The sequence below is a fragment of the Lycorma delicatula genome, chromosome 2 (assembly GCF_047948215.1).
Source record: "Lycorma delicatula isolate Av1 chromosome 2, ASM4794821v1, whole genome shotgun sequence".
Lineage (NCBI taxonomy): Eukaryota > Metazoa > Arthropoda > Insecta > Hemiptera > Fulgoridae > Lycorma > Lycorma delicatula.
The window spans coordinates 175995404-176237556 of NC_134456.1; the positions used below are offsets into that span (position 1 = coordinate 175995404).

Consider the following 242153-nt stretch of genomic DNA (forward strand, 5'->3'; position numbering starts at 1 on the left):
TTAGGAAAACTCACTACCCATCGGAATGGAAAGTTTTGCAGATAACAATGGTCTTGAAACCTGGCTAACCTTTGCAGGAAATACCAGATTCATTTGTTTTCTTTGTCCTCTTGCTTAATGTAAACATCTCCTGTCATCTTCTTCTTTCTTCTTATTTGTTAATGAACCAACTGGTCTTAATTATTGTTAGAATTATTAGTGGTTTGAATTTTACTTTCCTTTACAATGTGAACGAATTAATATGAACATGTGTACCTGTGCTAGCCAGAATGTTTATTATTCTATAAAATGTGTAATTAACCTAAATGTCATAATTTAATATAATGTTTAACTAATTTAATGTAAATTAAAAAGTAAATAAAGGAAATCATTGTTATTAGTTGGTTATCTGGCATTACTTAATGTATACAGTTTACACAATCAACAAATTACTCCATGGCTGAAATTGCTATACATATCTTTTAATCATCCAGCTTGGAGGACCAAAAATAATGGATAAGACTGGATAATTAAATAATATTTTTGTTCATTCATAAGAAGTCAATTATTATTTTTGAAGCTCATCAATGAAGATTGAATTTGCCAAGCTGCATTGTATGTATATATATATATATATATATTAGAACTTCACATGTAGCTGATATTTCACGTAATTATTTAATTATCTGGTCTTATTCCCATTATTTTTGGTCCTCTGAGCTTGATGTTAAAAAATATGGGTAAGACTGGATAATTAAATAATTATGTGACATATCAACTACATGTGAAGTTCTAATATTGTGACACATAAATACAATGCAGCTTGACAAATTCAATCTTCATTGGTGGTCTTCAATAATAATAATAACTGACTGATGAATGAACGAAAATATTATTTTACAGTTTTCTTCACTACATTGAAACTGGGTTCATAATTTACGTTAACACCATTGTCTATATAATATTATTTGTGTAATTTAGTTTTACTTTGTTTTTTGGCCATATTAACGTGTAATTATTATGTAAGGAAAAATTATCAATTAAAGGCTGTTGAAATTTTCAAGAGTTCCTAGAATTTCTTGCAACCAGATAACAGGTTCTGGAAAATCTTAGTTTAATTACTACAAACTCACAATTCAGTATTGGGACTGTTAAGGGACAATATTACAACAATGCATTTAAATTTTATCACAAATATCTTACTTCAAATACTAACAAGATTCATAAACAACATAATGTTAGTTATTATTTTAGATCTAATTTTAAACATTGTTTATTTTGTAATCTCAATCATCAATTACAAAAGTACAAAGAATTTTCAAACTTATCCAATGATGAACGAAGAGACTTTTTACAACATAATAATTGTTGTCTCATATGTTTTCACAAGGGTCATAGTAACAATCATTGTTACTCAAATAACGTTTGTGATTTATGTCAAGGACACAATACACTTGTTCATATCGATAAAACTAATGATTCTAAATTAAGTAATGATAACTTTAGAATAACGACTATTGTTCACGATTAAACAAAAATGTAATTTTGTCTACTGGTGTATGTAACATAGATGATGTTTTTGATCATTCTCATTTGTGTAGAATGAATCTTGTTAGACTCGGGCAGTCAAATAAACTTTTGCACATATAAGTTTGCTTGCAAATTGAGGCTTCAACTCAATAAAGAAGATTTGCCTATTTCAGGCATAAATAATGCGTTAGCCAAATCTGATTATAGTCTGATTATACGAACCTGGGGGTGTCTTTGAGCTTGGGAGTCAAGAGTCCCCGTGCCTCATTACCATCACACATCTACACAAGCGTAGATGAACTACGGCTCCAAAGGTCTATCACCCCTTCGCTCTCCAGTCAGTTCTTCACCTGTATTCAGGGCTTCATTCTCTTTAACTCTCTTTTACCTTCTTTCTCTTCTCTATTTTCTCCCCTACTCAACTATTTTCTCTGCAACACTGTTTACAAATGAAAAAAAAGTAACCTTCCATTACATACATTTGGAACTTCTCATCTTAATCTACCTCAAAATCTATTCTTTGCAGATCCTAAATTTGATATATCAAATAATACTGATATTTTAATTGGAGCCCAATTTTATTTAGCCAATAAATTATTTTAGCTAATTTTATTTTATTTACCTCATAAATTTATTTGAGATTCAAGATATCCTATTATGCAAAAGACTAAGCTAGAATATATTCTTAGCAGTTGTCTTCCTACTAAATTTACACATAAGAATACTGTTACATCCCTTTTTACTAGCAACAATAACTTAGATCCTTCAACTATATCTGAAAATTTTTGGAATATTCATGAAACTGATTTTGATATTTCAGTTAATGAAACTTCTTCATGTGAAACACACTTCCAACTTAATACCACTAGGAACAATCAAGGCCGATTTGTCATCACATTACCATGTAAATCTGATAAAATCCGACCAGGTGATTCTTTCATTAACGTTAAAAATAGGTTCTCATATCTGGAACAAAAGATTATGCAACAATTCTAATCATAAAAGAGATTATTCTCCTTTATGGAAGAATATTTAAGATTAGGTCATACGTCATTACTTAATTCTGACAATTTTTTTAACTAATGAATCAGACATATATTTACCTCACCACCCAATATTTAAGCACACAAGTCTAACTACTTAAATGCGAGTTGTCTTCGATAGCTCAGATAAAACCTCTAATGGTTTATCTCTTAATGATACACTATTGGACCTGTTGTCCAACAGTATTTATTCTCAATAATACTTAGATTTAGAATTCATAACTATGTCATTATATCAGACTTAGCGAAAATTTATCGCCAAATACTAATTAAATCTTATGACATTAATTTACAATACATTTTGTGATGTGAATCTCCAGATCATAGCAACAGAAGCAGATCACTGCTTCTGCTTCATACTTAGCCACTAGATGCCTAATTCAAATATAAAATGAAAAGCAAAGAGATTTTCCATTAGCATGCAATGCTATTAGAAATGATTTTTATGTTGATGATTTTATTTCAGGTTCTGAACATCTAGATGAAGCTATCCAACTAAAGGTTGATGTTTCTAATTTAATCCAACATTATAGTTTTCCATTTCATCAGTGGCTCTCTAATAAATATAATATTGCTGCTCCTGTGCATAATTATTCTATTCCTTTAGCCCAGAAACATGAGTTACATAACTTAGGCATTCTATGGAACAATTCTACAGACACATTATCATTTAAAATTTCTCAGTCTATTGGTACTAAAACTTTTACTAAAATAATTATTCTTTCTATTAATGAATAACCCTTGAAATATGTCTGATTACAGAATCATACAGCAGCAAGGGACATTGTCTAGGCTCTGCGATGTGTGGGGAGAAATGTTGAAACTCCTGCCACTCTTTCATTCTGTTTCATTCTATTATTGCAGGAATATTTGAGCCATTAGATCTCATTGGTCCTATTATTTTTTACCATAAATATTTTTGCAATCTTTATGGCAACTTAAAATTAATTGGGATGAGAGATTACATACAACGATGTTATCTCAATGGTATAAATTATACAGTCATTTGCACTTATTGAATTAATTAATATAAGTCACCCAATTAAATCCAACAATGGTGCCCAAAATACACAGATTTTCAGATGCCTCCATAAAGGTGTATGGCTGTTGTATCTATGTTCAAACTTTATTTTCTAATTAATTTCATGTAATTTACCTTGTTCCAAATCAAGACTTGCTTCTTTAAAGCAAATAACACAGCCAAGGCTTGAATTATCTTATTGTTTACTACTCTCATGCTTTATAATGAAGGTAATAAATGCTCTGAATATAGATATTGATGAAATACATTTGTATTCAGATTCAACAATAGCACTGTCCTGGATTCATGGTCATCCATCTGCTTGTAAGGTAAGTAATAGAATTACTGAAATTCAAAGAGATACCTCAAATGCTAAATGGTATTATGTTAAGTCTTTGGAAAATCCAGCTGATGTATTGTGTAAGGGCTGTAATCCAAGTAAATTAATTGCAATAAATATGTTGCTTTGGTGGCACGGTCCTCCTTGGCTCTTACAATTTTCATCTCACTGGCCAAATACTCATGTAAACTTTAATAATTATAGTAAGGATCTGTAATGTCTTATAGAAAAACATAAAAATGTATTATTTTTAGTATATACTGTTTTAGTTGACTATACACAACAATTTTCATCTTTATATAAGCTAATTCGTACATTTAGCTTTTGCTTCTGATTTATGCACAATCTTAAATTAAATCAGATTGAATGAATCACTGGTCATTTAACTACAAGAGAATTAAATCAAACCCTTATCATTTTCATAAAACAGTTTCAGCATGTACATTTTAGTGTTGAAATAAATACTCTTAAGAACATCAAATTATTTCTAATCAAAGTAAAATCATTTCAGTTGATCCATTTCTGGATGACTTAGGGCTATTATGAGTGGGATGTAGATTACAACACTCTTTATTATATTACCAAGCTAAACATCCTGCTATCATACATTAAAAGGCAAATACAACTAAATTAATTATTACTTCTGAGCACTTACATCTTTTACATTCTGGTATACAATTGATGCATCATTCATTTCGCCAAAAATACTGGATCTTAAATGCTAAAACAAGCATTTTATCAATCGCTAATAATGTTTGAATTGTTTTCGTTTTAACGCAAAAATTCAAATGCAACAACTAGGTCAGTTACCAACTTTCAGAGTAGTACCTTCTTGTCCATTCTGTCTGTGCAAGAGACTATGGAGGTCCACTTACAATTCGTCATGTCAAGCAGCGGTCCAAAGCCTTAAGTAAATCATATATTGCACTTTTTCTATACCTCAGTACCAAGGCAATTCATTTAGAATTAGTCTCTGATTTGACTACACAGTCATTCATAGCAATACTTAAGAGATTTATTTCACGAAGAGGTATTCCTACGCAAATATTTTCAGATAATGGTTCCAATTTTTGTTCTGCAAAAATATTTTGTATGACTTATTTAAATTCTTATATTCAGAAAATTTAAAATCAAACATTCAACTCTTTTCATTCAACAGAACATATCATGGTCATTTATTCCACCTCCTTCGCCCCATTTTGGTGGCTTATGGAAGCGCAATTAAAAGTGTTAGATATCACCTACATTGCATAGTAGGACAAACAATCATGAACTTTGAAGAACTGTGTACGGTTTTAACTCGGGTTGAAACCTGTCTTAATTCTCGTTCCATTTTTACTGTTTCTACAGATCATAGGGACCCAGAACCATTATCATCTGGACATTTTCTTATCAGTTGTTCACTTATGTCTTTACCTGAACCCGATTACAAAGAAATTGAAATTATTTGCCTAGGTCATTGGCTTTTACTCCAGAAATTTGTCAAATCCATCTGGAAATGATGGTCTAAGAACTATTTTCATTATCTCTAGCAGAGAAATAACAAGAACTATTCACCAATGCAATGGAAATGCGGAATTATCACTACAGTTTATCCAGATCCCGACCAATTAGTTCAAGTTATCGATTTAAAGACTGCTAATGGTCAGCTCCGAAGACCTGTGCATAAGTTGTGTTTACTGTCAGTAGCTGACAATTAATAAAATATTGTTTATTAAAAAAAAAACCTTTCACATGTTACTAATGAGAATATTTCTAAAATAATAATTTTATTGATTGGTATACTTTATTACTGTAACTCACTTATTGTATTCTATTAATTTGCTTTCAATTGTGATTTATATTATGGTTATTAATGCTATATATTGTTATTATAACGTACTATTCTGTATTTATATTAATGTATTTATATCTTACTCATATGTTCTTAAACTCCTGACACTCTACTCTGTAGACTAATTGATCTACATTTACAACTACACATATACCACATGTGCAGGCACGTATACACACAATGCATACTACATAAAAATAAAAAAACCACACACACACACACACACACACACACACAGAGAGAGAGAGAGAGAGAGAGAGAGTATATATTAGATGTGATAAATCACATTAAATGTGCAACTTTTCGGCCACTGGACACATCTTCTCGCAATAGGTGCATCATAAACAACATATTTAAAGAAATCCTAGTTGCTAGAAGACAATAGATACAAGATAGATCTAATAAGTCATTAAATGTGCAGTAAGTCATCAATATTACACTTTATAGCCAAAGGTACCACGGTAATTCAGGCCATTTGACATATCTTCTTGCAATATATGCATCATGAACAATTTATTTAAAGAAATCCTAGTCGCTAAAAGATTATAGGTACAAGTTTGCATATATATATATATAATACAGTTTGCATAATATATATTATTACAAAGTTAGTAATATTATGAACATTATTCTTATTGTACTACTATTTTTATACATTGTCATTGATTTGTGATCACTATTATATCATATATTGCTAAAAAAATGTAAAATAAATATACTTGGTTTATTTTGTAGTACTGAATCATATTAATGATATAATTTATATTTATACAAGTATAACATTTATGTACTTTATATTATAACTTAATTGTATTTATATTCTCATGCATTTAAAAGCAAAAAGAACTTCTTTTTTGATGGGCAATATGTTTTCTTTGTCCTATTGTTTAATGTAAACATCTCCTGTCATCTTCTTTCTTCTTATTTGTTAATGAACCAGCTGGTCTTAATTATTGTTAGAATTATTAATGGTGTGAATTTTACTTTTCTTTACAATGTGAACGAATTAACATGAAAATGTATATCTGTGCTAGCCAGAATGTTTATTATTCTATAAAATGTGTAATTAACCTAAATGTCATAATTTAATATAATGTTTTACTAATTTAATGTAAATTAAAAAGTAAATAAAGGAAAAGATCATTAATAATTGGTTATCTGGCATTACTTAATGTATACAGTTTACACAACCAACGAATTACTCTGCAGCTGGAAGAAAAGGTTTGGCGGCCTTTTTGGACGTGCCTCAAGCATCTGACAAAGTTTTGTTGCAAGGCTTTCTTTTCAAATCCTGTTTGCCACAATCTTATTACTTAACCATACACAGCTATCTGGATGGTTGCTTCTCATGAGTTAGGTATAGTCAAGAAATGTCAAAGTTTTTCAACAATAATTCAGGAGTTTCATAGGGCTCAGCTATGGGAGAGTCCTACTCCTGAACTACACTGCTGACCTATTTAATCCAGACTGTGTTACAGTTGCATCATATGCAGACGATACGGCAATCTTACGTTTGATGGTAGCCTGAATATAGCATCAGAGAAATTATAATCCAGACTGGATGCCATGAGCGTTTGGCTACGTAAATTGAGAATAAACGCAACTCCAGCAAAGTCCAGCCATGTAATGTTCACGATGAGAAAAGAAGCCTGTCCTGAAGTTCATTTAAATGGTGTCAGAATACCTCATGGCAGTAAAGTTAGGTGTCTGGGCTTAAACCTTGATTGCTGTTTAACTTGGAGAGATGTAAGAGAGAAAAGAGGTTACTTGCGCATGTAAGAGAAAAAAGGATGCACTGGATAATGGGTAAGAGATCTCAACATTGTTTATCTAACAAGGTTCTGCTATATAGGGCTTTCTTGAACCCTTGTATAGCAGAACCTGCTATATGTATGGTACTATGAAATTGAACTCTGGGACACACTCAGTAACAGTAATGTGAAGATCATTTAATGGTTCCAGAATAAAATACTACGGAACGTATCACTAGTGCCGTGGTTCATGAGCATACTGAGATACACAATTACATAAGAATTCCATATGTTCGAGAAGAAGTTGGATGCCTAGTTGTGAGTATGTGTCCAGGCTGGAGAATCATGTTAATCATCTAGATTTGAATTTACTTGACAACAATGAGGATGTTAGGAGGCTGAAAACGCTCCATGTACTTGATGGACCGATATGATGATAAGGTTTGTTGGAAATACCACTTCTTATAATTGCTTTTGTTTTATTTTTGGTTTTCAAATTTATGTTTGCTTACATTTATTATTTATCCATGGTGATCATAAAGTTAATATTTCATTTACTGTGTTCTTGTTATGTACCCGACTTTATTAATGGTGTGACATGTATACAGTATTAATTCTGCAACTATAACTATATTCTCAGACATTATAAAATATTAAGTTATTTCATAGTAACTAGTTTTCTTGTATCTATTTACATTAATTATATTTGCACTCATTGAGGATTATCATTGGATGATCCTGTTTCAAGTAATAGTCTATTATATTACTTACTTTTACCTTCAATACGGAAGCTAATTGTAAATAAATGAATTCAGCAGAAAAAAAATCTTTCTAAAGAGGGGCTCTGCTTACAAAGACATCTTGCAACTGAAAAGGCAAAGTGCTTAATGTATTTTAAATTTATTAAAATCTATAGATTTCAGGATCTTAAAAATGAAAGCGCCCATTAGCTATTATTATTATATTTTAATTTTAATTATATCGTTCTGTATTACAGACCCTCTGGAAAGCACGTATTATGGAATAGTGTATGTCTTGAAATGTATGTTTGAAAATTCATCTGATTTTGATGTTATTTTAATAAATTTATCACTGAAGAAATATTCATTATTTCAAATTTCTAACACTTGCTGAAAAAAAAACCGAAAAAATGATTTTTTGTATCATTTGACATTGATAACTATTAGTTTAGAAATAGAGTTATTGGTTCATTAAACAATAATTATTCTAAGTATTGATCAAAATTAGAGTTAGACGAGTAGGCCATACATATACAGTCTAGCCAACCTTCTTCAGGCAACTAAAGCTTAGTGAATGATAAAATTATCACCCCACAATTAATTCTTTTTAATTATTACATTTTTATATGCGAGTACAATTCCAGTTTTATTATTTTCAAGATTATGAGGATCTTCTCATGATCATGCTTAAAAAATTCATTTCTTATTTCTAAGGATACTTAAAAAATTTGTAAAACAGGAACTTGTTATTATACAATAAAAACCAAAAACTATTTTTATACAGTAACAAGCAGAAAATTCAGTTTTAGTTTTAAGTATGCTGATCTCTATGGCGGAGTGGTAGCGTCTCAGCCTATCATCCGAAGGTCCCGGATTCGAATCCCACCGTCAGTCATAGCACTTTTTATACGCTACAGAATATAATTTTCATAGTTTTGTGGCGAATTTATTAAGCAAAAAAGAAAACGTATGTATAATCCTATTTAAATTATGAAATTCAGTTCATTAATTTTTATTTTAAATGGAATTCTGGAAAACTTCCATAATAAAATGTTTAATTTAAAAAAATTCTCAATTAGCTTGTCCTGAGTTCGATTTCTAGTTACAGGCTATTTCATAATATTATAATCATTTAATAAAATATTTCTTGTGATTGCACGCTTGTTTATTGAAACTAGTAAATGAAAATATTAAGAAATACAAAATTAATAATTAATTTAGTAATTACAAGGATTAAACGAAATTAGACCATCACTTGCTTTGATTTTTCATTTTGGACTACTTTTAGGCTGTTATAGTATTAATAACGGAAAATCAATTTTTTATATTTTTATTTACATTATTTCAATTATTATTTACAATATTAATAACAATGATTGTATTACTACTTTAAGAGTAACAATAAAGTGGATTCCTTATTACTCGTACGTACAAAGATTACATTATCTGGAATTGGAAATAAAAAAATACTTTACAATACGTTTTTACTAAATGTAGGCTTTTGTAAAAGTTAAGAAAAAATTAATTGGTTTGCATCTTTCAGATTTCTTACAGATTACTGCGTCTAATAGGACTGTTTTAATACTACTTATGCAGTTACTATACTGAACGATAACAAAAGCTGTTCATAATTGTTTTTGTCCCATCTTAAGAAACGTTAAAAAAATTAAGTAATTCATCTATATTGTTAGCTACAATTTTTTTATCTTGAAAATTAGATGCAGTCTCCGCAAAACAAGTGGAAACATTATTTTGAAAATTGATCAACACTCACGGACACTTTTAGTGATTCGTGGTCAGAGAACTTTGTGATCTGTAGAAAGATAACTTACTACTCTTTGTTTCAGCCGGAAGGTTCTGGTTTGGAGTTCCAATCAGGCCTGATTTTTTTATATTCTTAATATTTTATATCATCATAAAAGAAGACTAGAGTGGCTGCTATCGGGCTTAAGTTTATTGTTGGAAGTATTGATAAATTTTATCTACAAAATATTATTAGAAAAAAGAGCAATTTTATTGAAGTATTTCAGAATGTTATACAAGTCGCCCTTCGCAAGTAAACAATTAATTATGTTTGAAGTGCGATTAATAATTTTCATAATTTCCAAGGTTATAAGAAAGATGGACCTAACTGGTTAAATTTCCTTTCGATATGTCGAAGAAATCATTAAAAAATTCACTAATGTAATTTATCTCTTTATACTTTTCTTAATCCGTAATAATATGACTTGAAGCAGAAGGGGCTCAGTTTTCAGTAAATTATTTTTGTTATTTCGTGAAATTTCTTTCTTTCATTTTATCTATTATACTTCAGTCGCTTTTTATTAAAAGAAAAATAAAAGTATTTATTCCTTTCGTATGATTCCTTTCGGCGCGCCGGAAGGCAGAGGTAGATTTCACCGGGGCAAAATAAGGGTAGGCGAACTCGAGTTGTACGAGCTGGTATCAAACATTACTTTCATTTTCTCATTAGGCTACAAGCTATTGCTAAATTTATCAAGACTTCCTTATGATTTTTCCTGAACTGCTTGACAATATACCTATTTGAGAATTAGTGGAAGATTCTAGGTTTGTCTCTTTGTATTAATAAAAAAGACAATGTTTTCAAAAAGTTGTATTTAAAAACTTGTATAAATGTAACAACATTGATGTTGAGAATATGATTTCAAAGTACAATAGGCCTACATTACCTACACAAAATATTGCCACTTGCAAAAATTAAAATATACACAGTACAAGTCATGGCAGTTTAAATGCGTTCACTTCAAATTCGCTAAATACGACAATGGTTTCATATGCAAACAAGTTTCACATGTTTAGCATATGGGAGGGAAATCTCTTCTTACAATTCCAACAATATTTTGGTCATCCCTTGCAGTAAGGGTTGGTCTATAAAAAAAAATTGTTAGGTAATATTTAGAGGACTAACGATCACTTTAAACCGATCCGATACTGTGCCTATTAAGGGAGGTATGATTTTTTTTGTCTTCGAAACCCCATTATTTCCCTGGACCAATGGTTGGTGATATCCAAAAAAATTACTTAAATATGTTTTAGGCCTTTATCCAAAGAATATTAGGAGCTTTAAACAAATTCGATATTTTACTTAATAAGAAAGTTATAGCGATATTTTGTTTTTTCGACAAAGCCCTCCCCATTTCCACTGCCATGGTCCGATTTTGCCCATTAACGAACTCGACCGAGATTTTGGCTCGTTATATTTTATGTATCAATTTGAAAGTGATTGGCACAAAATTACGGCAGTTATCGTGTCCACAAGAAAGTGAAATATTTATATATATATATATATATACTTATAAATGTACGAGTATGCATAAAATTTTGGACTGACGGTGGTTTTGGGGTCAGAGGATTTGAAACGCGAAGATATGTCGAAATTTTCCGGAAGTCGAATCATGGTACCCGTTACAACAGGTAGCTTTCTTATGAAATCTACCTAAAATCTTAATTAGTTAATAATTTTTAATTAGGCTAGAATTCTTTTTCAGGTTGCTCTGCTATAACTACGCATGATGTGCATTGGTGAATAGACTTCCATTTTTTACTGCCATTACCATAGTGATGTAATAATTTATAATTGTACTGTAATATCATTAACGGAAATAAAATACATGAATTTAAGCTGTTAAACAAATAAACGTTAAAAAAATATTTTATTAAACCTGTTAAAGCTATAATGATAGGGGCATTTTGTATTTCCGTATTATATCTTATTAATAGCATAGGTATAATTGGGCTAATACCTGTGTCCAAACTAATTACTTTTAAACCTCCTTATGCCGATGCTGCTGAGTTATTATTTGGTGGTAAACGGTCAAGCGTAATTGCCGTTGTAGCAACGATAATTTGTATTGATACGCTCAATTTATTATTGTACTTAATTATAAAACCATTTAAGCAACAAACCTTTCATTTATTATTTATATTCGTAATGTATACGTTTCAATCTGTTCAACTACTGAACAATAAGCACCCCCCTCCACGGCCAAATGAGATGAGGATGATATGTATGACATATGAGGTGTAGTCTTGTACAGATTCAGGCCGACCATTCCTGAAACCTGTGGTTATTGAACCCGAACTACCAAAGTACAGCGCTATCTATTGTCTAGTATTCAAATACGTATAAAAGCAACTAACCTTTACTGGATTTGAATCTCAGAACCTTCGACTTCGAAATTCAACTTCTGATTTATGAGTACGAGTTATCCACTACACTACCCCGGTAGGCTATATTTCGCTTATGATGCAGGAAAACATGATTTTTATGCCTTTTTTGTATGTAACTTCTCTATTTTAAAATTTTAAACAATGTCTGTACAACAACTGGGAAAAAAAGGTAATTTTTTTGAAGGAACAACACCTTCGTTGAAGTGATTATCGAAATGTCCTAAAGTTTTTCCAAGAATAAGTCTATTATAAGAAGTATATTAACTAAATATTTTACAATATTCCTTTGTTATACAGCTCCGAAATTTGTATAAAAAAGGCATAAAATAATATTTTACCGTGTCTTCGTGAAAAACAAATGAAATATTTCACGCTATTTAAACTGAGTTCTAATTAAATAAACAACAGGACATTTTAATTTTCTATAAATTACGTTGTTTTCTAACTATTAGTTATAAAATTATGGCATCTCAAAGTCAGTTTTTTCTTTCCCTAGTAGATCTACAATAGTAACATATACTGGAGCTCAGTTAAACTGAAATTAATGTAAATGAAGGAGGTTATTAGTGTGATCCAACCAGTAAAATAGCTAATTTTATGTCCTGAAATAAAAATAACTTCTTATTACTATGGTAGTATAATTTTATAACCTCTTAAATCATTGGTTTAATCAAATAAATTTATTATTTGATTACTGACTATTATAATGAAGTGATTAAACATAGAATATGGAATGTTGAAAATCCACCTACATCATATTTAAACTAAGATTACTTTTATTCTCTTTCAATTTAAGTAATCTTTAAAATAAGACCCATCTTATCGTAATAAATAAATAAAAAATGCGATAAGAAAGTAACAAAAGTGGAAATATATCACCATATGAAATATCTTCAATAATTAATGGATTCGTTCAGAAAATGTTTTTCCTTTTTGGCAACCAACGAAAGATATCCGATACCCTACTGAAGAAGATCACTTTCAACATCAAAATTTTAGTTGCAGTATTTGAATATCGTAGTTACAACTAGGGGGACGAGCTTCACCTTCTTCGCGAGGCAGTACATTCTCAAAATCCATTCGGTAATCAAAAGGGTTTTAAATATTAAACTATTATTCTTCATTATTTCTTATTTTCATAGAAGTTTTAATATTTTCATGTGGAAAAATTTGTTTTACTGATATTAACATTTTGCGTTACAAAAGAAAATAACATTGAGTTAAATAAATACATATTTCTTATTTTTTTGCGGAAAGAAAAATAATATGTTCTTTCCGATTCAGTTTTGTCCTTTTGGAAATTTCTTTTGTACCGTTAATTTCAATAATTTTTAGTTTTTATTCGATCGTTTCAATTGTGATCTTTGAGTTTATCTTTATTATATACTAGTAGACCCGGCAATGCTTCACTATTGCTAGATTTGTATGTATATATATATATATATATATATATATATATAGATTAAATGAACATAATTGAAAGTTTGACAAAAGATTAAAAAAATTAACTTTACGGAACTTGACAAAATTTAACCTTTCGCTTTATCTGTTTTTCCTTTTTTCCCCGTGCGTAAATCGGTCCAGTAGTTTTTTAGTCTATAACGGACACACAAACGAACATTGTCTTTTATGTATAAAGAAGAAGAAAGTCTGTTTTGCAAATATCTCGACACCGGCGCCATCTAGCGGGTTAAAAATGATTCAGAAACCTTCTCGGGCGTGCCCACAAAAACTCACCAAAATTTCGTCGCAATCGGATGAATGGCATAGGAACGCATACGGGACAAACAAATAAAATATTAATTTATATATATATATAAGATAAGATCAAAAAACAATTCCAACATTTTGTAACATTCGTATCTTATCTTTACAAAACCTTTTTCTTTATGAATTTTTTTGCTTCTATTTTTTTCACCTTTAAGTGGTTTTTATTTTCATTTTGTGAGTAATTTGTTTTCATAGGTTTAATTTTTAGTAATAAATTTCTTGCTAAACTTTATCTGGTTCTTCGTGGTGGCTTATTTGATATCCATATTCAAGAAATAATTTTAATTTTTTTTTAGTTTTTATAACTGGTTTTAATGAAGCTGGTTTAATTTAAATTAGACATACTTCTTTCTTTAGCCTTGATGATATGTCGGCAAAATGTTTCTATTTTAAATTTCACTTGAAACAATATCAATACTATCGGTATATTAATAAAAAATAGGTCATTCTACATTAGATAAAATTATCATTTAAAAAAAAAAAAACAAGTTTTTTATTTTAATAATATATTCTGTATTACCAAAAGCAGAATGTTTTCCTTTCACTGACCTAAGGATAATACTCAACAAGCTGTTAGAACAAGTTGTACCTTGGTACCACAGTTGGCGGTGACGCATTGATGTTATAAACAATTATTACTACATAAATTATATTATTAATTTATTTACAATTTTTTCAATTTAAAAAAAATTATTCGTGTATGTAAGTTTTAACTTTTAACAGTATGTGAACGTCAATTTATCATTACTGTAGACAGTGAAAACCCGTATTTTTTTTTTTTCTGCCAAATGGAAAAATTATGATTGCTACTGACAAAGTTAGTGTAACTTTCTTCATTAGAATTTTTATCTCCACTTAAAGTTTTAATTGTATTACAATAATGTTGAATTATGCTCGTTCATACAACTAAAAAATTTAGTTGTAATTAATGTTAGTTGCATTAATAAAGAAATTTATACATTTTTTCAAAGTAAAAAAATATTACTTCTCGAATATAGGAAGTAAAGAGGTATAATAACGTAAAGTTTTATACGTAACTGTTCGTACAATGCAGTATTTAAAATAATATTACAAACATTTTTTAAAACTTGTTTTATACTTTTTTAGTCACATTTTAATCAAATTATTTTCATACATACATTATTATCATACAAAAACATAAACGTGAGTTTAATTAGTAGGTCAATTTGGATTACAAAATAGTTTTTTACACCCGCACTCTTAATTTACCTGCGTACGGGGGATGTTTGATAAATTAATAGTGGATATTGTCATCCAACCTTAGTAACTGTGAAAAATTCATCAATAGGCATTGTCAGGAAGTATGTTAAATTATTACACCTGCACCCTTAATTTACCCCCGTAAGTAAGAATATTTGCAAACGTAATGGTTGAATATTATATTGTCACCCGACTTTAGTAACTGTGCAAAATTTCATCAATCGACAATATCAGGAAGAATGTTAAATTAAGGATGCAAGGTTTGAGAACAAACATGAAAAAAATTGAAAAAAACATTGTGAGTTAATATAAAGCAAGTAAAAAAAGTATATTTGTTGATATGACTAAAGATAATAAACTTATTAATATTCTGTTAGTAACTATTTTATTTATTGTATTGTATTTTTTTTTTGCGTTAAAATAATAGTTGTTTGACTTACATCATAAAAATTAATTATTTTCGATTAATTAAAAACCAAACAGGATATGGCTATTATTAAATACTCGTATACCTATTTCTTTTATAATTTGAATTCAAATGTATTCTTATGTTAGAATAATTTATTACATTATAATTTATAACTATTATTATTTATTTTCATTGATTTATTTACTTTTCACTCGATCAATAGAAAGCAGCCAATCAAGCAATCGAAAAGTTTACTTGATGATGTTCATTAAATTACAATGTTCGGAAAAACTAAAAAAATAACTATTTCAATAGAAAAAGTAAAAAAGAGTTGATGGAAACTTAGTACCTTATTAATCTACACGTTTAGCGTAACATAATACAAAAAAGCTATTCGAATGAATATACAATTTATAAACTAAAAAAAAAAAACCAAAAAACAATGGTTCAAGATAGATGGAATAAACTTAAAATTTTATGGAGTGTTTAATCTTAATTTCAAAGAAATGTTATTACTATAATAATAAATTTGTTTTTAAGAAACCAAACATAAATATTTAAATAAAACATATGTAATTATCTTATTAAACTAAATCTCAAAATAAGAGTTAAACTATGAGTTTTTTTTTTTTTTTAATAATTATATATTTTTAAATATACTTATTCTAATATAATTATCTTCCTTAGGTTTTTTAAACTTTAAAATTTATTTCAATGCATTAAATTATTTTAAATAAGATCCTATTTAATTTAATTAAAAGTCAATTTAAATTAAATCCTTATAAATTAAGTATTTAATAAAATTAAAATCAATTTTAATTAAATATCTAATTGATGCATTTAATTAAATAATTTATTTTAGATGATTATCTTTACAAAAACTATTTTACATTAAAGTAAAAATCTATATTAAATTAAAATCTTTATTTAAATATAAAGAGGTATAAGTTATATAATACATTTTTTAATTTATATAACACTTATAAAATAAAATATTATATTTAATAAGATTAAATATTAAAGGGAGAAATAGTTATATTTAAATAAATATATTACTATATATAATATATATATTATAATATAACTAACTATCTTTTTTTATTTTTTTGTAACATAATAATTAATCAATTGAATGATATAATATAATATATACAATAATAAATATCTTATTATAACAAAAAAATTTTTGTTGAAAAATTAAACTCAAAAATAAAAAATTGCAAAAAATCGCAAAAAAATTGCAAAAAAATTGCAAAAAATTAAATAAATAAAATAAAGTACCGTAAAAAAAATTATAAAAAAAAAGGAAAAAAATAATGAATTTTTATACTTAAGCAAGATGCCTGATTAAAGGATTACTTTGATGAAGTAAATTAAGTGAAACCTCACTCATGCTAAATGCTACGGAATTTCAAGTAGAAATATTAGACACATCTCACTAATTTTTCTAAGGGGATTTATGTATTGTTTAGTGTAAAACTTTTAGTTTAAAAGAGGAAATCCATTCTGGTTAGCGTAGTTAAACTATATCTACCATGAGTTTTTTTAATTCTTCTAGAATATTTCCTACTTTAACAGGATTAACCTTAAGAATTTTTTTTATTTATTAAAAGCTATTCGGAAGCCTACATTTGATGGAGCCTTTAGCCCTAAGATTTTTTCCATTCTCTTTTTATAAGCTTTTATTTAACTTGCTTTAGTTATAATCAAATCTTGCAACTGCTATATCTTTTGATCTATCGTATGAAAATCAATGAAATTTGGTACACGTACGTAACTTCGATGACAATACAGCACTACGGTGTCGAAATTTGATATGACTTTTTAGAGGGTTTTTCTAATTTGTTTCCTTTCTTATTAATATTAGTTAAATAAAAGCTTTTTTAAAAAATAATTTTTTATATGTAATCAAATATATTTTTGTATTTTTTTTTTGTTTTTTATTATTATTTTTTTATTTCGTAATTAATCAATGTTAAGCTTTTAGGTATTAATCGATTCTAGGTTTATCTATTTATCTGTACAGAAGATAACGGAAATACCGTTACCTTCTTTTGAAATCAGAAATACCATTATCGCAAAGAAAATTAATTATCTCAAAATTCACTAAAAATTTAGGCTGCATATTATGTAGTTGATTGAGCAGTCCCAGCAATGTAGAGAAAAAATCAACTTATTATTTATATTAAAGAAAAAAGAATAAAAGCGCATAGAAACAAAACACTTACTATTAAGAAAAAAAATAATAAAAATTTATAACATTTGTCACAATTTCGAACAAATAAATTAATGAAAACTATAAAAATATTAACTAACTCTGATGAAGTATAAAAGAACTTCTAGGTAAAGCAGTCTCAACCTTCATGTTCTGTTTAAATGATTCACAGAATTTTTCCAGAGGATATGGTAAATAAATCAAGGACAATCGTGTAACACGGCGGTAGTTCAAAGATAACTAAGCATTTTTATTAAATAGGAGAATGAAGTTTAAGATATCAAATAAATTTCGAAAGAATCACTGTGTAGGACAGTATCAAATTCTGAAAAAATAATGAAACGGAGGAGGAAAAAGGAATAAAAAGGTGAAAAGACAACTAGCAAAAAATTAATAAAAAATGAAATATATGTATAAAAATTGTGAACTTTATTAACTGTTGAATGACTCGGTGAAGTTGCGTGATATAAAGATATGAATCAACTTCCTGAAAATCGTATATGTAATAACAGTGGTGGTAGTAGTAGTAGTAGTAGTAAGAGCAGCAGCAACATCGGCAATAGCAGTGTAGTAGATAATAATAAAAACATAACCTCAATGTGCGGCAATAAATTTTTATGGAAATAAGGTGCTGCTTCAAGACGAGATTTTAAAATTTGAGGCAAATATTGACTTCTTTAAATGTACGTGTTACATAATAGAGAAATTATTTAAATAATTTTATTAAAATTATTGGAGATTGACCGAACCGGTATGATACTTTTAGTAAACTCTACTCTATTCGGCACACTTTCACGGCTTGGCTGTGGACTGGACTGAAACTTCACGCATTTTGTAATCTTCCTACAGCTCTCGCCGCTTATTGATATCCATTTTCCATCAAATTCTTCTTTAGTAATCCTCTACTACCGCATTTCTTGCCACTACCAACACGGTTATGAGTCTTCCAAAAGTTGTCAGTCTCCGACCTGGTCTTTATCTTCTAATTTTTCAGCTTTAAGCACTTTTTCGAGTAAACACAACTTCTCGAGGTTTATGAAATGGTTTGATCATCATTTCTCTTATTTTATTACTGTTTATTATATCATATCTTGTCTTCGGCATATACGGTGAAAAAGAAGACTGCCGAAGAACCAATACCGTGAAGTAAATGAAAAAGAACAAGATTTTCCACAGATTAGATGTAGTAAATTTGCTCTAATTCAGTTGTGTATAAGATTCAAATTCTGCGAGCCGCTGAATAAAGTAGAATTTACATCTTATTCTAACGTTTTTTTTACTTGCTTTATTTTAACTCAAAATGTTTATTTTTTCTTCATGTTTGTCCTCAAATCTTGCATCCTTAATTTAAAATACTTCCTGACATTGCATGACAAATCCGATAGCCGTTTGACATAAGAAAAATTACAAAAACTTGGTACGGGAGTTTTTGTGTTTCGAATTTGACCGCATTTCGCCATCACTCATATATATATATATATATATATATATATATATATATATATACACATACACACAAACACACACACACACACACACATGATTTTTGGCGTGCAGTATGTTGAGACAGCTCCTGACGATTCACTCGGCTCCGTAACGCTTATAGCTCCTGGCGGTTTCATGTTTGTCTACAGGTGAAAATCATCTCTATTTCGTTTCTTTGCGTAGTAAATGCTTGTTTGAAAATTTGTTTGATATTTTATAATATTAGAAATTTCAATCCTATTAATTAAACTCATGCAATGTATGATAATAATTTGATTAAAGTATGACTAAAAAGTATAAAGCACGTTTTTAAAAATTTAAAAACATTTTCGTAATATTATTACATACTCGGTATTCTGACGTACTCGGTACACTCTGTCCCATAATATTAACCAAAATTCTAAAGAAATGCATTTTTGAAAATCTGACCTTTCCATGATTCTGAAGATAGAAATACCCTTGCCTTTCATTCAGAAGATTTTTTTTTTTAAGTATGTAATGAAATGGTTGTGTATTTTAAGTTTTGTTTATTATCTATTTGCATTTTTTGTAATTTAGTACAATATAAATGAAAGACGTTCAATCTCTTTATCAGTTTTGCCAATCTAACGCTTGAGTAAAAATATTTATGAAAATAAATATAATTTTTTCTATAAAGAGATAAAAAACTCGTATATTTTCAAATTTGTTTATAACAGAATTTTTTCAGCTTGATCTACATTTGTTGATAACTAGTATTAGAAAAAAATCTTTACATTTAAAATTAAGCAGTATTTTAATTGATTCGATAAAAAAGTACAAAAACAAAAATGTAGTCAGTGTTGTAATAAAATAAAGTAGGAGACTTAAATATTTTAATTTCTTAATTTGATGAATTTTGAAACTGGACTAGCGATCTGCTATAGATTGCTTTCTGTACAGGAATGTAATACGGTTGTAAACATAAATAATTTAGCAGACCTAAAAATGCTACTTACGCTTACGTTGTCGGATAATGTAGGTTATCTATTATTGATAGTTGGAAGGTAGGTGTCTATTTAGTTTCTCAATCGATAGGGTCTCTACAGGTAAACGATTTTACACCCGTTCAAAGACCTTTGAGAATGAATTGAATAGAAGTGGCAGAAAATTTATTAATAAAAACCTGATGAAGAAACCACATGACTTCCTTGTACATCTATTAAATTACATATATTTTTATTACATGTTTTTTATTATTGAATTATTACTTATTGCAAAAGTTTTTCAACAATCGGAGATTAATAATTAATTATTAATAAGTCTATATCTTTAAATTAAAAAGAAAGTTAAAAAAAAGGAAATGAAGTCGGATTCAAACCGATGTGCCTTCCCATTGTATGATCCAATGTTTCATTAATTAAACTTTTATTGGACTATAACTCTGGAAACAAAGAAAATAAGTACCACTTATGATATTTCGTTGAAACGGCCTCAATGAAGGCTTATTACTGCAGTTACGAAAAAGTCCAAAATCCAAATGTTTTGGATTTTGGACTTTTTTGGACACTCTTGGTGCAGTCGATTGAAATCAAAAGAGGAGGTGCACAACTAGATGTTACAACAGTCCTAAATCCAAAATTTCAATATTCTACGGCTAATCCTTTTTGAGATATGCGAGATATATACGTACGTATAGACGTCACGCCGAAACTAGTCAAAATGGATTCAGGGATGGTCAAAATGGATATTTCCGTTGAAATCTGAAAACCGAAATTTTCCGCTATTACAATGACTTCTTTACTTCGTATAAGGAAGTAAACATTACGAAAAAATTAATAATATTTTTAATTAGAGTAGGAATATGTATTTATTAAGGTAGTAAAATTTTCTCAAATATTCTATTTAAGCAGAATATGTATAAATATTAATACCTCATCCCATACATTAAAAGTGGGGCATTTATTTCGGTTACATTACAGAACTTGTATCGATTAATTAGTATAAAGTACAAGTATAGCAACTATTAAAAATTTAGTGTTACCCAATTTTTTTTAGTTAATAATAGTTGGCTAATTAATTTTTCAAAAGAAAGGCAGTAAATTGTAATTCTGAAAATAAATAATTCATTTATAAAACGTAATTGTTCCTTCAATACTAGGTTTTTCCTATTTTAAGTTGTAGCAAAAAACATTTTGTATGAAATGGAGTTAAACGGTATAGATATATATATCTGCATACTTAAATAAATGATGTAATTAAATGGTGTCTTTAAATAAGGGAAAGCTCATTTCAGCTGCATTTTTTTCATTCATGAATGTTCTAGCTTACTCTTTTTCGTATCGACCGATTTGAATGATTCATTTTTATCTTTCAGATAAGTTCCGTTGACGGTCTTATTTAAAAGTTTTCCGTATAACGTTAACTGAAGATTTTTTTGACGACAAATTACATCGTATCCGTAAAAACGTTGAAGATATGTTTCATTTTTTGTTTTATAGTCATCATTACGAAGTAAAGGAAGTATTGTGATCGCGAAAAAAAAAAATATCAGAAGTTATTAACAAAATAAAATTTTATGTACTTTTCATTTTTAAAAAATGTATGTATGTAATTTAATAGGCGTACAAGAAAGTCATATGGTGTCCACATCAGAATTTTTTGTATTAAATTAATTTAAAATATTGATATTAGAGAGCCATTCCATTGATCCGTTATCAGAGTAGTAAGGGATTCATATTTGCTCAAAGTAGAATTTTTATGCATTTTCTGGATTACTTTTTTAGTCAGTATTCTCGCGTTTGCAATTACTTTTAACTATACGAACAAATTTTTATAGATCTATCCTTAATTTTATATAAAAATAAAACTGTAAAGTAAAAAGTAAAAAAAAGTAAATAAATAATAAACCTAATACTTTTTCAATTATTTTTTTTTTTTAGATTTTAACTTTTATAAATCGGCACAAATTAAAACCAAATACAAAAAAACTTATTAACAGATAACGTAAAACCTTAAGAAATCAAGATATAATTAATTTTTAGTTTTTTATGAAATTTTTTGAAACTTAATAAAACGAAGTTTATCATTTAAAAAAAATTAATAGTAGTTATAATAAAAAAAAATTATGGAATCAACATACATAAGATATTACTACACACACAGCAATGTTATTAGTATCAAAATCTGCATTTCGGTGGGCTTAACATTTTGATATTTGCTACATGATCTGTTCATGTTGTTTCACTTAGGCTCTAATACTTCTGAAATTTCTGAAGTTTTTTTAATAAACTTGGATGATAGTATTATTGTAGTTTTACTTTAAATACCAGACTATTGTGTGGCTCTACCTTGCTCTTTGTAAAAAACATTCTTTAATTTACATTTGTAGTTTTTGATGAGTCTTAGAAAAGAATTTCCGAAAACCAAAATTAAAGTCAATATAAAATTGCAACTTTTTTCTGATAATAATTTTACACGGTAACCTACCTTCTTTCTTAGTGTTTAATAGTTATTTTCGTAATATTTAATAATCCACCCAGAATTTAACATTATTTAATTTAAGACATTTTTCATTTAATGTTATATTCTAAAAACGACTTAAGTAACTACCTGATTTTCTTCATTAGAAAACGTGCTCTTACATTTTCTAATATTCAGTTACTGTATTTATTGATTTTTTCTAGTAACATTTTACTTCCATTTCTGCCGAGCGTCTTACTTTTCCTTTCAGAGCATTTTGGGTCGCTTTACCTACGAATTATACTCAGTACATATTTTATTTAACTTTTATATACAAATTCTATTCCTATATTTTTGTAGTTTACATTTTTGCGATAACTATTACTCGTATTTTTTGCTTATAGTGACTGAATATTTCTGTTTCAGCAAAAATGAGTAATTAGTTAAATGTAGTCTAAGATACGAGAGATACCTCTTTGTAGAATCTTCTATAGGTTAAAAAAAATCCTTTTTTTTAATTGGTTTTGCTGTTGTAACTGGACAAAAATATACAAAAACATATATCATTATTGAGTTATCTAATAATTTTCCAACTGTATTGTAATTTGTAATAATTAAGAAAGAACAATGGTGTTGCCAATCGGTACAGAGAAGTGTGAGCTTGCTGCCTTCTAATTTAAGTCGTACATAGCTCCCAATAAGGTTCTGTAGTTTTTTCTTTATATTTTTTTAATTAAGATTACATTATTCTTAAAAGGGATTCATTAGCGTGATTGTAATTACTGAATTGTTCTGGTTTTAATTAGAGAGAAAAAAAGCTCTGTTATACTTATTTGTATGTATAAGCAGGATATAAAAACATTTTTGTTTACTTTGTTTTCATTATGGTTTATTATGTTGGCATAAATTTTATATTTTTGAAATTTTTTAATTTGATTGCGTAATATTAAAGTAAAAGTAATGTGTCTTCTGATATTTCAAAACTGGTTTATTTGTTTTCTTTCCTTTTTCGAATCATCTTTCTTGTTTAATACGGGAATGGGTTAAAGATAAAACCTATAATTTATTCATAAGTAACATAGTAAATGAGTTAACAAAAGTTTTTCTGTTAAATTCATCATACTATTAAGGTATAAATGTGAAAACCACATGAAATGTAGATCAAAATAAAATACGATGTTTTAGTTTATTATTATTTAATAATTTTAACTTAAAATTTACACAAAAAAATGTTAAAGCAGTATTTTTTATTAATTATTGTAATTTTTAAAAATAAAATAAAATATACAGTTATTTAAAATCACTTTAAAGATTAAAAACACTTTTCTGTAACTTGGGAAATCTAAGAAGGCGACTAAGATTTAATGCACCATCATTCATTAAAAATCATATAACAATTGATCCACTGTATCTTTACGGATAATTTTGAAATTTAATGACCGCTTTGCGTAATGGTAAAACATTGAGGTTAGGCAGTCTTCAGAGGATGAGATGAATGATTTGTAGCGTGTGTGAAAATGCCATGCCTGACCGAGATTCGAACCCGGGACCTCCGGATAAAAGGCTGAGACGCTACCACTCGCGCCATGGAGGCCGGCTAAAAAATTGAGGTTGGTTTTATTTTACTCCACAGTTATTTTTATGTTAATCTATGCTGAAAGTTTTACTTCATTACTGAGATTTTATATTATTTATAAAAATTACAGAAAGTGTTCTTAAAAAAAAAAGTGAAAAAAAATGAATGAAAAAATGAAAAAAAAGAGAAAAAATGAAATAGAAAAGCAATGAAAAATACCATTTTTTCAAACGAATTGAAACGTGCGTCAGTTTATCTCCGTTTGATAACAACGTACATTCGAGTTAGATCAAAATTTAGTAAAAAAATAATAATTTTCTTTAGTTGTACAAATATATGAATGGAAAAGTGATTGGAAATAAAATAAAACTACTCTCGACTTTTAGCAATATTGTAGAGCCAATTATTTATGTTAAATTCATCGGTAAAGGCTAACGTGCCACTTAAAATTTTTACATTCCATTTTAATGGTGTGAATGTAATATTATGAAGATCCTTTCATACTTATTGGTGTGTATTAATAGTACAAAAGCCTTTAGGAATACTAATGTAGTAATACTGTCACAATTTTAAACGAGTGCTGATTAAATTCTAAATAGTCTCCTTTTATATAAATGTAAGTTAAACTTTGTTCCAGGAAGACATTCGGCACCGACTTAATGAAGTCGTATAAAAAAATCCTGTAAGAAATTTATTGGTTAAATCTTGTAATTTATAATTAGTATTACAATAGTTATTTGCAATGTTTTCTTTTATTTATTGATTGTGTAGCTTGAAAGTTAAATTGCACTTTTAGTTATTACTATTTTAGTATTACTGTTATTGTTAATTGCGTTGTATTTCCTTTGTTGTATTTTACCTTTATAGAATGAAACAATTTTATTACGATAAAATCAGTTTTATTAGTAATCGAATTATTTTTTAAATTACCAGTTTTTCTAGAAGGTCTGTATGAATGTTATCCGTCAGGAAATATAGGTTATTAACTTGGAAAGTATTTAATTATTTTCAGTATTGTTTGGCCTACTCTATTTTGTAATTGTGATTATAAAATTATTTCATAACACTTATCTCTATCGGTAAAATGCTAAGCTTATATGATTTTAATAATACATTATTTAAACTTCAAGTTTCTTCATGATTTTCTGTACGTTGAAATATTATCGTTTAACATAATTTTTATTTATCAGTTTTTTTTGAATATATCAGGAAACTGACAACACGAATAAGTTTTTGATTTTCGCTCTAGCTTGAAAATGTACATTAAATTTTATAGTATTAATGTATATTAGATCAGAAGCAAACGATTATGAATGATTTGACATAAAATCATTCCCAAAACTGACAAACTCGTACTCGAGAATAAAAAGCCTTATGTCAGATTATAAAAAAAAGTAAGGAGCTCAGGCTAAAGTAGTCTTTTTCTTTTTCAGTGAGCCAAATATAATATTACATTTTAGTATGCCAAGTTATTGAAATAAAAAAGATATTAAGCTCTGTACATCCACGCTGTTTTACACAGGGACTGGCAACGTCTTGAACATTTTTTCTTTCAGAAAAAACAACTCTAACACCTCCGTTTTCCTTAGGTAATGTACATGCATTAAATAATACAAATATGATCTAGTTAAACACGGTTTAATTCACATTCTAAGCATGATTTACATACTTAAAAAAGTGATTGGCATGTAAATAACTTGTGGTAACAATCACAAGAATTGGAAGATGTAATATTAAGCAACAAATTAATTTATATCTTTGTATGTCAAACCATTTGTATTATTTTGAGATGAATCCTTTTAGAATCCACAGTAGTTTTATTTATCTGTAACTTACTGGTTCATCTGTATTTATTTACAACCACAGTACCGTGTAACGTATCATTATGAAGAATGAGATGAGAAGAATTACATAAGTGATGTAATTTTTTTTTGTATTTGTGGTAATTTTCAATTTGGCCTGTGGTTTTTTGATAACGGTATGGTTAGAAGTATTAGCTGTTTGTTTAGTCATCTGATTTTATATTGAAGGAAAACTTTAGAAAATCTATTTCATTTCTTGTTCACTAATTGAATTAGTGAACTCGCAGTTTTTTTAATTCATTATGTCACCTAAATCAATATCTTTTTTTACTAATAATCCTATTTGAAATTATTTGTACACGATTATTATTAAACTACAAGTATGATATTTATATTATATTTTTTGTTAAATTATATTCTATTTCAATTCAAATTAAAAATTCTAGATATTGAAAGCATATTATCATGAGTTATTTTAATAAACCGATGTTTATTAAACATAACTCATAGATAGATGTTAAAATTAACAAAGTAGTGAAAAAAAATTTACACTACGAATTTTTATTAAATTCTGACAAATCATTTATATTAAAAGTAAATGAACGTAGCAGAAGAGTAGATATAGATTTCTAACGACAGGATATCTAGATTGAAAATGCCTATATTCCCTTGATGAATACAATATAATATTATTATAAATTTGCATTTAAAGCATATTTATTAACGTACATTTACTGTAGATCTACATTTACATTATGCTCGTATATAAATATATATATAACTACAGATTTTGAATTTATTTCTAAGTCTTTACATCGATTGATTAATAAAACAGTCTTCAAACTTATTTTAATTGCTTGTAAAATATTTATGTGTATTTAAATAGATATATTTTAAACTTTTTAAATGTTTTGCTGTTATAATTCTATTTTTTGAAAACGCTATACGCTATTTTATGAAAAATCAGTAAATCCGTTTTGGAGATGCAGTTCAAAATATACATCAATTTTTCCAAGATTGCTTAACAAAATCCATTGTTCTCTTCTTGCACTCTAATAATACATAAAGCATTTTTCCGTTTTTTTTGACCCGTGTTGTTTTGTTGACTAATGGCGTAATTTTGTGGTTTTATTGTGTTATTAAATAACGTCTTTGACTATTCTAATCTGTGTAGATTATATCCTAACTAAAAAACTAGTTATAATGATGTTAATGTTAAAAGTATAAATTATAGTCCGAGATTCATTTCAATTATCAGTTCAAGTTTTTTTATAACTAGGTGAAAATTTAAATTACATCTTGCAAATGAAATCCTTAAAATAATATGTCTAATATATGGCAATGTCGAAACTTTGATTTTTAAAAAGAAAAGAAGTTTTTTTGTTTATTAATAATATGTTTTTGTCTCTACAAATATTTACAATCTGTTACACTGTTACCAAACCGTGCATAAATAATAGGTAAAACAGGTAAATAAATAATTGGCAAATAATAAGTAATAGGTAAATTACCATAAGTAAATTTATATGATTCAATTATGTAAGGAGTGTTGATAATCGGTGTATTCCCGAAGTAGTATAGAATTTTGCATACACGTAAAGAATATAATTCCTTTTTTCAAGTTTATTTTTTCAAGTCTATATGTTACTACTTTCTGTAAATAGATTTTACTCTTTGGGTTGACCTTGATTTGAAACCTTGTAACAAGTAACGACTAAGAATTTTTTTTTTTATAAATTCACTAGTTAAATTTATAAGAGAAGTAAATACTCATAGTAGTACTTTTGACAGAAAAAACGAAAAACATTTCGATGTAAACCATATCGTTTCTTTCGTTTTAATTTTAACTGTTGTAGCTTTTTATTTATTCAGTAAAATTTAATTTTCTCAAGGAGTAGTTGACTAATCGTATTCTGAAATCCTTGGATAAATGAGCTTCTGCTTTTATAAAACCTAGCTCTAACTTGCCTTAATTCAACCGATTGTTACCAGAGGCGGATTAGAAAATCTCTCTTGGTTTATTTTCTTCGTTTATCTGATTCTAAATCGCCACAGGGAATAGAATTTATGTTTATTGCTCTTAAGGGAGAGTGATTACTCTCCCTTGGATTTGGTGTTTTAATTAGAGCGCCCTTTTAAAACGCCTAAGTTTCAGGTTTACATTACGCTTCAGAAAAATAGAAAAATATAATAATACAAAATATTTTGTACAACTAATCATCTAATTCTTAAATTGTTGGTTATCATGCGTCCTTATATTTTTCGCTTAATCCGAAATGTTTTTCTCTTGCGAAAAACATAATCAGAAATACAAACATAGATTATCATCACCTGTTAACAAATATCATAAAGATTAATTAAATAGCGGTAGCATAAAAGGGTAAGAATGTAAAAAAAAGTTTTTTATCCCTTAAAATATTAAAATTCAAAAAGCCATAAATGGTTTTTAGATATTTATCTGAAGAGCATTTGCTATCTAGCAAATATATTTAGTATAATCGAAAATGGGGAAAATTTTCTTTCATCGTTCAAAATCTTTTTATCTTTCTTTACCCCTTTCAAGGTCGAATTTCAAAAATCTAGAGATTGATTCTTAGATACTCACATGAAGATTTTACACACCCAAAAAATCAAGATAATATCTTCTTTTGTTACCGAGAAATTAAAAAAGAAATAGCTGGATTTAAAAAAAACATTCAAAACTTCATTTTAACCTTTTAAACTCTGAATTTAAAAAATATAGAAATTAGTTTTTTGGAAATTTACATGAAAATTAAACATAAAAAAATTAAATTGATATCTTAATTTGTTACCGAGAAATTAAAAAAAAATAAAATAAATTTCATTGTTACTCCATTTTAACCCTTTAAACTCAGAATTAAAAAAATATCCTCTCTTAGTGTGCATTTATTCGAAAAATCTAGAAATTGGTTTTCACATATTTACATGAAAATTAGATTCATAAAAAATCAAGTTATATCTTCATTTGTTATCGAGAAATTAAAAAAAAAATAGCCGCGTAAAAATAATTCAAAATCTATTTTTACCCTTTAAACTCCAGATTTAAAAAATCTAGAAATAAGTTTTTAGATATTCCCATGAAGGTACACACACAAAAAATCAAGTTATCCTCATTTTTTACCAGAAAATGAAAAAAGTAAACTTCATGTTACACTATTTTAACCCTTTAAACTCTGAATTAAAAAAAAATCCTTTCATGTATATAAACTTTCATCAATTTAACTTCAGTAGTTTTTACTAGTCGTTGATGAATCAGTCAGTCAGTAAGGACCAGTTGCTTTATAGGTACAGATTTATATTGGTCTCTATTCAATACGGATTAGTAAAAGCGTAAATAAATTCTAAAATTAATTTTCGATAAAAGTCTTTTTTTCTCTCTTTTTTTTACCTTTTCTCTTAGGCCGGATCCTACAGTTAAGTATAACACAGCCCAGGGGAGTGTCCTATACTCTAACGGGCCTCCCCGTTTCGGCCCGCCGGTCGGATCTTACTTTGCGCCCGCTATAGCGTCCGCCGTCCCTGGGTCCCCACTTCGGAAGCTGGGACTCAATCTTTAGGCCAACGCTAATAAAAGTTCTATTTGAATAATTAAAAATTACTTTAAAGACGAATATGTGGTGTGACTGCAATTTAATTTAAATCGATGCAACACTTCTCCTTCCTTTCTATCACTGGTCCTTTCACTACTCTGGAACCGGTTTAAGAATGTAGGAAAAAAATTACTACAGGTTATTCTAATTTGTTTTGATAATGAAGTGTGTGTAATTTTCTTACTGAAGAGTGGATTTAAAGTGGGGTAAGAAACAGTAACCTCGGTTAATCGATGTCTTATTTGATGAAGTGTCATTAATTAAGGTTTTATTGTATATTTTATAGAATATTATATTAAAATATTATAGACGGTTTTCTTAAAAATAATGTACACGAAATAAGTTTTAAAATCATAAATACAAAAAAAAAATTATTTTATTAATATACAAAAATTAATTTCGGAATTTTGTAACTAAATGAATATTGAATGTTGTGCTACACGTTCTCTCTCTCTCTTTTCCTATTTAGCCTCCGAAACCACCGTAAGGTATTACTTCAGAGAATGAGAGGATGATATGTATGAAGTAAATTAAGTGTAGTCTTGTACAGTCTCAGGTCAACCATTCCTGAGATGTGTGGTAAGTTGAAACCTAACCACCAAAGGACACCGTATTCACGATCTAGTATTCAAATCTGTATACAAGTAGTAAAGGCAGTTGCCTTTACTAGGATTTGAACATTAGAACTCTCGACTTCGAAATCAGTTGTTTTGCGATGACGAGTTTAACCACTAGACTAACCCAGTGGGTTTTGTGCTATACGTTCGCCTCCATTAATTCTAACAGGTTTATAATCTTTTAAAGTATTGCATTACAATGTGGTCAGAGATTTTAAGATAGCTTATATTCAGTTAAAAATTCATAGGACGAATTTTCAAACTTTCTCTTTTATTTGTGCTTAAGTAACTCAGCACTCAGTTAGCGCTGAAAAAAAGTGTGTTTGTTAGCTGGAGCAGCTGCTTAAGATATAAATTTAACATACAATTTAAGATACAAATTCATACATCCAATATGTTTGTAAGCGCATTACGAACTAAGTCTGAAAAAAAATTACTAGCAGTGATGTTGCTGATCATTCCATATATCATATAATTGAAAAAATAGCTCTTTTTAAGAAAAATCAACAAATTTCTGGTCAGAAGAGTGAAAACAAAATCTATGCGAAAGAATAAAGAACTATTGGAAGACTAGGAAAGAAAACGTCCCTAAAAAAAAAAAACAAATACAAAATGCTGTTTCATGTGGTTCTCAGACGGTCATATTCGAAGGAAAAAAGTTGAAAATTATTGTTATTCCTTACTACTTCACGTACCTTATTAAAATAAAAGGAAATGTTAATAAAATAATTTTTCTGAAGAGTCAAAACGGATGTGGAATTAACTGGCTGGTTGTTCATTTGTACTTAATATCATTTAAATCTAGAACCACAAGGCGGTTATCGTTAATACATATGCAATATTGCAGAAATTATTAAAATCACAATGTAATAAAAATAACAGTAAATTGTTTTTACAAATTGTTCTAGTCAGATTAATGCAACTTAAGTATGGAAAACAAAAATAATATTTTTTATTTTATTTAATAAATTTAATCTATATCCCCCGATAAAAAAAATAACAGTGAAATAAAATAGTTTAGACTTCAAGCTACTACAGTCACAACATATTTTTTTTTTTTGGAGGGTGATTTTAAACTACAAATGGGTACTTAAAAAATTAATAAACAATAATAAAATTATTAAATAAATAGAATAATAATTAATTGATCAAATAATAATTAAAGAGTTTACAAAAAAATTAATTACAGACCTAAAACGTAATAAAACCTAAATAATTACAGACCTAAAACATAAAGATTAAATAAAATTTATATATAAAAAATATTATAAAATAATTTCTAGAATGGTTTTTAAATCTGTAAAAAAAGTGTAATATTCAGTATGAATTCAGTTCTGTGTTCTAAGACTAATTATTCTTTAACATATAAAAAAAAACAAAGGATCAAAATAAATACCATAACTAAAATCAGTCACCCACAAAAAAATATACTACTTCTCCCCTACAACTTCATAAAACATATCTCAAACGACAGTACTCTTCTTCTTTTTATGGAAAATTAATTTAAAAAAATGAAATCCTCTGCTTGTTTGATTAATTTTGAAAACTCTCTACCCAGCTAACTTAATGACTTCTTAATTTAGAAAATATTTTTTGAAGATCTTAATTTAGAATTGTAAAACGTTAAAAAAAATTATAGAACTTCAACTTTTAGGCGGATTTATTATCCTATAAATCTTTGATAAGGTTTGAAAACAAATAATTATAGGTATATAGACAAACTATTTAGGTATTTCGTAGATGGTGAACTGTGACTTCATTCAATAAAGACCTAAATCTTAATGAAAATTAATGAATATAATTAGATGTTAATAAATTATTCCAAAAAATAAATTATACCAACGAAAAAGAAATAAGACGTCAGGAGCTCTACATTTGCCCATTACTTACTTCAATTTTTGTAATTATGCTATAATGTCGAAGTAAAAAATTTATTGAACTTAGTTAAACAAAATAATAACTATTTTATATGAAATATAATAGTTTTCACACACACTCCCTTCACTCACACACCAACACATTTACATAATCATTTTAATTCTCTTTTTTGTTGCATTTTAATTACTAATAATAATAATAACAGTAATATCCTGTTACTCCAGTTTCCGATTAGCGATCCAGTTTTGTCATATTACTGGTGAAATGATCTATAAAATCTCGCTATGATTATTCTGATTAATAATTGGCTTTTATTTTTCTATAGATTCGTTATTCGCATATTAACAATATTTACACTAAGTAATGAACAACTACTTAGAATTTCTGACGTCTTATTTCTTTCTGATTGGCATAATTTATTTTTTGGAATAATTTATTAACATCGATTGATTTTTTTAAACTTAAAATATTAGCATGTTATCAGTTTTACCTTCATACATATTTTTACTTCCTTGTACTAATCTCGAAAAATTTTGGTATTCAGATTTCAACGGAAATATCCATTTTGACCATCCCTGAATCCATTTTGACTTGTTTTGGCGTGACATCTGTACGTACGTATGTACGATGTACGATATCGAAATTTAGGACTGTTGTAACATTAGCTACGCACTTCCCCTTTTGATTGCAATCAACTGGTCCAAAAGTGTCCAAAAAAGCCCAAAATTAAAAAAAATTTGATTTTGAACTTTTCTTAACTGGATTAATAAAACCCCATTGACAGCTTTTCAACGATATATCTATCAAAAGTGGTACTTATTTTCATTGGTTCTAGAGTTATAGCTCAATAAAAGTTTAATTAGTGAAATATTTGGATCTTACAAGGGAATGGCACATCGGTTCGAATGCGACTTAATTTCCTTATTTTTTTTAACTTTTAAAAAAAATTTTGTTTTTTTGTTTTTTGTGAGCGAAAAACGCCTGGGCGTTATCATCGCCCGGAATTTTATTAACAAAAGGTTAAAACAACTCCAAAATAATAAACTATATAAGGTGTAAACGTAATATTAATCATATAATATAAATTTATTATTTGTATTAACAAAGCCAAGAAGGCAAAATAAAACTCAAAACTAATACAACAGACGAAGTTGATAAAATATAAAAGTTAAAATAATCGAATAAATAAACTATATAAAACTTACCTAATTCCGATGGGTTGTGCAAAAATCCCCCCCCGGATAGTAAAATTAAATACATAGAATCAAAAAGATCAAAATTGAAAGTAAAGGTTAAAATTATTAAAAAAAACTCTTCTTACAGAAAAACATATATGATAATATCAAATTCTTTGCAGTAACCTGGTACTATACAAAAAAAGAAACATCCGGTCCAAAATCCCGTTATTATTGAACAAGATATCACGGATGTTTCTGGGTATATTAAACTGACGACGGAACGCCGCATAACATATGCAGTCCACGAGAATGTGGTGCACAGTCATGCGGCAGTTGCATCGTGTGCATAAGGGTGGGGCTTCTCCTGACATTAGGTATTCGTGTGTGATCCTCGTATGTCCTAACCGTAACCGGCATCTTACGACGAGATTTTCTGCAAGAGGAGCCCATGGCAACACTGAATCTTTAATCCGTCGGAGTTTATTATCGACGGTAGTCGCCCAGTCACTTTGCCACCTTGTTCTCAGTGATTGTTTTATACGACTGATAAAACTAAAAGTAGTAACTCGGGTGGTGAAAGGAGGTTGAATACACGTTTCTTTGGCAGCAGAATCTGCTCTTTCGTTACCTAGAATCCCAACGTGGCTAGGGATCCAGCAAAAATCCTACCTCTCTGTTGCGTTTATCTAACTCAGCGATTTTATCATAAATGTCAATGACGACAGGATGTTTGGAATAAAAGTTTTCCAACGCCTGGACAGCACTGTACGAGTCACTGCAAATAAGAATGCTCCTATATTTAGGGCTAACGATACTTAGAGCCCTATCCACAGCGAGTAGTTCTGCGGTGAACACACGCGTAACACCGGGTAGGGCAAACATATAAGTCTTTTCATTGATAACAAAAGCATAACCAACGTTACCATCATGTTTCGACCCATCAGTGTATATCACCGCATCTGGGTTCGACTTGTTGAGAATAAAATGAAACATCTGCCGGAAAACAGTAGGTGGTGTTGATCGTTTATCGTATGTTGTAAGGTCAAATGTAAAATTTACACGGTTTATTCTCCACGGAGGATTCGAGTACGGACATGATGGAAAGAACGAGGGAGTCTCAACATTTATACGCTGCAGCAGACGTTGTGTACGGACACCCACAGGCGAAGTACAACGTGGACGGTCCTCATTCTTCCTTAAATTAGGATTCTTAAGAACTGGGTCAAAAGCTGGGTGGTTAGGCTGTCCTTTGAGACGGGCAAAATAAGATAACAAAAGCCGGTCTCGTCTATCCAAAGTGATGGCTCGCCACTGTCTACAAGTAAGCTTGCGATAGGGCTCGAACTAAACGCACCTGTGGCAAGCCGAAGAAAAGCATGATGTACACCGTCCAGCATGTTAAGTACGGTTTGACGAGCTGAAGAATAGGCTTTTTTTTAAATTTAAATATATTGATTTATTAATAATTATTAACCTCTGATTCTAAAAAGTGTTTTACAATAAATAATAATTCAGTAATAACAAAAAAAAAACAAAAAAACAAAAAATGAAAAAAGTGAAATAAAAAATATATGTAATTTAATAGGCGTAAAAGGAAGTAATATGGTATCCACATCAGATTTTTTTTTATGAATGCTCAATGTTATTATTCACCAAAATGACCGCTTCTTTTTCTAATTTTTTTTTCAAAAAAACTTTTCTCACAATCTGTTTTTTAAAAATGCTTTATTAAGCTAGCAGAAATTTTTGAAGGTCATTCATATTTTAAATTAAAAACTCAAAATTATTATTTAAAAAACCTCTCTAAGAAAATAACTTTTAAAATTAATTTTGAATTTCTATTGAAAAGGGGGTATTTTTGGGGTCAATTTTATCGAACTTTTGAACATAAACCAACTTTATATTAACCTCAGTATATGCGTGCATTTTTAAAAAAATACAAATTTTGATTCATAATTCCCCTTCTCCAAAAATCGAAAAAGCTATAGTTTTTTATTGTATATTTTTTAACCGAAATTGTATTAATGTCTTCCTAAGCATAGTTGTGGTGCAAGCGAAACCGGAAACCGTACTGGTTGGGTGACAGGCCACCTGCCTGATCGCCGCAATCAATCTTTTCTTTAACAGCTTTTCCAATACCTTTCCAGTTGTGTCAAGCATGCACAATGGGCGGTAGGAGGACGGCAACTCTGGGTATTCTTTGCCCTTGGGAATTAGCGCAAGTCACCCGGTCTTCCACAGGCGGTAAATGACCCAGCCTTCAGACATGCATTATACATGTTTAGAAGAAGACGGGGTCTGCAGCGCCCCACAAGTTTGAGCACCTCGTCCGAATACCGTCGGAACCAGGGGCTTTTTACGGTCGCCTTTCAGCGACCGTAGAACTCCCTCCAGCTTCTCCATCGAGAAAAGCGGGAAGTCGCTCACGTCGCTAAAGTTCCGCTCGGCACGGACCGAGTGAGCCGTGAACAACATCTTAACGACGTGCTCCACTTTGGCCTTGTTTAGTGGAGCTAGTGATTACGAAACTCTACATGGTCTGCATCCACGGTCTCCGTCAGTTCTCTCCAGCAGCCTGCTTTGCTCACGTTGATGGCTCGACGGAGCCGCTTCTTTGCCGTCTTATACTTGGCTGACCTGGCGTTTGCGTCTGTGCGGTTCCTTGCACGTTGCGCCACTCGTCTTAGTCGAAGACACTCTCGGCGCAATCCCGCAATTTCCGGTGTCCACCAGTACACGGACCGCTTCCGGTGCCTCGGCTCCCTGTGGGGCGTGGAAGCGTCGCATGCAGAAGGATAAGCCGGATGGTTGAAGCAACTACGGCTTCAGCGCCAGCGTCCCTCCGTTGGTGATGTTTTCAGAGGCTACCACCCCTGAGGAGATCTTTCTTTTGAATTTCTTCTCGTCGATTTTATTGATGTTGTATCTTTTCACCACCCGTGGGGGCCCCGAGCGCACTCGTTAGTGGTGGGATGAACGATTCTTTTTCAGGAATCGATTCTTTCGATTCGATTCTCAGAAAAGATTCGTAAAAAAGAATCGTTCGTCCGATTCAATGATTCTTTTCCTTCCCACCACTACCAGAGCTGTAAACTCTAATGCGCATGCTCTCTTTCTCTTCTTTAGCCAAGTTTAGCAGTTCATCTCTTCGTACTGCTGTTCGATTCAACTGATGCATACATACTAAATGTCTTCGATTCTTCTCTTTTCATCTTTATTCGGCTCTTAAGTAAGCAAACATCTGATTATTTTTCGGTTGAATACGATTTTTGGTAGCCTATCAATTCTAATACGCATGCTCTATTCCCTTCCATCTACCCAACAATTCTCCTTATTTCATCTGTTATTCGATTCCTTTACGAAAACAAGCTTATATCAACAAACCTCATCGCTAAACTGAGAAGGGAAAATTTAAACTGTTATGCACACATTCTATATGACATCATTATTCTTTTTTCTTTTAATTTCATTCGGGCGGGATACTATGTTGCACAATATTAATTACTGTCGTTCTTTTGCGCACACTGTCATGCTCAAGATATATTTTACAATTATTCTTAGTAGACGGATAAAAGACGACAGTCAATTCTGTTTTCATGGTGAATAATCTTTGCGTGTTCTATTTAGAGTTGTGTTTTTAGTTTGTGTTTATATTTTTTTTATTTGGGCCTACTCAATTTCGTAAGATTTTTTTACTTTACATAATCAGAAGACGATTTTGTTTCTAAATGTTTATCGGTATTATTTTTTAAATCATTAGTTTTTACGTAAGTAGATATTTTATAAGCACTTTTAAAAAAGAATATTCTGTTTTTAAATTTATAAACATGAGCTTCAGAAAAAGAAATCACATCTGGACTTGCTTTTCCGAAGCAAGCCCTGGAAAAGCTTTGTGTAATTTTTGACGTAGTTCAGTATCCTATGCCGCTGGGACGACTAGTAATCTATCTCGTCATATTAAAATTAAACACCCAGGAGTTGATATTTCAAGACAAAAAAATCCTTGTCCTGATTATGTTTCAGAAATGCATTATAACTTAAATCCTACTACGTCTACTGCGACTGAACCAAATGAATCGCAGCAATTAGCCCTTAAATTAACATACCTTGTTGAATCGCCTAATCCTTCTTCTGTGCTTCCAATAACATCTTTGTCCTGAAAAAGAAACACAAAAGTTGTTCTTTACTTTTGTTACAAAACCTGTCCCTCAAAGTAAAATCTGAGCGTTAGATATTCAATTAATTAGGTTAATAACTAAAGAATATCAATCTATTTCGCTCGTTGAGGATGAAGAATTCAAGAAATTTCAGGGTTCATATGTTAAACCCTGGGTATTCGCTTCCTTGTCGGAAAACAATTACAACTAGTTTAATTTCCCAATTATATGATAGAATTTCTTGTGAGATTCGTAAGTCATTATATAATATAGAAGCATGCGCAATCACCACTGACATTTGGGCATCAGTTTCAAATAATAATTATATGACCATAACTATCCATTTCATTGACCATGATTGCAATTTAAAAACCCAGTTGCTTACTTGTATGGAAATCTGCAGTCAACATACGGCTGAAAACATTGCCATTGAATTACAAGGTAAATTCAATGAATGTGCTATTACTGACAAAATAGGAGCGGTTGTTAGACAATGCAGCAAATTTAAAAGCTGCTATTCGCAATTGTCAGCTACGCCATATTCCTTGCTTAGCGCATACAATTAATTTAATTGTCCAAGCAGCAGCGTCTAAAGTAAAAACAATTGTGGTAAAATCGAAGGCAATTGTCGAATTTTTTAAACGAAATTCTCATGCTGCCTCCAAACTACAAAACATGCAGCGACAAATGAATTTTAAAGAATTAAAATTAAAACAGGAAGTGCCTACCCGATGGAACTCACTCCTGCACATGTTTAATAGATTATTAGAAACAAAAGAACCACTAATTTCGACTATCGCTTTGATGAATCCTATTCTAGATAATATTTCATTTGATGAGTAGACAGACAGTTATAGCTGAAATGTGCAAATTATTGAAAATGTTTGAAGAGATAACTATTGAAATAAGTTCTCAAAAATCTATTTATTGGCGCGAGCGATGACAAGACATGTACTTAAGATTAAATTTTCTACTCAGAATTCTGAAATCGTTAAAGTATGTAACAAAATGTTAGACCAACTGCAACATAGATTTAAGGATGTTGAAAATAATAATATTTTGCTTGAAAGCATGCTATTAGATCCTCCTTTAAAAAACAAGGCTTTAAAGATGAAGCATCTTACCAAAATCCTTACACAAAACTTTCACATAAAGTTTGAAGTATTCAGATTGAACGAGGCGATAGGTTTAAAACCGAACAAGAAATTATTGAACCCTCCATTTCAACTGCATGAGAAGATTTAGATAAAAAAGTAACACCAATTTTAACTAATTCAAACCCAACAGTAGCAAGAATTTTAGAGCTAGATAAATATATAAATGAACCGCTCATCTCAAGAACACAAAATCCTCTCTCTTGGTGGAAAGAAAGGCGGTTAATTTATCCAAGATTATTTAAAATAATGCAAACTAGACTTTGCATTCCTGCAACCTCTGTTCCCTGTGAACGAATTTTTTCAAAAGCAGGACAGTTAATAACAGAAAGGCGAAACAGACTTATATCAAAGAATTTCGAAAAAATTATATTTCTACATGTAAATATGTAAAATACCATAAGTTTATTTGAAAGGTATTAACTAATTATTTATTTTGCTTAATTTTTATTTTTTTTCATTATTTTTTTGTGATAATAGAACCAACAATTTTTAAAAACAAAATTTTTGTGTGTGTCTGTGTAAGTAACTGTGCGCGTATTAGTAAAAACATAAAGTAAATATAAAATAACATCGATGCGATAAAAAAAAACAAAGACGGAACAATGGATGCTCAAAAATAAGGTATGGTACAAGCATTTTGTCATTTATAGCTTTAGAAAAATTAGTTAAAGATAAATTTTCTAGTTATAAATACTTTTACTTGGTCTAGTAGTGAACGCGTTTACGCAAATCAGCTGATTTCGAAGTCGAGAGTTCTAAGGTTCAAGTCCCTAGTAAATGCTTTTATACGGATTTGAATACTAGATCGTGGATACCGGTGATCTTTGGTGATTAGGTTTCAATTAACCACACATTTCAGAACTAGTCGACCTTTTCTTTCTTTCTTTCTTTTTCCTGTTTAGTCTCCGGTAACTACCGTTTAGATAATACTTCAGAGGATGAATGAAGATGATATGTATGAGTGTGAATGAAGTGTAGTCTTGTACATTCTCAGTTCGACCATACCTGAGATGTGTGGTTAATTGAAACCCAACCACCAAAGAACACCGGTATCCACGATCTAGTATTCAAATCCGTATAAAAGCATTTACTAGGGACTTGAACCTTAGAACTCTCGACTTCGAAATCAGCTGATTTGCGTAAACGCGTTAACCACTAGACCAACCCGGTGGGTTAGAACTAGTCGACCTGAGACTAAATAACTAAACTTCATTTACAATCATACATATCAACCTTATTCACCTTCTGAAGTAATTCCTGACGGTTCTTCCGAAGGTTAACAAGAAAAAAAAAGATCTAAATACTTTTAACGAGTTGAAAAAAAAAAAAAACATTTGGCTCTCATTCGCTGAGTTGAAGATAAAAAAGTTTTATGGGGTTTAAGATAAAATTTAATTGTTTAAGATTAACTCATTTAAATAGCACAGTAAATGAAAATATTTTATAATCAGAAGTAATAAATTTGCCGATTGTCAATAAACATTAGTGATGGTGATGTAATAAGTTATGCGTCACGTGTGGAAAACAATAAATAAATAAAATAAACGCAGGCTAGAATTTGGTATGGTAGGAGGATCCCCCCCCACTACAAGCTATGCATAAGAATGAATGCTATGAATCGAATCGAATCGTAATTGAGCAAGATTTGGTTTCCCGTCGCTTATCCATTTCATTGTTAAGAATCGTAAAAAGAATCGGTTCACCTGCAAACCGATTCTCGATTCGACTCGTTCACGATTCTTCCCATTACTAGCACTCGTGCACAATCTAGGACTCTAAATTAGATATATTGTTGTCCCTACCGGTATAATCCTCGTGGACGAGCGTGACCAGCTCTTCGGAGGCTAGGGAAATGTCGTGAATGGTTTCCAAATAACCTGAGCGGCGGAACGTCGTCGCGTTCCCTGTATTGAAGATCACGATTCCAGTACGTGCCGCCATGTCCAGATTGTATTTCCATCTGGAGTTGGTATGCGCCATATTCCACTCTACCACCCTGGAGTTGAAGTCCCCAGCTACCACCAACCCACCAGCGGCAGTGAGGATAACATCCTCCACGCGTCAAGTTTCCGGCGAAAGTACGCTATCGAGTCATTTGGAGTGAGGTAACAGCTAAAAATCGTCACTTCACCACAGCAGATTCAACGAACCCCTCGTCTGCACCGTGCCTCCGAACTTGGGCTCTGCTGCGACACGGAATCCACATCGCGGCAGCAGGCTTCTCTCCAATCTCTATTATTGCTGCTTTCTGCCCCCTGGCATTAGCACTGGTAACACTAACTCGGCAGTCTCCTATATCTCCGAGATCTCTTTCCAGTGCTGCTTCCACATTCTCCTTCCCTGTGACGCAGTCTAGATCTCAGATCTCCAGCGTCTCACGCGGTTCCAGATTGTGGACTACGGCTGCTTCTTCGAGTACAGCCTTCAGGACAGCACTGAAGGTATTTTTGTCTCTGGAAGCGAGTTAATAATAATAATAATTTTACAATAAAACTTTGTCATAATAAGAAGTCACTTTAATAGACTTAAGAAGTCACTTTAAGTAACTTTTTTCACCTATAATTATTTTTCACTTTAATAAATAGATAATGCCACTAATGTATTAACTTTGTTGTCAGATTTTTTTGGTTAACTATGAAGGGAGTAGTAAGTCTTCAAACATATCGTATAAGTTAATTAAATTACCCGCTAAGAAAATTAATTCATTTTAATGCAATAATATTCCTATGATGTAACTATAATACAAGTGTTTTATATATTTGTAATAGTATACGCGTATATTATAGTCATTTATACTGATACAGTAGTAACAAAGTTATTATTTTTCAAGATAATTGACTTTTAGCTTTAATGTTTACGTCGTTTTATAAAAATTAAATTATCTTCCATATAAAATATACTGTAATAGCAGGTTAACCATAATAATAGTATTGTTATCATTAAATATTTTTTATCGTAAATTATCCTACATCGTAATAGTCTTACATGATATTATCATTATAACAAGAATTAATATCATTATTTCTGTTTACGGAATTTATATCGGTCTATCAAAATTCATAGCATTCCAGGAGGTGCAATCAATGTAACAGGATTTTTTTAACCTCCGGAACCACCGGAGGTTACAGTTTTATCACCTGTATGCATTGACATCAAATAATTGTTATAACTGAGTAATTAAGCTATTAATTACTACAACATTCGTCTCCATACGGATCCTACGCTGTACTGGGCACGTCATCATACTGTAACAGTCTGATAAGCCTAGTAGCTGTAGCTAGCGTTCCTAAACAGACTTATAAATTATGTTGAGATTATTTATGTATAAAGAACTTTTTTTCTAATTAGTTATGCTATAGATATATTTTTTCTTACACATATATGCTGCATATTATATTATTTTCATAATATTATTTTACTTTTACTTTCCTGTCATCGTAGCATAGAGCTATGCTGCAAGTAGGGAAAGTATGGTAAGTCAAAAAATTTCATGTGGACACAAAGAATTTCATGACTTCCTTGTACGCCTATTAAATTATATATACACATTTTTTTTTTTTTTAATGAAAAGTACGTAAAATTTTATTTCATTAATAACTTCTGATATTTTTTCATATTTTTTTTTTATTGTTATTATTGAATTATTATTTATCGTAATTTTTTTTATAATCAGAGGTTAATAAAAAAAAAAAAAAAAATAATTGATATTAATAATATCAATAAATTAAAATTTAAAAAAAAATTAAAAAAAGGAGGTGAAGTCTGGTTCGAACCGATGTGCCTTCCCAAATATATAAATATTTCATTAATTAAAATTTTATTTGGCTATAACTCTGGAAAACCGAAATTTTTAGCGATTACAATACTTCCTTTACTTCGTACAAGGAAGTAAAAATTAGATGTGGTTTATGTGCATTTCTCGACGTTTCATGAGACAGAGACTCAAAAATAAAAAAAAAGTGGTAGTAATGTTTGTACGTGTGTTGGCGTGCTTTAAACTTAATAACGCTTGACTGGATTAACCGGTTTTGATTTTTTACAGACTTGTTTATATGGGGCCATTTGTTGGTAAAGTTATGGGGTTAATATTTCCAGAAGGGTTAGATAGTTTTTTTGGGGTCAGTTTCCTCAAAATTTTGCTAACTTTATATTACGCTCAGTACATGCGTGCATACTTATCTTACCATCTAAAATAAAGATCTGTTCAAAAATGTTCCCCTTCCTCAAAAATCTAAAAAAGCTCTCTTTATTTATTGCATATTTTTTAACCGGATTTATTTTTATGTATTCCTATGCATATAGTAGTGCAAGTGACAAAAGAAATATTTCGGGTAATATTGGGGGTACGGGTGCCGATCAAAGGTTTAAAATAGTTTAAAATTGAAAAAGTTCAAAGTTTAAAATCGATTTTTTGAATTTTTTAAAACTTAAAGTTTAATTAATAAACTTTTAATTTTAATATTACAATAAAATTTCATCATATTTTATCCCTATTTTCAAAAAAGAAATCATAAGTAACTTTTATTGGTTGTACATTTTTCAGTGGATTTTTTTAGTTCCTTATACATAATATAGTAAACGTAAAAAAGACAAAAAAAATTTCTTTTATGGTAATTTTGGAGGATGTGGAAGAAGCAGAAAAAAATAAAAAAATATCTATATTTTTAAATTAATTTTTTAATTTTATTTTATGGAAACATATATTGATAATTTTACAGTAAAACTTTATCATAAATTACACCCACCCCCAAAAAATAAATCTTAGTTAAATTTTTTCATGTATTTTTCAAGAATAAAAACTAATGGCAGGAAAGTATGATAACTTTGTTGTCAGATTTTTTAAATAGGATCTTGTTTTAGTTTTTACTCAATTCTAGGTAAAGTAAAGCACCTTCTATGCCCAAACCTTCAGCATGTGGGATTGTCACTGTTATCAACATGTGCGGAATGGTTATAATTGCATACGGGATGGATTTCACACATAAAAATGTGAGCGTGCACAGATTTAGTAGAGGTTTGATCTTATTCAGTGATTTAAATATTATGCGAAGATAGTATTATAACAAATATATTATTCTGTAAATATAATTTAAATTAAAAAATACTCTATGAATAGAAACTAAATAATCAACCGTGTAAATAATCCTAACTTCTAAGGAACTCTGATTGGACCTAGTAGATAAATAAATTGTGTAAAGTTGTTTTGACTATCGTTCGCAATGGTTAAACAATCCGTAAACGTGTGATGTTCAGATCATGGTGTATAAAGTAAATATTTTTCTCATAGAAAAATTTTATGAAACCGTAAGAATCCTAGATTTAACATAAAATAACATCTGGACAAGAACTTATTACAAGTTAAATTTAGCATTTTAGAGATCTAGAATTAATAACGTAGTTATTAATCGTACGTGGGAAAAGTCTTAATCCCATTATCCACCTAAAAAAAATTTAGTGCCGTTTAAAATTAAAAAATGAAGGTAAAAAGTTTGCGAATAGAAATTTTTAAAAACATTTTGGTGCGTGAAATCCTAAATGAAACATTGAAAATTAATGTCCGATCACGAGTAAGGCGAAGTTCCCACTCTGCCCTTATTTAAAAATGTCAAAATCTGTTAGGTAAAAATCTGTATAAGTTAATTTTTAAATACACAAAAATTGTCTAATTTTTATATATTTAAATTATTATCATCATAAATTAATCTCAAATGATAAAAACATAGCTTTTTTAAACTAGAGAAAAGTGGAATTTCTGGAAAAAAATTTTAGATTGTAGTCTACAGTGTTTAGATCATTTGTTGTTGATTTAAGTTAATAAATGTAGTAACTTTCTCTTAAATCTACGTCGCCATTTTGGCGTGATATAGTAATAGATATGTAAGATATACGATAACAGAGCGTGATAAACACGAATCCCGGAAACTAATTTAATTACCATTATTACTCATGAAACTGATAATAAACGTAAACATTTATTAAAAATTCTTAACATTTTATTGATTTTCTAAAAAAAATACTTTTAAGTAGAAAAGCCTTCTATAATCATTTAATATAAAATTGCAATTAAAATTCTCCGAACTGCAGTGTATATACCGGTTTATGTTTTGATGGAAGGCTGGATCCAAACAGGAAGTAATAAAATATACAATGATTTTTTGCGATTAAATTTCTAAAATCACAGTGATTAATAACTAAACAATGAATAATTAATGCAACATATAATTATTGCAACAGTAAATTATCTTCATGATCTTTATGTATTTCTATTTACTACAAATACTACAATTTTGTTTGTTTTGCCGCTCTAGCGGCAAAAAAAGGAAATGAAACGTAGTTTACAAAAGTAAAGTGTAAGCGCGTACATTTATACATGCACTGCTATTATGATATCTAGTATTCTTTTTAAAAAATGAGATGAAATATAAAAAAAGTTCCATGACCATTAACATATTACTATGGTAGTTAATAATACTAATTAATACCCGATTTAGAGAATAAAAATATATATTTGTTTCTGTTAATAAATAGATATAATCATATTATTATTGTATTACATAATCGCAAACCATACGTGCAATATAAAGATATAATTTATACATGTAAAATGACATATTTGCGATTAAAGCAGTTAATATTACAATTAAAAAATAAATAAGCGTGTTTTGTGTGTGTGTGTGTGTGTGTGTGTGCGCGCGCGTGTGTGTGTATTTGGGCGGGCGCAATTGTATGAGAGAGATCATTACTGTGTTAAGTGAATTATCATGCTTGAAAATCAAAGTAAATTTATAATCTGGAATGATAGTTTGGCATTAAATTATTAAAAAACGTTTATTGATTTTTTTTTAAAGAAAATTTTCTTCATAACTCAATCGATGATAAAGTTTTATCCTACGTAATGTCCAATATATTTAGACAAAAGGTACTTTAGAATTATACAGATGAACACGGATTTTTATGAAATTTGTTTGCATTATTTTTTAATTATAAATAATAGGGTAGTTTACAAAGAAGAAGTTTAATAAAATAGGTTTATTAATATCATCTTGTCTGTAATGAGACAGGGTTGTGGTGGAGAGCGAAGAAAAAAAAATGTTTTAATAATGTACGTTGAACGTTGAAATCTGGAGAATAAACCATCTGAAGAATAAAATAAAGGTTCTGTAAACGTAAGCATATTATTTTAGTTATTGATCACAGTTTCTAGGTCACTTAAATATACTGATCCGGTAAATTTACTAGGCCACAAAGTGTTTTCAACGAAAAAATGTTTTTTATTTAAATATAAAGGTAACATTAGAATAAGTTTACTTTTCTTCTTTTTTTTTGTTTTAACCTCCGGATCCACCGTTAGGCATTCTTCAGAGAGGATGAAGCTGAATGATTTGTAGCGTGTGTGAAAATGCCATGCCTAACCGGGATTCGAACCCGGGACCTCCGGATGAAAGGCTGAGACGCTACCACTCGCGCCACGGAGGCCGGCAGAATAAGTTTACCTACATTAAAAGAAGAAAACACACTACTGAAAGGTATTATTAAAGAACCAATAGATCTGTGTTTTTTTCTTTAAGTAGCGGAGTAATTCTTTTTTCCAAAACAATTACTAATGATTTCAGTAAAATAAAATACAACACAAAAACAGACCTGAACACTTAAAAATATTTATGTGTTAAAAACATCGTAACTCTAATAAAAAATAATTTAATCGACCTACTCACATGTTAGGCAATGTAAAAGGTTAAGTGTAAAAAGCTAAATAGTTAAATTCACAGTCGCAAAGAATCTTTATCGTAAAATTGAAATAAAGTTGCATTGTATGCGAAACGTTGAGAACACTTTCCTCGTGTTTATCCAGATGCTAAAAGTCTCAAATAAATCCATCACTTACCATTTAAAATCTCTTTTCTAGGGGACAGGATGTTTGCCGATCGTATACATTTGGAAGTTCAAATGTTTTGACTGATGAAAGACTATTGGAGATCTGGAGTTTTCCTCAAGATTCTTGTAGATACTTTGAAGACTTTACAGTCAGCGTGGAGTATACTACAATAGTGTTTGAAAGCGAGAAAACTATTTAAACTCTAAGCATACCGAACGTTTTTGATGCATACAATGACAAGGAAAAACGACTGGAGTATTGCCGATATTTTATCCGTTTCATTAGAAATGGTATGATGACTATTTTATATAAAATTTATTTAGTCCATGAAGCAAAATTTCACTTCAGTTATGTAAATTATGAAAACAGTAGAATTTTGAGTTCTGAGAACCCGTAATTTGGTTTGGGTTGTATCTCGTCAAAAAATTAATAGTCCTACTTTTTTTTAGCGTAAAATGTGAGTATTTAGTAATACTACGAAATTCTAGACCTCTTTGTAATACTCACATTTTACGCTAAAAAAAAGTAGGACTATTAATTTTTCGATGAGATACAACCCAAACCAAATTACCGGTTCTCAGAACTCAAAATTCTCCCGAAGGCTTAAGTAATACTACGAAATTCTAGATCTCTTTATAAGCCTTACGGAGATCCGCCCCCTCCTATACTAATAATGTTAAATTCGCAAAGTTTAGGCACATATTTCTGAAAAACCGTTTTAGATAACTCAATCATGTTTTTTGTTTATTTTAATTTTATCACTTTTACTTCTTTCTATATTTTAACAAGACCGTTTTCTGTTTTAGTGAAAAATAACTTTTTTAGAATTTTTTCCCCGACCAATCAACATCAATTTTTTAAATTGATGTTAATGAAAATTAACATCAATTTAAAAAAAAAATCTTTTTTAAAAATGTATTTTTGAATATTTTGCAATAAACTCCAATTAAAATGTAGAGCTTTGATCAATGAAAAAAAAATTGGTTGCCAAGAAACATGCACCTAAATGAATATAACCATTTTTTTTCGGAAAAATAAAATTTTAAGTCGCAATACCTTCTCAATACATACCAGCAGCGTAGGAAGGGTTGAACTTAATCTTCAGCAGCTTCATACTCCTCTTCAAATCTTTTCCTTGCATCACTTATATCTTTCTTGGTTTTTTGAATTTCCTGAATTTTCTTTTCAGAAATTTTAATCCTTTTTTCATCAATCTTTTTCAATCGGGTTATTGAATTTTGTCCTGGTTTTAATCCAACTTTACCCAAAATCTTGCATTTACTTATGTTACCCAAATTGTAACAACAGCTGACAGTTTTATATACTCCTAGCACCAGAGTATTATTTACCCACCAGGCTGGTCTAGCGATTAATCGTCATCGTAAATCAGCTGATTTTGAAGTCGAGAATTCTAACATTCAAATGCTAGTAAAGACAGTTACTTTTATACGGATTTGAATACTAGATCGTGGATAATGTTGTTCTTTAGTGGTCGGGTTTCAATTAACCAAACATCTCAGGAACGGTCAACCTGAGACTGTACAAGGCTACACTTCATTTACATTCGTACATATCATTCTCATTCATCCTCTTAAGTAATACTTTACGGTGATTCCCGAGGTTGCCCTTATCAACAGAAAAAGAGAGCATCCTGACCCCGTAGGGGAAGACACCCACCATGTGACAGTTGCAGTTGCCACGCCACCCCTTACGTACCTACCCCTTTTGGGCTTCACCAGAGGTCATCTTCAAAATGTCGCTAAAGCATCTCTCAGCCTTGTACTTGCCTCAGTCAAAAAGCCGCCGATGCGAATGCCACATTTGAAATTCTCAACGGTGTATTACTATTCAAAAAAGAAAAAACTAAAAAAAAAACACATTTCACGTTAGTCTCAAACAAGACTGAGTAAAAAAATATGGAAAGGAACCATTACCTACCCGAAAGTAAAAGAGTGAGTTCAACACGCAATTACATAAAAAAAAAACCAAAAACAAAAACTTAACACTTACCAATTACAAAACAAACAAAACACGGGAAGGCTCAGGCGGCACTCTAAATGCCCTCGGCAATCCTTTCTTTTGCCAAATAGTGTATAAAATTCTCAACTATTATCCATTTGGCCTGGTTTCGCCAATTGACACAGAGATATTATCGGGTTTGCCGACCCGATAATATCGAGCCGGAAGTGATGCATTCCTGTGTCACCTAAGAAAAGAAAGCACCAGAGTATTTAGATAAACAAAAATATTTTTTGGCATGCGTGACCAAACAACACTATTGAGTGATTTGCAGGCATTTTGAGTTCCGCCGTGTACACATTTTTCAAGTAAGTCGGAATTTAACAAATCCCTATATATAGGTTTAACGCAAATATTACATTCTGAGACAAATGCGTATGCTGTTTGTGTTCGTATTCCATACATTTTAGTTGTGCTTTTCTGTATTTTCATCAATTTAACTTTTAGGATAAAATTCATGTGAAGGTTGATCATTACTTGAAGCGAGATGAAAACAGATAGCCCATATAGCTGTATGCATGTTATCAGTTCTTTCTAAATAAAACAAATTATTTCACTTAGGAAAGATTTACTATGTCAAACTGAAAGTCATCATTAAACCTGTTGGTATTATAACCATATGACTATAACTGAGCGCTAAGTTCTTCCTTAGATCCACTACTTATTTTTTTCTTTTTTTAATACACTGGGCCAATTCTAGGCATTTTTGTAACAAAAATAAGAAGTAACACTAATATTTTATCACACTCAAATAAATAAATGAAAATCAAAAACGGTACCAAAATGACAACACTGTTTTTAAAAAATACTGTAAAACTTTATCACATGAAAACAAACTTACTTCGATACACTACTCAAATGTACATAAAACCTAATCTCTTCACAGGGAACATAATAAAACAAAATCACAAACTGTGGGGGAAAAATATAAACACAAAACATAAAATAAGAATTATGAGGAGTCAAAGTAAATTACAAGAGTACAGGAAAATATAGCTTTTTCATAGAAAAAAGGCATAAAGTTCAGTTTATATATCAGTCTAAAGGGAAATATCGCGAGAATTCAAATATGCAGAAAACAAAAAATCGATATTTTGTCAATTTTTCTCGGGGCGAATTCCCTTATGAACGATGATACTATTGGATGTTAGGCGTTGAAGCGATAATCCATACAGGAACTCGATACATGTTTTGAGGTTTCTGATTTTTTTTCTTAACTTCTGGACCTTTCTCCTCCTGAAATTTATTTCTGAGAGTTTTAAAAGAAAACATTTGTTTAAATAATCCCTAAGTGAAAGTAAGTTTCAAACTGAATTTTTATCACATTAGAAGCAACGATAAACGGCACTGAAAAACACGTTCAAATCATGCACTGAAGGGGAGGTGGGCTCTTTATCACGTCTTTATCTTTATCAAGATTATTTAATTTAATACGTTTATATTATGATTTCATGTTATAATTTGTAATATCATGTTATGATTTAATCTGTTAATTTATTATCAACTAGATACATATCAATATAACCATTGCACTATACTGCTCTTACTTTATACCATTTACAAACGACTATTAACTACATACATAAACAGACATACATTACAGATATACATACAACATAAATATACGTACAAAATATAACGCAAACATATATACTATTGGCTATTTAGGCTACCAGGTAAAGGCTAATTTAGTTGCATTAAGGCAGCAAGATGATATAACCATTATTTGTTTGGGGTTGGACTCCCAAAGCTCGATACATCTTGACGCATGAGGCTGCACGAACAACAATTTTAGAGAAATCCTAGAACTTACAATCTAGGTAAAAATTCTCATTGGTATGTGATGCTGTGGTCAATGGGTACATCTGGACGCTGAAGCTTCACGAACATTACCAAAGAAATCCTAGATCTTATGATGCTAGGTACAATAATCTAGAGGTTTAACCTATCCTAGATAATTTACACATAAATTCTACTGTCATGTGATTGTTCTGACCTATGGATACTTCATAAAGCATCACGAACATTATTATAAGAAATCCACCCAGTGAACATTAAGCGTGTAACAATATGGTGTACATTAAACAAGTATAAATATATTAAGCACATATAAATATTTAATCAAATATGAATACAGTAAATAGATTTAGGTACATTATCAGGCTACCCAATTTTTTAAAAACAATATTAAAATAGTGCATGCATTTGCTTGTTATAAATCAATTACTTCTGATAAGCAATTTATTTATGTAAGCTCTGTAATTGTTATTATTATTCATTACTAAGTATAATTATATTTTTATATAACACAGGTGATAATAATCCTTGGGATTTTTGACGCACAGTTATGTTCAATTTCATATCCTTCTTTCTTTTTTTTTATGATAAACTATTTATGTAACTCCTTTCTTTTTTCTTATGTAAACTTACAAATATGCTACTCCAAGCTGGCCTCCGTAGCGCGAGTGGTTGCGTCTCGGTTTTTCATCCAAGGTTCGGGTTTGAATCCCGGTCAGGCATGACATTTTTCACACACGCTACAAATCATTCATCTCATCCTCTGAAGCAATACCTAACGGTGGTATCGGAGGTTAAACAAGAGGAAAAAATCCAAGTTGAGTTCAACAGCTGTTATAATTTATTAGTTTGCTTATAAAATGTTATTGTTAAGTACTTTCTTGTTTTTTATTAAATGTGTTACTGATCAGTTAAAAGATATAATTCATTACCTAAAAAAGATGTTAAACTAATATATATTAAAACGTTATTTCAATTTCTAACAAATGGAACTTAAAACAGCGAAACTAATATAATAATATGTACATAATAATTAATATGGAAAGGTAACAAATAATATAAATATATCGATGTATCTAAATCAATTGTGAATTATGCTTAATAAAATATGATTTAACACAGTAACAAAATATTTATTGAATCCAGCGGCAAATGCGTAGGGCACGTTTTCGCACATTTCTTTCCCAGTACTCCTACCACTAGAGATCATTGTGTTTGTTCTAAATCCAAATTCTGTATTACCTAAACCTGAAGGTTCAGAACCTTTTTTAGGCTATTTACATAGCTTGAACGCATTGTGTCGTTTTTTTATTGAGTGAGTAATTATGTTAGCTTTTAACATTTATGTAGGTAACTAACTGAATTCGCCATAATTTTGTACGACCTTATAACGAATAGCTATGTTATAATCTATGACTCAATTTTAGTAAAACAAAAACGAAAAAACTTGTGTAATCTTTTTGTACACAGGTACAAACATGTTTGTTGGTAATCAGATAAATGGGGGTACTACTGAAAACTATGCTTTATTTCAAATAATTCTCTTTCGAGTATGATCGAAAAATAATGCCATTTTTTATTTATAATTTTATTAAACCAGGGTCACTTAGAACATGTCAGAAAAATTATATCCTATTTTATCGCTAATTTTTAAATTTGTTTTGCCTGATTACAGGTATAAAGGGCTAATATATTTGTGTAATTGATGATTATTGAAGGCTTAATGTTATTTTACTGAAAGAATGACTGTTACAATTGTCAGTGTAATTGCACATTTTTGGTGGATAATAATATATCATTTAGATATAATATAGAATGTTTGTTTAGTTTTTCTATATTCAGAATGTTAACTTTAACCGCAATCAAGTAGTCTCAATAACAAATAAGCTAATCCAATTTACCTTCATTATTAATGATATCATTAGACGCACTATGTTTCGGTTTGAAAATTAGCTTACTATTATTTTATATTTCGTTATTTGTAAACGAACTCTTTATATTTTCCATTACCACATTTACTACGAGTAAATATATACTTCTGAAATCTTAAAACAGTATAGATCTAAACGGTTGCACAGAAGAACGGACCCGACAAATCGCAGAAGGATATTTCATCTAATGTAATTTGATACCCATAAATTTCTTGTCATATGCTGCGAAAATAATAGTACAATAAGACGGGTATCACCGGATACATGAACAAACAAGATAAGATGACTGTTTATCAACTGAGATATCGGTAAAAGAAATAAAAAATTTAGAATTCTTCTCATAAAGGGTCCCCCTTCTCTAAAAGTTCTTTCCTAAGGAAAAGACGAACCTCAATATTCGTTTCTTCATGCAACTTGACGTCCACTCCTCTTTTATCGGATTACATTTCAGCCTGTCTGCAGTCAAGGAGTTTCCTGCAATGCTTTACATCTCTTTCTAGGTGTCTCCCTTATTCTACGAATTTGGAGCCCCGGCTCCCACAATTTAAAATTCCCTTGATTTGCTCAAAAAGTCTCATTGATAGCCTTTCGTAGCAGTCTACATATTCCCAACAGCAGTTTGTCTAATTCCTTAATTTTTTTGGTAGAAATAGGTCACTAACATCTTTTTATTTATACCTGTAAGGAAGAAGGAAACGTTTACTGTAGGAGATATCTCCAGTCGTAAACTCAACTATCCTTGCAATCTAGCTTACTGGCCATAACGGTATCAGTTTACTTTCTTGGAACGTTCTCTTGCAATATAATGCTATGTAGGTAGATTAAAGGTAGATCCGTAGGCTCGTACATCCATCTAGATTATCGGATGGCATCTGAAACAATAAAATAAAAACACAATTTCTTGATAATTACATTACATTGTAATGTAATTTAATACTTTTCTTGTCCGTAAACATAAAATATGAGATTCTAGAACGAAATAAGTTCCGTTATTTACATCTAATCACAATGCCCGCCGCTTCAAAACTTGATTTATCAGTTCAATTTAGGTTTTTTATTTATTATTGAACCTTACCTCTCGTCAAAACCAAAGGGCATAGCAAGTGATTTATACTGTCTAGTATCAGACCTAGCAGTCATGAGACAATGAAACTAAAAAACTCCATAGTACAGTGTATAGCGGTAAAAACAGGGTCTTATCTCCCAATTTTTTCCATAAACATGGATTTTTATGAAAATCTGGAATTAAGCTAATTAGACCCTCTACTTTAAAAGTTGTACATTGCCGATTCCTGCTTTTTATTTTTAAGGGTGAAAACTATCCCTTATTAAAAAAAATTAAAAACCAGTAGAATGAAAGGTTTTACACATTAATATCATTCTCCAGTTGTAGTACAAGTATTTTTTTACGTTTTTGATTTTAATTTGTTATGTTATTCAACGTTGCAACCTTAAAAAGCATCCCTTATAGCATCAACGACCATCGTTACCACGAATGTCAATGTAAAATGAATTTTAAGATCACATTAAAAATTTATCACATATGTGATAAGAATACTCTTTTAGAAGGATTATAAAGTTTAAGGTTTTTAATTAATAACCCAAAATAATCTACAATAACTCGTCCAAAACCGGTTTTATTTAGTTTAAATGAAATCTGTTATTACTCTTGTTATTAAAAAAAAAAAAAAAATAGCGGTCCATTACAGTAAAAAAAAACTAACGGCTTGCGTTGTTCATTGTTCAACAGTTTTAGTAGTGCGGTAATGTTTACCGATTAGATAATTACAAAGCCGCGGTTATGTTATTTTGAAGGAGCTACGCTCAAATTAAAAATTCCCTTTTAACTGGATTTAAATATTTATATTACCTCTATTCTTTAGGTTACTGAGTTCAATTGTACCTCAAGTTAGCTTGGTCTGAAATAAAAGAAAGATAACTAAAGAACTGGTGTTGGTTTAAAAGATTTGTGAGCAAAGTGACAGTAAAAATTAAAAAAAGGTTTACGATTCTTAACATCATTGATTACCAAGGTATATAATGATAAAAAACATTACGTATTGAAGGCCTATGGTTATAAATCTGATGTAATCCAAGTATGGAATCTCAGTTTGAAATACAAAGTATTGTAATGAAACAAAACATTGAATAATATATTTATACTCTGAATAAGAGAGCGCGTGTAAAAGAGTAATAAAAAAAGACCTGATTCATCAGTGTTGGATGTATACTAAATAAGGAGTGAGAAAATAAAGATTTGCAGTGTAAAGGAATATAAATATAAAAAACAAAAAACAAAAAAGAAACAAAAAAATAGAGATGGTTGATATATCTTACTATTTGTTTATTTAATATATTACTACAGTATCGGGTTTCTCTTTCACGTAAAAATATAATTCTTTAATATAAATTTTGGCTGTAATTATACTTAAAATATATGTAAAATAACTAGTATGCATAATTTATTTTGTATATCTTGGTAAAAATTATGTGTTACAAGTTACGGAAGCACACTTCATTTTCATATAACGTTTGGTGGGTTAATTTTATATTAGCAAAATTCCTTAAACTACTTTAGTATCTATTTTTTAACAATCAAATAAAAAAGTGAATTAAATTTTGGGCATACGTCAAACGTTTAATTTAAGTCGCAGACTAGTGTGCGTAATCGTACCGTTCGCCTCTGTTTATTTGTACTGTTAACCATATTGTTTAGAGTAAAGTTTTTTGTTCAGAATTAAAAATGTATTAAAAATAATAATGTATTAATAATAATTAAAATTTATTATTTTAAAATAATTAATTCATATTTTGAATTCAATAGGTGAATTTCTATTAGAAATTCTATAGGCGAAATAATTAAATAATTTATTTTTTGATGAATTATAGATGTAGTGTAACTAATCAAATACATAAATGAAGCGTTTATCCGCTTAAAAAAATTCTTAGTCTTATAAACATTTTTTAATCTTTATGAAAATTCTTTTAACCTGCGTAACTTTACGAAGTTTCGTCACATCTGTAACTGTTTGTACTGACGGTTTTTTTTGACAGAGAAGTTATCGACTGATCTTAATTACGTATATCAAACTTTTCTACTTCAATTCAAGTCCGATTTGCAGAGTTAAACCCCTCGATGTAACCTACTTGTTGATACACTATTTATTAGTTTTTCCCCGTATCTGAAGAGTCGCCGAACAGTTAATGCATGTTTGTAATAGTTTTCTAATGGAGTACTTAAGTTTTTTCCCTTATTTATTCCATTTTAAAAATATTCCCTGTTAGGTTAGTGATGTATTTATCTCTTCAGTTTTAGTTTTTGAATGAAGATCTATTTTATAAGGAGAGTATTTAGGGATTAAAAATAAAAAAAATATGTTAACTGTAATGAACACAAACAGAATAAAAATGAAGTACTGAAAACATTGAAGTAATTAAATTGTTAGAATCTTTCAAAATACATATGTGAATCGTACAGCTCATATTAGCTAGCTATCGATCGAACAGTACGCATCAATGCTCACCATTTGTCCGCTTACAACAAGGCTAGTTTACCAGAATGTGAAATAAAACTAGGCCGGTTATGAAAGAAATTCCAGTCCTTTCCCTCACATCATACTCGTATTATAAACTAGAACGTTGATCAACTAGTCGACTAACTTACAGAGCTTTAATAAATAAAACATTAAAGCGAATTCTGACATAAATACAATATTCTTATTTGTTTTAATGCATAATTACATTTCCGTTCTTAAAATCGAATACTGTACAACTCGAAAAATTATGTTTTTTCGTTGTTAATACGTTACTAACTAATTAAAAATATTTATTTGTCACGCAAAAAGTAATGTGAGTTTGCAAGGTTGGCAGATGTATTTCTGTATATAATTTAACTTATTTAAAAATAGACGGTTCTCAGTCTTTCATTATGAATTTTTTAAATGTAAATTCAAACAATATTCACGATCAAAGAGATCAATTTTGATTGTATTTTTTGGATTTTTATCAGTTCTTCAGGTGGTCTTGTAGTAAGTTTATTCCAGATAAAATCAGCTCTTTTAAAAGAGTAAAGACTTAAAAATGTAACAAAATTTTAAAAATGCAAATTTTTTAATAAACATATTAGCATGATAATCAGTAATTAATATATTCCATAAAGAAATATATGCATGATCTGATCTTATAGCTTAAGCAGTAATAAACAGAATAATATCTATAATAAGTTATAATATAATAATAATAATAATAATTAATAAGTAATAGAAAAGAGTAAAGTTAATTTTTTTATCTCATTAATTTACGAGATAATGAATTTTTTTACAGGTGTTACTGTGCTAGTTTTTTAGAGATGAATAGCACGTGAGGAATTTTTATAATCTCATTGGTAAAGTATATCAAAGGAAAAAAGTAACTGCCTAAGCATAGAAACTTTATAATAAACATGATCTGTACTGTAAAAATTATTAGGAATTTTATTAGAAATAGAATTTTTTATACATATTTATGATAGCGAAAAGTCCACTAATTATCACATTTTTTCTCGGATTTAATTTCTAGCAGTTTCTGAAATTTTTTCACCGATTATTTTGCCCATTTCTTCTTCCTGATTAAAAAATAATTTTTGTCGATCTGTAGATGTTTATCATAACAATAAAAAAAAAATTCCTCGATTATCTAAAGAACTAAATTTTGGGTAAGTCTTCATAAGGAGATCTTCAGGAAATCTACGAAAAATTGCTTATTAACAACCTCTATTTTTCTTATAGTAATCAATTCTGGCAGCAGTCTTCCTCCCCCAGGTAGTTTTATCTTATGATAATCTCTTTGTTTCCATTTACGTTTTACACCGAACAATCTGTATGGTTTATTCTACCCTAGTCTTGGCTTGCCTCTTGTCCGCCTCTTGAGATTAAATTAAAAGAGTTGAAACGAGAACACTAATATCAAAGAAGCTATGCTTTTGAAACCTAGTTGAGAAGTTCCTTTTGAACAGTAGCTTTTGTTAAAAATGTATTATTTTTTTGCTCATTCCTAGATGAAGGTAGTTAAAGAGAAACATAAAAATAGCAAATCTTTTCTTAGTTGCAACATAGAAGTTTGTTAAGATTATTGACTTCAAGTGTAATTCTGAATAATAGTTACTCCGAGTTTAAGAATTTCATTAAAAGTCAGTAGTTATACGTGTAAAGAACGAGTGTACTTCATTCAAATGGTGGTATTTAATAAAGTTACTCCGAAACAGAAACACAGACAAACAATTCAAGCTAACATGGTGTCAATCAATCAAATTTAGTTTAAAGAACAGAAATTGTATGCAATTGTTTGGTGAAGCAGTTTCTGTTGTCCTATAAAAAGCGGAATTTTATATGTATATAACTCACAACACAGTTTTTAGGACTTCCCGGAACGCGGCTCTAGTCGCATGAAGGGAAATAACTGGGGGTGGTTCCTGATGCACGCCTTACACGCACGACTTAATTTAAAGTGTTTATTATTTTATGTAAATATAATACTTTTTCGTTTAATTCAGTAATTCTAACTAAAGCGCACGCGCATGCCGTATTTAATTCGCGCGGGTATAGCGGTACTAGTGGCGATAGTCGGCACTAACTAAACTAATGAAATTTCACAACTTACATAGAACAAATTTTGCTTGTACCATCGTCAGACCGCGAGACTTAATGCTCCAGGTACCGAGTCAACCGGGTAATCGAGTTCGGGACCCAGCCAGACCGAATTAATTTTTTACACTTTAAACATTAATTTATGTAATTCTACCGCTCATCTGTGATATCACAACGTAGCAGACGACTAAAACAGCATTTTTAGGGTGGAGGTGCGATTTTTCAAAAATCTTTTTTGCAAATATTGTTATTTTGTAATTGTTAATAAATGTGCCTAAGAAAAATATGACGTTAATTTGGCGAAATCTTGAGATACAGCCTCACCCGCTTGACTTTTTAAGGTGAAAATTTAATGGCACCAGTGCCCCATATATAGAAGTAATCTAAGTTTGGTCAAAATCGGCCCAGTAGGTTAGGAGATATAACGTGATTTAGAGGTCAACACCGAACATACAAATATTAACAACCGGAAAATTTCCATTCGGTTTTTGGGGTTCCTTAGGTGTCAAAACGTCAAGATCTGGTGAAAACCGCATATGCCCGAATTGGAGCGATTACAATATTTTCCCTTCTAGAGCAATCGTTTTGCTACAGCGCTATCTAGACGGGAAAGTAATATAATATTTTAATTATATGATCACAATTTTAATCGGTTTATTGTTAAGACTTTTCATTCAATGATCGATATTATTGTTACGAGTAGATCAATTAACTTATACGTAATTGAAGGTAAGTAAACTAAAAAAATTCCGGTACAGTATTTCTCTATACTTAACGAAAAAAATTAAATAAAAATATTCTTTAGATAAATGTAATTTTTTTAATTAAACGTTAAAGATTACTACTTCTTTCATTTATAAAACTAGTTAAATCAGTCAGATCGTAATCATGTACTCGGTTAAAAATAGGCTAAGATTAGTATGTAATTAGTTTTTTCTTTAAATTTGAAAATATCTTAATACGGTTGTCTTTTAAATCATCAGATAAATGGTTTCAGTTTTAGATCGCGTATGTACGTCAAGAAATAACGAGTGACATTATTTTATGGTTTATCGACTTTCTCTGATCAAAGATAAATAAAAAATTTATTAATTAAAAATACTAGAGAAAAAATTTGTTATATATTATATATTTTGCATTCAGTAGAATTAATATTATTATTTCATACTCTTTGTTAATTATTTACGTTATGAACGTTCGACGAATTAACCGAATTACTTTGTGTTAATTTGCACTTATATAGAATTATTAGATGATAAATAGAGAACGAATGAGTTATTTTTTTTAAGGAAAGAAATAGTTTTGTCATGTTTCCTAAATGAGTTGACGTTTCTCATTCCTTAAGGTATTTTATACTCATATATAAAATACATTTAATCGTATTAAAGAATGAATATTTTATGGATATCGTTTGTTTTTTATATTTGTTTTAATTGGTTTATGTAGCCAATTATTCTTTCATTGAGCAATGTTTTAAGATCTTAGATTTTACTCGACTTTCTGTTAACACTTCAAGTATATATTTTTGTTTACTTTTTTCGTTCCATAAATAAAAACATATTTAAATTAAATACTACAAATTTTACCTTCGTTTTAGCTTGAAAATTTTAGAGTCCTTTAAAAAAAAGTAAACCAGAAAAATCGACTGCAGAATTTATTAGACAACAAAAATTTAATAAATAATTATGTAAAAATGTATTATTTAATGTATTGACTTTACAACTGTAGTCACCACTTAAAAAAAATATGGTTCCAACAAAATGCGCTAAAATTTAAGAAATAATTTTGTCCAAATACTTAAGACACTTTTTGAATCGGTTTCAATATACATCACCTTTTATTGCGTTGTCTATTCGACGAAATGAGAAAGTTCGGGTGTGTCTATAATGATACAAGTTACATGCTAATATAAAGAATAAAGTATAAATAAAACCCAGTGGTTGTTGATTAGAGTGTATTATTGTGTATAGCGTAATATTACTTATATATCCAGAGGCGAGATCCAATGTATTGGGCTCTTCCTAGCGTGTCTAAAATATTTGTTATATCTGGAAGCGGAAATTTATCATCTATTGTTTTTGAATGTAATCCCTTAAAATCAATAACTAATCTAAATTTTTGTTTTACTCAAGCGTCAGTGTTTTTGGTATTTTTCCAAACTGGTGAGTTCCAGGGTGAATATGAGGGTCAAATAATTTTTTGATTAAACATATCTTGTATTTGATTTTCTACTTCATTCCTATATTTTTCAGGATAGCGGTAATTTTTCCTGTATAAACCGGTACTTCATATTTTGTTGGAATTTTATGTTATATTTAGTTGTATAACGTTAAATCGTTTCCATCAAAATGAAATATATCTGCATAATTTTTTAATAAATTTAATATTGCCTGTTTTTACTCCGAATTCATATGTTCCGTTCTGATCGTCAATAAATCTAATTTTTTCGTTCCGCGATTAATCGTATTAAAATTACTACTCTTTTATTATTAATATTTTTCATTTTATTATTATTATTAATTACGGATCCATAATTTTAATTACTTAATGATTCGACTAAAATTTATAAAATTGGTACTTATTATTTTTTTGTCTATTGACGTATTTATTACCGTACAATTAGCTTCATAATTCTTGAAATTAATTATACACTGTAGTATTTGAAGTTTACATATTTTCATAAGATAAAACGAATTCATCGTATCTTATATTCCTACATGAAACTTAATATTTTGTGTTGTTAATGCCTGTACTAATGTAACTTGCTACCTTTTTAACAGATGTGCTCTCTGTTTGCGTTTCCTCATTTGTATTAAAATAGTATACAGGCATTACTATATTTCTACAAGTTAACTTATTATTAACAAAATGTAAACTAATTTTTATTTCTTTCAAGTTGTCTAATTCTAATAGCAAATTAAAATCTTTATGAAAATCAAACAAATAATATTTATTCTTATTTCCCAATAATGAAATTAAAGTAAATCTTTTCTTCTTCTTTCGACATACCATGTGCCGAGGTTACTTCGAAAGGAGTTTTACCTAGACACTCTAAACTATTCAAAACCAATAAATTTCTTTACAAAAGAATAATAATACTTCCAGTATGAATATCCTAAATCTAGTTTGTGATATATGGCATTTCGTTGATTTCCGAATGTAAATACATAATTATAAAACGGTTCCTAAATTCATTTACCCTAAAAAATGATCGGTTTCAAATTCTTCAGCTGTTTTATTATTTTCTTAACTAATTTTGTTTAGTAAATTAAGATGATCCATTTCTTGGGAAAGATCAGCATATTGTTCCGCTGTTCAATGTAAATTCATCCACCGCCTGTGCGTTACTAATATTATTTCCTATTATTTGGTATAATTTGGGATGCTGGTTTGATGGTTCTACTGAATTTCTCGTTGTAATATTCATAGGCGTTTATCTAGAGTCCATTTAAACTGAGGTCTCTGGTTCGGTTGGGATTTTTAAAGGATGGTTGCTGACCAAAATTTGGCTGTATTTAATTAAACTGAGGTCTTACAAAGAAATTCGGATTTCTAAAAGGTAATCTTTGAGGAACTGAATTTATTGGGAGGTAATTTTGGTTTAAGCTGAAATGTTGCGGAATTCGGTATTGGTTAAATCCAAAATTATTTTGGTTTTGGTTAGGAGCACCTTTCTTTACAGATTGATAATTATTATTAGAATAAAATCTACTTATTTTAAATTGAAAATTATTGGTTAACATATTTAAAGCTTCCTTTTTGTGAACTGAAATTTTAGTACTTATAAGGTTGCCTAACGATTTTACAATAGCTAATTTGATCTCTATTTGTAAAATAAGCTATTCGTAAATTTAATCATTTTTGGATCCTTTCACTTTCATAAAAACTAAAAGGTGTTTCGTTCGTTTCTTGTTTTAACTCTGCCATTTCCATGTTTAATGTAAAACAGTCACGTTTATCTAAATAACCATTCAATAACATTTGCTTAACATCGGCCAATTTGTAACTGTTTGAGTTAATTCTAAAGCAGGTAATTGTATTTTGGACAAAATGGTTGAAAACAGATATTCACTTTGAAAATCATCTATTAACATACATATTAACGTACATACTAAGTAATGAATCTAGTAAAATGGAATCACGTTAAATATTCTTTTTTTAATACTGGTGTTGTCATTTTGTCTAAATAAAATTTCCTTTACACAAATTACACGGATTAAATATAACAGATATTAAATTTATATAATTAAATATTAGCTACTCTCAGTAAGATTGTTATTTTGTATAACATAACGTGATAGGATGATCGCAGACTATTTTATTAATTTTATTTTATTTTTTCGTTTATTTATAGTCACATCAACGATAGTAGTCATTATCGACTTAAGTATAACTACATGATCATAAATCATAAAGCAATAAACACAAACTAGATCAAGGATAATAAAGGGGTAATAAGAGATCTCACGTAAGCAAAATCGCTAAATTAATATCATCCCACTATCAGAGAAACTGCAACAGACTTTTGATATATTTCTTCTGGTTGAGTAAATGCTTCACATCTGAAGCCAGGTTTATTTGCTCTCGAATAGACCCGAACTTTGGGCAATCTATGAGTAAGTGGTTTACGGACCATTATACATTGTACGGCTCACAGTTCTGCTGAGGAAAGCCCAATTGATGGGCGTGTGTGTCCAATCTCAGTCAAGTTAGGATGACTTGGTTTCTTCTGTTGTTTGGGAAAAAAAGGTTTCTCGAACACGTTCTCCCGGATGCCATGAAAGGCAGTGGGACTTGGCAGCCAGAACTTATTCCATTGTATACTTAGTTTGACACGGACTGTCTTCCTGAAATCACTCTTACGTGTTAACTCTGATCGGAGGTCATTTTTTGCCGTTCACTTGCCAGCCTCATCAGTCCGTTCGTTCCCGAGGATGCAGAAATGGCTCGGGATTCAAACGAATACCACTGTCTTGTTTATTTTTGAGAAGGTATTATAGATTTTTTGAACAAAATGTGTTCAGATCGTCTACAGCTCAATCTCTCAAGTACTCTCGTAGAGTCAGTTACTATGAGGAAGCTGTCGTCACTATGGGCCTCAATAACTCTCAAGGCAGAGTAAATTGCGTAGGCCTCGCAAAAGAACACAAAGGAATAGGCACTAAGTTTATACATTATCTCGTTGTCAGGGAGTATTACTGAACAGCCAGATCCGTCGGCCGAGACAAAGCTATCAGTACAGATGTGTGTGTACTCGTTGTATTTTTTAGTCATCTCGCTAAAGTGGTCCCTAGCAAACTCTAACGTGGGTCCCGTTTACGTCTACCAGATAGTAAATATTCAATCTTTAGAGATGCGCGCAACCAAGGAGCGCCGCATCCTATTTCCTTTCCGAGAATCCTCGGAACAGACAGGCCTAGTTCTTGAAGATAGCGAAACAATCTGAGGTTGAAAGGCAGCAGTAAGGAGGTGCTCCTTAGAGGCAAATGCCTCACACACATCCGTCTTTATAGATATTAGGTGATCTATGGTAGATCTCTTTTCTCTGAACCCGTATTGGTATTGGGAGAAGAATCTAATTCTTTCCAGACTCCATTTCAGTCTATTATTTATTATGTTCTCCATCACCTTGCAAAAGGCGCATGTTAAAGCATTCGGACGGTAGTTCTCTACCAGAGTGAAGTCACGTTTGAGCTTAGTCACAGAGGGATGACTGCAGCCTCCCTCCAGACTTCCGGAAACACTCCTTTCTCCAGGATAGCGTTGAATAGCGTTTAAGAGGCGGTGAAGACTTCATCTGAGTGCTTCCGTATGAAGATATATAATATTCTATCAGGGCTAGGACGATTCAATACCAAACATGAAATGAGGGTGGGCAGTCATGTGAGCTGGTTCGCAGTTAAACTTCTGGGTAATAGTGAGGACGTTCGATTCCTAAAATGGCTGCCGTATTGGATTTGTGGGGTTCCTCGGAATTTGAGTAATTTGACTACATTGGAATATCTATATTAACTATTTTACACAACTTACTGACTACGAATCAAAAAAATTTAATAACTGCAAATACTCATATCATGCAAATATACGTAATTAAAAGCTTTCTCTGCATTTATGCCAATTATTTTCCAATGGCACCACACAGTGAAATTCCTTAATATACATAAATTGGGAATTTTACACCAATTTATTGGTTTTCACCCCAGATTTCTCAAAATCTACTGCAACAGGTACGGTTCTGAAACTTATTTTATTCGATTTTTCAGGTCAAAAACCATAAGAAATCACTACTTCTGAACCTTAATTAACGTTCTAAAAATTTCAGTACGACCTAAAGTTTTGTTCAACCTCATTTCGCCGGGATAGCTGAAATCCGAGCGAAATCTTTTACCAGCTGTAACTCGCAAACGAAGCATTTTAGGTCAAATGTTTAGGTGAAATTTTCCATTATTTTCATGAATAGAAAAGGTTATGAAAGTCCTTCTTCTTCTTGGGGAACTTCATGATACACCTGTTTATATACGAGTATATAGCCAAATATTTGATGAAAAACTTTTTGAGGTAAGAGGCAAAAACTGTTTAGAACTAATGTTGAATATCCCCACTCTTAAATCCGATCGACTAACTAAAGCTCAATCTTGTGCAACATTTTGTCAAAATTAAAAATGACCTAAACCAACCCTAATCCTTTTTAATTTTTTCCAAAATGTAATGCCAAGATGTCACTCATATAGAAGCTTTTTGGATCACTTTCAAAATGTTTATGCTGAGAACGTCCCAAATTATCAATAAAATACAGTACGTACATCTTTCAGAAATATCTGTTAATTTTTATGTGAACTAAGGAGTTGATATTTTGACATTTGCAACGTAAAATCCAATATCCTAATCTAGATTTTTGGTAATCTTTCCAATTAAGACAAATTTAAGACATTGCTATAACCAACATTGCTATGTTGGTGCAGCAAAAAATTAGCTATAATGGTGAAAGTATAACGTTAAATAAACTTAAAAAAACAGCACAAATAACAATACTGGGATCTTCCTAAGAAAAGTTAAATAAAAACCAGTATACATCCGACAGTTAGATACACTACTACAGCACATCTAAATTTCAATGAAATTGTTTGAGCAGTTTTACAGATTTTCCAGCCGCAAACCTTTGTTCATAAGCCTATAAATAAATATATAAGGAAACTACGATTTAAGAGAATGGTATTTTCGTACTTTTCATACCTCAAAACTTGAAGAAATCCATCTTCAACCTACCTCTCCACCCTTGCGACCGAAAGTAATACAGTATCTTTTTTTCGAAAAGGCATTAAAAGATATCTGCGTACGAAATTAGCAAATTTAAAAAAAAAATAAACATGAAATTAAAATTTTTTGTCTTAATTGAAACATGTATTTCACACCACATTTTAAAATTTAGGAGAAAGATCATTTCTAATAATTGGTTTCTTTTATTTTACCAGTGACGGATCCAAGGGCCATTGTTGATTAAAATAATTATTTTTTGTTAAAATAAATATTTTGTTTAATATTTACGAGGTATTTGTGATTGGAAATTATACGAAAGTTATTTAACTGTTTTGCGGTTTTATTAATTATTGTTTTAATATCTAAAATGGAGCTGAACACCTACATTACGCAGCTACAACTAATACTTTCATTATGACCTTTTTGAATAATAGATGGCCTCTAGAAATGTTTTGATGCCGCTTGTGAAATCACAGTTCAGATTTGCTTTTTAAAAAAAAAAAAATAAAAAAAACCGTCTAAAACATATGAAAATATTTTTTAAGGAAAATTTTACCACATTAAAAACAAAACTATAAACAACAAAAACCCGATTAACAATTAGCAAAATCACTACTTTAAGGAAATTCAAATTCACAAGTTCTTCCTGGCAGCCATTATGATAACATTTCCATGAGGGGGATTTTAAGGGTACATCGGGATTAGTCTTCAAAAACTAACATCGTGCAAATACTTTTCTTAGCAGTAAAAAAAATTCGGCAAGTTTTGTTACTAAGAACGGTGGAATTTTTGGTCCAAGAAAATGAAAGTGGATTATACAGTAAACAAAACATGTGAAAATTAAATCTATAAAATATAAAAAATGAAAATATATAATTTGAACACTCGTCGAAAATCGATTACGTGAATTTTTTATAACGCGGTTTTGTTTAAGGAACTCTGTTTATCTGTCTGTTTCTCTCTCACTCACTCTATCTCGTTCTATTTCTTTTGCTTCCCCATCTCTATATTTTTACTGGAATCGCCAGTTCCTTAAACGCAGATACTGAGGTTTGAGTTTAGTAAAGCCCAGTGTTTAATCTTGTCCTGTGCGATACCTTGACCTGTGTAGCAGATCTCGTTGCTAAGAAAGTTGTATTCATTCGTTCATTCCTTCTTTCGTTTTGCTAACCACCTCGCATGTCTTATTAGAATTAGAAGAGAGGACTTGATAACCAGATGAGTAGTGGGGATAGCTTACAATTTTCTTTGAATTTCAACTCTCTCTATATATATAACGCACAAACTCTTTTATATAGAATATACAACGGTCGTTTACCTACCGGTTGTTTATGCTTTTCGATATGTCAAAATTAGCGGCAATTAATGTTATATTCTGTAAGTAAATAAGTGATTATTTCATTCATTAATTTTTTTTTAATTATAACTTAGAAATAATTAACAAAACACAATTAACATTTTTAATAAATTAAATTAAGTTTTAATTTTAAATATAGAATAAATAAAGATTTTGATTTATAACAAATAATAATAACATATAAATAAGAATTTTTTTTTCTAAAAATTAATCATAAAAATGAAATTAACAATTAATGCATACATTTAAAATATAAAAATTTATGTATTATGCTATATAATACTAATATATAAGAGCTGTATAATATAAAATGCTTTATTTAGCTCATGTTATTATTTAAAATGTACAAAAGAAACTGATTTTTTTCCTCTAAATAACGTTCGACTAGAATATAGTTTTATATCGTTTTGGTATCTATCTTTTAAATCAATCGTTTAAAACAATCTTAAGATTGTTAAATAAAATTATAATACAAAATAAGAATTATTGGAAATAAAAGTGTGAAAGCGTATTTAATTTAAATATATAATTATATATATATACATAAACTTATATATTTGACGATAGCACATGTGTTTTTACTTCCTTGTACGAAGTAAAGGAAGTATTGTGATAGCGAAAAATTTCGGTTTTCAGATTTCAACGAAAATATCCATTTTGACCATCACTGAATCCATTTTGACCAGTTTCGGCGTGACGTCTGTACATACGTATGTATCTCGCATAACTCAAAAACGATTAGCCGTAGAATGTTGAAATTTTGGATTTAGGACTGTTGTAACGTCTAGTTGTGTAACTCCCCTTTGATTGCAATCGACTGGACCAAAAGTGTCCAAAAAAGCCCAAAATCCAAAAAAAAATTGGATTTTCGACTTTTTTTAACTTCAGTAAGCCCTCATTAGAGCTTTTCAACGGTATATCATAAATGGTACTTATTTTCATTGATTCCAGAGTTATAGAGAAATAAAATTTTAATTAATGAAATATTTGCATCTCACAAGGCGAAGGCACATCGGTTCAAATCTGACTTCATCTTCTTTTTTTAATTTTTTTTAAAATTTAAATTTATTGATTTATTAATAATTATTAACTTCTGATTGTAAAAACATTTTTACGATAAATAATAATTCATTAATAACAATAAAAAAAATTAAAAAAACATCAGAAGTTATTAATGAAATAAAATTTTATGTACTTTTCATTTAAAATAAAAATGTGTGTATATAATTTAATAGGCGTACAAGGAAGTTATGTGGGTCCACATCAGACTTTTTTTAATGTTATAGTAAAAAACACAAATAAATTAAACACGTTTAAATTTAATTAATCCGTTTTTGTTGTTTTTTTTTTAACATTTATGTTTTTTTATATTAAATTATGAGTTGGCCGATCTGTTATAGTGGGCTGGTAACTCTCCAATTTTCAATGAACCGGTTCTAATTCATTATTTTTGTTTCACATTTTCATGCGCTATAAATTTCAATACTTTGAGTATATTCCTTCTAGTGGATTAATATTAGAAAGGACACCCAGCCATAACGTCCTGCTAAATCTCACCTACCCATGCCAATAAATAATGAGAAAATTTTGTCAAAAAAACAAATATATTAATTTTAACTGAAAAGATAAAGTTTATTTAATATTTGAAATAGATTCTAAACAGGTTTTTTTTTTAGCGTTTTGCTATTGTTTTGTAGTATTTTGTTACCGTTCAATCTTTGAAGTTAGGAGAATGAAACCGGTATAATATGTTATGTGCATGAATAATTATTGTAGTGCATTATCCTTTACTTACCTACAAGTGAACAAATATTGTAAAAAAATGATTTTTCAAACACTTGGTTGATGTTTGATCTAGGTTATTTTCTCAGTTTTAATGCATAAAAGTTTTATTCGCGAGTTATAGCAGAAGTAAAGTAATTATATTAACGTCATTATAACCATTTAATACTGAGAAAATCTTTTTGTTTTATTAAATGCAAAAAACATAATCCCTTAACCACTATCTGAAATCTTGTACTAGTTGACGATAAATTGGTTTTAGAAAGAAAAAGGAAGTTTTGAGTATTTTTACTCACCTTCTTCACATCAAGGGTTAGTATGAAACCCAATTCCGGAAACAATCTATTCGTAGATATTCAATATTTCTAACCCGTAAATTTACATATTTTTTAAAAGTTAAAAGGGTAAATTTCCCTGTTCAATTAAAATTGTCATATTTTGATACTCGGTTACTAAATAAAAACATGGAAATCTTTACATCAATTATGTATTTTATTTTTTAAAGTGTAACTGATCACACACTTAAAAGTATCTTATGAATGCCAAGAATATCTATCAACGATGAAAGATCTTTCATCCGGTTTTTGATGCACCGCATCAAAAACCGGTGGCATTGTCTATTAGATCGCTATAATTTATAAAATTATAATTTTGTTTCCTTTGTAGCTGTACTCACGTTTCGTGAATAGACATATAACATAGTGCTGATATAATTTAGGTGATAAATAATTCTCATAAGAATATTTAGATTATAAAGTCCATATTATTATTTTTTTTAGAATTATTATTTAATTAATTACAATATTATAATTTTTGGGAGTGAAAAATAATCGATATATTTTAGTTTTTTTCATTTAGCGTGCAGTGATTTTTAGATTATGTGAAAACCTAAAAATACAACCTTATACTTACTTTTTGAATTTTTTCCATTAGTTAAAAATTATTAAAACCTTTTAAACTAAACGCCTTGAAGTATAATTTAAACTAAGCTAAACGACCTGTTTTAAACGGCCTAAAGTATAATTTTACGCTGCATGAAGTAAAGTAATTTAATGATGTTTATTACTAATCGGGTTTTCTGGTGGAAAAGAAGACGTATCAATCTTTTTTCGCGTAATTTCACTTTTATCTTCATACTTACTTATTATTGATATGCTAAGGTAAATTAATCGTTTACAGTTTTTTTAATTATCTTCAGCTGCTTAGTACGGCATGATGAATCCTGAAATCGTGACTTGAATAAATAAGTAAAGAAGTAATTGTTTCTCCTATCAACTGTACTTATAACAGGTAAGTTAGTTTAATACTTCCGTTATTTTTTTTCCTGAATATGTTGTAATTATTTTATTACTTTAAATGATAATATAAATCATTATTTCCTTAAATAACTTTTGGATAGTTGCACTAATTGTTGTTACTTTCTATAGTAAGTTGTTACTAAGACATTTACTAATAAGTTGAATTATAATATTGTAGTATTCGAAGTTATAAAAAGACACAATTAATTAGACACGTTCACACATTCTCTCACACACACGCGCGCGCGCATATAAACATAATATCTTTGACAACATGTTTGATGCTTTTTCCTGAATGCTATTCATCTAGTGTTCCTTGATACAAACGTATTTGTCCAAACGAAAGAGTGTTATTTGTGCAATTGAACACTGATTTTATACGAAAATCAGTTTTTTCAAAAGCAATTTAAATGTTTTAGTTTAAATGCAAAAGATTTTTTTGCTTATATTGAGATTAGTTTAATAAGTAGGCAGCAATTAAATCTGGTATAAATATAAGCAATTTTTCTTTTTATTTATCTACTGGATAATTAATTTATTTTTAAAAAATCAACTTTACGGATTAAAAGCCAAAAAAATGTATTCTGCTCTAGAAAGTTTTGTTATAAAATAAATCCTATTATCTCTGAACAAAAAAAAATTAAAGTGAATATTTTACCAAAGAAATTCTATATTTTAATTAACTAACCTACCATTTTTTTGTAATGAAAAACTTTAAATCACAACTTTTCGAATGAAAGGAAAGCTTGAGGACTTACATAATGGAGTTCAGTGTTATTACTCGTATTTTGTTAATTAATACTAAGTATTTCACTGAAAGTTCCTTCTTATGGCTCATGAAGTAATCATTCAAATTGTCTGATTTGATTTTCTATCTTTTCTCAATCATTTTTTTTTTTAATAAAGTTTAAACGACGTTAGGAGGCTAAACAGGCTCCGTGTGTTTGATCTTGTTGATGACCCGTTATGATGATCTGGTTTGGCGGATTGGCATTCACGTTTATTGTTTCTTGGCTGTTTCAATATTACTGTTTCGTTTACTGTTCTATTTAAAGTTATTTATTTTATTTTTTTCAATGATGATTTTTTTAAATTTATTTTTTCAATGATGATTGGACGTTCGAATGGCCATGTAAAGGCACTATCAAATGTTATATTATTGTTTCCGTATTACTTGAGGATTATCATTGGGTGGTCCTCTTTCAAGTGATGGTCAGTCATACGACTTACTTGTAGCTGATTGTAAGTAAATACAGGAATTCAGTAAAAAAAAGAAAATCGAGAGTAGCGGTTAATATAATTTACTGTTGAACGAAAAGCTAAAATATGAAAAGCAATTTACCCATTTATTTATATAGATTGAATAAATTATATAAATTATTATCGTATTAAATTACAATGACAATGTTATATTGAATATTATTATCTCCGGTATAATAATTCGGAATGAATGTATAGCTAAGAGAATGATAATAATTAATAGTCTATCACATTATACTTATCAAGATTTTTCTCGTACCCGTCAAAATCTTTTCATTTATTTTTATCACAAGCCTTTCTAAAGTCAATCTTTATATACCGATAACTATTTTTTCTTTCAGGTATCAATTAACCTATTCAGACGGAATGTAGTCTTTGCTACATGACTAATACCCTTTGAAATTTCAGGTATTTGTATATTTGTTGAGGCCTAATCTTTTAACAAATCTTAGACTTCTTAATCAGCTTTGTCGATTATTTCTAAAGTAGTCCAAGGTTCGGTAATCTGTTTGAACTATTCTGTACAAACGGTGTCTACTATCTTGTATTAAACATTAACATACATTTAATGTAATATAATATTTGTTCAATAGTGAAAACTGATAAAATTTGAGAATCTTGTTTAACTCTCTGTAAACATACGATATGACTGCTACTGTATAATATATTTCATATTCGTGATGTGTACATAAGATAAATCTAAGAATTACCCATCAGAATGTAATTAAACCCTTATCAGAACGTTATTAACTAAATGTACGTCTTATTATTATTACTATTACCTCTGTTAGATTTAAGTAAACACTGGTGAGCACAGTGATCTTCTTCTTTAAATATTTTGATTTTTAACCATATGTTCTTAACCGTATGTCTTTTTTAATCTTTTGATTTTAACCGTATGTTCTCCAGTGATGTTTGATGTGTCACCGAATTTCAAGTAAAAATATGCTGATCAAAGTACTAATCAATTAATTAATTAGTTTCTACCTACTAATGAATTAGTTTCTGCTTTATTTTACTGTAATTTTTTATTTTATATAATCAGGATTGAATACGTTTCATAAAATAAATGAAATTAGCTTAACATTATTTAATTGCAACCAGCAACTATCTGTCTGTAACTGACAATAAGTAAATGTATGAATAATTATATTTTACCTTGATTAAAGAAATTTATATACACTTTGGTAAATACATATTTTAAATAAATATATACATAATCTTTGTGCTGTAAAGCCGGTAGAAGTTCAAATAATATGAGGTAAAGGAAGAAAGGTAAATTAATGATAAACATACCTTAAATTACCATCTAATACAATTTATATTACCATTTATTTTTTTATTTTAATTACTCTAAATATTTTATTTTTTAAACTGCATGTTTTATTATTAAAAAAAAAATATAATTATTAGTATAAGCGGTGTACCAATTGGCCATGTAACCTTATATTTAGCCTTGATTTAAAAAAGAAAATACTTTAAAGCTATTATCTATTAATAGAAAATAGCTTATAAGCATTAATTCTTATTATAGGATTTTTTTCATACATATATGTTGATAAAATATTATTATGATAATAGGTCTTCAGTCTCTGAAGTAAGAAAAGTACATAGTAGTAGAGTAAAATTAAATTCTTGGAAAAATATGTTAGACATTAAAATATTTTAATGGTGGTGCGCCGGGCGGCTGCGCGCAGAGCTCGATTGATTCATTCGTTCGAACGATTTATACTTCTTGTTACGAACGATTTATCTAAAATTATATTAACGTTTTGGAAATAACAAAGGGAAACACTGGGCTTAGAGCTGCGTTAAAAAGTTACAACTTTAGAAACAGCTAAAAAATGTTAAGGATTTTGAAGCTTTTCATTGTTAAAGTTTTGTTGTTGTTAGTACGCTAAATTCATGAACGTTATTTAGTTACAATTGGCAAAAACATTTAACAGAATCACGTGTAATAAAACACAAACCATGTAACATATTCGCGGAGGTTCGTAGGTCCGATTTTTCCCTAGTAATTATTAAAACGACTGTGAAGATTTATTACAAAATCGTAATAAGTTATTTTTGGCAAATATTCCAAAGGAAGAGATCCCCGGAATATTTTTGAAATACAGCCTTCTCAAGTTCAAATCATGGCCAAAACGAAATCAATCTTTCTGGCTGTCATTAAAAACGAGTAGGCAGTCAAAAAGTGGTCAGATCTATAGATATAAAACAATACAATAATTAAGAAATAAGAAAATATTTCATAAATAATTTTGTTCTTTCTTTATTTTCTAATTTACTATTGTAAAACTAATATAAAGTTCCTACGTAAAAGAAGATTGAAAATTGCTCGTAGGATTCCAAAAGTCTATTTTCTAAAGAAAGTACTTACATGTCTGAATTCGGATTTTTTAACTATAAAGTGGTACAAAAATTTCCAATTTTTACCACTACTTCAAATGAAAAACTGCAAAACTAGCGTAAAACAATATTTAGTTTACTTATCTTATCTACCTACATGATATAGAAATAAAGAAAGTGTTTCATAACTTAAATCGGTTTAAAATAAAGAAAGAAGTTTTTAGTTCTTCCATATGGATTATTTTTATGTAGGTTTAAGCTCTACTTCTGATCAAAAGCTTCGACTTTCATAATATATGATTTTTATTTTACAGAGTAACTTCTTCTGGTGATCATGTAATAATTTCTTCCTTTTTTTTTCGACGGAACCATTACACACTCTAATTATATATAGATTTTTCATTTTTTTATGTTTTGTAATGGATTGTAGTAAGAGTAATAACAAACAGCCTGAAGCCATTCTACTGTTCAAGGTATTTTTGTGAGAAACTGCAAGGAAAAATCGGAAAAATTACGTTAACATATCCTAAATGAAAAAAAGGTTTAAAAAACCTTGTTAAACCATTTTACTCATATTTTCCATGAACACTCGTGTATAAACATAAGGTAAAAAAAAACAAAACATTTTCTTATATTTCATGGCTCATACTCTGCTGGTTGATATTACTGTTTTTACGTAATTTATGTTAATGTCTTATCTTATTTTATTAAAATACAGAAATTATACAAATTAAAAAGATTGGGAAACTTTCCAGTTTAGTGGAAAGTTGTATCTAGTTCTTCAGAATATAATGGTAAAAAATAAAATAAATAAACTAATGAACTTTATTACTAATTATTGATTTTGAAAAAAAAAATGGCATGTGTTCTTAATAATGAAAAATTTACCAAAGGTAATAAATTTTACCTTTTGCTCATTCGTTATCAGTAACCTTGCGGTTAAATCTATTTCTTTAATTAATATGCATTGCTTATTACGAGTATTATTCTCAATTATTCTTATATAGGAATTAGGCTAACTTAAGTACTTGAAAAAACTCTATAATTAATCATGAAATTGACTAGATTAGTACATTAATAACAAGGTTGCTATAATACGTACGTTTAAGAATTAACACTACATTTTACGTATACAAAACACTTGATGTCCATGAACTATAGACGCTTTAACTTACTTCTTGTTTTATTTACTTAATAAATAAGTGAAAGTAAAAGAATGTCAAAAAACCAGAACAAAAAATATGCAATTAAATCGATTTAGTTAACCTATATTTATGAAATGAGAGAAAGTTGTTTTTTGATATATTATTCAATCTCTAATTAAAAGTTATAAAATCTGAGTGTTATAAATTTTTGAATACATGAAGTAAGGAGTCGGCATCTGCTTACTAACTGGAATATTGACCGGTTACGGTGAGCTAATGTTTATTTTCGCCATAAGACACGTAGTATATAATCACCAACTAGAAGGCCGATCTATTTCATTTTTTTACTCTCATTTGTTGTAAAAAGGCTAAACAATACTTAAGAGATGCCCTTGGTCAAAAGTTAACGGCAAATTCGTCACTAAAATATGGAACGAAATTTTAATGTTGATGTACTCATTTAATCTAAAAAAAGAAAAGAAATTATAGACTATATTCCACTGGTGATAACTGTTGTTTAATATTCTATATACAATAATCGTAATTTAGCTAAAAAACAATTTATTAGGTTATTAGTTCAATGGTTGTGAACAGAACAACAGAGCGCTAGAATTGATACTAGAAATCAATAGGTTGTTCAAATATTGGGGTGTAAGCATTTCTACATGTCGGTAATAGACTTGATGCAAATTATTAATAAAAGAAAATTTTTCATTAAGCTATGGAATAGAATTTACCAAGAATAACGGAATGTAATTTGAGGTTTGACTATTTTTGGGATGTACTCATAATTCCATAACCTAATTTCGTATTATTTGTTATTACAAAATATTTAATTTGAAAGTCGTTGTGGTATGCACAGAAAATTACATAAATCGAACTTAACTTTCAGTATCATGGTTAATTTATCATCGCTATAATTGCTTAAAAAATCAATCAAAATTCCTCTTAAAAATAGAAAGTATTCTTGAAATATTTTTAAAAATAAGTAAAAAACTAAAATTATCTCAAAGAATTTCATAAACTTTACTGTAACATGTTTTGTAAATGTGTGTTAGTTAATTACTTTCATTTTTTTTACTGATGTCGAATACTTTAAGCTGAACCAAATCGCGTGTTTGCAACCAGTTACGGTCAATGGAATGAAGATTCTCTAAAATAAAATTGTAATAAGTATTTACTATGATACTTAAAATAGAAGTTAATCTACATTTAAAAATGTATAACTTTCTGTATCTTACATAATGCTAACTTGATTCATACTTGGATCTAATGGCATTCCATTTGAAAAAAACTGTTGTTATTGCCGACTTGGATGATGACTTTTAAATAACTCATTTGTAGAGGACAGCGATTATGTTGTTACTATGTCATTTCATTCTAGAAGAGTAAAAATATTGCTTGGCAGTTGTTAGTATGTTACGACACCGTAAAAAAAAGATCGTACAAAATGTACAATTGTATTGTTAAAACCATCAATATCCTTTGCGGTAAATGTTTAAAATAGCATTTGTATTTGTTTCTTATTTTATCTCTTTATTAACTTAGAAAAAAAGCAGCCAACCGTTTTTTTTTTATTACATTTAGGGGACAGTCAAATTTAATTGCTCTAAAAATACAGATTCACAAAATGTTAGTTTTATGAAATAGTTTATTTAAATCTTATTTATAATTCTTTTAAGATCAATCTGATTAACGATTTTCCAAACGTATAGTGATTTTTTTTTAAGGTTTATTACTTTGCCGGCCTCCGTGGTGCGAGTGGTAGCGTCTCGGCCTTTCATCCGGAGGCTCCGGGTTCGAATCCCGGTCAGGCATGGCATTTTCACACGCTACAAAAATTTTCATTCTTCTCGTCCTCTAAAGTAATGCCTAACGGTGGTTCCGGTGGTAAAAAAAAGAAAAAAAAGTTTATTATTCAACAGTTATAAAAAAATATAATTTATATGTATGTTAAGCAGCACTACAATAACAGTTGTAGGAAACTGTCATTATCTTAAAAAAAAAGTTTACATGCCAAGCTTCTAGAGAAAGGGAGAATTGAAACATATTTCACTGTGATCGTCAATCGATCGATTATACTCGTACTATCGCAATACAGAATCCCAAGTCCATGCAAATGGTATTGTCTGACAAGCGATATCTTTAATTTGTTCACCAAAGAGTTTGATCGTATACAGAACATCTTTAGCCTCAGAGAAAGCGACTCTAGCTGCTGTTGTCCGCATCCCAGATGCTTTAAAATTATTAACAGCAATAATTAAAGCAGTATAAATCAACAAATCCATAAATCCCTTTTTCTGAAGAAAAAAAATTTACTCCCCTCAGTAAAGGGTACTTTTTTATTTCAAATGCTATCTTTTTTAATGTTAAACTTGATAACTGGGTTAAATACACGTGAATCATAAAATAAATCTAAACCTGTAACAATGTAATTACCTACTTTAATAATTATAGGTAAGGTAATAAGAAAATGTTCTCTCATATATCTATTATTAGCCCATCGGGCTAGTCTAGTGGTTAACTTGTCGTCGCAAATTAGTTGTTTAATAGCTGATTTTCAAAATCGATTGTTCTGAGGTTCAAATCCTAGTAAAAGTTAGTTGTTATTATATGAATTTGAATACTAGACAATGAATACCGGTGTATTTTGGAGGTTGGGGTTTAATTAACCACACGTCTCGAGAATAGTCGGCCTGAATCTGTACAAGACTACACCTCATTTACATGTCATACATATCATCCTCATCTCATTGGGCCGTTGGATGGTTGCTTATTTGTACACTAGTTGAATAGATCGGTGCTTTGAACTAAATTAATTATTTTTTTTTTTAAATTACGTTTATATTTTATTTTACTTCAAACTTTAACAAGTTTGTACTTAAATCTAATTTTTATGCGTAGTATGGTATTTAATTAGATAGATTAATTTACTACCGTTAATAATTCCAACGTTACAAAATCTTGATAGCATTTCTCGTCAGCTTTGCTAATAATTTTTTTTAAACGGTTTGAATTGTAATAAAAGAATTTATGGAGAATAAATTAACATATTTGGATGTTTTTAAACACAAAATTCTAAATTTTATTACTTTATGTACTACAAAACTATTATATGTATTTATGTAACATCGTGGTTTCATCTTTAATTCCTTCTCTTTTTAATATTAAAGAGCAGCCTATAAGTGGATTATCTGAATTTTTAAGTAGTTAGATGTGCTTGAATTTACATCCGATATTTATTTAAGTTTTTATCATACTTGTTTAATACGTTATGTCAAAAAGTAGTTAATACTAGCTTGTTGAATGAATGGATAAATAGCCAATTAACTGGTTCTCCGAAAGTGAGTAATTTTTCTGGTATAAATTCAGCTGTTTTGTTTTCAAGGTTAAGACATTCTTATGTTGATCTAATACAGATTGTCCTACTTAATGCACTGCAATAATTCTGTGTATGCGGTTGTGAAATGAAGTCGCATACATTTTGATTTGTTTTAGCCGTCAGCAATAAATTTATTGGGCTATGTTGAAACTTATTTTATTATACTTACAGATTTTGAAACTGTATGAGAAAATAAGATACAGTGTAATTTTCAAATATTGTTAATTTACGAGGTCCTTCGTGTACGCGTTACATTTTTGTCGCTGCTTATTATTTTATTTAATTTAATATTTTTAATGTTTTGTATTTAATTTCTTATTCAGTCAGTGTTTATTATTTTATTTTATTTTTTATGAGTGTTAAAAGCTCATAAAATGAAAACTATATACATAATTATCTATTAAAAAATTAAATAAAATATTTTTGTTACGAAAAAAGAGGAAGAAGATAAGAGTAATCGAGTAGAAAGGAAAACACGATATGATTTCGGTAGTGGAATTCTCTAGACCGGAAATATAATTCTATTCTTTATTCATGAAAATCGGCGTATCCGTTTTCCAGTTACCCAATCGTAAATATCGCTTACGTGGAAGATTACCATAAACTTCCTTTCATAACTGAGAAAGAGATTTTTACCAGAATTCTTTTGAAGTAGTGCGTACGTTAAAAGATTAATACGATTCAACGTTGATGTAGGAATGATAACTTATTCTTGATGTACATTCTAATACTAAAATGTAACATATACATATATATATATATAAACATACACACTCGCGAGCGTAAAAAATGGTGATACGCTACATTTTGATAGAGGTAATGGTGTATTATTATTATTAGTGTTATTATTATTATCATTATTATTCATTTAAACATGTTAAGGAACTTCTAATTAATTTTAATTAATTTTTGTAGAACAAATCTGATGTGGACACCGCATGACTTCCTTGTACGTCTATTAAATACATATATACGTTATTACATAATACATATATACATTTTTTTTAAATGGAAAGTACATAAAATTTTATTTCATTAATACGTAACTTCTGATATTTTTTCATTTTTTTGTTATTGTTATTATTGAATATTATTTATCGTAATTTTTTTTTACAATCAGAAGTTAATAATTATTAATAAAATAATAAATTTAAATTAAAAAAAAATTAAAAAAAAGAAGATGAAGTCAGATTTGAACCGATGTGCCTTCACCTTGTGAGATGCAAGTATTTCATTAATTGAAATTTTATTTGGCTATAACTCTGAAACCAATGAAAATAAGTACCACTTATGATATATCGTATGAAAAGCTCTCAATGAGGGCTTATTACTGCATTTAAGAAAAGTCCAAAATCAAAATATTTTGGATTTTGGGCTTTTTGGACACTTTTGATCCAGTCGATTGCAATCAAAAGGGGAGCTGCACAACTAGATGTTACAACAGTCCTAAATACATAATTTCATCATCCTACGGCTAATCGTTTTTTGAGTTATGCGAGATACATACGTACATACGTACAGACGTCATGTCGAAACTAGTCAAAACGTATTCAGGGATGGTCAAAATGGTTATTTCTGTTGAGATCTGAAAACCGAAAATTTTCGGTAATACTTCCTTTACTTCGTACAAGAAGTAAAAAAGCTTATTGTTTAAAAATATGTCATTTAACATCAACAAATTTTTTTATTCAAATTGAACGATGCTGTAAGCTGCTGCAACAAGCAAAATACGAATTATAAATTAAAGTAATAAAAATATATTTGAAAAAAATTTTAAAAGAATAAAATGCACTAAAATTAAAAAACTAACTTTTTCAGATATCAAAATAATGACTAATAATAAAAGCGGGAGGGGCTCATCCTTATAAATGGCCCTTAATGATTTTAAAAATGTTGAATCCCTTTTCGTTTGTATAGATGAGTGATTTTTATTTTTATTCAGATAAAAAATTCTATTTTCATGACTGAAAATGCAATTTTTTTACTATTTAGTGGAGTTTAAATAAAAACGTTCTTCAAACTTTTTCAAGAATATTTCTATATATTTTAGAATTGTTCTTTATTACAATTGTTTATAGTACCGTTTTGACACTTGTACGTCATTCAGCATTAATAAAATTTTATCTACGAGAATACATTTAAGAACACCTGATCATTAAATACTTTCAGATAACAACCGTATGGTTCATTTGAATGCGCATGAGCAAGCTTCAAGAATTTATTAATTTTCACAGAAAATACTGGAAATTTTATTTTTTATTGTAGTTATCAGTTTTTTGTGGTCAAGCTGTTAACTTTATTATTTCAATCAAACAGCATTCCTTGAATTTCTTGATTAATATAACAATCAATTCATCTGATCATGTATATACATTATTATTATTTTTTTAATTAAGCTTTGTACTGGAATTAAAATAATGATTATCCATGTTCTATTTGAGACACTTTTGTGTAGTAGAATTAGTAGTAAAAATTTATGATTCTAAGCTTATTTTTCTAGTACTGAAAGCAAATTAACCAAAAAAATCTAGGCTATTTTATTTATAACACCTGAAATGACACAAGAGCAAAGCAATTTTAAGAAGCTTAATTTTAAATTGGCCAAGAAACAATTTAACCTTTAAAAGATTCATTCACCAGGTAAGCTTCAAGCTTAAGTGGTGGATTAATCATCGAAAGAAAACTGAACATTTACCTTTTATTTTTTTTTATCGCTTCTTCTCCATGGGACCGGAGCTAGGCCGGAGAAGCACGACTCAATCCCAAGGGTGCCTTTGCCTCTAACCTCCCGAGTGACCTCTAATCTGCCGTTCCCAGCACGGGGTACCACCCGGTCGGCCGGAACTAGGTCTTTTCTAATGTCTTGCCTTTAAGCGGAAGTCCCCCTAGAGGGACCTCCACCCGGGACTCTGGTCTTCCTTTGTGCCTTGCCTCTTAGTGGAACAGTTATCTAACACCGTGTAACTACACAAAAAATTAAAAAGTAAAATTTGCACCCTTGTATTTTCAACTGATTTAGAAGTTTTTTTGGATAGTGTTGTACTGTAATAAGAGTAAAGATACGCTAGCTTAATGGATTACGTAGCGTATATCAGAAGGATTTACGGCTAAAGTTGAATTAAACTGGGGGCCAGAATATAGCTCAATATTTTATTCTATTCTATTAAAAAAACTGTAGATGTTAAATATCTCGCTTGTACGATACAGTGCTAGTTGTGAAGTTATAAAAAGAAAGTTATCAGTTGCATAAGAAACAGCTAAGCGATAATCTGACCTGAATACCTAATCTCCATTATGCGTAGGATTTCTTCTAAAAACTTGCAAGATTTTCAGAATTTGAGTTGTCTTATAGTTGTAATGCGTCATATAATGTGCTCTTGTTTTATCTATATGAGAATCATATTTGAAAAGTAAAAATGTATACAAAATTTCATCAATCATTTAGTCGTTATTCACAATAACTTGCAAAAAGTTTAATTCACAGATAAATATTTGCATTTCTAAATTTTTCTTATTAATATTTTTTTTCAAATGTGTAATGAGAATTATTCTTAAGGTTGATAAAAAAGGAAATTTTTACAAAAAAATTACTTGGATAAATTGGTAAGTCTTGGAAACTATTTAATGGAAAATACAAAAAAAGAATGATTATTTTCTCTTTCCTCGTTTTATTTATCTGTTCAAAACAATGTGTTCTTAGAGAACATATTACTACACTTATATTTTTCAACACCAGTTAGTTTAATAAAATATTATAGTAAAATCTGTCATACATTTTATTAAGAATATATATGAATCTTTCACTGGTCAATTAGTACACATGTTTTTTTTTTTTATTGAGACTTTGGTTAAAGAAATACTCCAAATCATTAGATATTTGGCTAGTAATAGGGATCAGTAATAATAATAAATATTTTCTGATTTTCTTCATTCCTTTATAATTCAGTTTTCTTCATGAAAATCCTTTTTTCTGCACCTTTCCTTATCAGCACTTTAAACTATCTTTTTTCCTCTCTGTAAAAGTAGTTTAACTTAAAAATTTGTTATTTTTATTTCTAACTGCTAAAAAAATGCAAATATAATTGGTAAATAAAATAATTATTGAAAAACCCCGACTATTAATTGTACGCATCTACCTAGAATATTCATGTAAACGAACAAAAAATCGATAAAGAAGTTTTTTCTTTTCTTACAGCCTTTTTTTCAGGGTACAGTAAGTTAGCGGTATGAGATTTAATATTACTTCTACATTTTACGTTGTAGTCGGCTGCCTAAGTAGGCTGTATGGAATAGTGATTTTAATAGTCTCCACTTTGTTAAGACTAACAGGCAACCGAATACAATATAAAATGTAAAAATAATATTAAATATCACACCGCAGACTAAATTTCCTGAAAAAATGCCTGTAAGAAAAGAAAGAAAAATTTGTTTATCGATTTTATGTTCGTTTTTCCTAATTGTTCTAGGTAGATGTGTACAATTAATATTCGGGTTTTTTGTTTTTTAATAATTATTTTATGTAGCTTTTTTTGTTATTTCCGTAACTTTACAATTCAATTTACTAGTCGTTTAGATACGATAATGATATAAGGTTTTTCTTATAGAAACGTTGTGCTATTTAAATAGATATTTGAATATTAATGAATTATAATGTATATGCGTGTAACAAATTCGTGTATCGGTTTATTATAATTGTTATTTTAATTAAATTCAATATTTGACGCTCAGGTTCTAACTTGTCGTATAATGATATTAGGTAGAGATATCGCGCACAGGTTCTGACCTATTATCTTCTTATACTGGCGCAACAGCCCGGCGTGGGCTTTGGCCTCCTGCATGATTCACCTCCAATCTTCCCTGTCTCGCGCCATCACTCTCCATCTTCTCGCTTCTATTGCTGTCAGATACTTTGTTACATCCTGGAGCCAGCGCGTTCTCGGCCTGCTTCTTCTCCTAGTCCTGTCTATTCCTCCATGTATTATCCCTCGTTGCAATCTGTTCTGTCATTCTCTCCACGTGACCCAGCCAACAAATTCTTCGTGACTTTATTACCGTATTTATATTTTGTCCTTGCAAGTATTCCCTCTATTTCTCCACGGGCCCTTTATTGTCAATATTAACTTCCGTTGCCAGGTACATGAAATTTCTGACATTTTTGAAGATGTATGCCCCAATTTTCATTTCGTTTCCTTGTTCTCAACATTGTTTACACATTCTAGGATGCAATATTTATAGAGTGTTTCCGTTTCCAGTCTCGTATGTTTTTGTTTGACATGTCCATTTTTGTTAACCATAGTTCCAATCCTGATCCGAGCCTCATCGTTCGGTTTCGTAGCACTTTTATTTTCAAGGGTGGAGTTGCATACTCTACATCCAACCCTCAACCTGGAGGACTCGTTGATTTTCTTTTAAGAGTTCCATTCTCTTACACAGCCTGTTTCCTCCCAGATTACAGAGCTCTATCTACCCTGGATTTCATTTGTGTTATCTCCCATACTCATCCCCCCTTCCGTCGTTGGGAAGTCTTCCTCTTCCGCCTTCAGAGCAGTTGGCCATCTTCACTGGTTTTGTCCACCCTGGGTATTGTATTTCCCCAGTACCCTCCAACCAAAGTTAGCCAGCATACCCCATCGCCAGGGGCGGTCCCCGATAGCTGATCCAGCAAAAGCCACGAGTCTGACCTGTTATATTCCATCATTAACAACAAAGAAATGCAACGCAATACCGGCAGCATACAACTACAGACGTGCGCTAGCTGCTATGCATTCCTGCTTCATTTGTTGAGCATATTTTTTGCTTATATCTCTAGAACAATAAATTTTTAGAAAAAATTACAAGAGGCAAAAAGTGTTTATTTTGTATTCTGTTATCTTGTATACTGTTTTGAGATAAGGGCACCACTAAAATTATTATGAGAAACTCATTATTTCTCAAATAAACGTAACTCTATTTTCTATGGATCTACAAATATATATATAAATGTGTGTGTGTGTGTGTATGTGTACTTTGGTACCACGAGAATGATTCTCTTAAATTTTTGAAAACGGGAATACAAAAGGGGCGAATATTATGTTTCGAAGAAGGTTTTTTGTATGGAAATTTTTCATGTTGTACTTTTTTAATTTATTAGAAGATAATAATTATAAACAGCTTTGATTTATAACAATTATATTTTTATTTTAATTTTGACCAATTCAATACTTGACATAATATTGTTAGTTACTTAAATTATTTATTTTTGATCAGAATTTTCTTCTTCTTCTTTTAATTTCTTGTAATACCTTGTTTCCTTTTCTTTAATTAACTTAATTTTTATACATATTTATGTTTTTGTACATTAATTATTGTCTCCAATATCATTATTAATTATATAAACAATACTTGTTGTACATATTCGTATTCTATGTTTTTTATTGCATTACTCCGACGTTGTAAACCTTCCCTTATGTTGGTGGCGCCAAAAATAAATTTTTTTTTCTTTTATTATTTATATACTAGGTTTCGTCTTGTTTACGTACTTACAACTGTATATCTTTTCTGTTTTATACATTTTCTTACATTTTAACAAATAATTTATTTACATCCATGTCAACCAATACGTTAAAATTATTTCTTATTCTAAACTAGGTCTTAATCAAATTGAAAACAGTTTTAATTCTCATTAAAGGGTTAGAGGGTAGTAAAAATTCCAGATACTTAAAACTGGAGCTCTATAGCTTCCCAAAAGTTATTTTTTATTCAACCTACCGATTTGATTTTTTAAGATTAGTATTGTAAGTTGAAATAGTTTTTAACTTATCGTACAACTGTAGGATAATTTTAAAAAAATGTCTTATTTCAGTTAGTACAAAATATTGCCTTCGAAGAATTAAAAAAAAATAAATAATTTATGGGTTTTTAAGACCATGTAACAACGTAAAATCAAGTTTGTTGTAATTTTTTATTATTCATTGTGGAATGTGTTATTGTTTTTATTTATGTAAGAAAATATATAAATAAGAAGAAAATAAATAAGATTTATAGATTAATAAGATATTCTACAGAATTACTGAAAAAAGGGTAAAATTTTCAATTCAATGCGAATTCTGTGAAAGTTAAGCAAACAGCCTGTTTTTTATTTTTTAATTTATCAATAAAGCACTTAATGAAATATTATTTTGATACACTTTGTTTTCATTTTAAGAGTCTAAGTATTCTTTCTGGTTAGTCGATCAGTAAAGAAAATAAATAACCACATTTTCTTTTAAAATTTGAGCTGTATTGGATGTTCTTTCGACGCTGTTGTAAAGCAGACTAGTCACGTAATGTAACCAACCACTTTTCACGAAATCTTGCTTTTATGCACAACTTTGTCTAGGCAGCGAGTGATAAGGCTCCCGATTCCATCATTAAATATGAGTCATATAACTCGTTAGATAAAATCTAATCGATTTAAAATGAATCTTAACAGGATTCCTATTTTGCAAAATTTGAAATATGAATTTATAAAAATAGTTCATACAGTTTTGAATAATTTTAATAGGTTTATTTTTTCATAAAATGCGATACAACAGTATATATTTTTTGCTCTTATTTTATCATCATCAAGCAAATTATTGAAAAATAACTTTACTTTATTTGTATTTCTTAAAAGTGTTAATTTTCAAAACAGAATTGGTCAAAATAGTTAATGTGTTTTTGATAAAGTATTAATAATAAGCTTATTACTGTTCAAAGATTATAAAAGATTTTGCATATATTGTTAAAAAAAAATCTACAAGTAATTTTCGCAAGATTACTGAAATAATTATCAATTTTTTCACTTTAAAGTGTTTAATACTATCGGTTGCTATTATGTAAATATAATCGGAGGAATGTCACGATCTTAGTATAACAATTCATTAAAATAAATAAACTATTTTAAAATACATAAAAATTGTTATACGAGTGGATCCATACACAATCACTTAAATCAAGGTAAAAAACATACTCATAGACATTTAACACGCAAATAATGTATAGAAAGGAAAAACTATGCTATACGGTTGCTGAAATAAAATTCTAACTGTAAAACTGTTTACAAAGAAGAATCTAAACCTAGAACTTTATGCTGAACATTTTATAATGAACATTTTGTTTGTTAAATAATCATCATTTATAGATAAAGGTGAATTAGTAAAAGTAAATATAAAATCAAAACTTAAATAAAAGAATATTACAGAAATAATGATAATAAAATAATAATAAATAATATTTAACATACACTACAGAAAGAGTATCTCCATTATAAGGTAGAAAATGATAATAATATTTTTTTTTTTTGTGCAGAGCTCCCACTTGTCCCTACACCATACCGTCTCCTCCCACAACTGTGACCCGCAGCCAGATAACAAGGGGGAAACAGTATGACAGAACAACCTTAAGCCTTAATATGCCACATCACATATTTATTAATTTTAATTCATAACAAGCACATATACAAAAATAAAATTAGACAGTAGAAATAATATGAAGAAAAACCTCATCATTGTCATTGATTAAATATTTATACCTAATAACAAGCGACGTCGAAGTCAACGTTTCATATAAGCAACACCAAGAAAAATATACATATTTACAACCAACAAAAAGTATTAAATGTCATAGAATATGTAGAACATGAAGTAACAAAGAACATAAATATCATAGATTGCCGTTAAATATCTGAAGCTTCTTTTTAAATGATTGATTAGACAAAGCGAAGAAATCCACAGAGTTAACAATCTCTTTTGCACATTTAACAGTCCAGGACAGAGGAGCAGTAGAGAAACTCTCCATGTACTTAATCTGCCGAAATTGTCTTATCCCTCCACAAGGCACTCTCAGATTACCCAGCTCAGTTGATCTATCAATTCAACCATGCAGAAGCTCTATTACTATGCTGACTTAGTAAAGGCACTTGAAAGAATCTGCACAGTTGCACATAAGGGGCTGAATCAACAAAACATCTAATAACCAAGGAATTAATGAATTACCTCTGGGTGGCCTCAGTACTTTCAATGGTAGACTTGCGTTCGTAATTCCAGATGATGCTGCATTACTCCAGAAATGGATGAACGATCGCATAAATCAAATGCAGGAATGTTATAGGATGTTTAAAATGACTACCAATCCAGAAAATTAGTCCTAAGTTCTTCCTAGGACGAGACACAATTCTGGATACATGCTCATTAAATAACAGCTTAGCGTCGATATTAATATCAGATCTTTGATATTTTTGACTCTTCAAAGTCATTTTTTAGCATCACAGGAGAAGAATCAGAACAAAAATAGTGGTTGCCAATCAGCAAATTAAGCCGATCACACAATTTCACCATCAGAGTTCCATACAAAAGACCTGAGACTCAGGCGAAGAAAGTGATTTGAAGGTGAAGGGGCGAAGGACAGCCCACTGTGGAACCGTCTTGCGGATGGGCTCCACAGTGCGGATGGACTCCATCTGCACTTGTGCGGATGGGCGATGGTGATGAAGCACGGAGACTCTTGACCCCTGGATCCTAAAGGCACCTCCTGGGCCCGCGCAATGCTTAAACTGCAGGACCGACCCCGGAGGAGGAGAAACGGTGCGATATGAGTTTTAGTCAGTAGGGTGCGGGTATACATAGGCTCTTAATAACATCTAGCCGAACCCGTGCGAGTCCGACACTCCCCATTTATGGGGGGTGCGTAAATGGCATTTCTCAGACTCATCTATAACAAAAAAAAAAATAACCATAGTCTTATCAAGGTTAATATTCAAATGTGTGTTTGCAACCTTAATGTCAATGAAATCAGTTTTCTTTACTGCATCCTCAGCTACCTGGCTGCTTCCGGATCTAGAACAAATAGCAGTTTCACCTACAGGTGTACTATCGTTCTTTTTATTAACCTTGGCTCATGGGTCACACATATATTTACAAATACGTTATCGATCATGAGTGGCAGATTTGCTTCCGTCAAATTAGCACAAGCAATGTGAAAGGCTAATTCTCAAACTTTGCACAAATTTCTTACCTGCTTTACAAAAACTTCATATTTGCAGGATTCGCATTTCTTGCCACCTTATTTTCAATAAGAACCTAATGTCGTCGTTACAGATATTATTATAACACGTAGATGAATAAAACGTTAAACAACACGTAGAACATGTATTAAACACACAACACGATGAATGAAATCATCAACAAATGCTTCGTCAAAATTAAAAACTTTCAGCGGAAGGCATACGTAATATACATGTATATAAAAACTTAAAATGGTAAAATATATCAGCTTTTGCTTCGTCGCAGAAAGAGTAAAACCTTCCTTGGGCACTCAGTTGGTCAATCAGCCTAAATTCGGCACACCGCGGCCAATACTGGCAGGAATAAGGGGAACACGGGGGTCGCTTCTCGCCCTTATTGCATTAACCAAAAATGATTAGGCCTCTCGATCTTCCACTTCATCACATCAGAGCTTCGATGTACTTCTGGAGGAATGAGAAGACGTCTAACTTATTGAGAGAAATGAATAATAAAACTCATTAATCTCACTCGGTTCTGCGAAGGTCTTGATACATTCTTCAGCAACGTCTTCTAGTCCATCAGCCGGTCCTAGGATGTTACATCTCAGAAACCAGCGCCAAATGTTGGGAGGGCGTACGAGCTACCTAGGAATTGTTTCCCAGCCCCGAACTGTCCGGTAACGGAGATTCGGACCACACCTTAAAGGATCTTCTCGGCCCTTCAAGAAGAAAGGATAACTAAAACTAAGGATGGAATGAGCTTAAAACTAATCAGGAAAGATTAGATCAGGTAATTAAAACAACATTTTCATGCGATTGACGAATCTTCGCGGTAGACGGGGCCAGAGGCAGAGAAATGATAATAACAAAAATAGTGAGTGAGTATGAGTGTGTGTGCGCAAGCGCTTATGATTAAGAATAATTATAGTTATAATAATATGGTGTGTTAGTGTGTGCGCACGCGCGTGAAAAGACAGATACACTTTATTGAGAGAGGGTTGAAAATTTTCAAGTTCTTTAAAATTCATAGATTATGAAAAAACTCGATCATCAACCCTAAAACTTAATCCAAATTGAAACACCTTGGTGGTTTGGTTTCAATTAACAACATGTCTCAGGAATGGTCGGCCTGAAACTGTACAAGACTACCCCTTATTACATGTCATACATATCATCCTCATCTCACTGTTCGTGAGGGGGGTTGCTTATTGTTCTCTAGTTGAACAGATTGCAACATACGCATTAGGAATAATAATAAAATTTAGAAAAAAAATTATTTTAATATATTAAAGTATAATAATATAATTACTTAAATATAAATAAAAAATCTATTTATACATAACTGCTGAATAATAATGAGGTAATTATTTAGTTCTTTGGTAATTTGTAATAATTAAACTAAATTAAAAAATTCTTTTGTAGGTCAATTAATTCGAAAACAGGAATAGTTTTTTTCACTTATGCTGTCAGCTTTTATAGATTATTATTTATTAGTTAATAGATAGCTTTCATTTTCTGTTTCTGAACTTCCTTTGTACTTCTTAGTCTAGTTTAAAGACACAATATTGTTAATTCTAACTTCTTTTAAATAATTAATGCAATTTTTATATTATTCATGTTTCTAGATAATAAGCATGCTATTTTTTTCTTACAAGTTGTTTTACTCACACACACACACACACACACACACACACACACACACACACACACACACACACACACACACACACACACACACACACACACACACACACACACACACACACACACACACACACACACACACACACACACACACACACACACACACACACACACACACACACATAATCATCTTTATCTTAACTTGACTATCCAGATATGTTAATTTATACCTGTTACATCTTTTTAAATATCCATGAAAGACTTTATTTTTGCCAGATCGGTATGTTCTTTATTACTTGTTAAATGTTTTTACTGCGTGGAAGTAGATATTGAAATCAAACAAAACTACCCCTTATAAGAATAGAATTTTTCTTCCGCGTTGATTCTTCATAAATTCGAATTAATTACAAGTTAAACTGATATAAGTTGATAATAAAACAAATAATAATAATAAAGTGAATTCATTATTCTATTTTTCTTTAGTGTTGAAGGCAGTGTATCTAAGATTACTATCTTAAAGTTTTTTTTAATTGGATTATTCCATGAACTGTGCAAATACACTTGTAGTAGCTATTTATTATATTGTTACATTACGCTGTAACATTGTAGTAATATTGGTCATGACTGCATTCAATGTTAACGATCTACTACTGATAACTAATAAACCGTCTGCTCGTAACCTCCTGCATGAATATCAGTAAAAATATATCCTGAACTACTCAATAGAAAACACAAAATTTTGATTTAATTTATAAACTTATGATTATCAAACATAAAGTAAATTTTTTATCCCTAAAAACTTCAAGGAAACTCAAGGCAGTAGAAACGGTAATTTTTTATGTTAAAGGTACGGGCACCTAGTTAAAACATTTAAGAATGAAAATGATACTCCCTTATTTTTATTATGTAATATAAATTTGGTAGGGGGTAAGAACAACAAATAATTCTGTATACCTCTATCTCCGAGGATAGATCGAAAAAAATTTCAAATAATCTTAATAATAAAAATAGTTTCTCAGTTGTACCTAAAAATATCTCACCAGCCTCAAGGTAATTTTTTATTCTCGTCAGTAGACCCTCATCGTTAACTATACAATTTAGGTAGAATTAATGAAATAACATTACATCTGAAAGTGATACATTTGAAAATGTGAGGTCAAATATTCCTCGCTAAAGCAAGCATAAGTTTGCTTTTGGGAGGACAGAAACAGATTCTCCGACTTTGCCCGCTACAAAAAATTAAAAATAAAAATTAACTTTGTATTAACTACATTTTTTTGCTGGGTCGTTAATTTTTGCAAGAAATTATTATTTTTTTTCAATATAGTTATGTACATAAGCTGATCAGTGCAAAGTTACTGTACTGTTATCATCCCAAGTAAAGGATATACCGATCTTCCCAGAAGTAGAGGAAAGCAAGCTAGCTTCCACACTGATTTTCTTGCCATTTTTTCAAGTATCATTTCATCTTTATATTCTTCATTAAAATACGTTTAGTAGAACGTCCGAGATGGTAATTATAAAATACAAAGTAAATAAATGAAAGATTATGGAAATTAAACATTTTTAAAAAATAATTAATGTATAACTTTAGTAAGTTATTATCTACAAGCTACAAATGTTGAGAATTTCCTTATGTTAAAAGTATTAAAGTACATTAAAATCAAGTGTTTCACTCAAAAGGTGTTTTTAAAAATACACATACGGGAAATGTATCCAGTACTTGGAGGACGACAGAATCTTGGTAATGGTTAAATATTACCTCTCGGTGTATTGCATAATATGTAGTATGCTAAATAATGAAAAAATAAATTATATTCCTGCATTCACTTTATAACAGTGGAAACGAGTGCTTGTTCAAACATTACATAAATATTACGCTTATGTAATTATCGATTATTATTATAACTGTTATTATTATTATGTTATTATCGAGCTTAATAACGTGTTTTTAAATATCAACTCTGATAAATTCATAAATAAAAATACCGCCCGTGTAATGCAGTTCCCTAGTTAAATGAAATTTCCTTCATTGTTATCTAACTTTGATAACTACAAGAGGCAATTTAATGAACCTGTCTTGGCTTGCTGACGTTAGGATGCAATTTATTGCATTACTCATAATCACACGGAATAATCTGAAGTATTATATTGATTTTTATCTTTCGATTTTTACGTGTTCTGTGTAGGAGTGCCTAAATCTAAAATTCATAACACTAGTAATAATTATAACTAAAAATAATTACTTTAGAGGGTACGCGATACATATCTTTAATGTACATAAATATTATCGTAAGTATTAACAAAAATAAATAAATATATGGTTCTTGATAAATTATATAAAAATATTCCTGTGATATTAAAGAAATGTAAAAATTTCACTTAAACATATACCGGAGACGTTTTCTTTATGATCTATGACCGATCAAATATTTTTCACTTTCTTGACCTCATGAAGGCAATGTGGTACTCCACTTACGTTAATGCAAACTATTGGGCTAACTAATGATTTTAGATGAAATTTTACGTATAGAATCTTTAAAATTGATTCCAATATCTCCATTTAACACTTTTGTGAAATCCTTGTGAAATATCGTTAAAAATAGCTTTTCCCAATTTCGTGAAAAACTTGCTACAAATCTTACATAAAAATCTGACTAAAAATATTAAACACGCTACAAAAGTAAATAAATTATATTCTCAATCAAAACAGTAATATGGATCGGTATTTTTTTTTAAATTAATTGTATAAAGTTATAAATTTATTTGCCGTCTAGCCAGGGGCTCAGATTCCTTCACTCCTATGGCTCAGGTCAGCGCAGGCGACCTTTGACGATGAAAAATTCTTAACTTATTTCTGTTCATTGCAACTCGAGTCTGGGTGTTGCGCTCTCGGTCAGCAAGCAGCTAACCGAGAATCACGTACTTCAGTTATTTCAGAGGATCGAGATACTTCATTCTTTTAACAGACTTTGAATAATAAGAAAGGTTACTTTTTTCTTGAAGGCATACTTTTTAACTTTTGGCAATCCAGTTCGACAGCCAAAATAAGCAATCAAAACTCATAAAAGTTTGCTAAATATACTAATTTAAGCTAATTACAATTACAATAATATTCATAATTATAATAACAATAATAATAATATTTATATGCTGAAGTTTAAAGTTAATCTTATATAAGCCAAAAGTTTGTTTGTCTGTATGTTCTCGCATCACAAAAGAACCAACCGATTGACTCCTTTCAAATTTGCAGGATATCCGAGGTAAGGTTTAAGTTATAGAACGAGGCCCTATTCTCCTTGAGGATGAAGCAGTGAATTAAAAATATTCATTAAAGAAAAAAATATTAATCCTTTTACTTCACTGTTACATTTCGGTCATCATGGCAACAGAAATAAGTTAGGAAATTTTCATCGGCAAAGTTTTGTGTACTTTAGTTACCAAAATTACTACTAGTCTGTCTTTTATAATTTAGTTTCTTTACCAGGTTTCTATAAAGCTGAATACTTCACCGTATTCATTCATTAAGTGGGGGCATGTCTTACACATACACAACATAACTTTGATAACTAAAGTACACAAACCTTTGGCTATGAAAAATTCAAAACTTATTTCTGTTACCATAGTGACCAAAATATAACAGTGAAGTAAAAGGATTAATCTTTTCTTTTTTTAATGAATTTTTTGATTTGTAATTTCACCCACAAGGGGAATAGGGCCTCGGTATATAGCTTATATACCTTGCCTGGGAATGTATCCTGCAAATTTGAAAGAAGCGGTTGGTTGGTTCTCGTCTGATGCAAGAGCATACAAACAAAGTGACAAACAAACAATCTTTCGGCTTATATAAAATGAAATTTAAATTTCAGTATTTTAATATTATTATTATTAATAATAATAACTGAAAGTGCCATATGCAACTGAGTCTGAGCAGTGATTAGAATTATTTGTTCACCATGTTATACTATTGCTATTGTAGTTTACTATCAGTACTTAATATTTTGTTATTTTTATTAATAATAATTAATACTATAAAATTACATAATTACATTCAATCACGTGTAGATACACCTATATTTCTCCATTGAGGCTCAGGATTCCTCACTGCCTTTTGTTAATTATTTCTCAATGAGGATGTTTGTCTCCAAACCCGAAGATCTTTATACTTCTATTAGTTGTTGTGACAATAAATATATATTATATGATATTCCAATTACAATTATTATTATTATAAGAATTTCAATCACATTGTTGCTAGTGGGAAAACCATCAAAAAGAATCATTTTCTGCCAGTAACTACTCAAATTATAGTGCGCTTTACACATCATATTTCAATTCAATTCAATTCGTCATATTTCAATTTTTATCCATACTATACTTAAATTAATTACAGCTATTGTTAACTTTGAGGAGTAAATCCAAATCATACAACATTGACATGTCTGTTCCCAGTAATCTAGCCCTTATAATCTTATGGTTTCTCCTCAATCTGTATATATTATTTCTAATTAACTTTTACTAATTCCAAACAAAATTTTATGCTTGCAGATTTAATAAAAATTCCAACATAGAAAAATAGTTATCATACTTTAGGCATATTTACAATCTTAAAAATGGGTCACAAGTTCTCATTAGGCAGAAAGGGAATTCTTTAATTCAAATTTCCTTGTTTATTTTTCTGTAAATGCTAAATTAGAATTTAGCATTTATTTTTTTATGGTATTACAACATTATGAAATCTAAAGCTTATTTTTCATTAGAGCTAATTTTAATTATTAAAATTAGAGCAACCATTTTTTTTACATTAGTATTTGTATCTCATCAAGACAATTGAAATGATAGTATAGTTTGGGTACGGTTTCTATTTAAAATATATAATACACTGAATTATAATATTACACTGTAATATAAAATACATAATATTTATTATGTCACAAAAACTCATAGAAGTATACAGGTCTTTTGGGTTGGAGATAAACATCCTCAATGAGACAATTAATGAGTGAGGAATCCTGAGCCTCAATGGAGAAATAAAGATCTGATGAAATCAACTAAGTGGCCAAGTAATTGTCATTAATCTCGTCCTCTGAAGTAATACCTAACAGTGGTCCTGGAGGTAAAAATAATTAAATAAATAAAAAAAATGACCAAGTAATAATGGTATGAGTATAATAAGCTTAATCTTATAAGTATGCGGGTGTTTTTTAAATCCCCTTAACCTGGCATCTTAATTTATCAATGTAATAATTCAATGCAGAATAAACAGATGGTAAATTATTCATAATAGTAACATCTTGTTCATTAATATATTTCATTAATATACCTTGTATCTAAATGTGATTGAATATAATTATGCAATTTTATAGTATTAATTATTACTAATAAAAATAACATAATATTAAATACTGATAATAAACTACAATCGAAATAGTATAACATGATGAACAAATGATTTTAATCACTGCTCAGACTCAGTATATGGCACTTTCAGTGATTAATTCTGTTGAATTTATTATCTACGTGTAATCTATATATTTTTCTTGGTTTGTAATGCTTTGTAATCTTTTATTGTTTTTTTTTTTTTTACAGCCTTACTATTAATCAAAAGTCAGATTATAAGAGATCCAGCTCCGCCACCTCCTGGTCTTCAAACAAGATTTTTCTGGAATCAGCTGGATTATGTTTTTCCAAATCCAGAGGCAAGAGCAGCTGCTATCAATTCAGAGGCTTTTGTTCCTAAAAATAATTTACCTGTTGGTATTGAAATCTGGAAAGATAAATTATTCATTTCTGTGCCAAGATGGGATAAAGGTAGATTGTTTTTATAATTTAATGAATGTTATTTCTCTGTCAAATTAATTTTTTTTAATTATTTGATAAAAATTTCCTACTTTATAATACTATCATAAAAAAAAATTAAATAATAATAGTAAATAATTAAAGCTAAAATATTGGATGAATGTTTGAAACAAAATACTCGTAGTGAAAAGTTTTTACTGAGCTTTGAGGGACCATCTCATTAGCTCATTCAGACTAATAATCTGAACTTATTACCACTACATAACTTATAAAATTGTGTTATGTTCACTTAATGATACATAAAATATTTAAAATTATGAGTAAAATCTGTAATTTCATACAGGATCAAAAGTGAAAAAAACCTTTTCTGGTGGAGAGAACACTACTTGAGCCCCACACATTACATTCTGTTTCAATCCATTTATAGATCTGTTATTTTACTGATCAAAGCTGGTGGATTTTAGTCCATGGGTGGAAATTCCTTTACTCTAGTTACCAGCCAAAAGTAATAAAAATAGATTCCAATTCTTTTTCATATCAATAATAGTCTAAAATAATATTCAATGAGAGGATTGAAACAAAATATATGCTTGTCTTTTTTTTTTAAATTACAAATGAAAAATAAATTATAAATTTATGCAAATCTATTTACAAGACAAGCAAATTAATTTTGTTTCATTTATCTTACTTCATTGAAAAATTAAAAGAAATAAGGTGATGTATGGTGTGGACTCATCGATCAGAGAAAAATTAATAAAAGTAATGGATAAGGTAGTAATGAAAAAAGAAATGATCAATAATACGTACAAGGATTTGCAAAACATGATGAGTTTACTATTTAGATTCTACATGTATCTGAAAATGAAAAATCTTGTTTATACTCATAATAGAAATAGTGAATGGATGTAATGTGAAGCTCAAGTAAAAAAGGATGTGATTTAAAAGTCTACTGTTATTAAATATAGATTTATGAATTAGAAAGAAATTCTTGAAAATATTTTTTTATTTGTAATATTTTATAAAAGTGAAGTATGGATTATATAGAAGAAAAGGATGTAGCTTTCGTTTAATTAGAGGAAAGCATTGAAGAAATTTAGATAGGTTGGTGAAGCTTGCAGCTCACAAATTTCAAATTAGAAAAAATAATAGATAAAAAGTTAAAAGAGAAAAAAGAAGATTTAAATAGATTCTAACTCAAAGAATAGATTTGTAGATCTTGCATTAGGCCATCCTTTGGGAATAGTTAGTATCAAAAAGAAAGAACTATAAGAAAGGTAAAGACTACATAAAGTAGATGTATAGAATGTTAACAATAACTTATACAAAAATAAATGATAAGTAATGAAGAAGTATGTAAAACTGTTCAGATGGTTTATGATAAAAATGTAATGAAAAAAGTAATATAATTTTTTAAAAAATCAGAGTTTACTCTGGCAGAAATTGCTATCGTTGCACATTTTTATTGATTGTAATTTTATTTCACCAAAGAGTAATTGAAAATGACAGTAACAGTACTTATAGTAGTGGATACTACCTATGTCCTAACTATGTTGCAATAAGATAGTGAACAGGTAGAGTTTCAATATAAAATAAAATTTATTAAAAGACATTATTTTTTACTTCTTCCTTTCTTTTAAAAAAGAAAATAAATCATTGTATTTTTAAAGTACTAATAAGAAAATTATATAATTTTTACATAAATAGTAATGTTTATTAATTCCTTTGTTTTTAAATTCCTTTTACGATGAAATTCTTAAAAAAGCTTTTTTTTTCTTGAATAAACAGGTTTTTTAACTGGTTTTTAATATTGTATTATTTCATACTCTTACGATGTTTCAACTGACATTTTATATATGGGAAGCTCCTTATACAGATTATCAAGTTTTTGTATAATCTTTAGAAAATAAATATCAAGTTAATGTAATATGCATTACTGTGTTACATACATTTAACTTTCAAATTATATGAATATTACTTTATAGTTGTTTTAAATTGCCAGAGGGCATCAATAAGATTGAATTAATTGTGTTGTATGCATTCTAAAAAAAATAATTTAGATAAATTGAATTATTGTAGTAATTACGTGAATCGACTGGCTACTTATTCAAACCTTTTCCTCATACATAATACAACTTTACATTGGAAAGTTGCCTCTCTTAGGTGTTGAAAACCAACCATAGTATGTGATTTCTGTTTTGCCAATACTACCTTCTATTAGTATAATAGAATACCTTTATTTTTTCATACTTTCAGCACACATTTGAGCTGTCCTGGTCATTGTAGATTGAAATGAAATGAACATAAATTTATACATGTAGAAATTAAATTTATTGTTCTTAAGTGGTATGATGTTATACTAATGTGGTACTACTTACTGTGGTACATGAACACTGTTTTATAAGAAGATCAGTTGAGAAGAATATTATATGAATTACTTGAATAAATAAAGTAACTGGAAGGTGTAATCAGTATTTGCATCTGGGTACCAATAATAGTTAACAATTCATCATAATATTTAGGTGTAATAATTTATCGTTTCTTTATTGTCAGTTCATTAATTAAATTATTTTTCATTTGGTTTTTATATAACAACAAAATAAATTATAATATATAAAAAATAGATAATATAATATATATTTATAATTATAATAATACTGAATTATTATATAGTTAATTCAGGTTTAGTTTTTCTTTTGTTTAAATCATTCTGTTTGATAAAAGCAAAACAGAACTTATATTTTTTTACTACCAAACTTTTATCTTAATAAAACAAAATTATTTATTCTATTTTATAAAAAAAAACTTGTTGAATCATAGCTAATAAAATTTGACTATTGCCTAACGTAATTATTGTTGAAGAAACTAAATGAATAAGTTATCAAGAAGTATGCTAATTATTTAAACAAAAAAGATTAAAAGAAGTTTAAACAGCAAAAGCATTTTATTAAAATTAACCAACTCATAAAGCAAATAATTCCTTTAAAAAGACTGTCTTTCAAATTATGTAGAATTATTCTTCAAGAAACTAATATTTAACTCTTTTGAGTATAACAAAAAGTACATTATTCTGAAAAGATCTTCTGGCAGCTCAATTCCAAATATTTTTTTTAAAGTTAGTAGTTTCAATGAATAAATAATTTTCATAAACAAAATTTTTAGTTTATTTTAAATAATATGAATACAATATTGCATAGACAAGAAATACGTAAATAGTAAATATAGGAGATTTGATTTCATTATTATCAAGTGGTTGTACAAATAAAGAATTTATACTGCAGAAATACAAAATCTGATATATTACTCATTTGTGATACAATCTTGTGTTACTAATGTTCAAGGATATTTTTGCATACTTGTGTCTGTTGCGATCTATATAATTGTAAATTAATTTTTTAAATTATTTATATTAAGATAGTAGTGTATATAATTATGTGGAAATAATATGTTTGAATTAAATATTGAGAGAAAGTAACATCTGTTGTGCTAATTTTATAAATAATTATTATTATTATTATTTTGTTGATATGAGATTACAAAACTATATTATTGCATTTGTGATATAAAGGAAAAACCAATTAACATTTGTTATAATATTTTGCTGTTAATGAAATCCATTTACTGTATCATAAGATGATAATGACAGTTCTAGTTGTAAGAATAAACCAATTACTGAAGTGAGAAAATCATTGAACGTAATTATATTGGCTTTCTAAATATTGCTTTGTATTGTAGATTTAAAGTCGCAAATGGAATCAACATTATTTTAAGTGATATTATAACCAAAATTAACAATCTTTTCAAATTTGTAAAATTAGTCAGACCTTTGTCTCAATTTTAATGTGGTTTTTTTGTCAATGATTGATTGTAGTGGAAACACTTTACACTCCTACTCCTCATATGTAATTCACATGCTTAATTTATATAAATATACATGTGCGTAACTTATATTTTTGTGCAATTGTTCTCATAATACTTATTTTTTCTGTTTCATGAATTATGCAATCTTGGTTGGTTTCATTCTTTTTGTTTGTGGAGGTTCTTTTACAACTTTACATGGTTATCATTTGCTATATGTTGAATTAAAAAAAATTATTTGTTTTTCATTACATTTATCCTGTCGAATTTTTTCTGAAAATTTGTCAGTATACCTCATTTTGTTGATTATGACTTTTGAGTCATAATTACTCATAAGTTCTTTTCCTCCAGTAAAAATAGATATAAATAAAAAATTAAGAATTTAATAAAAAAAACATCTACCATAGGTGTATGATTTCAATAACAAATAAAAAACTTTGATGAGTCGTTCCTAGTCTCCTTAACATATTCTAAATAATTGCAAAATTTGAACAGTACTTTTTTAAAAAATGTCCACCTTCTGGAGTAATAAAAAATCTAGTAATGTGAAAGTCATGTATGTTCCCTTGCCACTCCCTTAGGAAAAGAGAATTAAAAAAATAAAAATGAAAATATTACATACCATTCTTTTCAATGTAAAAAAGATTAAAAACTAGTACTGTAAAGTAAGAACAGAGAAGATAAAAAAGTAAAGTTTGATGACTACATTTTAATTTAGAAATATTTTAAGGCATCTGATAATTCAAAATTAAATATTGCAAAAATTTGTAGCTATTCAAAACTGAAATCATTCTAAAACAAATATCTGCTGAACTAATGTTAAATAATGGCTAAATTACTAGTTATTATTCATTAAATTTAAATAAATAACTAGCATTCAGTGTATTTATAAAACAATATCTCTATTTATTTATGAAACTAATTAATTGAGTAAAATTAAAAAAAAACTTAATTGAGACAATTAATAAATAATTTGATATTATTTGTTAATAAATTTACTTTCTGAAATTTTCTGTCTGATTCATCTAACATGCTCTTAGGATGGGGTATAATATCACCATCCATAACAAATGATAATCATATCAATTTAGACAAATATATAATCATATCTATGTAAACAAATATATAGAGAGCTTTTATAACGCTTAGTTACATTATTTAGCTCATATCTGTTTAGTTTTTTTACTTGATTGCCATTAATTACCATATTTTTCAAAGGAATGTTAATATTTTTTTAAAAATAAATTCTTATTAAAAATATAAAATGATAAAGATTTTAATAAATCATTTAGGTCCCCATTTCAGTATGTTGTTTATTAATATTTGATGTATTAAAGAGTACCACATTAAAAAATAACTAAGTTTTATACATGATTCATGAAGGATTATCTTTTAATAGAGATTTAAACATTTGTTGAACAAATAACTTATATCCCTTATAAAGATTTTCTCTAATTTGTTTTTCTCCTATGCTTAAAAATGGTTGTAAAACAATTCTTTGATGTATGGGTTATGAATTATATAATGGGAAAAATGAACAAAGATAGATCTGAAAATCTGAAAAATAAAGGAATATTATAAGAAGTAGGCAAGAAAAAGATTTTAATTGAATAAAATTTACACATCTCATTTCGTTGAAAGTAAATTAATATTAATTTAAACTTATGCTGTTACAATCTTGTTTATTTTTTAGAAATATTGTTATTTTTTGTACAGGTGTTCCCAGCACTCTGAATTTTATTCCAATTATTGAAGAACCTTATGGACATTCACCTCCACCTCCAATTGATAATGCACCTTTAATTCCTTATCCAGATTGGGAATTCAACCAGCTTGGAGCACCATGCAAAAACAGACTTAATACTGTTTATCGAATGAGAGCTGATGAGTGTGACAGATTATGGGTTCTGGATTCTGGCACTTTAGGAATTGGTAAAAATTATAATTTAATCATTTCTTATGTGTTTAAGTACCTATCAGATCTGTTATGTACTGTTATAAAATTGTAGGTTGATAAAATACAAACAATTTTATTAAACTCAAACTGTTGTAGTAGATTTGATTAGCTCAGTTGTATGAATGTTTGTACTAACACTTGTACTGATATTTGGTATACAATATACTATAATTTGATGTACAGAAATATATTTGAATAAACAAAATGTTCTGGGATGAATTACAATTGATATGGTTGATTTCAAATGAGGGTCCAGAAAGATGTGTGTAATATTACTTTTTTTTTTCAAGGATAAAATGGTTCACTTTGCACCACCATATTTTTCAATTTCAACACACATTGCAACAATCAGTGACCCTGTTGGTATAATTCATTTAGATCAGACTAATCTGTTTCTAATTGAATTAAAAATTGTTTGATATAAATATTGTTAATCTAGTCTAATATGAACCATTATTTTGTCATGCTTTTTGTAAAGATCATGCCTAAAAATTAACTTTAAATGATACAATAATTGTAGTGAAGAGGACTCTTCTATAGTTGGAGTTACTACCCAAAATTACATGATTTTTTTTAACATAATTTTATCCTACTTCCAGTAATTAATCGGAGAACACTAAACTTAGATTATATCATGCAGATGAATTAATATTTTTACTTTAATTATGAAATTTCTACAGTTTCTATAAATTATAGGCTACTTAGCCTTTGAGTGGTTGTTAACAGCTGTTGCGGGGTATTATCTCATAATAAAACGAATATTGTGTTATTATTCACTATATTAAACAGAACTAAATTATTTTCATTACATTATTGTTTAAGAAAATTATAACTAATTGTATTTTATCCATGACAATTTGTGGCAAAGAAATATAAACTTTGAAATAATCAACTGGACCAGATTTAATAAAAAAGTATTTTTAATTTAATTGTAAGAATTTTCAGTTGCTCAAAACAGTTTCATTTTCAATGATGGTGGTCACTAAAAAAAATTTTGAAGTTAAATTGTTCATAACATTTGCCAGTTTGATGTGTCATTCCAAAAGTTAAGAAAGTTTTGAAATAATTAAACTTTTTGCAGTCTATGTCAGAATAAAGTAGTCTAGCTGTTATTTTTGTTTATTTGACTTAATTGAAAATTATATTTTTGACTTGCATAATTTTCATATAATATAATGAAAAATAGCTTAAAAAAAAATTATATTAAAAATAATTATGGAAATATTAAAAAAAATAAGTAAAATAAATTTAAAGGTCAGTAATTAGTTGTGTAAAGCAACAAATTAATGTACTCTTTCTGGCAAGAACAATGCATTATGTATAACGGGTCTACTCAGGAGCTGGAAATTTATATGATTAGATAATTTAAAATGAACTCACTTTGATTCAGTAGAAATCCTTAAGAAACCTTTTTTGAAACTGATGCTGAAAAAAGAGATATTAAAAGAAATAAGACCCCATGTTTTAAATAGATTAATATTCAAAATAATAATGATCTGGCTTTAAATAATTGTGATTTGAGTATTAATTATACTATGCTGAGATGAGTAATGCATATAACCACAAAGGTGAGTGGAAATATTATTGTAGAGCTTTTTAAAATTTTATATTAAAAAAAAAGTTAATTATATAATTAAATAGTTAGGTTACAATAAACATGATTTTTACTTTTTTTAATTTTTAAACAGTTATTAAATTAAGATTTTTATACTAAGACACTAAATAAATTCACATCTTGACCTACTGTCTTATATTAATGAAGCTTATACCTAGACAAGAGAATCCATCATTAAAAATTGTTTGGATTAACTTTTTCTTTTTTATTTCATAACAAAATTAAACTATGTTAAATTAATTATTAAATTGTGTTAACATAATTAAATTTACTTTTCTAATAAATATCTTACAATAATTTAGAAAAAATCAAATTACACAGATACTCTTTTTGGACATAGCAAATTATTTTTTTAAATTTTAATATCCTACTTGTTATAAATAAATTTCAGTTTTGACTAGAAGTTCAGATATCTTTATATGAGTGTTCCTCTGGTTTAGTTATTGCAATACCACTAATCAGTAGATTTTAACTAAAATCAAATTTTCTCTTATTTACAGGTGAAACAACACAACAAGTTTGTCCATATGGTCTTCATGTGTTTGATCTTCATACAAATGAACAAATTCACTATTATCAGCTACAACCAACAGACACTAACAAGGATACATTTATAGCAAACATTGTTGTAGATGTTGGCCGTAACTGTTCTGATACTCATGTATATGCATCTGATGAATTAGGTTACGGTCTAATTGTTTACAGTTATGCAAAAGACTTTTCATGGAGGTTTGAGCATCCTTATTTTCTTCCTGATCCTGTTGGTGGAGATTACAATATTGGATTAAATTATCAATGGGAAGAGGAAGGTATTTTTGCCATGGAATTAACTGCAGTACAGCCAGATGGTTTTAGAACTTTATTATTTCATCCTTTATCCAGCTACCGTAACTTTTTCGTTTCAACAAAGATATTGCAAGATCAAACAAAAGCTATAGGAAAAATGTATTATCATGATTTCTTTTATTTCCCTGATTTAGGACCAAATCATCATATAACGACACAAGTTGTTTATAATGGAGTTCTATTTAAAAATTTTATTGATCAAAATGCGATTGGATGTTGGAAACTTGATCAGCCATATACTCCAGAGAATCAAGTAATTTTAACAAAACATGATGAAAGTTTTATTTATCCTAGTGATTTAAGAATTGAGAAATCCGGCAGATTGTGGGCTATTACTGATCGTATGCCAATTCATTTAATGGCTTCTTTAGATTTTAATGATGTTAACTTTAGAATATTTTCTGGTGACGCTAACCAGTTAATTGCTGGAACACCCTGTGATCCATATGGTTCAACATATCTTCAATATAAACCACTGCAGTCAGCACAAAGTTATAATGACAAATTTTTATCTAACTCTTTAAGTTTTCCTCTGTTTGATCCAAAGCCAGTTAAAGAATATTAATTTATAATACATTTTTTAAAAAAATTGTACAAACCAGGTAGTAATGTTACACACTGTCCACAACAGAATACAATTACAAATTATAAAATAATTTAATTTAAAACTCTTACTTTATGTTATTAATTGAAAAGCTTCTTCTGTAATGATCATGCAGCTTCTTCTTAACATGATAATTTTATTATCAGTAGTCTTATAAAAAAAAGATCTTTAAAAAATAAGTATTGAGAGGAAGAAAAAAGTTGCTTCATGTTTCAGAAGATTCTTTTCAATAAGCAATATAGGAGATTATTTACAAAACATCTATTCAAAACAATTGCTGTAAGTTCATTAATTTATTTTTTAATATTTTTTTACAGTTTAAAATTTATTTCTTTTGTTGTATAATTTATAAATTATTAATGTGTGCTTAATTTTAACCCCCTACAGTTAAATTTAAACAAATAGTAATAATATAATTTGTACTAATTATTGTTTGCTCTGATGAATATTATTATCTGGCTTTACTGTTCAATCTAAGAAACCTAATTGTAAATTATTTGTTAAACCACTTCATTGTAAATAATAACTGCTTTAAAAACTTATCTTTTCATATAATAATAAGCAAATTTAATTTATGACACATATTGTAATGTGCTTCATTTATGTACAATATAATTTTCAATTACTGTATTAATATTGCTAATCAGTTTTAATAATTAAATTAAAAGTCAGGTCATGGTTAGACCCTTATACATCAACAAAGAGTATTGCACACACTCTTAATTTCTGCCTAGTATATTTATATCATTTAGATTTACCATGAATGTATCATTATATCAACATCAAAATTTAACATGAATAAAAACAGTGCTATCATGAAACAAAAGATTTTTAGAAATATGAAGTACAGTAATCAACCATTGTTCTTATCTAATGTATTAATCTTAGACAAGATTAAAAATTTCTGTCGCTGTGTATACCTACATTTTAGTTTGTTAAAGAATTATTAAATTTAAAAGTTTTTAGGCTTTTTCCTCCATTCAGACATACATTACATTCTTATACTAATGTGTGTGCACATGTAACTCATATTGATTTCGCTACTTATAATTTCACATACTTATATGACATTTCGATGAAATAATCAGTATATGAATGGTTTTTGTAAGAGTTGCTTTAGATATGCAGTTAAGTTTAGAAAAAGTAAAAAGTAAATTACCTAATAAAAAAGAGTGATTTTTTCAATCCATATCAGCAATTGATTATTATTATGAATGCTGTCATTCACTTCAAGTCAACAGCCCCAATGCAAAATATAATAATGTTTCAACATTACTTATGGTTTGTTTACATAAAACAGTTTTTATAATAATAATTCAAATTTATTACTTAGGCGATTCTTCAGTGTTACTAAATAATATAATGTAACCATTGGTCAGCTATCATGTTGGGTTATTATGCTTGTGTGGACAAAAGTTTTTCTTTATGTAACACCTATAAACTTAAGTATATTTAAATTTTTCTTTCATTTTTTTACATTTAATGAGTATGTATTAAAAACATTCCAAAACAAAAAGAAAAAAATGATTGAACGTTGTATTTGGTGTAATAATTTACAACCAGGAGTTAGATTGATTAATATAATATATTTTATAAATATGTTTGTACATTGAGAAATTTTACTATTTTTAAGTTATACCGTTCACTACCAGAGCTATTTTTCTTTTCTATAGATTCAGGCCAGAACTATTTTTGTACATTAATAATAAAAATAAGTGAAAACAGAAGTATCAAATAAAAACTTTAATCAGCTCTCAATGCATACAACATGTGAATTAAGATCAATTGAAAACAATAAAAGAAATTCTGGTCATCATATTTGAATCAGTAAAAAATAAACCAACATATTTTTTATGTGATACTCTGATCTGATCTGAAAAATTGTGCATTTCATGTATGATTATTTGATAACATAATATAATTTCCATTATTGGTGTCTTCGACATTAATAACTATAGTTGTATACCAAAGATACTGAAATCAGAATATTTTTATTCTGATTTCATGTAAAGTATTAATGGGTTATAAATATTCTATTACAAAAATCTATTTACCTTTACAGAATTCCATACACTCTGTAAAATTAACCATTAATTTTCTTTATTTTCTAAATAATTTAACATTTCTTGTGTGGTATATGTAATAGGAATAACAAAGATGTATGATGTTTATAAAATATTAATCTGGTATGAATATTTTTACCAAAGATACTTAAATCATTTTTACTTCAGTTTTGTACAAAGTACTTGTGGTTGGTAAATGACTGGAACATTTTTTTCTATTTCTACTTGATTTTACTTAGAGTGTTATTAATTAACTATAAGTTGTTTTTGTTTATAATAATCTTTAAATTAATTATTTGTATTTAAATACAGTATATTAATCTTTCGTGAGTTTAGATCTGAATTCTGTGGAGTCGGGCTTTAAATAAAAAGTAGCTTTATATAAATAAGAATAACTATGATAAAGAAATAATAAGTATTTTTTAAATCATGATTCTTAAGATCCTTTTTTGACAAGAAGAAAAATTAATTTTAACCTGGGAAAAAAAATTATGATATATTTTATGAATACATATAATAGTAGAATCAGAATACATGTTGTACATGTTATTGAAATAAGTTCATCAGCTCCTGTAAGCTATAATTTTATGTTTTAATAACTAAATTATTAGCCCTGAAGAAAACAGTATTAAATGAAATTCTAAATATGTTTTGAATAAACTATCATATCAATTATTGAAAAAATTAAGCACTTCCAAAAAAGTAGAGAATGGTACAGAGAATTCTATCTTCACTCACAAAGATTAATATATAATGATTTCTTCTATGTTTTTGTTAATAATTGAAGAATAAGTCTATTTTTGTACTGATTTGTAAAATAAATATATATATATGAATTTTTTACATGATGTTAATGATTTCTAATTATCAGTAATATAACCTTAAAACCAAATACATCTATAAGAGAAGTGTTAAGAAAAACATTATAATATTAACCAAAAATGTTTTCTAATGTTGGTCAGAACTATGATCGTTTCTTTTTTATTATTTATTTACTGCAATAATTACAGGGGCTGATATTAGTATACAGTTACCATAACTGTTTTCATCTGATGGTGAAAAATAACTTTGTTGTATGTGAAAAATTCTTTGCTTGACTATAATCAAATCAATAATCTCTTGGATGAAAATCATAGATTTGCCACTTTACTAGAGAAATTAGTAGAGTAATAGCTTATTATTATCATGAAAAATATTCATAGATAATATGTTCATATCGCATGATTTTGTATCATATGTTTACTGACAAAATTTTTTTATCATATATCTTAGAAACTGAAAAAATGTTGGAAAAGTCAAGAAAAACCATTAAACTAATATAAGATATTGTAATTATTTCATTTTATACCTAACTTCTCTAGGAAAATAAATCATGTTCATGATAGAGTGCATTATAAAGTATACATTTCTTTAAAAGTTATTGACTAATTATTATATGTTATTTTACAATTATCTGTTAAGATGAATTGGAAAGTGAAGGTGTTTATTCCTCAAACAACACACTGGCATACAGTATTATTTCAAAAGACATTAGCATACAGTGTTTTGAAATGCTTTTAATTGTATTGTTAAATGTTTGTTATTGAATCATTGTGTTTGTGGTAGCAATGAGTATTACAATAGTTATGGATAGTACTTCTTTTAGAAATAAAAAATTTTTTAATGTAAAGAAGGTTTTACAAATCAGATAACCGAAATATTACCACCTACCAAGTAGTAGGATATAAAAATTTTAACATAAATTACTAGGATGAATAATAAAAAATTAAACACTGAAATTTATCACGATCTCATTATGTCATATATCAAGCATTATTTTGATTTGAGAGGGAGCTAATTACGTTCTAACTTACAAAGAGTTTTTAAAATTCAAATAACCACCATTAGAACATAGTTAAATATTTAAAACATAGTCATGTAAATTGGCTTTTGTATCATAGGTTTACCGACCATTCCAAGTTTGTTTTTTATGAAACAGTAAAATTTTCTTTTAAAGGCAATAAAATCTTGTCTTGAAAAAAAAAAAAAGTAAATGATCATAGTTAATACATGGGGGAGGTGGGGTAGATTAATGCAAAAACTTTCAATCAGAGTACAAGACTATAAAGATGAAAAATCATTCAAAAGATTATAAAAGATGTTTTTAATTGATAATATTGATGAATTTAATATGATAATATTCAAGTGATGAATTTCTTTCTTCATAAACTTGGTATTAGATTATATTTAACATAATTAATATGATTATTTTTTATGACAGAAATAATATTATCCATTTATATTCTATTCTGGTTAGTTATTCCATGTTAGCAGTAAAATTCTTCGACTCTTCTTTTACTTCTTTGAAATTTATAGGATTTACCTTTAGAAAAAAAGGAGAGGCCACACTTTCTGAAAGTGTGTACAGGCAGTTTTATTAGCTATAGTTTAATCACATTATTAGTGGTAACTGAATGATGGTTTACGTGATCATATAAATCAAATGCTTACATAAAACTATTCAGTTTATATGAAAATCAATGTGTAAATGTAATATTTACAAGAATTTAAGATCTGTATTGATGAAAACAATAGAAGATTCTATACTACTTTTAAGGAATTATAAACTTCATTTCTTTTTGCACCTGCTGTTGGGAACGATTCAAGAGCTCTTATTACAAAATATAAGAATTACTACATTCCTTGTATCAGAGTACTGCATGTTATAAACAGTTTAATTTTCTCAGCATAACCGAAAAACCACAAATCTAAGCCAGCGATTATTTCTTTATTGTTTTGATTTCCTTGTGTTTTTTTTTTCAGTGATGATTGTATTAAAAAATAGTCTTGTATGCAAGTGTGTGAATAAAATTATTAATGAAATGGTCAGAACCCTGAAAAACAAATCCAGAACGTTTTGATCTACATGCTAGTATACTAATTGCCCTACCAATTAGACAGCCAAGTAATATTATGAATTTTACTGTCCTAGTTCAAGTAAATTTATTAATCATTTTAGGTTATGTATAATCCTTCTGCTAAGCTTGTTTATTGCTCAGTTATTTAACAACTTATTATACACATTTTCCAGTAATAATATTGCATTTTTTATTAAATATTTTGCCAAAATTTTTTATTTTCATGGTATAAGTGCTTAAGTTTAAGCAATTTAAAAAGTAAATATTCTAATTAAGTTAAATTATTATTAATTATTTAAAAATTTAAATTTTAATAAAAACTTTAAAAAAGTTTTTATTAAACTTGAAACAAAAACAAGATTGGTTGAAAGAGAAACAAACTCTCACAAGGATAGAAAAAATAATTACAAAGATATCTGTTATGCTTAGTCTTATATTGTAATTAAGGAAAGCAGCATTGCGTTCTTAAAAAAGTACTATGTGAATTCATTTTTTTATTTGAAGAAACTTTCATAATGTTGAGATATCACTAAACAACATCATTAATAAATGCTACTCTCATCACATACTATTAATAATGATGTTGTCAGTTAGATATCTTAACTGATGGTTCAATCTGACATGAGGCAGAAGTAATTCTTGAAGGTGGGATTATTGTTTTCAAGAATAACTTTCTGTTATGCGATGTGATCCCTTCTAGTGAAAGTGAGGAGTGAAATAGTTTCTTTTTTCCTCACTAAACCATATACGTTGTTGCAAATCAGTATGCCAAGTAATATTGCATTGTAATGTAAGCAATATTCAGCTATACAAGTGGCACCTTTATTCTGTTCATTGTAAGGGTGCAGAATATAGTATTAATAGTGTTAATAGAGAGAGTCTATAGAGTTAATATATTAACAGAATATAGTTTAGTATAGTATATTTAATATGGTATTAATAGAACATCATTACTATTAGAAATTCTGATTGGTGGCTGTTATATGAGTACACCTGATGCTTTATGTACTTCAGAGCTATAAGAAAGACTGTGAGTATTTAAACAACAAAATTGGTGGTAATAATTTTGCTAAATTTGTTGAAATAACTTAAAGTTTTAGGTTTTAATTTACTCTAGGATGTTTACTCTTTATTCTTGTAAAGAGTAATACTTTTTCTTTACTAGTTAGTTTAGAATATTCTGCTTTCTAATTTAATAATACAAAATAGAATGGGAAGACAATTAATTCTTCTAATATCAAATAAAATGTGCATATTTGTTTAAAAATAAAATATTGTTTAAATATTAAATATTGTTTTAAAATAAAATAAAAATAAAATATAAAATAAATATTTAATATTTTAAATATTGGTGTGTACTTATGTGTTCAGTCGAAAATTTGAATTTTGAAGGTGTAATCTTGAATTTTTTTAAATTGTTCAACTTGATCATATTTCAGTTCAAAAGATATATTATTGAGAGGTTATTTTGATTGGCAATCAAAATAACCTCTCAATTCAGCGGTTAGAATTATCTAATTCAGCGGTTCCCAAAGTTTTCTAAGTTGCAGTGTCCTTTCCAAGATATGGTGCCCATTTTCAATTAAACTTTTACCATGGCACTCTACCCTAAGTAAAAGTATGACTACTCGTATGAGATAAAAATAAATAAAACTTTTGTATCTTCATTATTTTTTTACTTTATTAACATTAAATTAATAATTGTAAATGTCTTGGTTCAATTAATTATGAAGCTTTTACAATATTTTGTGGCACCCCTATGAAGAGGCCATGGCTCCCCAGGGCACCCAGGAGTAAGAATTCATAAATATACTACAACAGCAGTTAGTACTGTGTTCATATCTATCATTCAGAATTAAGTTAAATTAGAATAAAATATAAATTAAATTTTTTATCTACCTTAAAAATTAATCCCATGTCCAAAAACTCTAATTCAATTAAATGGTTCATTATATATTTCATTCAATCTGTTAGTGAGTTAAATTCAATAAAAATTTCTCTCAAGAGATATTATAAGCTATTTAAACGATGAAATGGAAGTAACTCTTTAAAAATGCATATCATATCTACAAGTTGATTTTAGAAGAAAAATTAGCTTCAATAAGAGGAAAAGAATGAAGAAGTGATGGGTTATCAGAAAGATGATTAAAAAGAATAGGAGACAGAAGAAAATACAAAAATAGAAAGGATGAAGGTAAATTAAACAGTTCATGCACCTGGGTGTGATCACAAAAAACAGCACAAAATTAAAATAAGTATGACTCTCCAAAAAATTGGATAATAAATGAAGAAGACTAGCATAAAAAGCAAAGTAGATGTGTCTTATAGATATAGAATTAATACTCAGATGTAGAAGTTTTAGAAAGAAAAGGTCAGTATAAAATATTGTATAAAAAAAGTAAAATATGTAATAATAAGTAGAGGCGCTAAAGAAATTTACAGTAGAGATGGAAATGTGTTATACAAAGAGGAATATATATTAAAAGGTGCGAGGAAAGCATGGAGGATCAACACTAATATAACAGAAAGATAAATGATCTTTTAGAGAAGATCAGATTGAAATAGAAGAGGAATCAGTTATACAAGCAATAAAGATATGAAAAATGGAAAAAACAAAGAATAGATGAACTGTCAGTAGAATTGAAATGCTAAGGAAAAAAATATTTTAAAAAAGAATTACAAAACAATGATGAAATTGTATACTGTGACCCACAACACTGGGTTAAAGCCAAAAATTTTGTTAAAAAAATTCCAAGAAGCATTACGAAATAATCCTCAAAAGCATCCTCAAATTATCAAATAACCCTCAAAAGTATTATGAAATAATGTCAAGATCACAGCACATTCAGTTTAATTTTGTATTCTACACAGATTCTTTTGAGATTCTGAACAGAAAACCGAGTAAAAAAATGGGGGGATGGTTACAGAAGAAGAGTATGGATTCAGGAAGAGAGGAGGCAGCTAGGAATTCAACTAGACTAATAAGAACTGGTAAGTCAGAAGAAATAATGATAATGAAGGATGAATGTCTAGTGGTTTAATTGAGGAAGAGAAGTGTATCCTCAGTCTTGTTGAATGTATATATAGATAATGATGAAAAATGTTCTAAAAGAATATGAAGGGATCAGTAAAGGAGGAAAGAAAATAAGTTTTAAAAGGTTTGCATATTACATGGTTTTTTCTTTAGGAGAGAGAGAGAGAGAGAGAGAGAGAGAGAGAGAGAGAGAGAGAGAGAGTGAGTGAGAGAGAGCAAAGGATAATTAACAGATAACAGATGATTTAAAAATTAGAAGAAATTAGGACAATTAATATTAGGAAATAACATTGATGAGGGTAAAAGACATAATAAGCCAGTAAATATCTACAATACAGAAGATTTTAGAAATGTGCAGATGATTAAGTAAAAAAATTCTGGGTGTGACTGCAAAAAAATACAAAATAAAAATAAGAATGTCAATGAACTGAAAAAATATGGAATGAAAGTTACGTAGTAAGATGATATTAAAATTGTCGGAGTTTCTAGTAAAGATATGTTTGGAGTGTACTTCTGTATGAGTGTAAAACATGGACAAAGAAACGAGGTTAAAGAAAGATTGAATGAATTTTAAAAAAAATCGTCATGGAGATGATTAAATAGAAAATTAAGTAATGAGGAGAGTGCATAAGAATAGAAATTTAAATAATTCAAAATTTTTTAGGGAAAATTATTTTTTTTTTTCAAAGCTGATAGAATATTTTAGACAAGTAAATATTATTTTACTTTTTAATTATCTAATAAATATAAGTGGATATAAAAAGTAATTGTATTCCTTATAATCTGAAGGTTCTGTAATGCAATGGTATTTCTCAGTTAGTATTTGGAAAAAGGAAGATGTAATATTAGCAAAACTGATAATGTCCAATCCACATTTATTAAACCAGATCTAGTAGATCATTAAAATTAAAGAACAAAAATATTTTCAAAGTACTTTTAGTACATGATGTTTACAGTGAAGAGTGACTGTGTAACGATAAATGTCTCATTAACATTAATAAAAAGAGAAATAAAAGGTTTTTTTTCTTACCAAACAGGCTTTAAATTTGTTTAAACATTTTTTTGAATTGCTTTCATACTACTTTATTGTCATTGTATAATACACCGTGTGGGAAAACTGAAAAATTATTTAATTTAAATGATCTTTTATTTTTATTGGTTTAATCATCTTTTTTATACTTATTGGTTATTTTTTACACAGCTGTTTTTCTTTTTTGTCTGGAACTATGTTTTCATAGGTTTTCACCTGCGCTGTTCATACATTATCTATACAAAATTTTATATATGTGTATTTCAGTACAGTCACACCTGATTCAAACGATTAAAATGCCTGATTAGCAGGTGACTGACTTCAACAGACAATAAGTCTTCTCTTGAACAATATTAGACGGTGCTTTTATTGATTTCTTAGAGCGACAATGTGTGTGAAATCAGCCTCGCTTATGCCGTGGGGGAGGACAGTATATGCAGCAGTCGTATAGGTGGTAGATGGGTGTAAAGCGTGCACCAAGCGCGAGCGAGGGTTGACGGTCGCTTAGGGCAGGATGCGCATTGCATAAGGGAGGGGGAACGTTACGCACTGTCTGTACATGGAACAGTGGGACCAACCGTAACATTGTTACACTGTAGAGTGTATCACTAAGAGAATCACACTTGATAGTTGACGAAATCTATCACATCATTTCTTTTTTTAAAGAAACTACTTAAATGTTTTAAATATTTCGTAGTAAAAGATTGTAAATAATAAATTATATTTTAATAATACTTAAACAGCAAATTTCAATTTTTATAGAAACATTGATTTTACACAATATTATTTTAAACTTTCAGAGCCCGAAAATTAAAAGAGGTAATGGATACGAAAGGTTTTTTTTTAAATTTTTACTTAATTACCAGGCTGAGTTTAATCACCAGTTTAAGATGAAATTGTGAAGTTTTTTTTAACTTTACAGGGTAGTTATTATTTAAATGTAATTTCCGTTCTCATTCTTTCAATTATGTTTTCTACATTTTATCAGTAATTTGTGTTTATTTTGATGTCTTAGTAAGGATTAATTTAAAGAAATTTAAAAAATTTCATATGCAATAAATTTTTCATTAATTTAAAAACTTAACATATACAAAAAGTGGCAAATGTTTACGACATATTTTGAAGAAAAGTCTTTTTTAAAATTTAACCTAGTAAACCATCATTACACATTAAAATGAACAGTTTGAGTGTTATTTGTCCCATATTTCTTTCTAAAGAAATTACATAAGCCGATTTAAGAAGAAATACAGAAAAATTAAAAAGTTATAAATATTGGAAAGTTACGACTTTATTCATTCTTTGAAGATTAGAGAGCAGAGAAAATCAAATAGAACTTTTTATTAAGTGTTATCTTCGGCTAAGTATCTAAAATTTTACTTATGTTGTCACACTTCGCAATATTATTTTACGTTTTCAAAATCTGTTACTCATTTGTTTTTTAATTGAATACCTGTTACCAAATGGATACTAAAATTCTGTATGCTTTTTCATTATAACTCGTTAATAAAGATAACTTTTATAGTAACATTCTTTCATCAGTCATAAAAATTAAATTTATTTTACGTTTTAAATGTTATCTTTTTTTCAAGTAAAATTATACTTTGATACAGCATTTCATTTTGAAATGTGGTCTAAAAAGTAGAGGGATTCAATTTAAACAAGTTGTAACAACTTATTACATGGTCAGGAAAATTATTCGAATTTTTTAATAGTAAATAGAATTTTTGGAATTAGTAAATTTTTTACGGAATATAAAATGTAGAGATGAGGATAAAAAGGTATGCTATGCAAATATCGAATTGTTTAATCGATTAGATTTTTTTATTAAAGGCTCCTTAATTGACTGAAATAATACACCAATTTTATCGATTTTCAAAGAAAAAATAAATCACGAAATCGTATTTTTATTGAGTCATACTTTTTTTTAAGACCGGAACGACTTTGTGTTGTTTACTTTATAGATCATTCTCTACGAACGACTATATCTTCATAACAATTCTATCTTTCATTAGATATACTATTTTATCCATGTCATCTTTCTACGTAGATCCAAATATAGTACGTCAACAATTTTCAGCATTTTACTCATTTTTTCCTTTGTACTTTTATTATACATGTTTCAATTCTTAATTTTAAAAATTTGTTTTAAATAATGTTCAGCAACATCAGTTATATTAAGTTTTTTTTTTTTTTAGGAAAATGTTTACATCAAAATAGTTATATATTAGTTTTCTTCCAGTCTCTCTAAAATTGGCATCTGTTTTCCTGATTCAAAAACAACGTTCAAAACCTATTTCATTTCTAATTAATTAGTTTTTCACACCTTAATTTAACTGAGCTAAACATGTTATAAAAAGCAGCTTATTTTAAGAGACCTTTTACACTTTATAACTTTGTAAAACAAATTTACAGAATGTATGTTAACTTTTTCCAGTGATGTGTATTGGTTTCTGGAAATTTTATCTATAATATGATTTTGCAGTAATTTCTTGAAGGTCTAATAAATCGGTTTGAAGTAGCCAATATTATTTTAATTTTTAAGTTAATTTTTTTCTTTTAAGTATAAAATCTTGTTTCCTTTAAAAAGTTAAATTGCTGATAGTTGATAAGCTATTATCAACGGATAATAAATTTCATAGTTCATTCAAAATACAAGAAATAGTTACCGGAATTTATAAACACGGTGTAAGTTACATGAGAACTAATGAAAAGCGCAAACACTTAGGATCGATTAATTACACTGTGATTAGTTGAAAATAAAATTACTAGTAATAATTAATGGAGTTATTTTTATTTATCAATGTAATTAACATATTGTTTAGATTAATCTTACACCTACTTCGGTGTTTTTATTACTAACCTCTATATTACTAAGCACATTTTTTGTTTTACGGACAAGACAAACGACAATTCCTGGCATTAAATTTCAGCGTCAGTAGACCGTTCAACCGCAACAAAAGGTGACGGGTAACGGATGTGGTGATTCACTTACAAAAATGAAAAAAATTTTATTAAAATTGAATTAAATTTTTTTTCGTTTCATTTATTTATTTTACATCCTTATTTATTTATTTATTCTTTATTAAATTAAAAAAAAAAATAAAGTCGGTTTATTCCGGTTATATGGAGTTTAACATTTTAAGTGTTAATGTTAAAAAATTTAAATGATGTAAATTAGTTCCTTTAATTTGCAAATGTCCTTATTCTAAACACCATTAAATTAATTGTTTAATAATCAAATCATCAACTCAGAACCTATTTTAAATCATGAATCCGTAGACATTACTTCAAAACTTTTTGTAATTATTTTAAAAATGCACAAAGAATGTTTTTAAGTAAGAAAGGGAATGCAAAAATAATACGAATCGATCAGTAAAAAATGAAATTTCGATCAACCGAAATACATTCAGATATTAATTTGTAAAATTTTTTTATAAGATAATATTTTTGAAAGATCTAAGTTTGATATTCATCAGTAGAAGGATAACTTACAATCGAGCTACTGCTTCAGTACTACATATCTTTTATAAAAAAGAATTGGTTGCTTCATACGAAATTTCCTAATCTTATGCGAATAGAAGTCTATTCCATGAATGGTGGATGAGTATCCTTGCAGCGTTTTTCATTTCTTGATTATCACGCCTAGATGAATTATATACCATTCAAGAATGATGACCCTCCGGATGGGAAGGCAAGCGCTGATTCTCTATTCCACTCAGAAAAGTGACTTAGGAGACAATATCTAAATCAACCATAATAAAATAGATGATGAAATCATATTTTATAAATGGAAACAAATACATTAATTCTGCATAAACAAGATCCTTTACAACAAGATAGTTCGAACTTTTCGGAGAACGTCTTATGGTGTTGCATCCTGATTAGCTCCTAATATATTATGACCATAGTAATCAAAACCACTAAAAGAAAATTGGTTTATGTATATATATTATATAGGAGACAATTTCGTAGTAAGTTTAAAGGACTCAGTAGAATATGTTCCCGTTGTAAGTTAATTTTCAAAATAATTTAAGGTTTTTTTTAAGCGTTTTGTATAATTTACCTAACAAAAAAATTGAAATAGGAATTTATTAGTTCAATAAAATAGTTAAAGTAATATACTTTTATATTAAACAATGTTTACTGTTTATTATTTATTTACTCCACAACTTGCTAATATGAAATTTTAAGTAGATAGATTTTCAAAATTTAGGGTACATTTATTTTTTATGTTGGCCGCACTGATGGTCTTTGGCTTTCCTTCTCGAAGGGGTATTGTTTACAGTGTCTCCCTCCAACACGCTGTTTCTTCTAGTCGTCTGTAGTGGTGTGTTTGTATTATACCTGTGTGGTCGCGTAATATTTTCAAAAACCTATTTCTGTTTGCATCTATTACGCATTTCTTACATGTATTAAAAATGAACATATAAATAAATGTAATTGTCTGTTCTATGAGCTTTTTATAACTGTGCTGTGAGTTTTTTTTTGTAATTTTATACTGTTTGTAAGTGTTTTATACGGCTTTATATATTTTCTACATTGTATTTACGAGGTAAGCCTATAAGATTAAAACTTTATTACATTTTAAAATGTATGATTTGATTGTCAATTTGTTAATATACTATAACTGAAAACTAATGTGTACAGTATTGCCTAAGTTCTTTTTTAAACAAATTCATAATAGAAGCACCGAGAAGTATGAAATTTATGTTAAAGATAATAATTAGTGAAAAATTATCTGTTGAAGTTTGAAATGACAAATTGTTTTAACGTTCACAAACTGATTGTTTTGTAGTGTAGATAATTTTTAAGGGATACAGATAATGTTAAGATTTAAGATTTGTTTTTCTTAACTTGAGGTTGGTTTTGCGATTCTTGTCATAATACATTATTTTCAGATTGTAATTTTATATGAATGTATTTCTTTAAAAAGATATTGCGATAAATAAGCAAGGGGTGCTTTTATTCTAGTAGCTAACGTTCTGAAACTAATTTGCTTTATAAAGCTACTTAATTTAACAAGATTAATAAAGTGTCTGAAGAGTTTTTAAAGGCAACATTGTAGAAAACGTGCGTTTTAGAAGATTCTGTTATTACACTAACCTACTATAAAATGTAAACGGATGTAGTGTTTTCCTGCATGATAAATTACGCTTATCATGGTAATAATTGGCATGTTATTTGTTACATTTATAAAAAAAAAGAAGTCTGTCGTTCTACCTGATTAAGAACGTTATTGGCATTCAGTGCATGCGTCTGTTCTACCATAAGTTATAAACAAAGGAAGAATCGGGATTAACAGAGCGCCGGTTTAGAAAAATCTGGTTTCTTGCTCTTGTCTGTTTGGATAGTGAGCTATGTTTGAAGTTCATTAGCTCGTTAGTTATAAAACGCATTTCGATGGTTGTTTCTTTGAAGATTAATGTATATCTGCTTTCATGTTTGTTTTTTTTCTGCGTATAAAACCATTTAAATAACGATAGCTAGATTTTACCCTGTTTTCAAATGTAACTGTTACTTATATTCTGTACTCGATTAAATTAATCGAGTTATTTATATTTCATATTATAAATTTACAATTTTTTTTAAATATGGTTTTACAATGAATAAGAAGTTTTTAAACCCTTAAATAGAATTGATTTTTAAATAATACCAGAATTTTTTTTACTGATTTATTTTTATTTGCTTATAATTTCTTTTTTTCATTTAAATTATTTTATAAAAAACCACAACTTAATAAGAGTGAATTATTTTTTAACTGTTTTACTTTATGGCACTACTTTATGTCAGAATTTTCTTCTTTTTTTTGTTAATATGTAAATTGCATTTGATATTTTTTGTTCTATTGTTTGTTCTTCGAATAGATCAATCAACTGCTGAATTTTTTAAAACAATATCAAATGTTTTTACCGGTAAATTATTTGTTTATTGAAAAATTTATTAAAATTTCTCTGTATCGCGGTTTATTAAATTAGTATAAATCCCTGGAAATCAAAGAAAAATAATATTAACGATTTTATTTTAATATTTACATCTACAACAGAGAAAGGTAGATAGGTAAGAAATTTTCAGGTAGAAAGAACAAAGGCAGGTTGGAAAGGGTTGAATTCTGATTGTGTATTTGTAGTTATTCTTCCTTTATAGACCTGTTGTAAAGAAACTAACTTGTGTTAGCACTTTCGAAACCAATCTTGCTTGAAAGGTTTTTTTTTAACATTTTGTATTACTGAGGAAATATTTCTTACTATTTGTTAAATAAACTTCACAAATTAATTTTTAAGAGTGTAAAAATGTGTGCTTTATAAGAATTAGTTAATAAAATAATTATAAGACGTCTACAGATGAAATTGTTTAAAAATCAAAAATGTTTACGTAGTTAACATAAAAAATATAGGCTTATCTCTATTGATAATATTTACGTACTCTTAAACTGTTAATTTTGATGTTATGTAGAATGAATTACATATACATTATATACATGTATTTGAAATCGGAGGAAAAAGATGAATCGCTTTACAAATTTAATTGTTTGTAAAAAGATTAATGAGTTACTCCAAGCGCATATACAAACTATGATTATTTGCGTAATATTGATATTTAAAAATAAAATATTACTTCAAATTGCGTATTTTATTAGAAAAAAAGTTATTTATGCTGTTAAAATGAATTTTTTCGTTGTCTGATTTCCTCTGTATGTTGAACATATTTTAGGATTACCTATTTCTCATGAAATGAAAAGGAATACAAAATGATCGGTTTTAAATGACGTAAAAACTATAACACATGTGTTGATAAATGAAAGGGTGGGAAAAACTGTTTCCGTTCCCTGTTTTTTCGTGTTTCGTGTCCTCCAGTCTAATTTTAGTTAATTAGTTAGGGAATTATATTCCCCTTTCAAACATATGGTGTGTCTCGAGTGTACACTAAATATAAAGATTTTTAACTTATTTTGGTTACCTAAATCTTTTAGACACTTTTCCCCCCTTCTAATTCAGTAATCTGCCTTAATATGTTACCGTTAGGCATTTTGCACTGAGGACGGTCACTGGTGATGCATTTACTCAATTGTGTTTGTAATTACTGATAATTTGCATTTATAATTCACTTCTGGAAAACCGAGCTTAAAAGACTTATTAGAGGTATATTTTCAGTATGTTTATTTCATCATTGTATTTTGATAGAAAGTATATTTCAACTATTTTAAAGAAATTTGTTGTATATTTAATTCTGAGGTAAATTTTTAAATTTTATTTATACTCTGAAATTGTTTATTTTGTTATTTTTACCCATTTAAAAAAAAATTAAGCTATGGAAAGTACGTAAAAGTGAACGGCAAAAAATTAATTCCGTTTTTTGTGTCCGAATTTTTTTCAGATTCATCAGAAATCTTCTACGTCATCTACATGTTAAACTTTAATGATATATCTTGATAATTCTAAAACTTTGATTTCTACAAACAAATCGTCTATCCTAAAATAAAATGTTTGATAAATATTTTCTTAAAAATTACTTTTACTCCACAGTTACTCACGTAATGATTTAACTTTCTTCAAATCATTATTTTAGCAAGTTCGGGACTCGTATTTCTTTTCGTTTCAAACTTACACATTTCAGGTACGTAACTCATAAGTTACGTACCTGAAACTAAAGAGTGCTATCGCTTCGTAAAGTCTATAGATTTTTCACTTATAATACAACGGTACAATTGTGTTAAGTTTTTTAAATAACTATATCGTTTTATAATTTATCTTTTACCTGTGAATTAAATTTAAATATAATAAATCGATTTATACTCTCTTTACATTCATGTTCGTTTCGTTGCACTATTTCTGAACATCTCTTGAAACTCTAGTTTTAATTTTGTCCCAATAATGTTGAAGACGGTTCATTAATAGTTTGAGTGTAGGTCTAAAATAGCATCTTTATTTTATCTAATTTTACTTCACGTATACCTACATTTTTCTAGAGGCATTCAACTGATAATTTGCTCTATACATTGAATGTAAATCCTTGTAAGTAAAATGCTTTATGAATCGTTTTATTTTAATTATTTATACAATGCAGCTAAAAAAAATAGCTATAAAAGTATATAATAATCATTTATGAAAGTCTTTTTTTTAATATTATTAAAAATTATGAACCACACTAAATACCCTCAATGATATCAAATATATAATTTTATTACCTTGAAAAATAAATTAATACGAGTATTATCCGCATTAATATTTCCACGTTCTAGTTGAAGTTTATAATTCTCTAGATTAAATATGTTTTTTCCGGTAAGATTTCGTAAAAAAACATATTGAGTCATTTTTCGTTACATTCGAAAAATAATTCTAGTGGGTTTTGTACTGAATAAACCGTAGCTTCTAGGAAGAAAAGATTTCGGGATGTTTTAATACTAGTCGCTATTCAGTATTAAAATTTAATTAATAGTGGCTCCTTAATGCTTGTCGGAACAAGTTATTACAAAGTTATTACAAACTGGCTTGTAGACATACATCAACTGTTTCTGTTCACAGATGTTACAACTAGTTGTACAAAAAAGCCCAGCATTTGCTTACAAATGTTAACAGAGGTATTATGTAAAAAATTACTGACATACGATCCAATCTTTGAAATAATCTTGTCTAAAGAAACATAACCTTATTATAGCATTAATTATTACCACTAGCAAAAATTACAATATTTATATAGGTTTGTGGAAAATTTATGATGGATGGAGAGATATCATATAGACAATGGATAATTTCAATTGTTTACAAGTAAACTATCGCAAATCATTAAAAAAAAATTAAATAAAATCTTATCGTTGTTGTGATAATAAGTATTATTGAGACAAATTATTCAGTTAATCTCCCCTAATAATCTTCCCTATCTCAAAAAAGTACTTTTTAATTCATCCTTAAAACGACGTGAAATTGATAAAAATTTTTAAAGATTTATCCTCGTCAATTCCAAAATAATTATTCTCGTTATTTTCTTCTCCGGATTTTTTACTGATGTTTTCGGTTATCGGTTATTATGCTGCATCTTAGAATGGTTAATTTAAAAAATTAAAAAGCTGATGCGTTTATTATGCGATAATATGAATAAGAAAATATGTAGTTATTAAAAAAATATTACGATGGGGGTAAAGTGATATTTGAAAATAAAATTTCTTCAAAAATAACGATTAAAAAACTATTTCATGGAAGAAAACTTCCCGTGAAAATATAGATAATATGGTCTATAGTCCTTTAGCCAAACTTAGTCTCAAAATTAGCTCTATTTTTAAAAGTTATTATGAAGCGAGTTTTAAAAGTTGTGTCTAATATCTACATATATTTTTTATTTAACTATTACTAAAATTACTGATAATAGAATTTAGTTTACTTTAAATAATGTGTTTAAAAAAAAGACTCAAGTTTACAAAAAGCATTTATTAACTTTTTCCTTAATTTGATTCTTGAAAATTCAAAGAATTACTTATATTACAGTAACCGATAAATAAAAATTTAATCCCAAACGATGAGCATATGATTTGAATCTACAAATCGGTATTTTTGAAATAACATATAATAAATACGGTCATAATATTAGAACAGAATAACTCAGAAATAAATACTCTCGTGTAATAGAGCTGGAAAGTGAAACATGAATTGATGTTTCATACCAATCTTGGAAAAAATGAGACACTACGTTTCTCAGCAGTCAATCTGAGTATGGTAACTGACAATTCATTGCTGAAAACTAAGTGAATCTATCACACTTTTCGTTTTCACTGAAATTACAACTTAGTAACTGATATAAACTGAAATACGAGTATTTATCTTTTTTATTACTATTAATCTATGTAATTAATTCTACTTTGTTGGAGAAAATCTATTGTTTTTTTGTTTTATTAATTGTTTAGTACGATATTTTAAGTTATTTATTCATACAAATAAAATACCTCGTAGCAGTAAAAAAAAAATATATATATATATATTTTTTTAATTGAGCGTCTTAGAAATGTATATCATAAGATATACGTATAAAAATAAAGTTCAATCAGAGTAATTTTACCAACTATTATAAAGTAATTTTAACCAACAATTTGTACATTTCCGGCGAATGTAGCTACCGAAAATGACTATATTAAAAGGGAAATTAATGGTGATCATGTCAAAAATGGGGTAACGGGTTTTTTCAAATCTTTACGTTTTAGAGTCCAACTAGTTCATCTAGACAAAAAAAACGTATAAGTGTGTATATATATGTATTCACGTAAGTGAATCGCACTGCTTTGGCCTTATACCTCAGGATTAACCAAATCGATTTTCTTCAAATTTGGCTCAAATATATATATATATATATATATATACACCACACACACAGACACGTACACAAACACACACACATATATATATGTGTGTGTGTGTGGGGGGAAATGATCATATTCATTTTTTTCAAAATTCGTGAAGGGGATGAAGAAGGATATCGCGAAAAAACTAATTTCAATTTTTTCAGATGCATTTTAGAAAATATTATTAACGAAAATTTGTTACCTGCAATGGATATATAAATAAAAAATTCAACCTCCATCTTTTAAAATTGAAATATATGTTTTTTGTTGTTTTGCTCTCTCTTCTTTATTTTCCTTCAGTTTAAATGTTTTTCAGAAATTTGTTAAAAGTACATACTTCATGTAGACTTTTTTTTTAAATGTCTTTTTAAAAGAATGTGATGTGGATACCACATGACTTCCTTGTACGCCTATTAAATTACATATATACATTTAGACAAATAAAAAGTACGTAATATTTTATATCAGTAATAACTTCTGCTATTTTTTCTTTTTTTTATATTATTATTGAATTATTAATTACGTACATTTTTTTACAATCAGAGGTTAATAATTATTAATAAATCATTATATTTAAATTAAAAAAAAGGAGATGAAATCTGATTCGAACCGATGTGCCTTCGCCTTATAAGATCTAAATATTTCATTAATTAGTTATAGCCAAATCATTTGGCTATTACTCTGGGACCGATGTAAGTATTACTTATTAAAAGCTCCATCGTTGAAAAGCTCTCAATGAAGGCTTATAACTGCAGCTAAGAAAAAATCCAAAATCCAGTTTAATCTTTTTTTTAGTTATGCGAGATAAATACATACAGATGTCACGCTGAAACTAGTCAAAATGGATTCAGGGATGGTCAAAATGAATATTTCCATTGAGATCTGAAAACCGAAATTTTTCGCGATCACAATATTTCTAATTCCTTTACTTTGTATAAGGAAGTAAAAAATTATGGACCACGGATCTAAAGCGTAGAAAAGCTTTTTTAAAATTTCCTTTTTTATTTTAGTCTATATTGAAGGGGGCTTTAGATTTAGAAAAAACTTAACAAATTTGTTAAGCTTAACCTAAATATGAGTATCTTTGGAAAAATTTTTCTTAAAATTTATTCCTCATCTTTAAAAAATATATATTCTTTTTTTTGGTTCTAACTCTTTTAATTTTTATTATTAATAGTCGGAAAAGTCATGCAATAGTTTGCCAGTTTTTTACAAATAGAAGAATTTTTTAATTTGCGCTGATAATTTGTTTTAATTTCATGTACTTTAGAATTTCAAAGGCAGTTACTCTCATTCCTTATTATCTATGAGTCTACTGTAAGTACAGAAATATTTCACTTACACAATAATATGATATTCAGCCTAAGCATAAATAACATCTTCTGTATAAGTCTATGCTATAGAAATCACACACACACACAGAGAGAGAGAGAGAGAGACACTTAAATAATTGTAATTTTAATATTGCAGCGTATTTCAAAGAAACGTGGACTAATATAAGAACATCTAAGGGTGAGGGCTTTAGCTTTAGAATTGTCATGCAAATATGTGCAAGTTGCTATGTAAATATAGCTTGAAATGGAATTCTATTCATTATCATAGAGCTGGATCTAGCTTACTACCGTTCTAGTTGTTATCCTGTGTATTCCACCGCTTACGTCCCCTATTATTGATCCGTTTTCTTTTTACTTCCGGTAAAATACTTTACATGAATATTTACTATGAGTCACTCTTGCATTGTCCCCCTCTCTTCATCAAATAAAACTCAGTGTTATTTACAGGGTGGCTTTTTTTATGACATTGTTATTAGTACTGACTCCCGCACGAATAAAAGAAACTCGTTAAATAACTTTGTACAGTATATGTTATTATTTATTATAATTATTATTGTTGTGTTATTGATTTTTTTTTCAATTTATAAACATAAAAAGGTATTCAAAATACGGCACATTACTTTATTTTTAATTGTAGTTAATACGAGAAAGGGTAAATGGACTGAATTGAATAGTCTTTTAAATTTTTTTTTATATTTAGATAATAGGTAGGCAAAATGCCACAATTTTCTTTACATTTACCTGATTTTTTTAATAAATTGTATATTGGAGGGAAAAACATATGCACATACATTTTAAGGCGAATTGGTGATGCGATAAATTCTAATTATTTATAATATAAAAGTCAAACGCCAGGTTTAACACATAAAAAGGAATAATAGAGAAAAAGACTAAACTAATAGGAAATTTCAGAAATTCAGGGTACGACCCCTGCCCAATGAAGGAACAATCCTTTTAGGTATGTCTTTTTATTATCCTTGGAATCTTTCATCAGATCTAGTTATACCTTTCTTGGAGATACAGGTCCCACAAAAATATTGGGCATCTTTTTTTCTAAAGAAACAAAGAATGGGAGGAGATTTAATTCCCACAAAAAATTTGGTTGGTTTTGTAGATGGATAAACTAGGCGAAAAAATTACTCCATCATGTATTCCCTAAGTAAGACGAATTTAAGTTTAAATAATTCGGTTGGAGCCAAAACTTTTAACCTATAAGGTTTTCTATAGTAGGTTTATATGTAACCTTCAGATTCCATAGAAGGAGGACGAAAAAAATAACAAACACGTTTTATTTCTTGATGGATTTGAGCTTACCCAGAGAGATATTTTTACTATCAGAGGTCTAGCGGTAGAAAAAACGGCAACTTTTAAGCGTTTGTCTTACATTTTTCACCTTCAGAAACCGAGACGTAAATTAACAAAATAAATCCTAGTACTGCCTTCCCGGGTTGTAATTTTACGTACCAGGTATCAAATTTTCCTATTGGCCTATTCTATCGTCACATTTTTCTATCGGAACCGTTTGGGAGGAATTGCGCTCCCTTCTAGTAGCACAGCCTTCTGTGATTCGATATAACCACACCAAGACTAAATTTAGTGAACATTTTCTTTAAAAAAAAAAACAAAAAATAAGAAAGATTGAGAAAGAAAATATAATAATAAGAAATAATGATAAGGTAATAAGATTGATCAAAATAAAAATAGCGTCAGAAGGTTGATTTTGTTTAAAAATTCCTAAAGGAAATTAAATTTCCTAATTTAATCATTTTTAAGTAAATATTTTTATAATTATTCTTTTATGCCTGATATTCAACACAAAGGTATTTATTTAAAATATCAAACATTTTGTCTAATATCTAATTAATGAACAAAGATCAAATCAGAATTATTTAACCTGCCACTGGAGTTATGGTATTTAGCCTAACTAAAATTATGCTTTGATATTATCACTCGGATCTAGAAGATATTTTCTATAAAAAAAAAACTGACAACACAGTTGAAGGACTTTCCCGGCACTTAGCTAAGCCGCGTTTCGAGAAAGTCCTACAACTCTGGGAGGGGGGGGGGGGTGTTTCTGATGCACGGCTTACTCACACATACACACACAACTAAATAAATTAAAAATATTTATTGTTTTATTTAAATATAATATTTTTTTCGTTTATTTAATTCAATAATTCTAACTAAAGCGCGCGCGTATATAATTATATAGTATAACGGCGCGCGCCGTATTTAATTCGCGCGGGTGTGGCAGTACTAGCGGCGACGGTCGGTAACTAATGTAATTTCACAATCTACATAGAAGAATTTCCCTTGTATGGTCGGCAGAATGGTGTAACCCCGAGGCTTAACGCATCGGGTACCGAATGAACCGGGCGATCGAGTGCGAGACCCAGCCAGACCGAGTTACTTTTTTACAATTTAAATATTATTCATTTATTTAATTCTACCTCTCACCTGTGACGTCATAACTTACCAGTCGACTAAGGGGTTGGGGTGCGATCTTGCAAAAAGGTTTTTTTTGCAAATGTTATTTTCTAATTGTTAACAAATGAGCCTTAGAAAAATATGACCTTAATTAGGCGAAAACTGGAGATACTGAGGATGAACTTGTTCTACAGTCTCACTCCTTTGACCTTGTAAGTTGGAAATTTAATTGTATCGATGTCCCATATGTAGAAATAACCTGACCAAGTTTTGTCAAAATTGATCTAGTTCTGGAGATATAAGGTAATTTATGGCCAACATTGAACACACACACACACACCCACGCGCGTACATACGAACATTAACATCCGGAAATTTCCATCCGGTTTTTTTGGGGTTCCTTAGGTGTCAAGATGTTGACGTTTTCAATAATTAGTGCCATAGTATATTATAATTTCATATGCGGTTTTCATCTCATATGGAATCACATAGATGTTAGTACACTAAATTCATGAGCCTTATTAAGTTACTACTGGCAAAAACATTTAACAAAATCTTGTGTAATGAAACATAAACCATGTAACATTTTCGTGGCGGGCCGTAGGCCCGCTTTTTTACTAGTTTTTACATACAATGTCTGCCGAGAAACGGTTCCTTTTAGTTATTTAAATGAGATTCGCACCGTAAGAGAACAAAATCTACCTCATTTACATTTTCTAGGAAAATACTATACCTTGCTATTTTTATAATGCTACTGTAACTTCCGAAATTTTTTGTAATGTTTAAACTGAGCTCAGATATCTCGTATTTTTTTATTTTTTTGCTGTTACGTGTAGAAAAGTGGAAAAATGATCCTGATATTGTAATCTTGTTTCTGCGATATCTTATACGACTTAGATGTGCTAATTAAATTCTGGGTTTACACTATATTTTTATATTATAGATGTTTTAATTCCGGTTAAATTTCAGTATCGTTTTAGTTTAAAATTAAAATTTTTTTTATTGAAACAAACCTTCTTGGTGTGAGAATGAGAGGTTATAATTTTTTTTATTTGTACAGTATATAAAAAAATTATAAGATTGTGTGAATAAAATGAAACGAACTGTTTAAATCCATTAGTTGATTAACAATAACTTTTCAATAAGACGATTACGGAATAAATAGTATAGCTTAATATATACGTCGTACAGTTAAACTGACCGAATTGTTATCATTATTGCACCTGTTGCGCTTCCTGCTACTTGAAATTGTGATAACTTTGCTATTGTTTTATTTAAGATTACACTTCATTGATGTAAGTACTAAACGCATATAATGTAGTCGTCACTAAAAAAAATGGGTTTTACTCTCTTTTTATGATTTAACTAACCGAATATTTACTCTGATTTATTCGCAGATGTCAAAATTAAACTAGTTATTGCGGAAATTTACTTTTTATTCAATAACCTCAATGGGTTTACGCCTGTAAATTAAAAATGATTTCACCCATACTTCCGTTTTAATTGTATAGTATTTATTTTGTGACAACCGTATACATTTTTCCTAGTATTTAATGTGCGTTGCGTGATGTTTACTGCTAATTGTAAAACTTAAATTCTACACGCAATGGTAGTAGTACATAAGAGAATATATTACTATTTTTTTCACTAAATTTCTTTTTCATTGAAGTTTAGATTTCCATACAAAGATATTAATACATTTTTATCAGATTTTTTTGGGTAATCTTAATCGTAAATTCAGTTTAATCATATTCACTACAACTTAACGTTAAGTGATTTTTTATTTTAATGAATTACTTTGAACTTTGCTTGATTCCATATATTTTCAATAAAAATCTCAGTTTATTAACGTGTAATTTAAATAATATACATTAATTTTTTACGTTACTAACGACATATGTTTAAAGGGCATAATCGGTACAGTTTTAAAAGTAACACAGTTAGTAAGTAGGTTAATGTAATCTTCAAGATAGAAGTTTAAATTGTAAAAAAAAAAACAATTTAAAACGGAGTGAAAAATACTTTAAACAACGCAGTTATAAGTTTTTTTAAAATTATGATCAAATTTATTGTTTACTGAGAATGCTTAATTTCAAACTATCATAAAATATATATTAATATTAATAGCTAAATCTTGGTGAACCATTATAATTGGTATTCGCTAATAAAACTCTTTTAAAACATTAATTTACATTATAATCTGTAATAAATCCCGAAATATGTGACTGGACTGTTTTGCGCATTAAGTAGAATTAAAATTACTATGTACAGTAGACGAAACATGTTACGGGTGTGTGTGCTTTATTTTTTGGTTGTAGCTGCGACCTTGTAATATTATTTCGAAATACAAAACCATAAAAAGTTCGACCTGTTTCTGTTAGTTTCTTAATTTATTAAGTAGTGGCCCCTTACTGCAAGTAATGTTATATAATTAATAATTACAAAGTAATGTTATATATTTTAAAAAAATCGTTTAAAACCTGTTCCATTTACAACATGTCTCATACCAACTCCCTTTATTTTTCTCTTTCTTTTCTACTACAGGAAAAATGTGTGCTCAAAACCTAGGTCCAGACATTCTACTGGTGGCTAATATTATTTTTTATTCTGCTTGAAATGGCCCGCAAATATAAACCATCGACAGACTTTCAAAGTGATTTTCCTAAGAGTAATAACCTCGGAAATCTCTTCATTTAAGGAATAAATGAGGATTTTTTGAGTATTTCTCAGATGAGACTCAACTTTGGAGTTCGATTACTCTTTACGTCATATCTGTGGGTCATTCCGAGTAGAATGAAAAAAAAAATCAACTCGATCCATCCAGTAGAACGCTCAAACGGACTGGAAATAGATTTTCAGCCAAATTTTTTAATACATAAAATGTTTATACACGAGTAGGTACATATATTAACATCGCCTTGATGTCTTCAGATTACAAATCTATAATTTTTCCAGTCGAAAAATAGTACACGAGAACAAGCTGAGTTAAATTTATAGTAAATCGATCTGTACAAGCCATCAGAGTTTAGTCCGTAAAACGGTTTAAATACACTTTCCAGAATACTTGATTTGAACCGTGCTAATAATTTTATTAAACTTTGAATTATTATTAATATAATTATATTTAGATAAGTAAAATGTATAACAACATTGGGGCTGAATATTCCGTGAGAATAGAAGCGACCAGCTAAAATTACTATCAATAAATTATATTTAAAAAACAACTTTAAAACGACTTTTTCCAATTCTTAACTCAAAATGAAATTAAAAATCAAATCAAGAACACCGTGAACTCAGCCACCTAACGTTTTAGAAAAAGATCAAATATAAGCTAATATTTTTTATTTATTAAAATTTCCCTTATGAGTTAGTCCTTATAACCAGTCTTATAAAAACATGTTTTATTACGATATATTATCGGTTACATGAACTACAGTACAAAGTAGGTTATATTGAAATTGTAAAAGGAAACGAAACATTCCTAAGCAGTAGATATTCAAAAAACGGAATTACGAAAAGTGTTTGATTATATATCAAACCTAGAAGAAGTGAGAGCAATAAATTTTATTGAAAAGATAAAATAGAAGCTATGGAACAAATAGAGAATGCTAGCGGGAAAAATCATTGCCGGTAGAACTTAGTTCGTTCTCCCGGGAGATTTATCATCTGTCATTGTTGCTAGATAAGGCAATCGAAAAAATGAAAGTTTATTCTTTTAAGAACAAAGAAAAAACAAGGGTTAAACAAGGTTATAATATTATACAGAATTAAATTATTTTTTATGGAATAGTTAGCAAAATATAACTTTTCAAACAGGATTTTTTTTAGTATAAGTATATAATTATGAGTGTTATCTACAGATGTTGACCATTTTTTGTTTTTTTTTCAAAACGAAATTTTTCTGTCTTCAGAAAAAAAATTCTCCTGTAATCCAACGTCTGCATTGTTTCGTAGGGTCGAAACCGATGTTATAATTAAAATTTGAATTTTACTAAAGAATAATAATTTTTTTAACTTTAGAATAATAATTCGCTCATTATCATTTATTAAACACAGCGTATGAAATATTTCTTATCTCAAAACTGAACCGTATTATTCTTGAACTGAATTGTATTGTAATTTAGTGTTGTAATTTACATTGTAATTTTTAACCTCAACTGATTGTAAAACAATACCAAATTACTATTAAATCAAGCTTACATTTTTGAATCTCTTTGTTTTCTTTCAAAATGAATATTTTTTTAACGAACAACCGGTTCAGCCTGGATTGAAACAACCATTATAGTAATAATAGACATTAGTGACGGAAATATGAAGTTAAAAAAATCCAGAGTAATTGTTGTGTTAGTCAAAGGGTGGTTTGATTCATGAAAACCTATCTTACGAAACAAAGACAAAAATGAATAAAAAGCCCTTTATGTAATACAAAAAAACATGTCTTATTTTATATTATACAAAACTAAAAGGTTTAATCTTTTAAAACTTCCAGTATAAATTAATAAATCATTTTTATATCTACAATTTTCATGGAAAATACTTTTTACATTATAATTTTTAATTTTATGATTTTAATTTATATCTTTAAATTTCTTCTTCTTCTTCTTCTTATTATTATTATTATTACGAAAGACTTTCAGTATTATTAAGTTTTATCAGAATATTTTACGTTTTTTATTGAGTCTATAAATGAAAAAAAAACAGTTCCATATTTCTCCATAGACATAATCAAAATATACAAAATTTTTAATTATGTAGATTGAATATGAGTTAATATTTAACAAAAATATATGGAACTTATTAAAGGATAAATTTAAAAAAAGCAGATGATTCCTAGGAGATAAATCTGAATCTGTAAGAAATTTCGACGTAGTTTATTAATCTGCTGTACAATAAAATTGTTACCAGACTCCTTTTCTAACAAACTTGCCATATTAATTGATGCTTTTAAAAAAATAGGGTTTATAGGATATATATATCCACTTTACTTTTTAGAATCGTTATATGTAGATTCTTGAATATGCCCACCGTGCTGGTCTAATGGTTAACTCCTCATCGCAAATCAGCTGATTTCGAAGTCGAGAGTTTTAAGGTTCAAATCCTAGTAAAGACTTTTATACGGATCTGAATACTAGATCGTGGATACCGGTGTTGTTTGGTGGCTGGGTTTCAGTTAACCACACATCTCAGGAACGGTTGGCCTGAGACTGTGCAGGTCTAAGGCTATTATATGATAAGTAATTCTGATAGTTTGAAATCAGTCATCGGGTGAAATTTTTAATCTAAAAACATATTATGACAAAGATCAATGTAAAATTTATCTTAGCAAATGTAGAATTATATTGGAATATTGACCTGTGTTTTTTTTCAACAGTCACTTCGTAGTTCACTGATAATACAAACATAAGACGTCGAGTAATTATAATTTATAACCACCCGTTTTCAATGGTGTCTGGTATTATTGAATATCATTGGATTCAGAGTGATGTTTTACTCTTTTTTTCCAAAAATTAATTCTTTTTCTAATTGTAATTTACTTTCTTAACTTTAAATTAAATATTAAGATACATACAAGTATTAAAATGCTTTGGAAAGTGCTTTTTCATACGTCCATGTTACACAAAACCGTCTTTTTATTACCTATCATTATGTATGTTTTTTCACGTAATTCAGTTCATTTATAACGATAATTATTTTGATAAATCTTATCGATGAAGAGTAGTTACCAAGTTATCGTCCCTGAAGGTATTACATGCATTTATAAAACCAGATTGTGTTTAAAATCAGAATGAAGAACTTTTATTTGAAATCTATAGAGGATGAACATGAAACAACTTTTTTGAATAGAATTAAGAAACCATTATGTTATTTACTTAAGGTGACTGTTATAAAAATATAGGGTGAAAATTTTGAAAAGTTAATTGAGGAATATTTTACAAAAATGTACGTTAAAAATTGTTGAGATGTTAATGGAGATATTTTGTGAAAATGATGAGCAGCTTAGTGCAGGAAAGAAGAAGAAAATAACATTTATAGAGAATGAATGTTATTAAAGATCGAATACGTCAAAGTAATTATGTAATTTAACGGATTGATCGATCATTAAAAATATTTAATTATGCTGTTATATTTAAATTGTTATATATTTCTTATGTGATGTTGAATTGAATAATTAGTATTTTAAATTAATATTAAATTAGAATTTCAATATTTTACAAATAAAAGATTTTTTCCCCGGTTTTCTAACCTTTAAAAATGTATGTATAGTTCATGAGTATAAAGTTGATTGTAAAACGTCAATATGTTTTATGCGTGAAGTGTATTTAATGATAAACATTTATAATAAAAGGATTGAACAAAGTATGGATAACTTGCTTTGACTTTATAAAGTAGGCCTACATCGTTTGACTCGTTAATAAATTCCAAGAATATTTATAATATCCCTGACGTATATTCCTTAGTTTATTATAGGATGTGCTTTAAATAATTATATCAGTATTACGTCAAATTAAAACATTCCAAGTGTTATTAACATAACTAGAAAATGAAAAAAAGATGTCTTTACGAATATTAGTCACAGTTTATTATGAAACAAATCACTCCCACATGTTAATATCATGATAAATTTTTTCACCGATCTTGTAAATAAGAACCACAAATATTCAGTTTATTTTAAATAAATGCTATATTCTTTTTTTTAAATCGATTCAGTTCCATTGAAGTTTACATTGTTTAGATTTAATTTGAATTGAAAAATAATGAATTTTAAAAAAGCTATCCGCTACGCCAAGCGGAGGGTAATCCTGCAAGAGTAAATAAATTATAACAAAAGCTTGCGTGATTTGTTGTAATATGTGAAGTTGTATGCAAGATGAATATCTCAAAATTGTGCTATAATACTCATATACGGTATTTACCGTCTATATTTTTGAATACGAGCCATAATTTGGTTAAATTATTTCGAAATCGTTTCTTCATAATTGACCACCTCTTATTTAAGTTAATTTATCGTAGTTAATCTCCCCCTTTCTCATCGAGTTCACCAATTACTAGGTATGAAATGAAACGGACTAACTAGTATAAAATTATTTTCTCTCTATCTGTTTTTTATCGATTTTTTACTCATATTTCATTTCTTCATGGGATTTGAGGACTATCACTCGTCAAAAGAGTAAAACCTTGAATGAATAATTAATTCGTAGACTAAAAATAAGGTAAACTTTGTTTCTGTTCTTAATTTTAAGTAAAAAAAAAAGAAAAGATTAAAATTCCCGTAAAAATAACTTTATAATTTTTTTAATTCTATTGAAAATTTGTAACTAAAAATTTAACCAAGGAATTTGCAATTAAAAACATAAATATAAAACTGATTTAATATAGAAAAAATTAAGAGAATACAAACATTACTATAGATTATTTCTTGAAATGTTGATGTACATTTCATTATTGAAGTCGGTTATATAAAATTTATTTTATTAAAAAAATTATTTATTTTACTTAAGGTGTGCTTAAGCCTACTAAAAACACTACCAGTATAAAACAAAATTTTTTCGAAAAAAGTAAGAAGAGAACAAATTTTCAATATTTTTATTAAAATCGAAGTGTTCAAACATAATTTACAGTTTTTAGTTAAAACATTTCATTTAAATATAATATTTTTTCGTTTATTTATTTCAATGATTCTAACAAGCGTGCGCGCATACCGTATTTAATTAGCGTGGTGTGGCAGTACTAGGGGTGACAGTCGGCAATAACTTAATTAATTGAATTTCACAAGAACAACAAACCCTTTCTCTTGTACGGTCGGCTGACTAGTGTAGCCACGAGGCTTAACACATCAGGTACTGAATCAACCGGGTGATCCAGTTAGAGACCTAACCAGACCGAGTTACTTTTTTTACAATTTAAATATTATTCATTTATTTAATTCTACCGCTTACCCGTGACATCACAACATAGCATGACGATATTAGATAATATTAGCTGTACGTCAGTACCTTTGAAATATTAACTAAATAAAATAATAATAATAATTAATATTTAAGGTGTTAAAAATAATTGGGTTGGCAACCCTGTGGAATTTCAAATTTCCCGATCCAAGAGGACGAGTTAAAAGGAAATTCCATGATGGCGGACTGCGACACTAGCGCTCCTTGTAGTGACATGGGGTATTATTGACGCAGTATGCCCATTTAGCCACTAGTTTAGAGCATTTTTTGGGGTGGTGGTGTGATTTCCAAAACCTTTTTTTTTCAAATATTGCTATTTTTTAATTGTTAACAACGTGCCTAAAAAAAATATGATCTTAATTAGGCAAAATCTCGAGGTACTGAGGGTAACTCGCTCTACAGCCTCATCTTCTTGACCTTTTAAGTTGAAAAAATAACGGCATCAATTCTCTATATATTGAAGTATACTAGACTAAATTGAAATATGAAGACTTCTATAGAAGTAATAAAAGTAATGATAAAAGTTTACTTTATAGAAGTTACTTTTATATTCTACAAAAGTAGCTTTAGAAGTCAAAATTGGTCCAGTAGCTCTGGAGATATAAAATGAGTTAGAGGCCAACACCACACACACCACACATACGCACACACCGTAGATACGAACATCAGGACAATACATAGAATAGATGTTCGTAGATACGAACATCATGGATATGAACATCAGGAAAATTTCCATCCGTTTTTTGGGTTCTTTAGGTGTTAAAACGTCAAGGTGAAAACCGCATATGCCCAAATTGGACCGATTGCAATACTTTCCCTTCTAGAGCTATAGCGCTATCTAAATGGGAAAGTAAACAAAAAGAAGTAAGAAGAGTACAAATTAAAAAAATTTTTCATTTAAATCGAAGTGATTAACATATTTTACAGTTTTTAGTTAACAAAAAAAAAAAAAAAAAATCGTAGTTAGATTTAGTTACATGTTATAAATTCTATTCACATGAAAATATTAGATAAGTTATCCTTAAATCATGCCTATCAGAGTATAGAGCAATAATTTGAATGAGAAGTTAGTTATTCTGTTGAGAGATGTTCTTTTTTAACCATAAGCAGTTGTTAAAATTGGTAACTAATTTTAGATAATTTGATTGATACATTGTAGTTTTTTTTTGGGGGGGGGGGAAAGATGTAAAAAACTTATATTAAAAGTGTATTTTAGAAAATGTGAAACGGATATTGATTAATTTTACAGTTTATTAAATATAATATTATTTAAACCTTCTAACCGAAATGGTAAGATATGACATTTTTTCTTAAAGTGACGTATTTTAGTTCGAACACCGATTAAATGAGTAATGTGAAAAGATGGAATAATTATATAAATTTACACGAAGTGGGGAAGGTGAAATATTTAAAGTCTGGATCAGTAAAGATTTTAAGAATGAAATTACTTAAGTAATAAATAAATGTAGTAAACATGACCGGAACACTGACCGAATAATGACGATAAACACATAAAAAAGTTTAAGTGGAGCATAAATGTTTAGTGTGACATATGAAAAGAAGAGTAGGATTTAATGGATAAACGTATTCGTTAACTGTGAAGATTTTGTACTTTTTCCCCTTTTTTTAACCTCTTAGTCTCCGCTATGAGTTTTTTGCGCTTTGCACGTTGCATAGTTTTACGTCAGTAGAGAATACGGGAAAAATACCAGATGTAACGTAAAGTCAATCTTCTACGGTTTATGATTTATTCCGTTATATTAAATCTCCAAAAGCTTATAGATGTAATTTAATATTATATGTAGTTAATATTAGTTGGATATTTTAGATTAGTTATTAATGTTAGTTGTAGTATATGTGAATACCGCTGAGTATGTCAGTACCACGAACTCGACCGGAAGAAATGTTTTATTCTAATAGTAGTAGACTATAATATACTATAATATCTTGTTCACTTCATGACAATTATTCCAAGCCAGGCTATTAATGATTATACTATTTTGGATGATTTGTGTGTCGAGTGACGAGGAATCTGAAATAGATGTAGATATTACTGTAAAAATTGTTTTATGTATGAAATTCCAAGATACACAGTATTACCGTATCATAACCTTACTGAATTATTTTTCACTTCGTTAAGAAAGTTTATTTTACATTTCTTACCAAAAATTGTATATCTCCTACTAACGCATAGCTATATTACACGAATTAAAAAAAAGTAATATGAATTTAAAAAAATAAGTTACAAATTTTAATATTTTTCTAAGTATTTTGCTTTTATTCTTAACTATCTACTCTACTATTAATAAATTTTAACAAAGCTCTAAAGTACATATAAAATACCAGCTGACATCAGATTAAGGCCCTTTATTTAAATGGCAGTCAGTCACTCAAGTATTAGAAAAAACCGTTATACAGTGAAATAATTTTAAATCTGTTTCGGGTTATAAAAAATAAATCCTGAGCTCAAAAAAAAAAAATCCTCTATTACATTCACTTGTATGTATGCTGGGAATAAATAAGTAGGACGTTAAACATTAACAATAACAACAAAAAAGCGACTACGAAAAACCGTAGACTGTAGTTAATCTTGACTTAAATATATCAAGATACAGTATCTATTGAAAGATCTTTTTTTGTTATTATAAAAGAACGATAAGAAGAAAACCGTATGATTGAAAACAAAGACAAGATTCTTTAACCGGGAAAGAGTTAGGGATAATGCTTCAAAATTATTTTGTAATTTTTTTTGTGATTATGACTAATAAATGTGTTAGCAACTGTTTTTAATGCTAATATTATTGTAGAACACTATATTATCTAATTTAATAAATTATTTCAACTTAACTTTACAAGTAGTTGAATACTTGATTAATGAGTCTAAAAATGGCGTACGGCAGTGTTTTTTTGTTTATACATATAGTGTTTATATTATATCATACCCTAATTAGGCTTCAAATTATCCTATGAGAAAAAATTTGGACGTAAAAATAAGGAGGAAAATTGGACACGTCAGCTAGTACGCGTGTGACGAATGTAAAAACACGAGCAGAATTTTATGTATTTATCTGTGTCAGAAGAAAAATTGATAAATACAGTATATCATCGCAATATAATTCTAGATATTTTTTTTCGTAGTTATGAAAATATCAGTGAAATTAAACAATTCTAACTTCCGTTATATTGACATTTTGCTACCAAATACATTTACAGTCTCTTCAACTGATTAATTCTAAACATAAATTTAATCTTGGGTTGTAATAAAGTTCTAAGTTAAAAGGTCACATCAGCTTTTTCTGAAATAATCAGTGATATATATATAATTCCTTTAAATATATATTTTTTATAAACGTTACTGTGTAAAATTTATTTAGTTGTTATTAAGTCTTACCAATTAGCAATATTCAACATTGTTAGCGTTTCTTGAAGATGTAACGAAATAATGTTAGACGATTTCAGATGAAAAAAATTCAACACATTATAATGAGTATAATTTGAAAATGTCATCATTTTACTTAGCTTACAAGTTACAAACAACTCCATAAACCAAAGAATATCTGTTTAATGTAGAATAATACAAATAAATATCACGCAAAATATACAAAGAATGGAGTGCATATTAATTAAGGGAATGAGTGATTTAAAGTTGTTATTATGAGTGGTGTGGTATTTGGTGGCAAAAAATAACGGGTTATTTTAGAGCAATGAGTTAATACGAGTATATTCTGTATGAAAAAGTCTACAATATCGAAAACGATCTTATTTCGATATTTCGTTTCTAAAAATCTGATAAACTCTTCCTGAGTAACTTTTCGAATGAAAAAAGTTACACGTTTACGTTGGTGACGTTACATCACTAAACTTTGCCAACACTAGTTTTGTTTCAGAATATTGAGATTCGTCGATTCACAAGTTTATTTATTAGATTTAATAAAATAATAAATCAAGAAGTAATGTTAGTTTCTGACTCGAAAAAATCATTATAATGTTTTAAAAATTACGAATTAATAAAAAAAAGTCTCAATAAGTTGCTTCATTATTGAACTCAATCTTACCGGTTAGCAATATTAGATGAGATAAATTGTTTTGTTATTGTATAGTTTGTTGAAGCTCGAACCATACAGTGTCGGATGCTTTTAATTTACAACTTTTAATGACAACTTAAAATTTTAAAGAGAATTTCTAATTACAATCTATTATTAGGTATGGGATTAATGTTTTCCGTAAGTATTAAAAATATTAGGAGGATGGCATCTCACCCCATACAAAAAAAAAGGCAAACATCTCGTTGGTGATAAATTAAATGAAACTATAAAATTAGATAAATATTTAAAAAAATAAATTTAATGATAGCCGAATGGGTAAAAAATACAACTAAAATATGAACGATAGAGTAAAAAAGGGTGTGGAAAAAGGGTGAAGGGATAACAATCAAGATAACCCCAAGTGTAACAGTAAAAACGGCCATTTAGCATTTCTAGGGTCTGCTGCTAACTGTAGATTGTAGAAGGGTTCTGTCAGTAAATTCATTTTTATTTTTAAGAATTATTACAGTTCTAACTGAATTTATAATAGTGCGTTTGTTGACATTACTAGTGGAGCCGGATTTTCTAGGTCTACAGTTTAGATACGAGTGATTTATCACTTCTGTTAGGTCATTTGGTTTAGGTTTAATAAAAAATATCCTTTAGAAATTTATTTGAAAACTATTAAATCTATCGACAATGAAGTAATGATTTAATACGGTTACTTACTGCGGGTATGAAAAGTTTAAATTCATAATCCTTACTTCTTTGTAATATATGAATGAATATTTCTTGAATAAATATTAAATATACATTAAAAAAGAAAATTAAAATTAAATTGAAATATTAATTTTATTAACAAAATTAAATTTTTAATTAATTGCGAGCTTAGCTTTCATTAATTCGACTAAATAAAATTATTGATTTTCTTCTGTAAACAAGCATATAAACAAATTTAAGTCGGTAACTGTGATATACTTATTCATTAACCCTTGTCTGGGTAAATATTAAAGATCTTATTCGTTCTCGCAGTAAAATCTCCGGAATCTCTTCCCAAATCCGAAAAACTTGAAATTAAATAGTGTATATTTTTTTAACACTATAGAACCCCGTTAGAGCGGTGGTTTTCATTTCAAAATTTTTCACCTGAGGATCAAAATGAGGGAATTTTTTTCTAGCGGGATAAACTTTAATAATGGACTGTCTTAAAATGTGTGTAGTGCCAGGTACTTCATAATTTCATTCTAAATACATCATTTATTTATCATATTAAATATTTGTGATACTGTACTACCTCATCAAATTATCTCAGTAAAACAGTCGGTCTAGTTCATACGTACCACGAGACTTCTATGCAGTGCTTTAAATAAATTCCAGTGGCAGAGTACACTAAAAACATAGTGAATAAAATCCTCCAAAGTATCTTTGAAAAACACTTACGGATCTTAAATCAGTTCGTCGGTTACAGAATTTTAAAAAGTGAAAAATGAGGTTTCTGCTACAACAAAGGATAAGTATAGTTATAGAAAGCGTAGTTAAAACTGTAAAAAAAAATTAAAACTAGTCTTTAAAAAGGGCAATATTAAAAAGAGATTACCGGTAAAGTATAATTTTAGATTTAAAATAAAAATTATTAATTTTCATCATAGCTAAACGGGCGTTTCAATTAAACTGGATTTTTATTGACAGAGGTACCGTGCAAGGAGCTATCCGTAAATGTGTTTGGACTTTAACTTGGGAAATTTTCTTCGTAGAAAATTATCATAACAGTTGACTAACGATAAGAATAATTTGATAAGAGGTTAGTTGTTTTAAAAGCAATATTTTTCGTCTGTTCTTTTAAATTTTAAACGGGCGAACAATTAGAATGTTTATTTTATAACCTGCACAGTAGAATCACCAAAATTACTCAGTCCAGATTAATTATAACTGGTTACTTTGTTATTTATAGTGGTTACAAAAATTTAAGAAAAAAATTATACAACACTAAGATGTTTTACCACCAAAACAAAAGCAAAATCACCGAGATGGATGAAATAAAACAACAATTTTACGTAAGTAGATATAAGTACATCAAACAATGGCTTAAACGATTTACTAGCTTTAGCTTGTAATAAACAAAATAAATAGCTCTACCATTTGACTGTTGTAAAGTTGGACATCCAAGAATAACAATTAAAATAAATACTCTGTATCAAACAGTGATTATGATATGCATTATTTATTGTGTCTTATTCAGCTTTTCATACTAATTTTTATTCTAGAATATTATGTGACTACTGCGTTGCAATACATAACGTGTTTAAGAAAACTGATGTGGACACCAAATGACTTCCTTGTACGCCCATTAAATTACATATACACATTTTTTTTTTTAGAATGAAAAGTACATAAAACTTTAAAAACTTTTGATATTTTTTTTTATTTTTATTATTGAATTATAATTTATTTTTCAATCAGAATTTAATAATTATTAATAAATCTATATATTTAAACTAAAAAAAAGTTAAAAAAAAGAGATGAAGTCTGATTCGAACAGATGTGCCTTCCCTTTGTAAGATCCAGATATGTACTCGTATTTCATTAATTAAAATTTTATTTGGCTATAACTGTGGAACCAATGAAAATAAGTACCACTTATGATATATCGTTGAAAAGCTCTCAATGAGGGCTTTTACTGCAGTTAAGAAAAAGTCCAAAATCAATTTTTTTTTTGATTTTGGGTATTTTTGGACACTTTTGATCTACTCGATTGCAATCTAAAGAGGAGGTGCATAACTAGAAGTTACAATCCACAATTTTCAACAATCTACGGCTAATTGTTTTTGAGTTATGCAAAAATATTTATGCGTATAATAGTTATGCGTATGTATTTCTATCACAATACATACGTACGTATTGTGATAGCGTAAATATTTGCTATCACAATACTTTCTTTACTTCGTATAAGGAAGTAAAAATCGTTTTATTGTGTTTCATAAAATTTGTTTTTAACTGGTCTACATTTTCACTTAAAATCAAATAATATGCCCTTTTGTATAACACTGAGTAAATAATTTTTACAAATATCTCTTAGAAATCTGGTTTTTAATTGTAAATTTTAATTCTATGGCGCTTTCTTTATTAAAAATTTTATTTGCCAAAAAAAAATTATTGATTTAACTTTTTTTTTATCAAAAGAGCATTTTAATAAATATCCCCTGAGAATTAATTTCGGTTCCTTCATGTCGCTCAGTCTTGTTAAAGACTCGACGTAGATGGGTTTTTTTAATGAGTTCATTTCCTAGTATTACACCGATGGAATATCACATGTGGTATTCGCATCGGTGGCATCCTACGGCAAGAATAAATCTGAGAGATGTTTTTTTCCGAGGTTCTGAAGATGACCTCCGGTAGAGCCCATAAGAGCTAGGTACGGAGGAGGTGGCGTGGCGACTGAAACTGCCACATGGAGGGTATCTTCCCCTATGAGATTAGGATGTGAATTTTTAATCCACCTTTATCAAATTTCTTCTTAAGAGCTCAATAACTCGGCTTCCCCATATTCCCTTTTTTCAAATAATTCCACATAAGAAGAAGATGGCTTTTCCATACATTAACATTTTTCTTTCATAGTTATTAAATTCAGTTCGATTTTTACGTAACCGAACATTATCATTCTATGGTTAGACGCTATAAAGGTTGTAAGCAATTGCAAAAGTTTAAGTATTCTGAAATAAAACGATTTCATTCTCAAAAAAATCCCTTTCGGCACGCCGGAAGACGGAGATAGATTTCACCAGTCCTAAGCACGGGATAAAAAAGATTTCCACCTTGAAGTTAAGAAAAACTTCAAATTTACTCAATACGACAATGGTTGCATATGAAAAAAATATTTTACTTGCTTAGCATACGACAAGCCCCATCTTCTTAAAATTCCAGCAACATTTTGGTCATTCCTTTGCCGCATGGGTTAGTCATATCAAAAATTGTTTGAGATAAAGTTTTAGGTAATATTTGGAGGACTAACGACCACTTTAAACCGGTTCGATACTGTGCCTATTAAGGGAGGTATAATTTTTTTGTCTTCGAAACCTCATTTTTTTCACCCCCTGGGCCAATGGTTGGTGATATCAAAAAACTTTATTTACATAAGTTTTAGCCCCTTATCCAAATAAAACTTTATCCAAAGAAAGTTTAAACGAATTTGATATTTTAATAATAAGAAAGTTATAACAATATTTTGTTTTTTTCGAAAAAGCCACCCCTATTTCCACCCCCATGGTTTGATTTTGCCCATGAACGAACTCGATCGAGATTTTGGGCCGTTATATTTTATGTATAAATTTGAAAATGATTGACGCAAAATTACGGCAATTATCTTGCCCACAAGAAAGTGAAATATGTTTATGTTTATATAAACTTTTGAGCTGAAGGTGGTTTTGGGGTCTGGGAGATGTGAAACGCGAAGATATGTCGAAATTTTCCGAAAGTCGAATCATGGTACCCATTACAATAAGTAGCTTTCTTATGAAACTACCTAAAATGGCATTGATATTCCCAAAGGTAATAAATACACCATGCCAGGTTTACAAAGAAAAGTAATATATGAAGGGGTTTCCTGTTGCCGCCTTCATAGAGCTGAAAATACTGTTCGCTGAATAACAGCGAAGTTCGCTGAAATTGCTGTAAATCATCAAATTTAATGTTAATTTTATTATTTTAAACCTTTATTTAAAATATAACACATCATGTCGTAAAATAAGTAATACAACCTATGTTAAGAAAAATATTTCTTGGAAAATATAGAGAAAATTAAGAGTATACAAATTTTAAAATACGTATAATGTGGAATTAAAATTTTATAAACAAAATTAAGATTTTATTTACAAAATGAGGCAACTGAAGAATAAACAGGAGTGTGAGCCTGAATTTTAGGGTACATAAATCATATTTGATTACACAAAAACAATACTTGTTAATAGTTATTTTTAAATTTGATTATTCTTAGTTATACATTCCATCAAGATACTTTGTTTAGAAGTTTCTAGAAGTTTTGAAGTTAATAAAAATGATACCAAACAATGAGTAAAATAAACAAACCAAATTGTTTAATAAATATATACGTAATTATAGATTTCTACTCTTTCTTATACTAAAAATATATGATATTTAATTTTATAGTGTTCTCTACACGCCGAACTTTAATATTATTTAGTATTTATATAAAGAATTTTTAATGCTAGTCTTCGAATGAATGTTGTTAATCAACGATTTACCCCCAAAAAACACACTCAAGTTTTAACCATTATTTTCCAGTTTGACATGAATTGAGTTATTTTACCTTCTTTTTATTTTGACTGTTAAGTCTGCTTGATAAACGAACATTATTAGTGTTCTCTACACTGTTTAAATAAAGCCGTTAAAAAATTAAATTATATGTAATTTGTAATTCGACAACACAAAAAACGTATTTGTGTTCGTGTTTTCAGCGATGTATAACTGGTGTATGTTTCATAAATAGTGAAATGAATTATAAAGTTTATTGTATATAATTTAAAAATCATGATGAGAATTATACTCCGTGGATGGAAAATGTTTATTGCAGCAGGGGAATTGTGCTATGCAGTAAAGTTTAATTTACTTTCTTCCTTTCGAGAATTTCTTTTTCTTTGATGGGTAATTCAGTTCTTTGTTACGTTTTGTAAGAAAAATTTTTTTTTTAAAACTTCTTTTCAGGTTTACATCCATTCCATTTTAAAAACATTCCTACTATTTGAATCCCGTTAATCAATTTTTTCATATTATTATTTAAATTTTAATAAAAAATTTTTTTTTGCTTTTAGTACGAAAACGTTTTATGGTATATATTGCCTATAAATATCTTTCACCAGTCCATTACCATTGTAATCATAAGATTAAATATATATATTTTTTCTTCTTATTCTTTTGTCTATTGAAAATAGACAAACAATAGTCAGTTTTCTTGTTTTTTGGGTTATCCGTAAACTCTGTTAGGAAACATTTACACACACTACACACACACACACACACACACATATATATATATATATAATTACAGGTACGTCTAGTTTCGAAATAACTCATCTTTTGTTCATTTGTGCATCAATTATTTTTGACCAGTTCAGAAGTTTTTTTAATGACGTTTTGTTACTAAAAGCTTACCAATATTCTTTAATATGACAACATATATTTGCAAAACATTTTAAAAGGAAATAAATGTTTATTTTTATGAACGATTCTATGAAAATTTCTTTCAGGAACAAGCAAAAATGTACTATTCTTTGATAACAATTTTGTTATGAAATAACAAATGTTAGAAATAATGTTTAAATTATTTTTTGGTAAATAAAATTTTGGATTTTAAGATATATAAAATAGATAATATATATTTTCCAAAATAGCGTGCGTGTGCTAAAAATGAGCAAATAAATACAAGATAATACAAAAAATGCGTACAAAAGTAATATTTAATTTTTTCGAAAAATATAAAAAATAAATTTTTAAAAATCAATTTGAAAACTTTTAAATCAAACTTTATATTTAGTTGAAAAAAACCGTTACTTTTCTGATACAGTGGTCTAATCTAATTTGATTAATCAGATTTAATTCAGCTTCAAGAAAATACGCAACTATTTTACTGAAGAACCCCAATGATTATGATCATGATTATGATTTTGATACTTTTCTTTTTTATGGTAATTTACTTTTTAGAAAACATGAATAAGTAAAACTTAAAAAATATTTTAATGTAACTGAATATGATACGTAAAATAAAAAAAAAAGTAGATTCGGTGGTTTAAGGATATTACAGTTAGATGAAATTTTCGGTCGGATGATTATTGGTGCTCGATGTGTTGTGCTACATTAAATATGACGTTAAAAGGATTGTAAACCGTCAGTACTTTTATGGTCATTCTGATTAGTAATTTGAGATATAGTATTAACATTCGATCGCATAAAATTCTTTTGTGGTTGTAAGAGTCACTTGATCCATCTATTTCAAATAAACTGATTAAATCCTTTTGTAATGAACCAGTATGAATATATATACACGTCCACTATTCGTATGTTTGAATGTTATTAAAATCGGGTCTCGAAAAAAATACTTAAGTTTGTTATTTATTTTATTCATTCATATAACGTATCTCATTTCAGTTTTTATGTTATATGAAACAGTTTATGTTATATTTTCAGTTTTATGATTTTTCGAAAATTTTAATAACGAATTAAATTCACTGCACTTATATATATATGTGTGTACAGTATATACATCTTCAATTTTCTTGTTCACCCGTAATTCCGACAGGTAATTCTGTCATTCAGTCCATACTACTTGTCGTTTGTTATCGATTTCACTGCAACTGGTGTTTTTTACTTTGTTGCTTGGTGTTTTGTTCCCTTTGACCAGGTAAAAAATCAACTGTCCAAAAATCATAAGTTCACCTTCGCATAATGAAGGTCATAGATAAGTTTTTTAAATAATTCTACTTTGATCGGATCATATTTAATACGAGTATATTCTATTATAAACAAGTTTGTATTGCTTGTCATGTTTGTTTTAATTGCATTTATTTTGAATTAATCTATTACTCTCTGTTCTTGGGGTTTGCAAGAATTTCGTCCTGATTAGTAGTAATTTAAGTCACACAATTTTAACGATTTCCTTTATCATTGTTCCTAAATTATACTTTAAGATATGAAGGTAAAGAAATTTTGCACCACATTTGAGCTGGTCAACGCAAAATCTTTAATCGTATTATAGTGTTGTAATTAACTTTGTCAGGCTCACCTGGAGCCTAGTCCTGTACATAATTCGAAGATGAGACTCGGCTGTACGACTAACAGATCCATAAACGAAATCTGGACGGTTGTTAACTCGTAGGGTTGTAGAGATATCGGCAAAATGTAGACCGAGTCAGTCAACTGAAATTTCGAGTATTGGGTTTAATGGTATTTCTTATCGTTCAGGGCAGGTAAGAAGAATGTATTTCAAACGTGAGATGATGAGGCCTGCCTGCTCTGCAAGTACTTGAAAGCGACCTCTGTTCTTTTTCTACGGGCCAAACCTGACCTAGAATTCCTCTGGCTGGCCGCTTCTCGGTGAAACGGTTTTGTATCTTGTATCGAGCGGAATGAAGTCAGATGAAGCAATGTGGGGGTCCCGGATTTGAATAACTTTCGTAAAAAAACACGTTGCTTACCGCAGAATCTCAGGGGTAGTCGATTTGCCATCTCTCGACATGCCGATTGTGTGAAGGATTTTGATTGACAGATATGAATACCGTTTAGTAAACACCACTAAAATTTATTCCGCAGCTTACGGTGATATGGATAGCAAGAAAATAGCCTGAGTCCTACCAAGGTCATATACGGAAAATTGTTTTATTAAAATAGGTGCGAATGATCCCACTTGTGATGTAAGAAGATCACTGCTGCGGTTCAGGTCGTTATCTCTGATTACGGTACTATTCTGTAGGTTTTATTTAGATACCTACTGTTTTCATGTTGAGAGTGTAGATTCCTTTACATTTTTTTGCCCTTGGTATTTATGTTGTGGTATTGACTCTTTCCGTGGACTTATCTGAAGACTATTTCTTATGAAAATGCTGCAATAAAGCCTAGTCAGGTCCAAGGGTTAGATTAGATTTTTCCCGGTATATTTGTAATGCTGGGAGTCCTAATCATTAAGTTATTTTTGTATGAAATACCTACGTTACTGAAAGAAATACAGATATCATTTAGAAAATTCTTCCGGAAGTATACATTCAAAGACTTACGAATAAAATTAGATTGTAATTAACATTTTATTAGTTTTGTTTCTAAAAGAGTTTTCATTGTTCAATAGGGTAAATGGTTTTGTGTTCCAGGGAACGATGATATGAGTGTAGTCTGTTTGTAATCGTACTTATAATTCTGTAAAAGAGTCACGAATTTCCCTTTTATTATAAATCCTTCATTTCCAAGTAGTACATTACTTTTGGTTTGTTATATTCTCTGAACATTATTCAATGCTTTGTTAAAACCCTCGGTTACGGTATTGCTGAGGTGGATAGCAGGGTTGCTTATTGTTATTTGGGTGAGCCGTGCTGTGAATATGTTGTATATAAGGATAGTTACTACCAGCAACACTTAAACGCCCGCTCTCTCTTTCAAAAGCCATCCCGTATCATATCAATACAATAATTCAGGTTTATTCTTCGATAAATCTCTCCTTCGTATCCGAGTCATAATGTACGCCCTACTGAAATATAAATATTTACAACAAAGTCGGAAAATTGATTGACGTTATCCTCTTTTTATAGAATAATAATAAAATAAATAAAACCATCGAATAATACAACATCTTCAACTGCTTATGTATTTCTGAGATCTTATAACAATAACAATGAAGTTGTTTATTCCCAAACTAGAGAAATAAACTATCTTCATATTGAAATAAACTAAATTTGTAATCATTGAATATTCAGGAACTCTTTTTAAAAACTCCTTTTTAGTGATTGTTTATAACATTGAATATATGAGTATAAAGCTAATTTCACGGAGTATTTCAGAGCTTTACATATATGTCCAACTAAGGACTATCATTTTCGTTTATTTTCATCAGTATCTCTCTTTTCAATTGCAAATGGATTTTACTTTGAACTCAGGATCTGGGTTTAAATTTTTTACCTGCGTTCAGATGGAAACCGTTGAAAAGCCAGCTCGAGGATTTCATTCATTCTCATAAAATCTGTATGACATATTTAGCGTTTTAACTTTACAAATGTTTGCTGTCATTTATACTTTTGTACTAATTCAAAATTATTTGTTCTTCTAACCTTCATCAATAACCTCCAGTCGAGTACAGGTTGAAGAGTTAATTGGATACTTCCTTTTTTTATACACTCCGGGGATAGATTATAAGTTGTTTCTTTATAAATCCTGTGCCTGTACACAGATGGAAGTAAGCTAATTTCTGGAAAAATATCGATTTTTTTTTATAGAAAAAAATTATTTAAACTCGCGAACGAAAAAAATTCTATTATAAGAAATCTAGTTAAAATTTAATATCACGTGAGGGATTATGCGTATGCGTCCACCACCTGAAATTGGTCTTAAGCTTCCCTCTGAGCGAGTGTTTGTTTCGTACTGACATTCCTTGGAAGGTAGATCGTCTTTCTCACTATCATTTACTCTTTCCTTATCTCTTCTTTCGACCTCCGATTTTGGGAATGAAAATTTAACTATTAAATCCATGGTGGGAAGCCACCATGGTCCGAAAACCAGTGTATTCTTATTGAAAATTAATGGGAAAATTTGTTTGTATCTTTCTTGAGGACTTTGTTTCTTATCCGGTGTCTTAATAATAATTCTAATAACTGAAGTGTCTATCTGGTTAAATTTGGGACTCCTAAAATACTAAAAATGTTGGACACAACCCATCAGTTTTGAAAATTGTTGCTGATATTAAACAATTTGTAAATGACAATATAAATCGGTATAATATTTTATAATGTAATTTTTTTCTGTAGTACCGTCAGAGTACTACAGAATAAAAACAAAAACACAAATGTAAATTCATAAACCACACAAAAAGACAATTTATCAATTATAAAAGAAAAATAAATAAATCCAAAATAAAAAAAAACAATTATGTAAACAAATCAGTTATATAAAACAAAGAAGGATCAAAGAAAATAATAAAAAAGCCCTTCGTTTTTACGAGTGTTTATGTTAAAAAAAGTCAATAGCTTGACTGTGTTTTTTCAATAGAGCTAACTCGTGGTTATCGTCATGGATATACAATTAATATATGTGATAATTGTGTTATGTGTAATAATTTGGGACTTTGTACATCCTTAATTGAGAATTTTCTGTATCTTCGGGTGGGTTGACAGTATCTTTGATGATCAAGTACGAACTTTTGTGATGTTATAACGAAATGTATTCTATTAAAAACGTTAATATAATTCGTTTGAGTGGTCCTGTCGTACTCGTCTTAAGATAATCGTTGAAATTGAAAAGATCTCGTTTCCTAGGAAATGAGATCGCTTTGCTAGCAGAAACAGAGAAAGAAGCGATTCAACAGATTGACGATTTAAAATTCTCTACTCGAGAGAATTTTAAACCCTCTCAGATGAGAGGCAGGCTACATATATCCTTTGAAAAGTTAGAAATAATATCCAGCGTAAAAAAATAACCCAAAAAGAAAATTAGAATAGAATATGGAAATCTTAAAGCGATGTCTGGTTTCAAATATTTAGGGGAAACAATAAAATACAGCAGTACGGATAAAGCGGCAATAGAAGAGAGAAGAGAAAAACTGGATATCACCACAGGTATTTACGATAAAAAATCTGTCTGATATCAGATAGATATCTGATCACAGATATCTACGATAAAAAGAACCTCTCAGAGGGCCAAATCAGATATTATGCCATAGTGATGAGACCAATGGTGCTATAACAAAGTGAAACGTTATACCTTTTCAAACGTAAATCGTTAAAGAAACTAGACAAAAAAATAATGAAAACAATCGGCCCCAAGAAAACAACAGAAGGATACAGACTGAAATCCAACCGAGAACTGTATTAAGAAGTAGAGGATATCGAAAAATCTATAAGAAAAAGAGACTGAGATTACTAGGCCTGTGTACAGAACGGACTAAATAAACAGATATTCATTAAACTTTAGGAACAAAACAGCAACCACGGGTACCTACAACAAATAAAGAAAGTGTTACAAAACCTAGAGATTCAAGAACAGGAAATGAAGGATAAAAAGCTATTCAGATAAAAGACACAAGAAATTGAGTTTGACACAGGGAGGAAGGAAAAGAATCTCACCAAAGTGAAATGGTCGGAAGAAAAACGAAACACAGAAAGAATGTAAGAATATTGGGAGAAAGAAAAAGAAAACAGAAGGAATGATATTTGCGAGATCCACAGTTGGCCTAACCGCAAAAATAAATAAATAAACTTTTGATTATTACACTGTTTATAAGATAATAATATTTTAAAATTATTATGTAAAAGATCGATTGTTTGATTTGTTAAATATAGTTTGATACAATACATATCATTTGAATGCATCGCATACTTTGCCATAAACATTTAGTTTTTAGTTCGGTAGTGTTAGCGGTGGCTTACTCTATACTATTAAGATGGCTATAAAAATAATTCGAATATAGTAGTGTGGGTTCACTGGGGGTCCGCAGAGTCTACACACGTAACTGACACGTGAAGCGGGAACTACGCCAAGACGAGAACACAACATATTATAACACGTGTCTGAAGATTGATGAGCAAGGAGTATCCTGCTTGTTACGCTTCCCAGATTATATTTTTAGCACTTCATACCCATCACATATTCGTCTTTGGTAGGAATATTTTATTATATTAGTAGGTTAACCTCAGATTAGTATTGGAACCGCTCTTCTATTTCATCACTCGCCAGAACTTGTTAAAATACTGCTCAAGGAATCAGTCCAAATAGAAATAAATTTTATTTCTCCTTTTTATGTTCTCTAATAAAAAAAGTTGTAAAAGTTTTTGGAAGAAATTGACATTAGCAAAAGATAAGGTATATTTGTTTATTTGGTTTAATATTTAATGTTCTAGGAAGGGCAGCTCTGAAAAATTGTTTTTACATGATTATATCCCGGTCGAAAAGCACGGGGAATTTGTGATAGACTGGTATTATGTTCCTAAACTCTATAGCAGTTTTACTGATTATCATAAAATAGGTACCAAAAAAATTATCGTATCTGTTCTACGAGAATGATAAATGGTGATAAGAAAGTTCCTTGGTGGCAGATGGTGTAGGTTGGTTGGGTTTCAATTAACCACACATCTCAGGTATGGTCCAACTGAGAATGTACAAGACTACACTTCATTCACACTCATACATATCATCCTCATTCATCCTCTGAAGTATTATCTAAACGGTAGTTACCGGAGGCTAAACAGGAAAAGGAAAGAAAGATGGTGTAGGTTATTCTTTCCTAACTGAAAACCAGAATTCATAAAATATGAAAAAGTGCTTGAAAATTTAAAGTATTTAAAGAATAAATAATTTGTTAAAAGTTCGTATCAATATTATGAATAAAAAATAGGTAAAAAGGCTTTAAAAAACATCTGGTTAGTCGTGAAAATAATATACTAAAAATTATATAATCTATATATATATATATTGGTCATATATAATTAAACATATTAAAATTACCTTATCAATCACTTCCTTAAGTTTGTAGTTCTGTTGACTGAATTTCAAAAAAGAAGGGTAAAATTGTATATATATATATATATATATATATCTTATAAATTTTTCTTTTCGTATTCCATACATAATCAATTTAATATAAAATTGAATCACGATTTTGTTAAGTAGCCAGTTGTCTGTAGTTTACCCTGCAAGCTTTACCCGTGTAAGATTTATGTAATTAAATCTAAACCTAAATAATCGCTAAGATGGAAAAGGGATTATGATTTCAGTGGCTTCTTAAATCGTTCTGTCTTTGGTTTGATTTGTCCACATTTGTGGTCTTGTTTTCTTAAGGAAAAGATCTTTTGTGTTTACTCGCTCAGTGTGCACTTTGAAAAAATAATAAAAGAAAAATCAAACCCTCTCCAATTTTGGTAAAATAATTTTACTTTTATTTACAGTCTCAGTTTGGCTTTTTAAATAAATAAACTTAAGCACAAAACTAAAATATCAATGAAATAACCTTTTTTTGATTTCAAATTAGGGTTTCTTCTCCCATCAGTTCTTTATGATGGGAACAGTTCTTTATGATTTATTTTGTTAAATTTTGTGAATGGTTTTAGGGAATAAAAAAATCAAAGGAATATAATTTCTAGTAATTTTCGTATGAAATATTATCGAAAATTTTGACTGAGAGTTTTTATTTTATGGGTATCAAATTATCTGGTACCTGAAGCTGCACCTGGTAATTCATATTTTTTTTATAAAACCATGAGATGGAATTTAATATGAAGAGGTAATTTATAATAAATTGTAATTAAAATTTCTTAAGAAATACATTTTGTAATTTGACTTATAAAATGATAAAATAAAAAACAAACACACAATTTGAATATTGAATATAGTTTTAAAAGAAATTTAAATTTTATAAATAAGATACTGATGTTATCTTATTCGTAAAATCATATATTTAGACATATTTCATTATGCTGTATGTTACGTACAAGTGGAACAGGGCACATAATTTCTAAAAAAAAAAAAATAATAAAATGTCATTTAGTAATACTGAAGCCACTATACTGGTTTCCAGTCTAGTGAATCCCTCATTAGAAATCGTATGGTTTCTTCTTCCTGATATCGAATAATAATAACGCATTTTATTTATTGCTTCGAGAATGAAATGTGTTCATATAAAAAAAATTTAATTAAGATAAAGTGAAATAAATTTTTAACAAAATCCAATTTTTTTGGTAATTCATCGACTATTTTTTTCATTTTTAAATTTCAAGAAATGAGGAGTGATAATTTGTTATATTTATTGTCATTTATTTAGTGTAGCCTGAATTCTTGTTTCTCTGAATTGTATTTTAAAATAATGTTATTATCCTGATAAAATGCTATTAATGGGAGATAGTTTTATGTTTTAAATAATAATAGTTATTATTGTTTTAATCAAATAGATTAAATTAATTGCAGTCTTTACATAAATTAAATTTATTAATTGATAAATATGTTCATTTATTTGTACATATTTAAGTGTACAAATAAATAACATTACACTTAGAGAAAACAGGTAAATTAATGTCCATTAAAAAAAAATGAATGTTAAAAGATTCATGTAGTTTGAAAACGTGTACAGCCTTATTTGTTATATTCACTAAGCGTTATGAAGTTTCAGTAACAACTTATTCAACCTAAAATCTTCTCTTTATGTTTTTATATATTTGTGTCTAAAGACAATCTTTGAATACTAAAATAAATCATAAATTTTGAAGAATGAAGGATTTCGTTAGTAGAGAAAGAAAACTAGTCACTGGATCGGCCACGATATGTGGTGTATCCTTTTCTTTCGTTTTCTGTTTAGCTTCTGGAACCACAGTAAATTATTACTTCAGAGGATGAATGAGGATGATATGTATGAATGAAAATGAAATGTAGTCTTGTACAGTCTCAGGTCGACCGTTCCTGAGATGTGTGGTTAATTGAAACTCAACCATCAAAGAACACCGGTATCCATGATCTAGTATTTAAATTCATATAAAAGTAACTGCCTTAGAATTTGAACCTTAGAACTCTCGTCTTCGAAATCAGTTGATTTACGATGATGACTTCACCACTAGACCAACCCGGTGGATGTATCCTGGCCTGTAACAGTGGTCTATTGTAAATTGATATCGCTATTGCAGTAAAATATTCCTGAAAAAGAAACAAATGGAACATCAAAAAAATGTCCACATCGGTATTTTTCTATCTTAAAAAGGGGTCGCTTAGTAAGATGGAATTGTAAAAAATTAACTAACATTATAATTTATCAATTTGTTAGTAGAAATGTCTATTAAATAACGTGTTCAAAAAATGTTGCAATCAACTTAAAACTTATTTAAATTTCACGTAACCTAGCAGAGATGTAAATGATCCAGTACATTTAAATGCGTGTTTAACTAAAGGTTTTGACGGCAGTAATCTATCTGCACAGTATGTTCTTCATATCGTATCTTTTAAAAGTGGGAATATTTTATCTTTCATTGCACTATTGTTGCAGACCTCATTCAAACTTGATTCCATTGGATTTATGACGTTTTTTGAAGCACTTGATCCCAATCATTAATTTGGTAATTTTTTCCTAACATATAAGCCACTTTCAAAGCTTGAGGTTGAATTAGTTATCAAAAAATAGCAAAATTTTTCTCGCGTACTGATGAGCTACCAAACAGTGCGGTTATTTCGTTATCAAAAAATCATTTGTTTATTTTTTTCAATTTTACCATTCAGAGATATTGCAATAGGTTGCATATCTTCGGTTAAATGCATTATTATTTTAGTGTGATGTATGTGGATTAACATACGCGCACAAACACACAAATATATATATATGATCTTGCGTATTTATAAAACGAATATTCTATAGTTATTTTTCATTATTAAGTAGAAGATACTTTTTAAAATGATTGTAAGTTACTCGTGTATCTGATGGATAATTATTGAATGCGTGCTATTAAAAACATGAAATGTTCGTATATATTGTTGCTTTCACCCTAACGTCATTAAAAATATAAGTCGTTAAGTTTGTAGCTCTTAATATTTTATCCGTGCGTGGGTCCTTTGGTTCTTAGCGAAACATTCTGTATAATTTTGAATGAAGGATTTGTTAATGACGAAACAAGTATTAATTAAAACTCTACACTTCTTTCATATATTTAATTTTGTCTCTCCTTTTTTCTAATTAAATTATTATTGTACTGTATTTATGCTGACATCATATAAATAATTAAAATTCGTGTCTATTCAACTATGCAAGATCGTTGTAAAATACTTTTTAATTGAATTTTGTTTTATTTGTTTTCAATTATTGTGTGTAAAACATAAAATTATAAAGTGTTTTTTTAGTAGGTTTCCATTTACATCAATTTTATTTGACATGATTAATTACGGATGTCCATTTGTCATTTAGTTTCCCTCCTTGTTTTGAGTTTTCATTTCCGATATATTGAAGTTAAAATTATTTAAGGATTGTTATTAATGTTTCATTTAACATTTATAAACACTACATCTACACTAATAGTAATAATAATAATGTAAATATAGTTAAAAAAAATTATTTCATGACAGTAATAGTCTATTTTATAAAACATTATTTCTCTTGAATTGAAATATAGTGTACAGTGTTTGTTAGTAACTATACTATCTATTATGTTTCATGTCAGTCAACTACCAAAGTTGTCGAGTGCTCTCCTTTTAATCTCTGCTATTATGTTTCATCAGTACTACTGACAGTCTTGTCTGGTTTTAACTGTGAAGATTTACTGACAATAGTTTGCTTCCTCCGACATTTAAATATTTTAATAATAATTTTTAAATTAAAAAAAAAAAAATCAGTAAACACTCATATATTTTCCTCTCCGGTCTGTTGTTTTATACTGGTTGGTTTTCCAATATCGTGGTGGGGGTTAAATAAGGAATCCTTGGGGAAATTTTTCCTAATGCATCAATCATGTTGAAAAATTGATGCATGCTACCAGTTTAATTTTCTCCTTGTTTCCCTCGCTGGGCTGAGCAAAGCGTTTTTTTATAGTTTGACTTTTTGGATCTATTTCGGAAAATTAAGAGGTTGTATATAATTTGTATATTTCATGTTATCAGACGAGGTTAGCCAGCGAAGCAAGCGTAGTTTATGTTTGGTTAGGTTATGTTGATATATGTACGTACGATTCCTGATAACACGAAATCAACATTAATCTAATTAAACATAACTTACGATCGCTTCCCTCTTTATTTAAACTCGTCTAATTAGTATTAAAAATATAATTTTATATAATAAGTTATATATAAAATTTTTATACAATTATAGCATGTATCGAACAAAGTACTAAAATCATATCAAATTTATGGAAAATATGATTGTAAAAAAGATTTAGAAGGTACGAATTACAAACGTGATACAGTAAATCATATAGAAAACTTTGCTGATTCAAAAACAGGTGCACATACCCAAAGTATTGAAAGTTTATGGTGGCAAGCCAAAAATTGTAATAAGAAGGAATGTGGCACTAAGCGCGAGTTGATGGATTCATATTTGTGTAAATTTTTGTGGCGAGAAAATAATAAAGATTTTTTTAGATGTTAGTGAAGACATGTGAATAAGCAGCATTGGGTTTATTCATTTATTGTTTATCTCTGATAATTATATTCATTATTGAAAAAAGTGTTTTTATTACATATAAAAAAAAAGGGTTATTGAGTTGTAATGTTAATGGGTTGTTTTAATAAAAGGTATGTTTCAGAGATTAATTTGGTTATTAAAAAACAAAAAAATATGCGCTTAATTATTGAAAAAAAAAGGCACCCGCTTCCCGAAAAGGCCCGTTACACTTTTTTTAAAGTGTAATTCTTTTAGTGAAGTTCAGAATTAGTGCTTCGAAAGGTTTTTAAATTTAATTTTTTTTATAAGAAACTCAAATCATATTTTTTTTTTTTCATTTAATACAATAGAATTTTACGGCGGTTAAGTTATACTGGTGCACTATGGGCATACAACATTGAGATTCCCTTGGCAGAGCGCTATAAACATAACAATTAAGCATCACGCCTAGTTGTTCGAGATTTCAGATGCGCATCGATTTTGAGAAGATAAATTGAATAGGACCTTCGTACTTTAGGACTGAAACTTGTAATTTTTTTAGTTGCTTTTCTTTAACTCACAATGTGTTTTTTCATGTTTTTTCTTCAAATCTTACATCCTTAATTTAACATACTTCCCGACATTGCCGATTGATGAAAGTTTGCACAGTTACTCAGGTCGGGTGACAATACAATATTCCACATTACTATTGCAAACATGCCCCCGTACGGAGGTAAATTAAGGGTGCGGGTGTAAAAAATTGTAAAATAAAAGCTCTTTGGTTAAGATCAAGAGTATGTCAGACAGCCGAGTTAGATCTCTCGGTGGACTCGGATCGAAGAATTGGTCAACTCCAAATTAACAGGAAGAAAACCTTGCAATAATGATGTATTATCAGAGATGGATCGAATGAGAAATCTTATAAAAAAACTCATAAAATTTTTTGTCGAAAATTGTGATAGTTAAGTAAATGAAATAAAAAATTCATTATTTCGTTGTTTTGTATAGTAATATTTGATTAAAAATTTGTTTGATATTTTATAAATATATTAGAAATTTCGGTATATGTTACTTTCTTTTGAAACCCAAATTAACCCCCTAATTAAACTCATGAAATCAATGTATGATAGTAATCTGATTACAGTATAACTAAAAAGTATAAAGAAAGTTTTTAAAAATTTTGAGAACTTTTTGTAATATTAATTACAAAATAGCAAAACTATTTCCCAGTTTAACGAAATGAAATAATTCTTTTAATGTAATTTGAAAGATGTCTGGCGTGGAAGAAACATTAATTATTAATTTCCCAAAGGGCCTAAATAATAAATCTACTAGTATCATAAATATTTACTAGTACATTATTCCCATATTCCATATTAAATTAGGCTTAAATGCCATTAAATTTAAGTAGTTTTAATTATGAAACGTATGATGGGTGTCGTCCAATAAAAATTAAATATTTCATTAAACATTTAAGGTTATTACAATTGATCTTTCTGTTAAAAATATCATATCACATTATTGCATTTATTTCAATTCGTAATAGTTGTCATACCCCTTTTCTTTTCGGTATTATTTGAAAGAAAAAAATGGTTTTAACAGTTTCTTTAAAAAATTTAAAATTATTTAATTTAATTTATTTTTAAAAAAACGCGAATATTAAAATTTAAGCTTATATAATAGTAATCATTTATTATAATGACTTTATAATTTATTTACTGAAATACGCAATTTTTTTAAATTTTTTCCTAAGTGGTATATTTTTCAACTTTATAGTTATTGAATATAACACAATCTATAGAATTTATGTAGAATTAATTACTTAACATTAAAGAATTTCTTAAAGCTTCTTTAAAAATTTTTTGTTTTGATTTCAAATTCTTTGATTTTAGATCCGATTTAATGAGTTTTAAACAGTTTCAGTTTCGGAAAAATGGCTACACCATCCATGATTTTATATCTTTAAAACTATTATATATGTATATTCTATTATTAATCCTAATATTATTTAAATTATCTAGGAATAATTTTTAATATTAATTTTTAAATAAGAAAACATTAGTTATCACCCGGTTATCGTTTATTTTTTCCCTCTGGTCTATTGTTGTATATCGGTTAGCTTCCATTAACTGATTGTGGGTTAATGTGTAGTTTTAAACAAAAATCAACAAAGTTACAGTATTCCTCTTTACATAACTACATTATTACTTGCGTTGGTATTTTATGAAAGTAAAAAAAATCATAAATTCAAACAAAACGAACTAACTGAAATATTCATTTAAAGAAACCAGTTAAGTCACAAACTGTTCAATAAGATATGTTTTACTCTACGTAGTCGATAATAAATGGCAAAATCAGGCAGTAAAATTGCACCCCATAATTTTTAACTTCGGTGTTAATCCGAGGCTGGTATATAGTTTTTGGTTTTTGGATGTAACCTAAATTCAAACACTTCAGTTTTAAGGATGACTGAAGTTTTGCGTATCGAATAGATGGTGTGGCAAAGATTCCAGTATATCCTGTTTTACTTTGAATTCAGAAAAAAATAAATTTATCTGGTACCATGTATCCAGTCTTTGGTTTCGACATTCTTTTTATTTCTTTACTAAATTAAATCATTCGAAATGTTTTAAAATTTATTTCTCTAGAATAATTTTGTCGCTTACTAATTTTTAAACAGTTTTTTTAAAATAAAATATACTTTTCGAAATTATTTTTTTTTAAACATCCGTTTCGCGATATGAATGATATATGAGATTATAAGTTTCATAAAATCCCTTAAGTTGAATTTTGAAACTCCTATCAGTTGGAATGTTTTTACGGGGAAGGTTTTAATTTTATTTATCTCAATGGATTCAACATTCAACTTAAATCGTACTCTTTCATTGAAAAGTGTGTATTAGATAATAGTCTTTTAATTTAATTTTTCTACGTTACTTAGAAACTGAAAATTTAGGTTTTTATTTCAATTTTAAGTTACAAATAGTACGTATTTTGTAATCACCTTCTGATAACTCGATTGAAGTCCAATTCCATTTTAATAGTCTTGAAAGTACTATTTTGATATAGTTTCATTAATTAAAGCTTAAACGAAGATAAAGCAGAGATTCAAAATCTAACTAAAAGTAACATACTTCTAAATATGTCTGATCTTGTATCATAGAATCACAAAACACCTGTCCTAGTAAACGATTGATAGAATAGTAACCTAACCGATGGGATTCTAATAAATTCATACTTTTGTATTTTAAATTACCTATTTCCTTTGGAAAAACATTAAAAAAATTGAAGAATTCGTCAAGATGAGTAATCTAAGAAAAACAGGAATCCTATATTTCCTTAGAAAAGTAATATAGAAGGTTCAGGAGTTCTGAAACGATGTGTAAAAAAGTCACTTTTAAACCATAAACACTAAATCAGTCCACTAATCTTTGTCCCAATCGAACATGTTCTTGAGCTCAGCCTGCTGTTGCTTCAGAATAAATAGAATATTTCCTGCTTTAAACCTTGAACATCACAGAAAGACTGCAGTTAAATGGTAATGTTAGTTATACTGAAATTTAAATGTATCATGGGTTTAACAAAAGTTAGATTTAACATAATGATAATTAAGCCGGTAGAAGTCATAATGTAACAAAAATCATACTATTGTGATCAACGTTTAGATATATAAATCCTAGCCATTTTCATTTGAACTCGCGTAATAAACAGATTTATATTTTTATCACTTTCTTAGGTAATACAATATTTCCTTGGTAATTTTTGTCACATTAATAATAATATTTATAGGAAAAGAAGAGAATATAATGCTAATGTTGCGTTGAACACAGTTTAATGGCCCATTACATTACAGAGATGCAGGGGAGTTCAGAAAAAAAAATGTAACGGGTTACTATTTTACTTTTACTAATGCTTTAAACACATATTTTTTCTTTCTTTTGGCTTAATTATGTCGCCACATAACCTTAAACCTTGTACCTGGGATGTAGAAATGGAGTTTTGTAGCGTATGAAAAATGCCATACCTGAACGGGATTAGAACCCAAGACATCCGGATGAAAAGCCGAAACGCGGCCACTCCGCCAAGGAAATCGGCGGAGTGGTATCGTCTAATTTTAATATTTTTTTAATCTAATATTTTGTAATGATGCATATTTTCAGTTTAAGTTAAAATAATACGTACGCTCCTGTAAAAACAACCAAAAAGATTGCTTGTTTTAACTTTTCTTGGAAAAATAAATGTAATTGTTTTGTCGTCGCAAATCACTTGTTTAACACTTGATATTTTAAGTTGAAGGTACTGAGGTCAAAATTCTAGTAAACTTTAGTTACTTTTATACAGATTTGAATACTAGATAGTGGATACCGGTGTACTTTGGTGGTTGGGATTTAGTTAATCACACATATCACAAATCATATGACATATCATCCTCATCTCATTGGGCAATGATGGTTGCTTATTATTCACTAGTTGAACAAATTGCAACGTGTACAAAAAAAAATGTTTTTTTTTTTAGAATTTTTCACTAATGTAATAAATTCTAGGTAGAATTTAAAGTAGCAATTTATTTTTTAATAAATAATTTACTTACTATTTTTTGGTTTATAGGAAATTAAATTGAGATTATTAAAAATTAATCATTTTTGTTTAATAATAATATTGAAAACTATTATTTTTTTATATTGGCCAAACTGATTGACCAGTTGTGGTTAAAATCTTTAATCATATCATATTTAATAGAATATTTGCTTAAAATTGAATTGTAGCTTCTCGAGCTGACGTGGACGAAGATTTTGTGATGCATACAAAAATATTTGTAAAATTACTTTTGTTACATTTACAGATGACTAAAATGTATAAATCGATCGCAAAATCTACCACAGTGACCTTTCGCGTTATCCTTGTAATCTGTTATTCAGAGAGAAAATAGATTTCATATTTTATTACTCTGTTGAAACAATTTTTATGATATAGCCTTTGATTTTTTACTTAGAAAGTTCTGCAGTAATCAAAAAAAGTGGATGAATACATTAAGTCCGAAGTGGATTACTGTTGATTTTATTTTCTAAAAGCTGGCAACACTGGTAGAGTTATGGTAGTAAAGAGGCTATGGGGTGAAGTACATCCCCCCCTTATCACCATGGTAACCGACAGTTAGCTAGCTGCTGTGTTGTTTCTAGGGTTAACCGAAGATGAAGTGGCATATGGGTTTTCATTCTCTTATTACAAATCAGACAGACCTTTTCACGCCTTTTTCTAAAACACTCCAAGGTTCCGTTATTGTTTTCATTGCTATTCTCTGATATACAATGAAAATTAATTTTTTTATTCATCGATTTTGTTTGCCTAGTAGCAGAGTTGAATCTATTTTCTTTTATTAATTTTTTTTTTAATAAAAAATATTGCAAACATATGGCGATTGACAAACCGCTTACGGAAACTTCTAAGATATGTTTAAAGTATCTGAAATTCATAATTTTATTTATTTAAGTTTGATCATTTAACAATGAAGCATCCAGTAGCCTTACGACCTTCATCTACTGAAATTAAATTTTTATTATCAAATTTTATTTCAGAATACTTTCAATTTATAAGAAAAAGAATTTATATGGAATACTATCGAGAAATTTTGTTAATTTATTACTTTCTGTTGCAGTCGATGAAAAATGTTTTGTTCTATTTAAATCGACTGTAGAAAAAAGAAGAACTCTCGATTTGATTCGTACATTTTATTTGATTAGTGTGTTTATCTTGAAAACCGATTTAAATGAAATGTTAAGCAATCGCATCTCGGCTTAATTTTTACTAACATCAAATTATTTTTATTTTAATTAAGTTTATGAGTAACGGCAATTAAAGGTCAGTAAATTTTAAAATATTTAATACTTTTTCCAGAACATTGTATTCTTTTAACAAAATCTATAGTAATCTTTAAACGCAACTAAAAGTTAAAAATTACACAATGAATTTCACTAAGTAGCCCCAAAGGAAAAAATCGCAAGTAGACAACTCTGGGGAAAGTGGAAGCCACCGTTCTCTACTGACAGCTCGTTCATTTATGAAAGCTGCATGAACGCGATTCGGTGAAACGCTTGATGTGTGACATGTTGCTCCATCTTGTTGGAAGAAACTGTATTAACAGTTAGTTAAATAGGCATAGAATTCTTCGAAAATTGTGAGGTAAACTTGTGTATTGACAGTTCGGTCAAAAAATATTGGGATCTCACTATACGGTTACCGGAAACTGCACACCAAACACCAATTTTCTCATCGTGAAGTGGACGCTCGAATATTTCGTGAGGATTCCTCGCCATCCAATACCGGGTGTTCTGCGAATTAACATGGCCGGATAAATGAAACCATGTCTCGTCTGACATGAAACACGATATCGGGTCTATCTGTCCACCAACAGTGTTTTCGGGAAGCCAGTTGCAATAATCAAGTCGATTCGGTTTGTCTGTCTTCTTCAGTTGTTGCACAGTTGTAACGCCGTATGGTTTCAATTTTAATTCATGAAGAATTTTACGAAAAAATGTATATTTAACACTAGATTGTTGGGATAACTTGCGTATGATTTTTTTGGACTGGCAGTAATTCTCCTTTCAATATCGGCAATGGCCTGTGGAGTCCTAATGGAAGGTTGCCTATTTCGCTTTGCATTTGAAACCAAACCTGTTGTACGCCATTTTTTAAATAAATCGTGTATGCTACTCTTCGCAGGGATACATACATTCGGAAATTTTTCTACGTATACTTGACGTGATTCTTCAAACGATCCAGAACAAATATAAGTCTCAACTATAGCTATGTTCTCCTGGACTGAATAAAGCATTTTATACAAACACAATTGCACTCACAATACTGCACTGCAACAAAACGTATACTGCACTGACACATAACCTCCTGACAAACGGTAGCAACAATCAGTAGTAACATATACATCCACTAGTCGCGCTAGTTGTGTGAGAGTTTAATAAATAGTGTCTGGTAGAGGTTTCATTATAGGTTCGGTTTTATATTGTTCAACCTGCAGAAAAAATGGTGAATAATGCAAACTGCGATAAACACTTACAGCATGAAGATAACCCTAAAAAACAATTGTTTGCCTGGAATCCAAAAAAAAAAATTGATATACAAAGAAATTACTACTATTATAATGCTAATACTATTTGCTTCTCTCAAACTTCTATAAAACACTATTCTTTGCTTCAAATCCAGAGAAAATATATTTAATAAATTAAGTCGTGAAAAAAATTACAAAAATTCACTCACTACAGGGCTATTTTAATTATAAAATAAAAAATAGCAAAATAATTATGCACTAAATATCTATTTAGTGTAAAAATAAATACACTAAATAGATATTTAATGTTTTAATATCGGCTTGTTTTTTTTTTCGTGTTTTTTTTCTAAACCAGTTGTTATATTTTGAAACATCCTGAGGTGGCGAGGTAGCGAGCGAATTTTTAAAATATTTTTCAAGTTTCGAACGACTTAATTTATTAAATATTTTTCTTTTCTTTTTTTTTATTAAATATTTGTTCTTGTGTTTTGATGTAGTTATGGTCAAATGCTTCAAAAAATTGTTATAAAATCTTGTAATAAAATTCCTTGTTATTACGTGAAAAGACTTTTCATAAAACTTTTCGTTTCAAAATGGCGGCCAGTATAGCTGATAGAAAACAAACATAGCTCTGACTCACCGAGCACTGCCTGGCGCGTCCTTTTTGTATATACTGGTTTATAAATATTAAATTTGTTGTACAGTATATTTTTTCTGCATACTATACATAAAAAAAAAACAAAAAAAATTAAACAACACAAAAAAATATTTAAAGTTTCATCGACAGTCGTTATTCATTGTTTGCCGTGAGTTCTGAAAACTGTTTTTATTTTTGATTATTCAGTAAAATTATTTTTGGCACTGGCTAAACTTTCCATATTCAGTTACGATTGACAGTTCCGTATTGAATTTTATTTTGGTATTATAATTTTACCTGTCACTTAAGTATTTACAATTTTTTTTGAGCTGTATCTCATGATTTTATCACACATCTCAAATTTCTTTTAAAACGTAGCATTAATATTTAATGTACATCATTTGGGCTATTGTTAGTAATAAGGTTAATTTGTATTACCTGTTTTTAATTTTTTACTTAGACAATTAATTTTCGCTGATTAAAACAATTATATAACGAAACGGTATTTTAAAAGTAATTTCAAAAGTTAATAGATTTTTATTTGAGATTAATAACATAGGTTGATCCGGAATATTATCTTTTTATATTAAGATTTTCGCATTTAAGTATTATTATAAAATTTTATAGAAGGAATTATTGTTAATAAACAATATAAACTATTTTATTTGCAATGGATTGCTTAGGAAATTATGAATAATACACTTCAATCAATAGATGATTGTGTTGACAGTGTTCAGTAAAAAAAAAAAAACGAAGAAATTGAAGAATGGTAATTTTTTACCCTTATGAAAAACTGAATTATTTTGAAGAATTATTTCATTGTGGAAGGTGAAAAAATTTATTTATATTAAAAGGTTATACAATTTATTTGAAAAGAGGTCACGTCGCGTTAATCCTCTTACAAGTTTTGTAGAAATTGGAGGATTCTTATCCTTAAATTGAAACTGTTTCAAAAACTTTTAAGTACTTATAGGATTACATCTGAAGTTTAAAAACTGCTTTACAGAATGTTCTTTACTATGCTTGGACTTTCAAGAAAAGTTTTCGGTTAAATGCCTTTAAATAAAAATTTGTTTTAAAGTTCATAAAGTTTAAATCGTATCCAAATGTTAATTTTTAGAAAAACGTTGATGCAAATTGTAGAAACCACAAAAATTAGATAGGTTAACAAAATTTAGTTTTTTTATTATTATTATTATTTTTTTAATAATAAATATTCTACATTTTAAAATGAGTACTTATGATCTATATAGTATTAAATCTACGCATACTCATAAATATGCTTATAACTTCATCAAACTTTGTGGTTAAAATTGTGAAATACTTTCAGTGATTTCAGAACTATAACTACGAGTATGCTTTAAGGAAGAATAAACTCGTGCATCGCAGTACACAGTTCATTTTAAATGTAGTAGAAGTAAAGGGAAATATATTGCATACGTAACTTAAGGCGAAACGGAATAAATATTTTATGTTATCATAAATTTTACCCTAAGTGAAGAATTTTGTAAATATATTACAGTCATAAAAACTAAAACCCTTCTTTTGGAGGTCTTCGTATCATGAATCGTACTAACGTCATGCGCAAACGAAGTGATATGAGTTTCCCTTGTGTCTAAATCCTTTTTCGGTTTTCCCCTCCTTTTCGTATTTCCCTTTAGCTGAATACTACCCTCATGACCCATCTCATCCGTTCTTGAAACTTACCGACAGATTAAAGCGCTTGTCATGTCCCTTTAACCCAGATTTTCTCTCGTTTTATGTCCATATTATTGAAAAATAATAGCTTTATAAAACTACTACTAATTGCTTATACCATTGTTTATTCTCTTTCTACAGATATTATATATATTTTTTTTATTTTGTTATTTCAAAAACTGCTTACTAAGGGGAAAAATGTACCCTACCTATTATAATTCAAATGATAAAAAATGTAAGAGTCCACAAAAAAAAACCGCTTCCTTTCTTCTACCGTTGGGAAATTATATTTTTTAATCTATTTTTCATTGATGTTTTATGGTTTTAATTACAGACTATTCTATAAAATACAAAGTTGTTACATGCATGTTTGGTTCTTTCTTCGCATTATGTGTTGTTAAATATGTAATTTATTTATTCTTTTTACTAAAAATTATACCCTGTAATAAAGTTATTATTTTTTCCTAAAAAAACCAGTTATTATCAAGAAACAAGTAGGTGCGCGAGAGCACACACACACATACTTTAGTGATTTGCCACCGTATATTTTTGTGGTAGTACTACTTGCTAGTGTGGATGTTTATGCTGATCTCGTAATGTCATTTCAGATAAATTTGAAATCATCATTAGATTTATAATATTAAAGATTTTATTTTTTGTTTGTATAATTTTTGTAAATGTAAAGTTAAACAAATACTCATAAAGTTAAAAAAGTTGAAAAAATATTTTTCAACTGATTTTTTATTTTTAACACGAATTTAATTTTACGAATTTAAAATTAAAAAAAATTCTAATGTACCCTTTTATCTGCTTAACAAATAAACTTTTCTCATTATCATTCTTAAGTTTGAGTGTTTAACGTAATTATTTCAGTTAGTGATGTTTTTTTAATATTAAAATAAACATTATTTTTTAAAGTATATTTATAACGTTAAGCTAAATAAATAAAAATGTTTGTGTAAAAACAATAAGTTTGTTAAAATAATAATCTTTTTGTCTTGGATATGGTATCTGTAAATAAAAAACCACGATTAACTATTTATTGTCAGTAAAACTATTGACGGTAACTTTCCTTTTTTAAACTTGTTTCTTTGGTACCATTTCTTCGCACAACGTACGTTTTCTTTGTACATTAAAGTACTTTTTTCTCCTCAGAATATAATGACAAAGTTATTTAAAAAATAAACCAAAGTAATTTTTACTTTTTAATTACGTTCGTTTTCTTATTGTACTTGTGAATTAAAAGATTTCAGTTTTTTCGTTTTTATAAGTATCTGTCCTTAAGTATAATAACTATTACTTGATAAATGGCTGATAATCGGAAAATCTTTGGTTGAAAGTGTGTAGAGAGAAGGAATATACAAAAATATTAAGTATTAGACCGATATTTGGGAATTTTTTGCTCCTAGTTTGCTATTCATATAGGCGTAAATTAAAGTCTGGTGAATAAAGGTTACTTTTCTTTAATTTTTCTTCTTTTTTTGAAAACTTTTGAATTTTGGTAATGGAACGAAATAGCATAGTTAAGAGAAAAATGATTGAAAAGTTAATAGACCACCCTCGTTTTTATCATTATCATGAAGCAACTTATTAAGCTTCATACTCATCAGCAATGATATACAATTGGTATAGTCGTATATATAATGTCATAGTCTATTTTGTTTTACTACAAGTTATAACTTAGATAATATCTAAGCGTATGGAAACACGATTCCATGAATTTATTAAGTCATCACAATTAGTTAACATTTAATAATTTTACTAAGGAACCGAAAATGCAGCTTTCATTTTATTTAATTAAATTAAATTAATATTCAAGATATTAAAAAATTAATTCGAATTAAAATATTTTATTGAAAAAATCTATAATTTTCAACCGATTCAGTTGTTTGTTTAATCATACGAAGCAAAATCTTCGTATTTTAATTTAGACAGTAGGAACGGGTCTAATTAAAATATTGGGCAAATATATTTTGTGATTAGAAATATCATATACGTAAAGATCTTAAATACGACCCTCGTTTATTATGTTATTCGTAAAAATGGTGTTACGATTCAACATTTTTATTTTTTGTATATATTTTTTGTTTGTGATAAAATTAAAAAAGTGTTGTGAAAATTAGCAGAATAATTTAATGCATATTTTTTTCTCCAAAGAATTACAATGTAAAATATCCTTCCTAAATGTATATAATATATAAAGTTTTATTGCTACGTTTCGAACATTTGTTTTTTAATAATTATCACATTGGGTTTAGTTATTTTATTTTTTAAGCGTTTATAAAGATGCAACTGTCTGAAACATGACGTTTTGTTTTCTTGGAATTAGAATTCAGTTTTTCTAATTTTTAGGTCCAGCCAAAAATATTTTATCTAAACTTTTGGTTATATTCTAAAGCGCTATAAGACATTACCTTTTTATAATGTAATATTTGTTTATGTATGTTTTTTATTTGTGTATTTTTTTTAAGTAATATTTTACTGTACACATTTTATTTGATATTTTTACTATACATTACATATGTAGTGTTTATAAAATATATATAATTTTTAGTGTTATTAATTTTATTATTAATCTTTTTTTACATTTTTTAATTAATTTTTTTTTCAGGATGAGTACAGAAAATACGTTAGAGGTAGTTGTAGAAAGTAGCCCAGCCAAGCTGGAAGTAACATCACCGAATCCAGATGATGGAGGTGGTGAAGAGATTCTAAAATCGGGAGATAAATTAGAAATAGAGGATGAAGAAAGAGAAAAGATGTTGAACGAAGAAAATAGAAAAACAAGTATAGGTGGTGGTGAAGTGGAAAAAAAGAAAAAAGCACTCGAAGAAGCTGCGGCTAGACAGAAAGATGATGTTAAACGACGAATTCCTATCGGTGCGATCAGAATGCCAGGATTTTTACGCAGCCGGAGCAGAGATAAAAACAAGGTGGGTGGTCAAATATTAATTGTAATTTCTTTTTAGTGACATCATTCAGCGATAAATTAAATAATTATTTTGTTTTTTAAGTATATGGAACTTATTCACCGAACTTCAGGTACTGATTCAGGACACCATAATGAGTAAAATAGTCCGTTTCAACATAAGTCCTATTTTGCTTTGCAAGGTGATAAATTTATTAATTCACTATTATTTTTTTATTATTAATAATCTTTATTATATTTATTGGAGGAAATAAAAACAGGCAAAAGATTATCAGCTTGCGCAAGCGTACTGCTGGGTTAATTGTCTGCTATGACTTTATTGTTTGTCAACGGATTTTTACAAAAGAGGTTTCATTTTTTTCAAAATAAAATCCTTATTAAATTTTGTAATAAGTAAAACTTTGATTAAAAAAATAATTACAAAGAGATTGAAGATTAAAAAATGAAGATGGCCGCTATTTTGAAATTTTTGAAGGTGACGTCAATTTTTGTAATTTGTAGAATTTAATAACAATACGTTTACCCGTTCCTGAGAAATAACCTTTTTGTTAAAAATCACAAAATGGATCAGAAGAAAAACAAAGCAAAATAGGACTTACGTCGATATGAACCTTTTTGCTCATTTTGGTGTCCTGAATCAGTTCCTGAAGTTCGGCGAATACGTCCCGGAACACCCTCTTCATTTTAACTCTTTTTTCTTAATGTGTACGTTTAAATCTGTTCGATTGGTGTACAACAAGCAACCGCTTCCCACGGTCCAATGAGATGAGAATGATATGTATGACATGTAAATGAAGTGTAGTCTTGTACAGGCTCAGGCCGACCATTCCTGAGACGTGTGGTCAATTGAACCTCAACCACCAAATTATACCGATATCTACTGTCTAGTATTCAAATCCGTATAAACTAACTTTTACTAGGATTTGAACCTTAAGAAAATTCGACTTCGAAAATTAAACAATTGATTTGCGACGACGAGTTAACCAAAGCCCGGTGGGCATTCATTTTAATATGAAAATATTTCTATCTACGTTTATGTTAAATTTAGTGTAGCAAAATGACTCGTTGAAGAAACCTAGCATTGATCAGTAGGCGGCTTATTTATTGTAAAAATCACGAATTTTCTGTTTTTGACGGTGGAAAGATGAAAAAAATGTATTATTTGTTTATGGAGCATTCATTATAAAAATGCATTTCATTTGTATGTGTTTTTCAATAGTAATATTCTTCTTTTGAAGGGTTTCGTGTACAACCGTATGATTCCATTTGGTGGCTATTTATTCGATGTAATTTGTAACCGTACATATATCATACATTACCATACAATGTATAGTGTTTATATATTTAACTTAAAAAAAAAAAATTAAATGTCGAAACAAGTAAAATACTTTAACCAACAAATTTATGAATTGTAGTTGACTTTGAAGATAGGAGGTAGAATTTATTTTCTACCTCCTATCTTCAAATCGCCGATTTGAAAATCAAAAATAAAATAATTATGCAGGTTCCTTTTACTCCAAGTTGGTGGTAAAATAGAATTTTCTTCTAATTCGAAAAAAATAAATTGTGAAAAAAATTATTTCCTAATTAACAGCCAAAATATTTTAAGCTATATAAGTTTTGTTTTTCTTCATCTTCTTCTTTCGAATTTTTAAGTGACCATTTACGTCATAAATTTAGTATATGGAATTCAAATAAAGTTTTTGAATATTTTATTTCCAAATCACTCCTGAACTTCACTGCTATTATCTTTTAATACGTTTATTTTTACTGAATTTTCCTTAAATTTTTATCAACAATTTTTCGTGAAAATAAAAAATGTATTGTTTCATTCAGCATACGGTGTTTGCTACGGTACAGTTTTTTATTGCTATTGTTGTTTTTTAATATTAACCTAAAAAATAAATGTAAACTAACATTCTACAGTCGTTTTTTTTTCATTTGATTCCAGTTTTTCTTTACATAACTGAAAAAAAAACACATAAAATTTGGGTTAGTTCATTATGGTACATGTACGTCACTTAATATTGATTAAGAATAAGTAACTTAAGCTACTCACTTACCCTTCAAACAGCTTTACCCTTCTGTTTATTTACTTATTCTACCATCCAACGAAATCACCCGATCGTCTGTTTTTTTATTGTATTCTGTTTTAAATTTCAACGTAAATAAAATTTTATACATAAATAAATCTTGTCGATAACTTCAAAGAGTAATTAACTTAGTAGGATTTATTTTTACGTTTATTAACAAATAATCATTTATTACAATATACTCTGATTGTTACTTTGTGCCCGTGTTCCTTTTCAAGTAAATTTATTTGTTATTATTAGTAAGTCTACTTGAAACTTTTTCTAATTCTATGTATAATGCATTGCACCAATTTATTATAATGTGCATAACGTAAAGTGTGTGCAATTTTAGATTTTGGCGCAGTGTCATCGATTTACCAAACACGTTTAAATTCTGTACCTAATAGTCACGTTAAATCTTTGCATAATTTCACCTTAATTTCACGTAATATCTTTGAATAATTTTATTATTATTATTATAAACTCACTTCATAATTAATATAATTTTTTATAACGTATTTAATTTAGAAAAAAATAAAAGGGTACTGCTTATCCGTTATATGGACACCATCTCATTATTTTATTTAAAGAGACTTATTATAAAAGAAAATATTAGAAAACCTAACATTTATACTAACACTTATGTCATTTTATGTTTCAAGAGTGTATATTTACGTTTACGATATTTTTTCCGTGAGAATTGTATTAAATTTTTATGATTATCCGTACCATATTTATTTCAATAAAATGTTTTCCTCACTTACATCATAACTCTTTAAAAGTATCTTTAATAGCAAATTTATCACACTTCCAATCTATCAATTTTCGATTGAATCTCAGATATATGATTTCCTAACTAAATAAAAAAACCACCAGAAATTACATCTACAGCATTTTCAATAAAGAGGGCTGTTCACAAGCTATTAAAAGCATTTTTGACAAAAGTTACGTTAAAATAAACACGTTCTCTTCTTCCCCGGGCCTTATCCCATTTTATTTGGGGGTCGGCCTTCTTAGTTTTCTTACATCATTCTGACTTATCTTTAAGAATTTCAGGATTTATTTCCATCTTTGCCATATATTTTCCTACGGTTCTAGTCCAGGTTTTCGGGGTACAGTCGCAGTCTTTTTCGCTTCTTTTACTTGTATCTCAAATGACGCATGTCATGGTAGTATGTACCAACGCCAGTGGTATTCCTTAATTTTATTTTCTATTAAAAGACTGAAAGATACTTAAATGTGTTTTAAAATAAAAACATAAAAAATTTATATTATAACGTAATGTTTTAATTAAATATATTAAAATAAATTCAATTTGGTTTATGATTAAAAATTATTTTGAATGTAAATTATTAAAACCGTTATTAGAATATCAAGTAGATTCATTTTCACGTTTATTAATTGTTATACTTTGTAATTTAATTATATTTTATATAGTAATTTTTTAGTAATGACACAGAATAATTAGTAATAATTATATTTTAAATATAACTTTGCGTTTAAAAGGTGAAAAACTTAGCGGTACCTGTATTGTCATACAACCGGTTATTCAAGTTAATAAGATTACAGAATTATTTAAGTAATATTTTAATTATTAGACCAAATTAAAGCTTTTTGAATAATTTTCGTATTTCAAAATATTTCTTACGGTAGTGCTTAATTATTTTTACTAATATTTCAACTTGTTTGTATTCATTAGTTGATTTATGAAGTATAACTTTAAGTATATTTTGCGTAGATTGAAATTACCCTAGATTTCCCACGATAGGAATATCGTGATAATTCTAATTGGAAATAGTGACCAAGCCTGTAAATAATGCCTGTATGGCCAAGATATAAAACTGACAAGTTTTATTAAAATCTGTCCAATAGTCTTTGCGAGATGCGCGCATAGGAACGACCCTAGTTATCATTTTATTATATGTGTAGATAACTTTATTGACATACTTTTAGAGGCGACTGCATCTATCAGGGTAACTATAAATTGATAAGTTTGAGTGAAATAGGTTAAGCTGTTCTTATGCAAAGAAACGTATGTAAGTCGTGACAATAAGCTAATTTCTTTTTTCCATTTATGTATCAATTCAAGGTTACGTGTACAAATGAATGAGTAATCTGACATATTAATTTCAGGTAGAAAAAGATTTCAGACTCTCACTTTTAAGTATGTAATTTATAACGTATACAATAAAACATGAAGCTTTACGCAGTTTACGGTTGTTCAAATTAATTTGAATATAAACAGGTCCCTCGATGGGATAATTTGGAATACTGTCGTATTAATCTTTTTTTCTTCTTAATTTGCTATTTTTTAAGACATTTGTACATTACATACTAATTCAGTTTCCCATATCGTCGTGTTTTTTTTTTACAACGGTAAAGGCTTTTTGCAATTAGTTTGACCACCCGGAGTAAAAGAACATATAAGACAAAGTTCTGAAAATGAAAACTGAATGCGTAAAATAAAATACATTTTAAAAATTGATGAATACTTTGTTTTATTTATTACTTAATATAACTCAGTTAATTTGTCAGTTAAAAAAATAAAAAAAACAAAGGAACTGTTACAAAGTCACATCATACACATACTGATTATTTATAAAAAAAAAACGTTCATTCCTAGGAGATATTTAGGTAGAAAAACTTGTTCCAAAATTTATCGTAGAAATGTACAGTACGTCATGGAGAGATTAAAGTTGGATTTATAAATGTAACTTTGCTGGATCATATAAATTTGTCATATTAAAAGGTATTTGCGTAATGGTAAGTTTCACTGTTCAGATAAAAATGTAATATTTTAACGCTTAATAACTTATAACAACACTGTACAATGGACGAAACATACTGCCAGTTAAATTATTATTTGTAATAGACCCCCCTGCGTTAGTAATGAACCGCGTCAATATAATGATGCGGTATATCACGTATCCGATATCGAGCGCACTTGGTGGTGTGTCGACATACCTCACGTTTTCCAGATGCTGGCAGGTGGACTGTCACATTTTATATTGAAATATGGGCTAGTAGAATGCTGTCTTCTTTTAAACTTGACACCCGTTCTGGTCCTTACATACTGTTTATGGCCTCCCTATTTTGTATGAAAAGAGGGCATGAAAATTCTCCGATTCTCATGTCTATAGAAATGTTTGTTCTGCTTCGAGCAGAATGTCAGTCCGTTAAGAGTTTTATTTTCGATTTATATTTTGTTTTTCAAAATTACTGTCAACATTGCTGTATAAAAACCTTTTTAATTTTTATCTGTTTTTTTTTTTACGTTTTTGTTTTTTGTTTTCATTGTAGTGTTTTGAAAAACACTATAAATATATAATTTTTATAAAAAAACACTAAATATAATTTCTTACTGAAGTAAGAAATTATATTTAAATATATTATTTTAAGTGTAAATACCGTATTTATTTTCTGGAAATTAATGTTATTAGCATTTCATATCAGTAAGATAGAATAATCTGAATGAAAGAGAATTCTCCACATGTGCCGAAAATCGAGACGTGAATGCCTATAAAGTATTGAATAGTTTTTGATTTTTGTTTTATCTGCGGTAAAGGTATTCTTAGTGTGATTAACAAACTGGTGTTGTCGTAGATTAAATCTGTTTATAACTGTTATTCTGTTGAAAAAATAACTTGCAAATTATTAAAGATACACATAACTATCTTTCAGCTGTTTTAATATATCTTCTGGTTAGGTTAAGCGTAAATTTGGGTAACAATCGGAAATTTTCGTCGAAGAAGCCTAAATCTATTCGCTGGTTTTTAGTAACTGAAAAAAATGAATTCGTTTTAACACATCGTTTGACCTAACCGACGGAAGATTTGTTATATATATTGGTTACATGTTAGGTATTGACAATTTGATCTCTTGAGGAAATCTTGACCTGAATGGATGCCCGCTGTTGATCGGAACCATGAAATACTCCTTTTGGAGGGGTTTTATCTCATTTCATGTACCTTTGGGTGGGCATCCAACATTTCTTTTCCATTAGAAAAACTTTCCCTAATCCTTTATCCAATCTTCCCGATAACGTTGTATAGGTTTTGGCTAGACTTCAACTAAATCGTGCCAATTTTAAAGATAGAGGACCCTGTGCACCCAACGTACCTGATTTGTAATGTTTTACCTACTTCATTACATTAGCTCAGTTCTTTATATTTTCAACTGAGAATAGAGCAATGAAATCAGAACCATAACTCGTAATTCTATTCTTTAATTTTAAAACATATCATATTCTGGCAGTAAATACCAACTAATTTACTGATGGACTGATGGCGTATGTGTTCGGCTAATGTTATGAGGATTTGTACTATTACTATGTGTTCGATATTTGAACAGTTTAAAAGAGGCAACTGCCTATGAATCCCTTTTTATTATTATATGTCTGATGGCTATAAATAAGGCCAGGCTAGACTCTAGTTGCTTATTGGATTAGTCGAGGTTTATATTGAGGTTCTAGGAAACGATTTTATACATATCAATTTTTTTATTTTTCTACATAACTGAAAACGGATGCTTATGACACTATATACAATTATTTTCTGTAATTTTAAGCCAGTTAAATGGTCCAGTGGTTGATGGTGCCTTCGATAATTGCCGGATTCTGGTTAACTCCAACAATTTGTAAGTTCTAAAACAATTAGAATGTGAAAAAACAGACTAGAAGTATAAGTGACATCAGTTACGTCTTGTAACCTTCTTTTTACATAATTAACGATAACCTTATAATTTCAGAAACTTCGGGTTATTCTTGAAGTAAAAATTAGTCAGATTATCTTGCAAATTTGTTGAATGTTTATTATAGTTATTTCAAGACCTTTACAATTCGTATACCATTATACTACTACTTTTTTTGTTTAATTGATAAGGACCTCTAAACAAGGATTTTTAAAACTAAGGATTCGAAGCATTTGCCTGAAGGCTATCGGTTATGTTTCGGGTAAAACTGAAAATTTTTAAATAAAAATTATACATAACTACTGTAAATGAATTTTATTAAGCATGGCCCGTTGATATTAATATATAAATTATTTATATAATAGTTTCCACTTACCAAAAATCTTTAATAGTAATATTCAAGTGCTTTCGGATTATTAATCCATCTTCAGGAACAATGATGTGTTATAAATTATAATTATTTACTTCACATATCATTAATTATAGTAAATTGAATTTTATAAAAATATAAATATAGCAATTGATCGTCAAAATGTAAAATAAAGTTAACGTTATCCGTCATGTTAGTATGAAGGTCTCAATTGTTATGTTTATTAGTAAGAAGCAGTATTACCAACCTAAGAATTAAATATATTGTTTAATATTTGTTTGAATAATACATCCAGTACATGTTCCTAAGGATAGATTAATAAATCGAAAGCGCTCGAACATTACCATTAAATATTGTTGGTAAGTGGAAACTATTATATAAATAATAACTATTGTAATATATTTAATATTTTAAACTTTAAATTTCTATTAACTAATTTGAAGTTGACGTGAAATCATCAAAAACATTGTTATATATAATTTTTGTGGTATTTGATTAATTTTATTTTCACTGAAAGGAAATACAAATTTATTTAAAGACTGTAGTAGTTGGTCAAACATTTTTTATCTTGAATTACCCTTTAATTTAAATAGTTAAATTTAATTTCAAATTATAGTAGAATTTAAGATGATATTTATGGCGTCACAAACTGCCGACAAACATCTCCAACAAATCAGGTGTCATATGTAAAACAATGAACTTCTTCAACCGAGTCAGATTAAATATTCACATATTGTTTATTCATTTGGTGAAGAAATTTTTTGTATCATTTGTAGTAAAGAAACAGTAGTTGTATTTTTAACAGTGAAATTATTACGCCAAAGTAAGTCTTATTTAATTTTGATATCCAATTTATACGAATTACATTAGCCATCGGCTGCTGGAACAATTTTTTATTACTTTTTTAGGGTATTTTTTCACTTAGTCTTATATAAATAAATGCTGTAGCTGATAAGATGGTTATTCAAACTGGTAGTCTTTATTTTTTTATTTTCAACACTATGGGGTTTGAGTTATTGTCTTTTTAATGTTGATCATAAAGAATAAAATAAAATCGAAGATAAAAAACTCCAGGGAGTTCTTGTAAAAAAGAAGAAAGTTTAAATGCCATAATTAATCAACAGTATCATCCAGAAAAAAGATTAAAATAAAAAAATAATCGTAGAAGGCATTGACCTTTTCACACACAATCATCACATTATGTTATTAACTTTTTTCTTACACAGGATGTATCTTTGAATATATCTGTGTTTTATATATATATATAAAGCTATGTTATTCTATGGCTTAACACGAAGTTCTAGATGAATTGTAGTTATTTATTTTGTTTACATTTTACATCACATTTTCTTCCAGTTCAGTTTCTTTCGATGCTGATTATTTTTAAAAATATATTGTCGTATGTTCATGGTTCGACAAGGTTTTTGAGAGATAAAACACGTAAAAATTTCTTACAAATACAATTTATTACACTCAAATATATAATATAAAATAATTAATAATAAATGTATAATATATAAAATAGTAATTCAAATGAACAACAGAATTGATTTAATAACAAATTATAAATATCAAAATACAGGCCGATTTTCTAAAAACCTTATAATGATTAATAGAAAATAATATTGAATTAACAATAAAATAACAATAGAAAAATCTTCAATTTATGCAATTAAATTTCTGCAAGTATTATTCACTTTTACTGTTTCACAAAAGAGCTACCCTATATGAGTGAATAGAATTGTCTACTGTCAATTTTCTTGATTACAAATAACTCACCGAACAGGTTCTTATTTTCAACTACTTCCAATAAATGGAATAATCGTGACGCACTCTTCACTAGTTGCTACCAAACATTTATTGTTATCGCTTTTATCGCATTCTGCACTGAACTCGGACTTGGAAAACTACTAAATCTCCGCTGGTCTCCTGCCTTGCAGATTCAGAACCCGAGCCATCCTTTTGATTGTTTAAGTGTAATAATTTTCATTGTCCGCGCATTCTACGCTTTTCTGTAAGTCCTTTTGTAGAAAGAATCCCTTTGTCATTCCTTCTTTCTTCATTCTCTCTCTTTTCTTTTATCAGGAAGCTTTTCAACCCGTTACACTATACGTATTATTTTCTTCGTACAGTCATTCATTATTATCATTCCTTGGATTTTCTTCGATCTTCTTAAAAAAAAATAAACGCGATAAAAGAGGGTAATAATTGAAAAGAGAACAACTGTCGTTTCTTCCTGTTTCTAATGGTAAGAGTAGAAATGTGATCAATATCACAATACGCTTTAAACAATTTTCTTCACTTTATCATGAACACGTACAAGGTTTATAAACTGCAGAGCGATCCTTTCATTAAGCTCTACGTATTTTACCAATATAAATCAGATTGAACTCGTGACTCTTAAATTACAAAACCGGCACAGAATCCACAATAAAGTATTTTTAACACAATTGGCTGTTTTTCATGTATATGAATAAGTGAGAAACAAGTCAATTAAATAACTATATAGTTCGTGGATTTCAATATAATTAGGCTTCTAAATGTTCTAGACTTAGGTTAGGTTTAATTTTTGGAAAGAATATTATTTCATCCATTTAATCCTTCTTATTACAATAGGTATGTATTCAAGTTTGTGATAATGAATTAACTAAGTAGAATTAAGATGGGTAGATAAATAAATCTGATAGAAGATATAAATCTAAAAAAAGTATTATCATTAATTATCTTAAAGAAAAGGAATCTAAATAAAAGAAAAGATATTATATGAAATAATATAATAAATGATAAATAAAGGTATAAAAATGAGTTTTATTTTCACTTATCTGTTTAGTAAAACAGTTAAGAAAATCGAATCGCTTACAATCAGTGTCTAGAATATTATTAGGTGGGAAGAGAAGTAATTAGTAGTTTCAAAAGATGGATCAAGATCCACGTAATATATACTTGTTTCTATGGACACAACTATTAAACCTTTCTATGGACATTAATGTAAATGACAGGATAGTAATAATGAGTTGATTAACATCCACACACTCTTTTGAGATGAGTTACGAGTTTAAAGTAAACATTCGAATAGAAGTTTCTGTGTAGGTATTTGTAATCTTTACGAAACCTATTTTGAATTGAGTTGGCTAGATTCAAAACTGGGTTGTAGTAAAAATATTTATTTTAATTTAATTCATTTACGCACAAATTATTCTAAAATTATCTGAATTCAAATGAAACATTTTACTTCAGCTTCGTGTATCTAAACTATAAATTATTAATATCATGTTTGTTATTTATTATTTGGCCGATTCAGATTAGCAATCTAAAAATATTTATATAATATAACGGATGTCCGAGAATTATCTGAACCACTTTGTTATTGAGTAAATAATTTATTTCTTAAGATTCAAAAACGGGTTGTATGAATTTAGAAACATTAAAACTATACGGTTTTTTTTTACCTATTAATCAAAGACATTCAATGTTGCACCATTAGTAATTCGCAAAATATCCAACCGGTAATCAATTGCATGTCACGTTTCTTTGTAACATATCCACATCTGAGTTCAAATGCGTTAACAATCCTCTCCTTAAGGTCATCAATATTCATTACACGAGTTTTTTATACATTATCCTCGATAAAACCTCAAAGAAAAATTCACATGGAGTTACACCCGGTGATCGAGTGGCCAAGCAATTGGTCCATCAAATCCAATCCAGCGATTTGCGAATATGTTGTTGAGGGATTCATGCACTAATAAATCCCAATGTGGCTGCGTTCCATTTTGTTGGAAAATGATTTCGAATCGTAGCTCTTCAAGCTGAAGGTAAACAAACCCTCCTAGCAAATCCAAACAGATATTCGTGTTAATTACCGTTTCCGCAAAGAAAAACGGTTCAATCGCACAATCGTGAAGCAATCCGCACCAACATTAATTTTTGGGCTGTCTTTAATACGGTCAAGTGTAACATGTAGGTTCTCTGATCCCCATATTCAAACGTTCTGAGAGTACACTTTTCCAGACAAATAAAATGTAGCTGCTTGTCTGATAACATAACTTTTTTAAAGCTAACCATCATTTTCAATTCTTTCAATCATATACACAGCAAACTCCTTTCATCTTGTGGTATAATGTACTCCAGTATTTGTAATTTATAAGAATGTAATTTTAATCGTTTCTGTAGAACATCGTGAATGGTAGATCATGGAAGATAAAAACTCGCGCGCTGCACTCCGTGTTGACTTCCCAGGGCTGCGAATAAAATACTGACGAATGATCAAAATTTTTTTCATCTAATGTTCTAGATTTGTGCGGATTAATACATTTGACTGAAGATTTTTTAAAAGCTTAAATCTAATTTAAATATCTAATGGCGTTCAAGTAAGGGGCGCTTGAAATAAAAGTAAAAGAAGATATAAATTTATGTATGCTATTATTTGTAAAGTATACAACTAAGTGTTTTAAATTCGGTTGTCAGGCTGCAAAACCGAACTTAATGCAATATTCCTGCATTTATTTGTGTACATTATGAGAGTATTATACCTGAGAATAATGTGGTAATGCGGGAGTGTTGATGGGTCGTGTCGTTTATTGTGTGAAATTACTTTCCGGAACTGTATCCTTTACGGATGGATTGTTAGAACGGACATAACTACCGGATATGTTAGTTTCCAGTTAAGGTACGCTGTTATTATTACGGTGAATTAATTCTTATCGCGTGCTTACTTATAAATTAAAGGGTTTTTTATTTTATTTGAAAATCAACCATCATTACCTGGAAAAGTATTTTTACTTTTATTAAACTTGAAGAAAGAAGCATATTTTTACTAGACGAAAACATTTATCCAAAGTAATTTAAACCACTGAATTTGCCTTCTTATTTTAATTTTAACAAAACAACCTCAAAGGAAAAGACCTGAAGTTTAAAATAGAATAACCGTGAATATCTTGTCCGTTTCACGAGATGGAGGGACAAAGTTGCATTTAATGCTAACGTTTTTTTAAAAAGTAAAAATTCTAATTTTATCTTGAATTTTTTTCTATCTTTTGTTTGACAAATATAAAGAACGCACTAAAATGATGCATAAGCGATTACGGAACAAATAACTCTTCGGTAGAGTTTTTTTTTGTATTACGAAAAAATTAGACTAAATTCATCGGTAAAATGATGTATCAGTGAAGATTAATGAACTTTATTTTATTTGAAATGCTTTGAGTGGAATGGTAATCTTCCCTACAGGGATTCCTTTTATTAATATGAGAAAAAAATTACATCGGTGATAAATTTTTTAAACTTTTTGAATTCCATTTAACAATTTTTGTAATGCCAAAATAGGTCTGTAATAGAGTCCGTAATCTAGAAAGATTTATCTTCAGGAATTCTCAAAACAAAATATAAAAGTATTGTTTTTAATAAAATATGCGCTTATTAACTAAAATTAACGATAATTATTTTTTAGAGATCATGTAATGTGATACACGTCTATAGAATTATAAGATTCCCACTGTCCTTATCGAAGCTGCGTATTATGTGTAATGTATATTGGGTCTGAAAGGTCCAAGACGAGATATCTCGATTTTTTATGATTTTATTAACGGTGCTACATTTCTTGTACAGAAACTCACATTACTTGCCCTACAGAAAACCATATAACATTATCTAACGTCACGCATACATATAGAATATCAGGATTCCCACTGTCCCTACCTACTCGTCGGACGGCGAAAAAACTTTTTTTATTTTTAGTTTTCATTTTATCAATTTTCACCCATTTTTTGTATCTAAAAAAATGTTTCAAATCATGATACAACTACGAAAAGCAGCAGCTGCAAAAAAAATTATTTCAAACGGCTTAATAGAAAAATGTTATGCGCGAAAAAAAATAGACGGGTCGAATACATAACCTGCTTTTTTGAAGTCGGTTAAAAATGAAAGTAGCTTATTTTTTCAAATTAGATTTAAAAATAAAAGAGAGCTAATTATAATTAGCTCTCTGCAGATAAGATAAGTAGTTTACATAAATAATTATTTATGTAGACTTCTTCTAATTATCTACAACCGAAAAAACAACCTGTTGCCATAATTTATTATTTACCTTATTCTACTTATTAAAAAACAACTTAATTTTTAAAATATTAATGTAATGTATGTTATTTTAAGATATTTAGACCATACATTTGTAGCTTAATTTATGTTATACATTTTAATAAATGATGAGTTGTTAGCATCAACGGGTTTTAAAAAACTATTAAGGCCGAGATTACTTAAATGAAAGCGAAAGTGAAATCATCTTATTTTGTCTAATTACAATCTTTATTTCATTAAATGACATATGAAAAATAACAGTGAAAAAGCAGAAATAACGATATATAGTAGTCTCAGTTGAAAAGATGCGGGGAGGTTTATACAAAGCACATGCGAATTAAAGTGTTTATAATGCTCCCGTGAATGAAACACCAGTACGAAAAAAGCGGTAAGACTGTAATTAGAATCATTCAGTAATAGAGAATTACGCAAAGTGTTTTGTACTTTCCTCATCCTAATTTTAAGGAATCGTTTGAAGGTTAAAAGAAATTTTTTGTTTAATATAAAAGATTGGATTTTACCATAACTCCCGGAAATCACATAACGGTCGTACATCTCGGATTGCAGAGTAGGATCTTCTAAAATATGTCCATAAAATCATTTTGACTTCTAGGGCAGTAGTCGGAAAGACTGCGATATTAATCGTAGATTGAGTAAAGGACGTTCGATTCAAGGATAATATCTTCGTTTGTTCAACAGGAATTTTATTTAAAGAATAGAAGTATGATATCTAAAGCAGTTTTGTTGTAAACGGAACTGAAGTCGAAGTTGGAGGAGAGGAAATTGTAAAAAAAATTGAAAACTGGAATGAAACGTCGGTGATATTGTCTCACTTGCGACAATATCTAATACGGATCGGTTATTTTATACAGATATGGTGGAAGATAGATTATTACAAAAGTAATTTTGAACGGTTACTAGCGGAACGCTGAAAGCGTGACAAATTTCGTTGAAAACAATAGGTTCATTGTTTGGTATATCAATTGAAAGGAAATGGCTGCTAATTCAAGAGACGATTGAAGAAAATGGCTCTTAAAGAAGCGAGAAATGACCTGTGAATGTTTACTTTCTCGCCAAAATTAAATACTTGAACTGGCGTAAATGAAAAATTTACAGAAAAATTATTTTTTTAAATTTTAACTTTAGTTTTATTTTCGTTTTAAAGAGAATGGAACAATGTATTAATGTCGAATTTGACGTAATTTAGACAACTTAGTTATATTTAAAACAATTCGTTTATTGTAATTAGTTTTTCAGACCTTTCAGTTAAATTGAACTTTGTTGTTTAAGATACTAGTAGAGTTTGTTTTTTAATATAGCCTTCGTGTCGGTAGGAAAACATAATAAAACGTCAATGAAAAGTCATAATTGAAAATTGAATGACAAGGCCACACCTGTTGCCTGAAGTTTTGCTGACTTTCTCATCGAGTATTTTATTATTGTTTACACCTTAGAGTAACCCTTCTCCACCAGTAAATTAGATTAATTTAGCATCAGGAAAATAACAAACAATATAGGACGTCTTTCTCCCTCTTCTTTTCATTAGATTACTGTTTCCGATCAGGATATATTTTCTTTGACCTTGAGTATAATACCTTATAGAACTTTCTCAACTATTAGAATTTTTTTTCGTGATTTTCTTAAGTAACTTTTTTCGACTTTTGAACTATTTTCATTTTTATTAACGGAAGAGGCATCAGTTTTCTAAGATTATTTTTTGAAAAATAATTTTAATATCAGCCGTGAAATATTTTAAAATCTGTAAACCGATACTTGCCTTTTTTACGTTAAGCAGAAGGACCTGTGAACTACCAAACCGTTGATTATACGAAAAACTCTCGTATTGTCATTACCATTAATTTATAACAACAATGTAAAATCTTGCAGTTTTTATTTCTAATTCTGGAAAGAAAAAATTCAGCATCATCTTTTTATAAGCGGGTTCTTACGTTAACGAGAGAGAGTTCACGGAATAGGAGCGGCAAAATTTAATTATTGCGGCTGATAATTTTACTTCACTATTCTGCATTTATTCTTAATTAATAATTTCATTGTGTGTTTTGTATTTTATGAATTTAAACGATGCATTTCTTCCTTAGCGTTTTACTGAAATTTATTAATAACAATCAGTTGGGCTACAAAGAAAATAAATTTTTATACTTCCACTTGTGATAACTTCTACTTGTATTAACTTATAAAAAAATGTTAATAAATAAACATGTTAATAACTTGTAAAAAAGAAAAAAAAATTAGATTGAACACCATAGATTTTCTATACTTCTATTGAACTGTGAATCAAAAGGAAATGATTTTTGAGGAGAATTTTATCAAGGAAAATCGATACTGCTAATTTTTCTATTATATGATGATAATGCAATTTACGCTATATTTAATTCATTACAAATATTTGCCTCTTTCCAGGTGTTTCCTGTATCTACTACTGCTTGTTATTAAATTCCTAGGTTAAATCTGAAAGTTTCACATTACACCTTGAAATATAAAAAGAGGTGGGAGAGGTTTTTATATTCTGATTTACAAGTTTTCAGTGGAAATTTAAAGAATTTTGAATTCGATGAACATTGTGAAACTGTTAGCAACAGTAATGGTTAGGGTTAATCTAAATCAAAATTATCAAGCGCAGCAGTGTACGTGTTTACATCATATACACATAATCGATAGTGTGGAGGCGGTAATTATTCATTTCCGTTGTCAACGACAGTGGCAGCTTTCCTAGAGGAAATAAATCAATAGTACCAGTGAATCTGAATTTTTAAAAGTTGTTGAGAAAAAATTAATTCTGTACCGTCGATATTTTTTTTTTAATTAACTCAAAATAAAACTTCAAAATGTAGTTTTTTTATGTTCAACAGTATAAAATAAAAAAAAGGGTTGTTTCTCCAGTCATATGAACTGAGATTTACGAATGAATTATTCTAACAGTTTAAGTTTTGAAGAGATAATGGAAATGCACATTATAGTACCTGACAGCTGTGTGATCGCGCGCGTACGAGCAGAGTACACGATCAAGTACCTGTTACGAACTTCATAAGATAAAGTTTTGAGACAGCTGGGAGATTTTGACACAATTATATGATTATTTTGATTAGATTATACAACTCTAAGCAACAAGAATATCGGAAAATTTTCTATCTTACACATTTTCATTTTATATTTAAGTTTAATGCAGGATTTTAAAATAGCTTCTCTTTCAAAATGATTCGTCTTCTACTAATGATGCATTTTGTGCGTATGAATTAGAGATAAGCTCGTTCCGTTCCAATAAAATAAAAAATGAAAAAAGAGGTTGACTGGAAACTTTTGCTTTTCATTAAATTATTTTTAATTTAGTTAAACAACTAAATGATTCAGAACAAAATTGCACCGGATGAAAAAATGATTATCATGAAGAATCTCGCATCCAATCCTGCATTTTTATCGGTTATTTTTTCGATCGATAATTAAAGTTGGGTATTCGGAAAGCTAAAATAGAAGGGCTTGGAGGGTTTAAAAGAAATAGAAAGGAGAAAATTAAGTACCGGTTGTACAAAGTACTGAAAATAGGCAATGTACTTGTTATTACTCTTCGAACCTTACTTTTGTCAGCGACTACCGTATTATACCACACGAAGGTATTTTAAACTAAGCGATTACAAATTTTGTATTCATAACAAATTTATATTTTTGTAAGGAAAATATCATTAGTTTAGCTAATCTATTTTTAATGTTACTCCCTCCGTGGCTTGTAGCATACGTTTTGATGTATACTAGGCCCAGCCAATGTGCGAGCTTGTGACGTCACGAACAGACTGCGTATTACTACTCGGCCTAAAAACATCAACTCCGCGTATCAAATCGAAGTATTACTTATTATCATATTGTACGCGGTAATAACTATCATATTTACATTTACTAATTATAAACAATACATAATTAATTCTTTTATAATCTTTATTTGTACTAAATTATTAATTTTTAATAATAAACAAAAGCTTACTTTAATTTTCTTCATGCCTCTAATTCAAGTTCACTATCCTCGCTAAACGAATCATTATCACTGTCTCTTTCACTATCAGAGTCTACACGTATAATATAATGTTCTGTCATTTCATATATAAGTGGTTTCAGTTTTTCATATACTTTTTCAATTGTTTTACGTTTAATTGTCTTTACTTTTTCACAATAGGGTTTCCAGTCATCTTCATTCATGGAATTAATTTTCTCCGTAGTTAATTTTTCAACATTTGTGAAAGAAAATGTTGTGTTATGACTCACTACAGGTCTTTTTACGGCTGACCATACCATCTCGATCGGATTAAAATCAGGATCGTACAGTGGGAGTCTAAAAAACACGATGCCCATGTTTTTTCAAAAGTTCATCCAAGTGATATTTTTGTATTTTAGTTTTATGTAACTTTACTAATTCATATAGGTGGTTTCAGCAGTTTTTAATTATACGGAATACGGGGTTTTTCCAGCCAATCGGTCATATCTTTTCTTCTGGAATTAGAATTTGGCACTTTATCAATACTTGTATTGTGATAAGGGACGTTATCAACAACTACTTCTGACATTGGGGGAAGATTTGGAATCAATTTTTCACGCGAATTTGAAATGTATTGTTTGGGCGCCCGTATTGTTTGTAAGTCGAAAAATGAAATAAAAATAATAATTACGCCCAAAAATAATGTTTTGGAAAACAATATAATGAGATGTCAGCACATGACGTCACAAGCTTGTAGATTCGGTGAGGCAACTATTTTTTTTTTTTATATTAATGTTTTTACGTTTTCTTTATTGATCGTTAGTCTAGTTTTCACAGTATTTAATTGAAATGTTTTCTACCAGAAAGTTCGTATCAGTAAGTTTTTTTCAACAATAAATGTTTTAACAATTAATAAGTTACTATAGAAACGTACATTCATTCAATTTTCATTAGCATGAATTTTAAATTCAAAAGAAAAAACCACTCCTTTGTTCAGATGCATTTTACGGTTGTTTGAGCACCCTTCCTTTCATTAGTTATTTGTTCGTAACATCAAATTGTGCGTTTATATCATGTGCACTCGTACACGTGTTTGCATCATATATACATAATTAATAGTGTGGATGCGATTATTTATTTCTGCAGTTGTCATCGGCAGCGATAGCTTTCCTAAAGAAAAATCAATAACACCAAGATTCTGAATTTTTAAAATAGGATTGAGAAAAAATTAATTCGCATACCTTCGATATTATTTAAAAATGAAAAATAAAAATTCAGAATTTATTATTTTTTTGTTAAAAGGTGTAATAAAATAAAACAAAAAGGGATGTTTCTCTGAGCATACAAAATGAGATTACGAATGAACTATCCCATCCGTAAAATAAAATTTCTGAATTGTAATTTGATCGTTATTTTTATAATTTATAATATTTTTTGTCATTATGGATTTAATAATATTGTTTTATGGTCTGAAAGTTATTGTCACATAATATAAATCTGTTTAATATTACTTTGTGTTTTTATGTCGATATTTACTGCATTTTTCAACGAGTGGGAAATGGGGTTTGAAACTATATCAGCGTTTATCTTCTAAATTATTTATTTATGGATTATATATTAATGCGAATCATACATTTTTTAACTGTTGTAAAAACCACCGTAATGGCAAAAATAGCCCAGTAAATTATCGATTGAATAAAGCAATGTAGGAACTATTCCTTTACTAGAAAAATTTAGTATACGCACTTAGTTCTACAGTACAGCGCATGAATAAAAATATTAAATATATTTATTAATTAATAAAATATTTTAAATGTTTACTTATGTCCTTTTTTACATTTTTATATAATTATATATATATATATATATATATATATATATATATATACACACAAAGTGATATTAAAGCATGGCTTCATATTTAAAAACGGAGGAATACTAGGAGGTTGAAACCAATACAGATCTACATAGAAAATTGCTATTTATTGGTGTGTATGAAATTTTGGTCCGCCATCTTGGATCTGCCACATTGAATAAAACTTTTTTTTAAATAGAAAAGTTGACATGAAATACATGATTTTAATGTAAAATTTTACGCAGAAAACTATTCTCGATAAATGACGTCGTTTTCGAGTTATTATAAGCAATCAAAGTTGCGAAAACTGAAAAATCGTTGTAATTATAAAACGAGGTAAAACATCCCTAGTAATTTTTTTCCGTATTACCTTCCGAATTACTTCCAGTTACAAACTTTAAATAGTTAATGTTAGAATTAATGGCTCAAATATTAATAATAACAGCTTTTACAATAATAAATCATAGATAATAATAATCCCCTGAGGTAAATCCATTTCTACGTCCGGATCAGTAACATCTACGATCCACGTCCGGGGGGGACAACGGCTTTGTACTTGTCTAAGACTTGTACAAAACTCCAAGCCGTATAACGGTCTAAAGGAGCTATGGCCAAAGTCCATTCTGGATGATGTGGTCATGATAGATCACTGTGTTTTTCATCTCGAGACTGAACTCTCCTGCGTGTTTGCCGTGCGCGGTGACCTGTGTCGCTGGAAATGGGGATCCTGCGCTTGAGTGAAACCTCGCCGTTGGTATGGAAAACCACGGTTGGATGTTGCAACACAGCGCTTTGGTTAAACAGGAGCCCGATTTGCTACTGCCAGTCAATCGGCTTGTTTACGACTGAACTTTCCACTTGCGGAGGGGACGAGTAAACAGGTGAGAGCCCGAGATACCTTGACAGGACTAGTTTCCTGTTTGGGGTGGATTGGGATCTATATCTCTCTGGTAGCGCTGGCGTCCGGATGGGTGTCCCAAATATGTGGCTTCGTGTGGGTGGGGAACTAGGGAGACGAAATTTTCTAAAACATCTTATGGATCCTAAAACCTCAAATCCTCGTTCGGTAACCCCGAACAACCTTGAGCGCAAACGCCCTCGTCCTCCTTCGATGCCATCGTCGAAGAAGAAGAAAAGTGTAGATTTACGACATGCACCGTTAGTTCAATCAAAAGGAACTCTTCGACCAAAATATCTTCTAATTAAAAGAAACGAAGGAAAGGAAACCCATTTTTCAAACATCAGTCCCCTCGTCATAGCTAAGGAACTCGCGACGAAAGTTGGTGGACCAGTTAAGGAAGCTAAAAAGACACAAGCTGGGTTATTCATTGAAGCGCTGAACGACGTACAATCAGAGAAATTATTACAGATAAAACAATTGGCGAACATTGATGTTACTGTCGAAGCTCACAGCACAGTCAACTATTCCAAAGGATTAGTAGTCTGTCGCGACTTACTTAACTGTAGTGAAGAGGAGATTGTTAGTGAAATGGCATCGCAAGGCGTCATCGCATGTAGGCGATTGAACATGAGGAGGTATGGAGAAGTGTTACCCTCTTCTTTTCATGTTCTTAATTTTAATAAGCCATCGTTACCTGAAAAAATCAGAGCCGGAATCCATCGGCTGGATGTGCGCGCTTATATCCAACCGCCGATGAGATGTTTCAAATGCCAACGTTTTGTTCGTATCTCCGACAGATGCAATCGTGAGGAGATTTGTGCATATGGCGAAGAAATCCATGAAGGTGAACCCTGTAAGGAAATCCCTTTATATGTGAATTGCAGGGGACAACATTCAGTAAGATCTAGAAATTGTCCTGCTTTAAAAAAATAAATCGCGATACAAGAGACTAAAGGTCTCAGAAAACTTAGTTATCTTGAAGCGAAGAAAATAGTTAACGCACAAACGCCGGGAAAAAAATCCTTTGCGCCTAGCACAAATACATCTTCGGCACAAGTAATTGAAAGCTTAATAAAGCAATTGACACCAGCTCTAACTACTGTTTTAGACAAATATATAGAAAGGAAATTTGCTACAGTTCAACCAGTGCCGTCGACTAGTAGTCAGCAGTCAAACGACATCTCTAATTCAAGTAAACCATCTACGTGGCAAATACAGTGGATTACTGAGGATATTGAACGTAATGATAAGAAGCAGTACAAAGCTGATTACATAGGAAGATCGAGTTTATCAAAAATCAAATGTCCTCTGGAACCTCTAGATCTCCCACAAAGGGATCAAACACCAAAAGAATAGACGGTGCAGAAGAGCAATCCCTCTGTTGTAGAGAATTTAGAGAGAATGGAAACAACATAAGGCTTGACGGTGCCGCTTATAGTTCATGTATCTTCGACCGGATTGCCAAAACCAGAAAATCTCAGTCTTACGCAGAGCGCAACTCTGCCAAACCCTGAGACTATGTTAGTCTCAGATGAGGAGAGTGACTGCGGTTCTGTGGAGTCACGAACCGACCCAAGTTGTACTACAATTACAAAAAAGAAAAAAGGATAGCCAAAAGATAAACCAAGCTTATAAAAGAAATGGAGAATGTAATACAATGGAATATTAACGTTTGTGTCTCACACCTGTCTGAGCTGCAACTACTTATAAATGTGCACAACCCTATATGCGTGTGTCTTCAAAAAACGCACTTTAAACCAGAACATGATTTCCATCTATGTGGATATGTTGTAATACGTACAGATGTTGTACCTGACCGGCGAGCAAGTGGTGGTGTTGCCATTTTTGTACGTTCGCATCTGCCTTTTCGACGAATACTCCTAAATACTGCGTTACAAGCTGTCGCTATACGTTTATTATCTCCTGTTGAAGTCTTCGTCTGTGACATATATCTGTCAAACGGCAACTGAAACATCGATGATCTGCAAAACTTATATGACCAACTCCCTGGACCGATAATTCTGGTAGGGGATTTCAATGCGCATAACCCACTTTGGGGTTCACGACGACTGGAATGCAGAGGGGCAAAGTCGAAGAATTTATATCGAACACCGAGCTAATCCTGTTACACAAAGGTACAGAAACGTTTTTCAACATACGAAACGGTGAAACTTTGGCGATAGATTTGTCATTTTACAGTCCAGCTTTGTCGCTTACCTTGGATTGGAACGTTGACTAACACCTTCGTCGAAGCGACCACTTTCCGATTATAATTAAAACAAATGTACGGCAAAAAGCACCAAATTTTATTCGGCGATGGTGTCTTAAACATCACTGGACTAGCTACACAAATAACGTCGTTATCTCGAGTTATACTGGAAACATCGATGAAGACATAAAAGTAGCAACGCGGGCAATTTTACATTGCGCGGAGGAAAACATTCCTAAAACCACCGCAACTTCGACGAAACCCAGTATATCGTGTTGAGCGTCAAAATAAATATAGCGATTAGTGAGAAAAAGAAAACATTCAATTTATTCAAGAAACCTCCTACCCCAGAGAATTTAATATTTAAAAAAAACAGCGTGCCTACGCCAGACGCACCATATCTGCGAAAAAAGCACCCTAGGAGGAAAATGTATCTTCCATCGATAGCAAAACACCTGCTACGCAAGTACGGAAAAAGGTTAAAGCTATAGATGGCCAGTCCGATAGCCGTTCATTAAACGCGCTTAAACAAGCCGGTGACATCATAATCGATCAACAAGCTATAGTTGAATTGTTGGCCGATCAGTTCAAACTGTGAGAAGCAATGAAAATCATCACGTTAATTTCATTCACATCTGAAGAAAGCAAGTAGTACTAAACTTTGTAACGGAAAACGACGTTTTTTATAACGTACCGTTCTCATTCGTCGAATTCAATTATGTTCTACGAAATTCCAGTGATACTTCACCTGAATATGATGATATTCCATATGCATTCGTTAAAAGTCTGAACGACGATAATATAGCGTGGATATTACACTTATTTAATAGAATATGGACTTCGGCCTCATATCCACAAATTTGGAAAGAAACAGTGATCGTACCACTTTTGAAACAAGGAAAAGATCTTTTAGACATTAAGAGTTACAGACTAATATCTCTAACATCGTATATCGGCAAACTCTTAGATAAAATGATAAATGCCCGTTTAGTATGTTATTAGAAAGAAAGCGATTTCTTTCACCGTATCAAACCGGATATAGAAAGCGTCATTCTACGATTGATAATATGGTAATTCTTGAGAACCCTATAAAGAATGCTTTTATTAAAAAGAAGTACTTTGTAGGCGTATTTTTCAACCTTGAAAAGGCATTTGATATGACGTGGAGGTATGGAATTTTAAAACAATGCATGAATGGGGACTGCGTGGAAATCTCCCCATGATTATCGCCAGCTATTTATATTTATAAAAGTTGTAGTGGCAACATCTATTCGACAATGTAGGCAATTAAAAAATGGAATTCCACAGGGATCACTTCTTAGCGATACTCTGTTTACAATTGCTATCAATAGGGTTCTTCAAGCAATGCCAGTGGAAATTGATAAATGTATATATGTCGACGATCTGGCGATCTATGCCGGCACGAAAATTGCAATGGTCTGGTACAAGTTACAACGAGCAATCAATGATATTGTTGATACGGCTGAAAGGACTGGCTTCAGGTTCTCAACCGAAAAGTCATGCGCCGTACATTTCTGTCGCTTTAGAGGAGCACACCCTAGTCCGCGACTTCCAATAAACAGTGTTGAAGTTCCATATAAAGAAGAAGTCAAGTTTTTGGAACTAATCTTCGATAAAGCTCTTACATGGTGTCCTCATGTACGTCAATTAACAGCTAAATGCAAACGAACATTAAGCATAATCAAATGTATGTCGAATATCAATTGGGGATCGGATCGAGAAGTTCTACGTTTGTATACTTCATTGAAATAATCAAGAATCGACTATGGCTGTGTTGTTTATTCCTCGACTCGAAAGAGCTGTCCAAAAGCCTTGGACATCGTACAAAACGCCAGAATTCGATATGCGACTGGAGCGTTTTGCACCAGTTCTGTCAACAGCCTTATATGTGAATCAGGATTGTCTCCACTACGTTTTTGAAGAGACATCCTGTTACTGCGCTATGCGGTCAATGTCACGTCATCACCGAACCATGTAAATGGACCAGCGTTCATAAGACATCCTTTCCAAGAAGCTTACAACCGGCGTCACACCTACACTAGGCCGGCCGGAATCAGAGCTCGAGAATTGATGGATAAGTTCGACATTGTGCTTCCAAGAGTTGTTGAATCAACGGTGTGTGAATTACCACAGTGGCTGCTTCCATCGGCCTTTTTTCAAATGGATGTAGCACCTTTCAAGCAATGTAATTCTCAGGAAATAATTTATCGTTTTCGGGAACTTGTGAACAAACACGACCAGGAACTAGTTTTATACACGGATGGCTCTAAAACTGCGAACGCGGTTGGCAGTGCCTTTCATTGTGCGTTAGTCATTCATGGTCCTTGTCTGTTGTTGCATCTGTTTATACTGTGGAGTTGTATGCTATTTGGCAAACTCTGAAATATTGTGAGTACTATCATGTACCATTCTTTTTGATCTGCAGCTACTCAATGAGTGGTATTCAAGCACTGCAGGATGCGTACTCAACAGACTCCTTGGTGAAAGTGATACTTGCACTGCTCCAGGTGCTAAGCAAGAAGGGGCAACAGAGCACACTGATGTGTATCCTGGGACACTGGTATTGCTGGAAACGAGGCTGCAGATGAAGCAGCTCGAGTGCCTGCTGACGTGCCTGAGCCTGAGGAAATTCCTCTCAGACCTGGCGATGTTAAGTGTCACGTGTCTGCTTGTGTCAGATGTGAATGGCACAGACTTTGGAAAGGGTTAACAACAAAACTTAACACCACAAAAGACTCTCCTTGCAAGTGGACCACTCCATTTACGATGGAGTGAGGAGGAAAGAGGAGAGAGCAGGTTGTTATAACAAGGTTGCAAATAGGACACACGAACCTAACATTGAATTATATGTTGACTGGCAACAATCAACCGATTTGTGAACAGTGTCAGCAACTATTGACAGTCAAACACTTATTGGAAGATTGTATCATACATGGAGATCTGCATTGTCAATTTAAAATAGAAGGAGGAATAAAGAAAATTTTGAGAAACGAAGAATGTGCTATTAGAGACCTGTTGTTTTTTCTTTATGCAGCCGGTCTCTTCTACTGTATTTAAATTTAATTTTAGGATGCATGTCTTGGGAATATTTTCTATGTCCAGAGAGGATATTTAGATATTCCGTTTCTTTTGTTTTATTTCTTGTTTTGTACTGAATGGGACCTTTTATAACCCATCCGGTTGTGGAGCTTTTCTCAACGACTAAGTGTCTTCAAACCATGTATCGGTAAGTCATATATACCAAAGTGATTATATGTGTGTGTTTAATTTTTGTTATTTTATACTTTTATTTATGTGTACCTTGGTAGTCGATGTCCGATAACTAGGAAAAAAAAAATAATAATAATATTACACAAAAACTAAATTTGTAACATTACTTCAAGTTAAATGGTTAGGTCAACTGATATTATTTACATTAATTATCACAATATTTAATTTTAACATTTAATTTAATGTTTACAGTTTCAAATAACTTAATAAAATAAATTTGAAGTTTAAACCATTAAAAATGTTTTCAACTTTAAAAAATTATAACATTACAAAAAGTTAATAACATTAACATTAATGTTAATTATAACATTACGAAAAGTTAATAACTATTAACTTTTCGTTTCAGCATTTCACTTCAACATACAAGCACAATATTTGATTGTTTTTAAATTAATTACATATTGGAAAATTAAGCGGTAGCGATTCAAATCTTTGTTCTCTTGTAAAATTTTATTATTTTCTTCGTTTATTCATTTAGTTTTATCAAATAATAATGCATTCTTCAAGTGAAACCAAAAGAATAACTCTGTTGATGATGTACAGGTATGGTGATAGAATACGGCCTTTAAAAGAGGTATGTGATTTATTTAATAACAGAATTCAAAACAGAGAACCAGTAGTAAGTATGTCATCTGTGATCAATACAGAACAATGACTTGAAGAAACCTGTACTGTAAGCAATCCTCCTCGGACCAGTAAACTACAAACTGCCACAAATGATGCAAAATCATTAGATGTTTTGCAGACATTTGTTGATGATTCTCATTCAGTGATTTGGAAAATTGTTATCCAACATGATATTAGTTATTTTTCAGTAATGCAAAACAGACTTGGACACAAAGTGTTTGTTCAGTAATATTTACAGATAAATGTTCATGATAAATGGCCATGTGAGTATGCATAACTATCGATACAGGAGTAATGATAATCCCAGATGGATGTTAGCAAGTCATACACAATACCCAGAAACTAAACGCTTGGACAGGTATCCTTGGTAATCATATTGTTTGGCCTTTTATTTTAGATAGTACAGGATAAATCATAAGGAGATGCTTATTGCAACTTGTTAGGTGAATTTTAACAAATATCTTGGAAAATGTTTGATAGGGTGCCATTCACTATTATCTAAGGGCACAATAAATCTTAAATTAAATATTTCCAGATCATAGGATAAGTCATAGATGAGCCATAGAATGGTGTGCCAGGTCTCCAGATCTGTCTCCACTAATTAATATTTTAAGGGTTACTTAAAACATAATACATACAAAACAAAACTTGTAAATATTAACTGCTGCAAAGGTGAATAATTGAGGAATCTGCACTATACCACCAAACATGATACAAGTTACAATCGGATACTATTTAAGATTAATGCACTACCAAGCTGTAGTAGTTGTAGCTGTAGTATTCTGAACATGTCTTGTAGATCAGCAAGCATTTAAAATTTATTATGTTAATTAATTTAGAATCAAAGCATTTAACTAAATTTTTAAATTAAATGCTGTGAAAATTAAATAAAATAATATTAGTTCACCTAGCCATTTAATTTGTAGTAGTGTTGCAAATTAAGTAATTGTGTAGTATTATTTATTATTAGTGTTATTTATTATTTGAAGGCTGTTATTATTAGTGTTTGGGCCTTTAATTCCAACATTAGCTGTTTAAAGTTTGTTACTGGATGTAATTCTGAAGGTAATATGAAATAAAAAATTTACTGTGGTGTGTTTTACCTACTACTGTGATTTTTCTGTGTCTATTTTTGCAAATTTTATTCCTTATAACACAAAAACAAAGACATTTGTCAATAAATGGTTTTCTCCATCATTTTTCTTCTAAAAATTTACATTAAAATGATGTATCACATCTTCATCTCCATATTTAAAAATAGATCTCCTTATTTATAAATTTATTTGTTTTATGTTATTCATGGAATAACTGGAATAGTAACTATTATTCGGAATTTATGTTATGAAACCCTTTTTTACTGCCAACAATTTAAAAATACTTTAGACAATTATTCTAATTAAAATTGGGTCTTAAATGTGAACAATTTTATTAACTCATTTTTAATATTTTTTTATTTAATAGCTGTTTAATATTTACCACAGCAAAATTTATGTAGCTGTTAATGCTGTATTTGAAGTTGTCAAGTTTGTAGGGCTTACACTTAATAGGTAAGCAAGAAAAGATTCAAATTTTAGTCTATAGTATTTTTTAGGTTCTTTAAAATTTACATCTAAACTATGTGTTATACGTACTGTATAATTGCATCTGATTTTGGATGTGCATTTGCTGTTACTGAGAATATTATATGCCAGAATTCTTAAATCAATAGTACTAGCAAAATAACAGATACAAAGGTTTGATGTTCAATTTAGAAAGTACATCTAGGTGTTGTGTTTTTCCATATGTTTTAGCAGGAAATGTCCATTTAAACTTCACTAAACCATTTATTTCTATATAATATTTTCAATAAACTGATGAACTGAACAATATTTTCTTAAAATTATCTTTTTAATTTTTATTTTTAGTGTATATATCTTTATTTTTTAATAAGAACCTTTTTTTAATTTTAATTATTGTGCAGTACATTTAAATAGACGAATTACACACAAGTATACTGGTACATATCAGATTTCCATATTCCTATGGAGTGTACACACTTATATATGAATTTAATCCATCATATGATAATTTTATTCATCTTCTACAAAAAAATTTAACTTTTCATTTTTATAGATAAAGAGGATAAAAAATGATACATCAAATTAGTTTTTGATGTCAGGTCAGGTTAGATTTCCTTTTCTCAGTACTCATCTAGAAATTTGTGTTTTTTTTTTTAACTTTTTTTATTAAATTGTCTAGTAATGGAAATTGGATCCTGATCTAAAAATAAATCACATGAATAAGGAATTAATTCAAATTATTATTTTTAGCCTTAGACCCTTATAGACATCATCATAGACTATCTTGATCTTCAGCAATAACTCTTTTATTGCTATTATCATACAATAATAGCAATAAATATCAATATATTTATTCAATGTTAGAACTATGCAGCGATTTGTAGAGATTCATTTTTATAATTATTGAAGGGGAACTTCTGTATTAGTGCTCAATAAATCTGCTCAGTCAGGTATGACTCTTAAAGCTCTTTTCTTTGTCTTGCTCTTCAGTTTTTTGCTGTTGCCATCAATTGTTAATAAATAGCACATGTCTGAGAGCATCTTACTGAGTTCAAAAGAAGGGTGCTTCCCCTAAAACTCAAATAATAAGTGGTGTTGGAATTCAATGAAGGTCAAACAAAAAATAATGACGTTCAGAAAAATTTATTTATTTTCTTATTAAAAGCTCAGAAGTTTTGTATTTGTTAAAATAATTCCAACGTTTTTATGATAAATGTTACCATAATTAATAAGTGTTTTCTGTTCAAAATCTGTAAATGTTGATGCTGAGAAATTATAAGACTTGATTCAAAAATTCAATACTACTAGAATTGTAATACTTCCTGTCTTGGTACTTCTTTAGCAGTACTGAGGACATTTTTTTATTGTATCTCATTTTCAACCTTTGTAATTTACAAATCTCTTCTGATACTTTTTATTTTTATAGTATGAACTAAAGTGAAATCATCATTGTTTAAAGGCCTATCTAAATGTTGTATTAATGACTCATATGTATAAAAATTGTAGCATACACCAAATTTCTAAAAAAAGATTAACAACTTAAAAGAAATGTTAACATTTTTTAATGGAGAATATCAACATTTTTTAATTGAGTATGAAGCAAACTAAACAGTTTGAATCTGAAATAGGATCCCTGCATAGAGAACCAATTAAACCAAGCTGGTTGAAATCCAGCAATTTGAGAAGAGAAAATAATGATAAAAAAGGGAATTTAATAAGGGAAATAGAATAATAAAAATGTGTATGTATTTACACTGAAGTATACAAAGATAAATATACTCGCACACATAAATATTTATGAGGTATAAACATATTTATGTTTATAAGGTAAGAGTGTATTCCTATGAAAGAAGTTAGTTTATTGAATTAATGGCAAATAAAATAATGTGTTAACAAAAAACAGGAATAATAAATAATTCGTTTTCATAAACGCTGTTAGTTGCAGTGATTTGTAAACTAATCCCAATTTTATCATTTTGGATTGAGTTATTAGAGTTAATTTATCTGCTCTTTCTATCTCTTTTAAAGACTGTAACTAATAGAACGTGGCTCTTGATAGAACAATAGCTCACCATGTAGATAAATTGCCTTGCAGTCACAGGACTAGTAATCTATCAGTTAGCTAGTTCAACACATGCCTACTTGTGTTTCTTCCTTAATGGTCTTCTGTCATTTCTGAAATCGACTGACTCATTTACATGTTGTTTAGAAAAACAGATGATTTATCCCCAAATAGATCACATTTTTCTTGGATATTCATCAAAATGGATGAATACTCCCTTATTAATAATAAAAGAGAAAAATTTCATTAAAGTTTTTAAAAAATTGTGATTTTGAATGACAGGCAGTTACTGTTATTACTAATGCAATTTATTGTCTGTAATAATAAACACAGTTTTACCTTCACTTGGCATTTTAACACTTGAATTAGATAATTTTAAAATAAAATTTATAATATTTCCATTTTTGTTGTTGAAATGGTTCACTTGTTCTTTATGGTATGTTTTTTTTTTAAATGTATTATTTCCTTTTTTTATGTAATCAGTTGTTCATTTAGGTATCTTATAGATTTAATTGTTACAGTAATGAATTCTGTTATTCTTGAAGTAATGAATTTTTCTACAAAATCATTCATTAAGGAGTTTATGTGATAAATTACATAACTGTTTATGAGTTTCACAATAGAAAGGGTTAATTTGACTTTATGAACACAATAAAGTGTTGTTAGAAGCAGTGCTAATCAATGTAGTTTCTCAAAAAGAAACTTATATATATATATATATATACATACAGAGTGTATCGCAAAGTTCTCCTGGGACTTTCATAACCAATTCTACTCATAAAATAATGAAAAAAGTTCATTATAAGTAATATGTCTTACAGTGATTCATTTGCAAGTTGTGGCTAATGAAAGATTTTGTTTAGATTTCAGCTATCCAGTGAAATGAGGTTGTACTAAAATTTTTAGGATATTAATTAAGGGATATAATTAGTGATTTGGTAAGATTTTGACCTAAAAAATTGAATAAAATAGATCCCAGAACCGTATCTGTGGTAGTTTTCAGAAATTTGGAGTGAAAACCAATAAATTAGGATAAAAACTCTATTTTTTATGTTTGACGTACAATAACTTTGTTAAATATGTAATAAACATATAAAATTTTAATGAGTTTTAGGAATATACATTCAGTTAAACTTTTGTGTAAAGTCACTTTTGGTTGAAGTTAAAGCTGGTTCCTTGAGATTAATTAAAACTGTTTGTAGATCATCTCTCTGGTTTTATGTGGATATTGAAACCAATGCAAATGATTAATAAAAACAGGGGAATTTAGGTACTTAGTTGAAGAATAGAGAAGTATTTAAATTGTAGATAATAGCGTAAAATATAATTTAAAAAAATCATACCGCAGAATATTTTTAGCTAAGTGTTTGATTTGAAGTTGAGAGTTCTAATGTTCAAATACTAAAGGCAATTACTTTTATACGGATTTGAATACTAGATAGTGGATCAAGGTGTTCTTGAGAAAATGAAATGATATAGTGTTCTTGAAAACTCAGTAGAAAATGATATTGAGAAGTACCTGATATGACAATAATTAGGTATGCTACTTACTGTAGATTTATTATTTATTATTGAACTAGTTGTTTTTCCACATTTACAGGATGGTGAAGAAGGTGATGAAGGTTCAGACTTACTAGAACCACCTTGTTCAGTAACTACTGATGGTGGTGGTGACCATGACTTGGATACGAATAAAAAATTTAATAAGTTGACAAAGTTCAAATTCTCAAATCCATTTAATAAAAAGAAAAAGGTATGATTAAGAATATATCTGGCTTGTTTAAAATTATTATTCATTTTAGTATTAATAATAACATACACTTTTTGTAATTTATGTAATTCATGTTTTTATTCTGGCTTTGTTTACTCACTGTAAGAAATGTATTGAATCTCTTGGTTATTTATATATACTTATTCTCCTCATCTTTTACCTAAGTTCAGTTTGGTCAGGGCAAAAGAGTGCTATTCCAATTTTTATAGTTTAATATATGGATTTAAATTTTACAAAGTAAATGTTAAGAGCCAATGTACATTATTTATAGAAAATAATCTCATGTGGTCTCAATAAGGGAGTTTGCACGCTTTTTGCATATAAAACACACGCATGCATGCACACAGCAGAAAATGACATGGACCCATTAATTTATACAAAATTGCTTATGTAATATTTTATCAGTTTTGGCATAAATAGTATAAAGAGTAAAATAGAATAATTCATTGAATATAAAGTGTATCATGAAGATGATTCACCATCCCGAGGTGTTGTGGTACTTTCATAACCTTTTCTACTTCAAAAATAATGGAAAACATTCATATAAACTTATGTCCTAAAATTCTTCGTTTGCGAGTTACAGCTAGTAAAATATTTTGCTCAAATTTCAGCTACCCCGATGAAATGAGATCATACTGGAAATTTTTAGGATATTAATTAAAGGGCAGAATTAGAGATTTGTTACGAGTTTTGACTTGAGAAATCAAATAAAATAGGTCCCAGAACTGGATCAGCAGTAATTTTTGAGAAATTTGGGGTGAAATCCAATAAATTGTGGTAAAAAATTCTGCTTTTTATGTTCGACGTACAATAACTTTGTTAAATTTTTAGTTTTTTTTTTTTTTAATACTAACTATAAAAGTGTGTTTCTTTTTTTCATTAATGTAATATCTTGAGCCTACTTGAGCTCTAAATGATGAAGAGCTGGTACAGGATTACACAGTCTGGCAAATGATGAACAGTTTAACTTTTTAAATTAAGAGTTTCATAACATTTTTTCATAAATGGGACCTCTGTGGTCTTTCCATTTTATGAATATTTATTACAACAAATCACCGCCAAACAACAGAATCTTTACACCTTTTGCTTTGCAGCTCAAATTACATGATGGCCAAAGATAATATTTTAGTAAAACCATATAAACAAAAAATAATGTCAATAATAATAAAAAGTAATTCTTGACTTTTTTTGGGTGAGGAACAGTCATCTTTCTTGCAGCTTCATAGGGTTTTAAATATCACTATTTCTATTTAAATTATACTTAGTCTTTTGTAATTCTTTTTTTGTTCTCCATGAACTAGATCCAGTAGGTAGAATATTAGCTATAACTTTTGGTAGAGCCTCTCTTTCTGGACTCCTCCTGCTGCGTGATGACTTTCATTTTTGTGATATACTGCTAGTTAATGCTGCATTTTTGAAGGCAGATGGAACTTCTAAAGTATAGCATACCACTCTTTTGTCTTTTACTCAGATATCAGTAGTAAAATGTAAGTTTTTGAGAGACTATATATTTTTTTTCATGGTATTTTTAAAAAATAATTTAAAAAAAAATTAAATTAATCTTTTATTTAAAAAATACATACAATGAAGATATGTTTCTTACTATTCTCTTTTCCATACCAGAGAGGCCAGATTCTTAGAAAAAAAATTGGTACAGAATAAGTTTCCTGATTTATACCTTTAACCTGCTGAGTTTGCTGAAAATATTACACCCAGAAGTAGCATTCTTCCTTCATCAGAGCATCAATTTGAAAAATAAAAATTCAGTAGACAAATTTTTTTTTTATTTTTTAATTGAAATTTTTTAGAATGATTTTACTATCCCAATTTATAATTATTATTAAAAATAAAGAATCAAGAACCAGACTTTGAAAATGATTTTTAAGCAATACTGCTAAGGTCATAAGCTAAAGATTACCAACAACAGTGTAAGGAGCAGTTAGTAAGTAAAATGAAAAACTTCAAAAATTTGATGTCTAAAGGTACCAGTTAATTCAACTTACAGTAGTGGGAAAATTAATCCAAATGCACATGTTATTTAATAAAAAGTAACTTTATTTAAAAAAAAAAAAATCTTGTGATTAATATGTCTTTCTTTATTCTTAATCATTTCAAGTACACGATTTAGCATTGATTCAACAAGTATACTATATATTTTTCATTTAATTTCTTCATAGTGAAACCATATTGATATTACTGCTTATTGAAGTCAATTTTTGTAGTACAATTCATTTTTGAGTCGTTTTTTAACTATTGCTGAAAGATTTTCAACTGAGTTTAAGCCTGGAAAGTTGCCTGGCCCCAGAAGTATTTTAATGTTTTGTTCTTTGAAAAATTTTTCCACTTCTTGACAGTATGACATGGCACCAAATCTTACTGGAAAACTCCATTGCCTTATAATTTGTTTTGAAGTTGTGTCATAACCCTTTCTTTCAGAATATTGGTATATCCAACACTTTACAACATACCAGCTTCTGGAAATAATGAATAAGGGCCTTCAAATGTAAAACAACCTCAAAACATTTATTTCTAAGGATGTTTAACTGATTGTTGGACATGAGCCAATAATATATTTTCATCTGATACTTTTCTAACATATGAAACCCTTTGCCCTTGAACATAAAAAGTTACTCATCAGAAAACATAACATTTTTCAGTCTTCTTTGGTCTAGTTAGCATGTGTTTTGGCCCACAAGAGCCTTTTTTTGCACATTGCTGGTGTTGAAAGCTGCTTTTTAACTGGCTGACAAGCTTTCCATCCAGCTGCAAGAAATCAGCGTTTAGCAATTGTCATGTGTAAATCTGTTCCACAGGCTGCTAATTTTTTATTTAAGTCTACAGCAGATAAGTTTGCATCACATTTACTTTTTCTCACTAATAACGGTTCCTGTGTTGGAGTAGTTCTTATGTTACTGCTGTAATTGCCTTTCCTTTGAGATGAAAAGGAACCAGTTTCTTTAAATTGTTTTAAAATAGTATTCACTGTCTGTAGTCCAACATGACATTCAGAAGCTATTTGTTGCTCAGAAAGAGAAACAGTTTTTGAATGCTTTCTTGGAGTTATGTTCATTATTATATATTTAAGTCACATAGAACAAAAGCTAAGAAAATATGATTTTTTTTTTTTAAATTAAATAAACTTTCACAAAACACTATTTATAACATGAAAACTGCTAAATAATCAAAGAATAATAACCTCACATTACACAGTCAACTTAGAGAAATAAATAAAAAATTCACACTTTTTGGATTAATTTGCACACTAAAGTAATTATGACTAGTATTTATCCTTGTTTCACATTCTCTTATCTCCAAAATGTTACTCTGAGAAATATCACATGTTCACAGAACCAGCAGGTCCTAACGAATGCAGTTTACAACTTTGCTCAGACAAAACCTACCTTTATTATTTTAATTTTTTGTAAACCGCTTACTCTTCAACTGCCTTTAAACTATCGATTGAATTTATAACTGCAGTCAAGGCTTTCCAGACTATTATTATAATTAAATTCATAACAACAATATTCAAATAATGTTATTGTTTAATTAGTTAAACAATAATATGTAATTGATTTTTCAGGTTATTTTTTTCTTTGTAACAATTTTGGAAAGTCTTTTCTTATTTTTTAATTACTTACATAATACAGTTACATTTATTATAAGATGTTTCTATATCAATATCAGTTACTTGGTAATGATGTGTGACTTCACTGCAATAAAAAAATATATGGATATCTTCTATTATTTCCTTTTTATAGTATACAACTAGGGTTTGATCTGATATTAATAATAATAATATTAATCATCATTTCAGGCCTCTTATAACCATTACATTTACTTTTAATATTAATTAATATATTATTATAAAAACCTATTAAACGATACAATTAAAAAAGCATTATCAGTTATCCACCTTAATTACAAATCTGTATATTTAGGAGGTGATTTGACTGTAAATGTGATAATTATTTAAAATATATTGTTCTACAAGATAACAAATAACTTTAAAACAAAGAAAGTTTACTATATGTACAATACTGTACAAATAATGAACAAAAAATCGGTATGTATACTTGCTTAATACAATTAATCTAAGATGGCAACACAGATACAGGAGTGCCATGTGTGTATTATGATCTTACAATTATATATAATACATTATCCCCTCCATTTCATCTAAAACTAACCATAACATAGCCTGTGCAGAAATATTGTAGGCACTGATTTACATTTACAGCAATTATACGTAAGCGTTAACATTTTTCATAAGAAACAGCTTGTAATTTAAAAATAAATACTTAGTTTTTATTTATTGGTGTATACAATTCACAATCTTATTGTTTAGTTAAAATTACTGTGCCAGTAATGGACACTAGTGATTATAAAGAGAGAGAATTTTTAACATTCTTTTTTTTCTTAATAATTATTATCTGTTGTTTGTGCATGTTGTATGTTTATTTAAGAAGTATTCAAATTTTTAGGGTGAAAGTAATGAAGATAAGACTGATTTAGAACCTATGACAAGCCCAGTTGATTCAGCAGGTAAAGAAACAGATGGAGAGGGTGGTAGAACTAAAGGACTGATCAATGCCATCAAACTGCCTCTTGTAAATGTTATTCCTAGGAAGCTGAGGTCTACAAAGGTGTGTATAAATATTTCTGTTTACTTTTTTGTTTATCATATTTAATAATTTGTTTGGGGGTATTTCAGTCTATGTCTATATGCATATAATGTAATTACAGTCGTAATATTAATGTAGTTTATGTTTGTTCATATAATTATTTCATTATACATACTTAATCTTTGAAAAAAATTTTGTATACTTTTAGATAGGCATGAAAATGTCCTTTCAGAAGATATTTTTGGACCTGTTATGCAGATACTTCATTGGTAGTATTATATACAATACCTATTTTTAATTTTTCTCATTTTCAAATGACAGAGAAACCATTTAGTGTATATTGATCATTTAAAACATCTGTAAATACACTATTTGAAGTTCATATATAAATAGAAGGCGAGGGAAGACATTGTATTTACACAGAATACATTTTTAAATATTAGTCATGGATAGTATTTCTTGCAACTTATAACGGTTTAATAAGGGCAATCAATATTTTACCAAACATGCTGGAACATCATTCTGGCATATCTATTTTGATGTCCCATGCCTCATGTGTAATTTTATAAAATACCAGAATGACTTACAATGACCGTTTACAGAATTTCAACTTATCAAACCTAAAGCTAGTATTTAACTAATAATGATGAATTTGTCAGTTATGTTAAACACTTAATAGATACTTTGTTTAAAAAAAAAAATAGAGGTTGCAGGAACCCTGCTGGTGAAAAATTATAGAGTAAACTTGACAAGTTAGATTCCAAACCTTAGTATAAACAATACAAAGTTGTTCCCTTAAACATAATTATTTGTTTCAGATGTTGACAGAGTATTTTTAATCTAAATCATTATTACGAATAAACAAAATGCATTTTTGTTATAGTCTGTAAATCATTTATAGGTTCTTATGTATTTTATCTGTTTAGTAAATTGGTAGTATTCACAATTCATGAATTTTTTGTATGCGTGTTGTTTAATATACATCAAATGTTTGTGTGTATATAATAATTTTAATTCTGAGACTGTATAATCAACCAAGCCAGTAATACTTGCTTCTATATAAAAATACATATCTATATATTACAGAAATAATGTTTTAGTTAACCTGAATTTATCATATTAGAAGATAATTTTATTACTCATCTTTTACAGATAATGACTGTATGCTTTCATGATGTCATTTCTATTAATTAATGATATGAGTAAATAGTTAGTTCACCATGATATTAAAATTTAAAATTATTTATTATTAGAATTATTAATTTTTTGTCAAGTTATAATTTTATTTTTGGTGTTTGAAAGAATATGTTTTAACAGAAAATATTTTTTATGTATTTTTAACTGCTCAAAATAAATTAATTAAATTTAGATATAAAAAACTATATTTTTCTGTATAAAACCATACCAAGTGCATTGCATTGAAACACACAAAAATAATGTTGCGTGATGTATAGTGAGTTGTTCTCCTAACTTGTATTGGTGGGAATAGGTATATGGAACTTTACCTGCAATCTTAGAGAGTAAAAAAAGTATATACTAAATGTATTACTACGACCTGCATTAAAATACATGCGACATGTATGCATTTATTTTAATGTGGAGATGAGATAGATTAAACTATCCTCTTGTATTTCTCACATATTATTTCTATTATTGTGTACATCCAGAAATATATTCCACCTTATATTAAGAAAAATATTTTATAAATATTTAAAAGAAAAAAATTACAGCTCAAATAGAAAACAATTTTTGAAAAAAAAATCAGTCTCATTACTTTTCTGCCATACCTTGTGTGAACACTATCAGAAATCCCCTGACCTGCTGTTATGGAACAGAAATATTGTGTTTATTATAAGGGAATAATATATTAATTTTTTTTTCTTTTGTAGGAACAAGATTTTGAAGAAGGAACAGATGGTGGAGGAGGAGGTGGAGGAGGAGGTCCAGCAGGATTGGCATCTATGGAAACATTAGATGATAGCAATGGTTCTCATCATAAAACAGATGAAGACAAGAGAGATGAAGCAGGATTAGAGACAGTAAAACTGGACATCCCAACAGATGTAAAAATATTAACACATAAATAACATTTATTTAACTAAATAAAATCATTAGTCATAACTATTCTATAATCTTATCTTACTTTCTAGTACTGAAATACATTATACTTTACATATTAAACAAACATTCTTATCAGTTATTCAATAATGAGACACTGTAGCAGAACTGATTATTTTACTTTGGTAACTAACATGTAATCCTTGTTGATTATAATATAAAGGTTCTTGTAAGTTCTCATTTTAACCTGCAAATAGCCATTATAGAGCTTCAAGGGCTGGCCAATTATTTTTCCTGTTTACATTATTAAATAATCTCTACTGAGGATCTGAGTGAATGAACAGTTTATATTTCTGTTAGATGTTTTCAAACAAACAATACTTTGATTTGTACTAATCTTAAATTGCTCTTTAATTTCTAGAGAAAAAGCAGTTACAATTAATGCATTATATATTTAAGGTTATCGATGTAAAATCATTAATCAATAAACTGTTGCTCCCACATTAATAAAAATTCCCCTGTCTCAAATGAATAGGATGAAAATTTGCTGCCTTGAAGAAGCATTGAGCTTTTTCCTGGGTAGTGTTGTTTATCTCATACTAGAGTTCTTTCGAGATGGAAAGGGCAATTTAAGAGCAATTTAAGATTAGTACAAATCAAAGTATTGTTTGTTTGAAAACATCTAACAGAAATATAAACTGTTCATTTACTCAGATCCTCAGTGGAGATTATTTAATATTGTAAACAGGAAAAATAATTGGCCAGCCCTTGAAGCTCTATAATGGCTATTTGCAGGTTAAAATGAGAACTTACAAGAACCTTTAACCCTTCCTCACCCCTCAACCTATTTTTCTTAACTTTGGTTCCTTCTTCCCCATTGTTGGTTTTTTGGGTAGAGATCTGAGTGTTCACGGTACCTTCATGCTGAGGATGCTAAGATCTATAGAGTGACACGGGGATCTTTCCTGTAGCATGGTTTCACAATAGCCATAGTGGTTGAAGTACATTTCAAGCACAGCTATCTTTTCCAATCTCTCTGTCAATACAGATAAACAACTAAATACGATTTTTTATAGTAATATAACTTACAGTTTCTATATATGACAATTAAATTCGTGATATTTATAACAAATTGTTCAGAACTTACCAAGGTTCTAGTTTTTTTCAGAAATAAAAAATACCCTGCTAATGAAAAAGTATAATTTAAAAATATTAAAAAAACTTGTTCATGTGAAATAAATGTTTTGGGCCTTAATTACCAAGTTCCTGTTTGTGAGAATAAAAATAGAGAATTCTGTTTCAAAAGAGGGAATACACTTGGTAAATTTTGTATGATTCTTGAAAAAAGTTACCAAAACCTAAATTAAATACATGAGGTTTAAAGTTGAATTCTGAGATTTAAGTTGGATATATTATTTATTAATTATATTAGTTTAGAAACATAATAGATGCATAGTAGTTCTACTTTGGATATCTGAAGAAATGTTTACACTGCTAACAGGATAGTGAAACATAATGGTATAAAGGATGTCTAAAAAAAGTAACTGAAAAAATCAAGAATATTATGTTCAGAAATTTGAGCTCGTATAGCTGATCTTTTTGATATGTCAACCTTTATGGTGTAGAAGTAATAACAGAATCAAATAAAGTGGGCGAAAATTAAAATTTCTCTTTGTCCAGAAAATCTCATAAAAGAATTATACCCAGAATGTCTATTCATTGAAGAAAGTTAACACTGATAACTTTCAAATATGTGTGTTAATTAATATTGTATACAATTTTCATATATGAAATAAAACATTGAAACAGGTTATTAAAAGTTTTAAAACAGAACAGCCATAACTACTGATAAATTGCACGCACAAAACTTATAGAAAAATTCTGAAGAGTAAGGGTTTTAGCTTGTAGAAAGATAGAAAATAAAAGGAAACATTTGGTAGATATATTTGATAAGATTTAAAATTAAATAAATTGAAACAGATGAAAGTTTACATATGGGAAGGAAGACTTTTTATTTCAAATGAGTTACATATTCATTTAACACATAAAAAGTTACAGCTGGAATAATGATGATATTGATGTACGCCAACTGTGCTGCAGAAGAAATTCCAAATGCACTTTTGATTTTTTTAAGCAAGCAAGAAGAATATGAATGCTGAAAACAATAAAGAATGGATGGAAAAGATTAATTCCATTCCTTCCATCTTGATTAGTTTTGGTAATTGGCAATGCTCACTATCATAATGTAAAATTACTCAAGAATGCCAAATTCAATTCTAGAAAAGATTAACTGTTAAAATGGCTACAAAGCAGACATATTACTTACTCAAGAGATATGTTAAAAATTGAACTGTATAAATTAGTGTCATTAAACAAGCTTCACACTGAAGAGTATTACTTCAACAAAATAATGGAGCATTTTGGTCACAATGTAATAAGATAGGTCAAGAGGCAAAATATGATAAAAAAAAAAATGCTTGAGAAAACTTACTGAGCAGATGACTGAATAACAGAAGCAGTGCTGCAAAAATTCCTTAAAAATAAAACAGTATTTTTATGACACAGGTAGAGTTATATAAACATGAAGACCGAAAGGTTAAAAATAGCTAATATTGATAGCAAAAGCAGTGATGATTAATGCTGATAAGCTATTAGACAATGATGATATGAAACATAGATGGTATGGAGTCAATAAATTAAAGAAACTTCATCCTTCCTACTTTTTCTTTTTATTAAATAAAGAAATTAAAGTTTCAAAATCTAAAAAAAAAAAAAATAATAAATGAAGTGAAAAAAATTAAGAAAATAGAAATATTAAAAAATTGTATCTAAAATAAATATATAAATAAAATATCATTAAGGTTGGTAATAAAGGGAAACAAATATATTTGCAATGGGAGTGTACTTACCTGTGGCAAGTAGCATGTGTTTGTGTTGACATGCTCCTTATATTCCTGCTGGTCCAGCAATCCATCCTCAACCACAGCTGTGATTGAGGATTTTTTCAATTGATGAGCTTTTCAATTGAGCTTTTTAAACTTTGATGAGTTATACTTCCATTTCTTCTACTGTCACAAAATCAGATTAACCCAAATCATAGATTTAAATTTGGAAAGCATGTTATATTTCATGAAACAATTGCAGGACAAAGCTAAGTTCATTTTTTTACAAATTACTTATAAAATACAAGGAAACATAGAGTAAGAAAACTAAATAAATTTAACTGGCACGAAGAACTGGCTTCTATATATCAATATATTACTGACTACATAATTAAAGGTTATTGTACATACTGGGGAAAAAAGTGAAATGATGATGTATGTTTATTTTAGAAATATATAAGAATTCATACAAACATGGCACAATTACTTGTAAGCTGTTTCTTCAACCATTGCACTTAAAATTAACATCAAACAAAAAAAAATCAAATACAGACAGAACACTTGGAAGGTCTCAAAATAGAAAATCTACTAAACATTTTTAAAAAATATAAGATTTTTGGTTCTGATAGATTCCAAATTTTATTGAACATAGCTGTAGTCTTGATTTGAAAATTTTCATAATTTCTGTTTAATTGGTTATAAAACAGTTCAGTTAAAAGTTTAGTTTTATTTTCACTTATTTTGTTTGTTTTATTTTACAAATGTTCTTTGGATGTTAAACTTCATTAATGACTCAGGAATACTCAGACTGAGGCTGAGACTTTATTTTTCAGTCTTTGAAATAGTATAATCTCAGAGTAAAAATGAAAAATTATGATGATGACTTTTACAGAAGGAAATTCTCAAAAAGAATATATGTAGGCTCTGTCTGCTATGTAGATACATAGCAGACTCTTTCAACATAGCAATTAAAAATCACCTGCAACATAGAATTGTAGAAATTTAATGGCATAAAGTAGGGATAATTCCCAATGATGCTGTCATAGTTAAATAAACCAATTTTCTTGCTTTAGAAAAGTTAGAAATCTGAACAAAAAAGAGCTTGTTATAGTGCAGTGACAGAAGACAGCATGCTTTTTGTGTATGACATTTTCAGATGTTTCATTGTCTGTTCATCATTTAAAATTGTAATTACATATTTTTGCTTACACCCATTTAAAAAATAAAAACCATAGTTAAAATAATGTCAAAATGATAAATAATTTGTTTTTTTTTGTTTAGTATAATGAATGAATATGTGTTGTGTACATTATGACTAGTACACTAAAATCAATTCTCATTCTAGGAAAAACTTGTATCAGATCCTGAAAAGTCTGATCTGGATGATGAAGAATCTTCAAAGTGGAGTTTGCCTGAATGTTTCCAGAAATCAAGATTCAGGTCTCATTTTAAAGACCATCAGCTCATGGGTGCAGCTGGTAAGAAAATAATTTGACTTGGTTATAAAAAGTAAAATTTGTTTAAAGAGTATAATTCAGTTTATAACTGCTTTTGGTAGTTCAGTTGGTAGAGTTATAAGTCTTGAGTTTGATTTGCCATTCAGATTTTGCCTTTTTTTCATCATTATTTACCCCAAGTGCTATTAAAAAATGAGGTATTAAAAAAAAAAATCGGTATACGTTAGATAGTAAATTATGCGTTCTTCAGTTGTAATTACTAAGTATGGTGAATGTCAACCATTTCATTGTGCATAGTCTTTTAATAACTATAATTTTATGTTTAACCTCTTCTAGCTAACTATAGAGATCCACCTTATTATATCATAACATAAGGAGAAATATTATATTATGGTTTGGCCAAACTATTTTAACCTAAAAAAATAGTTGGTTAAACTTCTGTTTAAAATTAAACAGAAGTTTAATTTTAAACACGGTTTTAAACAGAACAATTTTCATCTATGTTTGAAAAACATAATCTAAATGAAAACATATCAGTAACAGAAAGAAATGAATAAAAAATAAATTTAAAAAAATAAAAATCAGATACTTTTCTAAAAATGATTAAATATCAAAATTGTTACTTGATAAAGCTGCAAATATTTCTTCAAAGCAGCTGCTCATTGTGCCACTATTCTGTTTAATGCATAGTGCAACCCGGTGAATCCATGCTAGCTGGGCATGTCTAATAGCATCATTATTATTCCAAATAGTAGCTCTAGCTTCTATTACACAATGTCTCAATTCTTCTCATGTGCCAATATGAGCGGAATAGACTAACCACTAGACCAACCTCAAAAGAAAAAGTCAGCTGGTGTGAGATCAGGAGATTGAGGTGGCCATTTATTGGTCCATTTCAACCAATCCATAGCTTACTAAATGTGTTATCTAAATAATCCATCATGTCACGACAGTAGTGAGCAGGTGGGCCATCATTGATAATCCACATCAGCACTCTACCTGCAAGTAGATTATCTTTCAAGATTTCTCTTTATTTGTAAAAAATGTAAGTATCACTCTCCATTGAGCATTGGCGGTAAGGATATTGGACTTATGAGATTATCACCAAGCAAACCACACATTAAATGAAAAAGTATGTCGGAAATAACTTGAAGCAGTCTTATGGTATTTTTCTTCTGCCCAAGTCTGAGTATTTTGATAATTTACAACTGTTTCTTGAAAAACAGGATTCATCGGTAATTAGAATATTACTTAGGAAGTTGGGATGATGTTCATATTTTCTAATTAACCACAGATAGAATTTCATCCATTTATCAGAATCAGGTGGTAATAACTCTTGTACATGTGTTGTATCAGGCATTTTTATACTTTATTGCATTTGAAAAATACAAAACATGCTTAGATTTAATACAACATTTACTACGCAAATAAGAATCATAATTGTTAGTATATAATTTTTTTCATAATCCACATTTATACTTCATACTCATACATTTACACTTCAATAAAAGTTATGAATTATTAGAAAGCTAATCCGTCGACTTTTCTTTCTCCCCATAATATCTAATACTTCATCAGGATTAACAGTAATATCTCTATGCACTGAAAAAGAAAGTAATGAACTTTCTTCCATCCACTGACTTGTTACACGCAATATTTTTGACTCTTCATTGTTGTGTTCATTAGTATATGTTGTTACCGGAAGAATCACTAAAACTTGCAAGAGATAATGGATATTTGGCAAATATTCTTTATTGTAGTGATCCAATATTTCAGTCACTTCTAGATTGCATTTTAAATTTAATGACTTTATCTCGTCGTACCAAATAAGATACTCCGCTTGAAGTACAGATTCAGAACATTTATTATCATAATACATTGCTAAGATTTTTAGTTCACTCATTTTTCCAGGACAGCTGAACCTGGCAAAAGAACTTGAAAACTTTTTGAAGATTCTTGGAATGCAGTCTAGCTGCCTATGCATATGTTTGAAGCGAAAACCAAGTGCTGCATTTCTGGCTTGCAGGACATCCCAGTAATTGATTATTTTTATTAGTTTGCATCAGAGTGAGCAAACTAATAAAAGTGAATGTGGCACTCACACATCAAATAACAGCATTACTCTTGCAGGGTCGAGTAACAGCGGGTTAAATTATATAGGAAGGAATTAATGACTTGGGAGATGATTATATACCAATTTATCTCAAATTTTATTAAAATATTTTTGAGTTATACATTATGAAAATGTAAAATGCTAAAAATGGATTTTTTTTACCCAACTTACTAGATTTAACCCCTGAATGATAAAGTCTAATAATTGGCGAGCTATGAGGGCTGCAGTAACCATCGCCCAACAATTTCAGCAAGGGCTGTAGCTTCCTTAGCCCTCCACTTGCTACATACGTGGTTGTATGGGATGGCTATAATTGTTCCTGTAACATTCACCCCACACTTTGATTACAAAACTTGAAATTGATGTAACAACCTTGAGGAACATGAGGAGAGAGATACATGTATTGCATTCAATATTGCTTCTTCAGCAATGGTATTTCTCACAAAATGTTCACAACCAGCATTGAATCGTTGTGGTTTAAGCATATCTGTCTCTTGAACCTACCTCTCCAAAGCCTCATATGTTTAATGATCCAGTACTCTTCGACTAATTCTCCCAGTATTCATGCACAGCAGTCAGTCCATTTTTATTTACTTTTATTTTACCATAAATTAACATGACCATCAACTCTCCAAATGAAAACAAATTTGTGGTATCATCGATTGTGAATGACTGGCACAATAATTATTGTTTCAATAACAGCACAAACACCACTCAAATGAATATTCAAATGCTAGACACTAAATTTAACTGTTGATCAGCTGTTATTGCCAACCTATGAAAAAATAAAAATGTTTAATATGTTTTACAAGGATGTCTTTCAAATTTATTTTTATAATTTTTAGCATTTGTATGTAAACAACTCTGTTTAAAATCGTTTCACTTATCCAATCCAGTTTGTGTTTGTTTTTCATTAAAGTTGAACTTCTCAAATTTATGTTTAATTTAATAAACATTTAAATCAATTTTTCAGAATTAAATTCTCAACAAAGTTAACTAGAAAATTTTATCTTGTTATTGGTAATTAACTAAGTTATTTTATTCCATACCTAAAAATGTGTATTTTCCGATGAAACGTTTTTGTGTTACCTTCTTTTTCTTAAAACTAAGTGAGCTAGGAGGTCTGGGACCACTTTTATTCAATTTTTTAGATCAACAACTGTAAGGAACCACCAAATTCATCCCCCCCCCCCCGCATTTGTACCCCAAGAATTTTAGTAGGGTCTAATTTCACAGAGCGAGCAGAAAGTAGGACTAAATATTTCATGAGCTGAAACTTGCTAACAAACTGTTTTTTTGACCTATGTTTATATGAATTTTTTTCTTATTTTTGGCTATAGTATCATCTCCCAAAAGATTTTCATGCAATTTTGAATCAAACTGAAATATGATTGAATTGAATCAAACTTATATATATAAATAACCTTTTAATAAAATAACATGTAACATACATTATTACCTTTATATAACTTTGATGCTTTATATTTAAAAGCTATTATTTAAAGAAGTAATTAGCAGCTATTAGATAACACCTAGGCAGTTGTGGTGAGATATTATATATCCACAGGTAAGATCACCAGCTTGTTATTATATCCATATTAGTAACCATTATATGCAAACTTTACAATAATAGTTGAGCTAGAAAGAGTATTTAAATAAAACACACTTCTACCATGTAGTTATTAATATTTACCAATCAGCCAGACAGCAGTGTGGTCCAAGGAATATGTGTATTATTAATACTGTTATTATTTATTGTTGATAAAAAATTATTATTTTTTTATTATTTTTCAGCTGGGATAGTTATACTAGTAGTACTATTAATTGTTATAATTATTGTGGCTGCTGTGGGACCTCGACCTCTACCTTCAGCTCCAGTAATTGATGGAAAGTATGTTCAGACTGTCACAAGTTGTGGATATGTTGAAGGGTAAGAAACAATAAAAATTAATATTGTAGAATACTTGAAGCGACTATTGGAATAGTCGCTTTAATATTGGAAGGACAGGTAGAAGGAAAAAATTGTGTAGGCAGGCCACTTTTGGAATATGTAAAGCAAATTGTTAGGGATGTAGGATGTAAGGAGTATACCGAAATGAAATGACTAGCACTAGATAGGGAATCTTGGAGAGCTGCATCAAACCAGTCAAATGACTGAAGACAAAAAAAAAGAATACTTGACAAATTCTGGTCGTTTCATTATATTATTATTTAATTAATAATGGGCTGATAACCCAGAAATTATAACTGGTTATTTTAACACATTGAATACAAAAGGAACCTGAAGTTGTTCATTTTGCTTCTTAGGGAGTTTTTTTTTTTAGAAATTATCACAATCACTAATCTACTTCTAGGTACACTGTGAAAAGTATATCTACAAACAAATTTTAGTTTATTATTTATTTACAGTAAATTTATTGATTCTTCAATTCAGTTAAATTTGATAGATGTTTTTAGATAAAATCTTTATTTTTTCTTTTCTTTAAATTTTATTTAAGCAAAGATTATTATAAAAAAATAAGAATTTTCAACTCTATGGTCATTTTGAAAAGATTCATTAACTATACATCTCAGGAATGGTCAACCTGAGACTGTACAAGACCACTTCATTTACAATCATACATATCATCCTCTGAATCAATACCTTGTGGTTGTTTCAGAGGCTAAACAGAAAAGTTTAGAGAGTGACATAAGGTACCATGAATATTGATGGCTCTGGAGGGATCATTTTGTAAGGAGAATTTAGATTTCCCTAAAAAGGAATGTTTTGTAATTAAATGGTGGGTTAGCAATAACAATTGAGGCAGTCAGGCATCTGCCTTAATATGTTGGCTATGTAGAAGATCAGTTTGGTCTGTGAGTTCTCATGCATGGCTAAAGCAGCAGTTGTACCAACCCAGAAATCTTCACCCTGGATGATTTTTAAATGAACAATTTGGCTTACCATCTGGAGGGCAGAGTCAAAAGCTAACCAGGGTAATTAGCTACAGAGAAGCAACTCTGTCTTGGGCATCTTTCTTCCTTCTTGTTCATGTTTCCTGCACGCTGCTGTGGGTCTCTCTGCTGATAGTGCTCTGTCCTGGCTGTGTATCTACTAAGATGTCTAATATAAGATCTAGTAAAGTCCTTCATTAACCTCATTACCTTTTAACTCCTGAGTGCTCACATACTCTTATTACTTAAATTGAAGGGATAAAGCCTTACGTGACATTCTAAAACCAGTAAAGAAATGATTTTTTTTTAAATTAAGAGTTTTAATTATTGCCTGACTGGCACTTAAAAATGCTGATATTATTATACATTTATCAATACATTTTACCACTAGACTCATGAGTAAAAGTAGTTGTGTTACATCACAAGCTTATAAAATCTCAGACAGAAAGATTAACAATACTAGGTTGACAGTAACATAAGTTACTGTCAACCTAGTAAACTTTAGTTTTATATAACTTCCTACAAACTTAATGAGACTTTATTTTTCATGATATTTATTTTTTATTATCAGCAACAAATTTTATTATAAATTTTTAAAAAGCTTCATTTTCGAAATCACTTTTCATATAGTCATTTTCATACCATTTAGCTCCTTCAGCTCAATTTTAGCAGTGGTCATTTTTTGGTTTACTTATTTGGTTTTGGTTTATCTAATGAAGAAAATGGAAAATAATGAAGTCTATTTCATAATATAATATTGAAAAGTTGGTTTTAGTTTGAATAATTATTTAGATATCAGGATATGTTAAAAATAAGGGTTGAATGTTAATAAAAAATTACTGACATGATTAAATAAAACTGTGCACAGTAGATTCAGTAGTTCATTAAGTAGATGTAGGCTATTTTATCAACAGCCTGTTGTGTGCTTTGCTGTAATAATGAATATAGCAATAAATAAACCTGTCACTTTTGCTTGTTTATAATTTAATTACTCAATGAAAAAGCTTAAATCTTATGAAATTTATCATTAATAGTGTGAAATTTATATGCTTAAATTGTGAATGAAGGAGTGAATTGCAGTGATAGGGGATTTTTAAAAAGTCTGTTCATATGTTGATGATGAATAGGCTAAGGTAGGCCTGGTCTTCAGACATTTGATTCTGTCAAGCAAGTAAATTTAAATCAAGCAAGCAAGTAAAAAGGGATGAAAGAGATAAAAGCATTATGTGGCATTTCGAAACCAGTAAAGAAATGATTAGTATTAAATTAAGGGTTTTAATTATTGTCTAACTGCCACTTAAAAGTGCTGATATTATTATAAATTTATCAACCATAATTAATTCAAGAAAACTAACATTTTACAATTACTGCTACTTTAGGAATTGGCAGTTCTTCCTGATGACAAGTTCAGATTTTTTTAGAGTTCATTGTACAGAATCATTATTGAAAACTAGACTATCATAAACTGTGTACAAGATATGGATCTTAGAAATTTTTTATTGACATGCGTTAAAATCAAAGTTTGGAATTTGCATGTGCATTTTTTTGACCACTACATTTATTGTTCATACGCTGTTGTCTACTCTGGACAAATTCAGCATGTCCTATGGGAAATTTTCATTGCCCATAACAGCCTACCTTGTGACTTCATTGTTTTCCTTCACTTCAAATGATTTGGTTCTCAGGATAACATTTACATTAACATTTTCAGGATAATGAGGTATTGATAATGGCAGTATTAGACTGGCTAAAATTACAGGCAGCAAATTTTTATGTGTATTATTTAAAAATAAACCCTTGATTCTTCCTATGAAAAGTGCTTAGAAATGAATAGTCTAGTATTAAATAAATAAATAGCCAAGAATGCAAATATTGAACAACTAATACTTTTTTCTGATTTGTTTATCTAGCAGTTTCTAACTATTTATAGATTTTTAATTGATTTATTTTTTTTACCATTATAAAAAATTTGGCATTTCAGAACAGATAACTGGAAGTTAATTTTAAATTTAAAACTATACTCCATATCATGAAAATAGTGTACTATTTTAAATGGGAGAATGATTATTTTATTTTTTAAATGAATGTATTAACTTATTTTTAATATTATAATTATTTTTTTTACATCTAGACTTTTGGAAGACAGTGTATTTATTTTTCGAGGAATTCCATATGCATTATCTCCAGAAAATGATTTACGATGGAAACCACCACAGCCAATGACTTTAAAAACATGCTGGAATGGAACATTAAAAGCACATAATTCAACACCTATTTGCTGGCAAAAATTTGCTAATGGTTCTGCTAATGGGTCTGAAAACTGTTTAACACTTGATGTTATTACACCCCACATTCGATACACTTATCCTCTCCCAGTAAGTGATATATTATACTAATTAAGTTATAATCTTAGGTAAAAATGTAAACAGTACTTTGCATAATGGTAATAACAATATCTACCATTAGGTATTCTCCCACTGATGTAACTTTAACAGTGTAATTAATTATTTTTACGTTTTTTATTAAATTTGAGAGAGTTGGATAATCTTTTGTTTAATTTATAAAAAAAAAAAAATGATGGAGTAAGTTACATTTCAGTTATTGTTACTTTGGGCAACAGATCTTTATGTAACTATGATAATAACATTTAGATGCTTCACTCTCTTGCTCCCATATCTTTGTCTAGGCCTAAATCTGACACATGCAAGTTGATGCATTATCAGCAACTGAAAAAGTATTTCTATAAGAAGCTCTTGGAGTCAGATCATGTGTATCACAGAATAAACAAGGGTATCTGTGTATGATCTAATTTGAGTGAGAGGTATTGGTGTTCACTGCTGAAGAAGGATACTAAGGGATATGTGGTTAATAGTAACAACAGTTAGTTTAGAAACAAGGATAGAGGAGGAAAGGTCAGTTATTTTGACCTGGGATAGGTAAATACATTTTTTTAATAAAACAAATCTTCAGAATTAATGGTTCATAATAAATTGTAATCTTGAATAAATGTAGAGAAATTTTGAACAAATAAAAATGTTTAAGTATTTAATTAATTTTTTTTGATTCAGGTTAAAAGATTTTTGAGTATCGGATAAAATTTTGGTTTTGGAATTTGATGATGAATTTTTAAAACAAAGGTGAAAATAAAAACACTTTTAATTGGGATTTTAAAGAGTTTAAATGTAAAATAAAGATAATAATAAATAATATAATAAAAAGATAATAATAAAATAAAGGTTAATGTTAAGAAGACAGCATACAGGCATACCCAATAATATTTCAAAGCTTTGGCAATGATAGTGCTGAACTATTTGATTTTATCCTAGAGTTCTTTTTTAACAAGTATAGTATTATTTATACTTTTTCACTTGAAATTGTTGGTTACCCTGATGCAAATTAATTCTAAATTGATTTTATTGATGAAAAATAAGACTACAAATAGGAAAAAAGAACTTGTATTGACTAAATTTTATTCAGATGGACATAAAGAAAATAATAAAATTAATTTATTAAAAGATAATTATCCATTGATTAAAGAAACATTATTCATGATTATATATAGACATAGCACCAAAAAAACAACATTTTCCTTAGGCAATTTTTTTTAATATTAAAACAAATATCAAATTTGGACTGAACAATGTGTTTTAATATTTTAATGTTTTCTCATTAGTTTGCTTAGTCAGTGGCAACTATCCTAAAATATTTAATTCTTTTACTTTATAATATGTTCAACAAAACTAACATGTTTTGAAAATTTCTTCTTAATTGATTTATTAATTGCTTTCAGGTATTATTGTAAAAAGATTAATGATATTATGATGTAATTTAGCCATAATGATTATATCAATGTCTCTGCAGGTTATTGTACTTGTTGGCGCTGACACGTTAACTGGTGGATCACCGGGTGATATGCTTCCATCTCCTCGGTTAAGTCGAGCAAAAGAAGTTGTGTTTGTTAGACCAAACTTCAGATTAGGTCCAACAGGATTCTTGGCTACAGGACCACTTACTAGATCAGTTCATCCTCCTACTTCAGGAAATTATGGTCTTTTGGATTTGGTAGCTGCTCTTAAGTGGGTTAATTTAAATATTCAACATTTTGGAGGTGATAATAAAATGGTTACTATATTGGCTCATCGAGCTGGTGCAACTCTAGTGACTGCCTTAACTTCTATTAGAAAACCTGAGGTATAGATAGATAAAATATTACTTTTATTTTTGCAGTTAGATTTTAAAGTATAGTAATATTATGTTTTAGGATTTTAACAGTAAAAAAACTAATCATCATATTATTGTATAAAAATTAATATAAATAAAAATAATATTAATAATAAAAAATAATAAATAATTATAATGATAATAATAATAAAATAAATAGTTTCACAAGTTTCTCAGGAATGTTATTTTTATCTGTTAAAATAAAAACATTTTGCATTATATCTTCTTTAATATAATTTTCTTAGACAGCTACACACTTGGAAATGTTCTCAGAAACTTCCTTTGCTGTTGATGTCATTGGTACCCTTGTATTATTGTCCTTTCACAGTGTCTATTTCAACCAAGAAAGTGATAGTGGTCCAATTTGGAAGGCTATAGTAAATACTATAGATCAGCGTTTTTCAACCTGGGGGTTGCGATCTCCATGGAGATTGCGATGATATGAAGGGGGGGGGGTTGCAAAATTAGCCTACAACTTTTCATGTAAACAATAATGAAATCATTTGATGAGAAAAAATATCATTTATTATAAACATTTTATTTACACTTATAAATAGACATGTAAAAAATAATGATATGGCTGCATTTCTTTTAACAGCTAAAGCGTTTCTCCATACATGGATCTATGTTAGAAAAACACAAAAGGAAATTATTTTTAAGTGATAAAAGATGATTCCTGTATTTAATGATCAGCAATCATAGACAAAAAACCCTTTTCACAGAGGAAAGGGTGGTGAAAGAAATTAATATTTTCAATGTTTCTGTGACTAAATTTCCATATTCACTTCGATGAGCAAGCCAAAACATATCTAAATCTTTAAATGTGATTGTAGTTGTAACGCTTAATCGGTAGACATTTTGATAAGCTGGTTGTGAATCTCAGTTGGTAACTTAACAGCTGCATCAATTGGATTCACTACCCATCTCTTTGAGAAATCATTTTTACCTTCCAGTAAATACTCCAACTGAATTTTTAGTTCATGCAAATGCATCTTCATGCTATCCAAACTGTGGTGAATAATAGTGTTTTCTTCATCCAAATTTTTCTCAATATAATCGGAAGTGAGTGAAAACATATCAAATCTTTTGTTCTAAAGGTGAATAATTCAGATGTCAAGCTTCATAATTAAAGCATGATCTTTGTTTGTCATTAATAAAATGTTTTATCACGTCCTTGTAAATCTACATTCAAATCTTTTAAATGCAAAAATACATAGTTAAGTAAGCTAACAGTAACCTACACTCATTATTCTAAAAGCATTGAGAATGGCCTTTGTTTATCAGGAAAAATGTTATTAATTCATCTACATGTCTGTGAAAGAAGCAGTGCATTCATTCTGCCCTTGGAATAAGACAATCTTTTTTTTTCAGAAATTCACTGTTCTTTCCTGTTATTGCCTTTTCACCATCACTACATTCTGCAATACATTTTGTCCAATCTATTATGATATTTAGTAGCTTCATAAAAATAACATCAAAAAGACATTGTCTTGTTGCATGACCAGGTATTGATTTGCAAAACAACACATTTTCTTTGACTAATCTGTCCCTAACGCATTCATATCTCACAAAACATAAGAACTGAGAAATATTTACCACTGTTGATTCATCAAACTGAATACTAAAAAATTCACTTGAACTCACTTGCTGAATTATTTGATTGTGAACATTGGTAGCCATGTCATCGATTCACCTTCATACTGTGTCGTTAGAAAGCAGAATTTTTTTGCTTCTTCCACGCCTAGTAAAACACTGACCATATCAATTTCAGCAGGCAATATGAGGTTTTCTACAACTGTATGGGGTTTGGAAATCTTAGTTACTCTTAATGGTACAAGATAAGATGCTTCAAGTGTAATTTTATCAGTACGGCTTGATTTACAAATAGAAACTTGTTGATTTCTCAAAGAATGTAATTCTCTTTCTAAGAATTCCAAGGGTTTACTTTTATGATCCTTATGTTTAGTTTCCAAGAGTCAAATCCTTTTTGATGGCTACAAGCTTTCATCGGAGAGGACTTGAAAGTAAACAACACACTGTGGCTTTCCATCTACTGAGGTAAAACCATAATTTAAATAACTGTCATTGTACAATCATCTCATTTTACCAATCGATTTACTGGCTATAGATGGCTCCCTTCATTTTTTCACAAATGTATCCATTCTGCATAAGAATATAACTGAAGAAAAATACAGTTATACCGTTTGAGTGCACACTAAAACCTGAAATCTCAATTATTATTATTTTCAATGAAATTACACTTTAAAAACTTAAATAAAGGCACCAGATGCACACTTTGCATTTGAAACTAAACTGATGTTCTGCAAACCCCTGTGCCTCTTTTATACTGCTGAGAGCATCACATGTTAAAATGTATCATAGCATGTTCGAACATGATGCTCTCACAGTGAATATTATGCAAGCAGGTCAAATTACAAGGAGCAAGTGAACATCAGGTTGTAACTTGTAAATTGCTCATGTTTGTACATTTCATATAAGCATGTTCATACCCATTGCTATCATTGTCCCATTACCTAGGTTTCATTGGTTTGTGGTGGAGGGGGGGTTATGAAATATTCATGATTTATTTATTTTTTTACTTTTGGGAGTCATGGAGCTAAAAAGGTTGAAAATCACTGCTTTAGAACATTTACTATAGTATATCAACTCTAGAAACATTATATCTTGAGTTCGGAGTATGTCTTGATCGATATGGATCAATAAGGTGGCTTATCTTTGGAATACATTGTTCATAAACATAATATCTTTTTAGATCATTCGAGAATACTGAGGTAACTTCCCTCTATTTGTCATCATATATACTATTATATCATCATCACCGATACTAACAAAATCCTTTCAAAAACACTTGTGCTACTCAAACTCACATTTTTTTCATTATCATTTCACCATGAATTTGTTCAAGCAATGTTCCTGATGATGATATTTTAGTACAGAATTGTGCATTTGTACACAGTCCAGTCTTAACCACTCTAAACTGCAATATTACAAAAATTATATTAACATACCAATTTTTATTCATTTGCACATTACACAAACACACCTATATCAACAGCTATTGCTGAAGAGCAAACAAATACATCCTGATAAATATATCAAAATGTCATGAATGGTACAGTTTATGAATCAATAATTTCTTTATTACAATTACAATTTCAAAGAAAATGAACAATTCTATGAAAATGTTAATGCTACCTTTTATAAATATATTCAGTTGCTTTCTATATTTACAATTAAATTTAATATTAAAAAAGATGATTTTTTATAAAAACTTTAACTTTTTTCAATAAAGTCTGCATTCATTGTGTTTTTAAAAGCCAAACCAATTTTTGAAACGTAACTGTTAGTATAAAAATTGCTTAATCAAAATAACAAAGAAAATCATGTGAATCAGTGTAAGAATCATGTTTTTCTGTATCTGTAAAAGGTTAAACAACATATTCATTGTTGTTTTAAAAAAGAGGTTATTGAATTAATGTACAAAAGAATAAACTTTAAGTCAGTGTACTTTTTTCTAACATATTTTTTAATAAAAGTATGAAAGTTTAAACGTAGATGTTTTCATATATTGTAATATAACAACATTTGAACATACTGTACAAAAGCTAATGAATATTTAAACCCGTGTTTTAAATTTAAAAGATATAATATGTTGTAGGTTTCAAACTTTGCATTCACACACACACACACACACACACACACACACCACCTACACAAAAGCACATAAATGCAAAATCATTATTTTTTCTGTAAGGGCAAGTATTTATTGTACATACTGATATGTTGAAATTAAAATATCATTTATTTCAGGAATTATTTGCAAGGGCATGGTTATCCAGTGGTTCTGCTATCTTCCCAAATGAAACTTTAATGGAATCTGAAAAAAAATTTATTCCATATATGGAGAGATTGGAATGCGACATTAATGGAAATGCTGACTGTTTAAAGAAACAGGTAAATCCTTTCATATATATATATATATATATATATATATATATATATATATATATATATATATATGAAATGAAATTATATATATATATATGAAATGAAATAATCATATATATATATGAAATGTTTTTTTATATATATATATATATATATATATATATATTTTGAAAATTCAAATAATTCATCAACATATTGAGCACTGTGCTAATTAAATTCTACAATAACAACTTAACCACCAAACACATTAACAGATAAAACCAAAAAAAAAGCAATACCAATAATCAACTTTCATGGGATCCTGCATCATTAGTAGGGACGCAAATTCTTTAATTATGTAAAACAAATATTAAAAAACTTAAAATCTAAAAAACATAACACTTAATAACTAAAGTATCAGTATGAACAATCTGTAATATCTATATGGTTGTTCATACAGATATTGTGGTCATTAATAGTGTTATGGTTTCTTCTAAATTTTAGGTTTTAATATTTGTTTTTTGTAATTATAGAATTTGTGTACTGACTGATGATGTGGGATCCTGCAAAAGTCAAATATTGGTATTAGGGTTTATATTTTACTGCATTTTGGGGGCTGAGTTGTTAATATTGAATATATAAAAACATAAAAAAAGATTGTTTGTATAAAAGATTGTTATATTTTGTATATATATTATAATGTAATATAGTAAGTATAAGTATTTGTTATTAACTACATTATAATGAGATTATTCCTAATTATTGTGCATCTTTTTTTTCAATTATGATAAATGAAAGAATTTAAAAATATTTTCTTAAGATAATATTAATTTTTTTTCTTTATATCTAAATGCTTATCCATAAATCCTACTATATAAAATAACCTGGTATATAAATCAAACTGTAATGCAGATTTTGGATGATTAAAAAGAGACCTGCAATAAATGAGATGAGCTACAAGTTAACCTTTTGTGAGATGATTGTACTCATAAGTCTATTATCAGTTACTTCATATGTAAGGAAGCTGCAAATGCACAATCAATTCACTATTTCAAACATACTCACCAAACAGTCCTGATTTTAATCATTATTAATATTTCTAAAACTGATAGCACTATTAAATTAAAATTTTATTTTTCATTATTATCATTTTTATATGTGATTTTTAATAATGAATTTGTGAACTATGGTTTTTCTTAAAATAAGAGTTTCAAACTTAACAAATGTACAAACAACAGTGAAGTGAGACTTTGAATGATATTAATAAAAAAAAACTTAACTACTATTGATTGAAAAATGAATAATAATAATAAATTTTTTTAATGCTTATTTCAAGATGTATTATGATGGAACATGATCTGGCAAATTGTGTTGAGCTAAATTAGAGAAGCATGTAATCACATGGGTATATGAAAACCAGCTGTACAGTTGCTTTATTATTGCATGTTATTTTATGTTCAGAATTTCAGTATACTGAGTGCAAGGTTATTATTATTAACCTGTATGAGGCTACATTGATTACTACACATTTCACACATACACAGAGTACTCACTGTTGAGATTATTCCTTAATCATGAATTATGGAAAAAGAATAATCGAGTTGTACTTGTTGGGCTATTCATTGTAGACTTTAAAATGGGAAAAAGATAATCCTTAGTGCTAAGAAAATTAATTTAGCAGTAGAATCTTAGTGTTTTATTTATTTTTACTTCCTTGTACGAAGTAAAGGAAGTATTATGATCACGAAAAATTTCGGTTTCCACATTTCAACAGAAATATCCATTTTGACTAGTTTTGGCATGACGTCTGTATGTACGTACATATGTATCTTGCATAACTCAAAAACAATTAGCCATAGGATGTTGACATTTTGGATTTAAGACTGTTGTAATATCTAGTTGTGCACCTCCCCTTTTTTTGGTTGCAATCGACTGAACCATAAGTGTCCAAAAGCCCAAAATCCAAAACAAAAATTGGATTGTAAGATTAACTAGCCGACTCAAATTATTAATTTAAAAGTTCCATTAAAATTGAACATGATTTTTTATGTTTTAATTTGCTTTCTGCATATTCTGAGAGTTTCATGATTAAAAATTGATAAATTTTAGCAAAAAATACAAATAATTTTTTTCCTAAAATTTTGCTTGTGCTGGAGCAATTATTAAAAAATGTGATACATGAATTTATCAGAATACTCTATAACAGGACTAAGAACATTGAAAACAGTTTATCCTAAAAAGAGTCACTAATTTACTATTTGCAATAAGAACATTATTTTGAATTATCCTATTTGCACAAATCTTTGTAGGGCACATTCTTCATGGTAACCTTCACCAAATTACATACAATAGATATTTTCCTTTTACTTTTCATTGAACAATTTTACTAGTCTTCTCTTCCTTTCCTGATAATCTTACTGCTCCAGCTACTCCATGGTTATCACCTTTACTTCAAAAGGCCTAGTAGACTTAAGAATATTCTCTTTGTGTTACTGTTCTTAAGAAATTTTCCACCACTTCTTTTTCTACAGTCATATTAAATTGATACCTGGACTTGGTTTTCAGTTTTTCTCTGCAGCAATTTTTTTTGTTTAATCTATAAACCTCCATCAATTTATAAATTCAGAAATGTTGAGACTTTCTGAACGCACTATAAAATAAAGTGTCATCTCTATGAATACATGTGATTGTGAATGTATATGTGTATAAATACTTCTGCTTGTATGTGTGTAGTGTCACATATATGCACATTATTATCAATTTTGATTTTTTTACTTATTTTAAATTTTATATTTGTTCTCACTTTATTTTTCTAATTAATCAAAGATTTGTTCTTTGATTACTTAAAATTTAACTTAATTTTCATCATCTTACTCTTTTTCTGAAAATTAGCATTGTCTAGTAATTCATCTGTAATATGAAATTTTGTTTGTTATTATTTTTTAAATAAGTAATTTTTCAACACCTATGAAAGAAAAAAATATTTAGTGTTGAATAATCATAAAAACGATAATTAATATGTTATTATTTAGGATGTGGAGCATCTTCTAGATCTAATCCCAGATGAGTGGACGTATAAGACACCTGAGCTTCCTCCACTTGGAAAAAACAGTTCAGAGCCAAACCCTTGGTTGGTACTGGATGGAGCAATTTTAAAGGAACATCCATCTGAAGTATGGAAACGTGGTGATTTCAAACTGCAGTTAGTCATTGGTAAATTAAAATCAATATTATTTTTGTAAAGTGGTCATTAATATTTATACTACAATTGTGCTGTACTGTTGATTTGTTTTTAAATAGGATTATTAACATAAATTACAATGATGGTAACATAAATTGTAATTTATAAGTATAAGTACAATTATAAATAAATGAAATTATAAATAAATTATGTATGTCTCTTTAGATAATATATTAATATTTTTGGTTTTCATCTGAAAAACATAATTATATTGTATTTTATTCATCTGATGTTTATAAAAAATATTGTGAATGTTTACAAATTATGTTATTTTAATTAGAATTTTTTTAAATTTTGAATTAACTTACAACTTTTTTGTCAAAAAGATTATGAAATTCTCAATCAAAATTTCTAAATCGGAAGGAATTTAAGTCTAACAGAAATCACATTTTGTAATGGGTACCCATGTTTTGATACAAATTTAAAAGAAATACCATTAATATAGTTTTTTATTTATGAGAATGATATATTTTGTTTTTGAGATAGAGGAAAATAATTTTTTATTTATTTGCATAGTAATGTCAACGTATATTTTGTTAATACAAAAATCTTTCACATTTTGCTATTTTTAATCTTTGTTTTATGAAAATAAATAAATATATATATATAAAAGACAATGTTTGTATATGTGTCCAATATAGACTAAAAAACTACTGGATTGATTTACACATGGTTTTTTGCAAAATAGTTCGCGTTGTCTGAAGAAGATTTAAAGCTATTGAAATCCTTGATCTGACCAGTAGAAAGAATATTAAAGCATTTTTGACTGACTACTGTGTTTAGAGTAGTTTGAATTAAATCCGATAGGTAGTGTTGTTGTTTTGATAACTGGATTTATGTACATTCTGATTTTTATAGTGAAAAGTTACATTTGTCAAAGTTCTGTAATGTTCAGTTTTTTAATGTTTTATCAAACTTTCAATTGTGTTCATTTAATCTATATATATATATAATATATATAATCTAGCAATATGTGTATATATATATATATATATATATATATATATATATATATATATGTATATATTGCTAGATTTGAGTATGCATGTATATACTCAAATCTAGCAATAGCAAAGCATTGCCGGCTCAACTAGTGATAAATAAAAATTAATAATTTTACAGAATAAATCCTGTGGCACAAAGTATGATGATATAGGTGTTTCTAATACTAACTATTGATTTACAATCAGAATCAACATTTTTATTATTTTTAAATTAAAAATACTGTCCTCCATAGTCTCTCCAGTTCTTTGATTTTCTCTTTGGCCTTTTTTTTTTCTAAAAAGTATTATAACAGAAATTAATATATTTTCCAAGAACAATAGAGGCAAAAAAGAGAAAATTAAACAACATATTTTTTTTTTCCATATGTGAAGAGTAAATGGAGTTAAATATTAAAGATGTGAAAAAGTTCATGACTGTTGATATAAAAATGTAAATGGCTATTGATATTAATGTAAAATAGATTCAGTTACTTACTGGGCTTGAAAAGCTTTTCAAGCAATGTAATTTTTTTCACATTATACACTCATTTGTAGAATGTTGAGTATCGATGTAGTTCAGAGAAATAGAGACGATTTATAGTATGACCCTATCAGAAAAATAGCTATATCTGCATAGTTTAAATGTGACTAAAGGAAACATCTGCTTGGATGACAGCATGAATAGGATTAAAAAAATTGTATACATATAAGTAAACTGCAAAGTCATTTTGAATAAAAAGTTTGTGTTTTGCATGAGTGACACCTCATGTACCATGCATGTTGAGTTGTACTTTGGCAAAAACTTTGCAATGCCTACATACATCTTCTTAGTTTACCAAAGATTATTTCTTAATAGGCTTCAGAAGGATTTCATTCTAGCTTAACTTTTAGTAGAAAAGAAACAGTTCAAAAAATAAAAAAATTTGATTTATAATGGATAATGGACCACTGAATGTGAAAATAGGAGGAGAAAAGATTATGGAGGTAGAAGAATTTTGTTATTTGGGAAGTAGAATTACTGAAGATGGACGAAGCAGGAGCAATATAAAATGCCGAATAGCACAAGCGAAACGAGCCTTCAGTAAGAAATATAATTTGTTTACATCAAAAATTAATTTAAATGTCAGGAAAAAATTTTTGAAAGTGTTTGTTTGGAGTGTCGCTTTATATGGAAGTGAAACTTGGACAATCGGAGTATCTGAGAAGAAAAGATTAGAAGCTTTTGAAATGTGGTGCTATAGGAGAATGTTAAAAATCAGATGGGTGGATAAAGTGACAAATGAAGAGGTATTGCAGCAAATAGATGAAGAAAGAAGCATTTGGAAAAATATAGTTAAAAGAAGAGACAGACTTATAGGCCACATACTAAGGCATCCTGGAATAGTCGTTTTAATGTTGGAAGGACAAGTAGAAGGGAAAAATTGTGTAGGCAGACCACGTTTGGAATATGTAAAACAAATTTTTAGGGATGTAGGATGTAGAGGGTATACTGAAATGAAACGACTAGCACTAGATAGGGAATCTTGGAGAGCTGCATCAAACCAGTCAAATGACTGAAGACAAAAAAAAAAACTGTTGTTCGATCCATTTCAAACAAAGCCATTCACCTTGAATATTTTTTTTTGATGAATCAGTATTTGTATTTTTAGTTGATACCAGGAACTTAAATATATTTTAAACATCTTATTTAAAGAATAAATATTCCTGATTATATTCCTGCTAGTATTTTAAAAGAAGTCACAAATACTATTATTATTCCCTTTACAAATTTAATTAATGAATCTTTCAGCAATAGAGTATTTCCTATTGTGCCTTAAGACTTCTGTTATTCCTTTTCTTAAGAAGAGTTTGGCACTTAATTTACAAAATAATTGTCCAATTTCATTATTATCTATATTATCTGAAAAAAATTATGAAAAATTTACTTACAACTTTTCTTGAAAAAGCATACTATATTAAAAAATGTCAGCATGGTTTTTAAAAAAAAATTGCCTATTGATACAGCTTCCTACTTTTAAAAAAAACATATTCTATTTCTGTAGTTAACAAAAGGTTCCACTTTCAATTTCTTGCTACCTTAATAAAGGATTTAATTTTGTCCCACATTTTAAACTTATGAAAAAACTGACAACACAGTTAAAGGACTTTTCCAACACATGGCTAAAGCTGCATTCGGAAAGTCTTTTACAACTGTGACTTGTTTCTGATAAATGGCTTACACACATATACATACACAACGTAATTTAAAATTTTATCATTTTATTTGATCATAATATTTTTTTGTTTATTTAATTTAATGATTCTAACTAAAGCGCTCACATATACCGTATTTAATTCACATGGGTGTGGTGGTACTAGTGGTGACAGTCGGTACTAACTAAATTAATGTAATTTCACAACTTATATAGAACAAATTTTGCTTTACGGTTAGATAAACTTTTTCTTTTTATGTAACGTGATAAAACAAATTTATTTTGAAAAGCCATAATTTGTCATTTATAAATGTTTTTTTGTCTTAATGATAAAATTAATTAAGAATTTTGTTACTAAAAGATATTCTGAACTATTTTATGTACAACACAACTAATTTGACATTTATTTATTTCAAATAATATTTTTTTTGTCACAAAATTATTTTAAAAGTTGTTACCAGTCATAACACAACTCACATATAAGTTACCAGAGCTAGGGTTAAAGTCTACTGTTTCTTGAAATAAAATTAATTTGTTGTTGCATCATTTTGTGTGCGACAACAAACTGATGCAACCAGTTTTGAAGTTGTGTTTATTGAAATTGCATTATTTAACTATTAATTGTTGAATACTGTAATGTTTTTAGAAAAAAACTGAAATTGTCTGTCAGAAATTATATCAAAAAGTAATTTCTTTTTAGATTAACATTTCATTTTTGTTTCAAGGAACAACTGCTCATGTTGAAGCTACAAAGGATTTAAAGGAAAAAAAGAGTGAGTGGAATGCAGAAGATGTAGCAAAAATAGTACGTTCTAGTCAGCTGGAAAAATTAGGACTTTCAGAAGAAGCTCTTCGTCGATACAATACTTCATTTTCTGGCTTAGCAGCTATGATATCAGATATACGTACAGTATGTCCACTTTTCCATTTAGCAACACAAATCCCAAACACTGGATTCTATGTTGTCACTCAGGTAAATATGCTTGCATATAGTTTTTATTCATATTACAGAATGCAAATTGTATTACAATTTGCTCATATTTTATTCATACTTAAAAAATACACCTTTCAGATTTATTTTATTATTTATTGAACTATTATGTTTGATAGAATGTAAGAAAAATGGAAATGGATTTAAATTAAAAAAAGTTTGATAACAGAAACAAAAGCAAATGTGTACAGTATGAAAAATACCAAACTTTAAAATTTTGGTGTGCCATCTTGAAACACTTTTTTAAAAATAGCAATGTGATCATATGATTCATTATTTTCATGTAAAATTTAATAAGAAAAGTAATGGTGTAACCTGTTTTTTTGTAAACCATTCCTGATTTTGAGATATCAGAAACCAAAATTGTTAAAAATATGTTAGTATATCAATATTTTTGATCATATATTGATTATTAATCAGAAATAATTTTATAAGTTCTATAAAAAATTTTGTCATGAATGTTGGGGGTTATGATGGTTTCAAATCATGACCCCATAAAAATCTCTTCAATCACAAAGACAGCACTCACAGATTGAAGTAGAAATGTTGTAAATAAATATACTAATATGTTAAAGTTGTAAATTAAGTGTTTGTAAATTAAAGTTAAGGGCTATTCAGAAAATAACTTCTGATCGGTTATTAAAAAAACACCAATTATTTATACATATTTTAGCTACTTTTCTACATAACAGTCATTCAAATTAAGGCACTTGTCACATCTATAAACAAGTTTTTGAATACCCTCGTCAAAAAACGTTGCTGCTTGTGAATTAAGCCAGGTAGTAACACTGTTTTTCAACTCCTCGCTCCTTACTGATGGCTTGAAGTTAATTTCTGAATAGCCCTGAACTGAAATAACACTGAAACTTACTGCGAGACGTTGAAAAGATTGAGAAGGGCCATATAAAACAAATGATGCAACATGCTGAGTTCAGACTTTGTTTTTCTTCATGACAATGTTCATCCATATACTGCAGTATATAACCAATGCCAAATCAACAGTTTCAAATCTGAGTTGTTAACTGTCCCCCATGCAGCCCTGATTTGGCTTCCAGTGATTATCACCTTTTCCCGAAAATGAAGATATGGTTAGTGATGCAGAGTTTTGAAAATGATGAGCAGTTAAAAATTGATGTTACTACTTGGCTTAATTCACAAGCAGCAGAGTTTTATGACAAGGGTATTCAAAGACTTGTTATAGATATGACAAGTGCCTTAATTTGGATAACAATTATGTAGAAAAATAGCTAAAATATGAATGTAGTAAGTTATTTTTCTATCAGTTGGAGTTTTTTTTTTTAATAAGGAATTGGAAGTTACTTTTCGATTACTCCTAGAAATAGTTTCTACTTATGTAGTTGACTACACATTGGTTCTGGTAGACCTGTGTCTGTTTATTCTTTCTTATCTCAAATTGTATTTATATAAAATTACAAATAAAATATGTTTTAACTAATACATACTTTATAAAACAGTTTTTATATATAAGATGCAGAAACAAAATAAAAATAAAAAAATTAACAAAAACCAGTTTTTTAATAAAAATTAAATAAAACAAAATAAAGTTTAACCAGATAAACTTGGACAAAATATATACATATGAATAAATTTATTATTCCATGCAATAGTATGTATCTCACAGATCCTTCTCAATCAAAATTTCATTATATTTATCCCTTTACTTTTCCTCCAAAAGCTACAAATAACAATTTTTTTTTTATAACCTAAAATCTACTTTCTCTTCAAATATCAGAATTAAAGAAAATTTTGATGAATTATATTCTGAATTGTGGTGACTTACTTTAAAGTAAAAGTTACAAAACTAGGTTAGATTACATTGTCTTCTTTTTTTTAAAAGTCAAAATAGAATAATTATTCATTTTTTATGAGATTGTACTGCATAAATTAGCTAAATTTAAATCTGTTTCTTTGTACAATCACCAGAAGATATTAATTAATAAATACATTTATCATGCAATACCGATATTAAATAAACTGCTTTGCTTTCTCATAATAATTTGATTAAGAATTATATATCCAATTTAATATAAAACAATTTTAGCTTATTTTACTTATTCATTCCAGCAACTATGGCTGACACTCAGTCACATTAATAATAATATTTGGTTTGCTTATTGGGAATAAATTCAGTTATTTTAATTTTTTCAAGTGTAATCTTTATCTGTTTAAACCTATACCAATATCCTACTTATAGACACATGCATAGTGATATGCATAGGTGGCTAAGCAATAATATTTACAGATTGATCAATATATATATATATATATCTAGCTGCTATTGTAAATCAATATTTTGTGATTGTAGCATCTCTGCTTTACATCCGGCACGTTCTAGAGTTGAATTCCATTCAGACTTGACATTTTCCACTTACTTCAAAATCTGTTTCCACATTAAATTTTATATTAGCCTGTAGTTGATGAAGAAAATAAGTATGTAACCAAGTATAAAACTCAGCTGTTTAATATTTCATCATTGTTATTTTTTTTTTTTAATATCTATTTATACATGAATGTGTACATTTAAAAAAAATTAATAATCAAATTGATTTGTTACAGCCTTACAATGAGTTAGCTGAAATGGGAGTTGATATAAAAGCAATCCTGGGTTCATATAGAGCAAAATCACCTGAACAGCGGAGATTTGTTATAGCTATGCAGCAAATGTTTTATCGCTTTGTAGCTTTTGGTAAATTTGATGCAGCACGATCAGATTCAAACAAAGATCATATAATATTAGTTGGCCAGGATCCACATAAGGCAGTAGAGTATCCAAATTGTGATTTTTGGATTAGTAAAGATGTTGTACCTCGTTATGGAAGAGCAGATTAAGTCTTCTTTTTTCTTTATTAAGTATTAATTGAAAAGTATTAAATGTCATTATGTGAATGCTGAGAAGAAGAGTATTATTAGGTTTCCTTACTTCATTATATTTCTATAATCTATACATCATTTGTAATGCCAAATAATGCTTCCTCTGGAAAATAGGTTTTTGAGGTTTTATTAAATTTGGTATAAGATAATCAACAGATTTTATGTAGATTGTATGAATACTATCTGTCTATTTATAAATAAGTAAATAAAATTCAGTTTTATGAATGGCCCCATTTTCTTTAAGCTACTACTTTATTGTATCATCTTTAGTTATTCTGATTCATTCTTTAACTGTGTGTGTTAAAATTGAGGTTTTTTTATATTTTGTCCTGATTTATATATATTAATGTCATTCAGACTCTATCACCAATAAAAAGATTGAATTGAGTTGTCAATAGATGTTTAAATAATAAATAAATAAAACAAAACATAAATAACACAATAAAATTGTGAACCTGAAGATTTCATCATGGAATTTACATTGATCACAGTTATGTATAATGTTTTCTCTACTGAATCCATTAATGAGAACATATTTTTTTTAAATTTAATGACAGAAAATATGTGTTTAAGTATTAATATTTTCTTGATATACTATGATTTTTAATACTTTTGATTAATAAAACTGTATTTGTTGTAAGAAATTAGGCTAGGGGTACATGACTTTAATTATCACAACATGAAATCAAACTGTATGTAAATAGTGACATAGTATAATGTTTGCAACTACATTTATCTAATAATAGATTAATCATAAAAGACTGAATGAGACTAATAATTTTTTGCAGAGTAAAAACATCTACAGATATGTGTTTTACAGAACAATTTTGACCTGAAATATTTTTTATGATCTCATTAGATATATTTTATAATGCATTCTCAGATCTTATTCTATTTCTTCTTAGCATTAAAACATCTTTTTATTCAATATATGCCAAAGTATAAATTTAGGCTAATAAATTTTATTGTTTATGATGAATATAGGTACATAATAATATATCAAAAACATTTTTTGATGTATATTTTAGAATTAATAATGATTTACTTTCTGTGAGAAATATAGATTTTGAAATAACTGTGATTAATAAAATAATAAACTATCTTTAATGACTTTACAGTTTTTTGGATGACTATAAAACACTCTTCTTATTAAATGAATATTTTAAGTGAAAATTCATAATTTTTTCATAGAAATGTGACCAAATAGTTGCAGAATACTCTAGTAGTTTTTAGTTTAAATACATGTTATGTAAAATTTTGTTTGTAAAGTAAACACAAAGGACACTTTAATTAAATAAATAATTTTATAGCCTATTTTAAATATGTTTATAAAAATATAACGTAAATTTTTCATACCCAGCACACCAGTACTAGTTTTATAAACAGTAAATTGAGTAGCTTAATATGTAGAAGTAGTGTAGTTCACACACTGCATGAAGTGGTGACATAATTTAAAAGAAAACAACATTGGATTGCTGTTAACAGTCTGCTTCCTGTAGGTATGGTTCAGAAACTAATGAAAGAAAATCCAAAATGTAATGCAATATTTGTAGTAATTATGTCTTATGTAGAAAATTTAATACTATCAAACAAAAATATACATGTAATATTTTTGTCAGCCAACTGATAATATATTAATTAAAACAATTTTGTATTAAAGACTGTAGAGATGATATGTTACTGCTGTCTTGTTTAGTCATGATTGATCTTTCATTAAAAAAAAAAGTCTGTTGGAATTATATTTTCTACAAGCTTTTTGCATTGTCATCATTTTATTTTTAATTAGAATAATGATTATATAATTATGGTATATTTATAAACTTTGTGGTTCAGCTGAATGTAGTTTATCATTTGTATTTTCATGAAATGCATCTCATAATTATTCAGTCAAATTAAGGCCAACATAAACTTAACCTTTTTGATGCCAGTATTTATTAAATAAAATAATTAAAAAGTGTCATACTCTGTTATTTTTCTGCAGAGATTTATCTTCTCAACCTACCAAAGCATAAATTCATCTGTCACTTACCACACATATACTGGTAACAATATAATTCAACAGTTACCAGTTTTAATTCAATAAAACTGCAGAAGAGATGGATGCTTTGATGTGTTCAGCCAAATACATAAATTTATTGAACTGGTTCTAAAACTGGAAGAATGATTAATGATACTTTTTATTGCATAATCTAGAGCTGTAAGTACATTATGAAACTTGTCAAAATGGAATTTTTTTTTTTTTTACTAAGTATTTAGATGAGTTTTTATATTTCATCCCTTCTGGAACTTAGAAAAATATCATTTATATCAATCAATATCTTGCAGTTTGCACGTAAGCTGAAACTTATAAAAACACACAGACAAAATTTCACATCTGTTGTCTATGGAAAGATTAAAATATTACAAATATTTTAGTATTTAATGACTGCCAACATTCATGTCACATTTAATACATACTACCATACTGAAATCAAATATTAAAGATGTAGTATAACAAAGAAGTTCTGAAAAAATTACAAAAAAATAAAATAATACTAAACTTGAACTATTTCTAACTAAAATAGTATTCACGGACTATGAAAAAAGAAAAGTATGTTTGTAAAATGCAGCATCTTTAATTACTAGAAATCTTGATCTTGTTACTACAATTATAATAACAAAGCACTACAAGATGGTAATAAATAAACAAAAACACCATAAATTATACCATCTACTTAACCACAAATGTTTCAACTACAACAGAAATTAATGAATACTGCACCACTTATCAGCTTACAGCAAAACACATTAAACTGTTTTTTTTCATCTACAAAAATATTTATTCTATCTGTATTAATTTATTGATTTATAAAATTTATATAACATTAGAATGTTGGATAAAACAATAAATTTATTTTATAACACTTGGAATTATTTCAGGGTAATTGAAACACTCTGGTTATTGAATTATATTAACTAACATATAATACCACTGGCCAAAGCTGTGTAAATAAACCAATTTTTAAGTAAATTATTGAAGTCAAAAAATATTTATTTATTAGTAATTAATGTCTATAGCAGACAATGATGCATAAAATTTATAAAAACAATAAAATTATCAATCAGTTGAATTGATTCTAACAAATGAAAAAAAAGCATATATTGTGTAACAGATACATACACTTTAGTACAATTCAGTAAAATTGTATATATTTATATCCTTCATATTGATTAAAAACTGGAATAATATTATAAAATATTTAAAATGAGACAGTTTTCAAGACATCTGTAGGTCAGATGTCAAATTTTTAAATAAGCTAATAACAGATTGGATTTTGGCATCAAAATGGTTAAGACAGGTTATTAATAGCATAATTCTATTTCTGTTTGAAATATACTGCACAACAGATAATTAAATATTCTGTGATTCATAAAATTTCTATAAATAATGGTTTATAATTTCATGCTTTTCACATTTCGTTGATTTAAGTTTATTATAAAAACTATTTTTAAGATATTTATTTTTAGTTCATTATGTTTTGATTTTTTTTATCTCATTAGAGTAGCGAGATTAATGGAAAATTAAGTTATCTTTTAAGATACTGTATATCAGGAACTGGAGATGATTATTTAATTTTCCATTATTCTTATTGTGTTGTGCTGAAGTGCCAAATTAGTATTTTTTTCTTTAATCTGTAAAGTAATCGTTAAATAGTTTAAATATAAATTAATGTATAACATTTTAATAAATATTTTTAGCACATCTGATTACATTAACTAATTTCTCAATTTTAAACTATACTGTAAAACTTTTTATTCTACTTGTAACATTTTTGCAAGTAATTAAGGGAATTATTTAAAAAAACATTTATTTTCATGAACTGGGAAATTGAACTTATTGAGTAATAATTGTTTAACTTAAATAATTGTAACTTAATAGTTGTTTATTGTTTAAATAAAAGTTCTTATTTTACATTCAATTATTTACAGGTAGTATTTACCTCCTTAATGAACTCTTTACATAAATCCACAGGAACTTAATACTTCATTAGATTTTTTTAATTGTAAATAAGTGAAATATTATTTCTTATATGTGCATTACCAGAATTATTAATTTCTTATTTTTGATGTAAAAACGATATATTTTTAAAACAATAAGTGTCATTATAAATTAACCTTCCAATGAATATGTTGAAAGAATGTTGATATAGTAACATGCTGGACATATACCTTTTATTACTTCATGATGAAAACAAATTTAAGAAATGAATTTAAAAAAAGAAAAGAGCCTTTGTATAATATAGTTTATTTTTTTATTTAAAATGTATTATATATTCTCGATAACTATGATTTTCTCCGTAAAATAACAGCATTATTCAAAATCTGTTCAGTTAACTTTGCCAAAATCAACATTCTTTATTATTTTTAAATGAATTTTAAAAATTGTTTCATAATCAGAGATTGTTTGAGAGATTGATTTTGTTGTTACATAGCATAGAAGGTGATTGAGTAAATGTATTGTTTTTATCTGAATATGAATTTATTTTGTCTACATATTAAACACAAAAAGGACGACATTTTTTTAACCTGTTCCCTACCAATGAAAAATTAGATGATAACTATCCAACTAACTAAAAATTAGACACAACAAATGTTTTAAAGTTTAGTTTCTCGTATATTCTTAGCCTACTAACTCTGCAAAATAACTTTTATATAATTACTGTTGTTGTAGCTTCAAAAACATTTTTAAGTTAGCAAATCATTTTCCTCAGTTTGGATGACTGGTGAAAATTGCTTTCAAATAAAATAGATAAATCTGTTTGAAATTATTTTCCACTAAAAACCTTTTTAATTTTGTTTATTTACCATCATATGCCTAAGAAACAAGATACTATGAAGAACACATCCTGTTAACATTATAATTTTTCATTGAGTTGGTCACTCTGTGTTTATTATGTGTGGAACAGGATAGAAGCAATACTCTTTACAATATATATTTAAAAAGGATAACAATCCCTATATTGAACAATTTAAAATATTACATGAAACTAGTACAACTGCTGGGATTGTATGGCACTGTAGTTAGAATGACATATTATGCATGAAAAAATATAATACTGTGATAATGAATCGATTGACTTAAGACTATTTAAATTTTTTTTTTTACTTTTTGATGCGCTGAAAATGTTATAACTTGTACAGTATTACACTTATTAGCAAAAGTATCTTTTACAGTTTATAGTAATTTTGATTTTGTTGTATTGCACATTTCTACTTTTGTAAGAAATATGAAAGATTTGTAAGCTACTGACCTCATTAATGAGTTTGGAGTTGGTTATATTAATAATATATATCGGACTATTACAACTATGGACAATAAACTCATTCACTATATGAGTTATTTACGTGGTTAGTGAACATGAAATTATAGAGAAAAAATTTACAACTAATATTCTCCTTTTCTGAAAATATTGATGTATTTTTTTAAATTAAAAAAAAAATTATTGTCTTTAAGATAATGAAGTTATTACTACTGCATAAAACTCTCAACATTCTATACAGAGTGTAATTTACTCAATATTACATCTATTTCTATCAATATTTAATGCAATGTTTACCAATTTTAGAATTGTTTGAAAAGATATATAATTACCCATTACCCCCTGTTTTACTTATTTAAGATCACAGTTTATTAAAAACATCTTCATTAAAATGCAGTTTATCAATTAAAACATTATTATTTATTTACAAATTTTTAAAAGTAATTTCATTATATTATCCTTATTTTCTCTCTATTGTGTTGTTTATTGTATTTGAAACCCTCATTAAACGTATTCTTTGCTCATTTTAAATAATATTATAATAAGCACAATATTTATTATAAATAATAAAATGCAGGATAACAATAATTGTGAAATCCATAAAAAAAAAAATTAAAAAAAATTGATATATATATATATATAAACAGGACAGAATGCACCTATATGTGACAGGTGCATATGAGACATTATCAGCAGATGTAAAAAATTATCTGCAAGTCATCTTGACAATACTCTTGACAATACATACACAAATGCAATGAATAGTTATAGATGTGCTGCTTGTTACCTAAAAAAAATGATGGAGAAGAGAAAAGCTCTAGTGATTAATTCAACTAGTAAATTTGTCATTATTTGTTCAGCAGTAACAATGACGAAGTTCAAATTTTGCAAGCGGCCATTTTAACTCAGTATGGTATTTTACATGCTGTATGAGATACAGAATGTCAAAATGGAGCTGCCATTAATAAATATAAATATATATATATATATATATATATATATATATATATATATATATATATATCTTTTTTAATAATGATTTTTGTAAAGTAAATTCATTAATTTGCTATTATTGCTCAAATGAAAAAACATACTATTGTTATTACGGTTTTATCAAAATTGTTACTAGCATTTTGAAAGATTAAATTATATAATTTCTGTTGAATGATTTCAATAGTTTTTAGTGTGATAAAACTAAAGAATTCATTACTATAGAAGTTTTATGCCCTTAAGAAGTAAGTAAAAATTTTAGGTAAAACACTAGATCATCAATAAAATAAACCACATTTATTAATGCTATTATTATGACTAATATTTATTT

General features: G+C 28.8%; 2 protein-coding genes across 2 annotated transcripts; both read left to right on the forward strand.

The window, feature by feature from the left end:
* The first annotated feature begins 91356 nt into the window (after window positions 1–91356).
* On the forward strand, window positions 91357–104696 carry LOC142320004 (protein yellow-like). The gene is made up of 4 exons (XM_075357685.1): window positions 91357–91390; window positions 95236–95457; window positions 101017–101232; window positions 103373–104696. The coding sequence occupies exons 1-4, from the start codon at window positions 91357–91359 to the stop codon at window positions 104281–104283; spliced, it is 1383 nt and encodes a 460-aa protein (XP_075213800.1). The 3' UTR covers window positions 104284–104696.
* A 12939-nt stretch (window positions 104697–117635) lies between these two features.
* On the forward strand, window positions 117636–241056 carry Nrt (Neurotactin). Its single transcript, XM_075356719.1, has 13 exons — window positions 117636–117898; window positions 169218–169539; window positions 200828–200980; window positions 205480–205641; window positions 207510–207683; window positions 211906–212038; window positions 215925–216060; window positions 219196–219439; window positions 220926–221255; window positions 225117–225260; window positions 228266–228446; window positions 232375–232622; window positions 235218–241056. Exons 2-13 carry the CDS (start codon window positions 169219–169221, stop codon window positions 235488–235490), a joined length of 2499 nt encoding a protein of 832 aa, XP_075212834.1. The 5' UTR covers window positions 117636–117898; window position 169218; the 3' UTR covers window positions 235491–241056.
* Window positions 241057–242153: the final 1097 nt, after the last annotated feature.

Coding starts and splice junctions, on each gene's coding strand:
- LOC142320004 (XM_075357685.1), top strand. CDS start 91,357: ATGTATCCAGTACTTGGAGGACGACAGAATCTTG. Junction 91,391..95,235: donor TGGAGGACGACAGAATCTTG/GTAATGGTTAAA, acceptor TTTTTTTTACAG/CCTTACTATTAATCAAAAGT. Junction 101,233..103,372: donor TTCTGGCACTTTAGGAATTG/GTAAAAATTATA, acceptor TCTTATTTACAG/GTGAAACAACACAACAAGTT.
- Nrt (XM_075356719.1), top strand. CDS start 169,219: ATGAGTACAGAAAATACGTTAGAGGTAGTTGTAGAAAGTAGCCCAGCC. Junction 169,540..200,827: donor GGAGCAGAGATAAAAACAAG/GTGGGTGGTCAA, acceptor CCACATTTACAG/GATGGTGAAGAAGGTGATGA. Junction 228,447..232,374: donor CAAACTGCAGTTAGTCATTG/GTAAATTAAAAT, acceptor TTTTGTTTCAAG/GAACAACTGCTCATGTTGAA.